Here is a 262,125-nt window from a genome sequence, read left to right as displayed (position 1 = left end):
CTTTTGCTGCAGATAGGCCGGATAAGCCTGCGCCGATGATTGCAACGTCCACTTCCGAGACGGAGAAGGCTGCTGCTAAGAGGGAGATGAGGAGTAGAATAAGGAGATGGAGAGCCATGGCTTTTGAGGTCATCTGCTGAGATGGAAGAAATCCGACTTTTCTCTCAACAGGCCGGCCAGCCCAGTCTCTTGACGGCTCGACAGCCCGACAATATAACCCGAGTGTGGCTTGTGACCTGCCCGGTTGGAAACCCGCCGGGACAACAAAGTATCTGTGGGAAGGCGCATCTGTGCAACCTTTGGATGGAAGTAGCTCTACAGGGCACTCACTTACATCAAATTCATCATTGGATTAGGGAAGCTCGATCACGCAATAACGATAAGAACAATGCATTCAAAAGTCATTCATTAACTATTTCATTACTCATGCTAACTAAATCAATTTGAACCGATGCAAGCACTATTCACAGCTTGGAGCGTGCAATACCCGAGGTTTTCAGGTCAAACCGGTCCAGATTCATGACCTTATCCCAAGCGGAAACAAAGTCCTTGACAAACTTTTCCTGTCCATCCGAGCTTCCATAGACCTCTGCCAATGCGCGCAGCTCAGCATGCGATCCGAAGACCAGATCCGCCCGTGTCGCCGTCCACTTTGGCTGACCCGTCTTACGATCCGTACCCTCGTACAGATCGCGACCACCATCCTTAGCCTTCCAGGCCGTGTTCATGTCAAGAACGTTGGTAAAGAATTCATTCGTCAAGCGACCGGGAGTGGAGGTGAAGACGCCATGCTTTGAACCATCGTAGTTGGTGTTCAGGACGCGCAGGCCACCCACCAGAACGGTCATCTCGGGCGCAGTGAGCGTCAACAGGTGTGCCTTGTCGACGAGATAGTGTTCAGCGCGCACCCGGGACGAGGACTTTCCGTAGTTGCGGAATCCATCAGCCACAGGCTCGAGATGAGAGAAAGATTCCACCTCGGTCTGCTCTTGACTGGCGTCCATGCGGCCGGGGGTGAAGGGAACGGTGATGGATTGGCCGGCCTCTTGGGCAGCCTTTTCAATAGCCGCGCAACCAGCCAGAACGATGAGATCGGCGAGGGAGACCTTCTTCCCAGTTGAGGAATTCCGGTCATTAAAGTCCTTCTGGATCTTCTTGAGTGCGGACAAGGTCTCCTCCAGCCATGGCTGGTTGTTGACCTCCCACTGGCGCTGGGGTGTCAGGCGGATGCGGGCACCGTTCGCACCACCGCGCTTGTCGGTACCGCGGAAGGTGGATGCGGAGGCCCAGGCTGTGGACACAAATTTGGACTTGTCCAACCCAGTGTCAAGGATAGTGCGCTTCAGAGCAGCGATGTCGTTTGCATCAACCAGAGTGTGGTTGACAGCCGGGATGGGGTCCTGCCAGATCAGATCCTCGGTTGGTGCCTCAGGCCCAATGTACCGGGTTCGGGGACCCATGTCACGGTGGAGAAGCTTGAACCAAGCGCGAGAGAAAGCATCGGCGAACTGGTCAGGGTTCTCCAAGAAGCGCCGCGAGATCTTCTCGTAGGTGGGATCGTAACGGAGCGACAGATCGGTTGTCAGCATCTTAGGGAGGTGCTTCTTGGAGGGGTCATAGGCATCGGGAATGATGGCCTCGGTGTTCTTGGCCTGCCACTGGTTGGCGCCCGCAGGACTCTTGGTGAGTTCCCAGTCAAAGCGGAACAAGTATTCAAGGAACGCATGGCTCCACTTGGTGGGAGTCTTGGTCCAGGTCACTTCGATACCGCTGGTGATAGCGTGTGGCCCTTTGCCGGACTGGTAGCGGTTGGACCAGCCCAACCCTTGGTTCTCGAGACCAGCAGCAGCGGGTTCGACATCGACATTATCAGATGAAGCGGCACCGTGTGTCTTGCCAAAACTGTGGCCACCAGCAATCAGAGCGACCGTCTCTTCGTCGTTCATTCCCATGCGACCGAAGGTGGTGCGGATGTCGCGCGCGGCGGCAACCGGGTCTGGGTTGCCATCGGGACCCTCGGGATTAACGTAGATCAAACCCATGTGCGATGCAGCCAGCGGCTTCTCCAGGTCGCGGGTGTGAATGTTGCGATGGGGTGGTTCGTCCCCAGAGAGCGCACCATGCTTGGTGACTCCCGGGAAGCCATCGGAGTAACGTACGTCGTTACCCATCCAGGTTGACTCTCCTCCCCAGTAAACCGACTCGTCTGCCTCCCATGTGTCTGCGCGACCACCGGAAAATCCATATGTCTTGAAGCCCATCGACTCTAGGGCCACATTGCCGGCCAGCAGCATCAGGTCCGCCCAGGAAATCTTTGCTCCGTACTTCTGCTTAATGGGCCACAGCAAGCGACGAGCCTTGTCCAAGCTCGCATTGTCAGGCCAGCTGTTGAGAGGAGCGAACCGTTGTTGACCCTGACCACCACCACCGCGGCCATCGAAGACCCGGTAGGTACCGGCACTGTGCCAGGCCATGCGGATGAACAAGCCGCCATAGTGACCGAAATCAGCAGGCCACCAGTCTTGCGAGTCGGTCATCAAAGCATGAAGGTCTTTCTTGACGGCATAGTAGTCGAGGCTGTTGAAAGCGGCGGTGTAGTCGAAGTCCCGCTCGTAAGGGTTGGATGCCGGAGCATGCTGGCGAAGAATGCCCAGGTTCAACTGATCAGGCCACCAGTCTGTGTTGCGTGTGCCTCCACCAGCAACGTTGGCGTTAGACCTGCTTTGGCTAAAAGGACACTTAGCCTTGGCCATGGTTGGATATTAGATGTGGATATGCGGAGATGTGATGTCTATGGCAGATGTCTGATGGATGGATGATGATGGTTCTCAGACAAGAATGATGATGCCACGATAAACTTTTCCAGTCACACCCTTGCCTGTCCCTGGGATGCACCTTATATAGGCTTTCCCCTCTGCACTTTCCCCTCATCAACCCCTCTCTGTCTGGCCCGAAATGGCCCGGTCACACGCCCTCGTAGCCCCCGGATTGCGGCAGCTCGAATTCGCCGGATTACTCACCCCGCAAGGATCTACAAATCCGGGGAGGTGCTTGGTCATCGGCTGCTGAGTCAAGGGATTGCAGCCAGAACGATTGGAGAATTGAGGAAGTTTGGGTGGTGCCAGAGATGCAGAACTGCAACTGACTAAGTGTGGCAAGTGCGGGGAGAGAGCCAGCCAGCATCGAGGATTAGAGAGAGTCAAGCCAGATTGGTGCTCTAGTGAAGGACCGTGCGACGTCGCGCGTCATGGTAAACCAACTAGATGCCTCCAGGCTGGCCGTATTACAAAGGAGGTTTAGCGAAGACACTCGTAGCGAACTACCCTCTGCATAAGCCTGGGTGTTCCTTCATTAGTGACATTCATTGATTAGTAGCAATTATTATTCATCGTTTAACCCCCCACTGCTCCAGACCCGATCACGTGGGCGGGTGATGACCTGACCAGCCCTTTCTCTAACAATTGTCATCTTTCCATCGGCGATCCTCCCACACTCGATGACGCACCAGGTTAAAGGCATGGGATGATGGCCGATTAATAACTGGGAGAGGTCCAGAGCTCAGAAACGTGCAGAAACCTCGTTCGCAACATGTAGATAGAGTGTCTGGGTAGCTGGTCTGGCTATGGAACCGGCGGAACGATCCAGATTCCGGGGATTACCAAGCAGCCGCACCAATCGGGCCACCAGCCCTAACCTCTTGAAACCAAGTCGGTGGAGATGATGATGTTCATCGGCTTGGCCTCTTACCAAGCAGCGCGTGTCCAGAACCGCTTGCTGAAGTAACCCACGCCTAACCCACGGCCTTGGCATGCCTGCAAGCCACCCGCTCTCAGCGCATTTCTATTCGGCTTGCAGCAGGCACAACACTAAATCTCCGAAATTGGTATGACGCGAAGTCATTAGTAGCCTATAGAAATCCCATGTGCTAACTCAACGTGGGTGTACTTTCCGATTAGCCTCATGCAGAAGGTACTTGTTCTTGTCACCGAGTACCAGTTTGTCACTTATTGTGGTGATCTATCTTGATTGAGCCCATTGTGTTCCTCGTCTCATCACATCGAGTGATCAACATTGCATGACCCTGGTGGAGCCCCTTCGTCTCCCCAACAGGAGGGTCCGGATTACCAAGTCCCGACGCCGTTTGGCTGTAAATCGACTCAAATTCTGGATTCGTAGCTTAACTAAGACGCGTGGGCTGTTTACCGGCCTCGCCATGGAAGCCGATATAAGGACCCGAGGGGACTCCCCTTGGGGAGGCTTCTCCGAAGATCCCAGCATTCTGAATTCTTTTCGTCTTCGTTCCCTCCGCCATGCGTCATTTCTGGCTTTTACCAGCTGTTGCTGGTATCGCTGGGGCTCAATGCCCCTATTTGTCGGGTGAAATGAGTTTCACCCAGGAGCAGGACAATGCTGGAGATACCATTGAGGTCACGGAACAGTCCATTGACAACACTCTTTATGTCAATGACACCGGTAGCTACATGACTACCGACTTTGGGACCCCGATCTCCGACCAGTACAGTCTCAAGGCCGGTCGCCGTGGACCTACCCTGTTGGAGGACTTTATCTTCCGTCAGAAGCTCCAACGGTTCGACCATGAACGTGTAAGTATAGTAGTTGTCTGAATGTGTAACAATGAATTGATCAAGTTTTATTTTCCAATTAGGTCCCCGAGCGTGTCGTCCACGCCCGTGGTGCCGGTGCATACGGTACTTTCAAGTCCTATGCCGACTGGTCCAACGTCACGGCTGCCGATTTCTTGGGTGCCAATGAAAAGGAGACCCCCATGTTCTGTCGCTTCTCCACTGTTGTCGGTTTCCGTGGAAGTGTTGATACCGCGCGTGATGTTCACGGTCATGCTTGTCGGTTCTACACTGACGAGGGTAACTATGGTATGGTTGATATGACAGCACAATAATAACTCTTATACATGCTAACAAGTATGTCTCTTCTAGACATCGTCGGAATCAACTTTGCCCCCTTCTTCATCCAGGACGCCATCCAGTTCCCCGATCTTGTCCACGCCATCAAGCCTATGCCCAACAATGAGATCCCTCAGGCCGCGACTGCTCACACATCCGCTTGGGACTTCTTCAGCCAGCAGAGCACTGCCCTCCACAGTGCCTTGTGGCTGATGTCTGGTAACGGTATTCCTCGTTCTTTCCGCCACATGAACGGATACGGTGTCCACAGTTTCCGCTTTGTCGCTGCCAATGGCACCTCCAAGGTGGTCCGCTACCGCTGGAAGTCCCAGCAGGGTGTTGCCAGTCTGGTGTGGGATGAAGCTCAGGCTGCTGCTGGTAAGAACAGCGACTACCACCGTCAGGATTTGTACAACGCGATCGCCAACGGTCACTACCCCAAATACGAGGTTAGTCCTCAATCAGGCTCTGTTCACTCATAGTTTCGGTCGCTGACAATCCTCCAGCTGCAAGCCCAGATCATGGATGAGGCCGACATGCTCCGCTTTGGCTTCGACCTCCTGGATCCCACCAAGCTGGTCCCTGAGGAGGTTGTCCCTTACACCCCTCTTGGAATGATGGAGCTCAACGCCAACCCTACCAACTACTTTGCTGAAGTTGAACAGGCTGGTGTATGTATCCCCCATCTATAACGACCAGGCACAATCTAACTTCCGCAGTTCCAACCCGGTCACGTCGTTCCTGGCATTGACTTCACCGATGACCCCCTGCTGCAAGGCCGTCTGTTCTCCTACCTGGACACCCAGTTGACCCGTCACGGCGGTCCCAACTTCGAGCAAATCCCCGTCAACCGTCCTCGCAAGCCCGTCCACAACAACAACCGTGACGGCTTCGGTCAGCAGCAGATCCCTACCAACAACTGGGCCTACACCCCCAACACCATGAGCAATGGCTACCCCATGCAAGCCAACCAGACCCACGGACACGGCTTCTTCACCTCGCCCTACCGCTATGCCTCTGGCCACCTCATCCGCGAGCCCAGCCCGACCTTCCACGACCACTGGTCCCAGCCTGCCATGTTCTGGAACTCTTTGATCCCCGCTGAGCAGCAGATGGTTGTCAACGCCATTGTCTTCGAGAACTCCAAGGTCAACAGCCCCCACGTTCGCAAGAACGTTGTCAACCAGCTGAACATGGTCAACAACAACCTTGCCGTCCGTGTCGCCCGTGGTCTTGGTCTCGATGAGCCCTCCCCCAACCCTACCTACTATACCTCCAACAAGACCTCCAACGTCGGTACCTTCGGCAAGCCCCTCCTGAGCATCGAAGGTCTGCAGGTTGGCTTCCTCGCTTCCAACTCTCACCCCGAGTCCATCAAGCAGGGCCAGGCCATGGCCGCTCAGTTCTCTGCTGCTGGCGTCGACCTGAACATCGTCACCGAGGCCTACGCCGATGGTGTCAACACCACCTACGCACTGTCCGACGCTATCGATTTCGATGCCCTCATCATCGCCGATGGTGTCCAGAGCCTCTTTGCCTCTCCCTCCCTCGCTAACCAGATGAACTCTACCGCCACCTCTACTCTCTACCCTCCTGCCAGACCTTACCAGATCTTGGTCGACTCTTTCAGGTACGGTAAGCCCGTGGCTGCTGTGGGTAGCGGTAGCGCTGCGCTCAAGAACGCTGGTATTGATTCCTCCCGCTCTGGTGTGTACACTGGCTCGAGCGAGACCACCGAGAAAATTGCCAAGGAGGTCTTGAAGGGACTTTACACTTTCCGCTTTGTGGATCGGTTTGCCCTTGATGAGTAAGGGTGTTGTACATGTACTCATGGTCATCATTAATGATGATAGATCGCTTGATCGATAGATTTATGTGAGATAGATAGATTGTACTAGACTGTACATATCTCTACTGATGTGTTGTGTTGCAATAACACACGTTTATGAATATATATATTCTTTTCTATATGAAAATTTTACAGGTAATCAACAACCATCTAAAGCTAACAATGACCAGCTAACTAACCCTCTCCCTACCACAAATTGAACCACCAACATTTAAGCAACCATAACATGCACACTGCTCCCCCTCTGCCTCTCTGTCCTCCTATCTGCCCTTGACCCCACTATCATCACCACCGCCATCCCCTCCATAGGAAGCACTTACCACTGCGCTACCGGCTACACCTGGATAGGCGGAGCATACACTCTCGCTTACGCCGCCGTAACTCCCGTTTGGGGCACTATCGCCGACTTATGGGGCCGGAAGCCAGTGATTCTGATCGCAGTGGCTATATTTCTTGAGGGTAGTCTGCTGTGTATTGTAGCACTGCATATAGACGCCCTCCTCGCCGGCCGAGTGTTCCAGGGCCTAGGTGGTTCTGGTATGGGTATCATGGTTAAAATTTTATAAGCGATCTAATTTTATTACGAGACAGGGGTCTCTTTCTTGCCATCACATAATTAGCCTCGGCCATCAGGAGTGCAGTGGGACCTGTCCTCAGTGGTGTATTCATTACATAACTCAGCTGGCGATGGTGCTTCTGGTTCCACCGTACGTCTACACCCACTTGTTTACCCACCAACCCACAGCTAACTGATAACAGTACCCATCGGCGCCCTCTCCAACGCCGTCCTCCATTACCTTCACGTCCCCAATCCCCGAACACCTTGAACGACCGGCCTAAAAGCCATCGACTGGACCGGCATCCTCCTAATTGTCGGCTCCGCACTGATGATCCTCCTCGCCCTCGACCTTGGCGATGTAATCTACCCCTGGTCATCAGCAACAATGGGCTCCGTCCGCTCGCTTGTCACCGCGATAGCAGTAGTAGTTAGGGGCGTGGTATTCCAGAACAAGATGACGGCTGCTAATGGAGCACTGCCCGATAGACTCTGTGGTGACAATGCGCTGGCGAGGAAGTCTGATGGGGACCTTGCGGCGTCGAATGCGGAGAAGAATAGTGGTCTCAAGGCAAGTGAGCAGGTTGCTGTCAGAGAGACGTATTTCAGGGCCTTGGGATGGTATGGGTTAGGTATGTTGCTTTTGCGGGGTTGACGTCGGCGTTTACGCTGTTTGTGAGGGCTCATGATTTGAAAATGGAAAATGAGATGGGCAGTGTTGGGGGTTGTGAGGGAACGTGAGAATGAAACGGGGGGTGAGGTTGAAATGGATGGTATGCGAGATAGAAGTTGTCGGACTTGTGAAGCCATTTAAAGATCGTACACGAGGTTTCAGGTTACAATTCAACGCAGTGTATGTTATTGTATCAAGAAAAGAATCTAGCTGAGCTGCGAAGAAAAGGTAAAATAATACCAAATCAGAAAAAGAGGAGATGTGAGGGATGTTGATTTGGCATACCAGTCAAGGTATAGTATGTTGGGCTCTGTTATATGGCCGCGCGATAGTTCCTGATAATGATTCTCACTGGGTTTTGTTTAATACCTCCTACATCTCTGTAACGGACCTGGCTACAAATGAAGGCCAGGCTATTCAGTCCTGCCCCTGCTTCTATTTCTCGATGTTCAATTGTATGCCGAGCCCACAAACATTGCCACTCAGACGAATCCCATCCAAAATTTCGCGTATGTCTGTGACGAATATCTTTCGGGAATAGTGGGACCTCGACCCAGCGGGAAATATTTCCTTGATCGGCAAAATATCCAGCTTCTTCACACTGACAAGATTGTGGTACTCTTTAGCGTACGAATACGAGGAGCGCCAGGCGGAAGCACCCGAGCCCGACCCACACTTGCGGCGTTTTAACAAGGACTTCATGCTAGTCTAGAACGACGAAGATCAATGAGAGGAGGAGAATGTATAGACAGGGGTGGCGAGGACTGGAAATAGAGATTTTTTCAATGTAAGTGACCTTGATTTGTCCAGCAGAAAATGCTTGAGGGGAACCCGTATCGGACATGGTCGTAAAAGGAAATCGAAAGAAAGGTAAATCAATACAAGAATAGCTAAATATTACAAATAAAAGATAGAAAATAGGGCACGAAGTAGGTCACGACTGAGAGGATCTATAATAGTATAATCGCCTCGAAGCTGATAATATTTGGACGCTATCTGATACTATGATAAGGTAACCGCCTGGTTCATCGACGCGACTTATAACAGGCAGGCAGTGTTCACTTGTACAAAAGAAGAAATGCACCGACCCTTCATTTTCTTCAGAACGGCCCTTAGTAGTCAACGAAGACGGCAGCTATGGCCAACCCATCATGGCATGCGAAATTGGCGAGATAGTCGATCTCCGCGCCACGAGGGTTCAAAATAACCAAGGCAAGGACAACAACCCCTTTCCTTAGCGTAGCCCCTGGAGATTAACGTAGCTTTCACCACATCCTAAATCAGTCTCGCTCGTCGAGAGCATGTTGTACGGCTTCCATCTGTGGAAGATAAGTTGCACGAGCAGCATCGGGATGGTATCGAACAGATACATATAAATCTCGTGCGAAACAAGGTAGCCGTCATGTCCCTGCACAAACTCAACAACTCGGTAAACACATCTGAAGATAATGAGAGCGGCCATGATATAGAGGATGTAGAGCAGATTCTTCCACGGCCCACCTGGCACCCTGGTCGGGTTGCTGCGAATCCGCAATGAAAACTTGACCGACACATATAAGAAGAACCCGAAGAAAAGCAGTTGTATTACTAGGCCAAAGACGAGAATCTTCTGACCGATGTCGCCCAGGCCGTTAATCGCCATCATCCCTCCACCGCTGCACTGTAGGAGGAAGGCGAGGACATCTCCAATAACAAAGAGTTTGGTCACTTTTGCCGGAGCGATAATGGAAAGTTCCGGTCGTTGTGTGCACCTCACGATTCGTCCATAGCACATGTAAATAGTGGCGGCGTAGAGTGAGGGCGGGAGCAGAATCAACAGGGATTGACTGATGTAGGGGCCGAGGCTGTTGGGGTCTGTGGCAGAGACGGCGCGGCTTATGTATCCGAATGTCATCACTAGTTTTTCGTTCCTGGGTTAGTCAAGGATCATTTCTCATCTTCAATCTCGGCAACTCTTCTTGTGTTTTCCCAGGGATAAAGTCAAACGTACTGAAGGAGCCAACAATAAAGGCCGTAAAGAACCAGGCCCTGGCTCTAATGAATGCTTGCCACACATGGAGACCTGCGCTGATTCCGAATACCAGTGCAAAAACAACACTAGCCGCTACACTTGGCTTGTAGTTGTAGAGCGAGTACCCATCATTACCATCAGCCATTGACGTTGCTGTCTCTGGAGTGATTGGTAGGATTGAAGTATGCCAATATATATCCTCAGATACTGAGTGTCTGGAATTGCCGAATAAAATTTCTCATGTAGTAGGGACTACCGCTGAGAATATAAGAACATAGGAAGCAAAAGTCCTGGTCTATCAGGAAAAGATAAAATAATGTGACGAAGAGCCAAAAAGTAACAAGGGGCATGGCTGGCAATAAAGGTCCATGAAAATGGTTGCGCATAGAATACTGTGGAGCTGTGCAATCGTGAACGGAGTACATAGTATCAAGAATATCATTAGTTAACGAATACGAGCTGACTGGGCGGCTATTTGGTGGAGTATTGAATCCTGATGTTTGGACCCTGGCTGGAAACTTTATCTGTACTCTATTATTCTACGCCTAATTCGTCCGGTCACACAATCTAGGCATGGCAAAGCTTGACTGTAGGACCGGGGCTCGCTCTGCTTGGCTCGTCTAGTAAGTGGGTCAATCTAAATTCGGACCATTCTTCGACCTGAAAAGTGAATATTTTTGACAGTATTCCTTCTCCTTAGAGTATCAGAATACTGCAAGAGAGCCCGCTAGGTTACAGGTCTGAGTGCATAGCTCACTAACTGCACTGTACAGTATGTGTGCTCTAGTTTGCCTGTACGAGGCAAGATATGAAACGGAAACGATTCTGTGCGTGGCTACGAGCAAGACCATAAAGGCTACTACACCTAAATAGTATGTTCTAATAAGTAAAATTGACGAATAGGGGAAAGGGTTTCTGGAAATCCGCTGACGCGGAGCTTGACCAACTTCGCATAAGCGGGTCTTGTTGGTTTACGCAGTCTATTGTGAAATCCATGGCTGAACGCCCCCTAGGTATAGTGCCTTCCTACTTGTGTTTAAATTCGGGTATAGTGCTTACGAAACCCAAGCTTAAGATTGCGCGCCAGTCTTTCTCGAGACTCACAAGTGGAGCCGAAAGTAAAATGCAGGGCCCAGTGTTAAAGACCATGTGCCGTAATTTCCTTGAAGTTCAGTATTGTTTTTGGCCTAGGATTGGGGGAAACCCAGTATGGCATGGAATTAGGACACATCGTTCGCTTTCTTATACCTGTCGCTCTATTGATGTCACTCTTCCACATTACTCTCTATTCAAGTTATTATCGTTAGTATTCTTCGAGTCTCGGTTCAGAAGCCTCACCATACTTGCGTGTCAGCTTAACAGTTATTTTATTAAAAGACTGGCTTAAAATTATGTTTCCTGATATGGAAACATTTGCTCCTTAGGACCCTCGAATGTCTTGGTCTAAGCATCTTATCGTTCTTTAAATGTCTAGCTAGGCTATCTACGCGTTTAATCCAGAGGATAGTCTTCCTCTTCACCATAGCATTCTCTGAGAAATTTCTGCATGCACATGTTACTTCGCCCATCAAATTTTCAAGGTCTATAATGTCCATGGATGTTCCCATGATCGGCTGCCGAATTTTCAGGAGCAGTGGTTCCCATGCTTCTCCCTACTTGGTTTCCCTGGAACCGCTCATTGCGACCACTTCTGTATTACCGATCTGGTACGCTCACTCAGTTACTCATCAATGTTTCTAGCATAACGTTCTTCGATTAGTCAAAACGACTCAAACAGCAACCTGAAAGCCAAGATCGCTGATCTGGGGCTTCCCCCCACCTTTTTCCTCACTGGTAAGACAAATCAGCAAAATTAGCCTTTCAGGTCAATAGTCCGTCATATCCGCCTAAAAGTTGCTACGGACGTGAGATATGGTGTCGAGCAGTATAGGCTAATGGGGCATCATGGATCGCGCTAGTCATGACTGAAATTTGGACGAGGACAATCGATATGGGGAGCAGGCTTATGGACGGAAATCCAGAAATGGCGGGCGCAAGTCCAACCAGAGACAATCATTCGCAGAGAATAGTATAATCCCGGATAAAGGGCAATCATGTAAAGGCGGCGAAGGAGAAGCGGGAAGGCTGTATCCAAAGGCACTACCCCGATGAAAGAATATTGGCATTGCCACATGTGCAGAGGTAAGGAGGGATTTTTTCTGGCCGAGTCCTCCCACATGCTCCCCGTCAAAGGAAGTTTGCAGGATAAACCAACACTGTCTCCTTTCCCTTAGCATGGAGAGAATCTGGCGACAGACTCAGGATTGTCCGTGACCCAAGACATGGCAGAACAATGGAGTTGAAATTCCGGTCAAAGTTAGGGCATGACCGAGACCCCGGGGGGAGAGCGGTTTATTATATGAGGTTGCCATTTTCCGTCATGGTCAACCATGCTGGATTTGCATACTTTTTGCGGTTAGTGACTCTCTCGGACCAAGGTGCCTTTTACGTTGAATTGCCCAAAACGTGAACAGCTCCTGGACCAGGGTTCCAGGGCAATAAAACACTGCCAGAAACGGCATCACATAGGCGAGTCACTCACCATGGCCCAGTTCATGAGAAACTCAGTGCTGACTCAGAAACACGAGCTGCAGTTGAGGCTTCACATTTGGGGTTTCCCAAAGCGATATTGAGAACAAGTTAAGAGGTGAAGCACCTGTGTGGGCCTAATCACGTTCACACCTCTAAGCCCACCTCGTTTACGACCCAAGACACATATGGTCTCCAGGGCTCATGCAGGTGATCCCAAATACTGCGCGCGACGCGTAAGCTCCAACCCTCCATCCACCAATGGTGCCTGAAATGATGCAGTACAAGGCAATAATGAGCTAGTATCACTAGTGCCATTGGGTCATTCTCTTTAAGAAGCTTCAGGTATTTGGATTCAAGGCCGAAAGGCCAACGCAGGGCCAATTCGACACGGCGCGGCTTATCTTGGTAGATCTCCATCATGTCTTTCAAATGACTGATAGCCGCACCGTAGCAGTCCACGTCATGGTCCCCAAATTGTCCGCCCCGAGTCTCATTCAGTGACTTCAGCTGGGACAGGGCAACCTCAACGGTTTCCGGTAGAGGCCAATGTTTGGTGTCATCCACTTGGGTGAACACATCCGCCAACTTCCCTTCTCTGACCCAGTTCCATGATGCGCCCAGAATCTCTCGAAGCCCTCTGCATAGTGTAAATGCCTGGATGAGGTCCTGTACAGAGTCGTGGTTCGCCATGAGCGGAGAACAAGGAGGAATGGCGAACGTCAATTGCAGAAGTAAACTGGCAAATAAGAAGATGGGGTGGCTATTTTCACGGTTGATGGAAGGAAGGACAGGTCGGAATAAAGCGAGTGCTCGGTTTTGATGCTCCAATGCGATTGAGAAGTAGCGGGTCCTAGAGACGGGAGCGCTGGTGCGAGCGATATGGAGAGCAGATAATGCTAGTAAGCCATGCAGGACAAATGGATACTCTAAGCCCTCCTTCGGCAACACCCATCGGTATAGATCTTCGAACTGCTGGTCGTGGGCCATGGTGGCGTATGTCGAAGAGCACCACTGCAGAAGCAGTTCCATATTGCTTAGATTTAGCTCGGGGGCTTGCGGAAGAGGGTCGCTGCTACCCATCCAGCCTAAGGATGGTGGAGTCGAAGACGTAGTGGGTGATTTGCGGCGACCAGACGAGTTCTCGGTCTGTGGAGGCTGCATCCACTCATCCCTGGGAGCGTAGACACATTCAGTGCTGCGATTCAAACAATTGCTGCATTCCGGCTGACGCTCATCACACTGCAAGCGCACGTGAGTAAAAAGACTTGTGAGTCACCGTGGAACTAAACATAATACAGCAGAGCTACAACACACGGTTGGACTGACATATACTGAACGCGCAGTGAGGCAAAGGGGAGCTAGCATGACAGTACCTTGACTCTTCGCCTTTTGCACGCAATGCATCCATGACGAGACTTGCGATGTGACCGACGCGATGGCATTGTGGAATACTGATCAATGGCAAATCCTGGCAAGGCCAAGAGCCAACGGCGAGGAGAAAGAAAAGCGGGAAAAGACAAAAAATATCATTTGCGAGATGGCATGTGCCGGTCGGTGATCTCATTCCCATCTTCATCTTTGGGGTCAGCCCCTTCCCGTACCAGACTATCACGTGCGGTAAGGCTGAATCCGCCCCAACGGCGTTCCGAGCGCATCTTTCGGCATATAGCAAGTACGCTGTTCTCATATATGCATGACACTGTACCCTATATCCTGTATACTGCTGGGCACCTCCTCCCTAACCGTAGATATATAAAGTGACCGTTTCCTTGTCTTATGGCTTCTAATTACCTCCAGCTATGTATCCAGAGATAATAGTCATTCAAGAATAGCTTTAACCTCAGCCCTCGGGTGTCCCCTTCTACGTAGATTTGCTACAATATAGAATTATCATATAATAAATTTTGATTGGCCTCAGCGTTTTTGTCCTGCTCCCAGTACATGTTAACCTTGACTTCTGTTTGAGCCATTGATGACTCCAAATTCTTCACGTAAGAAAATTAATGAAGGAAGGGACGAATAATCTCCAATCCATTGCACACAATGTCATTCCATTGGCTGAACAAAGAGCAGCCCAGGCGGGGGCGGAGAAATGAAGTAAATCGAGGGACTACTCACAGCAAACCAGTTATCATTCGCAAATACAGGTCACACCAGGTCGTCTGCCTCAGAAGCTTGGGCCTATCGTTGACCCGTGCCTGGGACTTCGCATCTTGAGGGCTCATGTTCAGAAAGGGTTCAGGCCAAGCTATTCTCAACCTAAGTCACAAACCAGGTTCATAGAAGACAGCGGATGCCGATGTTAGGGATTTGATGGTGATGTGAATGAAATCACGACTGCGGAGATCGTGCCTCAAATACCGTGAATAATGCTTCGCAGCAGAGTTATCCCAGTCTGGAGTTTCATGCCATTTGCAGTTGATGTTTGTATACTGCACTTCATTATCATCACGTTCAAGTAACCCACACAGAGTTGACGAAGGATACCCTGATTGGTTGGACAGACGTTGCTAACAACATCAAACTATGGAGTACTCATTTTCGTCTACGCCGGGTGCTCCAGGTAGGATTTCAGATTGTGGCAGAGTAGACCGTCCCCAGCCACTGTGACCCAACCAACAAGGCTGATTAAACGATCCGAGGGTCAATTGTGGGGTGGAGTAAAGTTTGTAAGAAAGGTGTCCAGCGATATGCCAGATACGAATACGATACCGTAATTTATCAGGGGAAAAAGGTACAGAATTGAGCGAGCCTTTTAAGCTTGTTTTCTGGAAGCAACCCAAATCTGACTCAATGGTCTCTTCAGCATATATTTCCATGGATCTTGCCAGTTATATCTGTCCGTAGAAATATCCCCTTCCATTCCTTCGCGAAAGTTCCCTAGAGCGATATGAATAATACGAGTACGGTCAAATGACTTCTCGGGTCCCTGTGTGAAGTATCTTTTTGCCCTTTGAATCCAATACTATAAAGGGGGGGGATCGTTAGACTAGCAGAAATAACAACACCATCTTCCATTACCTATCCCTTTCAGAAAGAAAAGGAAAGCATTCAACATGTCCAACGATGACTCTACTTGGACCTACTATCACTATGATCCTTCATTACCAGCGGCCTTGATCTTCACGATTTTGTTCGGCATAAGCTCGGTGGTTCACACGATTCAAATGCTGCGTACGCGCACTTGGTGCTTTATTCCCTATGTTATAGGGGGCTACTGTGAGCAATAAGCCGTCCATATCCCCACAAATTCTCTCGATATCCCCAAGGGTGGAGAGAGTGGAGCCTCGTCGAGGATTAGATAACTAACCATCATTGATTGAACTCTTTTAGTTGAGTGTGTCGGATACATTGGCCGTGCTCTAGGACATTATGAGACACCAAATTGGACTTTGGGGCCTTATGTACTGCAAAGCCTTCTAATTCTCGTTGCTCCTGCCTTGTTCGCTGCTTCCATATATATGGTGCTGGGGAGACTTATTCTCATCACTAAGCATCCAGAATATGCTATTGTGAAACCCCGATGGCTGACGAGATTCTTCGTCTCCGGAGATGTAATATCTTTCCTTGTCCAAGCAGCCGGTGAGTCTATAGTTCCTTACGTTTCTTCATAAGAAGAAGCCTTTTGTTGATCTGCTTTTCCCTTGAAATTTATCCTATTTTTCCTCGCCCACCTATCACTGCCTGTCTTGTTACACGTATGCTGACGTTATAATGAATTCAGGTGCGGGAATCATGGTCACCGGAGCGAACGGGATGAGGACGGGTGAAGATGTTGTGATTGCCGGTCTGTTCATTCAGATCGCCTTCTTTGGACTGTTCATAGTCACCGCTACCGTGTTTCTTTGGCGTATGCAGCGCAACCAGTCTGCCGCCCGGCTCACTATTCCAGGTCTTCCATGGCGAAAGAACCTGCTAGTGATGTACGCCGCCTGTCTTCTTATTATGGCGCGGTCAGTCTTTCGCGTTATCGAATACATTCAAGGGAACAACGGCTACCTGCTCCGCCACGAGGTCTTTCTCTACGTCTTCGACGGGGTCCTCATGTTCATGCAGATGCTGCTCTACAACATGTGCCATCCGAGTGAGCTGATCTCCATAGGAAAGACGGCAATCTTGCCAAATGGCCAGTCTAGCAGTGTCCGCTTGCGCCCGTTCTTTGTGTAAGCTATTGCGAAACGGCGGGAGAAAAAGAAGCATGAGATACGAAAAAAGTGGCAATTGAGAGGAGGACCGCCGGGGAAAAAGAGTCAATCCTAGAACACGTGCTTTGCTTCAGCGTGATTCACATTTTTCTTGAACGAACATAGAGATGCTAGTATTCAACCGATGTACTTAGTATATATACCCAGAATATGATGGCCCTCACTACATAAAATACAAATGGTTCAGAGCTCAGCAGAGTCAACTACTAATGTAGACTTGCACAAAGCTATCTCAATAAATAGGTAGTCTTTCATGGCCTAATATGATCTGTTCAATCACATGACATTCCCCATAGAAAATTTATGGACAAATCGCAGGTATGATTTCCCGTCACAAAGTGTCCAAAATCCTGAAAGGTAGCAAGGCCTGTGTGGCTGTGTCGCTTCCCCATATTAGCTCTGTTGTCAAGGCATGCGAGATATGAAAAGACTTATTACATTCTTGATGTAGTAACCACGGCTAGTGTACGATGTGAGAGATGAGTAGCCTGATAATCAAGCAGAAGACCCATACTGCCTTGCACGGTAGGCCTCGTATGACTAATTGATCAACTTATGTCTACTCTGCTTCTTCATTCTCAATATCTTAATCTCATCTTTCCCAATCAAGATCCTAGGTACCCATTTTGCTACTTTCTCGCTAATGGAGCAAGTGGGGGCGAGAGAAGGATATAAACGAAAGAAAACCTAAATTTATCCTTCTATTGAGAGGGTTGGCTATTCTGCCTGAAAGGGAAATTACGGCAGATGTTGTAGCCAGACCGCTTCCCCACAAGACCCATGCAATAGTTACCCACTTCGTACGAGTTAGTCCTTTGGCACAAGGCTCTATCCCTAACATTTTCATACATTATTATGTGCCTGGGAATAAAGGGAATAAAACCGTACGGGTCATTCAAGTGTAAGCCCAGAAAACCTCTCAAGTCTGGTATTCGTACACTAACCAAGTCAGGCCATCTTTGACTCCCAGAGGAGAAATTGAACATGTAAATCAGTTCTATCGATCGCCTTAGGAGGCCTGACCGGTGTGGAGGTGGCACCTCCTAGAATATATCTCTAGCCACATCCGATAGTTCTGTATCTCACGGTTTATCTCAAGGTTTGGGGCATTCTTAGTCGAGGAGTCTCTTTCAAGAAAGGCAAGGCTACCTTATAACTACGGCGAACAGCAAAGACACTCTAGGTCAGTCCACGCGCTTAAGGCACCTAGGTGAGGGTGTGGCATATTAGACGGATGGACGCACTTGCTACCCGCTCCTTCTGTAGCGTCCCCAGCAGAATATCAGGCCCAACCCTATGCCGAGGGCGATGCTCACCCAGAAATGTGCTGACCACGGTATGTGGGTATTTCTTCGCGTTTCCGGAACGGGAATTACTGACTGCCCGTATTCGTTCTCTAATGCGTTTATGGATTAGCCTAAAACTTAAAAAGAAGCGGGTAATAATAGTCATGCTCTATTATCTCTGATTGGCCATGAACGCCATTGGAACTGTGGAACGTAATTGATCATCGATGCCTTCGGTTTCTTATCTGACCCAGAACGTATTGAGGGGACATGTAAATCTCTGTGCTATCGTATCCTATGGAAATAGGACGTCCACTACTAACATTGGTGTACCACAACCACCCCGTCATTTAGCCGGATACCGTCCTCCACTGGGAATTAAGATATAATAAGAGAAATTGAGGTGATCCTTGCCAGTTGTGGGATTTGCCCCTGTTCTTGCGTTCAACACAAAACATCGAAAGGAAAGGTAGAAACAATCAATTACTTGGCCGCTTGAAGTATGAGGCCCCAAATGTTGAGCTGGCAGAGTGACAGTTCCTCGATTTGCTTGGGACGTGCTATGATGACCACAGTAGGATCCTGTGTGGTCACCGCCCCACCAACAATCCCCAAAGACTGATCACACCCGCAGAGCTTTATGCTAGTCAATATGGCTATCACGCAGGTTCCATTCTCTATCAGGCCACCGCGTGGCGAACGGTGCCAAGTCCTCATTCTCTCGCACTAGCCAGGGGAGTTTTCACATTCGCGCACTTGGTGAGCTTGAAGTCGATGTTTCTCCATTTGTGGCTTGGATGTGAATATACGCCCAGACGCTACATTTCGTTGATCCTCTGAAATCCGGCTATTCCTATATTTTCACAATGTTGATCAGTAACATGGGACTGAACGCAGATTTTCACGAGAAATTAGAGAGTATGAAGGAACCGCGTGGCCTTCTCAATTACGGTCCCAAGCTACTTTTGCCGAACGACAAGTTCTCTACCTCCTCGGCGCTCCCGCCCAGGTTTGGCAGTATAGTTTCCGTGTGAATCGCCTTATGGAACGCGGTGCAAGATGCTTTGTTACAGCGTTTAGATTATACCTCCCTTATGGGTCGTATATCTGGAAATACGATATGCGTCTTCCCTTACAATGCCTCGCCAAGCCGGCCGCCGGATATCTTTCGCTTTAAGTTTTCCTTTTCTGGTAAAGTGAACGATATAAGCATAGTGACATCATGTGCAAGTCCTGATGATATTCTCAATCTCCGCGGAGGGAAGTAAATCGCCCTTCAGTCCTGAGCACTAGACGACAGCGGCGCAAAGCTCGATGATATTCGACTTGATAACCTGCAAATATACACACTAGATCCCCTTTTTCCACACCCGCTTCTACTTTTGAATATACTGTCAAAGATTATAGACCTTGGATCGGTGTGGCATGGGAATTGCGAGGTAACCTGCATATTTGGCTCGCTTCGAATCGGAATGCCGGCTCCTTCACAGAATGTAATATGTCAGAAAGGCAGAGAATGTTAAACGCAGTTGATCTATTCAATTAAATTTTTGCTTATCGCAGCCAAGATGTATCGTTATTATATCCTTAAATTGATATGCAATTTCCGTGGGGGCACTGAAGGATATCTATCTTGCGGCCAATTATGTCACGACAGTAATCGCTTTATGCATCATAAACCAATTTGCCCCGCAGAATCTTTGCAGAGAAGCAAAGGATGAGCATGAGAAAAAAAGTCATGTTGATGAGCAGGAACAAGTTGACCTTTACTCTTTGGACACCACTCTACAAATTATTAGAAGCTACGGGAGATCTCTCCGTCAGCTGGCCGAATAGCCAGAATATGTTGTTTTGGTGCAGCTGTTAGCCCTGCGACAGAAAATATCGCTATGGCACTGGATAGAAGGGGTATACGCTTATATAGAAAACCGAAGCACATAAAATAGCTGCGACCGACAAGAGGGCAATATGTGGACTTTACCGTGGTACGTGATGAATGTTTAGATGATCAGCCCCGTGGCGCTAATATGGACTGCCTTTACTGCCTTCCTAGAAGATGTTTACAGGAAAGGGATCCAAAGCTAAGAGAGTTATCACCAGCAAGGTCAAAGGGTCAGAGTGACCGCAGTACGCAGCAATACAGATTAGGCCCCTGGGAGAGACTGGGTAGCAAACCCGTGGTAATGATCACCCTGGTTCAGGGTCGCAAACCGATATTCTCTGGGGTCGTCATCGGTACAACAAGGGCAGAATTCTCACCGCCATTACGAACACGAATACGAAAATGATGTGAATGAGTATTCCCGATCAGCGGTGGGCATGTGGCGTCCAAAGAATGCCTGTCTAGATGGACCTTTCCTATCGTCTATATAAATGAGGGGTTGGAACCCCCCTCAACTTACATGAGAATGGAGTCAAACCGTTCGAACAAATCCTCCTCGGCCTGATGTTAATTTTCCGATTCAGCCCATGGGCAGTTCTTGCTCTGACTTCTACAGTTTGCTGCTCAAGGGCTGGCAGCAATGACCAATTCTCCGGCGACATTGATCCCGGAACATTCCTAAGCCCATCAGCGGTCACACGGCCTCGATTTCGATACTGGCTTCCTGATCCCAGCGTTGATGAGCAGACCATGAGAGACGACATAAAGTCAGCCGCAAATGTGGGAGCTGGAGGCGTGGAATACTTGCCTTGGTATAACGCCGGCGGCTTCCTTGGTCCTGCTCCTCCAGGGGACGACTGGGGCAGATACGGAGTTGGCACACCCGCATTTAACAGACTGTTTCAGGCTGCTCTAGAAGCTCATCGGGATGCTGGTACAGTGATGGACTTTGCCATCGGACCCAATCAAGGGCAGGGTGTACCGGCGGATCCTAATGACGAAGGCCTGCAGTGGGACTTGGTACGTCTACGAGAAGTGGTAAATGATTGAAAAGCTTTATCACAATATCCTCAATCTTTCCGCTTTTCCTTGCGGCGAAAAGAGGTCATCTGCCTTGAATTGTGAAGCTGACGTTCCCGCCTTCTTTTCTCTTACTATCAGATACCATTCTCGACAGCGATTCCTGTCAATGGAACCTTTGCTGGGATTATTCCGGGATGGGGGACAGGTGAACTATTTGCAGTCATTTCAGCCGAAGTGTTGGAAAGAATTGACAACTCCACTGCGTCGTCCGCTGCTCATGTTCCCCACACTCGTCTCGTTGTCAAAGAATCTTCGCTCACGGATCGAACTGATGAGGTGTCTTCCACTGGACATCTGTCTATCACCTATCCCACAAGCTCCAGCCAACGCACATACTGGCTGTTCGCATTCTATCAACGCTTGACCCAGGATCAAAATTTAATATTCACGTCGAATGAAACGGATGCGATTGTTGAAAACGGAGCATATATGGTTGATCATTTTAGTTCCCGGGGCGCCGAGACGGTGATCAATTTCTGGGATAAATACGTCCTCAGTGAGAATGTGAGATCCCTGCTTGCTGAAGTGGGAAACTATGGTAAGAAGGGCCCATGGTAGAATGACTCCTCTGAATCCTGTCTGACATGCTTTATAGCCTGGGAGGACAGCATCGAAATCAAATCGAATATATCCTGGTCCAGGTCCCTTCCGAACCTGTTTGAGCAGAAGCATGGATACAGTCTCATCAAATACTTGCCCTTGATAATGTTTGACAATAATAATATTGCCATCCAGTCAAGCAATCCGGGGCCCGTCCAGTGCGTTACGGACGCGCTCGACGAAGGGATTCGCTACGTCAACGACTTTCGCGAAGCACTGGTGGAGGGATACAGTAAGTATTTACAGAGACTGACAGAATGGGCGACAACAGATCTCGGTCTACAGATGTCAGTACAGCCCGCCTACAACCTTCCCATGGATATGGAGGCGACTGTTCCCGTAGTGAACGCACCCGAGTGTGAGAGTCTTGGATTTCAGGACAATATTGATGGTTACAGGCAGTTCTCTGGACCGGCTATACTGGCGGGCAAGAGGATCGTATCCAACGAAATGGGCGCCGTGTCCATGGCAGCATTCCGGTACCAGATCTCTAGCCTATTGTGGTCTATCAACCGCGCGGTCGTGGGAGGCGTCAATCAGTTTGTCATTCATGGTCTGTCCTATACTGGGAACTACTGGGCAACAACATGGCCAGGCTATACCGCATTCTCATATTTTTACGGTGAATTGTGGTCGAATAAACAGCCGGCCTGGGATCATGGCTTCGCCGACTTCCTGGGATACGTGAGCCGGCTTCAATTCAGTCAACAAGCAGGTCCTCTGAAGACGGATATCGCTGTCTACAACAAGCAGTCTGCCACGGACCCTAGCTTCCGCTGGCACGCAGGAAATATGGCTCGGCTGATTGATGCAGGTAAGCGAGGCCTCTTTGTCCGTTATCAGCTGCCCATTCACCTTTGCTGACATTTTTGTCGTAGGCTATAGTTACAACTACCTATCCCCTGAAAACTTGAACCTTGAACAAGCATATGTCCGGAACATGACCCTTGGACCGGACAGCCCAGCTTACAAGGCCCTACTTATTTACGGCACGTCAAATGTAACATACGAGTCCATCAGTAAGATTCGACAATTCGCAGAGGCGGGATTACCGGTCATCTTAGTTGGCGGAGATCCGCCCCAATACGCCACTGCTAGCGCTCCTAGTCACGCAATCTTCATAGAGGCTATATCTGAGCTGAAACACACCAAGAACGTCTTTGCGGTCTCTGAAGGCGAACTGATTGGAAGGTTAGCTTCTCTCAACTTGGATCCTCGAATTCGAGTACAAACCAACAGCACCTGGTACACGACCTGGCGTGAGTCAGTCAGGGAAGATGTACAGTTCGCATTCGTCTATAATGACGGTGAGGCCAGCACTGGCCACCTTGTGGTGTCCAGCGAAAAAACCCCACATCTTCTTGACATGTGGACTGGGCTTTGTAAGCCGGTACTTGAGTACCATCAGGCTAACGGCAAAACCATCATTCCTCTCGCGCTTGAGGCAAATCAGACTGCTTTGATCGCTCTTAGCGGGCCTTCCGTTCAGTGGTTACGTGCACCGGCGATTCACGCCATTCAGGCCCCTTCCACGATCCAAGGGTACGAGTTTGGAAGAAACTCCGCCGACTCCCTTAAGCTTCATGTCGCCGCTGGTCCGATTGACCGGCCCCTTGTCCTTTCCGATGGCCGAAACTACACCTTCCCACCTGGAGAGAGAGTAGCAAAGAGTTTCGTCCTCGGCAACTGGTCCCTCACGGCGGAGCACTGGGCCTCCCCAGCCAACTTGTCTGATGCCTCCCAAATTGCTTACAAGTTTAACACCACCCACCACTTGGAAGCCCTCGTCCTATGGACTCAGATACCAAGCCTCACGAATGCGTCTGGACTGGGGTATTACAGTACCAGCTTCGATTGGCCACCCCATACAGGCTCGGCAGACGGCGCATATATCCTGCTCCCTAAGGTCCTGCATACTCTTCGCGTGAAGGTCAACGGCCACCAAATACCACCACCCGACTACAATGCACCCAAGCTAGATATCGGCTCTTATTTGCAGAAGGGACGAAACGAAGTCGTGATTGAGGTTCCCACCGTAATGTGGAATTATATTCGAAGCATCTTTGATCGCATCGTAATGGCAGGTTATCCACCGCTTATTAGCCTCACCAATCCCGGGCACTTGCCGGAGCTCATCGACACAGGCCTCAGTGGAATCGTGCAAGTGGTACCGTACGTGAAATGGCGTGTCAAGCTTTGAGTCGTTGAGGGGATTCTGTTGAACAATGAGGTGCAATAGTCGGCTTCTCGCCAGAAATGCACCGACCCTTCTTGCTAAGATAGATAGCAAGAGACAAAAATACTTATAACCCTTGTACCATGCTCTAAAATTTTGCGTTTGGCCGGATTGGGGTTGCTAAGCAGTTGCGGTTACTGGACCAACAAGAAATCCCGTAAGAAGTGCCTATTCTCGGAAGTCAATCAAACGAGAGGCTATAGAAGGACAGGGTACTGATAACGTCGTGGCGCGTGCGTTCCTTTCCATGCTATCGGTGAGTTTGCTGCTCAGCTTGCGAACGCGTATCTTGAACTTCCCCTCCCCGCTTTTAGGACTTTCCTCCGAGGCACCGTAGCCTGTTACCAACGTTCTCTGCTTTTTTCTAAATCTGAGACTAAAACTTCATTACCCCATGCAGCGTCTAGATGGCCTTCTATTCAGTACTAGAATTTAAAGCGAGATGGACATTGAGCCAGTCATGCCGTACCCAAAAATCACTTTGGTCCTAACAAATAAGGAGAGTCTTATCCGACATGGACCAGGGCATATCAAATGCTCTGTCCACATACGATTTCCTGAATGACATTAGTTAATGATGGGGAAGTATGAAAAGGGTCTTCAGCAGGCATCCGCAACCCGTCCAGACTCCCATAAACAAATTGGTGCCGATTTGTTGCACCCCAAACTCATAGCAAGCATGCCCCACGTAGAAAAGATTATCCCTCCCTCCCAGGAAACCGACAACACGACTCCCCACAAAGGCACTTCTTGCTCAATTGGCGCCAATAATTATCCGAATAGTCGACAGTGATTTCAGTCCCTGCCATGATGCCCCGTGAGACCACTATTATGCGCTCCATGCCCCTCCAGTAGAACCGTTGGAACTGGCTGTTCGGTCGACATGAGTGATTAATAAATCGGGTGAAATTGCCCATCTGCCCCTGATATATTTGGTATGTTCGACCACGTGAGCCACCCAGCATTACGTCTACTCCTTCTATGCCGTTTGTAATGAGACCTGTGAATTCCCCTATGACGGTTCCGCGATCGAAGTTCTATTTCTGCGTCAGTAAAGTATCAAGGAAACGGGTTCGCGATTCACGCAAAAGAGGTTAGGTAACTCACACAGCGCGCAATGACACCATTGTTCTTCCCAGTCGACGTCCGAAATATCTGAACCGGCACTGGATGATTAACACCACCAAATAGCGCTGGGAAGCACAAGCATTGATTCTTCTCAATCTCATCTGACTGTCTTGCTTTGCATACGAGACACACATCGGGATCTAGCTCTGGTACACGACGTGGATCCTGTGCCCCAAAGGCAGCAGTATCTAGCACACTCTGGTCAATGAACTGATACTGAAAACCTTGAGGAAGGTCAAGATGCGCGTATGTTGAAGCTAAAGGGACAGCTGGACCCTCAGACAAGGTTACCCACTCATGCGGGTGGCCGTGGTAGGCGATCGAGGTATCTTGCCTGATAACTTGCAGCAGGTCCCGCCATCCCGGGTGAAGAGTGTCGGCCGCTACCTCGAAGCTAGATCGCAGATGCCGTAAACGGGTGAATAATCCTTCCCCGAACTCCGTGCGATACTTGCAGAACCGATATATCCCGGTACTGGCGAATATAAGAGACGCCCAACCGCCTGTATCTTTAATTTCTTTGTAACCGCGCCAGATTGCCCTATATCTGTGTTAGTTATGCAATCGGTCAATGGGAGAGGCGAAAGCAGTACATTCGATTACGAAGATCCTTTTCCTTCCAATTGAGAACCACGCAAGCCTCCTTCAGAGCCATCATTCGCACATCTGTCATTGATAGCTGAGGCTTCTCTAGTCGGATAACGGCAACGCGTGCTTCGAAACATTCTACCCAGTATGCTTGGACGATCATTTCCAGAGCACGGGAGGATTGACTTTGGTTGTAGTATTTCAAGCATAGGGTGTTGATCTCGCGAAAGACCTTCTCATGTTAGTCAAGTCCATGTCAACGCTATCGGGACGGTTACCTCGAGACTGACGCCTGTTCGGATGTCCGTAGTGGATTGTATGATCTGATTCTGTTAGTGAATGAATCGTACTTCCTTTCATAGGGGAATCATACCGAAGGCAGACGACTCAGCTTTACAGGCGAATGTAACTGTCGCCATATCCCTGCTATAAGCTTATCGGCCGAGGTGGGTTCCAGCACAGGCAAGGAGTACTCCTGCCGTGGGTTCTTTCGTTGCGGAAAGCGGGTGTCACTGTGGACCTGTCGCACAGAAGGCTTGGATCCACTGGAATCGGCAGCAGCTTCCGACGATAAGCTTTCGTACTCAGCATCACTTAATTCATTTGGCTGAATGGCGGTTGCCTTTGCTAGTCGAAGTGCGCTTACGGTCTTGCGCCGCTTGTTGGGATGGCTCTGGGCGTTCTCATTTTCACGGCATCCGTTGGAGTCAATGGTTGTAGTACCATATTCTGTGCTGATCTGTAAAACCTGTTACTCGTAATATTCTACTATTGGCCGCCAGTAAACCTACCCTAGAGTCAGGCGTTGAGACCGGAGTGGGTGGCAACGGCACTGCCTGCCCACTTCGAAGATCAATATATCCCTAGGCAAAGTCAGGCAAGGTCGGAATCGTGCGTGAAAGAACCAATATTTACCAGAATGAACCCGCTTTCTGGCCCTGACGTCGTCTCCTCATTGACTAAGGAAGCTTCGATCTTGAGGTAGAGCTGCGATCCGCCATCTTCTTTTGAGCCACCGTCCTTACTTGCACTCTTCTGCTTTCTATTCACACTCTGTCGCACAGCCTGTACGGCCGAGTGAAGATGCGCCGGAAAGGTTGGGTTCTGAAGAATGCTCGACAACTGCGAGACAAGGGGTAGTGCTATAGAGTCCATTATACCGCAAGAATGGCCTATTACTGAAAATGTTGAGAGCATACTATTATGAAGAGGGTCTTTACTCGGCTATCGGCTACCTCTGGGATGCCAAGAAGGGCAGATTCTGCTCGGGCAGAATTGCTGACTAATTTTATCTCATCAATCAACCCAGTCAACTATCCAAGATCGTTCTTTGCTCTAGCAAGTCAGGCAGGCCAATATTATATATATAGAATGCTTTTCAAAGAGAGTAGGTAACAATAGAATCAGGTCTTGCTCTCTCCGAGGCTGCGAGCAGTATGTTGTGTTGACGCAACATTCAAGGGCAGTTGACCGTCCACCCCAACATAAGAACTTTCCATTTCGGCCCTACAAAATCGGCTAGGTGGGTTGGGATATGTGTAGAAGCGAAAGGGTCTTAGGTCTGGTACAGGCCCAATTATTGTTAGTATAAGTAAGAGATACTCTCTTCTTACCGTCCCCTTTCTATACATGACACACATTCAAACCATCATGCCCGACACCAAGTACCTAAGTAGGCAGAGTCCAAATTCTTACTCGTATGACGACCGGACAGGATGGAGACGCTTTCGTGTCTTGAATCCATGCAGAGGCATGTATTACGATGTCTGTCGGCGACTACCCTACTACTGGAGTGATATTCGAGATGCGCTCACTTATCGAACCATTGCAAGTACCATTCGCATATACTTCATCAAGTAGGTCCTAGGTCCCTGAATGCACCACTTTGGTATTGTTCTCTCTGACGTATTCAGTATTCTCCCTGCCATCGCCTACACATTGGATATGTATCGCCGGACCGGAGAGTTCTACGGTATTAATGAAGCGCTATTTTCCTCGGCCCTCGCAGCTATAGTGTTCAGCGTCCTAGGCGCACAACCACTTACTATTGTCGGTATCACTGGACTCATATCGCTGTTCAACTACACCATATATGATATTGTAGTCATATACGAGCCTGCCATATACGCTAACTTCATGTGCTGGACTGCTATCTGGGCGGCGATCTTTCATTGGATTGTTGCTGTGTGTAACCTCTGCGACTATATGCGCTATGTGACTGACTTTTCATCTGAGTCATTTGGTGCATATGTTGGGATTATCTATTGCAGTAAGTCTGACAAAGATTATTTTCTTGCAGGGATTCGTACTAAGTTGAGCAGTAAAGGGCGTTGAAGAGCTCGTCAACGAGTTCACCGTCTACGGGCCAACCGCAGGCTTCATGAGTTGCATGATTGCCATTCTGTACTTCTTTACAATATACGGACTTGAGTTGCTAGGCTCAAGCACAATCTGCCGACCATGGTTTCGTGGATTACTGGCTGATTATGCTTATGTGGTAAGATTTACCCCTTATCCACTTCTGATGACCTTACACTCACTCTCAACCAGATTGGAACCATCTTCTGGGTAGGATTCGCACATATCCCCGGCAACCTCAAGGAGACCGGTATTTCATTCGTGCCCATAACTCGAGCATTTTATCCGACACAACCACGTGGTTGGCTGGTTCACTTCTGGGAATTGGAGACAAAATGGGTCTTTGCAGCCCTACCTTTCGGATTCTTGGTCATGCTGCTCTTCTATTATGACCATGTAAGTGGTTCAATCCCCAGTCGACAAGACTGGCACTTTACCTTCGTTGACATACTAACACCGAACAGAACGTCAGCAGCCTCGGTGCTCAAGGCAGACAATACCCCCTGAAAAAGCCAGCCGGGTTCCACTGGGACTTCTTTCTCCTCGGATGCACCACCTTCATCGCCGGAATCACCGGCATTCCAATGCCCAACGGCCTCGTCCCACAGGTATAACCACCCAATTCACTTTTCCCCCACGCACATAAACTCCTTACTAAACAACCTACCAATGCAGGCCCCCGTCCACACCACCTCTCTAACCGTCACCGAAACAACCCTCCACATCATCCCCACCTCGAACCCAGACGACCCCGAATGCACCGAACTCCGCCACCCCATCACTACCCCCACAGCCGTGATCGAGCAACGCATCTCCCACTTCCTCATGGGCCTGGCCATAATCGGCACAATGACCGGTCCCCTCCTGATAGTCCTACACACCATGCCCGCTGCCGTCTTCGCAGGTGTCTTCTTCATAGTAGGATGGGGATCCATTGAATCGAACGGTATCCTGCATAAGATTATCTTTCTACTTCGGGAGGATCGGTTCATCCCGCGGAATGAGAAATTACTCCAAGTTCCGAAGCGGAAGATTGTTCTTTACGTGATGTGCCAGGTTGTGGGAGTCGCGGCATGCGTGGCTATCTCTCAAACTATTGCGGCCATAGGGTTCCCAATTCTGATTATAGGTTTGATTCCATTCCGGGTGTGGGTTATGCCGAGGTGGTTCGGGGCGGAGGAGTTGGGGTTTTTGGATGGGTTGACGGCGGATGGGGAGGCGGTTTTGTGTAGTTTGGGGGGTCCGCCTAGGTTTCCTGGGGAGGTGGGGAGGGGGTTTTAGGGCGAGAGGAAGAATAATGGAGGGCGAGGAGGAGTTGCTTCGCTAGAGGAGTGGGAAATAATTGAAAGCTAATATAGCGATGGCCAAGAGAGAAGGTGAATATTTCCAAATCGTATTCTAGAGGTTCTAGCAGAGTGGTAAACTGAGACGTATGGTTGTTATCGGGAGACTTCTGCTTGATACCAATACTTACTTCTATTTGAGGCCAACAGTCTGACTTTCTGTCTCACACCTACTCTCTGCCAAATAGGATCTGAGAGCATGTTGCCAATAAGTTAGGAACATACTGGATTACTGCCCCAGCCTTCTTCTCAAACCGCCCTCCGCCAATACGAAGATTAGTTTAAGGCTCCGGGGAAAGTGTTGTGATTACACATCTCGAGTCTCAGTATCACAACCTTGGCTTAAGGGGAGTGGAGTTTACCACTGCTATTAATCTGTGCTACTACGCCTCGTCAGCTGATAATATATCTAGATCTGGTACATTAGCTGAATACAACAATATAGCGCTCAATCAACAGAGTCTCTTCCCGTGTCCGGCGGCCAGATGCCGCAACGCATGGATACAGTGATTGATTTCTGGTGACTTCGGCGTGTGATCATTCATGCAGGTTGCTGAATTGCCTAGCCTGATAACACTTTGGCATACTAACAACAATAAACCCCAAGGATATGCTATCTCCATTGGTGTATGTACACAATATCTAGTCATATCATACAAGCCTGCTCACCTCAATATCAGTTTCAATGCGGACCGCGCCGAGTGGGATATCCATGTTCCGGCGATGCCCGTACTCACTCGGGCTGACTTGAACATCTGAAACGAGCTTGTCGACACTGCTGCAGCCTGCATGTCCCTTTTGCCACGAAACAGTGTCTTTCCGCTCACCGAGATGCGAGCCCATATGGCTAGGGGACTTTCTACTCCCTTGATTGCTACCCAAGCGAACCTTTGAATCTGTAGTATTCCGCAGTGCCTTCGCCAAGGCAATACAGTTAGGCACGCTAATGGAGATAATGGAGATTGATCCCTCCAGTACGGACCAATAGCAGTATTTGACAAAGAGCCAGGTGAAGTCCTGGCTCATGATGGGTATGACTTGGACGACAGCGACGAGACGGCCAAGGGATAGCACGACGACCGAGTAAGCCATCATGAAGGCAGTCAGGAGGTATACGCGTCGCTTTAGACTGACTTGCAGACCCCAGATCATGGGGATTGGTAGGCACAAGATGTACAGGTCGATCGTAGACGAAAGAGCAGCCGTTGAGATATACCATTGGAATTGGGCGATGCATGTTCCTGGTAATGTAGTGTTCCAGACCTTCGGGATGGGGTGGCATTCAAGAATGGTAGAGATCCATGCTGCTAAGAGCCATCCAGATGTGAGCCCACCCACGATCCAGAGGTGTATGCGAAAGGCGCGGTTGTTGGATCGAAATACGCGTGCGTAGAAAAACAAGGCCGAAATCTTTGGCACACAGACTGAGCCGTCGAAGAAAAACGTTGCCACGTATAGGTAGCGGGCGCCGGTCGTGATATATTCTGGGTCTATTGCGGCAACTACATCCATATGATAGCCGAGACCGATTTGCCTCCATGCCAGCACGAGGGAGAGAACGATTAACTCGAGCGGCTGGGTCAAATGACAATGCAGTCAGAAACGTATGTTACTTTGTCGGTGTATAGAAGCAGGCATACCAACGCGAGGATGGCGAAGAAGTCATCCCACCACCAGTCTTGATGGGCAACAAATTTACTGATAATCCGAAGCGTTGTGAATACCGTGATGAGGACAATAAGAAGAATGGTTGTAATGAAAATCCCTTCTCCGCAGTCGGGAGTACCATTGGGGATGTCTAGCGCCATGAGGGACACAGTCAAAGGAACTTAAGGCGAATACTGTGACCTTTGCAACCAGGAAAAGCAAGAACAAAGGAGGACGCCGTATGGGAATTGGTAAATAACATACGACTGTAGGACCTATCCGTGTCATCAATGACGGGAGCGGAGCGAACGAAGTTAGTGGCGGCTCAGCCTTGTGCCCGCTGTCAGTTTTCAATGTCAGCGTCAGGGCATCCTGGCCTCGTTGGGAATCCAACATGCTGACGGCAGGCCGCATTCAATCGCAAGGCAATCAAGCCAAGAAAAGAGGGGAAGAAAGAAAACTTGACGCTAAGGGGCTGAGTGAAGAGGCCCTAAGGCATCAAGTAAGCACTAAAAGAACAGGGATCAATAGGACTCAGAGTAGTGTTTGTCAAGCTTTACGACGATCCCAATGGTTAACCCTTGTTTGTACTGCATGTCACAACGCCCCCCGCCCCTTTGTCTCCAATAGCTCGCGTTCACTTCTGAGGGGGCGGTGCTCTTTAAAAGGGTGGCCGGAGGGGTTCATTCCCACTCTCTGTACTATCGCTGCAGTCACATCCCCCCAAAATTATTCTCTCCTCTTTCTCGTCGACAATATACCGCAAATATGGCCTGGTCACAAGTGTCAGCCCACCGCTGGGAGCGTCCCGGAGATGGCCTTGAGAACTATTTTGCCTTGATCGCATCTCTTTCTGCCGCTGCCTGCAATGGCAGGCGTCATTACACCATTTTCACCAAACTCCAACTTGAGTTGGACATTCCGGTGACTGAGGTGGAGGCATCCTTGAAGAAGGCCTGGACGCAGCTGCGGTACGAACAGCCCCAGATAGCCACAGTCCACAACGGCACAACCAAAGTCTATGAGGTGCCCGACGAGACAGCCTTGCAGGCTTGGGTTACATCGACCGTGATCACGTCTGCAGCGGCCAACGCAGAGGACTTGTACGCCACTATCACGCCTATTGCGCAGGCTACTCTGTACTACCTGCCTGCCTCCTCCCAATTGGTCCTACGTACCCCACATGAAACGATCGATGGCATTGGAGTCATTCGGTTGTTGGACCGTCTGCTAAGCATCCTAGTGTCTCCACCCACGGAGAATATCACGTTTGGCGATGAACCCTCCCGATTAGCGCCTACCCTTCGTGAAATCCTCGGGGTGGCTGAGCAACCGACCCCTGAGGAGTTGGAAAGAGTAATGGCGCTCTATAAGCCTTACATGGACTACGCTCCTGGAATCGGGCCTGTCTCTAACCTCGGCAATCGTCCGGCCGGCCAGTCACAACATGCGAGGCTGGATATACCCACGCGTACTACCGAGGCCATCATCCAGGCCTGCAAAGCGAAAGGCATCACTGTTACTTCCGCGGTCCACGCAGCCTACATTCAGACGATTAAGAAGCATGCCGATCCTGACCATCCATCGTGCCATTATGTCAATACTGCGCAGTTCAATCTCCGCCCCTACCTGCCCAAACATGGGGCGCAGTACACTGCCTCGCTTGGTTACACCTTGTTTCCGGTGCACCTGGAGTCTCCAAACTCATTCGACCAAACGGCGCAAGCTCTTAACCGCTTTTACCGGACGACGTTCGCCAATGATCCCAGTAAGCTGCCTTTGGTGCCGCATATGACGGACATTCTGTTTGCTGTCACCCAAAGTCCGGAGTATCAGAAGGGTCCAGTCCCTAGAGACGCAATTCCTAGCAGCCTGGGAATAATTGAGAAATACATGCAGCGGTCCTACGGAACCAACAGATTGATCATTCGGGATTTCATGCTCGGAGTCGACGTTGTAATGGGCATGAATATGTTGCTTATGTCCACCTTCCGGGACCAATTGCAGCTCGTGTACAGCTTCAATGACGCGTACCACGAACCCGAGCATATCATGCAGTATCTGCAGGGAATTGTGGAAGTCCTTACGGAGGAACTATTGGCAAACTGAGGCAGACAAAGCGAGTCCCCCTCTTACACTTGTCACATGCAGATCATATTAGTCTATCAATAGGAAATGGCAGAAATTATCGGTCCTTCTTGAAGCGTCCGCCCCAAACAACTGCGTGTACAGCATACAGTCTTGTTTGCCCAACCGAGTAAGCAAAGTGACGGTCAAAATATGTACCTCACAGAATAGCCTTGTTACCATCGTCTGACTCTGCATCTTTTGTTGGCACACTCCTTCCTATTAAAGTAAAGATGTGCAGATTACTGTCTACTGGCGTGACCACGGACTCACACAGTAGGCTTCCAAACGATACACTACCCTCCATTTGCCTTCCATTGAAGGATGCATGATATGCACCCCTCAGTAGATTCCTGTAGTAAACATATGCGTGCAAGAAACCCACTCGGATGCACCGTTACTCGTAGTTCAAAGGTTTGATTAAATTAAGGCTGTAGTTCTCACGCCCCATCCCGTCGCGCTTTGTCGGCGAGATTGCCTTGAGTGAGGGCACATTCATGACTACCAGTGTCTCCGATCTATATTTAGTAGTGTCCAAGTGTAAGAGGATGCTTACACAAGGTTGGGATCAAGAATAGTTGGAGAGTATGAGAACGCGCAGGAACTGACAACACATTGCAGTCATATTAGATTTTTCTTTTTAAAGAAAAAAGAGAGAGAGAGAGAGAGAGAGAGAGAGGGAAGGAGAAGGAAATAGGGAGAGGAGAAAGGAAAAGAAAATCTCCCCACGAACTTCCTAAAACATCCGAGTAATGTTTGATTTCGGTATTGTTTGATCGTAAATGACATGCAGAATTCATCACATGCCAAAGCTCATTAACATCACAGCACGCTAAGTAATTCCTTAACCCCGAAGTAAGACTGGCAGATCACGTAATCATGTAGATCTTCCTCCGACGGCTGCATCCGCGCGCCCTATCGCTAGCAATACATTTGTTTCTATCTCAACATATCGAGCTAAGAAAAGCTGTTCTAAAACATGGTAGTACCAGAGTACTTGAACTATAGCTACATCACCTTTCAGTCTTCTGAACTAGTTCAGTCTTCGTCACCTATACAGGGAAAGTACGTTGGTAGATGGGATGGATGACAGGTAGGGGACAGCCAGGAAGGAACCCAAGCTAGAGATCATGAAACAGGAGTTAGGATAAGACGGTAGCTGCTCAAAATGCATGACATACAGTGGGGGCTGAAGAAGGAGGAGGCGGGCGCGGGTGCTACCGCGTCTAGACCATACTAGAATCTCATGTTCTGTCGCACTACTGCCGGTGGTCTAAAGCAGTAATTGATTACCGCATTTCGCACTTCACACTCCGTATTGGTATGTATGCAGTACTGAGCTGATTGCGCCACCCCAGTGGATCTCCAGATTTTCAGAAAGCACCCACTCAGTCTCATTTTACAATCTACAGCTAGGTCCCTTGTACTTACAACTCGGCTAGATGGTCCACAGTGGGCAGGCCACTTCTAGCTCCGAGCCGCCTTCTCCGGATGTCCCAGACATCAATGCTGAGCCTCCTAGACGTAGTGCTGCACTGTTAAATTGTTATCCTTGCCTTGCGAATCGGAGTAAAGGTGATGTATGTGTACCTCAAGCCTAATGTGCCTAGGAACCACCCCGGAAGTGTGGTCCTTACAGTAGGATTTAATCTCCTTAAGCCTCCCTTCGAAAGCGGCATATAGTGTGCAGAGCGTCACAGAAACTTGACTATAACTATGCAATCACCAGACAACGAGACAGTTCCAGGACTGCCAGTTGCCCCTGCCACTGCGCGGCAAACAGGATTGCCTATAGCCGTCGTCGGTATTGGTAAGTGTCGACCTTATTACTTTGTCCATACAGTCCGGCATTTGAATGAGACTATTCATTAGAATTGTCTAGGCTGCCGGCTTCCCGGCAATATTTCCAGTCCCGCACAGCTCTGGGATTTCTTGAGAGAAGGCCGCTCTGCTGCAGGTGAGGTACCCAAGGATCGCTTCAACATCTTCGGCTATAGGGGCGGCAAGGATGAGCCGGGCACGACTCTCCCGTTAGGCGGATACTTTCTCCAGGATGACATCCGCAACTTCGACAACCGGTTCTTCGGCATCAATAATCGAGAAGCAGCTGTTATGGACCCTCAACAGAGGAGGGTGCTAGAGGTAGTATTCGAGACCTTTGAGAGCGCCGGCGTAACCCTCGATGAAGTATCCGGTGCTAATGTGGGGGTTTATAGTGCGTTGCCTGCGAAATTTAATGAACTGGGCTACGAGAGAATCCGCTAACAATACGAACAGTGGCATCATTCACACCAGATTACATCGCCATGCAGACGAAAGACCCAGAGAACTTGACGCGGTACAGTAACCTGGGCATGGGCGCCACTATTCTCGGAAACCGCATCAGTCATGCCTTCAACCTGAAAGGGCCGAGTTGTACGGTAGACACAGCTTGCTCGTCCTCTTTCTACGCACTTCACCTTGCTTGCAACGCATTACAGAATGGAGAGTGTGATTCAGCCATCGTGGCGGGTGTCAACCTAATTCAGTCCCCGGAGTTACATGCGGCAGTGTCCCAGGGTGGGTTCCTATCGCCAACATCTTTTTGCCATACCTTTGATACTTCCGCTGATGGGTGAGTCCGATTCCCCGACCCAAACATTACCGGTCACTCATGCCTATGACTAACACGGCACAAAAACGCCAAGATACGCACGAGCAGACGGTGTAAATTCTATATTCATCAAACGACTAGATGACGCCATCCGCAATCAGGATGTTATTCGGTCGATCATTCGTGGCACTGCGGTGAACAGTAATGGCCGCACACCAGGTGTAGCACAGCCAAGCATCGACGGCCAGGTGGCCGTCATTTGCAAGGCATATGCCCGAGCTGGGCTGGATCCCGCAGAGACAGCGTACGTGGAGTGCCATGGCACTGGCACCCAAGTCGGCGACCCCATGGAGGTAGAAGCCCTATCGCGCGTCTTCCGCAAAGAGCAACGGACTTACGCAACATTGATTGGCTCAGTCAAGCCAAACCTCGGCCACGGTGAGGCGTCTAGCGGGTTGTCCAGTCTCATCAAAGCTACCCTTGCCTTGGAGCATGGGCAGATTCCAGCGACCATTAGCGTCAAGAATATTAACCCCAAGATCAAGACTGAGGAATGGGGCGTCGACGTCGTTACCCGCATAACCCCTTTCCCAGTATCCACCCGCCGTGTGCCAAGCCGCATCAGTGTCAACTCGTTTGGTTATGGGGGCGCGAATGCCCACGGCATCATAGAGGAACCAGACCATAGACAAAATCAAGTCTCAATAAGAGATGGGGGAACATCTGCGGAAAGTTTTAAGCAGTTTCGATCATCACAGCTGCCGTATCTACTTCCCTTCTCTGCAAACTGCCCTCAATCCCTCGAGGGCCGAGTGGAACGGCTATCCAAATCGGATCTTTCGTGCGTCTCAGTCAGTGACCTTGCTTATACCCTAGGACAGAGAAGATCTCTGTTTGCCTGCCGTGGCTATGTGATTGCCCGACAAGATACCTTGACACAAGATATCACAGTCGCAAACCTGCAACTTCCTACTTCCAACCTTGAGTTAGGTAGTAGAAAGATAGCATTCGTATTCACCGGTCAGGGCGCCCAGTGGCAAGGCATGGCTCGTCAGCTGTTACATTACCCAACGTTTGCCAATACAATTCGACAGCTCGACGACGAACTGAGGTCTCTTTCACGCGCCCCTGATTGGAGGATTTATGATGTCCTAATGGACGAGTCAGACAGCTGCCCCATCGACCAGGCAGTGTTTGCACAGCCGATCACCACCGCTGTTCAGATTGGCTTGGTGGCGCTGCTGCGATCTTGGTCAATCCTTGCTGAGGGAGCAATCGGACACTCCTCTGGTGAGATTGGAGCCGCATATGTAGCTGGTCTACTATCTGCGCGCGAGGCAATCGTTCTTGCATATTACAGGGGTTACGCAGTTACAAGGCAAGCATCAGCCGCAGGCGCCATGGCAGCCGTTGGTCTGAGCTCGGATATGGCTCTGGAAATGATCACCAAGCTAGACCTCACCGACAGTGTTAAGATGGCGTGTATCAATTCGTCATCTAGTGTCACCATCAGTGGCGACCGCGGGGGAGTTGATACTCTGGTTACCGCTGTTCAGGCAAAAGGTAGTTTTGCTCGGATACTGAATACTGATGGGAAAGCGTACCATTCTCACCACATGGTCAGCGTGGGTGAACTCTACCAAAACCTCCTCGATGAAGCTGCTATTTTTGCCAAAGAAATGATCCCTGAAACTGAAAGTTCCCCAAAAATGTACTCGACGGCTATCTGTAAACCCTTGGAGCGCCAAACCGCTCGCACTACGTGGTACTGGAGATTTAACCTAGAGTCCCCTGTGAGGTTCTCCGAAGGTCTGAAGGGGCTGTCTGAGTTGATAGATCCCGATTTGTGGCTCGAAATTGGACCGCACACGGCCCTGAAACTCCCCATCACGCAAACGCTCGGACAGTTGACACCTTACCACGGCACATTAGAGCGAGGTCAAGATGGATCAGTAACACTACTCAGCTTCCTCGGATACCTTTTCGTTCATGGCTTCAGTCTGGACTTCACAAAGCTACTGCGCAGTTACCCCGACGGATCTCTAGCTAGATTCATCTACGATCTCCCAACTTACGCCTGGCACTATGAGGAACCCGTCTGGAATGAATCAAGAACAAGCCGGGAGAGCCGGTATCGCCAGAATCCTAGGCACGAATTGCTCGGGACAGAAGTGCCTGGAGGAAGCCCGGCATCCTTTGCGTGGCGCAACCTATTGCACCTCGGTCATGTACCTTGGCTCCGGGACCACCGACTGGGAGATACCGCCGTCTTCCCCGCCGCAGGATATATTGCCATGGCGGTAGAGGCACTGATACAAAAAGCTTTGCCCTCAGGCGCGGACCTAATTAGCAAATGCGTCATCCTTCGGCAAGTAGCCTTGCTAAAAGCCCTTTCTTTAAAAGATGAGGACTGTATTGAACTATTTACCGAGCTTCATCCGCTCTCGATTTCCAACGTTCGCGATTCGCAACACTGGTGGGAATTCCAAATTTTCACCGTGTTGGACCGAAATACCTACACCCTTCACGCCAAGGGAATGATCCGGTTGGATTGCAACCCCGATGACACTTCACACGCAGCCCCATCCCCTGATTGCCGACTGGCTGTCCGAACTAAACAGGTTTGGTATGACATTATTGCTCGAGGCGGCCTCAAGTATGGTACGGCGTTCCAACGCATAAAAGAGGTCTATACTCCAGAAAGCAAAAAAATCTTATATGCCGAAGCTCCAACCGAGTCATTTGCCCCCGAAATCCCCACCAGCGCTCAGTCGTATCCTAGATACTTCCTGCACCCGACACTACTGGACACTGTTCTTCAACTTGCCCTCATTGCATGCAATGGTGGCTCCCTTGATGGGCTTGTGGCCCGGGTCCCGACTCTGCTCGGGGAGGTCAGCATGAGCTTGGCCCCATATGCTCCAGACGAGGCTGGGATCATTCGTGCCAAGGCTTCGGTAGTCGGACTTAAAATGCACAGGGCAACCACATACTTGTTCAATCAGAAGAAACAGCCCGTGGTACAGTTTAAGGATATTGAAATGACCGCCTTCAGCGCAAATGAACGCATGGAGGATGTCCGCCATCTTATGGGACGCGTGCACTGGAAGCCCGACATAACACAGATATCCGAAGATTCCGTATTTTCTTCTGGTCTCGCTCATGTGCTCTCTATGACTGATCTCGGAGCTTTTGGGTCCCGCTCCTGGCTGCTAGCTGCCCTGGACATGATTGTCCACAAGAAGCCTGATTCCAGGATTCTGTGCCTCACAACCGACCTGTCTTTTGTAACCGTGGCTTGCTTGGAGGCCCTGGAGACCCCCGTAGTATACCGACGTTTTGAGACATTTTCATTGGGTAGAATAGGATCCAATGGAGCGCTGGAGGTTGCGGAAATCCGCAAGTATGCAGTGCCTTTAGGCCTTCGCTCTATGGCTTACCGGAAGGCCACCTCGGATGACCAGTACAACGTGTGCATTCTGGGACAGGGAAGTGACCACGCAGTGTTGGGCCACCTGAAGAAGCATACCAACGACTGCACCTTTTTTCTGGGTCCTTGCACACAATTTTCGGCCCCAGTGCCCTCATCGCACTTGCAACTGACGGATCGCGATCACGGTGTATACGTTCTACGTCCCAATCCCAACTTCACCCCACAATTCAACCATGTTGTTCTGATCGGGGCTTCATCTTCGGACGCGGAGCTAGCTAGTCATTTGAGCAAAGAGTTGGACAGGCCGGTGCAGGCATTGACGCTACGCGATATTCTCTCCTCACCCATTCCGCCCCAAACCTTGGTCGTCTCGATGATAGAAATGCACAAATCCCTGCTGTCAGACCCAACGGCAGAGGAGTATGATGCATTCAAGGAATTAATCGAGCATGCTGCCCATATCTTCTGGATTAGCGGAAGTGGTGTTTACAACGGATTTGATCCCACACGGTCTATCTTTACCGGTCTGGCTCGGGCTCTCATCGTCGAGCAGCCCTCTACCAGGATCTTCTCTCTGGAAATTGACCCAGCAACTGAAACGTCAGTGGTTTTCCGATATGTCCGCCAAATTTTGCAGCAGAAGAATGAAGTAGACTTTGAGTACATTCGCGACGGCTCGCAGCTCCTGATCAGCCGCGTTGTGCCCGACGAGCGATTGAACCGTGAATTCAGGAGACGACAAAACAGCATTCCCATTCCCAAGCCACTAGCTCAGGCTGACAACGCCTATTTGTTAGTTCCGGAGCCAGGCCAACTAAACTCAGCAAAGTTTGTGCAACGGCCATTATCATCCACGCTGCCAGCCGACCATGTTCTTGTTAAGGTTGTATGTGTGGGTCTCAATGCCAAAGATGTTTATGTGATGGCCGGTCGAGTGTCGACGAAAAATGCCACCTGCAGTTCTGAGTTCACTGGGCAAATTGTGGGGTTGGGTGCCGACGTGCAATCATTCGCGGTCGGCGATCGAGTGGCAGTCATGCATAACGGTCACTTTGGCACCTACGAGCCGGTTCCTTGGTGGAGCTGTATCAGGCTAGAGGATAACGAAGACTTGGTCATCATGGCGGGCGTTCTCGTTGTGTTTTTCACGGCCGTGTACGCGCTCGAATACCGCGCACGTCTCCAGCCCGCTGAGTCGATTCTCATTCACTCTGCTGCTGGTGCTGTCGGCATTGCAACCATCCAACTCGCTCGGCATCTTGGGGTGGGCGAGATTTACGCTACCGTGGGCAATGAGGAAAAGAAGCGGTATCTGGTAGAGCAATTCGGGCTCCGTTCCGAGAACATCTTTTCCTCGCGTGATACCACGTTCGTGGAGAAGGTTAAAGTCCAAACTAGAGGCCGCGGTATCGATGTCATTCTGAATTCCTTGGTAGGAGACCTCCTCCACGAAAGCTGGAACTGCCTAGCCGACTGGGGGCGCTTTGTCGAGATTGGTAAACGCGATATTCTTGACTGCGGTAAGCTCAACATGACCACGTTTGCGCGCGGAACTACTTTCACGTCATTCGACCTGAACATGCTGAACGAGCCCGACACGCCCATAGCGGCTCGCCACTTGAAGGGTACAATCCTTGCGCGTGTTTTGCAGCTGGTCCGCGCAGGACACGTTCGGCCCGTTCAGCCCTTGGCCGTCTTCCCCGTCTCAGAACTGAGTGCAGCCTGCAACCACTTCAACAACGCCAAGCGGATGGGTAAAATCGTAATTTCCTTTGAAGATAAGACGCAGATCGTTCCCACGGTTCCTGAGCTCTTCAGCACCGCTCTCAACCCAAAAAAATCTTACCTAATGGTCGGCTGTCTCGGCGGCCTCGGTCGAAGTCTATCACGGTGGATGATGAGCCGGGGAGCCCGTCGCTTCGTATTCCTCGGCCGCACGGGTTTAGCCAAACCAGCTGCCAGGCAAATTGTCCAGGAGCTGGAAGAGGCTGGGGCCCGTTGTACCGTCGTAACCGGCGACGTCATTGTGTACGAGGACGTCGAGCGCGCAGTAGCGGCAGCAGTTGCTGATGCGCCTCTAGGGGGGGTGATTCAGGCCGCTATGGGCCTCCACGAAGCCATCTTTAAGCACATGCCTCGCCAGCACTGGCTCACAGGCACGCAAGCCAAGGTGCGCGGAACATGGAATCTTCACCAAGCCCTGGGCAAACTCAAGTGCGAGTCCGCTCTGGATTTCTTCCTTCTGACCAGCTCGGTCGCTGGGCAGATTGGCACAGCCACTGAAGGCAACTATTGCGCTGCAAACCACTTCCTGGACGTGTTTGCTCGCTATCGCCGGAGTCTGGGGCTGCGCGCTATCTCCCTCGGATTGGGCGCTATATCCGAGGTCGGATACCTCCACGAGCACAGCGAAATCGGCGAGCTCCTCCTTCGCAAGGGCATCCGCCCACTCCCTGAGAATGAAGTCCTCCAAGTCATCGACTTTGCCCTCTCGTCCGAGATCGATCAAGAGAAAACCGTCCCTCGGGATCGCCTCGCACAATGCCACATTCTAACTGGTATCGAAGACACCGGACTTCAAGACCACCGCAAGCAAGGCTTTACAGGTTTCTGGCACAATCTAGACAACACTCGCTTCTCGGTACTCATCAACGCCCTGCAACGCCAGACATCCCAGTCGGAAGGCGGAATTAACACCCCTGCTTCGGTAATTCAAACTGTACTGGCGTCAGGCGATGAGAAGCAACTACGCGAAGCGGTGGTTCAGGCAGTGGCGAAGAAGATGTCAAACATTATTCTATTGCCGCTACCGAAGTTGGATTTGAAGTTGCCATTGAGTGAGTATGGCATGGATAGTATGTTGTCAGCGGAGCTAAGACAGTATATATTCAATTCGATGGGTGTGGATATCCCGTTTTTGACATTGATGGATTCGGCGACGTCGGTGTTGAGCATTGCTGAGATCGTGGTGGGTGAATTGGGGAAAATGATGGGGAAGGTGGCGGAATAGAGTGTTCTCGCATTTGAATATTTTATGATAGCAATTCTTCTCTCCAAAGTGATGCAGCAATCTTGAATTTAACGACTGAACTTCGAGGGTGAGAGAGCAGAATAGTGCATTCTCTCGATCGAACATATTATCCGAAGATCACACAACCGGTGTTATTTATTCCTGTTATAGCCGCGGTTTGGTAAGGAGCGGGGCAGAACAAGCAATTGAAGGGTGCACATATCTCAGCTATTGTTCCTTTTTGATATGATGATATCACAAAGCGGGGACAATGGACGACTGGCTGCTGTTGATGATATGATCCTGGTGGCAGGTCGTTACCGGTCACTACTGTGATAACTTCGCTGGCTTTTTTCTCTTTTTTTTTTTTTTTTTTTTTTGGCTTTGACAGTCCCAAATCATTATCGGGTTTCTTCTATTGGACATTCGTGTAGGCAACACCGCATTGCCAAAATACCTACAAAGTAAGGATTTCTATTCCTTAACAGCCCATTGGCCTTCTTCTTGTCTCAGAAGATCTGCTGACAAGTACTTGCCTGACTCATTGTGACAAGGGCTGAATGTTGGGATACTCACAATATCAATCATTTGAGGCATGTTGTACAGACGCCACTAGCCTACGACTAGATGCAGCAGACTCACCCTTGGGCACCAGCCTGCTCGAGCTATCAAATTACTCATGACTTCACTGCTTCACTGCTTCCCAGCATCCCTATTCCCATTCGCCCAGGATCCAGGGGAAAGGGTGTTGCACAATGGAGGTGTTCACTCTTCCGCAAGTAGTGCTACTTGTTGCTCTTCAACAAGCTATCAAACTGCAAAAGGCACCTTTATTACACCATCAGATCCTATCACATTACATGCCCAGGACTTATTTGAGGACTCATCCAGTTAGTTAATTCCTTCACTGCTCAATTTTCCTCATTACACGTGGAGAATTGTGATAAACTTCATCAGCATGTACATACATTCCCTACTATGGGTGTGTTATGTTAACCGGGTCGAAATGTATAAAAACTGTCAACTTTCACCATGCTCTACCAGAATAATCAATCTGGCTTAAAGTACGGTCGAACTGAAATACACTATCATGAAGACCTTTTCCGTTCTGTTCACCCTTGGCTGTCTATCTGGCTGCCGCCCAACAATGTGTATGAAGTTTATCCGCTTAGGCCATCTTGATTACACGGAGCTAACTTCGTTGTAGCCAGGAAATTCTGAGTGCACTAACTGTGGTTCGGCATGTCCCCTCTCATGCATGCCTAGATCGGATGATGATGTCTATACTCTTGGATGTGTGCAGACGTGTCCGTGTATCCAAGGTTATGTCTTGAATATGTGAGTCCCCCACCATTGTGATACATCATCTTAGCTAACATTGTCCAGGCTGGTCAAGGCGTTCTTATCTCACACTGTTAGAAGCTGAGCGCATACATGGCTATGGTAGTTGATTTAGGCTAGTTGTCAGCTTCTATTATCCGGAGTAGTTGCTGTATTGATTAGCTAACTGTGTGATCCGATTTTGCATTTCTTGAGCTGGCCCGAATATTCTAGAAGGAATTAAGACAATATCTGCATGTTCAGGTGCGTGGTGGGCTGAGCAGGCGAAGAGTGTTGCACAAAAGGCACTAGAGACCCAGTTGAGTGCCAGGAGAAGGTGCAATATATGCATGTATTGTTTGCAATTGTGCAGTCCACTAGGTTTTGGTCAGTTACCCATCACTCGTTTGTCGATATATCAAGAGCCCAATTATTTCTGAATCTGAACATTTAAAATGACTGTATGTAATTAATCAAATAAAGGGGGCTGAGATCGGTCATCAGTCTGGTAGGCAAATGGGAAGCAGGGCTGCTTGCTGATCAGCAATCTTACAGGGTGGCTAAGATATGTGGCATGGTTTAAGTAGTAAGAAGCGCTTCTGCCAAGGAGAAGCAGTAGACACCATTTTTTCGGCTTCGGCTTTGACCACTCACAATATATTTCTGGTATGAAGCTGGCAGTCATATATAATTCAGGAAGTCAGATGTCCTGTGCATGCACACTGTTGAAATCGCTCACTTCTCCACTATTTAGCTTTGGAATAGTGCGAAAGGTTTGTCAATGATATCGATATGCAAAGATACCATAGACGCTACCAGATTTTTCTGGAGGAATAATAAGAGATGCATCATGCCACACCCTCCGCCTACCTTACACAAGACCCATAAACCATCATGAAGGCATTTTCACTCCTCTTTGCCCTTAGCCTTCTGGGCACTCCGCTCCTGGCTGCAGCCGATGAATTTTGTGTATGACCCAGATACTCTCATACCATGTCAATTACAAGGCTAACAATTTTTATCCAGGGAACGAATCAAGAATATTTGGAATGTGGTAGAAGCTGTCCAACATGTTCTAACCCGAATCCACCCTGCCGTCTTGAATGCGTCATGGGCTGTCAATGCATGCGTGGATACGTCCTGAACGATGTGGGTGTTATAGTACTATTGTTGGGTTTACTCTCAGCTAACATAGCTCCAGGCCGAAGAGTGTGTTCTTCCGACGGACTGTTGAGATCTATGGGTATGACTAGCGATGCTAGCACAGTTATATCACTCCAATCAGGTCTAGTCGATAGAGAATGCAAATATGATTGGATTAGTTTCCTATTGCAATAAATAATATTTCGATGCTGCTCGTAGTACCTTCAAGGTTAATATCACGAAATAAGGTACGATTACACCCTGTGATCACACATTCAACTCTTGAATATCAGTCTGTGAGATGGTATAAGTGCCGGTGTCAGGTTGCCAATGAAATGATGAATGAGGCAGGGGCTGCCGCAATTTTAAAGATTAGCATGCGTTGCTCGGGTAGTAAAAGATTTCCGGGACATCGTACCAGCCGGATATATTTTCCGAGGAATGCTTGCAAAACGTTTAATACCTGTCTGTGTTACACTTGTCCGCCTCTCGTAGAAGCCAAACTATGACGAGCATAACTAAGTTACGAAGAGTCTCTAACCGCTTACCTGTTGTGACTTGTCCATAGTAGCCAAGGATTATACCAGGTGAGATAGTTTGTCGTTTGTTGTGAGGTTAATTGAATGAACTGCCTCTTAGCGAACTTTCCCTACTGAAACCATATCTCCCGTAACTATGAGAAATTGGGAATTTTATTCACATTTCTAGATGTTATGATAAGCACTGTACCTCCCTATGTTCATTTTATATCTCTTAGATGAAAACGCACGTTGATAAAATATGTTTTGAGCTCTGAAAGAAGATCGCTTGGGGCAATGCTCTCACCTCATTCTCATTTTCCCCCGGAATATTGACCCATGCCACCACTTAAGTATATGCACACTTCACCTCCCGAGCTGTTGCCAGTTGCCACAGAGCAAAGGTGGCGCTAATTCGGACTAGACTACGGCTGTCTCAAAAATCAGATTTGTTGGATGCCCGCTAATACCCGGCGTACTAGAGCGGAAAAGGAAGGCGACATAAGTCTCCAAAGTGAAATTACACTGTAACGAATTTTTAGATACTAATTCAAAGTGCAGATGGATAGATAGTAGATAGAATTCCCTCAATCCTATGTAGGATTGTAGTAATCCCCTCTTAATGGCTCCTCTTCCACAAGATGACATCCAATCTTACTAGCAATTTCCAGACGTCGATCCCCCGTTATCTCTTTCGCATCAGATGACTATCTATTTTCGGCGAAGCCTTCCTTCCGATAACTATGAATCGCGGTCAAACCCGTCAAACCTGCCAGCCAACGTAAATTGAACTGCAATTAGCTGGGTATGCCGGCATGTCAGGGCAGTGTGTGATAGCTCTTATCCCGTGCATGCATGGGTACCCCTCTCCGATTAATTAAACACCCGTCAGGTGTCCGCACTCACATGGCGCCATCAACATCTAAAAGCAAGACATTTAATCATCCTTCACTAAACTTTGGATATTATTGGTCGCAATGGTGGATAAGATACATTTAGTTACATAACTGAATATTTACCATGGTCTGATAAGGGTCTGTTCTCCTCACGGAAGTGAGGCGTTGCTAGTTCCCGCGCCCTAATATGAATTGAATGCCGAAAGGATGCAACCTCGTCGGAGTGTGTACGGAGTTGCGTCGGAGGCTATCCAGCATAAAGAGGAGGTTGCCGGTATATGTTGGTCACCAGTACTCTTGCACAGAAGAAGAGTACAGACGGGATAAGGAGTCAGTATGAGGTTCTTCTCGACACTTTGCAGTGTGACCCTCGCGGCCTCTGCACTGGCCTTGCCAACCTCCGATCATGTCATTCATGAGAAGCGATCTGGTACACCATCAAAATGGGAGAAGATTGGGCGGGTCAATGGCACTGAGCATGTTTTGGTGCGCATTGGTCTGACGCAGAGCAATCTTGATCGCGCATATGAGTATCTCATGAGCGTGTATGTTGCTTCCCTGCCCCCTGTACTATTCCGACTAACTAGTCAGGTCGGACTCCGTGTCGCCTAACTACGGCAAATTTTGGACTCAAGAAGAGGTGCACAGCGCCTTTGCACCGTCAAATGAGACTGTTGATGCGGTGCGAAACTGGCTTATTGAATCCGGTGTGGACGAGTCTCGTCTGATCCACACCCAAAACAAAGGCTGGATTGTGTTTGATGCAACTACCAAAGAGGCAGAAAGCCTCCTACACACCAAGTATTATCACTACACCGACAAGGTCTCCGGTTTCAGAACTCTAGCAGCGGAAGAGTATGCCTCCCACTCAGGTACCCAAGACAAATTGTATAATAACACACAACCAGGTACCGCGTGCCGCAGAAGATCCAACAACATATTGACTTCGTTAAGCCTGGTGTTCTTCTGCCATTAACCTCCAAGGGGCCATCTGCCAAGCACACTAAGAAGTACAAGCCCTTGAAGCAGACATCAGTCAACGCGACGTCTCTCAGCACTTGCGATGAGGTTATCACTCCCGCTTGTGTTGCCGCTCTGTACAAAATTCCTCATTCAAGCGGCAACGTCAGCGCCAGCAACTCGCTCGGAATCTTCGAAGAAGGAGACTACTACGCCCAGGAAGATCTTGATCTCTTTTTCCGTAATTTCACTCCGTACATTCCGAAAGGGACACACCCTAAGCCGGCATTTATCGATGGAGCGTCAGCGCCTGTTCCTGTCGCTGATGCTGGTGCGGAGTCTGATTTGGACTTTCAGCTCGCGTATCCAATTGTCTATCCTCAGACCATTACGCTCTATCAGACAGATGACTATAACTATGCCAGTGGGGAGATTGAGACGGATGGCTTCTTTAACACTTTCCTTGATGCCGTTGATGGGGTAAGTTTGCCTACTCAATGTTTCAGAATATGAGCTGATGATCAAGTCTTATTGTACCTACTGTGCCTATGGAGAATGTGGAGACAGCCCGACCCTTGATCCAACCTATCCGGACAATTCCACCGGTGGTTACAAGGGGCAGTTGATGTGTGGTGTTTACAAGCCGACGAACGTCATCTCCGTCTCTTACGGTGGCCAGGAGGCGGACCTCCCTGCTTATTATCAGCAAAGGCAATGCAACGAGTATAACTCACACACTTCTTATTATACATACTTTGGCTGACACCAATAATAGATTCTTAAAACTCGGGCTTCAAGGAACTTCCATCCTCTTCGCATCTGGCGATGACGGCGTCGCAGGACCCCCAGGTGATGACTCGACCAACGGCTGTCTCGGAAACGGGACCATCTTCAGTCCCGCATTCCCTAACTCGTATGAACGCATTTGTACTATTTGATAGCCATTTCTAATGTTTCTAGTTGCCCCTACGTGACCAACGTCGGCGCCACGAAGCTTTACCCGGGAAAGACCATCGCAGACGGGGAAAGCGCCGTCGTCGACCCGATCGGCCACCCTTACTCGATCGCGTACTCCTCCGGCGGTGGCTTCAGCAACATCTACACTATTCCAGACTACCAAGCCGAAGCAGTGGCAGAGTAAGTCCTTCCGACCTGAAGCTCACTCCAGTCTAACAAAACTTAGGTACTTCAAAAACCACAACCCGCCCTACCCCTATTACGAAGGCAACGCCAGCTTCGGCAAAAACGGCGGAATCTATAACCGCCTGGGACGTGGGTACCCTGACGTCGCAGCGAACGGCGACAACATCGCCGAATACAACGCGGGAGAATTTATCCTCGAGGGTGGAACAAGTGCTAGTGCGTTACTACCCTGCCCCATCCACATCCACCAATCTCCGTCTTATTCCAATCACTAATGACAATTACACAAAGGCACTCCGATCTTCTCCTCCGTGATTAACCGCATTATCGAGAAGCGTATCGCGGCAGGAAAGGGCCCACTGGGCTTCTTGAACCCGGTCCTGTACCGGAATGCGTGGGCGTTGAACGATATCACGAATGGATCGAACCCGGGCTGTGGGACGGAAGGGTTCTATACTGCTCCTGGGTATGAAGTTCTTTTCCTTTCTTTATCTTCATGCTTCAATCTATGAACAATATGCTAACAGTCGGTGAAAAAAGATGGGACCCCGTCAGCGGTCTTGGAACGCCTAACTTCCCGAAATTGCTGGACGTGTTCCTGAACCTACCGTAACGGGGGATTCGACCTTGTTCGGAGGAAAGAAAGTGAGGCAAGATTGATAACTGATTAGCAATGTGAGACATTTCGTCAAGGAACCCCGCAGTGGTGTTGGTCACATCCCGTGCATCCTGCAGACGGCTGCTTATCGTGTCACCGGGGTTCCGACGCAGGTCCGTCGGGGATGTTCCTGCCAAGATATGTGATCCTGTTCCTGATGCTTACTTTTTCTTATCGGGAATTATATTGGCACGGACCAATTATTTGGCGTTATTGATATTTTTTGGAAAGCAGAAATTACTTTGTAGATCGCTCATTTGATGCTATAGGGGGAAGTGATTGACTAGGGTTGGGTTTGTGTTGATAAGGGGTTCTAACCAGGTAAAACAACCTGCCAGTAGGACCCTTCTTCACAAGAAACAGATATGAATATACAAAATGTGAATAGTTAGTCAATCAAGACTTTTCAAGAGACCACTTCTACGCAGAAAGGTTACGGTCAATGCACGGTCGCAGAGTCCTCACGCAGGCCTGTTACTACTAGACCCAGCTAGAGTGTCGGATTGAACTGCATAGCAAGATTAAGATCTATGACAGGACAGAGAGATACGTAGCATGGGGAGTTGGGCACACGATTACAATGCCAAGTAAATCCCTCCGACTACACAATATATGCAATAGTGTCACAGGGGTGTTAGTAGTCTCCATAGACTGCGGGATATACACGGTACAGCGGATAGTGGGAGAGCAGAAATCTCCGAAAAGAAGAATGCAGTAGTAATTCGAAGACCAGACCCTCTAAAGACACTCTTCTTATGTCGGCGTCACTCACTCAATAGTAAGGCAAATCCTGGAAGGGAATATTGGTCGTCAACTTAATCCATGGTTATGGACCAAATAAGCAAGTGGGTCGCCCCTTCAGCGAGTGAGTTTCGCGCATCCGAGCAGGAAAAGTGGAGATGAAAAATTCCACGACATCGATCTGGCCGTGCTTAACACATCCATTTTCATACTCACTAGTAATCATCAACTCTCAGAATATACAAAATGTCTGCTTCGGTTAGTACTTGCTACTTTTAGGTGAATTACTCCTTGTCATAGACTCGACCTGATTATGTAGGAATCCAAGGGAACCCAGGGCTTTTACGATGAGCTGAAGGCTCTCTTCCAGCAGGCGGTAAGTCGTGCCTAAAATTATCTGGGTTATTAGACACTAACAAGGAATTTAGGATAAATCCGGCGAAGGTAAATACCACATCTAACATGCTAATTAGTGGCTTCTCAATACTAATGCTGCATGTATTTGCATAGGAAAGCTCGCTCTTCCCGAGTTCAAGAACGCCGTGAAAGGCAGCAGCAGCGGCAGCCAACTGAACGATATGCAGTTGGAGGCCATGTTCAACTTCTATGATGAAGACAAGACTGGATTTGTCTCATTTGAGAGTATGCGAAGTCCACATTCCCCTTTACTTGTGGTTGGTATCATGTCTGGGCTAATGCGTTGTCGCGTAGGTGTGTGGAAGAAGATGAACAGTATGATGAAATGAGGGCCACGCTTGATGTATGGCGATTGTATGTGAGTTAAGAGATTGTCTCTACGCACTGAGGAATTCTACAGTGGACTCTAGCGAGGATATGTGGAATGATCAAGTACTGTATTGTAAAGCCTGCGTAAATCATGTTGGGCCGTACCGCGGTTAATCAAAAGTCATGGTAGATATAATTATGATGGCATATGGTGTCTGAGCTGCCAAACAGTTGACGAATTATTCCTTCTCTTGTGTCATAGAAACCGTCATGATGTCTTCAAGACTCCTCGAATCTACGCGCTGATTTGACATTTCGATGTCACTATGAACAAGACTTTCCCGTTTCTACTTCTAGTCTCCGCTATAGCCTACATTGCCAAGTACAACTCTCTTAACATCTTTATCAATCAGAAATATCAGCCAACATCCACCATGAGCGCTTCACCCTTTGGTCATTTCATCTTTTTGCCAAGCGAAATACGCTTACTCATCTGGGAGAATCTTGTTAAGGAGGGCTCCCTTGCGATCCTTCGAACCAGTCAGGCAATCTATCACGATATAGCCGATCGTCTTTACGATACATTTGACATCCATCTTTTCCCAACTTTCGAAGATCCGTGGATCGAGATTCGCTGTAAACTACTACGTGTGAAGTGGGTGATCGGAAGACGAGATTATAACAAATTCAGTAATCTGGCAAGGGTACCGTACGATAAAGTTGAACTTGTTGTTCACATATATGCGCCTGAACCTGAAGACTGCGGCCAATTTATCTTGCTCTGGGAAAAAACATCGAAACTAACTCAAATGCTGTGCACTATCGACGACTCGAGAAAGTACCGTGATCGGGAAAACCCACACTCCAAATATTGGAGTGGGCTTGTGTACGAGGGATCACATCAATTTGGATCTACTCCAGAGGCTGTTCTATCTATGGTGATTCGCCTACGCAAGCAAAATGGCGTTGACTGGATCAGGAACGGCCAAGTTAACTCGATCTTTTGCAATAACGGACTTGGATACGACTTCAACGAAGTTTTATTGCCGTTTTGTCGTCTATCCCGCGTTAGAAGGTTTGGGATCGTTCCGGACACAGAAGAAATGACTTTAGCAGCTGACTGGGCGTTTGCCAATTATGCAACTGCAATTATCGTGTCAGAAGGTTTTGTCACCTCTAACAACGCAGTCTACAGTCAAGACCCCGGATACGGAGATATAGTCCATACCTTCGATGGTATAGCGGGCCTGCTGAACCACAGAGACGACTCTTTCACTCTCTGGGTGGATGATCGGTTCCTTCAGGTACCCGGGCGTACTGTATCACTCATGCGCCATGAGCAGCACATTTACCTTGTCGACGCAATGATGCATAGGGCATGAAGCCCAGAGAAGAATCACTACGCCATATGAGGCCTGTATTCCTTCTTCGCAGTCTTAGGGCGACCGACTTACTGAACAAACTCGGACAGGAGGATTTAGTCCCTTCTGGCTTCTCATGTGTATTTATCTATAACTGATGGAGTTGATTATCTGACTGTTAGACATGCGGTGTATTTGTCCCTACTGGAAGGCTGACTTTGAGCAAGATATTCGACCTTTTCAGGCGCACAAATGTGGGCAACTACTAATGAGCGAGAGTCACCGGATAGGTGCCCATGCTTTGCTTCGTTTTTTGGGGCTCCTGTTCGCACTATTAGAAACATTTAGATAGCAAGGACCTGATACGGGTTTGACTACAACTATGCTAGAGTCAATATTAATTTGCTTATTTTGCTCATAAGTTATGGTATGATTAGGTACAGATGTTGCGAATCCACATCTTCCCGGTACTATCTGTTAGTAGTGTCTACACTCATGTACATACAGGACGTGGTGAGCAGTATTCTGCAAATCCGGTTATTCTTTCCCAGTTTCGTCTCAGCACCAGTTCATGACTTCGGACTTTCCACGCCCTCATCGCACCTTCTGTCTCATCACAATGCTACGCAGATAAACATGTCCTTTTCGCCGCACTTTCTCGCCTTCATTTCTTTCACTAACCATCTATGTCTCAACTCACTTTATCTCCGGCTCAATTTATCCTCGTTGACCTCACCAGGCGGGCTGCATAAATTACCCGCTATTTCCTCAGCTGTTCGGCTATTATTTGTGCATTTCATCTCTTACATCTTGTTCTCTCAATCACTATTACTCGTCCATTGTTTATCCCATCATTGAATCATCACTGTCCCTCCACAAAGGTCCATATTGTCCTTCCTATTTGTTATTCCATTCTTCGACATCACACCTCGGCCCATGCTAATAGCTCCGTACCTGCCAAGCATCGGATGTGTGTGTGTGTTAGGATACCGTCTAAGCGTCCGCATACCCCGCGGTATGGTGCTTCAACTAGTCTGGGGCCTCCAAAAGGTGGTGAAGATCTCACGACAACGACTTTTTCAAACTTGGACACTACGATGGGAAGGGGGAGGGAATCTTCAACTTTCTCCGTGAGGCTACTTCCATCCTGAGTCATCGCCCGCTGATAAGGATGGGTCGGCATCGGGACGAAATCCTCGAACTATCGTGCGACTCGTGGAAGGCTGGCCCCATCACCAAGGTCATGGCACCGAATATGGCGAGAAACGAGTCTGTATTGGAGAGTTGGGGACCCGGATATCTCATCACGCCCGAGAATAAGGAGCTCGATTTGGATAGGCTTCGGTTCCGCGCGATCTTGCCAGTGTCAACACTCCATTTGCAAGATGATGGACAACTGCCGAGCAAGTCAAGCTCCTTGGCTGCCAACAGTCAGCGTACCTATGCCTTTCAAGGCCCGCTCACAGGCCTTAGCCCCTGCTCGCATGTGGTAGGCTTAGGTGCGTATGTTTCGCCATATAGTGTTATCTACTTCCCTACTTACCCCCAGCGATGAGCTTGCACCTTAACGTGGTGCTGGAGTCCAGTAGTCTCCAGTTTATGGGATGAAGCCAAGACAAGCTCGCATGTATGAAGGTTTCTAGGGGAGAAAATTAGGATTGCGTCTTATGGTTTGGTGATTTACTTTGTTGAGCAGACTTCATCAATAGAGCTTTACTAGTATTGCCGATACATATATAACATGCTGGTGGTCGCTGGCTTCATGACCATTTATTGCGTAGCTAGTCACGACGATCAACAACCGTCGTTATGCTAAACTAATGCGAATATCATATTTCTGATCTCCAGACCATGTGCGATCGAGTATTTGCTTAGCAATGTACCTAAATTTGATGCCTTAGATATCAGTAGGGCTAAAAGGCAACCTTGCCGCATGTCGGAATTCACGCCGAGAATGTGATCATCCTTGGTTGCCCCGTCCGAGCATTAAGCCTTGCTTAGCCGCCAGAGCGGCCAATTATCAGCAATTAGCCGATAATCCCTTGCCCGCCAGGCCAATAGAACGTCTATATCTTATCCTGCGCTGTTCGATTCCCCGCTCGCTGGCTCCCCGGGTCCTTCAAGCTTATGAATGACCACTTCCGCCTGCCTGCCTGCTTCTTATCAGTCATCTTCCCTCGTTTCCCCCATAGGCACCCATATATCTTCATTTCTGTTTCGGTTCTACTAGAAATTGTATGCGGTCACCATGGGTGCCAGTTATTCCAAGCCAGAGCCCATAAGCCATAGCGAGGAAAAGCGCTCGCACCGCGAGTGGGTTGAAGATGACGACACTTGTTCTCTGCCACTCTATACAAAGGAGTCAACCCAGCCTCGTACGATAGCGCCCGCTTCTGTCTTAGATAGGACATATGCTGATAATCACAGCACCACCATACCATGTGCGCGAACGCACTTCCACTCTCTCCCTCCAGCACGTCCAAGACTGGAACGAGACCTTACTGGGCAATGCCAAGGCAAGTGTAGCAACCGGACCAGCTCTCTCATTCGTAACCAAACTAACTCTGTTCATGGATAACAACAGAACCGTCTCGCCATATCTAGTCTCGCCAGCCAACCCTACACAGAAGTGCTAGCCAACCGCCCCGCTCTCCAATCTGACCTCCACATCTTCAACATCAAAGTTCCCATCGAAGGCTCCCCGATCACGAACCAGCGATCCTCCGGCCGATGCTGGCTCTTCGCATCGACTAACGTATACCGAGTGCCGTTGATGAAGGCGTATAACCTGAAGGACTTTGAGCTGAGCCAAGCATACCTATTTTACTGGGACAAGCTGGAGAAGGCGAACTGGTTCTTCGAGCAGATTATCACCACTGCTGACGAGGACCTTTCCGGTCGTCTGGTCCAGAAACTCCTCGAAGACCCCGTCAGTGATGGCGGCCAGTGGGACATGGTCGTCAACTTGATTGAGAAGTATGGTCTCGTCCCGCATGATCTGTATCCGGATGCATATCATGCGCAGAATAGCTCCAAGATGAATTGGTTGCTCACGGCTAAGATGCGTGAGCAGGCGCTTGTGTTGAGACGGCTGGTGCGGAGTGGTGATGCGGCCGGCTTGGCGGATGCTAAGGAGCGGTTCTTGAAGGAGATCCACTCAATGGTTACTCTTCTGCTGGGGCCCCCACCTAGTCCTGATGAGACGTTTGAGTGGCAGTAATATGATGCTGAGGGGAAGTCTAAAGAGATTAGACTCACCCCACGGGAGTTTGCTCGTCAAGCCACGAGCCTGGGAGTTGTGAAAAAGGGCAGCGTCGCTCCTGCGCGCCTGTTCAGCCTGGTCAATGATCCGCGCAATGAGTATAACCGACTTTTGACAGTGGAGAGGCTAGGAAATGTGCTGGAAGGACGACCACTCACGTATGCCAATGTGGAGATGAAAGTATGTGAACATATCATCTTCTCTGATTTCCTCTCACTAACACGCTGCTATTATAGGTCCTCAAGAAAGCGGTCATCTCAATGCTCAAAGCTGGTCACCCTGTGTTCTTCGGTTGTGACGTAGGCAAATTCAGCAACAGTGCACTAGGAATCATGGATCTCGACATTATGGACCTCACCCTGGGATTCAATATCTCCTTGGGAATGAGCAAAGCCCAGAGGCTTGTGAGCGGAGAATCAGCAATGACCCATGCCATGGTCATCACAGGTGTGCATATCGAAGATGGAAAGCCAGTGCGCTGGCGTGTCGAGAATTCGTGGGGCGAAGCTGCTGGCGATAAGGGCTGGTTTGTGATGACAGATCGCTGGATGGATGAATATACCCTTCAGGCCGTGGTGGACTCAGACTTCGTTTCGAGTGAAGTGCGCGCAATTTTAGACCAGAGTCCGAAGGTCTTGCCCAGGTGGGACCCGATGGGCGTGTTGGCTTGAACTTGCTATTCCTAGTATTCAGTGCGGCGCAATGACAAATCGTTACATCAAATTAATGTTCTGATCTATGATACTGATATCCCGCAGAAAGCGTGAATAGAGGCAGGTAACTGGTGAGAGTGACGGCTAAGCGATGATAGTGACGGCTAAGTGATGAAAACGACGGGAAATTATCGAATATCCTTTCAGGCTAAACATAGCGTCTAACTAATAATATTCAAATTTTATCGTAGTACAGGACAAACAGCCTGAGCCGATGAGCGTCGGATGTACAGTTCGAGTGAATGATTGTTTTCTGAGCAATACTCCTCCCCAACAAATTCGAGGTATCTAGGTGCAGTGCAGTCAATCTATAGCACTTTAGCGCCAGTCTACTCCGTGAAGATGATATCAAGTGGATCACTTACGTCTCCCGTCTTTACTTCACGTAGCATCAATCAATGCAAATTGGAATTCAAATTATGTTGATGGCGCAGTGCGTAGGTGAATCCAACATCAAGACAAATTTCTTGGCTATTTAAACTCGCAAGTTCCTAGAGAGCTTTCTCGGGACATTCCACTCTCTACAACATCTTTCAAGAGACTACCATGCCTCCATTATAGGATATACGAACGGAACTTTCCCATATTTGACTTCAAACTCACGGCAAACGCCATATCCTAGACCGGTCCAAGAACTATAAGAGGCGCCACCATCTTATCCTCTGTTGCTCCTCATTCCTTCTCTCCAATCAATACAGAGCAATACTATATACTCAAGTCATGAACTCATGAACAATCTCCCCATGCCATTGTCGGTTATTTCCAGGGCGACAATGGCGAGTAACCAAGCCTTGCAAGTCCACAGCTAGTGACGCATATCTCACTTCTTCGATTGCCAGAGACACTCCTTAAGCCCTTTGCTCTGTTGAGCTGGCATCGGAGATCGAACTGGATCTTTTGTCATAAATGACAATAATCTCGCTTCCTTCTCACAAGAAGAGCATGGTCCAGTCTCATGAGAAGAATGCAATATAGTCACCATGTCGTTCGAGCTTCCCGTTGGTAGATTTCTCTGAGAATGTGTTCTCGGCTATTCGACCAACATCTGGAAGTTAGATTAAGTGTTGTTCACTATATTGTCACTTATTGAAGATCTCGGCCATGCAGAAGAAGATGCGACGTGGTTCTGATTTTGCATGTCGTCTCAATTTCCAACTGAAGCGTTGCCTTTCTACTACCATCCTAATGGGAAGTCACAAAGTGACCTTCCGGGGTCTCTTTGGGGGCCACCACTACGGCAAATCGATTGTTGTCTACCATCCTGAGTATGAGACGATTTACACAGAGCGGTTTGACTTTGCAGGTTTTGTGAACTATATAACGCTAAACTATGTCGTCCGGCGTATGTTGCTACTCTGAGACCTCACAGAATACCTCCCAAGACCCACCGTCTGTTGAAACAATATATAACGGGTGCATTACAAAAACACTCAGGGATTAAGATGGGCTTGACGGCTATATTGACATTATATTCGGCTTTCCCATACCGTACACCCTAAAATTCAGACCACGTTTCGAGGTACATCTTGACCCTGTGTCATTGTGGTTTGTCCTTGACGACTACAGAGTTGCTTGTGTGGCCTCTGAGACCACACAGTTTATGATGTCTGGTCGCTAAAACACACAAGATTCTCGAAATGGTGGAAAAAATATTGCCTCGAGCTAGTCCTCACATCTATACTTGTTCTTCCACTCCCACTGAGAGACCACCCAGGTCATGATGCATGGTCGCCAAAACACACAAACTCTTGGAGCATTCTAAAAGATTTTGCCTCGGGAATGTCCTCGCACTTGGAGATGTTCTTCGGCACCCTCCAAGATACTGACTTTGCGAAGTACTGAAGAATCGGCTGACGACAGTGCACTTCGAGCACAAACATATTGCCTTGAGGTTGCATACCCACAAACCAGATTTGTCGAACGATAACACTCAATATATTTAAAATAGTATCTCACATCTCTTCCAAGTTAGTGTGAGCCTTACATATCACACATTCCTCGTCCCACTCTGAGTTCAGTGATGTGTCAAAGGAGATCCAATTCGGGTCAGTCGACATGTCGTTCAAGGAAGGAACGGCACAAAAGTTCTGCGAGTCGTTCAGAATGATGGAAATATATATTATGTCAACTCACATCGCTCCCGCTGATATTTTCCGATTCGCGATGGAAATGACTGAGCGGGCTTTACTGCAAAGCTTGCCTCTAGAAGCTGAAAAGGGCTTCATTTTGCGCCTGTTTCAATACACTAGCATATCAAACATGAGCAGGAGTATATATGGGCTATGGGATAAGTCATACATCTCATCTCCGGCCTTCCCCACTCAAAAGCCGTTTGGGCTGTTCCTACTGCTGGGAAGGTTGGTGCATGCATTTGAGAGGATGAACAAGTTCGTTCCTGCGCTCGTCTGACCTCTTTGTTGCGGGGTCCTGCACCCCAATGGTGACTGTGAAGTCACCTCTCAATCTGCGTCATTGCGCACTTCCTACGACTACAAGTTGTATCCTTCTCTAACCATCGCCTTGCATGAGGTGGTCTCATACAGTCGGGATTGTGGCGTAGCCACATCCACTCCTAGGATACGAAGACAAGATCATTGGTGGTGTCTTTGATATTGTTGCAATCGAGTCACCCCTATGATGCTGTTTGCCTTGTGGTGTCCTCCGAGCCACTTCCCGACATATAGATGTCTCATTGGCGTCGTCGCCCGAACGGCTATCCTGGGTGAACATACTCAAACAGTTCTGATGAGGCCGCTTTCTTTGGCTGTATGCAAGGTCTACAAGCGCACTGATGCTTGGGCTAGGGCTTTTGCGCATGATTAGTCTAGAAAACCTTTGCCTATCCCAATAACATGGATACTGATGAGCTCATTGACGCTGGCTGTTGCGCACTGACTCTCTTTGGATGTTCTTCCTTCCCAACAAGGAATCAAGGCTTGCCTCTCGACAATGACGGATATTTATTCTTCTTCTAAGCCGCCAAAAACAGAGTGGAATACCATGGCGTGGCCCAAAGTCCATTTACCGTTCACATTGGCTTCCACATTCTTCTTTACAACATGGAACACAAGCATCATTGGCTTCCTCCCTTGGCTTTCAGCTCGATATTGTTCATTTCACCCGCTCCTCGTTCTTTGGCGATATGCACTAGGCCAGCTACGCAGACATGCTATAGCTCCTCTTGCGCTTGCAATGTGAAATAATCGGCATCGGGGCAATATGGTATGGGCGCAGCCGTGCTACGAAGAGAGAATGTTCCCATCATTCGCCATACATCGTTATTCAAATTCGAAAGAGTGAAGGCCATCCACTGCCATGGTTCTAGGCCCTCTATTTGTACAGAGCTCCTCACCAGGACGATAGGCAAAGGGGAACAAACCTACTGGTGCCCATCCAACCATTTCACTACAAGCTCAACGAAGATAACATTGTCGGGACTGCATGACTGCTCCCTGCATAAACAGAAGCGCAACATGAAGGTTGCATCCAGAATTTTCAGAGTAGTAAAATGCAGAAGGACGATAAGGGAACTGCCGACCGCCGTAAAACAATGTGGTCGATATACGAGCACCATGGCTTTTTGACTTTATTGGTCGTCTACTCAATCATCCCTTTCAACCAGCTGGGGAAATATACCTTGGAGGTCTCGAACGGCAATCATGCTCATCCAGGGATGCAGAGGTCCGGTCAGATGTGAACGGGACGGATCATGGCATATGAATGTTCTCGAGTGACTCGGACGAGAACCATCGAAGCGTTCCGTCGCCTCATATGACCTGGATTTGGTTATTGGTGCTTCAGGATATCGAAACCAACTCTGAAGGAATTCGTTCCCTTCTGCTGCTTTGTTTACGCCGTATAGAAGCCTACCCAGGTCAATCTTCGGTTCGACGGACTTATGTCTACCTTTGTCTCTCTTTATGGTCTATTAGAGAAACGGTGGACATATCTCGAGTCCATGTATTTCATGTCTATAAATATTCACCTGCTTTGGTCCCAGGAGACGATTAAAAATCGCTCAGCGCAATTGCAACACCTTTCTATCACCAAGCAGGATCGGTGCCGCGTGCTGGCGTCAGCTAACGCAAGCATATGTTCTCATCTTCTTCCGGCCAAATCTGATACAAAGGCACCATTGCGACACTCAGGTCCTTACTCCATCACCAAGCAGGAATGGTTCTGGGTGTCGGAAAAACAGCCCAGGAAAAAACGAGTTTCTCTGGGGACCACGTTCCAGACCTACAGAACCAAGTAGATACGCCTGGTTTCAGTTGTGGTATCACAGGAGTGATCTTGTCCATGAAGATGGTTTCGATTTCTACTTTGTGGGTGTTCCTACCGTCTCTCAAGTGCGTGTCTACTATGAAGTTTTCGACCTACATTTTCAGACTCAATTTGCTCCTCCGGTTAGAGCAGATGCTTGTCAAACTAAATATTGAGGCTTCGCCTGCGAGAGCTTTTTACATTGGCCAAATTACATGATGAATCTTCCTGAAGCTCGGCTATCTCCATATATAACCACTCTCTGCTTGGGCCGAATGCAATGTTTGACATTTAATAGCGTGTTTTCAGGTCCAGAAACTTATCTCACCAGAAGGCCACTTGGTGTGAGCCTTTATCGACCTGTCCAGCATCGGTTGAGCCATTACAGAACAGCAACCTTATATACAATTCGATAAAATGCACGCATCTGCTCTTGTACAGCACGCTACTTCTAATGATTCCGGATCGATGCTATGGCTTAGTACCAGCCGAACATGCTTTTCATCTGGAGTCCGATGATGACTTCGATATCATTCGGGAAAGATGAATCTTCACGGTATATCGGCCTGTGTCAAGGTCCATACCACCGGCGAATTGCCCATCTCAATTTCAGCGACCACTAATGGGAACTGCTGCTGAGCGAGACTTAAACAGGATTAAATGAAACATGATGACGGTCTGAGGATACATTGCCTGCAGAGGTATGGGAAGTTGTTGGTTACTGGCTGACGATAGCCGGATCAGACGTCGGACTTCCCTTCAACGCAGACCGAATTTCTGCGACCGGTTACTTGAACAAGTATCTGGAAATCGTCACAAAAGGCAGACATACGGTGTTTGAACACTCGGTGGCCGTCGACTCGCAAGGGTGTGGCGTCCTGTGACTGCGACAAAGAAAGGAACAAAACCGAAGACTCCATTCATAAAACTGGTGGGTGGGATCCCTCATCCATCAAGTGTGTTCATCTGGACCTCCAAAGGAAACGCAATCGCTGTCTTCTCCTGGAGAAACCAAAGCACAACCGGTAAGGGTTGTCAAAGACGATTCGAACAGGGGGGTGTGCGTTCGTGATCATTAACCTACGATATTCAATGTCGTTAGACCACTGGATCGCGGGTGTGAAGTATATCAAGTCCCTGCAATAGATATTCCATAGCTCTTCATTCCCTAGGTTTCTGGGAATCCATGTACACAAATCATATTCAATGAACATTTGCCACCACTCTTCTCGGTCACTGTCCTGATTTCACCAATGCTAACTGCTTCACCTGATCTTTGCCACTTTCGAATATATAATTTCGTTCGTTTCCCTAGTACTCCATCTGCTTCAGGAAAGTCTTTTCGCGCCAGAACTCTGTCCACTTTGAAAGGGTCCTGGAATGGGCGAACCACCCAGAAGTTGGTATTTCGACACGCCTAAAGTATTGTGGTAACCATGAAGCTAGCAATGGTGTTATAGTTTTCTTAGAACACAAGATAGAGACCAGTTCCTAGAGGAAATCATCCTCCCTGATGGCCTCTCGACAGGATGCATACAGAAACTGGAATCAGCATGCAAAATAATAGTTTCAATCAAGCACCATGGACCAATTCAGTAGTGTGGCAATGATATTCCTTGCCTGACTGATCGTTGCCACCACTATCGTGTTCCAAGAGAGCTTTCTGGTCATCACGCAGTGCAAAAACGAGAGAAAGCTGTCTCCAATTTCCGGCCGGGACGTCACGGCTCGCTGCACAGCCGGCAGACGATGGAAAAAAAACTACGACGACGACGGTTGCGACAGATGGGACCCCTAGGGAAAGAACCAGGCAAGTGTACAGTCCCGACACGGATCGCTATAGCCGAGAGAGCTGGGACAACGCAATGGAGGGGGATGAGGATGATTACCCCAGGCGTGCCGTTGGCAGTATCTGGTACGAAGCAGATGCGTCACTCGATCTTGGGGGAGCCTGATGGTGATGCGTGAACAAAAGGACGCCGACTTCTCCCTCTACGGGTTCTAGGAGTTTGTCGACATGTGAAAACTCTCTATGCTGGTTTTTAGAGACCGCGCTCTCTTTCACGACGGATTTGTGGGTGTTGTTCGAAACGAGGAACTTTGCAGAGTGGTTTGTGGTGGGTGCTGCGCTGTCGTTCATCAAGCTGGTCTGTCGCTAGGTGTCCTCCATGAGGTCAATGTCTGGTGCAAAGGGATGTCTGGGCAGTCCGAGGTATACGACCTACGTCTCAGCGTCTGTGCCCGGCTTACCAATATGCTGGATTTGCGAACTTTCTCCGGAGCAACAAGTCTCAGGTAATGTTAGTCTTGTCAAGATGATCGGATGCAAATGGTTCCCCTCCGGACCCATCATGACCTATTCCGATATCGTTCTTGTTGCTCTGTTGAGTCATTCCAGTTCTCCTGCATCAGCCTTAGCGGGACTCGTCAGTTATGCTGCCCACTATGGCACAGAAGCCTAGATAACAGACATATTCCTACTACAGCCCAGAATACGTACCGATCAAAGGAAGAAAGTTCGCCGGTTTGCGGGTTCATCATCGAGCCTGATGTCCCTCGGTGCCTCTATAATAAGTATGATAACACGTGGCTAATATGGTCCCGACAGTCTCTGCAGCTCATACGAGGCTGAGATACAGTTGACCATCCTTCCCATGGACAGCTTTATCTCAACCATAGTTAATAGACCATTATGACGTCCTCTGCATCCACATATGTCAAGTGTTAGATGCACAGAGCCAAACTCAAACCGCAAAGAGGTTCCCAACGTGTATATTGTCTTTGTCTTGTCATCAATTGCAGGGAGAAGCAGCAATCAAAAGCAAGAAAGAAATGAACCCCCCTGATTACTTATCCTCTGGGTGTGCCGGTTGATCGGGAGCAGTCAGTCGACTCGAGGTGATGAAGCGGTAACGAATTGCATCCGACCTTTTGTTTTCACATCTCTCAATTCTCATATTTCGGCTTCTACGCAAGACATCATCTGTCCTTCGTGTCTTTCAGACTACATGAGATGTCAAGAACACTTTCTCGCGAACGACCAATTCCCTTCAAATTCAGGGTCTGCGCACTGCTGTCCTTACATTCGGGGTCTGTTTCCACGCAGATAAAACACGATTGCCTGCTCAGAAGCGAGCTGAAGATACTTGAAAACTCCAGACACTAAATAGGTTGGCGCAGTTCCTTGACAATGACTGAGGAACAATATACATCCCCGGGACACTTGTGCGTGTTCTTCGGGTTAATACTGAGCATGCTTGATGTCTTTGACAACTTCTTTCACCCCAGAGCGCGCCGGATAAACGCCATCGCTGTCAACTACATTCTGGGATGAGCTCCATGCAAAGATAAGGGCCATGTTTCATGAGGCCTAGTCTCATGGAGATACCGTTGCCTCACTGGACGAATGGGCCCAGAGCATTAATTCGACAACATATCGAGGATGGTCATTGTTGGAACGATTTACCATGAGGTAGAGAAAACACCAGGAATCTCTTGCCTTTCATGGCGCATGCGCTCTGACTAAAAATTGGAGCATAAACCAGAAGTTAGTAATGCCTTGGTCTGAGACCCTTATTGATGTCCACGAGGAGTACAAAGCGTTGGTCGCGGAGATTGAAGCGAAGAAAATATATTATCGAAACTTCAAGAAATATACATGAATTCCAGCAATATTGTTAACTAGCCGGCGAAAACAAATTTCTGATGCCAATTGACAATATATTGGAAACACGATCGAGATATGGTTTAAAACGTCTACAACTACCCATGCAGGCTTAGTCACGTGCTTCGCGCTCCGGCCGCCACACAAAGCACCTCTTCGCGTTGTTTCGCTGGCTTATCTTAATTTTATCGGAAATTCGCATGCTGATACAGTTACTATATCATGTCCATGTCATTGAAATAAACATAGTACTTCAATAAAACAGAAAATTGCGCAGGTTCTTCTATCATAAAGGGCATAGTGTCTATCATGTATTTACTCAGTTATAATGCTGGTTTGGTACCCCTGGAGAATAAAGATGAAAATGAGATGACAGCAAAGGTTGAAGGCAAGACCCAAGTTCAAGTAAAGATTAGGAGGATCTGAACTGCGTTCGACAGTGACGCCGATGCGCGGTCTGTTCGATCCCGTTTGGTTCGGTCATGCGACATATTCCAACCCTTTCGCAGATTTTTTGTGAGATGCGATGTAGTCCGGTGCTTTTGCAAGGTTATCATTGGTTCTATAGCTTAGATCACTTGCCCATATTTATGCTGCTTATGTAGTCATACAACAATCAGAATAGTGCAAGGATTGGAATTCAAAAGATTGGGAAGCCGGTGAGCTAAAACTGACTAAGGTATGGCCACATAAAGACCCTATGTGTAACGATGTCAATTCACGATAAGAATATCGCAGAGCCCCTACTCATGCTCCAAAGCGAACGTGTCACCGTCTTAAACACCCCCCTACATTGTCAGGACAGCAGAGTGACTGGCTCAATAGAGTACGTAGAGTCAGCCCATCAGTGGGCATTGGAGGTATCTCTCTTATCATCATCACCGAAAACGTCTCCATACTCTTGCTCCCGAATCATGTTCTGCCAATACCCTATTTCAACGGTTTAATTAGCCACTGAAATGTCTTCCTGAATGCCTGTCATGCATATCCTCCTCGTACTTACTTCGGTAGTTCTTGCCTGCCCATTTAACAGCGTTCCTGGCACTGTCTCTATTTGCGTTTGCTTGTTTCATATGCCCAACAATTGCTTTTTTATCTTTAAACGCATTACGGTACCTGTCAAGGAAGCCGAGCCGGGCCTCAGTTGCGCTGAATAAGATAAAGAACAAAATCGTTAGCTAAGAGCAAGCTTTTATACCAGAATACGGGTCACTTGGAAACATTCATAGGTTACATGGAAAAGGAGAGGGGAATACGAAAAACGCAGCAGAAAGTTCGGATGATAAAACATACACCAATGCTGCTTCACCCCACCGCAGACAAATCTCCAGCATCTTCATTCTTGTCTCGCAGGTGTCTTCCACCTCCCCATCCGCCAAGCGTTGGGCGTATGCTTTGTACGCATAGTGGGGCGGCTTTATCGAATCAACATACTCTTTATACTGTGCGTGAGCGTCAATGAGGTCCTGGGGCCATGGATCCATCTTCCGGTAATTATCCGGATCAATTGTCTGGGCCCATTCGTCCAAGGAGGCCGCGCTCTCTCCAAGACATCGCACTTCATGAAACATCGCCCTTATCTTGATATGGAGCTCATTCCATGGCCCCAGAACCTCAGCCTCCGAGTCAGAGCTCTCTTTGGATGATATCGAAGGGTTCGAGTGGGTCATTTTGGCGGGAGTGGTTCTGTGACTGGTGTTCACGTACTCGGCGCAATAGAAGGAAGTATCAAAAGAGGCCGAGATATGCAAAAAAGGGATTCCGTTACAAGCTTGATTGATGTATTCAACTGATAGAGAAATAGGTACAAGTACGTGTGGAAGAAGTCTAACGACGCCGCCAGTGGTATAACACCGGATATTCTCTAGCGACTTCGAAATCGTCTGGATGATCGGTGTGAAGCAGTATGTGAATACGACATCAAGTGAATCCAAATTCCATCAAGTGAATGGGGGGAGAACATATTACGACTTTCTGAATCTATATCGTTGAACTCATGTTGCAAACAGGCTTGCTCGGGTAGTTCAGTCAAGTTGAGCTTGACCCTGACCCCGACCAAAGCCAGGAACACGTAGGGCTCAGAGCTATGGGGGTAGACTCTGAAGGCGCTAGATAACAAGAACAGAATACGCTCTGTTTGAACCAGCAGGAATGCATATGCGTACAGAAGGAATGAACATATTGGAAACAAGGGAATACATCAATGTAGAGGATATGCCTGCGGGCAGCTGTTTACTGCGCTACTCGTTTATACTAGTATTCTATGACTATACCTAGTGTTGCTTTTGTCGTAAATTCAGTTGTATTTACCACTACGAGGGCGACCTTCTACGTCGTAGCTTGCGCTGCTTTGTGATTTATAAGTGGTTTTTGCGAGGGTTGCTGAATTGGGTCATTCCGGGCCGTATTCTTGCTTCAAACGGTGAAGCACTTCCATGTATAGCTAGCATCTAAATTAAATAGCAGGCTCGGTCAGGTTGAAGGCTATGGGTCGAATTGAATTGAACAACCTTCTATGTCTGGGAAACTTCGTGAGCCCAGGCCATGTTCTGGATGAATCGAAAACACCGGAGAACAAAATCAATACACCGGTTCCAATCCTTACATCCTCACTGCCACATCTCAATAGTCAGTAGCGCGTAGAAATCTTGACATATCGATGTTCTTCTGTGGCAGCGCACGGCAGTCATTCCAGACATATGAGCAGCGACGAGTGAACTATATCTCATTGCTCTCTGGGCCATAGAGTTTCCCCCCCAAAAAAAACTGATACCTCACACGCATACTGCCTCCAGCCGCAGTTTCTACTACTGGTAATTTACTGCATGGCATTTAGAGTGAATGAAATGGTATTAACCGGAAAGATACAATGACTCATAGGAGCCTTCCTTGCACTTTTCGGAATTTCAGCCTTTCATTGTGAAGTATTGGTCCGGCCTTTGCAGCTGCTCCTGGTATTTACCGAAACGGCAGGGGCTTCAGCGGTGGCGCTTAAGTCATCGAACGAAGAGCTTAAAAGACCAAGGACTCCAGAATCACTTCACGGTCAAATAAATTCCTGGCGATGACTCAAGAGACTGAGAGACCCCCGTCAACTTCGAGTCGACTTTACCCTTTGCAACCCCCTGTCACTATGGCTTCGATCATGGATACCATCATTACCGACAATGTCATCCATAAAACCCCGGCTATCGACAACACCATCGTCGAAGCTTCAACTACGGATGGCTCGAACCTTTCAGATGAGTCTGAAAGTCTACCAGCGGATCAGTCGAACCCCTCGACCTTGTGGGGAATTCTACTGGCAGATAGCTCAAAACCCTCAGACTTGTCTGAAAGCACACTGGCAGATGACTCGAAACTTTCTGACTTTTCTGAGAGCATACTGACTGATGATTCAGGACCGTCGGACTTGTCTGGAAGCGTACTGACAGATGACTCAAGTCTTTCGGAACTATCTGAGAGCCTAACTACAGATGACACTTGTTATTCGCACTCGCATACACACCTTGAGACCCTCCCCGCGGAGATTCGATTTCAGATTCTCTCCTTCCTGGACTATAAAGGACTCAAAGCTCTGGTTCAAGCATCACCCATCTACCATGAACAATATCTTGTCGATCGCGACCTTCTTCTCTTTGGCTGTCTGGAAGCTACACTGGGTAGCCTGCTCTTCGAAGCATCTGTTGTTCATGAGACTGGCTCACTAGCCTTCTCTGAAGCACGCACCTCCAACAATATCCTTCAGTTTTGTCAATCTCTCAAGGAGCGGCGCTCGTCGTCCAAGTTCTCTAATTTAACAGAAGATATCACTAGAGAAGATGCCAGTGACATGATGGCCTTCCATTTTGAGGTGATAAAGCCTTTTGCAAAACACTATGCTGAGTGGGCACTGAGCAATTTGGCAAAGGAGCCGGAAGCGTCACATACCAAGGTCGATGAGCCTCTAAGTGAGTCTGAGGAATTCAGGATCATCCGCGCTCTGTATCGCTTCCAGATTTGCTGCAATTTGTTTGGCCTTGGCCCTCACCAAGACCATGTTAGTGGCGGCTATCAGAGCTACCTGTTTGTTAAAATTCGCAAAATATGCCAGTTTCTTGAGAGTCTCTATCACCCCTGGGAATTGGAGGAGTTATGGAGCATCAATCTTTTTGCGGAAGAAAAATGCACAGAATGCATCAAGTCTATCGAGTGGGACTTTCATGAAGACAATCCCAGGTTTGACCGCCAAGGGAGACCATGGACCCCGGATGGTGCAATCGATATTCGCAGTCAGTACTCCCCTACTTCCATGACTTTGTTGCCTTGATTTGTGACACAAAGAATATTCGGGAGGAAACTAATCTGATCACAGCTTACGATGACTGCTACATGAGGGGAATCCTTACACGAGGCCTCAGATTCCTCCACAAGATCATGTACGAGATACAAGACCACATGGTGGTAGTCCGCATTATGGAGAATAACTTGGTTATGTTATGGCCCGAATTTCTGGGTGGGTGCCACGGGGCTCTCCAAGTTACGACAAGACACGATCGCCGCCTCGATTACCCGTCGGCCACGGACAAAAGAGAGAAGCTGAGAGATCCTTTGCCCTTTCGAGGTGATATTGTCAACAACTCGGACGGAGAGTACCCGCCACTGGCGTGGACAATACTATGGGGAGGAACTTACAGTAATATGCTGGGAGGTGAGGGTGTGTCGCATATTGCAGAATGGGGCTACGTTATGTGGGATGCAGCGCGGCTGGAACGCACCGGTGCGAAGGAAGTGTTGGCAAGGAGGTGGCGTGAAACCTCACGGTTATTATTGGGTGAGGACCCAAGGGAATACAACGATAGATACCTAGCTCTGCGGTAGGAGTATCTACATGCACCCATGTTCACTGCCACTATTATCTTTGAGCTCTACACAATGGAGACGGCAATATGCCTGAGGCCCCACTTAAACAAAGTAGACTACACTAGCTCCGTGTGTGATGCATAAGAATTGCAAGAACCTTCTATACTTCTGGGCCAACCAATACTTGACTACCTAGATCGTTGAAACCACAATCCAGCCTAATTTCCATGTAAATTGGTGGGTCAAGAGGATCTGGATGCCGACCGACGGTATGCAAGTAATTAGCGGCCATGGGGCAAGGCGATCTTTGATGAGGTGACGCAACAGGTGGACATAGGGTCTATGAAGCACTAGGCAACACTAAATGTATACTCCGATGCTTGCTAACTACGCTAATTACAGCCACACAGTGGACAGACTGGCTGTGCTACTGGCATCAGTGCAACGACCGCTTTAATGTGCCTGGTTGTCGATCAGCGGGCGGGAGTAACACCCAACGGAAGCACGAGACCCGTCAATACTTCAAGATACCCTTTCACTTCCAAGTGTAAAATAATAGACCCTTGATTCATCATCCAATTTAATAATGCTCATAGAGAATATTCTACTATAGTCTCCTAGATGATTGCTAGGAATTGACTCATCTGGGCAGTGCAGAACAGTGGAATGATTGACTTTGGTCGGCTGACGTTCCCCGGCACATACTGCGGTGACATAAGCAACACCGAAGATGCGGGGTAACCCCCCCTGTAGACGCCAGGGAGCAACAAGCTGAGAGCTCCCTTTATAACACTGAGCGAGGTACCTGCTCGGTCCACAATCTTCTCCTCATTCACACCACTATTACCAGCTGCGCGGGACCGCACCCATTTACCATAACTACACTCTCTACCCATCCACACCTTTCATAGCCCGTATCTATTCCAGAGATAACTACCCCTCTATCAAGCGAATCTCCCCTCACCGCCACATCACATGCATCACATCGCCAAACGGCCGATTGTGAGGTCAAAATTGTGTGCGGGGTCACTTTTGGGCCAACATACCAGGCGCTATTCATACGTTCCTTGGTCCTGTCCGTGGACTCTACGACATATGAAATATGAAATCCGCGATAATCATAACACGATCGCCTTGCTCCGTCAATGGTTCGACACTATAGATCCTAAAACCTATCGCAAACAAAATCCGTGGTCGGGGGAGCTCACCGACGCTTATGAGCACTACAAATACCTCGACAAGATCTTTATCCAAAGGAAGGCCATCTACATGAACGAGCCATTGTTGACATTGGAGGCCACTCCTGATCAGCATGTGAAGTCGATACAGTTGGCGATCGAATGGGGGGAGGCTGCTCTTAGGTATTCCTCATCATCTCATTCTCCACGTGTGGCTATGGCGATACAAGTCGCGATCATGGCCATCTTACTTGCAATAATGCTAATGCATCTGGTACAATGTAGCTCGGCCAAGGCGAGAATTTATGTTCTTGCAAACTATCGAAACGCCTATGACGTCACAGTTATCCACTCGCACATAGAAGAGGCAGAAAGACATCTGTTCAGTGCCATGAGTGCATTGCGCGAAGCAAGAACGAACTTCCAAGGTACGATCTTGACCATGAATACTGACTACATTACATGGCTAATAGGCCTGGTTGTACAGTAGCAAAAAGCGACTACAAGTTCCCTTTACCTTCGGTTCTATGCCAGCCTGATTTATACCCTCACTATTCAACATCATTCATTGACCTATGCTTGGGAGTGCATGTTGATCCCACAGTATAGCCAATGCTGTGTTAGCTCATCCACTCTTTTGCTTCTTCCTTATGTCTCTTCACGACCCTGATTTTTCTCTAGCCGGCTGTTGATTCCCTTTGTTTATGCATAGATTCCCTCACGCATCTGAGATGTGAAACGTGCAAGTCGCGTTGTGCTATTTGTTTCTGTTCAATCACGCTGTTATGATCTGCATTGCTCTGAGCTGGTTCTTGAATCCTTTAGCGCTGTTGACCCTGATCCGGGCCATTTCATCAAATTTACATACCCTTCTGATCACGTCGCTCACGACCTCGGTGCTTAGTAAAACCGAGATCTTTGTGTTAATCTTTTCATGGTTCTTTCTATTTTCGAAACATTTTCCCGGTAAAGAAAACGTAGGGAGTGCTTGAGTTGGAACTTCGGTCGGTTGGGTTCACTGGTGCACACTTACAACGGTCGCGTACGTTCCTCCTCCCTCAGAGAAGCCATTAAGGATGTCAATTACCTCGTCAATCTAACATCAATCACCAAAAAGGCCAAACGAAGTTATTACAGCGACTATAAGTTCGCTTTCCTACCTGTCAATTCGCATCTCGAAGTTTTTCGAAGGGCAATCTTGTGACCGGGTAGTCACATGCGGGGGGTGTGGCGCAGTCTTCATTCACTAACATAGGTAGCCCGTCAGTCAGCTTTGACAGCTTTCCCCTGCTTATTATCTCGGGGTCACCTCTCCACAACCTATAGATTCATTCGAGAATTGATCGACGCTGCTCCTACACCATCCATTCTACAAACATGTCGAACACTCTGATTGAATCATCCGACCCCAATCCACACACCTCCCCAAAAAGAAATCAAACAACAGCCAACACAGCAAAAACATTCCCACTCTTCAACTTCCTCCCCGCCGAACTCCGCCACCAAATTTGGCAATTTGCCCTCCCCGAACCCACACACCCTGTTTCAGCCTTACTCCCCCACAGAAAAGGCTGCTGGGTGACCAAACCCATACCCTACACCGGAGAGGCAGGCCAAGTCAACGACCCCAATGGCAACTACGAGATAGTATTCGACATCAGCCTCCTGGACCACGTACAGATCCATACTCCTTTACTACACGTGAACAGCGAATCGCGAGCCATTGCACAGAAATGGGCGCAGCGTATATCAGCTCCACGGACGAACTGCCTTGATGAACAACAACAAATCCAGGCTCAAATGTACAATGATAATAGTAGCGAGTATATACCCCCCTTCTCCCGCCCATTCAACATCGACAGCGACTTTCTCTATCTCGTCCCCGACAATATTGTGGATCTGATCCTCGGGGCAGGAGACCGTCTGGAGCAGCCCGATATGAACGGCAAGGCGGCGAAGGTGGTGTTTTCCTTGCCGTTGGTGGTTGTGAGTGAGGAGGTTATCTGGCTCGAGGATGAGGCGCTTGTGGAGGAAATTATGGAGCTGTTTTCGATCATGGGAACGGTTTTTATTCTGGTGGGGGAGCAGCCGAAGTGGAAGGAGGGTGGGGTGCAGAGGTGGTGGGATGTGGAGTTGGTGTCGAGGAGGGCGTTTGTTTGGCAGTGGATGGAGAGCCGGTTTGTGGAAACGGTTGAAGAGAGGTTTGGGAGTGATGAGGTGCATGAGAGGATTGCGCAATGGTGTGAGTGGATGGGGAGGGTGTTGACGAAGATTAATAGGACGAGATTTGAGATGGGGGTTGTGAGGGCTATTAGGAGGTGACTGATACCTTACCATGTCCTTACCATGTGCATGACTTTTATACCTATATCTCATTATGTTGTACCTGAGACCCTGCCTGATGGCTAATAAAATAATAAAAGCTCCATGATCCATGAACTCGGGTCGGGCCGTCTTCCGAGCCAGGGATGCGATTCGATAATATTTAGTAGTTTACCTTGTACCAAGTACAGAGGTATCTACTATCTGCATTCCCTAGACACAAAGCATCATCCATACGCAGTAGCCATCATTCATGCACAGCTGACATGTAGGCCGGAGAAAGGTAACAACCATCACAGTACATGCTCACCTACACCAACCAGAAAATAGTACTATCCCTCCTCACCCTCATAAACCAAAGACACCCTCACAAAGTAATACTCCATGCCTCAATTAATCACCAAGCCAATAAGCATGACCCCTTGATTTCATCCATCCTCCAAAGTACAAACTAACTAACTAACTAGCCAGCTAACATGTCCCAGGCCCTAGTAGTCTCACAGCAGTTAACCTCCCGAACCCGAACCCCTCAAACAGCCCGATCAACACCACAGATAAACTCCTAAATCCGATAGCCTTCCGCCAACAACACACCTATCAGCAGTACAGAGACCACGCGAAGGATTCCACTCCCGCCCGACTGATTAACAATTAGCCCGATCTCTACAGCCTTGTCTTAGTAATGAACCTGAACCAGACCGGACACGGATACGGACAGGTACAACGGGTAGGCAGTAGGTACACGGAGCTTAGCATAAACCCCGACCCACCCGCTGATCTCCTCCCGATCGGAGCGGAGGTATGCGGTGATAAGTGTCGGTGTTATCACTACATACATGCTTGCTTACTTTCAGATCACTGAATGATATAGTATAAATACTCACCTCGACCCATTTCATCTTCCATCTTACATCTAAAATATTGATTCTCGTTCTCCAACCACCAACCCAACCAATCAAATACTAAGTACCAAGAAGAGGAAAGAAAATGTCCCAAATCCTCATCACCGGCGGCACCGGCTTCCTCGCCAGCACCCTAATCGACCTCCTCCTCTCACGGGGCCACAACATAATCACGACCGTGCGGAGCGCTGAAAAAGCCTCGCAGGTACAATCCCTCCGTCCTGACATCCCACCTCACCGACTCGTGGTGAAAATCGTCCCCGACATCTCCCTCCTCTCGGCGTTCGACTCCGCCGTGGTCAATGACCCTCCACTCACGGGTGTAATCCACACAGCGAGTCCATTCCACTACAGCATCGACAACATCAAGAAGGACATGTTAGATCCCGCCGTCAACGGCACCATCGGGATATTAAGCTCCGTGCAAAAGTACGCACCTACAGTGAAGAAAGTGGTGATTACGTCGTCGTTCGCGGCGATGTGGAATCCCCAGAAACCTGCGGGGAGCAAGTACTCCGAGAAGGACTGGAATACCGTTACCTGGGAAGAGGCGGTTAGTCCAGCGAATGCGCAGGGACAGGCTGGGTATCGGACGAGTAAGGCTTTGGCGGAGCGGGAAGCGTGGGGGTTTATGGAGCGGGAGAAGCCGAGCTTTGGGTTGACGGTGATGAATCCGTCGTTGATATTTGGGCCGGTCGTGCCTGGGTCGTTGAGGAATCTGGGGGAGGTGAATACGTCGAATACGAGGATTAGGGATTTCGTGGCGGGGAGGTTTAGGGAGAAGTGTCCGGCGACGGGGAGTGCGTTTTGGGTGGATGTGAGGGATGCGGCGTTGGCGCATGCGGTGGCGTTGGAGAAGGGGGAGGTGACGGATGGGAAGAGGTATTTTTTGACGGCCGGGGGGTTTTGTAATAGGGAGATTGTCGAGGTTCTGGGGGAGGAGTTCCCGGAGGTTAAGGGGGGGTTGCCGGTGGGTGAGGAGGCCTTGAGGGATGGGGAGTATCCGGAGGGTGGGCCGAAGTATGGATTTGATAATTCGGCGTCGGTGGGTGATTTGGGGTTGGTTTATCGCGGGTTGAGGGAGAGTGTGAGGGATACGGTGGTGAGTTTGAGGGGGGTGCCTGAGTAGGGGGACCCGTTGGGTGATGGCATTGTAGATAGACGATTTATATAGACTTTTGATGAATAACACTTTGATGATGTCAGTCTGTGATCTGAACAGTGTGTTGATGTATGGAATAAGAAAAAGCTCGATTTGCTTCAGCAAGCAATATTTGGAATGTCTGCAGAATCTCGGGATTTCCGATGTTGAGCTGCTATCTAGATCTCTGGCCCACCGTCAAACTTGGTTCGCACGGATTAGATAAGAATTAATAAGTGGGCATATTTGTTAGAATCTCCACTTTTCGCCTCATCGCAGGGTCGAGAGCTGTAGTGGGGTGAAGCTATCGTTCTTGTTTCGTAAGGCTTCATCCACAAATCGTACATTTCTCCCACACCAGCCAATGTGGTTAACAGATTTACGAGCGAGGAACCAATGAGTGAGCGTCGGTAAAATAATCAACCGCATGACATCTTCAAGGCATGAATAAGACCTGAGCGTATATATCTCACTCTCAGTCCATGTCCCTCCGAAGGCTCTTCAGGCCAAGCCGGGAGTCCCAGCGCTAGTCGCCACTATCCCGTATACAGTTGGTCTGCATACGTATGCCTGTAGTCTATACGAGGTTAGAAATAACAGGGTAAGAGTTTTCAGTCTGTCATTGGTTTGTTTTTGGACCCCAAATCCCTAAGGAACTTAAGCTTAGGCAATCATGTTGCCTGTGGGGCTTATGCAGTTGGGTGAAGATAGTTCCCTTGCTGAGGAACTGACATATAAAGCAGGATTGCTTTCTCGTCAAGAATGTATCTAGTTTCCTCGTAAGTCTTCAGTAGTCAAGTTTCGAATTGCTCACCATGAAGTCCTCTGTCATCTCCGCCTTGGCTCTGGCCGCTGGTGCTCTTGCCGCTCCGTCTGCAGAGATCGAATCCAGCCTCGAGAAGCGCAACCCCAGCGGTTCCTTCAGTCTGTATGCCTGGGGTGTCGCCGCTTCCGGTCTCAAGTTCTTCTATTCCGATGGTACATAGTAGTCATCTCAACTCAATTCTCAACATCACGCTGACATTCGCATCAGGTCTCGCCTACGCCGGTGACTCATCTCTCTGGCCGTATGGATCCGTCACCACCGACGTCACCTGTCAGCATTCCTTCCAAACCACATGCACAGGAATTTATCACTAACCATGCTGCAGTCGTCATCACCGACACCGAACTAATCACCACTGCCACCACCGACGGCGTCACCCTCGACTCCGACACCCTGTTCTATATCCGTCCCACGGCTGACGAGATCCTGCCCGTTGGTTTCACCGGCAATGGAATCGATACGCCTTCTGATGCTGCCACTGATGATTTCCTCTTCTATGGTTCTTATCTCATGTGGGAGGAGTCGTCAGGCGAGTTGAGCGATGTGTTCCGTCTCAAGGAGACCAATGTCACCGATGTTTATCAGGTGTACTGGGATACGTCGAGCTTGGATGAGAGTGGGTATTATTATCCCACTGTTAAGGATACAGCGCCTTCTAGTTAGGTTGTTGTTGAGTAGCTGAAAAGGGGGTTGGTGGGGCAGTTTGTGGTGGGATTTCGAGGGAGGGTGGGTGATGGCGAAAGAGGGCTGGTATGAAGATACTGGTTAGTCAATGTAGAGGTGAATGAAATGATGAAAGTTATAACGATTAAAGCGTTATTGCGATTGAAAGAAACTAACTTAGCTTGATTGGTTGACGGTGGAGGACACGATGTTGCTGTCGTTGTCTGTAGTAGACCCTCGAGGGAATCTGTTGCACAAGGGTATGCCTTCAATCAGCTTCAGTAGGACCACATTCTGTTCGATATGTGCACAGTTACATGTCTTCTGGAGAAGGGGACGCGTCTCGATAAAGTCTCTGCGTATCTGTAGCTTGGTTGGTACTGAGTAGGCGATAAGTACTAGCAGAATTGGAAGACAGTTAAGGTGGCACGTGCTTCTCGACGGTACATCTTTCCTCGAATTAGATCTGAGTCAGAAAAAGAAGTGTACAGGGGGAGTCTTTGCTCTTTGACCAGCTCGAGGTTTTGGTTATTGACTCTTATAAGCCAGTCTCATTAATCTGGGATTATCGAGGAGATAAAAATCTCTTTAGTTCATGGAAGAGTACGTAGATGTGCAGGTCTATGTTGACAGAGGGAAAATAAATCATTATCAGTCTGGGCACTTCCGTCCTAGCTAATTATTATCGTCCATACATATGTGCACATGGCAAACAATTTTGGAATAGAATGCAAGGGTATTTCGAACAGCAAATGGGTGCAATATGAGCAAGAAGAAGGTTGCATGAGCAACGGATATCAGAACCAGCGCAGAAGCTTAACAGAAGCGACACACACATTTTCACGACAGCACCTCCATCAGATCTTAAGCCCACTTTCCGAGAAGAGCCATAATACCAGCACCCCAGAGCATGGTGATGACCATGAATGCCAGTCTCTTGTTGTCTTGGGAGCGATGAGGGTCAAAGATGAAGTCTCTAGCCAGAAGCTCAACTAGACCAGTGTAGATCAGGATACCGGCAGAAATGGCGTCCAAAACACCGGAGACCACGTTGGCAGTGTACGAGCCAGAGTTGTAGGTTGTTCTGACACCAAGGCCAATAGCGATCGAGATGGGCGTGGTCAATCCGTACAAGCTGCAAAGGATCCACGGCAGCCAGCTGCCCTTGCGAAAAGGAATGGCGGACATACGAGCTCCAATACCCAGACCCTCGAAGGACTGGTGGAAGACAAGAACGGGGTAGAGCGTCGCAAATTCGTCGCCAGTGACTCCCAGGTTCAGACCAATAATGACGGAGTGGAAGATGACACCGAACTCGAGAATGAGGAAGGCGGCAATCTGTTGCTTGAAGGACCTTTCGATCAATGTGTCAGTGGTGGACAACTCCTCCACATCAGCCTCGCTCTTCCTCGAGTTTCCGGGCGATGCCTTGTCCACAGTCGAGTTATCCACTGCACTGGTCATGATTGGCTCGGGGTCCTCTCTGCAGACGCCATACTTGACTTCGACATAGCGCTCGGCACCAAAGTCAAGGAGGAAGATGCACATGAGCGAGGTCAAGACGATCGCAGGGCACCAGGAATAATCCGCCCAGTTACCAGTCATTCCGACACATGACTGCGGGCCAATCTCGGAGTATGCGGGGTCCAGAAGATGGATAAAAGCTGTTGCAATGATAACACCAGCACCGAAGTAACGAGCGAAGAGGTAGACGTAGAGTGGGATATGCAGCCTGGGGACGCGCTTGGCGACGACGGGGAAGAAGGTCACTGCAGTTGAAACGGCAAAGATCACGAAAATAGCCGAAATGCGGGCGCCCAGCTGGCCGTTGTAGTCATTTTCTGACTTGTTGAGATAGCAAATAATCTCCGTTGCGTCGGCCGTGTCGAGGTCAACATCGTGAGGATTGAACGACATTTTGAATTTTTTGAGATTGTATGTCACTCAGGTAATTGAAAGATGAGAGAATGAAATTGACGGCTCTGATCATTTCCTCAGTTTGGCCATCGTTGCGTCACGGTCTTATATAACGGAAGTGCGTGGCAGAGATTTTCCAGGTGAGGACCTTGTGAGGACCTTGAGAGCGTGGACAGGCCCGGTCCCCGACACTAACAAGGTAGCCTGCCTCTGACTCGTTTATTCATTTCACTTATCTTGCTATTGCTTTTGCGAGTGTTAGCCAATGATTGAGTGAATTACATCTGTCGAATTCCACGTTCTACAGCATCTTCATGCAAGAATGTCGCCCCAAGAGCAGGGGTATCTTCTTGATGAGATGAGTCGTGTATGGCCATCATCAGATTGTCACCATCACACCACCATTCACTTCACTCTGCAAACAAAGTCAGGAGAGGGATTTGTAGCAGGTAGGACCTTGGTGGAAAGTCAGCGGAGGAAGAACGTTGGTAATAATGATGAGGGTGATGGTGATGGGCTGTCAGACAGGTGCCGTGGATACAGGTGGGGAGGAAGCGAGAAGGATGGTCGGCGGAAGAGATTAAGCCCAGCCCACCTCAACCGGGTTAGTCCTCCACTAAGGTACCGCTTCCCTCGTCGCGCATGCCACCGGTTGGCCCGATCCATTGTCCGCCCCCTCTCCACTGCGTGCATAGCTTGGTTGGTGTGCCCCTGCTGCCCAAACCCAGATTCAGCTGTGATATCGGATGTCCCCCGACTGGCGTGGTGAGTTATTTGCTCACTTCTCGGCGACCAAGCAGGTACTCACACCAGTCCACCATCTTAGTCCAATCGCATGGCTCCTATCCAGGGTTGTCTTAGATGGATAATAGACGCATTCATAAAGATTTGGTCATTTTTTTCTTCATAGTGGACCACCCTGCGGCGCTTAATACTGACTAGAAAACGCCACAGTTGATCGAACTGATCAGGAAACAAATCCGAAGTTGCCGCTGTCTAGCCCAAGCGAAACAGTGGTCGATGGATGCCTTGTCTCCTACAAGTTTCCTCCTAGTTCTATTCGCTCTCGTGAACTAGTCCTCGCTAATCTTTAGCCCCATGTCTTACACGAATGCTGCGGTTTGCCTGCTTGGTTAGCCTAATCGTTGTCGATACAACAGGTCGCGGTGATTGACAACTGGTACTACCTATTACCTCATGGTCACAGGAATGGAGACAGAAGACATGGACCGATACAGAAGCAACATATCTGAACAATATCAGAGACATATCATCATAGCAGATGTCATGTACAGCACGAAGTACGAGGCGCTGTCAAAAATCCCTTGCGTCTTGGCCCCATATCGCACTGCGATGATGCAGTCATAATCTAGCTTAACCGAGACCTCCGTCGGCAGACGCAAACTGCAAAGGCCCACACAGATGAGACCCCTAATTCAATACTCAGAGTCTAAAAGCCTGCAATCTCTTTGGCTGTTCGTGGATCCCGCCAATTGAGTCACGTTGGATGCTTCCTATCGGGGAAAGCTCCGGTGCGGAAGCCGCCGCCAACATGTGGATGATGCATCCCATGCTGCAAACAGCAAGCCATGTGGAAGCTCTTGTCCCTTACGGCTATTCCCGTGCTTGTATCGAACCCTTCTGTAGTGGAGGTCGAAATAGTGAACGCGACTGCGATCTTCCCTGTGGAGTACTGTCCAACGTTTCACTACATGCATTCAACACATGCAGATGCACGGAGTCTGCAGGTGCTTCATGCTGTTGCCTCTTGACAACTTTATATACAATTATCTGTTTATTGCGGGACAAGTTTATCCTCCGAAAAAGACTTTCCTATTGTACTTGGCACACCTGGAGCTTATATGTAGGTGACATGATAGAAAAGACAACTAAAATCATAAACCCATATCATGAATACATTCATTCACTCCCACTTGCGCACCCAAGTGACTCAAATCATCCATCACAATATACCCTAGAGTGTTGTCTTCAAGCCCGAGATACAGCCTGATATTGGTGGTATCGGTATAGATGGCCGAGGCGCGGTTGTGAAGTCATAGCCGGGGAGCGAGCATCGACAGCATTTAATGCTAGTTATCGTTAGGTCAGTTTCTTCTGGTTCCGCTGGTATACAAGACCAGGTGGCTTCAAAATACGGGTTACTCACGCTGCAAGAGGCGCAGGAGCAGCTGGAGCAGTTGCCAGAGCAGCAGTTGCAGGAGCAGGGAGACATTTTGGCAGAGTTGGTTTAAAACCGGTAAAGATGTACTAAAGTAGTTTGAAATTTAAGGCTTTGCTTGAGAATTTGAGACTTGAGTTGTGGTTAATTAGAAAAGATCGAGCAACCAGAGGCATGACGGCCTATTTATGTCCTTTCAGAGCAACCAATTTCATCCGTCGTGCCATTTCTCTGCGCTATCCGCGCGTCATGACCATTCCACGCTGCACCAAACATGACGGTGCAGCCCCTCATTTGGCTTGAGTCGACTGTGGGGTGAGGCAGCTGAATGGCGAGTTACATAACAGCCTGCAATAACTCTTGTAGCATGGCTAAACCTTGGTTAGTGAGGGAGCGTTGCCTGACCCTGCTTCCCCACCATAGGCCTGACCAGAAAAGACGCTAAATGTCAGCAGCCGTCGTCTGGAGTGGATTCCAATCACGGGTTGGTGAATGATGATCAACCTCCTTCATCCGTCTCATCTTGGATACACCTGCCAGGTGAGAGAAGACCAACATTCATGACCGAAAGGAAGGAAAGAAAAGAGAGGAATCGTTGTGCGGGTGTTGAAAGTCAGAATACTTATAAAATGGAGAGAATGAGCACCTTGAGAGCATGAGCACCTTGGTGGCACTCACGTGTCTTTCCGATCACTCAAGGTCCTCATTCTGCTCTGTCTCCTTTTCCTACTCTCTCTGGCGGCCTGAAACGCTCCGAAGCGCCCGTGTGTGTCTGGTCTCTTTAGTGACCACCATTTTCTCGCCGTCTTTGACTAGTGCAGGTAAGAGTTTTCGTCCTCCTCGAAATTGGCGAGATCTAACTCCCAATCCGGATAGCAGGGTACTCACGCAGTCGACGCTACAGGTTTCGATTCGTACTGCTTACCCACCATGAGATACCTTGCGCACGTATCATGATCCAGCTCGACGCCAACTTTGCAGTCATCAGAATGGAGGCTAGGCTGCCCTGGTGAACTTGCCCCCACCGACAGAACGAGCCCTATCCAGCTTACGAGGACGGAGAGCACGGTGCTCTCTCGTTACTTTTTCCTTCTCTAGTCACGAAGAGAACTTTCACTTGCAAATTCTCCCGGACTTCTCCTATCCACCAATCGGTGGCACCGAACCCCCTGGATACAAGCAGCAATACGTTCGTTGTAGTAAAGATATTCGAGTCATACGTTCCGCGACACTCCACACACCTCCCGCGGTGTGTCATCGATATTGTCTACGGGATCACTTTCACCTGATGTCTGTCTCAGATGTTGCGTCCAAGCTTTGCCAATTGAGAAAGTGTGCACTACTTTCGGGCCAAAGTGAGGCCAATTTCCCATTTCTTGCTTCGCGGACCTATTCGGAGGAACTCGTCTGGATGCAGTGTACCCACTGTGGCTTCGCCTTGCTTTCTCCTTGAGTGGCCATTTTAAACAAGGCAAATGGTTTGCATTCTCATTTGCATTAGTCGAGTCCTGAGAGCGTGCATTCCGCGCCACTGATGCTAGCGTGTACGAACTCGCATCCTGTGCAACGCAGTGATCATTATTTCATGCCCGGCTCCAGAGAAGCCAGTTTCAACGGTGGCATTGTGATGCAAGCTCCTGGACTCTCTCGCGGCACTCGACAGAGGCATGGGGGTTGCCTCCATCTTGGACACGGGACAGAGACACGCCGATGATCCTTGTCTCTCCGACCAAACTAACTCCTCCGGAAAGCAGAAAGTTAGAACAAGTGACTATAAGGTCGGCTAGGGCGCTTTCCTGAAAAATATATTCTCTGCACTGCCTCTACTGACATCCCTGTTCCTACCACAGCTCAAAAGCACCCAGTAATGTGATCAATTTCAGTCGCTCGGACAGTATACTTTCCGAATCGGGACGCCTGGTGGTGCCAGGAATATAGGCTAACATTATAGAGACTTTCTATGCTTCATACTCAGAGTACCTGGAATAGATCCTGCTTCCACTCTAGCATAGAATTGCGACTTGGTCCGGGAGTCCCGGAGAGGGAACATGGAAGTCAATGTGCCTGAGGCAACCATTAATGCAACGGAAGTATCTGCTTAGCTACTCTCCTAATACTATCCCCACCATTCCTCCGTCACTCCTCTCAACAGGTCATAGCGAAAGTCGATTAGTTATGGTGCTAGTCTGGGGGATCTTGAGATCTCATCACCCGGGCAGGTCAGACTAGTCAAGAAAGCGAGGCTGTGCGAGTCTTCCTAATCCCGTCTGCCAGCCTCCTATGTTCTCCACAAACAAACACTCAGTCAGCCAATGTTGCAATACCTACTAGTATTCCTATGCATTATTATATTATCCTTCTATGTTTGATGTCGAATATATACGTCTAAAATTTTGTTCTCAGCCTCCACCCACCAGCAACTCCCCTCGCGACCACGAATGCAGCACACGCCGCAAGATACAGGATTCCGCCAAAAAGAATCAGTCCCCAGAAAGCACCTCCGTCCCTCTCTTGTATCGCCCCCGCAATAGGGATTGCAGTCAGGGTTCCGAAGCTCACCAGAGTGAACGTCGTTCCGTTTCGCTTCCCTATATCCTCCGTTCGACACACCTGTGCGATACAAACGGGCGTCAAGCTGATAGCCGCTCCGCTCCAGAACCCGAACATAACCGAGTACGCGATAATGGCACCATCGTTCGTGCCAGCATTATACCACAATGCGAGCGTCATGATTGCACAAACTAATGCAGTGAATGCCATCACGTTGAACCGTCCGAATCTGTCCGCAAGAAGTCCTGGAAATGCGCGTCCCGGGATGGCCCCGACGTTGAGGAAGATACACAGTTTGTACGAGAGCGACTCTCCGATGTTGGCATATAAACCGTACGAGCAAAGATAGGTATAAGGTACGAATACTGCAAACTCGACCATCCATACTGCAAGCGTGGTGAGGGCATAGTTGGGTTCTCGGAGGGCGCGAAGGTCGATCGCCATGCCACGCTTTGTGTCAGGCTTGAGCCGTGTCTTTAGAAGAAGACATGCGCAACCGCATAGCACAAAACAGATTATCCCGATGATGCGCATGGCCCATGCAAACCCGAGCTTCGGGGCGACATATAGTATGATGAGGGGGAAGAAGACGCCACCGAGTCCGCCAGCTGTACAGGCGATACCGGTCGCAATGCCACGACGGACATTGAACCAGTGCCCGATGGCGGAGATGGCAGGAGTGAAGAGACAGCAGGATGAGAGGCCGCCTAGGACGCTGAAAGAGAGCATAATTTGGTAGTACTCTGTTATGCGTTAGTGGCACCCTCGAACAATCATGAAATAAGACTAACCAGTGCTCTCACTGAAGCAGAATACTGCCACCACCAAACCAATAGACCCCGGGACTACTACAGGCAGGGGTCCACGGCTGTCAAATATCGGACCTATCGGCATCGTCAAGTTAACCGCTGCGCTTGATGTGTGGATACTGGGATGAAAACATACCGACCTGGGCGCCTGCAAAATATAGGAAGAAGCTGAAGACGCCAAAAATCCATCCAACACTGGACTCAGAATACTCCGAGAGCTGATGGGTGGACGTCCACGCATGGAGGACTGAAATGGTATTCAACAAACCCATTGAGGGAACCATTGCACACCATGACCCTAGGACCACAAGCCAGGCTTGAAGGCCTCCCTCTGGATATTTCTCGTCGAAATTGTCATCTTGTTCCTCCGTTGCTATTACCTGTGAAGCCGACTTCTCTATGGTTGCGTGGGCCCCTTGGTCCAGGCTATGGCGGACATGGGTCTCAATATCAGCCATTCCCAGATTGGTAGCTTGCGAATTGCCCTCGGTGGATAAGAACGTTCGCACAAGCGCTCGATGTACACCAACACAATTGAGGAGAACTGGCAGAGATACGGTACGGGTTACAGGAAGCCGGTATAAATAGTAAGAAAGGGTCTATACAAAGGGTCTTCAGCCAGACAGCCTATTGAGCCCTGCATATTGGGCATCTGCTTTTGCGGGCCTGGACGCTGCAGAAAAAAATTGCGACAGCCCTTATCTCCGCAAGTGGGTATTCTGATTATAATTCCTAGTCTCTGGTTGGCCCATTCCGGGAACTTCCCCTTTTTCGGTAACCGGCAGTCGTCGCCATAGGGCGCTCCCGAAATCCCCAGAAATCACCCGTCGTACCACATCGGGCCCCGCGACTCCGCGTGGCTCCTGGCTGCTCTTAATTTTACCTTGTTGCGACTACAAGGGTCCTGTCTATCGGGTGTCTTGAACCATTCAAGAGTGGCTAATTTGTAGCCGCCTCACAGGCTTGAGGTCAACCTTTCTTCCAATTACGTAATTGCCGGCTGCTCTACTGGAGACCTTTTTTAAGACGTGCCATCCCATACTTGAGCTGCAGTTACCGCTGGAGCACATACTTTGTTGATGACTCACAGTCTGCCATCAATTCATGGATTGCACGTTGTGATCAGTCAATATCCTGGCTCGCAGACGGCGAGAGTTGGCTAAGAACCAGTCATACTTCGAACCGCTGCCAATGGTTGTCGACGAATTAGTCATGGTAACCACAGAATGCAAAAGCAAACCCCTTCAACTCTGCCATTGTTCATATGAGATCCATTCGCCAAGACGACATCCTAGCGTTGCATGCTGAGTTGGTTCTGGTCTCAAGCTGACTGCTCAAATGGCACTTAACATCACCTGCAGGGTTTGCATTGAATGTCTCATATCCACACCCGGTGATCCATACAAAGGCATGGCTCATCTCCCAGACAGCTACCGGGGCCCCAGCTTCCGGACACTAGCTGCATGTATGTAGCGACGGACAGTTCTCATAACACCCCAGTTCTTCCTCCCGATCAAAGGCCCCCACTCGCTTTCTCGGGTACCAGCGCAGTGAACAAGCGGTCAACAGCTTCCTAAAATAGGCCTTACAGGGGAGTGTTTGATCAGTTCTCCGAGGGTTCCGTGAACCTCCTTCTACTCTCTATCAGGCCAGGATATTATTTACGAACAGCGCATACGTATCTGCTAATCCCTGTAATGGCTTTCGTCGTAGTAATGCGGAGGTCGAGACTACCTTGATAGCTGGCCATCAAGCTTGGCTACCCCAACAAAATCTCTCACAAGCAAGTCTCAGCGACTTAGCCAAGGAAGTGCGCAACTGAATACCATGACCACAGTGACAATTGCATGTCGGAAACAAGAGAGATGCTGCTATGAGATACAGTTGAGCGCATCTTCTGCTCTTCGTTCAAGGGCCTCTCGAGTCATTAGACAAGGATCCCCAGGTAACCCTGCTGCATTGGGCTTGTGAACATGCTTCTGTAGATGAACACAGTCTACCTGGTTGAACGCGAACGCTATCGCTTCTCTCTATTACCTTGGCAGTGAAGCCGGGTATGAATCCCTCCCACTTGCTGTATGTGCGGTCTGCATAGAACTCTGGCTAGTTTTCAAAAAATTGTGAGATCCCATGACTTTTTAGCTCGTACTTCCCTGTCAATCTCCAGGTGATGTAAGCTTAGTCACCTGAGGTGTTCTCGATCCACGAGCGGCTGTTTCCTCATTTCTCCCCCCATGTTTGCGGGTGCCAGGTTTCTATAAAGTATATCCTTCTAAGGTGTTTCCGCTTTTTGGAACTCACTCAGGTTATCAGGGGCTTTAAGGTCTTACCGCTGGATGATACCAATTTCTATGCCCAGCCTTCATTTCTCTCATGTATTCTATAAAAGCATGCCCAAGATCCGGGGTGGCGGATGGTGAACTCGCTAGCAGAAAAGGCTGAGGAATGAATCGTTTATTTTGAATTGTCGCCACAGGTCGTCATTCTTTTTCATAGTAGCGCTTGTTGCTGCGTTAACTCTTTCCAACACATCGACAACTAAGGGAAATTATCGGAACAGCAATGGCCCCAGTTCAGACAATGCCAATGCCACAGCCTCAGCTGTTTGGGCGGCCATGCGTTACTACTGGTAAGGATCTCTAATTCCTTTCCACACTTGTCGCTCTGTGCGCCTGCTGATTTTTTAGGTCGGGAATGCAGAAACAAGCTCCCTCGGTCCCCAGGTCCGGACGAAGTACTGGTCAATTTGAAATTCTCCGGACTTTGTCACTCTGCCCTTCATCAATGGAGAGGTTAACCTTAGCCAGCCCGAGAATATGATATCAGGTACTGACTACTCTAGGAAATCATATCACTAGAAAGAGACATCGCGTCGGTGTGCAGGTCCAGGGCTATCGAATTTTTCCCACGTTATACTGACTTTAGGTGTAAGACGGTCACGAAGGTACAGGTGTTGTTGTAGCAGCCGGTAACGAGGTGGAGGACATTAAGATTGGTGATCACGTCGGTATACAGGTAATACCCACCATTGCTGCTGAAAAGATATTCTTCTAACATTGGATCAGTGGATCAATAGGACCTGTGGTGTCTGCGATGCAGATAAACAATCAGATTTTGTCTCATGCCCACACGCTCGGATGACCGGATATTCAGTTGATGGTACCTTTCGGGAATACTGCATCAGTCAAGCATGCCACGTCGTGCGACTCCCTAAACAGATCCCTCTTGATGTTGTGGCTCCGGTAAGTTCAGGCTCGTCATCTATCACTCCTGAGATCGTTAATATCCTAATATCCTACTTAGATTATCTGCGTCGGAACTACGTGCTTCAGAGCGGTACAAGAGAGTGGTGCACAGCCCGGTAGCCTCGTAGGTAAGTCTATCTATGGGTGCCTGTGACGATTAGGTCACAGTTGACACGATGAAGCTGTTGCCGGGCCGCCAGGTGGACCAACAACGTTGACATGTCAATACGCCAAGGCCCGTGGCTGTCGAGTTCTGGTCATATCTACAGGGGAAGATGGTGGCCATCTATATAAACAGAAGCTTGGTGTCGAATACTACATAGATTACAAATGCTCGGCCGATATCGTGGCTGAAGTTCAGGGTATGATTGGCAACGGGCCCGACGCTGCAATACTGATAGAGGGATCGGGAGCACTTCTCAAAGGAGCACTTCAGGTTAGTCTTTCCCTAAGCGGCGCCTGATATAACTACCTTCTTACCAATTCCAGTATGTGCAACCTAGAGGAACAGTTGTTGTTGTGGGTTTGCCTCCAGGGACCCCGATTGGCATAAACATATCTAAGTTGGTGTCAAGGATGGCGCAGGTTAAAGTTGTACCTTATGGAGGAACTCGAGAACAGATAGAAAAGGCTATCCTTGTTTTCACCAAAGAAAGGTTCTATCAACCATGTCATGTTTTCCCACTGGACCAACTTCCTCGGGTTCTCGATTCTATGCAGAATGAGATACCTGAAGGAACACACCCGGAAGCGCCGTTGCGTTATGGCAGTCAATTGCTCGGCGAGGCAGTCATCAAGATACCTGATGCAGATACGATCCCCAAACCCCAGATGATAGCGAATTCGCCGAGCTCTCGGCTTATGTCCAATCAGACAAATTATAATGTTGGCACATTTCTGGCCTATCGCTTTGAGGAGCTGGGCGTTCGCGATTACTTCGCCGTACCAGGTTTGTATATCATCTAGAATTTTCGTCTCGCTTGCTAATGTCTCAGGTGATACCAACTTTTTCCTCCTTGACAATTTGCTAAAGAACCCCAATCTCCGTATGGTGACGTGCTGCAACGAGCTAAACGCTGGATATGCCGCAGATGGATACGCCCGCGTATCATCAGCCCGCATTGCGGTGGTCGTTGTTCCCTACATCGTAGGCAGTCTGTCTGTTCTCAATGCCGTATCAGGCGCCTGCTCGCAAAATATCAGATTGATTGTACTCTCTGGTTGTCCCACCACGAGCCTGGTGAAAAGCGACAAATTTTTACATCACGCTCCCAGCGCTAAGAATAAAGACCAGGCCCTCCGCGCATTCGAAGGGGTCACTGCTGCAGCTGTGCGCCTCGAGTCTGCAGAGACTGCCTGTGATGTACTGGATGATACGATAGGTAAATGTCTCGACTCCAGTATGCCCGTCTACATTGAGGTTCCCAATAATCTTGCTTCCGCCGCATGCGCTCAATATTTGCCACTGAGCCGGAAGATGAACTTGAAGAGCCAGCCACGCATATTAAAAGAGGCTGTAGAAGCAATTACAAGTATATGGAACTCATCTCGAAGGCCTGTGCTCTTGCTTGGAAGTCTAGCAGGTCTATCTCTCTCCCGCGGTCATCTTGAACGTCTAGCAGACAAGCTTGGTTGTGCAGTTCTTTGTCAGCCCGATGGCCGTTGCTTCAAAGAATCCCATCCGCAGTACTGCGGTCAATTCTGGGCTGGAATGGTAAACCCAGAAGGTGAGCGAATCGTCATGAGCTCAGACCTTTGGTTAGTAATTGGTGGAAATTGGTCTGATTTTCATGTTTTGATGAGTAGCAATAAGCAAGAAGATTATCGCATAATTAGCGTGGACAAGGATTGGGTCGAGCTACCCGAGGGAAAGCACATCAAGCCTGTGAAGATCGGCGCACTGGTAGCGCAACTCGTCATGTCTGGAATGAGATCTAAGACCGGGTCCATTCCGCGACCTAAGCCACTTCTTGGTTGCTTGCCCCCCGACAAAACAGAAAATTCAGAGGCATTCTTAACCTTGAAAAGCGCTATCAGCAGTATTCAGGGTCTTATAAAGGATCATGACACATTGCTTTGCGACGCAGGAGAGTCATGGCTCATCGCTAATCATATTCTCCTACCCCCTGAAGCCAACTGCCAGCTACAATTCCCATATTGCTCTATTGGTTGGGCATTGCCTGCAGGATTTGGTTCCCAACTTGCTCAGACACGGGGTCGATCCATCATCCTTATTGGAGATGGGGGGTTTCAGATGACCGCACAAGAAGTCAGCAGCATGATTCGCCATAGAGCTAACGCGATCATGTTCATTTTCAACAATCTGGGGTATAAGATCGAGGCAAGTCATTGAGAACAAGTCGTGGACATCGCTGACAATAGAGTAGACTGCTATGCATGATGGACCGTATAACTACTTGGCAAACTGGGACTATGTCCAATTGGCCAATTCCTTTTCTTTAAAGCCCCACGCTCCGTCGCATAACCCTTATGCCAGCAAAGAAGATGAGGAGCTAGAGAAAAGTCCGCCAATGTTCGCCATGAAAATCAAGACAATGGGGGATATGAAGCAAGCACTAGACAGGGTGGATGCCGAGTCGGACAAACTCGCCTTTCTCGAGCTGTGCATCCAACCTGACGATATAACTGATGACCTTAGGCGGCTGGGCAAAGTGATTGCAGATCAAAGCGCGGAAGGGTCAGAGAATTCTCAGAGTTCTGATACAGAGGAAGCGAATGAGTAGGACATAGGTCAAAGGTATAAGAATAACTTTTGAACTAGGCTGCTATAATGTTTAATATTTGATGAGCTATTTACATTCCATCAGATAGCTATGGTGGGAAAGAATGAAAAAATCATTTGCCTTGGTTTCAAGTGACGTAATATAACTCTGGTCGGATCGTGGGTAATGGGGAGAAGTAGCCCTGTATGATGTGTTGTTCGATTATGATCCATCTTGAATGGTTGGATTTGTGACATTATTCATGGTTTATCCCGGAAAATAGTTCCCCGGGATACTTTCGGCCATCTGAATATTTATCCGTCGTCCATCCCATTAACTATCGGATGATACAGACCTCGGCATATCTGAAGGCGATATATTCACGGTAGCCTACAGTCAATACTGCAATGCAAGCCACCCATGTCACTAACTGCCAGTCAATAATGTGAAACAAAAGCTAGCACAAATTATGACTATTCCATTAAACATCAAACAATGATACTTCTCCCTATTCACTTCTAAAGTCTAAGCTACATTATCATCATGCGGCACTTACCATCTATATACAGCATACTTTCGTTTCTTTCTCTTCCCGAATCTCCCTGCAAGCCTAGTTTCAACAATAACCTTTAGGGCCCCCCAGTCTGCAGTCCAGCTGACAGTGAATGTACAGGGAAGAGCCGCAATATGATCAATTGTCCTGGAAACCTACCTTTACTGTTTTTCTCTCCACATCTCTCGAAAACAGGTATAAATTACTCCAACATGCAGTCTCTTTTTGAATCATCCTTGTCGCCAGTCATCAGTATAATGCCAGCAATTGAATCAACAACTTTCGCATTCACCCATCTCCGCCATATCTAGCTTCAATCTTCCACCCTCGTGAACAGTCCATACAATAAACAATGACTACTCCTAGTACTATGTACACCCCCGATCCCATGGACATCGACGAGTCCGAGGATAGCGCGTCGTCCACAACCTCAAGCGACCCCATGGATCTGGCACCACCGACGAATACCACCCAAAGCCTTGCCGCCTCAGAAATCGGCTTACAGCCGTCTCTACGACCTAGCGGGCCGGATACTGATTTACAGCCACACCTTAGGGCGCAACGGTACAAGGAACTGTATCCGGAGGGAACACCCCGGTGGACTAAAGAAGCTATTCAGGAAGCACAGGCTAGAGTGGAGAAGTGTAAGCCGGGGGATATCGTGTACATTCCTGCATTGGATGGCGCGGACGTAGGGTTTGAAGTGATGACGGAGAGGATTGAGCGCAATAAGCAGGGTGTAGCTATGGTTGGGTACGTATTATTCTCTATCCACTGATCGCAAATACTAATCGACCATAATTCCAGCGTGAAACACTTCCTCGAACTCTTTCCCGCCCCAACAGACTACATCACCCCCAGTCCCGAAACACGCCATCCCTCCCTGCTATACTCGAACCTCGCCCTAGGCCACAAATTCCGCCGTCTAGACGGGGAAGACGAAGACGACGAAGAAGACGACTATGACGACTACGACCCCACCAAGAAAGAAATCGCATCTGCACACGAAAGCTTCAACACCATCTTCCACACCTGGACAGACAGCGCTCTGTACAAGAACATGCTCGCGGCTCTGCGCAATTTACCGACCATCAAACGCCCCGTCAGCAAGATCATCGCCTTCGGTTGCAACAGCATAACCAACCTCCGGCTTGACAAATTCACCAGGGAGCGAAGTGCCTACCAGCACGCCTTCCTACTCATGTTGCGACGAATCCTGCAGGAAATGGCATGGACACCGACAGAAATCGAAATCCTGCTGCAGGATTCGGCATACACGAAGCTCGATAAGAAGATACTGGGCGATTGCGGGATGACTGTGCTGGAGAGTCCGCAGGCATTTCTGTTGGTTGATGACGAGAGCTTTGTCTTTTCGTATGCCCCGGATGTTCCTGTTCGGCAGGTTGTGATGGATTTGGCCATGCCTGTGGGGATGGTTTGGGATGCGGTGGTCGCGGAGGGTATGTCGCTGGATACGTGAGTATATCCTTTCCTCTTACTGAGAAGTATACTAATTAGGGTGGTGTTTAGGAGAGATCCATGGGACATTACCATCTACCGAAAAATCAATAAGAATTACAATACGTTCCATCTCCCCAAGGATAAGCATTTCGACATGTTGAAAGTATATCTGCGGAGTGCTGATGGCGAGCTCTCGGATACGGAATGTGAGCGCAGGGAGGAGAAGATGCTGGATACTATGGACTTTGTCCAGAGGAATAAGCTTCTCGTTAGTTGGGGGAAGGATAATGTGCAGGATGTGTATGCTGTTTATCGCCGGATGAGAGGGTCTCAGGGGAGTGATGCAAGTAGTAGGCTCTAGTGCTGGCGCTCTGTGAGACGGTCGGTGGGATGGAGCAATCTTTCTGTCGGGGGGTGAGAAGGACCGGTTGGAGAGTGATGGAGATTGTCAGATTTGTTGGATGATGACTGAACGATTGGGAAGATTTAACATGTACTGTAGTTAGATAAGTAATTCTGGGACCTGTGAATTTCCTGTTACAGTTAGTTTTGCTGCTTTCGGCTTAGTCGCCTGATATGATAGACTTTCATCATCACCTGTCATCTTCTTTAAGTATATAAGAATTTCCTACACTCTGGCCCTTCTACTTCATCTACTTCTCTTCTCTTCTTTTAATCTTCTCCTCCCATATTCTACACTTACCTGATCGCGGCCCCCTCGTCTCATCTGCTCCGATATTCTGTAATAATATAATATTCAGCGGAGTTCGAGCTGTGTATTAGAATATTTACTCTCTATAAATACTTCTTGCAATGTTAGGAAGGAATGTCTAATGGAATTCAGCGAGGTTTAAATGTTTTATATTCTTTGGGACCTGCCCGGTTAGAGCCGTGGGTCAAATTGTGCTGTCAAGATCTCCACACACGTAATGTAGTGGCGGAAACTGACCCAAACAAAGTGAAGGAGGCCCAAGCACCGGGTCATATCCCGAACCTACTTACCATTATGCCTGATGGTTAATGCGTTACGCATCTGTCAACGGGCTAGATCGTTGAACGTGTCATCGAAACTGTAAACGACGACAGCGGCAAATCGGCCAGCCGTGTTCACTTCTCCACGATTGACTCCGGGTAGGTCGGCAACCGGAAACCCGGCATATTCATTGTGGGGGTCACTTCACACTAGGTACTATTGCACTGTCTATGGTATATATTCTGCCTGACTGCGTTTCTCTCTATGATAGAAAATTATCAAGCAGCGAACAGAATTGCAACTCACAATGAGCCTCATCGATACCCATCACCACTTCGTCCCCGAATTTTATGCTCAAGGTATACCACAACAACCCCCTCCCAACAAGAATACGATTCTGAACAGATTTTCACAGCTGTCGAGGATGCTGGAGGTGACCCTTCTGGTTGGCCGACACCTTCTTGGTCAGCCGAGGGCGACATTGCGTTCATGGACAAGATTGGTGTGACCAAGGCTATCTTGTCGCTGACTGCTCCTGGAGCAGTCATCGCCTCAACGACCGAGAAGAGAAGAGCACTGGCCCGCAAGGCAAATGAGTACGCTGCAGCCAAGTGTGATGAAGATTCACAGCGATGGGGCTTTTTCGCATCGTTGCCTTGCCTTCTCGATACCGAAGGCGCTCTGGCGGAAATCAGATACGCCCTAGATGTGTTGAAGGCTGAAGGTGTGACTTTATTCACAAGATACGGCTCAGGGAACCAATACCTTGGTAGCCCTGAATTCAAGCCTATCTGGGAGGAATTGATTTCCAGAAAGGCTGTGGTCTTCATTCACCCTACTCATCCCGCTGATACGACTCGAGTCAACCCTCTCCTGCCGCAGCCAGCCATTGATTATCCCCATGAGACCACGAGAACTGCTGTCGACATGATTATCACCAACACAAAGAGAAGTTATCCAGACTGCAAAGTGATTCTCTCCCACGCCGGAGGGACGCTGCCCTTCTTGATTACGCGCATTTGCACCGTGTCGAAGGAAGCCGCTACGACCGCCCGCATTTACGGGAAATCCTCCGAGGAGATCATGGAAGACTTTCGGTCATTCTACTTTGACTTGGCCCTCTCCAGTTCCGAGGCCGTTCTCAAGCTAGTTCTCGAAGTTATTCCGCATGATCATATTACTTATGGTAAGGCTTTTCCCATGTTCCCCGTTATTTGTCACTAGTAGCTAATATATTCCACAGGTTCTGATTTTCCTTACGCGTCCCCCGACAAATCACTTGGATTCAAGCAAATTCTAGATGGCTTCCCGCTTGACCCAGAGCTACGCGATAAGATCTACTTTGGAAATGCGAACAACCTTTTCAACAAGCCATAGCAATATGGCTCTTGGGTGGGGGGGAAAAAGTGCCCTAGCTTTGTAAAACTTTTCGCTCCTCGTGTGATGGGAGATGATATCGAAAGTTAAATCAAGAATGACCAAATGTGCCAATTTTTTTTTGAGACACCTTTCCACCGCTCATAGCTCTTCTTAAGGCGTATCTGAACTTGGCGCGCCATGATTCCGCTATAATTGTACTCCATTCGTAACAGTCAAAATTTAAAGATTGCAATTGCGGTGAACAACACACAAGGGATGCGTGCCGTTGTGGGGTCCAAGCATTCGGGATAGATCCCATCTTATTTCCTCGGATCTTCTGGGATATGATTAATTTTTATTGGGCGAAGAGCTAACCTCGCGGAGACGGGGCCCAAACCTTAAATTACTAGGCCAATCTACCGATCCTTCTGCCCCAATCAGACACCTGCCATCCCAGATACACGGGATTAGTCCCGAAACGCGGGGAATCAAGCATCATTACAGTCCGGGATGAGAACCGAAACTATAAACTGGCTGATGGCTGTGGGGAATGACACTATTACCCCGCATTGAACTAGATTAGGACGTGTTAGGAAACCCTAGAATAGAAAGTAAAGTATGTGAGATATGGAAAGATAGAAAAGGGGGTGTGTTGGCTGGGTTCTTCCAACAGCGAATCTATCAGGAGCAAGCTCTCTAAGCTTCAATTCAATCTTATACTAGAAGATAATAGAAATCTCTATTTGAACAATTTCAATCCTTCCCCACAACCATGAGCGACACGGGCTCTGGTGACCTTCAGCTAAAGAACGGATTCCAGCATCTGGAGTCAAGTGAATCGGGTCCTCCTGTCCAATTGGAAGGAGCAGTCCCTTCGTCGTCAATGGAACCAAGTAGTACTTCTCGCCAGGCTGTCGACTGGCCACAATGGAAGAAGAATGCTACGATTTTAATGGTCTCATTTCACTCCATGATCTCTGTGTTCATGGCAGCAGGAGTCGTGCCAGCAGTTTCTTCAATGGCAGAATCTTATGGCGTGTCCCTTGCTGACGCAAGCTACCTGGTGTCCATTCAAGTAAGTATTCTTCTTTCGTAATAATTCCCCAGAGTGGGATCGGGTTTGTTGATGATAAGAATCCGATTTCAGATCGTACTACTTGGAATAGCACCAATTTTCTGGATTGTCATCACAGAAAGATATGGCCGCCACTATATCCTGATATTTTCGGTCCTTGCGAGTATGGTGTGCAATATCGGAGGCGCCCGGTGCGAAAGTTACGCTAGCCAAATGATCACTCGTGTTTTGACTGCAGCTTTCATATCTCCACCGATTGGAATTGGAAGTGGAGTGGTGGCTGAACTATCTACTCCGGATGAATATGCCCGGAAGGTAGGATGGTGGGTTTTGATGACCATCCTCGGTACCCCGGCTGGTCCCTTTATCATGGGATTCGTGGTGCAGCATATTCGAGTGGAATTCATATTTTGGATATTTGCCATCATCAATTTCTTGCAAGCAGTCGCTTATATCTGCCTTGGCGGGGAGACGCTGCTTCGTGTTATGGAACCTGAGAATGATGCTGCCGAAGAAAAAATCTCGATCTTCCGTGGGTTGCTGCCCAAACGACTTGATGCGCGTCCAATCAGAATGTCGGATTTTGTGTCTCCATTCCGCCTAGCCAAGAACCCTCGGATCTTGGTAGCAGCCCTAGCTACTGCTATCACCTTCTGCTATGCAAATATCGTCTTCGTGGTTGAGATGCCCCTCACGTTTGGGGAGAAATTTCATCTCGATGCTCAACAAACCGGTCTCCAGTTCATCCCCATCATCATTGGATGCGTCATTGGAGAGCAGGTCGGTGGTCCAATGTCCGACTACTTCATGAAGGTATGTCGAAAGCGCAAAGGTCGAGTCTGTCCGGCCGACCGCCTCTGGTTGACTTATATTGGCTTCCTCACTATCATTGCTGGTCAGCTCGTTTGGGGGTTTCAACTTGAGCGGGCGAAAACTTGGAATGTGACCCCCTGTGTGGGAATCGCCATTGCCAGCTTTGGCAATCAGATTCAATCTACCATTCTCACAGCATATGCCATCGATACTTCGCCCAGTGGCTCTGCCTCAATTGGAGTGTTGTTCAACGTTATCAGGTTACTTTATGGTTTTGTTCGTCCTCCTCTACCTCGGCGCCTATTCCCCTCGCTAACAGAGCATCTAGGTCGGCCCTTTCTATTTCCCATACATGTTTCGTACTCTAGGTTTCACTGGTACGGCCGGACTCATGAGTGGAATTGTCGTTTTAGGTGGAATTATCCCAATATTGATTGTCCAGGTTACCAGTCCACGGGAATAATTACACGCAACGACAAGAGGAGAGTTACTCAAATTATGTGCAAATTGGACGAGAGAACGTTTTTATATTGTTAATTATATTTGCCATTTTCTTTTTCTTTCCATCGTCAAAAATATTGAAGGAACATTGACTACCAAAATAAACATGCAAGAAGAGACTACCATCCCAGCCTTTAGTCTCTATTCAAGTCAATTCCTGTCGTCGGGTCAATCTCCTGGCGTCCTTTGAAATCCACGCTTAGAGATTCGACACCGCCTCGAATCATAATAGTCCTTCAAGAAGGGGGTGATAACTTACTTTGCAAGCCCGCGAAGAACCTAAAATATACCAGGGAGAAAGATATTATGACTCAGTCCACTATCAAATGTATCAACAATGGCATCGACGACGGTGTCTATATGCAGCAGTGCTCATCGCCTTGACCTGGGGGTACGGGCACAGACGCCATGAGGATAATTGGGAGACAAAGGCCAAGGCTTGGATTCTGTGATAGGAGACTTGCGAGTCAAGCATGTCGAGGTCGATCGAGGGAGAGGAGGTAGGATGAGAAAGTTGTTAAAAGACCCCCGAGGGAAAGGGCAGACGAAGCATCTAAATAGCCGCTCGACCAGGCTGGGCGAGAAGAAGGGGTGTCTGGGTTGGGATGCATAGGGGAGCCATTTTCGGCGTCGTTTTCACAGGTCCCTATATTCTAAAAGTAAAATCTTGAAGAATAGATAGATAGTCTAGTACCTCGCTAAGTTTATATGCGAATATGTATTTCGGTCGCATGTCAGTCAAAACCACAACCCAAACCCTTCGAATACAGCTAGCTACACAACACCAAACCAATAAACAATACACGCCACTCTACAAAGTAAAATAACGTCGTACCAAACTTAAAGCTTCCCCCCACAATCAACCCAAGGAACCATGAACAGAGAAATAATTCTCATCCCCGGATGTCGGATATGCCAAAAGTAGGGTATAAGCCATATTAAGAAATTCCCCACATAAAACAGTTGTCCCTGTGGCCAAGTGGTTAAGGCATAGTGCTTATGGTTTCATCATACAGGAATCACTGAGATCGGCGGTTCGACCCCGCCCAGGGACAATTCTTTTTTCGTGTCCTTTTTTCTTTCACTTTTACCCGCACCACACTGCAACAACACACATCTTTATTTTATTCTATTTTGATTTGTTTCTTTTTACTCTTTACGTATTTGAAATATGTTGTAATTGTAGCTATGTCGTAATGAGCTCAACTGAAAATGTTTCTCGGGTCATCCACTACCGAGAGATAATAATATGTCAGTGGAAAGAAAGAAGGAAGGTGGATGAAACTGGCGGCCGTTTCACGTCAAACTATCCTTGGCACCTCCTACTGCCCCCAACACTAGAGAGCACAAAGCAGACTGCCAAACATGACTATTTACCCGGTCACTGTCCGCACCAAGTCTTGGTGCAAGCAGATCCTCATAACTGACCCAAGTGTACTGCCACAAGTCCCCCTCCGGAGTCTGACGACTTGGTTAACTATTTTCCGATTGTTTCCGCTTAGTCAATCTTCACGGACAACCCTAGGCTATTTACGTGCTTGATCGACCCTCAGTGTTCCTGGATCCATCGGTCGTGGACTCACAAGCGATGTTTAGACTTACTAGAGTGGGTTAGTGTGTGGCTATCAGCTACAGACTATGCCTGGTTGACATTGGGTTGGCTACTCTGTATGCGGCATTTCCCCGCTGGCTGGGTGGTTTTTCCGCAAAGACAAGTGCCGAGTTGACGACCCGCCGTTTACCGGAGCTCTCGGGCCTTGAATGATCGACGGTGATCGACATTGGGGGCATTTGTCTTCTTCAGTGTTGCTGGTTGGTTTCTGTGTGAGAGGTGCAGAGTAAGTAGGCATTTGATGTTTTTATAAATGATACTTTCAGAGTATATGGGGATTTAAGGTAGGTATGGGTGGCTGCAGATAATCTGCACCCCACGGCGTGAAGAAAACAAGGCAGGACGACGACTCACTCTGTCCCCGCCAAGAATGGCGTCCCTTGGCCTGGATAGTTCCTGCAGTGGACCTGTTGATCACTATCCTACTCTCGGATTTCCCGACACACACACACGGCGTTTCGTCATTCCGGAGACTCATGACCGGATACGTACAGGCACCGAGGTTCGTCTGCCCTATTGTCTTGTTTGGTCGCTGAGGTATCTGCAATTCCAACAAATCGGGACCTGCGGCGAGGTCTGCAGCTCATTTCGCGTACCAGATGGCCCATGTTGCAGGATCTCGGGATTTCCGGTGTGAATATCGGACTTCATTGTCCACGCGAAGGGTATAAGTTTGTAGAATCGTATGCAGCAGAGAAGGTCTATCGAAAGAATTAGCAAGATCTGATCGGAATCCGAATCTGAAGGCTCCATCACCATGCGTTCTCTCGTCCTCTCCTCTCTTTTAGCCCTCACCTCAGCCCTATCCGTCGAGGACCTCTACGTCTCCGAGGCCCCCTCGTCCCCTCGCCCCTATATCCTCCCTCACTATGAGAACTCCCATGCCGTGACGATCGGCTCCCAACTGTACCGGTTCACCGTCACCGGCCCCTCCTCCGACTATGCCTTCACGCTTATGAGCACCAATGCGCCCTCGAGCGGCTCCCTCGGTGTCCTCCCTCACATCCACCGCACGCACTATGAGAACTTCTTCAATTTCAAGGGTCGCTTCCAGCTCTGGGCCCAAAAGGGCGATGGAGAACAGGAGGGCCGTCTCCTCACGCAGGGAGACTATGGCTCTGTGCCTCGGAACACGACACACACGTTCCAGATCCTCGACCCGGACACTGAGATGGTGGGAGTGATTGTTCCTGGTGGATTTGAGTAAGCAAATACCCCATCTATCTACTCACATATCAGCATATTAATCAACTCTTGAAACAATAGGGACCTCTTCTACGCCCTCGGCACCAACTACACCTCCGGCACCGAAACCCCCTACGTACCTGGCTCCAGCAACTCTTCTTCCTCCTCCGCCACCGGTCCCGACAGCAGCACCATCTCCAGTCTGCAACAATACGACGTCTACGCTCAACTCGACTTCACTCCCCGCCGCGACTTCGTCAACGGCTCCGCTCCCTCCGACTCCGGCTGGCACACCGAATCCGACACCCTCGGCGCCGCGGGCCAGCCATACTTCATCGCCAACAACTACGGCCCCAAGTACCTCAACTCGCAGTACGGGGCGTACCAGATCGTGCAGCCATTGGTGACGGCCACGCAGGCCCAGGATACAAACTATACCCTGAGCACAATCATCATGAGCCGACAGCCGAGCAACGCGACAGCCCCGACGTGGACCGCGGGCCCGGCGGCGTTGGAGGTGCTGGAGGGTAGTGTGCAGGTGCAGATTGGGGAGTATGAGACTGCCAGAGTGGAGATGGGAGATGTGGTGTTTGTGCCTAAGGGAGTGACGTATAAATATTGGAATGAGGGGGCACAGGCCAAGGTATTGTATGTTTCTTCGGGTGCGGATGGGGTGGATAGTCAGTTGATAAAGGGGGGAAGGACGTGGGAGGATCCGGTTTGGCCGAAGTATTTTTAGATACTAGAATAGTATACTAGTATGATGGGGGATGTGTAGACTAGGTATTGTACAAAAATAGAAATTTCGCGATATTCTTTCTTTCTTTGTGAGTGAGTCTGGGCGGCGACGCGTCGGTGTGATGGAAATTCAGCACGTTGCAGGACCAAGAATCCCCGGCTGCGGGGGTGGGCTTGGCTGGATGGTCTGATCATATTTAGTTGTAGTACTAGTAGTGGTAGTGTAACTGGCGGAGGGGAGGTGCTGTAAGGAACCGTCGGGTTAATTATTAATAGTTGGTTAGGGTCCTGCAGATGGAACATGAACATGAACATGTCCTGGCCAATGTACTTTGTGGAATTATCTTCCTCGTGCATAAAGCCTATCCCCTGGTTGTTAGTAAGTTTATGCCTGAGGTAGTACAACAAGTATTTGGGCTACAGCTGAATTGAAGTTCTCACCCTGCAAGGGGAAGACCAATTAGTTGTGTGTTGTTGTTGTTATCGTCATTGTTATTGTAACATGAGTGGGGAAGACTAATTGACAATCCCGTCACTTCCCATTTTCAGGTTTTGTGCAACATCACTGCCAATTGATTTTCTTATTATGATAATAATAATACTGTATTTTATGGCATGACACGAGTGGAATTCAACGTCATCGCCTGCCAAGCCAGTCCCCTTCCATCCAGACCTCCCGATTACCAAGCCCTCCCGCCAGTCAGCTTCGACTTCCTCCTCATCGCCAAGCCTGGGTCTCGGCCGGGGCATGGACCCCCCGGCCAATGAGCAACGCGCCATTGGCCGTGTGTCTGCATCTATTTACGCTTTCCAGGATTCCTTACCGAAAGATATCATCCCAAGTAAGGTACACACCCGACTGGTATCTAACAAAACATGCTGGGAACAGACGGCTCCTACATTCGTACTAAGTAGTATTATTAGTATCAACTCAGTTAGTAGCTACTTACTGCCAATGCCAATGCCAATGCCAATCCCATTCACTCTATATAACTCCCTCGGTCTCCCCCTCTCTTCCTCTCCCCTTCCCCTCCCCTACCTTCTCCTCTCACTTCTCCAATTGCCTCATCTTCCCTGGACCTAGTCCATTCCTCCCCTTCCCTTCCACGCGACCATGCGTCCCATCGGTCTCGTCGGCCTCATTGGCCTCGCCAATGCCGCCTGCCCTTACATGAGTCGTGACCTCTCTGCGCGCGACGCCTCAGATGCCTCAGAATCCACTGAGGAATTCCTCTCTCAGTACTACCTCAATGACAATAACACCTACCTCACTTCCGATGTGGGCGGCCCAATTGAGGACCAGAACAGTTTGAGCGCCGGTGAACGCGGTCCCACTTTGCTGGAGGACTTCATCTTCCGCCAGAAGATCCAGCGCTTCGATCATGAGCGAGTAAGTTCTATTGTTGGTCTACTACCCAATTGCACCACTAAGAATGTAGGTTCCCGAACGCGCTGTGCATGCCCGTGGCGCCGGTGCCCATGGTGTCTTTGTCTCCTACGGCGACTTCTCCAACCTCACCGCGGCCTCCTTCCTCTCCGAAAAGGGCAAGGAAACTCCCATGTTTGTGCGCTTTTCCACTGTCGCTGGTAGTCGTGGCAGTACCGATCTTGCTCGCGATGTGCACGGTTTTGCGACTCGCTTCTACACCGATGAGGGTAATTTCGGTAAGCTATCCATGTCTTCTATATTCTCAACCAAACACTGACCCGTCAGATCTCGTGGGAAACAACATCCCCGTGTTCTTCATTCAGGATGCCATTCAATTTCCCGATCTGATCCACGCCGTCAAGCCCAGAGGTGACAGCGAGATTCCCCAAGCTGCTACTGCCCACGACTCGGCCTGGGACTTCTTCAGCCAACAGCCCAGCGCCCTGCATACTCTTTTCTGGGCGATGGCTGGACACGGTATCCCGCGCTCCTTCCGGCATGTGGACGGCTTCGGCGTGCACACATACCGGCTCGTGACGGACAGCGGCGCGTCCAAGCTGGTCAAGTTCCATTGGAAGTCGCTACAGGGCAAGGCCAGCATGGTCTGGGAAGAAGCGCAGCAGGTCTCGGGCAAGAACTCGGACTTTATGCGTCAGGATCTCTGGACATCGATTGAGTATGGACGGTACCCGGAGTGGGAGGTATGCGCTACACATTCCCTTGAAAGGAGCTCAAAACTAACATGCGCAGCTCGGCGTACAAATCATGGACGAAGAAGACCAGCTGCGCTTCGGGTTCGATCTCTTCGATCCCACAAAGATCGTGCCGGAAGAGTACGTGCCCATCACGAAGCTCGGAAAAATGACCCTCAACCGCAACCCGCTCAACTACTTTGCGGAGACCGAGCAAGTCATGGTATGTTGCTCCTTACTTCCGTGTCTCTCCACCCGCATAACCTTCATGGACCTTACCTACTCTACAAACCAATCTAACCGCACCAGTTCCAACCGGGCCACATCGTCCGCGGAGTCGACTTCACCGAAGACCCTCTGCTGCAGGGCCGTCTCTTCTCCTACCTCGACACCCAGTTGAACCGCCACGGCGGCCCCAACTTCGAACAGCTGCCTATCAACCAGCCCCGCGTCCCAATCCACAACAACAACCGCGATGGCGCAGGTAAATCCCCTCTCCCCTCCCTTACCTCCCCCATCACCACCAACTAACCACCCACCCCACACATATAGGCCAAATGTACATCCCCCTCAACCCGAACGCCTACAGCCCCAACACCCTCAACTCCGCCTCCCCGAAACAAGCCAACCAAACAACCGGCAACGGCTTCTTCACCTCCCCAGGCCGCACCACCTCAGGCCACCTCCTACGCAGCACGTCCCCTACCTTCCAAGACGTGTGGTCCCAGCCCCGTCTCTTCTACAACTCCCTCGTCCCCACGGAACAACAATTCCTAATCGACGCAATCCGCTTCGAAACCAGCAACGTCAAATCCACCACCGTCCGGCAGAACGTCATCATCCAACTCAACCGCATCTCCAACGACCTCGCCCGACGCGTCGCCCGCGCCATCGACGTCCCCGCCCCCTCCCCAGACCCAACATACTACCACGACAACAAAACCACCGACGTAGGCACCTTCGGCACGCCGCTCAAGAAACTCTCCAACCTCAAAGTCGGCTTCCTCGCCTCTGTGCAAACACCCTCGTCAATCACTGCCGCACAGGACCTCGCGACAGAGCTGAAAGACGATGAAGTGGACGTGGTAGTCGTCGCGGAGAGATTAACTGACGGAGTCGATCAGACGTATTCGGCCTCGGACGCGATCCAGTTCGATGCGGTGATTGTGGCGCCTGGTGCGGAGGGGCTCTTTCCGGAGGGATCGGTCACTGCGCCGCAGCGCAATTCTACGGCCAGTGCGGTGAGCACGTTGTATCCGGCTGGAAGACCGTTGCAGGTGCTGGTGGATGCGTTTCGGTTCGGGAAGACGGTGGGGGCGGTTGGAAGTGGGGAGGGTGCGTTGCGGAATGCGGGGATTGATGATGAGAGGGAGGGTGTTGTGGTGGGGCAAACGGTTGGGGCCGAGTTTGTGGATAGTGTTAGAGAGGGGTTGAGGACGTTTAGGTTCCTGGATCGGTTCGCGCTGGATGAGGAGTAATCGGTCTTTCTTTACTGGTGGTGAGTGGTGATGGGTGGATGATGGATGGATGTCTCTTGAGGTTAGAGGCATCTGTTAACGGTCTGCTGTTCTGTTACGCGACAGCGGTATTATGGCGGGGTTGTCTTCTTGTATCTATTAGCGTGCTCGCATACATACATTATCTAGTCGTGGCTGGTACACTGGCCGGTCGGAAGACTGGCGTGGTGAGCCGGTTGTGGCTAGCAAGGATCGATCGATCGTAATTCATATTATGTAGCATTAATTGATTATGTACTTCTCATCCACATATGGAAGGATACCTATGTTACAGAAGCGACCGTCTCGTAGTTAAAGTGAGCAAGCTGTTCAGCTAAGCTGAGCCAGAGTGGCCTTGCTCCGTGCACTCATCTGCCGCTTGGCCTGCGCTGCTGAGCTGGAAGTGCTGTTCTGTCCCAGAATGACCCACTCGGCCACCGTGGCACCAGCAGTCTCGTTGGCCTGGTTGCCTGCGATCAGAAGCGTGGCGAACCGGGCCTTCTGGACGGGCGCATCCAGTGTAATTGTGGTGGTGTTGGCGGTGGGGATAGAGACTACGTTCAGCTCCTCAGCAGAGATGGCGTTGTACGGCTTCGACTGCACGATGTTGGACATCGATGCAACCACCCGGTATCCTGTGGAGTTCGAGCCAGCGGCAGCGAACACAGTGGAGGGGTTTCCGATGGGCGAATCGTGGAAGATGACGGTCAGGTTCTGGGGAGGTGCCTGAGACCAGTCGAAGTAGAAGCCAGAAACTGCCTCCGCAGCCGCGTCTGTCGTGGTGGACAAAGTGACCGTCAAAGAAGTCAAGTCAGACGTCGAGGGCTGCCATTTGGTGGAGGTAGCACCGTCCACGGCAGAGATGGGGAACTGGCCTGGCTCGTAGGCATCCGGGGAGTAAACTGGATGACACTGGACTTGGTTACCAGGAGTTGTGTTCACAGATCCGATCATGCGGTTCGGGACAGTCAGTTCTCCGGAGAGTGGAAGGTAGTAAATAGTTGCCTCATCGGCCGAGGCGGTGGACTGGCCGACTTGGACCTTGATGCTAACGTTGGAGAAGAGAAGGTCGGCGCTTGCCAGTGGTGCAAGAGATGAATCCCGCTGGATCGTGGTGTGCGTGTAGTTAGACCACGCAGAAATCGGCCATCCATGCCAGTAGAAGGTCCGGTAAGTGATATGAGGGATCTGGGGCGGAAGGTTCGGGTCGATGTAGAGGGTGTCATCAGGGTGCAGACGCAGACCAAGGTACCCATAGAGGGCTACCTGGTTAGCACCACCGTGGCCGGTAATGAATGGGAACGCGGGGTGAGTTCCGCCATTGATGCTAGCATCGTCGATCATCTGCTCAGACAGCTGGTACCACGGACCACGTGCATATGGGGCGTAAGAGTACTGGTGGTAGGTGTAGGCAGAGCAGCCGGACGGAGAGACATCGCTGGCGACGATCGCGAAGATGGCATATGTCATCGCTGGTCCATCTGCGGATTGCTTGTTTGCATACTGTATTTGTTAGCTTGGAACCTCACATGGGTCCTTGCAACTTACGTAGTCCAAGTCGGTCAGCGAGTTCGTCGCCGTGTAGTTGTCCGACTCATAAGTCAACGGGAACGTGTTGAGGACGATGTCGGCCTGCTTAACGACAGCAGTGCCGTTCATCGTTGTGTATTCCAGAGTGACACCGTTCTCGCGGAGAATGAGAACGTCCTCTGCAATTTCGTCCCATGTCTCATTCGGCTCCAGACCGAACTGCTTGCGGAACTTGTTGGCGTTCTGCAGTGTTTCGGCAATCAACGGCATAGTAAATCCGCCCGCATTGATGCTGTTGGCATACTCATCCTGCGGAGGTCAGCTAAATCATGTGAAAGGGGCATGTTACCTACCGGATCAGTCATGTTCGTCAATGTCCAGGATGAGCCATTCCGCTCCACCAGTTCAGAGTAGAGGGTGGCTGCTGCATCATAGATCGGGAACAGGTAGTTCTTGAACCACGCCGTGTCGCCACTTGCAACCCACTGATTGATCATTGCCAGGCCAATGTCGCCATTCAGATGATACTGGTAGTCCCAGCACGGTCCGGTTGCGGTGCAGTTGCCAAATCTCCCGCTGGTCCAGGGGTAGATCGCCGCGGAAGAGCTGAAAGAGGTCTGGTTCTTCGAGCCAGTAAATGCCGTTTCGATGTTGGCCTGAGCTTGGTAGTGCAATGCGATACGGTAGTTGGTGAACCGCTGAGCCGACTCAGGGTGAGAGGCCACAAGACCAGGCTGCATCCATAGATCTGCATCCCAGAAGATCTGGCCACCGTACGAATCCGAGGTAAGTCCACCAGGCGCACAACTGTCAACATTCACAGGGATTCCACCAGCAGCCGCGATCGCATTGGTTCCAGCGGTGTTCTGCAACAGATAGTAGGTGTTCGTGACAGCAATGATGGCCGAGTCGACAATGTGGCTGTCCTCAGGTAGCCTGCCGGTCGCTGGATCCGTGAAGCGATCGACAGAGTTGTCATGCATAATCGTGGCCCATTCTCCGACATGCGACTGCAGCGACTTGACGTAGCCATCAGCCAAGCCAGCCAGGCATGCAGCCTTGGCTGTCTCCTGTGTGAGAAGGAAGTAGTCCGTGGTGGCGGCGCCCACAAACTTGGTGATGCGGACAGTCTCATTCGCCCTAAACGTGACATCGACCGCTTGTGCAACCGACGAGCTGTTTGTGCTCACATAAGGCTTGTCGGTAACGATCCTACGCGAAGACAAGTTGACACCCTCGGAGCCATCCAAGGTCGCATAGACGTAAGCCGTGACGTTGTTGACTCCCCAGGGCCGTACAGCAGAGAAGATTGCACCCTCCTCTTGACCAGATGCGACGAAGTCTGTGCGGACAGCTGCATAGCCATCCAGCACGTTGACCACCGTGGCATTACCGTTTGTCAGAGGGGTGATCTCCATGTCCACCACGGCTCGGTTCACGTACAATTTGTGCGCGAAGAGTCGATAAGTGATTGCATAAGAGCCTTTGTTTCCTTGAGGGGTCCAGGTATACGACCAGGACAGTACGCCCGACTTGAAGTCATAGGTAGACTCAAAGTTCGAAATCGTGCGGTTATCCACGGTAGAGTCCAGGTACGTGTCATCACCCAAGTCAAGAACCAGGCCACTCCAGTGCGGAACACCACTGATCACACTGTCATCTCCATACTGCGAAAGCCAAGGGAAGTTGGAGCCGTTGGTGTGGGCTTGTCTATCCCAGAAACCGGAGATAGTAGCGAAACTCTGACGCCGGGAGTACAGGGGCCAGCCATTGATCACATCGCCATTGACGGGATCGTCAAGCTCGAAGAAGGGACCAATGTTGGCAACATTGATTCCCAGGTATCCGTTGGCAACAGACCCACGCGACTGGTAGTGGCCCTGATCAGGCGTGGTGGTGGTGAGCAGCCAATGATCCTCATCCCAGGTCACGCCCGAGAATTTAGTCGGATAGACATTGGTGGAGTTAAGAGCTGTTTGGGGCACGTCGCGACCGGCGTGTCTCTTCAAAGACGCCGAAATACGCGCATTTTTTCCTTGCAGACCGTCCACACCCGCAGGAAGATGCAGCAAAAGCGGCAACAAAGTTGCCAGGAACTACCACGATGAGTTAGCCACAATTCTATGGGTCAGGATTTTGAAACACACCTTGACTTGCATCTTGCAAAGGCCGGGAGCCCAGTGAAGCTATGCGGTTGCTTTATCCGCTCAGAAAGTGGAAGGGATGGAGAGAAGGATAGGAGATATAAATAAGATTTGAGTGCGACGCGAGATTCGATCGGAGTTTTATCCTGCAGTAGTCGGTCCACCTCGTGTCCGAGACAGGGAATGCCAAGGGCGATCGGTGAAATGAACGAGAGACAGGCGAACACCAGGAGATTAAATGCACTGCCCCTTGAGAAAATTCTTGAGGAACTTCAGTTCTGGGTCAGCGGTGATGGAATTACCCCGCGGGAGATGATGGAACCGAACCGAAGAACCTTCGTCACTTGCTGGCACGGTCCTCAGGGCAAGGCATTCCTACTCGACCAGGTCATTTTGTGGGGTACGGAAGGCCCTGGAATGGTGCGAGGCCGGAAGTCCGGGGATCCCGCGTTGGGCCCAGTGCCACGGACAAGCCCCTGCGGTGGGCCATGATTGGGTAGCGACGTGGTCGGCCGGGGGAACAAAGGAAGGCAAAAGGGGAGGTAACCAAGGAACGGACACGGGATGGCGGTGAGGCAATTGAATGACGGAAGATGATGTTGATGATGATGATGGAAATGATGAGGAAGTGAAGTGAGAAGAGGGGAAAGAAGGAGGAGGAAAGAGGAAATGAGGGAAGAAGAGGCTCAAGCAGTGCAAACCATACAACTACGGTGCCTTGATGCCTCCCTGCCTCAGGCACATTATGCCTCCCCCCTCCATCTTCCTTACTGACTGTAGGAGATAATCCCCGCAACAAGAGGAAATGACATTTCATCCCTTGATCCAAACATACTCATATTACCTCCAAAGTTACAGTACACATTCACTCCCGGTTATCAACCTCACCGGTCATGAAGCCCCCATACCTCGCCGTGGCCATCTACCACCCCCGCTACGGCAACTTTCAACACTGGGCCCTCCATCTCCACTCAGACACTGAAGACCTCATCTTCGAAGTCGATGGAGAACATCCCAGCTTCCAGAAGATGGTGTCCAATGGGCTTCCTACCGATAACCCAGGTTTCATCGAGTCCATCTTTGTATGTCAGATCGGCAGCCCCGATATCCCGACCGTGAAGGACGTCGTCAACGCCACGCCCGTGGACAATGAGACCGTCGAATGGGACTGCCAGGACTACGTGCTAGAGATACTGGAAGGATGTGAGAAGGAAGCTGTGCTAGAGGATGAAGATGCCGATTACGCAGAGGCCATGGAGATCCTACGAAGTAGACGGGGGCCGATCCTTTAGCTTAGCGTCTAGGCGATCCCTAGTTGACAAGGACAGCTGCATACCGCTAAGGTACGGAAGCCCAAGTCCGAGTGCTGCGATAACAAGGATCAATCATGGTTCCTTCAAGGAGAGAGTCACTCATGCTGAAGAGAATCCAGACTCCGGAACGGTCTCCGAGGCCGGGTTCCGAGCCGAAAGGTATACATACAACCGGTTATCTCTAGATCGATAATCATCGAATCATATTCACATTGAACTGAAAGCCGAAAGGCATGTCTTTACATCACAGCTCCCCCACCCATTCTCCTCAACGCCTCTCCCCTCAGCGCCCGCGCCGTATCTCTCGTCCGTTCCATCGCCGACTGATTCTCAACGGCCCTCCGCAACAAGAAATGCAGACACTCCTCCGTCGACCCCCACGCCAAACACTTGAACACCCCCGGCGCAGCCCCATCCGTCGATCCCCCTACCATCCCCAGACTCACTTCATCCGCCATTCCCTGCAACTGACCAACCTCCACCGGAATCAAAGGCAACCCACTCAGCGCCCGCTGCCGATACAGCGCACACGCCTTCCGCACACTCACCCCGTTATGCGACGCCACAAACAGACGCACCTTGGGGAACGGCTGTCCGGGCTCTCCTCCCAGCGGATACTGTCTCGTAATCAAACTCTCCACAATATGATCGTAGTTCCTGTCCGTATCGGCCTTGGTATCATGAATCCGGTCCCGATGGTCATGAGCAATATACGCTCCCCTAACAAGCTTAACACCCATAGCCCAGCCCTCTTTCTGCGCAAGCCGTAAATGCTCATTAAGCCTAGCCGTAGACGACTTCAAATACGCCTGATAGGTATTCAAAACCACCGGCGCATCCGCCCTCTCCACCCGATTATATTTCCTCATCAAATCGACCGCCCACGCATCAATCGCCGACTGAAAGATCTGCTGCTCAGCATCAATCCACACCCGCGATCCCTGCGCCGCAACCGCATCACAAATCTCCATCATGGCCTCCTGGATCCGCTTCGGTGGAACACGATCACCGCGCGAGAGTGCCTCCACGGCGGCAGGACCAGCACCAGTAAACCTAACACACCATTAGCCCAAGCCCGCTCCCCCAATCTAATCATAAGTACCGAAAGAGAGAGAAAGAGAGAGAGAAAACATACTTAACAGCCAAATAATCGCCCCTCCCACACATCCTGAGCGTCCTCAACGTCCCAACCCTCCACTCCTCCACGGCCCGATCCAACACCTCCATCTTCTCCTCAGCAGACTGAATAGAATCCACATCCTCGACCTTCGCAATCGACTCCCTCGCATACCCCAGAATCACTCCCTTGAACCCGAGCCCTTTCATCTCCTGCACCGTACTCCGGACCTCCCTCTCATTAACCCCCGCGCAGAAATGATCGTATATAGTCCTGCGCAGCAGATAATTCACAAGGGGGTTCCTCGCCGGACTGAAGAGGAGGGAGTTCGAGTCGACCATGTACTTTAGCACGGAGAGACAGGGCTTGAGGAGCGGGGAGGCCATCACGGAGGTGAAGAGGAGGGAGCGGAGGAAGGTTCGGGTTGGGAGGGCGGATAGGGGGGTTGGGGTGGGGGGTTTGGAAGGTGGGAGGGTGTGGTGGGTTGGTGATGTTGATGTTGATGTTGAGGTGTTGTAGTAGGCATGATGGTAGACTGGTGGGTGGTGGTGGTTGTGGAGGAGTTGGTAGTAGAGGAGAGGGGAAGTGGTAGGCCGTTTTGGCCAGAGTAATACTTTTGATCTCATTTCGAGAAAGAAAGAAAGAAAGGTACTGTGTAGATAGTCAGATGTGGCTTCTACTTTCAGGGTTTATGGTTATCCCCCTGTCTACTTATTTATCATCCCTCGTTATATGTCTATCAGATAGTAGTAGTGAGGGGTAGGGATGCCAGCGCAGAGTATGTAGTTGTAGATCCGCGGCAGGGCGGTTTTTTGACCGATTGGCTTGAGTCTACGCGAGGGGGTTGTGTCTGCATGGATTGGGTTATGTTGTAAGTTGGTGGTGAAGGATGATGGATTGCATTCGGTGGGTGTTTCCGGTAGTATTCGGTTAAGGTTACCGCTGCAGGATGATGGAACTGGTATATGGAAGGAGGGCATTTGGTATTGACCAATGGGTGCTGTGCGTTCTTATCGAGGATAATATATCAATGGAGTTGGAGGGGTTCTATCAGTGTTCTATCTATCTATCGTTTTCTATCTTTCGATCTAATCTATTCGGAATCATACCCCGACAATAGTACATCTATCGATCCCCCTTCAGATGTCTCGTGCCGTTGATCACCGCATCTGCAAATGTCGCTCTGGCCCCAGCTCTTTCCACTGTCATCACTCCCTGGATGGTACACCCCCTCGGGGAGGAGATACTCTCCCTCAAAACCGCAGGGTGTGACCCCTCTTTCAACAACGCCGCCATCCCGGACAACGTCTGAGCCGCCATCTCCAGCGCCTCCGCCCTCCTCAACCCCTCCACCACACACCCATCCAACAGTCCCTCCAAAGGCACCGTCAGAACCCCTATCCCGGCGCCTACTAACATTGTTCCAACATCAAACAAGTCCGCACTAAGAAATTTAACCTTCCCAATCACCTCAAACACCCACGTCACTATTTCCACCAACTCCTCCTCCAGCGGCTTCCTCTCCGGGAGCTCAACAATAGTCATAGACTGGCGCAACCTTGCCGCGACATTCGGCATTGCCCGCACAATCTTCACGATTTCGCGGTCACCGTCGCTCAGACAGTCAAGTATGTCAGTGGGCGTCATCCCCGCCATGATACTAATCACTAGCTTTCCAGACAACGCTTCCCCGACACCCGGAGCGGAGAGAATACCTTTCGCTAGAAAGGGCTTGCAGGCGAGTAATATGATGTCTGCTTCGCCCATCGCGCGGAGGTTGGAGTCGTGTGCGATGGTCACGCGGGACGCATCCTCTGCATATTGGGTGCGGAGACGTTCCGCGGATGCGGCGGTCTTGGTGCTTATGATGAAGTGGTTGATTTTTCCCGCTTGGGTGCGCGTTGCGTCCAGTAGACCGCTTAGGATGGCGGAACCCATGTTGCCTTTATCCTCCGTTAGTAGGTTGTAGATATTTGGGGACGTTGATGGTGTCTGGACTGTAGTGTTGGTGCTGGTGGTGAAAACATACCACATCCGATAAATGCGAGGGTTTTCTCCCTCCTCTCGGGGGAAAGCGATTGTACGGCCATCTTTGGTTTCAGTAGGTTCTTCTAAGAAAAGCAGTGCTGTGTGTAAATCCCAATTGTGGTGCGAATTGTATATGTTCGAAATTTCAAGTTGAGAAAATCAAGATTGGTGGATGAGTCAATCAATCAGCGGAGCGTATCTCCGCCGGTGGAAGAAAAGGCACGGCGCGATATGCCGGGCTCGGGGGATGAACCCGAATGATAGATAGCTATCATGGTTCACTGCGGGGATGGTGGGTCGGTGACTGACAACGCACTGGATTGAGTTCAAATCCTCACGTCTTGTGTCAGATTCATATGCTGATTAGGTCACGCTGTGTTACATTGTAAATGGGGTCTGTGGAGAAGGATGCAGGCAGGAGAGTGCGAAGCCAACGGGTTTGAGTTGAAGGATGTGTGAGCTGATGATAGATTCATGCTGAGGGGTAGGGATCATGAGCTGGAAAAAGACAAGTCCTGAGCTCATCTAGGAAACATACTACATCAGCTCAGTGTTTTGCTGCCTGCCTCCTCGATAATCATGACTGTTCCTCTCGCGCGCTTCTTGTCTCCTTGCTTGGGAGAGACAACTAATTGTGTGTGAGCGGGAGCGGAACAAAAACAAAAAAGGAAGGTACAAGGCCCGAGCCGCGGATCGAACGCGGGACCTCTCGCAGATATGCTTGGGTTTGTATCCCTAAGCGAGAATCATACCACTAGACCACCCGGGCTTGTTATGATTAATGCCTCTAACTTTGGCTTTATCAGCGGTCGGTAAAACAACTATATCACAGGTAGATCGCAAATGACTTACCACCATGTTCAGCGAAATATCTTAGAAATCCTTGGTTAATTTTCGGTTTAAGACGAGGTTACTGACCCATTATTCCTATTCTGGCTCTATTAAACTGGTAGGTGGGATTTAGGGCGATTTCTACTGGTCCAATATATTTCCGTGGATAGAGAGGTGTAACTAATATATATTTTACCCACAGGTTGGGCTTCTCGGTGGAAAAAGGGTTTTCACCGTCCCCTTGATCACTTATGTGTAGCTACTACGCGTTAAGTAAAACAAAGACGACGACAATAACTCGCATAAGTCAAATATGGGTATACAATGAAGCTAAATACCCTGCCCGACAGTACACATAGCCATCCCGCTGTATCGTGTTGGGTGAAGGGCACCCGGAGCTACGGCAGGGGTATACCATTATTCGGAGGCACGCATGTAGTTTATTCATCGAGGCAAGACCTAAACATACAACGGTGTAGAATATGAAATTATATATTCATTCGTTGACAACGTGGTTGGCCAACGCTATCTAGCCCTATATCTATCGAAGGCGACCGAAAAAGTCAAGGTGACCACACCAATAGCCTAGTTATGGCACCCAACAAGAAGTGTGCGTCCCAACCAACAAATGGCAGACTGAACGGCTATCGGAAGAACGCGTTGTTTGAAACGCTGCCATCAACGAGAGCACAACGCGTAAGGATTATTTTGGTCGGACTTGTCATAAGTAGTAATAACCCCATGGCGTATAAGCAAAGCCCATTGGCCGACGGAAACAACGGGTTAACGTCGCCTGGGCGGAGCGGCATCGATGCCGATGAGGGTGTGAGGTATGGGTATAGCCCACTTCAGAATATTATTGTCGAATGGCCAATTCAAGAGATCTTCGGGCGCTTCGCATCAGGGAACCCAGCAGAACCACGCATACGCTTGCGCTCCATAGCCTCCATTTCCTGCTTCATGATGCGCTCCTGCTCCGTCATCTTTTTGGGTTGTTCCATAACTGGCCCCTTCTTTCCTGCAAGAGGGTTCTTCTTTACAGCTGCAGCAAAGACATTCTTCGGCTTGTTTCCACCACCACCAAAGGACAAAGATACTTTCGGCGCAGCCTGGGGCGCAGGCGGGGCGGAGGCGGAAGTGGCAGCGGCAGCAGGAGCAGACGGAGCATCGGCAGTTTCTAAAGTGGCCGACGCACCGCTACCCTTCTCCTCAGACGATGCAGGTTTCGGTGACTCGCTCTTCGAATCGCCGTTTGCCTTCGAACCGAACCCAATATTCAGCTTGACCTTCTCACCCTCCTTGCGTTGCAGCTTGCGAGCTTCAGGGTCGATATCTTCCTCCTCCTTCGCAGACTGCTGAGCGCGCTTAATCTGCTCCCGAATCTGTCGCTGCTCCTGCTCCTCATCTCCTCGATCCTGGCGTTCCTTCTTGAGCAGAGCCTCCTGTCGTCTCATGGCCTCCGGACTCCGATCGATATAAGACACGAAAAGGCCCTTTTCAGTCTCCTCGACACGGCAGATTCCCTCACGACCCAGGTATGCAGCGAACTGTGAAAGACTCTTCCATTTCGTAGCGTTCATATGGATGTGCTATTGTCATGTTAGCAACAGACTCGCTCCGCAAGGCTCACTCGGACGACTAACCTCCTTATCGGCAATGACTTGCTGGTAGAACTGGTTGATGTGGACCTTCTTCTCGCCATGACCGGTCTTGAGTAAATTGAGAAAGTTATCCAGGAATTGCTTGCTGTAGTCTTCGATATATTTCTTGGGGTCTTCGCCGATCAGCAGCACCTGGCGCACATGGCTTTCACTCTGGACATGGCTTGAAGGAGTCAGTATCATAGGCGTTAACTATTTCACTACTCGGAGAACTCACCAGCGAAATCCGTTCTCATCGCGGCACTGGCGCGAACAAGCCTGACAATACCATCTAAGTCTGCCTAAGCCTTTCTGTTGGACGTTAGTATGTTGATTTGGAAGTGGACAAAAGGGCAACGTACAGCTTTGATCTTGTTGCTGATCGCCTTTGTGGATCCAGCTTCTGCGCGCGGCATGGTGGGCAGAGACAATTAAATCTGATGATCTCCCAAAGAACCGAAGAACAAGGATAGAAGAGACGCTGAGACAAGGAACTTTAGATGTCGAGCGGAGCGCTTTGCAATCAAGACGCGGAGCGGGTGGCGGAATCGCTGAGATGACTAAGATATCACGTGAAGGAACAATATCATCATTTGGGCTAGATAAGCCGATAAGATAAGTGCCGAGCTTCAAGGGGTTGAACCCAGCTCCTCGAGCTCTTGAACCCTTTCAACTGAGGGTCAAACGACCTCTGTGAGAGGTCAGGTGACCCTAAATACCAGCACGTGATTGTAATACACATTACTAAGCAAATTCATAGTCAATCGACCTATTCATAGTACTAAGTTTCTCTTGTACTTCCAGAAACTATACCACTTGATTCCTAAGTTATAGGAAGTAGATACTCCTAAAAAGGTTGTAGAAGGATTATAGAGCATATAGAAATTACTTAGTACTACCAGCGCTCCCTCGCTTAGAGACTGTGTTCCTCATAAATGACATTGTAACTGAACCGAAAAGCTGAGTTGACCCGAAAGATGATCTTCTGTAAAAAAAGTAACAATAACCACAACTCACCAGTCCCGCACTAATTTCTCTCCAGACCAGGCTAACGTCTTTGGGACTAGGATACAACTAAAGCTGACCTGACCAGGTCAGGGCAGCCATCACGTGACAACCCAAGTGGGTTAGCGCAGGTCTGGCAAGGAATTAGCGTGGACCTGGTGAGCTGCGTCCTAGAAAGGGGTCAACCGAGCTAAATTCACTGTTTATCCGACCTGCATCGTGGTGCGATATGGCTGATAAGCCACAATAGGGTCTACGGAGTTGAAATACTGTCTAGCCGACCTATAACCTCACTTTGAGCTCGGGCTTGAACTCAAACAAAAAGCGGTAACAATAACACATCGATATGATTAATGCATATATTGCCGGAATAAGCAAAGAAAGTCTCTTCGAAGTTTCGAACATGTATGAAGCTTTATTGATTTAGAAACAATGGTCTCAAACTTCTATCTCGTAGTCTATGCAGTGAGCCGTCGAAAGCTTCATGCCCACAATCCCACCTCTCAGATAGCGAAGGCAATGTTCGCTCAAGCTCTAGTATGATCTCTTTCATCCGAGAGTAAATCTCGCTCAGATTCGTCAATCTTTCGAGGCCCGGTACCTTCTCCGAATGGCGCGTATATCGAACAAATAATACAAGTCACCGTAGACCCTGGCTTCGGAGTCAGCCTCGCACGTGCAGAGAGAATGGGTGGGGTGTCAACTCACATCTGACGAACAGCAGTTCTTCACTTCTATGACTGACGGAGTAGATAATATCATAGTATACCGAGTACATGCGGATCCTGTCATCCCATGCCTGACATGGCTCACTGGGCGCAAAGTAATGTAAGTAAGTGCATGCATACACATGGTCGTGGGTCTTGTTATAGTTGCATCGCCAATTAGCTATCTCCATCCCATTGTACGCATAGAATGCGACAGGTCAAAGATATAGATGTTTTTGTATATCTGAGTGGAAATGTTGGGTGGGTCCTGCGGCTGTTTGGTGCATATGAAGATATAGTATGCAGTGGAGATTGCAGAAGTATGACCACATAGAACTGAATTGAATTCCATCGCATAATTTACATGAGTACACCAAAGTACATGTCAGTAAGCACCTGTTTACACAAAACCAATCCCAGATTACCTACGCCAACCCCACCCCCACCGCAAAACAAGCCCACGCCGCAAAATCCACCGTCCAAGTCCTCACCCGATGAATCGTCAACCAACCCTCCAGATCCTCCGTCGAAGAACCCTTCGACTCATCCTCCATGATGGCCAGCACCTTCGGAGCAATAACAGGGACGTAAAGCAGATGACTAGCGGCGAGTGCTGTGCCGGCTACATACCACGACAAGGATGATCGGAGGCCCGTGACGACCCCTGATCGACGGTCCTTTAGAATGTTGTATCCGCCTCCTGCCATGGAGAGGGCCAGGAGGCCTAGGACGCGGATGACACCGCGGCGGAAGAACACGCGGAAATAGGATGGTAAGATCTCATTACTGCGGGGACGGTGGTCCGGATGCAAGAAGACGTTTAGGACCAGGTCTTGGTCGAATGCGAACCAGAGGGTGCAGGTGGATGAGATGAGGGGAGCGGCGCGGAGGAGGTTGTGGGGGTTGAGGATGAGTCCGGAGGCCATTTTGATTTGATTTGGATTATTTTAGATATGGAGGGTAAAGAGTATGTAGAAAGTAGAAGAGTGAGACGGTGTATGTGTGATTGAAGAGAAGAAGAGAAGAGTAAGATGCAGCCGGATGTCGGGAGGCTGTTTCCCGGGTGAGACGAGCTACTGTTTAGTGTGTTACAGCGGGCATAGCGGCCATCGGGCAATGCCGTAGTTAGTGGGTGAGGCTGGTAGTAGTATGGTGGTTAATAGCGGCCATCGGGCAAATGCAATTTTTTGGTGTTTACTGCTGGCAGAATTAGTATATAGCTGATTGGATCATGTAGCTTATCTAACATACCTATCTATATCTATATAAAGCTGTATATATACCATTGAATAACTTGCTTGGCTTTGCTATACAGATGGCTACTAATCCTGAGTACTATAAAGAGATACAAGTCTTGCCTAGAATATTATATATAAGTATTCTGTATAACTGGGGTGCAGGTGCAGGTACAGGTATATATTAATAATTAAAAAAATAATTATATATATCTAATTATCATCAATGATAATGGATTTATTATTAATAAGATTAATAATTAGTATCTTTTTAATATCCAGATCCTTCTCCTTGATTGGAGGATCTGGATATATTAAAAATACTAGTATAATAATTACTTCTTTCTCCTCCCCCTCTTCTTCTATAATAATCAGATCTATATGAGAAGCTTCCGGTGCGGATAATTTTCTGCTAATAACAGATATAAGAGACTGAGTTTTCTGTAAAATATTCTATACTAAATCTTAAATAGTATAACTGCTACCAGTATTAGATTATTTGCAGTTAGTATAAGCACTGCTGAATATATTTAATAAATAATAATATTCTGGGAAAATGTCTCTTATATTATTACAGCATCTGGAATACGGGGCTGGTGGATAAATTTCCTGAGATTATATTAGTAAGATATTAATGTAGCTTGCTTGGTATATTATAATCTAATAAGTATAGATCCAGCTGTGTTAGAATTTAATAGACTATGCCCCTGGCTGGGCAAGTACTTGTAGTCTTATATTAATATATATAAATAAAGCTAGTTAATCTAGATTTCTTGTAGGAATTATAAGATTAGCACCAACCAGGAGCCCCTTGTATAATAATATCTAGTATTATTTAAGATCAGAGAAGGCGGGGACGGGCAGATAGTAACTAGCAGGCAGGTTAGGAAGAAAAGAAGAAGTACTAATATAATAGTTATTAATATTATTATTATTATTATTATTATATAAATATATTATAGAGTCAGTTTTATCCTGTATAATAAAGATAGAATAAATAAATAGGAAATTAAGCTCAGTAATTTGTTTTTGATTATTTAACATATACGCAGATATCTTGGTGGTGGTGGTAGTAATAGTAGTAGTAGTAATAGTAATAATAAATATATTAATAGAAGGCAGAGGTGGAAGATAGAGATTATTTAATAGATTTAAACTAATATTATATTCACTGTTTTAACTGTTTGTTTTTTATTTTATATATACAGAGATTTTATTATTATAGACCCTACTCTGTCTGCTCTAGCCTGCTATACAAACCCACGATCCTGCTATCTAGTAGAGTAGTATATAATTAAAGATCTGATAATTTATATTTAGTTATCTGATTTTTATTATTTTTTCTGATCACATATCTCTTCCTTGTATGATGAGGTGGAGAGGGAGACTGGAATAGCTAATACTTTAATAAAATATTCAAAGTCTTTATTTCAGTATTTAAAATATCAAGATTATCCTGATTTTTTTATATAATTAATCTTTTTTATATAATTAATTTCTTTTTTTTAATAATTTTTTTCTTAATCTTGGTCTCCTCTGCCTCATCTGTAGTAGAGAAAGGTATTATATAACACTAAATAATTATATAAATCTGGTATAATTTATTAGTAAGTATAAACTACTTCTTTAAGAAGTCCAGGGCCTTTACATTACTTTTAGTTATTAGAAATAGAAAAACTAGTTACTTCTTTATAATCCCTGTTAATAAACAGAAGTAATTCCCTGTATTATATATATATATATACAGCTAGTTATTGAGGAAAGCAGCTTATCTCAGAGGAAGTTATCAAGATTATTAAATATATAGTTATTAATATAAGTCTGTACCTGTTCTGTAGGATAACAAGATTAGCATCATATGAATATTAAAAATAGAAAGTTAAATCTAGTAGAATATATATAATAATTAAAATATTATCTTCAGATTCCCCTTCCTGTATGTTATACAAGTAGAAATAAATAATAATCTTTATACCAGCTGGATTTTTTAAAGATTTCTTATATAAGAGGGCTTTCTGGTAGATATTCTCTTCTTTAAAAATTATTATACAAGAACCACCACCAGATGAGGCAGTCTGTATATATAAGCCAGATTATACAGATTATAGCTTAGGTGATATAATAAGATTAATATAAATAATCCACTTAAATACAGGATTAATTACCTGGTAGGTCAGATACTGTAAAAAATAAGTAGAATAAGATTAGCCAGTAGTAAAATAATAAAAAGTCCAGAAAAAAGCTATTATATATAAAAAATATCTTAAATAAGTAATGTCTTGTATAAAAGATATTAATTTCTATTCTGTATAGCAAAGAGCAGGATCTTAAGACTTTAAATAAATAATAAAATAAAAAAAATAGTAAATAAAGAATATATAATTATTATAAATAATTACTTTAATTCCTGTTATTTAATTTAATTAAAGGCCCCGGTTAATATTTTAAATAATATCAGATCAGGCTTAGTACCTGATTTTATATATATTATCACCCGTTTCTGTAAGCCAAGATAGATTATACAAAAAGAGACTTCTGCTTTGTCCGGATATATTAGTAATAGCTTTTTAGGATTAAAGCCTAGTCCCAGTAAGATCTTCTGATATTATTTTAAAATCTCTATAAATAAATACTTTACTATATTCCAGTTTTATATGAAATCTCTTAGCTGCTGGAGAAACTCTTCATGTACAAGAAAACTATGATTAATTATATATTCTAGATAATAATAATTTATGAATAATTAATTAAAGATAATATATAGCCTCTCTTATTACTTCCGGATGCTGTATTAATTCTAGATATATATATATAATAAGACCTGCGTCCAAAGAATAAATATATAGACTATATACAAAGTAATCTAATCTAGAATTATATTTTTAAAGAAGTCTCCTACTTCAATTAAGATTTTAAAATAGTTCTATATTAGTTAATATAGAAATAAACAAGGATTAGTCTGTCTATATATATATAATATCAAAAAAGTAATGATTTACTTAGCTGTACCCACCAAGACTCAATTCTCTGATTTGTAATACTAAATTTAAAAATATAATATTATATTATCTTAATCTCTGGCTTGTATACTCTTCGAAGATAGCAGTAGACTTTAGTAAATAAAGATATTTCTAATTTATAATCTAAATAAATCTTATTACAGATAATCTTCTGTTTATATACAGTGTCAAGATATTGCTGTATAATACTGAGTAATATACAAGTATTAATACCAATATAAATCCAGATAATATAGCAAGAGTACACGTCAATGGCTGTATAGATTTAGATATTATACAAATCTAGCTTTATATAACTGTCCACGGACCAGATATGATCTGGTCCAGGGATTATATATAAATCATAACTTTATTATATATTATTCTTCTGTTGTTATATAGCCTCAGGTATAATTATATAATAGATATTATATAGCTAATATCTACAAGATCTTAATTAGTAAGAAATTAATATATAATGATCCTCTGTACAGATCTTGGAATAATAAGATATTTACTATATATATAAATAAATAAAAGCTCTTGTCCATAGTCTTGGATAATTTCTTTATTATATACCTCAAGCAGGTACTTCGTAGCTATATTATCCTGGAGTTAATATTTATTAAAATTATTTATTTGTCAGACAAGGCCTTGCTCTGTACAGATTTATTAAAATATTTATAAAGAGACAGTGTATTCTTCAGTTTATATAATATATAAAATCTCTGTATTAAAAAAGTACCTCTCAAAGAACAATTCCTTGATCCGGCTATATAAAGAAGAATCAGTGATAATTATATAATTATACTTACTAATACCCTAACCACTCAACCTGATCTTAATTATATACTTGCTGACTCGTACATGGTATCGTGCCTCAACAATAAAGATAATACAAGCTGTAGAACAGTCCTAATAAAATAGACCAATAATATCAGCCTTGTACGGCTCAAGATCAATAAAAGAAGGCATGTTTAATGATAATTAGAAAAAGAATCCGTATAGTATCATACAGAGTATCATGAGATCCTAATTCAGATGCGGTATGTAGAGCGGTAAAGAGACATCAACGCATTTGCCCGATGGCCGCTATTAACCGCCGTAGTAGTAGCTTGGTTACATGGCATAGCCACACACCCCGCGCCAAAATCTTACGGCCTTGAAAAAGGTTGCCTTGGATCAGTCATCCGACACCTTGGTCTTTTGTACGACGATTCGGGGAGGGGAGGCTCCCAGAGGACCAAGAGTTGCCTGTGGGGTAATTAGGTTTTGATGGTGCCTGATTAAAAGTCCCTAGCCCGTAGGGATGTGCCCATGCGTTGAAGGTGCCCCGAATCTGAGCCTACGCAGGATGATGTAGGTATCTAATCATGCACCTCACTTATACGAGGGTGCCTAACTCTGTCATTAGTTCAAGTAGTCAGTCATCAAAGAACAAACGCTGTATCCATTATTTCTATGCTTTATAGCTTGAGACTGTCCACTGGTATGAGCCCCACTTCCCTCTAACCAAACTGTATTAGGGCCCAAAAGCTGTATTGCGATTCACAAATTCAAGAACCCTATCTTTTTCAAAGGTAATTAAGATAGCCGTAAAATCCCAAAGCCATATTGAATCTCTGTAAATCCCGATGGATAGATATCGAAGGTAAAGCTGGAACAGCTATGTCGGTCATACAGTATGCGCAACCGAACCGATGTTTAAAACGAAAGTCTTCTGCGAGTCAACCCGGGATCGAAGCTTTGGGTGGTGTCGCTTCACAGACCTGATTAACAATCAGTGTTTGGTAGACTCCGGGATGTAGCCCAGATTCGAGCAGAATCTCTGGATCGACATTGTGTAGTTGATGTTGTTGACGTTGTTGTCTTCTGATAATCGAGGTTTCGGGGGTAGATCTGGCTACTCCTAGGTTCATTAGTATCGGTCGTTATAATCGGTGCGACCGCAAACCTCGGGGTAGAACCCTCCTGTAAGACCAATTTGCAACATGGTTCCAGATTTTAAGAAGGAACGAGATTCCTGTGAGGAGAAGGGTGATGAACGATAGCGACGTGTCTATCGACCAAGGCATCTTTGCTGCCCTTTGGAAGAATGTCCGTCTCCATAGTGTCCTTCGACTATTATATATTCCAGGCGACAAACCAAATTTTGGATTTGGATAGCGAGGTCGGTGAAAACCAAATTGTGGCCATAGCCTGAACAGCGCTAGTAAACGTCCAGCACAGTCGAGGAAACCAAATTCTGGAAGTCGAGGGCACTCTGCCGCACCGTATCACAGCGTCCGACAGCGTCCGAAGTTGGGCTTCAGCCAATGAAGGCGTAAGTATACGGAGGCTGTGCTCCTGGTAAACCCTGATTCGAGTGTTGCCCAACCAGAAGATGAATCTTTGGTCTCAGTTGAAATTGGTGCGCCCCCGAGAAGGATATAGTACCACCTACCTGCCGTTCATAAGGATTGTCGGTGACGGATTTCTCTCCCCCCCTTCATCAAAGTCTTCCCCTGCGTGAAAATCCGACCCTCTGGAGCATCTTTACTTGCTTCACGATGCCGAAGAAAGCTCCTCGAATCCCGGAAGAGATATGGAATCGACACAAAGAAGAAATCATTGCTTCTTATTCATCGAGAACGTTAGATCAAATGATGAAACATATGATGGAGGAATATGGCTTTGAAGCTAGGTATAAAGTTGACTTTCCTCGGGCCGAGCCTTCTTAAAGTTGACTCGACATGCTGACACTGTCGCGTGGCTGCCTCTAGTAAGAATCAATATGTTGGGAAATTGAAACTCTGGAAAAAAAAGAAAATATAACACCAGAAGAAACCAAGTCTTTGATCAGCCAAAGGAGCAAAAGCGAAGACAAGAGGACAAAGACAGTGGCCTTCATATTTATGAATATACACGTGAAGAAACCGAGATTGAGTTTGCACGACCCGTTCATCCAGGTCACGAGTGGTGTGACAACTACATCACGATCTGCATACCCCAGTTTGAGCAAACTCACCTATCGAGCATGTATAACACTTTCCTCCTTCGCAATCTTCCTTGGTACAGTTTTATCCAGAAGATACAGAACCTCAGTGGGTGTCTAATTGCTATTCTTGATGTCTTTTCTTACACCCTATACCTTCCTATCCTAATCATGAACGGCTCTGTTCTTGTATGGTTCACCACGAGCTTTCTCACCCTTCCTTTGATTGGCAAAGTTGGAAAAAGCTAATCAGTTGCTTTCGTCTCCGTAGATAGTCAGATGCCTATGGCCCCACCAACCTCTAGTACCTCCGTGGATAGTGCCCTGAGGGACCTGGCCAGTCGGTTCGATAGCGGCGTACCACGATTAAAAATTGAAAAGATTTTCCACCACAAGGTCAACATCGACCATAATATGTTTCTTCCACCTGAAGAACCGTATGCCAGACATTCCTCGACCTTGAAACCAAAAGCACTGCGGGGGAACTCTTCTTCTTCCATCCTCAAGCTCTTCCTACAGCAATTTGTTTTTCTGTCCGCCAATAATTTACTCAGCCAATCGCAAATCCACGAGATTGTTGAATACATTGTCGAGAAAGGCGGCACGATCATCCTCTTATTCATCTGTCGTCTTCGGTCCCCGTTGATAGCGGTGTTCGCAAGGAAGGTTTTCCACAATGCTCTCCTGTCTGGAAATATATATCTTAGTCGGAAGTTCATACAATGCGGTTTCTGGCTACAGACTGATACTCCCTCTTGGCACCAAAATTGGACCGAGTATCTATGCAAAGCGGTATACAGTGGAAATGAAGCTATGGTTGAGCTACTCTGCAGGGCCGGGGTTCGCCCTGAAATCAAATTCAGTTCTAGAAGGCCTAATTACTGGGATTTGAAAGTTCAGGTCCTACCAACATTGCTCGCCTTTGGTGCCGACCCAGAAAATTACATCAAAGATCGAGAGACTGGATTCCCTTTGATTGATGCAGCGCGTAGCGGCAGCCTCAAGGCCGTGAAACTGCTTCAGAGTAAGGGTGCTCGGGTTAACCTTTACCTTGCACGGTATTGCGGAACAGCTTTACAAGCTGCAGCTTCTCGAGGCCACTTAGAGGTGGCTGAGTATCTCGTTCAGCATGGAGCGGACATTAATGTTCCTTGTGTTCAGCAAATCCAATTTCCGGGTTACTACACCGATGAGGTTATGATATCTCTTCTGACCCCCGTTCAGATTGCTGCAATGGTGGACAATGTGAGTTTTCTTCGATATTTGCTCCAACACGGAGCTTCTGCGATGGCTTTCCCGGCATCCGCTGTTAACCCTCAAAGGGATCTACGGGTACATCACCCTCATTATACCAGCAAGACATTAGTATATACTGCCTTGCAATATGGAGTCATGAATCAGAATATGGAGATTATCTTGCTTTTGCTAAACGCAAGAGCTTCTCCAGACTCCCGTGCTGCACTCCATTTAGGTGACACACCTTTTCAAATGGCCGCAAGATTAGGAAATGTCGAGATATATCGACTGCTCTGCAGCTGGGGTGCTGATATAAACGCACCACCTGCGGTGTACAATGGCCGCACTGCACTGCAAGGGGCAGCAGAGAGCGGGAATCTGGAAATCATAAAGATGCTTTTGGAAGCCGGCGCGCAGATAAACGCACCAGCAGGAGCGGAAAAAGGATTGACTGCCTTGCAGGCCGCCTGCTTGAATGGTCACTATTTGATGGCTGGGTTTCTACTCGCTAAAGGGGCGGATTTGAACGTAGATCCATCGCCCGTTGGGGGTTTGACACCTATCCAGGCAGCAGCCTCTTACGGTGACATAAGTCTTGTGAGAGATCTGATCGCTCTGGGAGCAGAGGTTGACGCTCCACTAGCCAAGGATGGCATGACCGCTCTTTCAGCCGCTGCCAAGCATAAGTCACTGCCACTACTGGAGCTTTTAGCACAGCATGGCGCGGATGTTAACGCAACCGAAGAGTATGGTATTCCGTCACCTCTTGCAGTGGCAGCGAGACAAGGCTGGCTCGAAGGAATGCGGTTTCTTCTGGACCGTGGTGCGAAGATTTACTACAGCTCACGAGTCCCAATAGCGCAAGGTGGAATTATAAAGTATCAGTTAGTGCGAAATGTAAGCCTTCTTGACTGGGCTATCCTATGCAGGTTCGAGGAGATGATAAAGTTATTGTTGCAATATGGCGCCAATGATGGGCACAGTTGAATCCTTGACAACTTGAAACATAATTAAGACATCTGATAACTTCCGCCTACATAGACCTGAAGCTGATACAAAAAGAGCCCTGAAGCCATACAGTCCGAACCGTTGGCGAGGTTATCCACTCTACCCCATAGTCTTCATTGGTACGGAAGCCTATAGCGCGCATCTGACCACAACGCAAACATGACCCTAGCATTACCCTGATCCGTGACGTATTTATCCATGTTATCAAATATTGTCATTGACCTACTCTTTCTAATATCTATCTAAGCACCTTCATTCCTCCGTCGAAAATGCACTGGTTCGTACTGTTAAGGAGCATGGCCACCAATCCCAGCACCCTCCTTGCCATTCTATCGAAGTGATATCGCCCCAGAGCCTTGTATATCAGATACCAGCTAACGCAACAATAAACTAGTATCCGAAATGGAATATACTCCGACTTCGAGATAAATTGCCACCCATCGACCTTCAAAGTCCATCGATGTATCATCTGTCCGCAGTCTCCATTCTTCGAAAAGGCACTGTGTGGGAAGTTTCAGGTAAGTTTATGGAATATGCCAGTATGAATCTAACGAGTTACAGGAGGCGAAAACAAGAGTCGTTACTATCCACGATGATCCCACGATCATCAGTAAGATGATCGATTATTTCTATCGTGGAGACTATGATGAAACACCGGACAAGAAACACCCTGCCACCAATCCCGAATATGAGCCTCCGACTACCAAAGCGCATGTTAGCATCGCAATGTGCAACGTTGCTGATAAATACGCTGTCGAACCACTCATGGCTCTTGCGAAGAAGAAGTTAGAGCACAGACTTACAATAGTTCGGGACAATAAGGAATTCATCCGAACTATCGAGAAAGTCTACGGACCGGATAGTCCACAGTACTCCAAGCTGCGGGATACAGTAGCAAGTTTCGCCGTGGAGCATCTTGATACACTGAATGGGATTTCAGATTTTCACGAGACACGCAAGGAATACCCACAATTTTCATACGACTTCTCGACATTATTGATAGACAAAATAGCTCGTGTGGAGGGGAAATTACGGTACGTGATCAGATCAATTGAACCAACTAAAAAAAAAGGGGGAGTGCATTGCATTGTGGCTTACGCTTATGGAGACAGGATTATGAAAAGCCTGGATATAGAGATCTCCCCATCTGGAGTCGCCTCAAGTATTCGTGAAATCTGTAACACTTATCGCGAGAGGATATGTCTAGACTGCTGTCGCTTTTTTATAGATAAGGCGAGTTTGAGGCGGCATGATACGATGAAGCATTCTTGGTGTACGGATTGCAAGAGGTCGTTTGGGTCGCGAGGCGAGGCGCAGAGTCATCGGACGCAGGCTCATAATGGGTATTGAGCATGCTCTAGTTTTTTCTTTTCATTTCTTTTTTTATTTCTTTTGCAGTTTATGTTCGTGAAGTGTGTTTGCAGCTGTCATCATTATGGCGATCCTACTCTGACCCTGTGAACTGGATGATAGATAGAGCATGACTTCTCCCTCCAAACAACATTCCCACTGTCTTGGTACATACACAAAAACGTAGTACATAATACTAAGCCCAATGGTAGATTGCACAGTAAGCCCCAACCAACCAAGAACTTAAACCAACCTTTCAAGATACAGACTCATATGATCTGAATGCCACCAATTCCTCAAGGTCCCGAATTTAACGACAGGTATCAGTGTTCCCCTTCCCATTGTTCTGACAACCATCATAACAACGTTGAACAACAGTAAGGGACTGATCATCGTTGCAATGGAACAAAAACCAACGCCAACCGGTTCTGTTACGGACGTCTGGTACATCACCGAATCGTCTCAATGCGTCCATTATGGCCGCATCGTTGTCGCCTTTTTGCACATCAGTATAAGGACTTCACAAGCAGCCTTTATATAAGTGGGTGGTATTCAGCTCACCAACGTCATCGAGCACCCCATCGCAGTAATTAAAGCCAGGTGTGCAGTATCCAGTCACGGCGGCATTTGCGGTGGCGATGAGTGCGAAGGCACCGAGTGCAGTGGTGAATCTCATCTTGATGGTAGAGTTGGAAGCAGGCCGAAGGAGATGAAATAGAATTGTTTGATTGTAATAGAATGTAGTCAAGCTACTTAGCTCAGAGGCTGGAATTTGATGGATATTAATAAAGAAAGAGGAGTTCTGGTGAAGCAGGAAGGGTGTATTTATATCTTCGATCATTGAGAGTGTACTGCTGTTCCCTTGATCGATGCTCCTATTGAAATCAAGAATGTTGGCCGTAGGAGCTGCACGATGACTATCCATTTCGAGCACAACTCCGCCTCTAGTAGATCCTTGTGAAACAATCTAAATCCGGTTCTTAGGTGCGTTAAGACAAGGTTGTTAGACATAAGGCAGTCAATAGTTCAGTATTTCTTTTGGTGGCAATGTGTCACATGACGGTAAATGCACCCAATCAACGCTGCAACTTTAGAACACCGTACCATCAGGGCTGAGGAGTTGCGTTCATATGTGCCCCCGATGCCTCCGGCATGCTTAGGCAAACTCCGTGACTGTCTTTAGTTTACAGAAGTGATGTTACTGACGTATGGAACCAGCATGAAGCCTGCGGGGTCATCGACCCCTCTCAGCCTTGATCGACAGTATGTTGTGACACGATGCATATTCGCCAATTACCAGGTCCACATTGTGCCCTGCTATGTATCCCAGGGTATTCAGCCCCGAGTTACTCCGAAATTCCAAGTTTCGTTCAATCGATCCTTTCAATACTCTTCGTCGTATAGTCATGCAGGTCCACAATGTGCGATGATCTGCCTTGCTCGAGCGCATATCTGACTCACCATTGCAACCAGATTATTCTTTTCCAAGTGATTTGTGCTAGTTGATACAAGCTTGTTTATTCAGAAAGGCCATGTTTTCTAGGTTCTCAGATGTCCTACTGTGACCCCGGGTCCTTTGTCAAAAGGACCCAACAGATGGTGCTTCCAAGCTCATTCATCACAGTAGTCCTTTCGCTATGCCTGGATGTTATCCAGCATATAGAAGTGCCCAGCAGCAGCGGCCTGAGACTTCGTCATAGAAAATGCAGATTTAGATGCTCACTTGTATTGGAAATTAGAAAATTAAAAGTAGTTACTGCACGTTGATCTTTGCAACATACTAAACCATAGAGCCTTGAGTGATATCAGGCTTCCTGACCAGCGCCTACATACTCAGCATCTCCTGAGCGAATTTTGTCCCTAGGTAATCAAACCCATCACAGGAAGAATCAATTATGATGAAATAAAAACGATAAGAACTAACTTCCCAGACCGGAACAAAGAGCAGCCAACCTTACTTCCGATCTCGGCCCCCCTCCTCAGTAGCAGCAGGGATATCCAATAACGGAATCGTCCCATCCTCCTTCTGTCCCGGCAGCGTAGCCTTCCGCACACCCACCTGTTGAATCCAAGCCTTAGTAGACGCAAGCACACCGGCTTGATCTGGATGAAGCCCAGTTCCAAGAATTCTACCCGGCGAGGTACGAGCAAGATAAGACCGCATCTGTCCCAGACCCGTACGGCGTGAAATAAGAAGACAGACGGTGAATCCCGCGAGTGCAAGAGAGAGAGCGAGAACAATAAACGCTGGAATGGCGTAGGGAACGTGGTATTTTATGTTCCTCGACCACAGTGTCACCGGCACGCTGACCCGTCCCGCATCTCGCTTCGCCATCCTTTTATTCTTAGAGGCTTGGCTTGGAGCATTATGCCAGCCACGCGTCCCGACAATGGTATTGGCGCTCATATCGGTCCATATAAGCCCGAGCATTTTCTCGACGCCGCTGGCGGAGGAAGATAGTTCATACCAGCGGTTGTATAGAGCTAGGTCACCGGATCCTGTGTATCGAGAGGTTGCTTCGTCGAGAGTCGTGATGTCGAAGAGGGAGAGGAGCCGCTGTGTGTAGAATAGGTTTCCGGGCATGCTTGGCTCGCCGGCTAAGGTGTCAGATGTGAGGAGGTCCGTGTAGCCGGGCAGCCAGAGGTAGTCTCTTTGCACAGTGGAGATGTCATCGCGAGCGCCGATTTCGGGTGAGACGAGGCCCCATAGAGGACGCACGTTTAGCATGGTGTGGTTCGTCAGTCGCTCGACGCCCCAGAGGGGGAGCTCGGAGGAGTCTTTGTATTTCTTTTCCTTGATGCTTTGGATGACTAGTTTGTCTAGGCCCCCGGTACCGTTGAATCGGAAGGTGACCTCGCGAACAGCCGCCTTGGTCGCCGCTGCACAGGAATAGAGCGGGGTGCTCCAGGTGCTGTTTGTGTCTGGGATGAGCGGGTCACCGTCGAGTCTTCGAGGAGCGGCGAAAATAGTACCGCAGGCTATGCCGACGAATGACATGTTTGATAGAGCCGTATCGGAAGGGTAATGACAGGCTTCACTGCCGATGGCGTAGACATCATAGGTGCTGAGGTTTAGCGGATTCTTGGACTGAGGGGTCGAGTAGTTGGTTCCCAAGTCAAAGCCGTCTTGAAGGTCAAGAAAACTACCGTACCCGGAGTCTGTTTGGACAGTCATCGGCTCGACAAAATTAGTCGAAATGTTTGCAAGACTGAACCTCTTTCCCAGCTCTGAGTGCATATACTCGAATGGTACGCGTCCATCTGATCCGTTGGTGGTCACGTTGAAGTACTGCATTATGAGCATATTGTGTCTCCATGCGGCATTGTAGGCACGTTCGTACAGTGCAGCATTCTCTTGGAAATTGGAAGCATTGATGTCGTATCTTTCATGAGGCAGGTTGACGAAACCACCGCGGTCAACAAGAGCTAGATTTCGCAGATCGGTGTTATACATGTTGTCGGTACTGAAGCTGCTAAATTGTGCCTGGGGATCGTAGTTGTAATCCACTGTTAAATTAGTGTCGACACAGCGGCTTTCAGGTTCGATGAACAGGATATCCTCTGTCCACTCAGCACCCATGGGCAGGTTTGCAGGAATAGTATGATTGCGGAAACCGATACGTCCAGCCTTGCTATCCACGATCAAACCCTCAACAGCCAACAAGTCCTCATCCAGGATCAGCTGGGAAATCTGTCGATAATATCCCTGGGAGAATACACTCCCTGTAGGGCTAGCGCCTGGTACTATTTGCGTTGATGAACGAAACGACCGCCACTGGACATCGAACACGCTGGAGACTGTCGCTGACACGTTTCCGCTCGTAAACAGGCTGATACTGCTAGGCCAAACGGAATAGGCTTCAGTGATGTCGTCCATGTCCTCCCGGTTTGGTGGTGCGCCGGGACAGCCCTCTGGAGTGTCGGGATCCTCATCTGCATAACACATGCGAAGTGATTTATATCCATCCCTACTAGGAGTTGCCTTTCCAAAGGCTGATGTATCAGGCGCGTAGTGGAAGAGAACGTCTGTGGGGTTGTCTTGGGGACCGATTGTGTCGTAAAGGCCGAGAGGGGTGACTATTCCGGTAATTGATACAAGTACAGCTGCGATCAACTGAAGCCAGGAATAGGTGAGAATTCGTTTGCTGACGCCTGTGCTGGCGGCGGTATCTGAGTCGAGTATTGTGGGCCAATATGATGAGTGAAGCAGCCGGCTGACGACTGACCTGTAGCATTATCAGTAGTATTCGATTTACGAAACAGGCCGTCAGGGAAACAATACCAAGAGACGATCGAATTTTCAGCGGGCAGATGGCCGATAACCAAGAGACAAATGACCGTTGGAATAAAGAGACGGACTTAAAGCAGTTAGCTTATGTTTAATCTACAGGACTGAGTCACCTACCCAGAAACACGCCAGCGGCAATGATACCAGAAACATATCCCACTGTGAGTTCCGCCATATTATGGGGGCTTGTTGTAGTGCTCCCCGTCTGTGCCTACCAAAATTGCAGTAGTTATAGATGTGCTGACAGAAAACTCTATAAACTCCCACGATGGGAGGAGAATCCCCTATCCTCGATATAAGGCTAAATTTTCAGCTCAGGGTCTATATATCTGTCATGCCAAGACGAAGCCATACTCAATCTCCTCTGATCGGCACGAATACGAGACCGCTGAGCCGTGTGTGGGAATGCTTCCGCACCAATAAAAATCGAATACGATTGTCGATTTGAAGGCAGACAGGCTAAAGTGTTGATCGCGCGATCAAGCGAGAGCATAAAGTGTCGGAAATGCCATTTTGCAAGTCTCGGCATTCCCTTTGACCCCTCCATACGAGCCACATCACGAACATTGCTCGACTTTATCTTCGTAAATAGGCGGACATGTGTTGATCCTCATTCAAGCGAGGTCGGATCGAGAAATTCACTGTATATCACGAGGACATCCACAAATGCGGCTCTGCAATGAGATGCCACCCCCATCCTTGAAACGAAAGTACGGAAGGGAGTGCTCCAGCACTAGGGCCAGCACTCCTGTGACTTGGAAAGTGGTCAGGTAGCATAGACCCAATATATCGCTTGACGTTGTCGAAGAATAGCGACACACCATGTCTCAGATACTGACTCGCTTGCATCAACTTATGATATGGGAAGGCTAGCCTGCTAGTGAGGCTTGCGGTGATGCTCACGCTTCTGCTCCACATAGTCGTCAGGCGATTATCGTTGTGACGTTCTGTATATGCACTATCTGTACTGTAGTTAGCTCACTGCCGAAGGGGAAGCACACTCCTATTTATAACCTCACCTTTCTGAAGACTCCAGAGACCATCAATTGCCGCCTTTATCTGACCCAGTTCATCATGCAGGTCTTTGACTAGGACGCAAAACCGTTAGCAAGTCCCATGTAACCTTAATAAAAGCGTCCCACTTACTCAGATCTGTCACATGCACAGAATTCTCCTGCTGCGGCACCTCTTCCGGTGGAATCTGCAAAATCAAAGCCTTCGCATAGCTGCAAGCAGCAGCAATAGCCCGCGGCCTCCACGCATCATACTTATGCGAATCCGCATAGCCCGCAATGCCCTTGACAACCAAACAAGGCAAAATATTCATAACCCCAGCTGATCCACACTCAAAACACAATATCGACCTCCCATATTCCCCGTTCAACCTATCCCGAAGTTCGGCATTCATAACCAAGCCATCCCCCGAAGCAATCGTACCCAAATGCACACCTGGCAAATCACTAGTCCTCCGCCTCTTAAACACCTCGCCCACAGGATTACAGGCTTCACAGCCAGTATATCCCGGGATATTGCGATGCGAATAATCAGAGCAGAACAACCTATCCCGCAGCCCGGCAGGATACGCATACTTCTCCCCCAGCGACGCCAAGATATCAGCCGTCATATTCCCTTGATCACCCACATTCTTCCTCGAAAGACACCCCAAAAGCGTAACATTCGCCAACAACTTTCCCGGCGGTGCATTGATATGCTCCCGATGAATGTACCTCCCATCACCTCCAACCTTACCGTAATCATATTGCACAACACCCCCACACCCACCCCCCGGAACACTAACCACCACATCCCCCAGCCTGATATCCCTCCCGAACCCTGGAACACCACCCCCAATACCAACAAGAAACCCATACTTCACCGACCGGAAAGTCTGACACAAGTTCTCCGCTACGATTGCGGCGGCAGTTGTCCCCATACGGCCTTCAGGGAGACAGACCAGAACGACATTATGCGCACCTATTCTGCCTAGTAGATAGGCATTCTTGTCTTAGAGTCGCTGGTTCTGCGGTATTCCATGGATTTCATCGAGGATTGCGATTGCAACGTCATATTCTTCCGGGAGGGCGCAGATCCAGGAGAGGGTGTAGGAGGTGTTGGGGTGCGGGGAGATCAATTTTGTTTCATTCAGTAGTGCCTTATTTCAGATGGTGGTCTTGGAGTAGTGATTTTAGTTTTGAGTGATAGAAAATTGGAAGGAGATGGGCCGGTGCTGTGCTGGATTTGTTGGGTAGCTTGTCATCAGGCTACGTCTTTAATGCCTCTATAGGCGCCGCAAGGCTGAGAGGGGTTCGCATATTAAATGACTGCACCCTCGAGTCGCGTAGGGATAGCTTGTTAGTAGGATTCGGTAATAGCTGGGCGCGTATTTTTTGGCTATCATTTCTCATGTGTCATGTGTCGTGTTTCACAAGGTGGATGTCTGAAACTGGCTGGCGCTAAGGAGATACGTCGACAGCGGATGTTGTAGAAGCTTCGCAAAGGACGTTGTAGTCTGGATATTCACCTATGAATAGCACTAGCACTAATAGTTCGCGAAAACCGGATTCTGAAATGGGAATTCAAGTTGCGATCTCGTTCTTGGTGGTGATCAGAATAAATGAGTATCACTCTCGCACTGCATGGTTAGCGACAAAGCTGATCATTGCTGAAGGGGAAGTCACTTCCGTTTCTCAGCCTAGTCTCTTTTGATTGAGTCTGGCACAACGAGAAGAGTGACTCGAACTTAAACATCTCTATTATTATTTATTTTTTTTTTTACCTCCAATTGAGCTAGCGTGCTGTAGGACTCCGATGTCATGGCTTAGTGTAATATAATTATCAATTCCGTAGATTTTATAAATTCTATCTGTTTGGGGGTACCCCAGCTTTGAGGTCCATAGGGGTTCGGTGGCAGGCGCTGGCCTGAAGAGCCAAGTTTTGTATCATCCACTGCAATGAGCGTTGAAAAAAATGGAATTCCCAAAAATCTATGCATCGAGCATCCTACAAAGCTGGCGCCCCATCCAGCTTGAAATAACCCGGTTGCAGATTCTGGAACACCTGCAAAGGATCGTACTTCTTCGAGATCGCTTGCAAGCGAGCCTGGTTTGCCGTGCCGTAAGAGGGCACGACGGACTGGTACTGACTCGCGTAGTTCATGTAAAGATAGCGACTTCCCAGACCGCGAGCCTTCGCTGCTGAAAGCGCCTTTTGGGTCACTCTGCCCAGAACAGCCATGACTGCAGCGTCATCAGCCTCATCATCCCACATGAAAGCAAGGTTGATCAGCAGCAAGGGCCCGTCTTCCGGATCGAGTCCTAGCGCGTTACCCCCATTCTTGGCCATGTGCTCCATGGTGTTAGTGCTGATTACTTGCCAAACGAGAGCGGGGACAAGGCCGGTCACGTTCTGAATAGGAACGAGTTCCTGCTTGAACATGTTGGTGATGTTGGTCGCCAGCTCATAGTCGAGCTGGACAGTGCCTGTCCAATAGCTCTCGCGCAGTCCGTTGGGATTGGATTCTTTGAACAAGAGGGTAATATTGGACAGACTACGGATGGCCATGGTGTCCTCGAGAACTCCTGAGCTGCTGAAGTTCTCGAAGATAGGAGGATTGGCCACCGGTTTTGCGTACTCCAAGTCTGCGACCAGCAGGTAGAGACCCTCAGCGTAGGCCACCGACACGATCAGTGCCCCGTTGGGGTCCGACGGCGAGTTGAACCCAAAGTCCACAAGCGCATGGAGAATGTCGGATTGATACTCTTCCAGCCAAATGCGTGAGCCTCCCCACATGAGGCCCTGAGTGTGCGTTGTCAGGTCGAAGCGGGTAACGATGCCAAAGTTATTGCCACCACCCCGCAGGGCCCAGTAAAGGTCGGGATGAGTGTCAGGGTTGACATCAACAATGCTACCGTCGGCCAGAACAACCTAGAATAATATTGTCAGATACAGAAGCACTATTCACAAGCAATGTAGGTTTTTATACCTCGTAATTGGCAACATTGTCACAGGCCCAGCCGTGAAACCCGGAGAAGAAGGAGATACCTCCTGGATACCTTGTTAGCTTACATTCTCCTTGCCTCTGGTTGATCTGTCACATACCTCCCAGCGTCAGGCCGCCCACGCCAATGTCGGACACACGACCACCAATGACCGATAAGCCCATGGGATCTAGCCAATCATAGACATCCAACCAGCGGTTACCCGCACCGACGGACGCAATAGTGGAATTCCTGGACAAGGCCGTAGAGTTCAGCCCGACCAGATCTATCGTCAAGCCATCCTGGATGTTGGAGGCGCCGGCAAAAGCGGCATGGCCGCCACTCTTGACAGCAAATGGACACAGCGTCAGCTCTGACAGCAGCAGGCCGACAGCGACTTCCACTGCACTGGCTGGTTGGAAAACGCAGGCTGGATCGACATCCTCCTGCTGCTGCGACCAGAAGCTTGCATCCCAAGTCGAGTAAGCCGTAGTCGAGCGTTGCAACACGTGGCCTGGATAGAGCCGGGGAAGTGCGGAACACTGGTCGGATTAGTGAAATTGTCAATTTGGTGCTTATGCGTTAGCCCGACGACTAGACAGGGTTCGGGTGCCATCGTCCGGTTTTAGCACGCAGGAAGACGGGAAGTAACTCACCAGCTCGGAGCAAAATCCCAACGACCGCGTGCTCAATGACGAGTCCAGCAGCACGCTGGAGTTGAAATACTCATAGGCATCAACTCCGTAGGATGCCAATTTAGCGACAATGCGACTGGTTGTGTTGTCCAGCGCTGTCGCTCTGGCCAGAAGCGTAGCGATGAACAGCGCGCCGGGCCGCATGGTGCTTGGCAGGAACAGGATGGAGATAAGGGTTGGAGCAGGAGTCGTAGAGGTTTCAGGAGGCGTTGACTTACTGCAGGGGGCTCATTCCTTTATAGGCCATCCTGGTGGCTTCCCTAAAACAAGGCGCTATACCGCCGGCTTTTCCTTAGCGGCCGTCCGGCTCGCTTGATGACGGATGACATCCAGATTAGCCGTATCCGTGAAATTAACACTTGCTAATGCATCCTGTTGCCCGCCGCAGGATGCTTACCACCCGGGCTGTCGGCAGAATATGAAAAGGGATGTCTGCCGTTAAGCGACTTAGACATCGCTGGCGATCACTCCACCAGTCCGGATGGAAAGAAATTATGTCTCAGCTAGCCAGGTGCAGGCCACTGGCTATACCATGATCGCCTTGTCGTCGGCGGTGGTCATTGCTCGGTTTAGCTTGATCTTCTGGAAATTACGGTCGCTGCAGGTCGAGGATGGCTGCATACTGCTGTCGTGGGCCTGCTTCCTGGCCATGAGCATTGCGTACATAATCGTCACCCCGGTTGTGTACAAAATCGATGCATATACGGATGGTAAGATCGGTCCCTGGGCGACTATGTTATCCGACGCACTTTTCATGATCAAGGTCTTCTTTGCGAATACCATGCTATTATGGGGGGCGCTGTGGTCCGTCAAGCTATACTTTCTCTTCCTCTATCGCCGACTTCTCCAGGACCTGCCGGGTGAGATGAAGTGGTGGTATGCGGTACTGTGTTTCTGCATCGTGGTGCGTCCATGATTCGACCTATTGCGGGAAATGTTCAGCTGACAGTTGTGTGGACCTTTATCGGGGCAATTGTATCTAATTTTACCTCATGTCAAAGTATGCATGCATGGTTCACCGTTGGTCAGTGCTCCGTGTCCCCTGCGTGTGTGGGTACTGACAGCTGCGAAGGGGAGTGCAGTACACATCGAGACGCTGTGGCAGAGATTGCCAGTTTGTATTATAGTTTTGCGGTCGACGCTATCAGCGATATAATGAGTAAGTTCCTGTTTCGAAGTATACTGAAGGTGTATGACTGAAGTGAATAAGTCATGGTGCTGCCGTTGCGACTGGTAGTGTCGCTGCGCCTTCCACTGGGCCAGAAGATCAGTGTTGCTGCTGTGTTTGCCTTGGGCACCATCTGCGTGAGCATGGCGGTTGTACGAGTCATCCAAATCGGCACTCGAGCCAACAACGACAGCACCCCAAGTAGTTCTTGGCTGGCATTCTGGGGCATGATCGAGGCGGGGATAGGTGTGATTCTCCCTCTTCTTCTCTTTGCTATTCTAACCTTCATTGCTAGCTGTCATTGTCGGCTGTCTTCCAGCTTTCGCGATCATCTACCGCCGCACTAAGAACACCCATCGCTACCGAAGCAGCTATGTCGGCATGTCCTCGTCAGTTTACGTGCCACAGGACGATGTCGCCTTATCGGAACTTGCTACACGTGGAGAGAATACTGGCACGGGCGAGACAGGCTTGAAAGCATTCAACACTACGCCGGAACTGCCAATGGAACTATCTGGCGAGGAGTGAGGTGTCCAATAATATAGATGTTTATGTGTTTACGAGAAAAAATTATTTATGCCTTAACATTCAATGATCAACGCTTCAATATTACATTGCATGTCTGAGCGGCTACTGATTATCAATTCTACGAAGGACCACTGACAGCTAGTAAGCACTACTGCAACTAGCGTTGATAGCGACAAGATCGATAAATGACACTTCCAGGCACGACACAACATAAATAGCATGACCCCTCTTCAAACAAAGCACTTTACCTTTTTCCATTTCCTCTTACCCCCTCCATACATCTCCATACCAACCTCACCACCATCATGTCCCCAATCCCCAGCTACTCCCGCCCCGGCCGCGGCCAACACTTCCAAGAAGCCTACGGCTTCGCCGAAGCCTGTATAGCCGGAGACCGAATGGAAATAGCCGGCCAGAGTGAGCCCTCCCCCCCTCCCCCAGCCCCATTCCATTCCTCTCACATCACCAACTAACTATCCACCCTTCCCTCGGGAATCAGCCGGCATGTCCCCCACATCCACCGAAGTGCCCCCCACACTCGAAGAAGAAGTCGCCCAAGCATTCACCAACATCAACGAAGTCATCCTCTACACACTAGAAAAAGCCAAGCCCGATCTACGCGCTAGCGTGAAATCCGGCTGGGACCGCGTCGTGAAGATCCGCACGTACCATGTCCAGTTGCCCCAGACCCGAGAGAAGATTATTAACCTGATGGTGGAGAATGTTAAGAAGTGGTGTCCCGATCATCAGCCTACTTGGACTATGTTGGGGATTGAGGCGTTGCCGTTTGAAGGGCAGAATTTGGAGATTGAGGTGGATGTTTTTTTGGGGTAAAAGAAATGATTGGGGATGGGGTTGATTTATAGGCTGTGGAGGTATACCTCGTGAGAAGTCATGGATCCGATATGTATAGATGCAGTAGACTGGCTTCTTCCAAGAATACTTACACGTTCCTCGATTAGTTGACCATATGCATTCTCGATCAACATCTTGGTCAGTTCGGAACCTCTTTCGGAAGTACCCGTAAATTCCCGATTGGGAACATATCATTCTTCTCGAACGCCGTCGGCACTTTGGTGCACTTGGACCCCCTAACTTTGAAAACCCATGCATTTCTCAGACTTTGGTAGAACATGTATGCGCCAAATCAGCGCAGGAAGGGATTTCAGGGAATCAGGGAGATGTGGGGCTGGGGTTTGGGCGAATTTTCTGTCTGGATGGACTACGTTTCTTAAAGTATAGTCTGTCTGTAGGATAAGTGCGGTGGATAGCGGGTAGGAGGGAGTTTAAACTTGCTGTTGTTGGTGCATCGCTTATATGAGCATAGTAGAGGTATTTCTACACACATAATTAACAGAGCATACGTCGTCGGCCACAAACAAGCACCAGAAGCACTCTCTAAGCTTATGACTCCGGCTGCCTATTAAGGAACTACATCAGTTCATTGCACGAACACTATTCAAGTACTATCCGACCAGACTCCACCTATCCTAGCATCCGAGTCAGACTTGCTTTTCTAGTGAAAGACGCCATCACGTAGAATACAATCTCCACGAAAGAGACCTGAACAAAATAATTAACCGTAAATTTGAAGCATAAAAAGGAACCAGAACCAGGTCCGTAAATAGAAATCCGCTTTCATATGTGAACAAACACGCGTATCAATCCCCAGGCACAGAAGCCTATCATTAAAGGTGATCACATGGTGTATTCATGGATCGCAGAAGGGCCATTCTCGTTGTACTCCACCCGGCTCATGAAACCCTTGCTGACGCCTTGGTCGATCACGAAAACAACCTTCGATGCAACCTGTGCTCCGAGGAACACAGCCTCTTCCATACCGTGGCCACCGCTTGGGGCACCAGGCCCTCCCGTGGTAGCAGCGCCAGGGGCATTGGTGTTGCTCTGCTCCTTCCACTCGGGGAAGTATTCCGGGGGTCTCAAAGTCTTGACCGATGTGGGGGTTTGAGAATGTCCCGTCGAGCGGTGATGCGACATGGCAGGGTCCATGGAGGGAGTGCCGGGCATGGGGTTGTTGGCATGGGTGGCTGCGACGAGCAGAGGATTCACACCGTGACCCGCAGGGTGATTCATCGGACCAGCCTGGCCGGAAGGTGCCGGAGTGTTGGTTCCTCCGGTGGGAAGGGGAGTAGAGAAGTTGGAGGGGATTTCAGAGGTGAACATGGTGGCGGATGGGGAGAGAATGTACTTCTGGGTGATTGTGCCCAGCAGGGATTGTGTGAAGCCTATAAGTAGAATGTCAATAAATATCCTCATGCTGATGGGGTCCGGCTACATACCCTTGATTTTGCTGCCATTGCCGACTACAATGAGCGAGTCCCAAAGTTCACTCCGCTTCGTCGCATCAGGCACTGCAAGGATAGTGTGGTGGATCTGAGTCGCAATATCCTCGAGCAGGCCGCCGGTGAGACGGTCTCCAGAATTCTGCTTGGGAGTTGCGGCGAGGAAGCGCTCAACACCGACCTCGATCTCGCGAGACTGACGCATATACCGCCCGGGCCCATTGGGCGTATCCTTCTCAGGTTCTATCCTCACGTACTCCTCAAACTGGAATGAAGCCTTTTCTTTCTTGGAGTTGGGAAGACGGAGGGGCTTGCCGGATTGATCTGTCGCGCCCTTCTTGGTGGAGGCCTTCTCGGCCTTCTCTTTCTCCCGATTGGCGAGGAACTCACTCGTGTTACCACTGACAATGGCTGCGACATCCAAAACTCCCTCATCTTCGTCGCCCTCGCCGTTGCCTTCACCACCGGTCTGGGTGCCTTCACCCGGACCGCGTGGGATGTTTTCATTCGGTGCATTGCCATCCTTGGTCCCAGTTGAGGCCGAAGCGGCTGGGTTAGCGCCCTGTCGCGCGGTTGCAGCGGCACCAGGAAGAGGTGTGCCCGGGGGCAAGAGCTCAGTGATATTGCTGCGCTTCAACTGTTCGCACATCTCCCTTGTAAATCCCTTCGGGCCCAAAAGCTCCACAATCCTGTCCGTCATGTGGTCACCACCGCAGCCTTCCAGCGCGATACCTCTTCCATGCTCGTTAACAAGGAAGTCAGTGACGGCAGTGACATTGACCTTATCCTTGCCAACATCAACCACCGTAGCCGTCGAGGTACCGTATCCGTAGCATACAGCGAGAGCGGAGTCCATGAGGCAGAAGGCGGGCGTCTTGAACTTTTCAAAGACAAACTGTGTGATCGTCTCGCGGTCGCGGGCAGACCATGCCGGTTCGGAGATCAGCATGATCGGGGTGTGGAAGGGCGGACTCAGAGTGTTGTAAACGTGAGTCAAAAGGGCAAAGAAGCATGGCCAGTCGACAATGCGACCACTCTGAATTGGATAGACAGCCCCCTCATCGGAGGTTACATCCTCCTCGTAGAAGATCTCGGTTGTCGTTCCTTGCTTCTCCTCTCCGTTGGCATCCTGGCTCTCGGTCTTTTGCGCATTTTCGGGCTGTTCGGAGGATTCATTCTCGGTCTTCACGGCTCCGTCTTGCTGCGCCGACTCCGCATCCTTCATCTCCACGTCCTCCTTGGGCGCGTCGGTGCCATTGCCATTGCTGACGGGGACTTCCTGTCGTCGCTCGCGGATCTTGTATGGTTCGTATTCGCCCTTCTTTTCGGCGGGAAACATGCGCGTAGGGAAGCGAAAGCGGGCAGGGGTGAATGACTCTGGGAGACCCAGTTGCGCCAGGGTCACTTGCGAGCCTGGCGCAATTATCTGGGGAGGAGGGGGTCAGTTTGAGTCGGCCAGCAGGGGGTAAGTCAATGATTGGTGCACTAGGAGAAATCTGCACGTACCAAGATATGCTCATCTTTGAAGGGCGGCATCCTGGACAGTCGGAGGGTGAGGAGAGCTGGAACTGTCGCAGTAGCAACCTATTGCTCCGCGGTGTTTGCACCAGCGATCTTTGCGCGCTCGAGGTTGGGCGGATGGCCTAATCGGGTTTAGTGCGCCGCGGTCGCGGCCCGTGCTTTTGACCGCGGTCTGAAATCTACTGCTACACACTCATTCCTCTATGATCAACCTACGTTTCGGTTTAATAGATTCCAACGAACACTACTATATGATGTATCGCAAACTTGAAGCCTGAAACGGTATTAATCCTAAGTCTTGGAGCTGTAGGGCCCGAAGACCCTCCACCTTGTGTTGAGGTAACCTTAACCCCGTGCAGAACTCACAGCTGCAACAAAATGTCCGTCTTTGTCGACGTTTGTTATCTTACAGATAGATTGAATTATGTTACTTATTATCGACGTGTACCATCAAGCAGTGCTGCGGGGCTCAAAGATGAGCATACTGCCATTCCACCCTCGTGGAATGGGTTGGCCGGCGGGCGACGAGTAGCAGTAGGTCGAACTTGAACTCCAGACTGAGTTTGATATCCCTATGTCCGTGGAAATAGACAGAGATGATTGTAGAAGCTCCAACCACTCCCCGTTTGAAGGACAGGGGAAGGCCATGCAGATCAGAGCGTCAATACAACTGGCAGAGAAAAGGCAGCAAGTGGATGGAGGGGGATTCTCCGTGCAGGGGTATTAGGTGTGTACAGTTCACCTCCTTTATCCACTAACCACACCATCTATGCGTTTTGTATTTTTACTGCTGGTCAGTCGCCTTCTATTGAGGCTGGCATTGGTTTCTTCAAAGCAGTCGAGCCTGAGCTCATCAACTTCATTTCGTGTTATGCTGGTATTCTTGACAACTTGATAGGGGTTGTGGAAAGCACCACCTCGATCATGGATGCTATTTGAATAGCATGCCCCGGAGTGACACGTCATCTGACAGCCACTCCTGGTATGGGGACAAAAATTCCCTCAGAAAAAGCAATGTTTGCCGCTGATGCCAATTGTCAGTGGGCGAAAGAAACGAGACAGTCCTATCGACCTACTTAGCGCGTGAACCCCGCGTGCGGCTGAGCCAACACACAATCGATCGCGCCCGACAGCTGGGTTTAAACACCGGGACATGCCCTCCCGGGGCAACTGGAGTCTAACACCTGCTATGCAATGGCCAAGTTATGGTCAACGTGCGGAGCAAATATGCATCGGTTGAAAGAAAAAATTTCACGCCGGTTGCATCATTTTCGACATGAAGAGCCCGCTGGCGACAATCAGTTCACATCACCGGACTGCAAGCGAAGTGACCCCATTAGACCTGCAAAGAAGCCCCTACGGAAGAGGAGTGGGCCTGTGTCGAGTGAGGTATCAATTACGAACAGGAATCAGCACGCAGAAGCTGTACCTCGAAGCCCGACAGAGAAAAAAAGGTGGCTTTTAACCAGCGACACCCTGGGTGAGGTCAGCAGTGTCAAAGGTGAAAATAAAATCCCCCATTCCAGCTTGCCCGAATTTCCGAAAGAGCTGGACAGCGACGAGGGAGTATCTCGAAATTTCTGGAAGGAAGCATTTGAGAAGCTCTCTCCGGACACACAAGATGGTCTTCGAAAACGGGGTTATGAACCGAGTTTGAACACAAATCCAGGAGATCTGGACAATCTGCTCAACGATCTCCGAAAGAAGGTGGAGCTCTGTGATAAGAAAAGGTGGGTATACAAAGGTAAATTCGTGCGAGACTACGCGGCCAAATGCGCGACGTTAGTTCAAGGCATCGGGGATCTTGTCGTTCCGTTCGCACCATCACAAGCTGCAGGGCCGTGGGGGTTAATAAAAGTGGCTTTGAAGGTAGGTTGTGTCGACATAACATAACTCTTTAAGTTGGACGCGCCTGTAGTGCTTAGGCTTGCGAGATGCCTCCAAGCAATGAGGAGTCTTCGATGGCGTGGTCCATATGATACTATATCAAGGCAGTTTCCTGATTGAAAGTGTATAGGTCCCTATAGAGTATGATAGTACAATGTTTGCCTTGCTTGGGACCGTAGACCGGGTTCTACATGCCATTATTCGTGGCAGACAATATGAGTCCGCCTATGGAACCGAAAACAGTGATATTGTCGACACCCTACGCGGAGACCTGGTAAATGTTTACTGGGCTGTCTTGAAATTGTTGAGCTACAGCATTGAGAGGCTGTCAGAACCGACTGGGGCAAGAATCCTGGCCACGATGCTCGACAACGGCTCGGGACATTTCTCGGATCTGACAGCGAAAGAAAAAGAGCTCGCTGATACTGCTCGGGCATGCAGTGCAGCGCAAGGTGAAAAGGCAACACAGCACCTACAGGACATCCAAGGGCACCTACCCCGCATAGAGACCCAAGTTGTCGAGTGCCTGGCGAAGCTTGGACAACGAGAGGCTATCGACATCTTGGACTGGGCTTCCACTGTTAAACATAAGGCTCATCATGATAATGTGCGCAACAATCGGACACCAGGCACGGGTGACTGGCTGTTACGAAAAGTTGAATTCCGAGATTGGGAAGAGAGCAGTTCTTCGGCAGTATTATGGTTGCGAGGATCTCGTGAGTTTCCCTCATTCCCAGTGTTTACCACTCTTTTCTCCCCGTCTGTATGGACTCGGCGCTGACGCCGTCAAGCGGGCGTAGGGAAAACCTTCCTTACTTCGAGAGTTATCGATCACATCCAAGATAACTTAGCAAGAACGCCCAACGACGAAGGTTTTGCCTATTTCTACTGCAACCGCAACGAGGACACTCGAACACGACCCCTTGCCGTAGCGCGGAGCTACGTGCGTCAGCTATCATCTCCCGCCAGTAAGACCAAATCAAGCAAGACCAATTCGTGGCACATACAATCTGCACTTCAATCCACTTACGAGGAATTACGTATGAAAGGTGCAGATCTTGACATGAAGTGCTGCACGGAATTAATTACAGAATCCCTGAACCTCTATCCTCGTACCACATTGGTGTTGGATGCTTTCGACGAATGTGACCCTAGTTCGCGTGGTAAACTCCTTGAGCTTTTCGAGAAATTGCTCTCTAGCAGTATAAGGCCGGCCAAACTATTCATTGCAAGCCGTCCTGATGCGGATGTTCAACAGGAAGTTCGCTCGCATCCAAACATCGAGGTTCGGGCGACCGATAACCAGCATGATATTCAGGCCTACATCAACCAAGAGATGCTAACGCTGATCAAAAAGGACAGCGTATTCTGCGATCTCCAGGAGAAAATCAAGTCAACTTTGTCAGCGAAAAGTCAAGGAATGTAAGGACATGCTTCTCTTGTTCGGTGAAGGTCTATGAAGTTTGCTAATGATGTTGTTAGGTTTCAATGGACCTACCTGCAACTCAAACAGCTCGAGAGATGCATCTCTCCCGAAGCTATACTGGAGTGTCTGGAGACACTCCCCGAAACTATCGACGATACGTACGAAGTACTCCTGGAGGAAATAGAGAAGAAGCCTTCCCACGACCGAGATCTCGCGCTACGCGCTTTGAAGTGGGTTCTAGCCGCACGAGAACCGCTTTCACGTGGAGATCTTCTCGAGGCAGTCCGCATTAACCCTGACAGTGAAACGTTAGAGTTGTGTAACCCGGTTAGCGACGATGCATTGTTGGCATTGTGTCGCAATTTCCTGGTCATCGATTCTGAGCGGGACGTATGGAGAATATCACATTTATCGGTCGCTGAGTATTTCGAGCTACGTCGCAGCTGGACTACTGCAATCACCGACTTGATGGTTGGCAAAGCGTGTTTGCTATTTATGAGCGATACCTGTTCGGATGACACCATGTTCAATCCTGATGCCAGAGGTTCCGACAGCAAGCCTGCAAAATCCTACTTCACACGACCATTTCTCTACTACGTCTTCTGTTTTTGGCCGGAACATATCGCTACCTTACACCCTGCCAGCGTTCCGGAAGAGGACCTGTCTTTTGTCGTGGGACTCCTGGAGAAGTTTCTCGGTGCTCCGCAGGATAGCAGCGCGCGATACCGGGCTTGGGCCCGGTGCTTTAATAAACCATTACGGCCTGTCCAATACTCTATTCTGGCTGTGTGTCGATACGGACTCCCAGTATCGGACCGATGGTGGAATAGGGGCGAGCTAGATATGACCTGTACTAATGATGAGGGTGATACCTGCATGCTTCTAGCTGCAATGATTGGCCACATCCCAATTATGCGTATTCTTCTGGCGAAAGGTGGCACTCTTGGCCCACAAGGTAAATTCTATCCTTGGACACCACTGATTGAGGCTGTCTCTGGTGGACATATCATCATGGCCAGATTTTTATTGGAAGATAAGGAAGTAGATGTTAATTTTGAAATAGGAAGCTATTGGGCATTAGAATCGGCACTCTACAGAGAAGACTCCGATACGTTGCGTTTCTTGGCCTGCGAAGCCCACGTAGACGTCAACATAAATTTTCGATACGAATTCTGGCGTTGTGTACTGATCGCTGCAGCGAATATGAATTGGTTGGAGGGCGTGAAAATTTTAGTGGAACAGTGCGGAGCGGATATTAGTCTGGTTCGGTACCCCGGGGCTTATGGCATGACCCTGAGACGTTTTGTTCCATTTATCGGTTACCCTGAAGCAGAGGCAGCGGAGTATTTGGTAAAAGCTCAGCAAGCCAATGTGAGTGTGTCCATTCGGGCCGGTCATTACGGAAATTTGTCGTTGGCCGCGGGCTTTGCAGATGTTCAATGTGTCCAGTACTTTCTCGAGGTCGAAAGGTTTAATGTCAATAAACCTGTCCGGTCTTTCAAGAATCATAATTATTATACAGCATTGGATGTTGTGGCACTTTATGTGAGGAAAACAGTCACTGTGGGCCGGTATGGCTACGTTGAGTTGAGGGAGATTGTCCGAATTCTACTCGCAGCAGGAGCCTTGGTTGTCCTAGATGTGAGAGACGGTGAGATTGTGGATGCACTTGAAGTATTGCATCGGGGTCGTCAGAGCAGACCGAGGCGTGAGAGTGCAGATGATGACAGTGATTCCAGCAGGGATATCAATGGCGATGATGAGGCTGAAGATGGTTTATTCGACGACGACGATGCAGATGACGAACATGCCAAGCAAGTCAAAGCATACGCGAGGGACACGTTTGCTGATCTGCAGAGGGCGATGCGGCAGCAATATGAAAGTGGCGCACTTGGTGTAGAAGAAACCAAATATGTGGAAGCTGTGTACTACGGTCAAGCGAAGGCACAAACATCCTAAACAGAATTTCTTATGGATATGCTTGGTTGCAGGCTAGACGAGATAGAATTGCACTTTGGGGTCATATCAGTGCTCAGTAGCTTCCTCTTTATGAATGACTGTAGGAAAGACAAATGATCAAACCAAATTATTCTATCTCTCTTTTCGTATTGCTGCGTTTGAAAGCACGGCCGCAGAGTCCTAAGCATTCACTCATTCCGATAGATGAAGATCCCGCCACATATACCTTCCAGTAACACATCGTTTGACGTACTCTACATCTAGTCGAGGTTATAGAAACGCAAAGCATCACTTACATTCTTTAAAGCACGCTGTATCAGTTCCGGTGATGTTCCTTTTCTCTATAAGAGTTCAACCCACACATTAGAATACAAACAAAGACATGGTGATCAGTGAGAGTAAAGCAACCACTTCAACTCGCCCAAAACCAGCAACCCCCCAACAACTCCCAACACAATCTCAATAGCAATTGCTTGAAAAACAATCTTAAAGTACCGAACCCTCGCGGACAACTCAAACGTCCCCCATGCATCCACAATATCCAGTCTCTCACCCCCACCCCCCATCTTCACCTTACCGCCAAACTGCCGATCAAAGGGCACAATGGGATCAAGTCCCTCAGGCAACATCGAAGCCGCCACACGAGTGAATATCGCATTAACAGGTACAGTGAGTAAGAAAAAGAACATAAACAAGAGAACAACACCAAATCCTCCCTCTCCCTTTCCACCACTCGATCCCTCCCCACCAAGAATACCCACAATAACCCACCCAACAGCCCTAGAGACAGCCAAATTCAGCGAAGAAGTCACAGACATGACAGCACTATGCAGCACTGCAACAGGAGCAATCCGTCTCCAATGCTGATACCCTAGCATGCGTCGATAGCCGACGAAAGGCGATTTATCTGCGATGACTACATGAACCCATGCCATTTGCCATCTAGCGAGGAACATCCTGCCCATAAAATTGGCTAGAATTGAGGCGAGGGTCATGTGGATGGGAATGGGGATGAAGGCGGGTATTAAGAGGGCTAAGACCATATCTAGCGAGATGAAGGCGAGATACATGCGGAATCCGCGGAAGGTGGAGAAAATACCGCCGCCACCGAGGGTGAAGAGGTAGTTGATGGATGTGCGGAGGTCGCTGGTTATTGGTTTCGAGACTGGGGTGGTGGTAAATTCGGGATCATTGGAGTTGGTGGCTTGGTTGTCGAGACGGATGTAGGGGGGTGGGTCGGAGTTAGGGTCTTCGATCGCAGCTAGGGCTCCGATGACTTGGGAGGTGTAGGCGACCTGTTCTCTTTCATGAGTATAGTACTTGTTGTTATTTATTGACTATTCCCTCACCCAGAAAGTTGCAAGGAAGAAAGCAAAAACAGTGAAGAAGATGAGAAAGATGCCTATCCATTCTTTCACCAGAGGGTCTTGACCGGGTTGAAGCCGAGCTGATAACACTTCCGTGCCTCGGCGTATGAGAGTAGCGCTAACAGATGACATGTTTGCTCGTTAAGATAAAAAAAAAAAAAAAAAAAAAAAAAAAAAAAAAAAAAATTAAAAAAAAAAAAAAAAAAAAAAAAAAAAAAAATAAAAACATATTGCAAAAGTAAGCGCGGACGAGAGACATAGGAATCTGATATAAATCGCCACTTTTATTCGAAGCTAAAATGTCTCAGATGCAAACCATGAAAAGTGCAGGGATCTCACCTGATTCTTCCTCGCCAAGGCCGTAGTGCGGGGCGTTTATGATAAGCGAACATTTTGTCTCACTTATGGTGCTCTCTAATTCTGTTTGAAAGAAGTTCTTAGTAAGGTCAGTGAGTGTAGGGCACAAATTCCCCAAAGGGAAGAAAACAAGACACTGTAGGTGCTTCGCAGTTGTATATGAAGTTAGTATGAAGATCGATGTCAGTGCGCTGGGCTCCACTTTTCCACCCGATGAAGCATCTTGCTTGGCCAATGCCGTAACAGAGCAAAAGAGGTAAATATATCCTACTTCAATACAGTTTGATTTTGAAGAGAATACTTCCTCATTATTATGGCAACTCACTAATACAGCTTTATCTTAAATACCCATTCATCGCCAGCGCAAACCACACAGCTACACTATACACGTTCCTCCAGATGAATCAAAATCAAGGATAAACCGTCTCGTAACCATCATCGCTGCCATCATCAGTCTCATACCAAGTGATGTTATCAAAGTACAGCGTTCTAGTCGCATCAGTGTAGGCGTCGGTATCTAGGAAATCCAGTTAGCAAGAGTAACAACCTCAACCCTAATTCATCTGATCAAACAACTCACCAATACAATACTCCCCATTCTTAAAGTACCACCCGGTAGTCAACGCATCATCATCGTCCCAAGTCCCAAAACCCACATCAATATCCGACACACTGTAAACCTGCTCCCCATCCCACCAAACCTCATAAGCGCCATCACTCTCCTCCGACACGCGCATATGCACCACGACACTATGCCACGCATCTCTCTCAATATCATCCACAATCGTCGCCGTAGTACCAGTAGAGCAAGCAGCACGGTGCGTAGTCTGCAGAGTATTGTTCACGATCTCGACGGTGCCACACCACGAGGAGCAGCCTCCGGGGCAGAATTGCTGGGCGATGATGGCGCTCTTGTCCGTGGGGTAGGTGACCGAGGGCACATAGATAGAGAAGCCCTGCCAGCCTTCCTTGGTCATTTGGGCCACATTGGTGGTGGTGTCGTTCTCAAAGACGCAGATCTCGGCGCCTTTGCGGTCGCGCGTGCCGTCGTAGTAGGACTCGTCGAAATAGACGGTGAGGTTGCCGTCTGTGGCGGTGGAGTAGGATGGGGATTCTACATTGCAGGCGGAGAAGGGGGATAGCCCGGAGGTGAAGTTGCTGTGATAGATGGTACCTGCGGAGGCGAGGTGGTGGAAGAGAGGGAGGGAGAGAAGGGAAAGAAGGGACATCATGTTGAAGTGTTGTGCAGCTTGGGATGATGTTGAGAAGGGAGGATGTGGTGGTGATACAGGCTACTTTATATATTTTGTATTTACTACCCTGAATCAATTGAGTTTGATATCTATATTAAATTAGGGTTGTCTTGTGCTTGTTCTTCAGGGGCATCGGCAAATGAAGCAACCGTTCTTCCTGCTCCCCACCTGATCCACCTTCTTCCCGTCTTCTCGGGAAGAACGCGTATGCCACTTAATTTATGCACACCGGCGCATTTTCCGGCTGTTCCCCGCATAGATATTGACTACATTCCTTAGCTTAGTTAATGGATCGGTCCCTGTCCGGCACTTAGCCCGAGGTCTAATCTAATCATTGATCATGAGATGAAAGCTAGTAATATGAACAACATGCCACCACCAAGACTTCAACTTTACTACTATCAAACAATCCGATCATGCATATTCTCAAGCTATGCCTTGCGGTGGCCACCGCTACTCACGTCCACGGGCTGATCCAAGATGTCCCCAGTCTAAACGGTACGAGCTAGAAGTCAACCCTCAACATCCCCACTAACATGCTTATCCACACCAGGGCCCGTAATGATGGTCCCCGACACACCCGGCTCCAAAAACAGAACAAATCAATTCCAACATCCAGGCCTTTGGCATAGCCATGACCAGCTCGAGCTCATGCGAACAAATGTCCTCAACGGTGTCGAGCCCTGGGCATCTGCATACACGCGATTCGCCCAAGATCCCTACTCCAACGCCTCTTATGAAATGCAAGGCCCGTATCCCGTAATCAGTCGTGGGCAGATAAGCAACTATACCAGTTTCCACGATGATTCTCGCGCTGCATATCAGAATGCTATTATGTGTAAGTACACAAGCTCTAAGGGCCTTTTCCAGGGCTAATACTTCGTAATAATAAAGGGTACATCACCCGCAGCCAAAGCCACTGGAACCGCTCCACCACGATCCTTGACGCCTGGGGCTCCGACCTCGAGAACATAATCGGCACAGACAGATCGCTCCTAATCGGCATCGAAGGTTCCATCTTCGCCAACGCAGCTGAGATCATGCGCTGGGAAGGCGGCTGGGTCGAGCAAGGCGCGACATACAAAGGTGGCTCGGGCTTTAGCGTCCAGCTCTACTGGCTTTTCGCCCGGCAGAGTATCATCATCGGGCAAGCGAACTACGGCATGGCAAGTATCATGGGCTTGCTCAATTTCGCAGTCTATCTGGACGACGTGGCTCTATACAATTTTGCCTTATATGCATACAAAAACGATCGCTGTGCCGGGGTGCCGTATAATTATCTAGCTTCCACTGGCCAGAACTCCGAAGCAGGTCGCGATCAGACCCATGTACAGGATGCGCTGCAATGGACGGCACTTGCTGCGAGGGTCGTCGCTAACCAGGACTATGATTTGTTTGCTTTGGAGGATAATCTTATCTTCACCGCAGCGGAGTATGCAGGGAAGTATCTCATGAATCAGACGGTGCCGTATGATGCGAGCTTTTATCGGTGTGAAGTGGTGTTGGTGGATGGTCCTTGGGCGAACATTTCCGCGGTGAATCGGTATATCGGGTATCAGGATGGAAAGACGAATCCGGCTGCTTGGGGTCTACTCTATTATGAAGCTTTAGAGAGGGGGGTTGATGTGCCTTGGACTTCGCGAGTGAAGGATGTTTATGATGCTTCTGTGAAGGGTCAGGCCTCGCCGGTTGATCCGTTCAGTTGGGCGGATTTGCTGTTTGCGGTTGCAGAGAAGTAGATAAGTCGATGAATGCACTTGCTTGGCATGTATGAATACACAATGGGATTTCAAATAAGTGGTAACAAAGTGGCATAGCTCTGTTCCAATAAAACTCTATATGGACTTTGAATACTGAAGACCGAGATTATTCTGTTCACTATATGGTGGTAGTACTCAAGAACGTCGGTTAGATCAGCACTCATGTCCGGGATGATTTCTCAGAAACTTTTTATACAGTCACTGTCACATATTACAGAACCATTCATCACTAACTAGCTACTAGCAGGCAGACTATACATTCCCAAATACACAACAATTGAACCGCGACCTAATAAACATACCGAAAATTTGGATTCTCCCTGTCCGTCAAATCCTGAAACGCCAGCTCATGCGAGACATCACTGCTTTCACCCTCCTTCGCCTTATTCCTTCTCATCAAAATCACCCTTGTCAGGACAACCAGCGCAATGAACACAGCATAAATCACAATATGTGCCAGAAAGCCGTGCAAGTATCGCGGAGCGTCAGAATTCTGGAAGATCTGCGGAGCGATGAGATTTCCCACCGCCCAACCAACAAAAAGGAATGTCATGGTGAGACTCTTCTTAGTCTGACCGGCTGTGTTGCGGGTAATGAGGGAAATAATCATGTTGCCCTCGGCGAGGAAGAACTGCGTGCAGTAAAAGGCGATGAGCATGCCGCCCGCGTTGGATTCTGTGGGCGTTACGACGAGGATGACGATGGTTCCGACGATAGCTGGGATGGTCCAGAGCTGGTATTTGGTAAGACTTTGGTGGTGAGTGGATGGGTAAGGATGAAGCTTACTATCATAGTTAAGCACGTCTGTTGGAAGCGCTGTGAGCACCATGCAGATCCGACCATTACGATGATTGTCCATGAGCCTTGGGCAATATTCAACAGCTCGGTCTGGAGCAGCGAGAAGCCGAACTGCTCGATGATCAAGTTAGAGAAAACGCCTAGACCGCCGATGACTAGATTGGCCACGAGAATGAGCATCACGCAGCACCAGACGATAGGGTCCTGGATTGTTTCGATGACTTGATATCTTTTGAATTGTCGGTTCTCGATTCCGGTCTCGTTATGTCGTACCCGCTCTACCATCAGTTTCTTGTCTTCTTCGCTGTAGCACTTTGCCGACAGAGGGCTGTCCGGTAGGAAGAAGCCAATGAAGAAGGACCACACGCATGTAGCACATCCAAGAGCGAGGAAGAGCAATTGCCAGTTCTTGATCACCCCGCCTACGTACTGGGAGGTGCCGAAGGCGAGCAGACCACCGATCTTTTGTGGGTAATTAACTGAGCTGCATCTTCAATGGCAAAGCGAGAGGAAGAAAGACATACCATTAGTTGCACTCCAGTCATGCAGTACCAGATTGAGTTCAACACCGACTGCTCTTCTCGCTTATACCACATTGCCGTTCTAATACTGAGGTCAGCAAATCATCTTTAGATATAGCAACAAGGAAAACACACATAAGCATCATCGCAGGCTGAATACAGCTCTCGAAGAACCCCAACAGAAACCGGACCGCCATCAACGATCCAAAACGTGTAGATGCAGCCGAGCATGCCACGATCGCACCCCAAATAAATACATTGACAGAGAGCATCTTGGCAACTGGAAACTTCTGCAACAGTAAATTCTGGGGATATTCGCCCACAAGAATGCCGATATACAGAATCGTACCCAGTAGCGAGTACTAAATAATAATCAAATCAACATTAAAGGTACATTGTGAGCTAATGATGGGTTGGTGTGTACCTCTTGTCCGACCAGGTGTGCATCGTCCTTAATACCCATGATAGAGGCATAATTCAAAATGCCCTTGTCAAGTGACTGAAAGAAATAGGTCACGATCTGAATAACTAAGATACGACGAGTGATCATCCAGAACAGTCGCTTATCTGTCGCCTCGTCGATCTCAATGCCTGGGTCTGCTGCATAGGGGTCTTTCTTCTCGGTCGATTCGAGGTGATCGGCTGTTGTGGTGTCTATATCGGAGATTTTGGATGCCATTGTGGAATCTGGGGATTGTGGGGTTGTGGAGTTAGGCAAATTGAACTTCAGAGAAGGTTATCAATGTATGGATTTGTATCCCCCGGACTCAGTGTGAGAAAGAGCTTGCATGGTGGGGAAGGCTTAGCTGGAACGTGTGTCTCGTAGGCTCGTCGGAGGGCCTCCGGGAGATGGCCCGAAATGCCTATCCACGGAATTTTGGCATGGACTTCCTACGCGGAGGAATTCCCGGACCCTTTTCCGACTGCGAATGCATACTGCCACAAATGGGGAACGAATTCTTGTAGAGAGGAACAAGCAGGTCTTAACAAGTCTCTTATTGCGTATTCAGTATTCGATTAACTTCTCCTAAACCCAGCCTCGGTCCTTTGTCAAACTTGGAACAAAATGTCTATCGAAGCAGGACCCCCAGCGAGCGTCAACGGCACCGGCTCCGAAGTACTCCCATCCAAGCAATGGACGCGAGTACTCGAAGCCCTCTATTCAGAATCCGTCCTAGCAAAGGTCTGGTTCGTCGCATCCAAGGCGATGGGTAGTGTGAGTGATACAATTTTTAAGCTATTATTAGATCTGTCTGCAAGCCAGGGAATTATTATTGACAGAGACAGACAAACCCTCCAACCCTATACCCCGAATACACTGGCGAAGACAAAACCACATACATCTACCGAACCCTCGACTTCTGGACATCCGGGTTCTTCCCAGGCTCTCTATACCTTCTCCTAGAACGCAGCACTTTCTTCCGCGACCGGCATCCTGCTCCCCATTCCACGCAAGCAAACAGCGACTCCGTTCTCCGCCCCCATCCCCTCCAACACGAGCACCTCTGCCGCTGGTGGACAGCCAACCTGCACCAAAATGCCCTTCGTAAGGATACCCACGATCTAGGCTTCATGATCACCCCCTGGGCAATGAAGGCATGGACACTTCATCGAGACCCAGCAGCATACAACGCCCTCGTACTAGCAGCCCACTCCCTTGCTAGCCGCTTCAGCGAATCAACCCAGTGTATCCGCAGCTGGGATCAGTGCATCACGAAGCGCTATGCATACAAAGACCCGTCGCAGGACTTCCTAGTCATTATCGATAACATGCTGAATCTGGATATGCTATTCTGGGTGGCGAGAGAAACAGATTGTTCAAAGCTATATGACATAGCTAGGGCGCATGCGATCACCACGCAGAAGCATCACATCCGGGATGACTGTACGACCTTCCACGTGGTAAATTTGGATCCCAAAACCGGAGCAGTCAAGTCGAAGCTCACGAACCAGGGATACAGTGACAGTAGCTGTTGGGCGCGGGGCCAGGCATGGGGGATTCTGGGGTTTGTGCAGACCTTCGGGTGGACCAGGGAGACGGAATTTCTTCGCACTGCTAGAGCGCTGGCGGATGTATTTCTTGCGAGATTGCCGAATGATGGCGTCCCGTATTGGGATTTCGATGCGCCTGTTACTGACACCTCACCGCGGGATACTTCTGCTGCCATGATCGCCGCTTGTGGAATGCTGTTGCTTTATAAGGCTTATAAGAAGCTGCAAGATACTGACGCAGCTAATCACTACCTTCGGGCCGCGATGAAGCTGGTGGATTGTACTGTCGGAGGGTATCTTAATCCCCCACTGCGTTTCGAGGCTGGCCCTTCGTTGGAGGTGCCCGTCTACGCTGACCAGTGTTCGGCCCATCAGACTGAGGCTTGCAAAGGCTTTGAAGCACTGAAGGTGGTCGGGGACGCAAACGCCTCTGAAACTATCTTGACGGGCGCGACGATCAATAATTATGAGTTTGCTCCTCGGCGGTGGTCGAATCACGGACTTGTATATGCTGATTATTATTTTTTGCTGTTTGGAAACATGCTTCTTGAGATGGACTTGATTGATGATTTTAAGAAAAGGTAGCATGGTACAAGCATCAACTCCCCATTTGGGTGGGAATGTAGACTTAGAATATAAGGGTTCGACGTGAAAGCGCAAAACAATCAATCACGCAGTTTTGTTACTGGCCTAGTTCTCAATTCCGTCGGTCGCCGAGTCCTTGGTTAGGCCCCGCGTATTGCCGTAATAACTAATCCGCTGTCCTGGGCTAGATGTCACGTCGAAGAGGTGCGATATATCTGTCGGCATGAGACTAGTCATGGAACTCTCCGAATCATGCCTGGAACCTGACTCATGACTGCGGGTTTCAAGGGGAGAAGAGATACTAGGATCCGATGGCAGTTGCATAGTATAAAAAGAGAATGGATCTAGGCCTGTCGGCGAGAAATCCTGCTGGAAGGCTGGTGGCAGCGGTGGGAAGGCTAGGCTGAATGGGTCGAATGAGCAGCCAGTAGACTGCTGCGTAGGGAACGGAGCCAGATGTAATGGTCCACCAAGCGACTCATAGTCAGGTGGATCATCCGAGTTTGTTCCCACGAGATCCTTGTACATCTCCTCCTTAGACTCATCTGAATAGGCGGTCGTGCGAATATCCAGGCTCGGACGAGATACACAGGCTCGGTTCTGCTGGGCTTCGATCAGTCTAGTTGCGAATTTGAATGCTAGGCTGTCCTCCTGGTGGGCTTGACTGCCGTCATGCTGTCTTGTCCATCGCTGTGAGATCTCCATCAGGTTTGCTATCAAGGTGTTGAGAGCTGGGGATGGCGGCACCCTATTGTGCCTAGCGTGTGCGAGGAGTGTGCGGCCGGCGATGAATAGACAAAAAGAAAACTGGGGGTTCGTGAAAATGGGAGAAAAGGATAAGAATTGATCAGCAATAGTTGCTATCTCTGAAGCTGCTTCTAAGCACGTATCGGCGGAGGATGCCGATGGGAGCCTAATAGGGCATTTCTGCCAGTGCGCTGGTGGATAAGCAATGCCTTGATGTAGCAGAATTACCGCCGTGTTGTGGGTTATGTGTGCCAATGTCAGATTTGGATCCATGACCCTCTGTTCGTTTAGGACGCAGGCTTCGCGCCATTTAGGAGGTAAGTGGATTTTCCATCTGCGCGCATCAGCATCATAGCAGAAAAGAGAAAGGTGAATATACTCACTGAATCAGTCGCAGATCTAGTTCCTTAAATTTCACTAGCCATAATCGTGCTTTGCTGGCATCGTTGATTAAGAAGGCGTGGTGAAGGTAGAAGTTTGTCACTAAGGCCAGAGACTCAGTAGCCTCAATGATGTACGCAAATGCGCCGATGGCTTGCTCTTCACAACCATCCATGGTAGTCGAGTGACTGTTAGGCATGGGAGTGTTCTTGATATCAGAGATTCCAAAATATGGGGTGCAGACTTCCTGCTCCTTCTCCCATAGAGCGCCTTCACATGGAAGACAGCGCTTTACATCCGCATTTCTGAGACTAATCTTCCAGCCTGTAGAGACGCTGCAGAAGCGGTCCATGAGAAAGACGGCCCAGAATACACGTCGCCGCTCCTCCGCTTCGCTCCACGATCGAGATGGTGTAAGAAAAACCATGCGCCTGATTAGCCGTTCCCCAATGCCCTTGACGCGATATAGGTCATCTTCTTCTACTCCAAGTTGAAGTTGCTCTACGGTTCCTGCCATGCTGCCAATGATAGACCATGACGAGGGCCCGCGACCGCGATTTATCTGTTCGAAAGTAAATCAGTCTACTTCTCTCCAAGACATAGCGTGGCCTCTAGCTCACTGTTTCAAATGCGACAATCACCAGCGCCTGTAGATTCTCAACCGAGAAGGTTTCAGTGCTCTGCAAGATTACCTCTTGTCGACTTTTCTTGGCGATCTCTTTCATATCCAACGTATCGCCGTATTGTTTGTTTTTTGAGAAGCGGGCACAGACAGAGACAATGGCATGTAAGATGCAATTGATATGCACTCGTTCTTCCAGCGATCGCATCCGCTCGCGAAATTTCTTGACGTGTAGTATCGGTATCCATGGATGTATATTGATGAAGTAAAAATCGACGAGTTCGGTCAAGACGGCATCAGGCAAGGGGCTGGCCACGCGAGACTCGGATTCTAGAGCAACCGCATGGTAAACCAGCTCATTTCCCAGGCGGGCGCGTTTGGCTTCGGGAGGAGCACATTCTGGTGGCGCAGAATCGGCTGTATTTGCTTCTGTGCTCGTTCTTTTTGTCGCCACGTTTGCAGAGTCTAGTATTGAGGCCTTCAGCTGCTCCCGACGCTCCGCCAGGGTCGTGGCTGCCGTGGTTCCCTTGACCAGGGATCGCGGGGGCTCAGTGTTCGGAAATAAAGACTGCCACATCTGCTGCCAGAGCATCTCCTGGCCCAGAAACATATTCTCGAGCGTCTCGACGCGGCGATATAGCTGGTCGACCGCCCCAGCTCGGAGACCAGGCTTAGTTCGTCGATCATCGTAGACGCAAAGGACATCCGATCGCATACATTGTGAACAGGGCTGCGCTCGATTGCATTTGGCCTTTTTCTTGCGACAAAACTGACAGGCTGGGATTTCCTCCTCTCCTTTGGTAGTTGTCTCCGGCAAGTCTCCTGCGCTGGCGGTGGTTCTCGCGGCTTGAGATTTTGCGGTCATCGGGTAGACAGGGCTGAAATTATTGAGGTTCACGAGAGGGATGTTTTCTCCAGGAGAAAAGGAACGTCTGACATACAGAACTACACATGCTCAAAGACGAACACCCCTATGGGGAATTCCTTCTTTTCCCCGCAATTTGCACTCGTCATGCCACTCCTGGAACATCCTCTTTGCCGTTGAGCTTAGTTGACATGGAGCCCTGCGCTGCACCAATCAACCTCCTGTCGGCGGGCGGGGTAGTTGCCGGCGAGTGTCCGACGCCGGAGATTTTCCTAAAATGCTTTAGCAAAATGTTCGATTTGCTATATTAGAAATGTGAATTAGGAAATGGATCGACATATTCGGATAGATCACTGATCAGGAACTCCCGCTTTTAACTGTAGGTAGTGGTTCGTTGCTACTGTCAAGTCTTGATCAGGAGTTGGGGCGCGCTGGCCCTAATCGTACAGGAAAGCCGGTTTAGTCTCCGACCTTCACTAACTCACTTACAGTATCTCGAATAACACCGGATATTTACTGAACTAGCATGTCAGTTCTCCCCGAGTTCCAGCGTTTGCTTCTACTGATGCGTATAGGACATAGAAAATGTATTTCGTGCGGAGTGGAAGACAGACCCACCTGCAGTTAATATCCAGGGTCCATGTCTTCAGGGAAGGATCGGCGGGTAACTTACGTATGTGCAGGGGGCACCAAAGACCCTTCCCGCGTGGGTGAGTGCATCATGAAAATCCTGCAATGCACTCTAGACTATCCTGAGTAGAATGCTCCGTAAAGGCAGAGAACAGCTAGGTGGGGCGAACGAAAAGAGAGGGAGTTTGCGAGCCCTGGTGCACGGGATCCACCTGGCCGCGCAACCTGTCAACCCACAATCAGTCCACCTCTCAGAGAAAAAAGCAGATTTCCAGAATTAGCATCAACTGGGTGTTTTAAGGGTCTAGCCAAACAAGCTTGGACCACTCACTTACCAACATGCAACGCACTCGACACGAGGTTTGTGTGGAATGAACTCTTACTACTACGAGCCGAGATTGCAGGAGCATGAAATGGTTCGTCTTCACATCTGTCACCCATAATTGACGTGTTTGCTGGCGTATCGCACGCTACCTAATACGGAAGAAGCTTTGTATATGCCGGTAGGGGTACCTTAACGGCCTATCTTTCCTTTTTCTTTCAATCACATCTAGCTCGGTGGTCGACATACACCATGTCTACGTTTTCTATCGGCTTTGTCCCTTGCATGAGCCGTCTTTCAAGGTTGCTGATTCCTGCAGACAATTCAATCGCCCCTTTTGCAGAGTGACTGGATCTGGACTTACTGAACCTCCCAACTCCGGCACCATAGGTGGAGCATGCCCCCACACAGTCATGATCAGTAGCACAAGTATATCCTCCACATCACCCTGCCGAGACACATTCGGCAGAAGGTACACCCGTAGTGAATGCATATTAAGTCCCCCTTAATCTTCAATCATGCCATCGAACTAAGCCTTCCCACTTAAGTGCTCCATCCGGTGACGTCCCGTTCACCCCCTGATGAAATGCTATTTTAGTAAACGTTAGGCACAAACAAGTCTAATTGATACAAGTCAGAAATAACTGCATGATGGAGTACTACGGCGAGGATAGTAGGAATAGTGATGATAAGGTTGAAACACCGAGTATAAGAGCCACTTCTTCCTTCAAATTGTCATGTCTGTACTCTAAAAACAAGAGTTTGATAGGACCCCAAGGTTCCATTGAATGTATTGGCATCCTTCAGAGTCTTTCCCGACCAAAGTTCAACGACCTTCTGAGGCGAGCCAAGCCCAAGACTCGCAAGGCTCAGAGACGCAGTCTGCGGATAACTCTTCTCGTTCAGTAGAAGCACAACATATCCCCCCTCGACATTTCCAGCCCATACCTGAAAGAGGCCTTCCTTACTGTGAGCCTCTCTATACGTAACAGGCTCTCCAAGAGCGTCTTGATTGACAGAAATGATCGCCGTATTGGTGAGCACACCTAAGCTATCATTGGATAGCTTGCTCAGATCAGCCCCAATGATCAAGGGTGATTTCAGCGCCGCCCAGAACGCAAAGTGTGTCTGTTGCTGGTTAAGTGTGAAATTGGCATTTCCGACTTCGAGCATATCCATATCTAACCAGTGACCCTGGGTCTGATATTGGCTGATTTCTTTCATCTTATTGATGATCGTCAGGACAGAGCAACCGGCATATCCAGTGTCAAGACAGTAGGCTGTCTTGCACTGGCACTCGGTTTCATTGGTAAAGCTTGTCGTGATATCGCCAGACATTCTGTAAGAGTGACCGATATCTATGGACAGGCGCAATGAGTACCTCAAAATGGAAGATCGGTTTGTTTGTGGGTTTTATCTCACCTCCTCCCCAGTGCCAAGGGAACTGATAGCCCCAACCACACACAGAATAGAAGATATCCCGGCCCGAAAGTGCGAGCGCATTCTTCATTGCCCCAAAGCGGATCTGAGGGGCCTCCGTCATCGACTGGAATCCGCCACAGTTGTCGTACTTGAGATAGTCCACGCCCCAACTCGCGATCGTTTGGGCGTCTCTTTCTTCATATCCCCAGCTTCCTGGCCTCCACGCACATGTGTAGTGCCCACTGTCTCCGTAAAGGCCTAATTTCAAGCCCTTAGCGTGCACATCTTCGGCCAGTGTCTTGATTCCCTGAGGAAATGACGTTGCATTGGCTTGAAGATACCCGTCGGACGTGCGATTATAGCTTGCCCATCCGTCATCAAGCAGCACGTATTCGTAGCCTGCTTCCTTTAGCCCGAGAGTACCGAAGCGCTCCATAACATCCTGGACTATCGTGTAGTTTACCGTCGCTTTGAATGCGTTCCATGAGTTCCAGCCCATCTGAGGTTTTTGCGCCAGGCTATTGCCTCCCAGTACGGAGCGGACGAAGGTTAAAATCGCCACGATGGCCAAGCGGAATGAAAAGTGTTGATGATTGCGTCCCATTGTGCTGCTGGTTATACTGGTTGATTTGTGTGCTGAGCTAACCGAGTCGTTTATGGGGCAATTTCGATTCATTTGTAGCAGGTTCGCTTCTCCATCAGTGACTAACTATGCAACCTCCGGTCGTTGTCCGGGTTCTCCGCCGTAGTAGCGGGGACAGGTAGAATAGAGTTAGCAGCTAATAGGGCTGCAGCCTGTCAGACGAGTGATATATTCTCATTGGCTTGGTCGGTGGATGGGGTTACGGTGATGCTCCGGGAGATCTAGCGGCCAAACTACTACTAGTGACCCTAAACAGGTTCCCCGAGTTCCTAGCTAAAAACCCTTCAATTAGATCCTTCTAACTCACTATATCTCGCATCTTGAAGCTGCTTTTGCAACACTTGTGAAACCTCAATATGTTATACCTAGGTCTCCTTTCTTTGATTGGTTTTGCAATAGCCACAACGGACCCTCTAAGCTACCGAAACATTCCCGGCTATGTAGCATCCAGCTCCTCAAATGCGACGACTGCTCTAGATTTTATCATGTCTCGGTCCGACTTGAGCATCCTGTCTGAGAAGATCGAGGAACTTGGCGGATTTGCCCAAGCTTTTGACACAGATCCAGATTGGAAATTTACATTCTTTGCGCCGAATAACGATGCCTTTGAAACTTATACCGGGGCATACTTTGACAGTTTTGAGCCGACACCGTATGTCTCATCAAACTTCCTGATCTTGTATCACTGTTACTGATCCCTCGTAGGAAAGGGAAATGGTGGCTGGGGAACACCATCATCCATCACTATGTGCCTAATTCCGAGCTCACATCAGCTAGTTTCAATGAAACGTTGCAGCGATTCCAGGTGAAAATACCCATCCAGATGTAATGCGCATAGCTGATATCAAGATTAGACTGCCACCTACCTCTTCGTGAGCTCGCAAGTACAAGACGGAACGGTTGTTCTCAACCAAGTGGCAAGAGTAGTGGAATCAGATATCCCGGTTACCAGTGTACGCACTCATTGCTTTCTTGCAAGACCATCGAACAATAATCGCCTAATAATGATTGACATAGGGCGTGGTGCACATCATCGACCGTATCCTAGACCCATCAGCGCAGATTTTCGAAGCCGATCTTCTGCGGATGTCGCAAACGTTCATCGCAGGGAGTTGCTCGAATCCTCAGCTTTCATATTGTTGATCTAACTCAGCCACTTGCAAACGGCTAGATTTATCCCAAATTTATCGTTGTCAGAATATCATCTTGTGGTATCAACCCTGCCAATATTCAATAAGTAGACATCCGTAGGCTAATGAAATCCCACCAAGTGTTGGTTTCATTCCTTCACAGGAATCATACCCCTGTATATGAGGAGCTCCGAGCTAAAACCTACCGAATCAGCCATGGTAATTTCAACGAGTCACTGGTATTCTCCGTTCATTCGGACCACCAAGGCCAGGCACCTACCATAACCCCATAGAACAAAGAAACAGATAGTACAGACAACAAGCAGCAGACAAGGCCAATCCTGCCACGTCTTCTGTTTACTTGGTAACTCTGATTTATTTATAAATCAACAGCATCACCTCACCCTCGGGCCCCCACACCATCATTGAAACTTCTACTGAAAAATACTAAAGCCGCGAACCAACTCCTATCCTACCTCCACCCTCAGCAAGCGAAATACATCCTTCTTCATTCCGCCACCCTCGAAAGAAGCCCACCCAAATGAACCTCCTCAACTACCTCTTCCTCACCATCTACGCCACCACCGCCCTATCCACCTCCATCAGTGCCGAAGAAGAGTGCGGCTCTCTCGGAGTACTGAAAATCGAACCTGCCGATCTCCCCGAAGGAGTCACTCCCGCGGATGTCCGCAAATGCGCAGACCATCCGCTAGGCCATTTGCCTCATCCCGGTGCTGCTGCAGGTGGTGTGTTGCAGCGTATTCTGCCGGGTTGGATGTTTTAAGAGCGATATCATCTTTTTTTTTTTTTTTTTTTTGGGTGTTGGTTTGGTTAGGTTTATCTTGGGGTGTGAAGGTTGAATTGAACATATCTCGGGGCAGAGGGTTTGTCTGATCCATGAGTGATTAGGAGGGCATGGTGTCGTGTTATGGACGAATGAACAGTTTGTATTGCAGCGCTGCGTATGCAATAAACCGGGTGACTGGGGGCTTTCTACGACCAGAGTTCTGGACATGTACGTCCCGAATGTTTCTTCCGAGCCGATTAGTTGCAAGTGTTTAAAGACATTTGCTAGACAGATTTAAAGCTTCCGAATTACCTCCGACCCAGATGCCATCAGCTTGCAAGTCATATGTACTCTTCTCACCGCGCACATGGTATATAGCCTACGGTCGTAGTCGATCCCCCCTAAACTCCTCCGCCGGCCAGCCCTGCAACGTCGTGCCATCCTCAACATGATCCCCCGACAACACCAGCGTATGCTCCAGCAGACACGCATCCTTCCCCATCGACGCCCCCGACAACAACCGAGACCCCGTGCGCATCACACTCCGATCGCCCACTTTCAGCGTATGCAACTCAAAGTCCCCCCGCGTGTTGAGATGGCACACCAGGCTAGCATCATCAACCGTGACTCTATCCCCCAGCGTCACCAGGTCCGGCTCGGTGAGGAATATATGCGGTTCACCGTTGGCGCTCAACGCGCAATCCGCCCCGATTTTCGCCCCCATCGCACGGTAGAACCAGCAGAGGTACGCCGTCCCGCTGAGTAACGACCTGATGCCTATCCCACCGAAGGTCTCCTCGATGAGAATGTCGATGGTGCGCTGGATCTGCCAGCGCTGGCAATAGCTGCTACGGTCATAGGGATAGGAGCCCTCCCGTCGTCGTCCGAGGAGTATCCACTTGGTGGTGATAGCAATTCCCAGAGTCACGACTCCTTGAACTACAGTTACTGCCGCCATAACCGCAGCCAACACACCATACACGGCAAATGGACGCCACCATCGCATTTCAAATGCCATTCCCTCCATGGGGAGAAGATGGCTCAGCACCAGCAAGGCCGCCAGCGGCACCACCATTGGATACACGGCCGTAAAGGCAACCATAAAGCTGGAGTACCCGATGATAGGCCCCTGGCCCAGCACACGGTAGTTTGCCTTCCCCAGGTAGAGGGCGCGGCCGAATGGCCTTGTCGTGTCACGCTCCCCATCGCCGGAGTCCTTCGCATCATCCCCCTTCCCCTTGAGCTGAGGGAAGCGGACAGCATCACCATGCTTGCTGCCAGTCCAGACACTGTCATCTGGATAGGAGCCATTCCGCCGTAGCAACGCGCCCGAGCCCACCATCGTGCGCGTCCCAATGGTCACCCCGGGAAGCACCACAGATCGGTCCCCCAGCATGGCCCCATCCTTGAGGACAATAGGCTCCCTCCCCACCCCGTCCACCGTTACCAGGCACGACCGGGAGCCAAACACCACGTCGTGTCCGATATCCACCAGGTCAAAATCCGGGATCAATTTCAACTCAGTACGGGGCCAGTATACGCGTTTTCCCACGCGTCCACCCAGCAGTCGTACCGCCATAGAGACCAGCTCGTAGTGCGGCCCCACGAGCTGCGACAAGCGGGAGATGTCTCCCTGTGGAATGATGGTGCTGAGAGCCGCGTGTCGCACCTTCTGAGCCGGACGCTGTGTGTTCATAGGGCCTCGCGAGGGCCGGCCACAAATTACATCCAAGCCACGTTTCACGACAAGCACCGCCAGGAACCACGCAACTGGTCCCGCTACAGCAGAATATAGTCGCATGAGAAGGAAATAGCCAATCCGAGTGCGGCTAGTGAGCCAGGACACGGTGTGTCGCAAACGGTCATCCGCGACGGTCGGGTAGCGACTTACGATGGGGAGCAAACCTGCGATGCGCGGCAATTCCGACACGAAGTGTACAAGGATCTGCAGCCACCCCACGACCAAGATCTGCCAGATCCAGTGGGGCTGCATAGCCCTGGCAGAATATTGATCACGATTGGACTCGTCCGCATCGTCGAATTCCCAGGTGGACGAGTTGGCGCCGATACACGTGCTGGGGGGCAGCGTGGTCCCAGGTACCACGGTCGATCGAAGGCCCACATAGGAGTTGGCTCCGATGGTGATGGGCTGTAGCAGCATCGAGGTATTGCGCTCACTCGCAAATGGACGGCATATGCAGTTCTCAAGCACCACACCGTCGCCGATGTGAAGGAGATCGTACTCCCCCAGAGCCGTAAACTCGTCGATAGAGACATTGCGTCCAATACGTGCACCCAAAGCTCGATAGTACCAGATCCGGCTCCTGCCATAACGGTCGAACACACCCTGGAATCTCTTGGTCAGCTTACCCTGTGGACGGGGAAAAATCACGATTCAGTACATACCTTCCCACACACTTGGAGCGCTTTCTGTGACAGCCACCACCGCATATGGTACGGTCCCCACATCGGATACATTCCTGCGCAGTATCGACCAACAAGGAGCCATTTCAGTGCAATGCCTATTAGGGGGGAAATAAAGGCCATCAACAGCTGGACAGTTAGTTGGACGAGGATGATGCCAAGAAGCCGTCCAAAGAGATTCGGACGCAGCGGAAACCGGGTCGATATTTCAGAGAGCAGATAAATCAAGAATGTCCAGCGCAGCGCCTGAAGCATTGGGTAAAGAATGGCAGATGGAACAAGGTTCAAGAATAGCACCCACGGCTGAGTGGAGCTATATGTCTCCCGACAACCTGGAAGCTCGTGGCTTTCAACTTTACGTGTCTCAGAAGCAGCGATCGCTGCCTCGATGATGGCCGTGATGGCGCCTACAGTACTATGCTGGAAAAGAACATCCCCTGCCACAGGCACCCGGAACTCCTGCCGGATCTTGGAAATGAGCTGGCCCGCACTCATACTGTCCCCATCCGACTCGAAAAAGTCGGTCGCAGGCGTCATATCTTCCGGGGCAGCTCTGAGTGCCGTTGCGAAGAGATTAGATACCCGCTGCTGCGTGCTTGACGTGGCTGTTGCATGCAGTGCAGTTAGCTTGGCTTGCACAGCAGCCTCGTCAATCAAGCCATGTGTGTTGCGTGGTACAGGACCATCTAGCACGTCCAATCTGCTGGGAATGAGATATCCGTGCAGAAGCTCTGAGAGGCTGGCGAGGATCTCCTTCGTCGAGACCTCACCAGTTCCGTCCCTGAAGATGATGGCTCGGGGGTATCCGTCCGCGTGGACTTGCAAAAATACCTCTGACAGTCCCGAAACTTGTGCAATGCATCCCTCCACCAAGCGAAAATTAATTTCGCATCGTGTTCGAACGATCGGTACGCTGACAGGTGTATCCACGGGCGGACACAGTGCCTCGTAGTGCCGCTCGGCCGTAGAAACTTGATCTGTCAATGTCTCCAGCCCTAGTCTCTGACTTAGGCCGATGCGTCGCAACTTGTTCCGTGATTTAGGAAGGTCATCCATGTAAACCAGAAGAACAGGCCATTTAGGCTGATGAAGTCGTTCCTTCAGAGCCTTGTGTATTTGACGAAGATCAGGCCTCATGCGACCTGCTGGGGTTACAACCGCCACACCAACAACTTCTTGAAGGGCATCATGGGGAGTAGGGAATGCCAGAGCCTCTCTGATACGTCCAAAAATTATTCGATGACGGGTCTCGGGAAGCTGATACTAAGGCATCCTCGACCTCCACCGGCGATATCGTCTCCCCTCCGCGATTGATGACTTCTTTCGTCCGCCCGGTGATATAAAGCCACCCATCCTCGTCAACATATCCGAGATCGCCCGTGTCAAACCACCCTGCTGGAGTGAACGAGCTCCGGTCCAGTCCACTTTTGATGAGATAACCCGGGAATATGGGCAGGCCTCGGACACAGATCCTACCTATCGTGCCAGTAGGGGCACGCTGCTGCGTGTGCTGAGTATGGAAAATTGCCAGCTCTGGCCCTGCGGCCAGTCCGGTGCTCCCTGGCCGACTAAAGCGGCCGGCCTTAGGTGGTGCCGTAATGGGTACACACTCAGTCATTCCATAGCTGAGTGACAAGGAGCATTGAAATATGTCCTGGAGCTGCTGTGCGAGACTTGGGGGCAGTGCTGCTGCCCCGTTGCATATAAATGTAATAGTGCTTTTCCTAACAGATTCAGCCCGTTGCGCAGCTTCGGCTACTATCATCTCATGCATTGTTGGTGCTGCATAGTACCACGTTGGGCGATGCTCTTTCACCATATCCCAGAAGAGGTTCGGATCAAATTGGGAGCAACAGATTGTCATACCCCCGGCCACAAGGGGAGCCCACAAGCTTCGCATTATGCCGCCACTTTTTGTGTTAGTACAAACCTTTTCGCGTTTGCTTTGCAGTAATAAAGGGATTCATACATATGATGAAGTGGCATCATATTCAAACAACGGGACCTAGAAGTCAAGTCCAGACTGTCCATCAGGAATGTTGCACTGACAAGAAGATTGAACATGGTGATTGGAACTAGCTTTTTTTTACCACTGCTCCCACTCGTGGCCAGAATGATGGCGAGATCATCCGGGCCATTGGGAGCGTGTTGGGCTCGACACGGTTCAATGGAGGAGTTTGCGCAAGTAACACTGAAAGTCAAGTCATCCTCTGGTTGAACTGTGAAGACGAGTAACTCCGTCCTTTTCTGCAGCCGTTTCGTATCCGATTCAAGCATGAGAACTGCATCTGCCCCGACCGCGTCAAGGTCAGTCATTAGTTCCTCAGGGGCTGCTGTAGTTGCCATTGGCACAACGGTATAGCGGTTCGCTACTGCAAGCAAAGCCAGGGCCAGGAGAGGCCCGTTGGGAAGAACGACTGCCACCCGCGGCTTCCCACAACTTGGGTCTGGGAGCTTAAGATCAAAATTTTCTATGAACTCCCGAACCTTTGTGTGTGATATGACGCGGCCTGACCTGGGTTCCAGGAGGGCTGGCTGCCGGGAATCACATGAGATGAAGTTGGTCATATGGGGCATAACCGACTTTATTCTCTGCTGAACATGATCAACTGTCACCACCCAGTCTGGCGAGCTGCCATCCTTGGCTGCCTCTGGTAGTTCTTTCCAGTGCTTTTGGTAGCGTCGCAACAGATCTTGAAATGGCAAAGGTTCACTCTCCCCGTATAACGGCTCGGTAAGCTGGATGAATGCGAGTTTGGGCGATGGTTGACACTGCCCTTGCGATTCCTTCTGTACTCTGTAAATGTTAGGCTATCAGCACATGTCTAGCCCATCTAGAAGCTCCAGTCAACGCACAGACTCGCCATGAGGACAAGGACGTGGGCAAAGCTAGCAACAGGGATTTGTATCGGTAATATGGGGGGTTACAAGAGAGATAGGGATACTTGGGGCGTGCGCAGCAAGCCTGGCAGTCCTTTGCTTATGTCTGAACAATGGCTACCCCTCCCGTAAGCCAGAGAGGCCGGTCCCATCCCCTTGGAGAACCCCAGAGTGTAGTGTCATATGCATATGCAAGCCACACCGCCGTCGTTCACACCCGCCATTGCGGACAGATTGCAATGAACTTAGGGGCGATGCTTCAGATGTAGGGAATTTCACACCGACTAGATTTTAGGTTGCCAGAAAGATAACTTCACTTGTGATTTGTGATGCGTGGACCTTAGTGATTGGTACATGCAGTCTTGCGTCTGTCCTCTGCAGGTCGATTTCCTATGATTGTGTCGCCTTGCATTGGAGGCAGTGGACTGCTTGGTATCCCCGGAACTTAGTACCGAAGGGATCTTTTGACTCGGCGATACGACAGTCTCTGTACACATAGCGTGATCGACAGCCCGGGATTTATTGTATCCTCTCGATGACCACTGCGTTGTACTACTATGAGCTCTGCGCTGGCATGACCTTGCTCTTGCTCGGTCTCCCATTTCTGGGAAACAATGACCATTATTTAAGGATTGGCTCTGCTGACTTTCCTTCAAGGTTTCTCGCCCATACTTTACTAGCAGGTAGGCTACCGCAGCAGAAGGCCTAGATAATAATTTTCATCGGCCACAGGTTCGCTGTTTAGTTTTTTGACTCTGTGCCATCGCTCGTTATATCATTTCTCCAATCAGATGTGTTAACTTCGATCGGATTCGTCAATCAAGCGAGTCATAAACGTAAACATAAACGTAGAAATCTGGTCAGCAAGGACATTTTGAGCATCGGTCAGCTGTCCAAAGATTGCATCTTCCAATTCTGTAGATGCGATTGGCGACAAGCACCCAGGCAGTTGGTATTCTGGCCCGTTGAGGAAGAAGTGATAAAGTATTTTTATCTTTGGTTCATGATGTGGATGAGTGGCCATTTATACAGGCGATCGTCCCCACTTCTCGACAATGGAAGGAACACGAGTGAAGGCATTGTTTGCTTGTCGTCACAATCTTGCCAGCTCATTCCCAACATTGTTAAGTACTCTCGCTTTTTCTCAAGTTACTTCTTTTTATTGATGTAGATATTCGCGAGGCTGAAAGACGTTGGTCGAGTCTGAAGAGCGTACTCACACCCTCTTGGTCAAGTTACCCTTCTTGGCCTCGAGTTCTCAGGAAGATTCTGGCGGGGCAGCTGAACAATACGATTATACATGCTATAATTGACGATCAGAACGCTCACTCTGTCAAACAATAAACCTGGCAGTGCATTTATACGTGTTTATCGCTATTGGATCAGGCATGTAAGGGGAGATTCTGATAAAGACTGTCGTCCAAGAGGAAGAGAGTAAGTTCTGTAGAACTTTATAAAGATCAATATGATACTAGACGCGAAACTTCTGGACAGCTACCTCTAAAAGGCAAATAGGAAAGAAATCATCCAATATCATATGGCGCAATACGAAAGTATTAGACACACTCTCTGACGAGCGTTGTTGCAATAGTTGCACCGCATCATGGTTGTTGCCTGAAGATGACTAGAAGCACCTTTACTTATAAGACAGGAAGAGACGAAGTAAACTGCAGATACTTTTATTCGATCTAAATACATCTGAGTTCATCTTAGCTTCGCCCGAAGGCTACTAATCACCGGCCCTACGTAGAAGGTTAGACTCATCGCCGGTGGGCGTCCCCAAACTCCGCCAACGACTCAAACCAGAGGTTAGTTCCCAAGCCAACGAGATGTGTACGCAACTACCACTGTGCGTCATTTCCATACCATATCCAATCTCCCCGTTCTCCTGAGTCCTCAAGACGAGTACCTTCCCCCAAGGCACCTTGATTCTCCCAGAAGTTGAGTTCAATCGTTGAATGTGAATGGATCGGCAGCAAAAGCTGGAGGCGGCGAACGAATCACTGCCAACTGCTGGAAGACAGAGGCGCCCGGTTGAGCAGCTCTGGCTTCCTGTAGCTTGCGATACCATTCTCGAAGCTTCGGGGCCTCATTCTTGAGAACGATAGCAAAGCCAATAAAATTTGCGACAATCATAACCTTATTCAACTCCGTCCAATCCATTGTTACAACCAATGTCTTAGAAGAGCAGTGAGAACTGGGAGAGAAAAAAGGAAGAAAGCCAAACGACAGGAAAGGGGAAAGGGTTTATACCTTTGAGGCAAACCCATTCGTGAAGGATCATATGGACCAATTCCCTCAGAAGTGGGCTATATACAGGAGGCTATGAAGTAGGATCCTTCTGCGGCAGCGAGATGGGCAGAATTCCTTGTTGTGAACAAAGAGAGCTTGTGGCAACGAGCAAGTTATAACATGTGGCAGCGAGCAGATAGACTGTGCAGCAGTGAACAAGGCACAGTGCATGGTTGTCAATAAAGACGGTTTGTGGCAGCGAGCATGATATGGTGCTGTGTGCTCCTACAGTGCTCTATAGTTAGCAAGCATGTGACGATTGGGTGAAATTTTGCTCGTTCTCGCTCTTTTCTACAAGGCGAATATATCGACGTACCTTTTAGAACTCATAGACACGGCCCAATGCGTGCCAATACCCAATCATGAGATTCAAGTAATTATAATAATAATAACAAGTCTGTAAGGACAATAGTGCATCCACCAATGGCCTTCCTAAGAGACATTCTCTGGTAATCAATGTCTTAGGCTGAGCTTGAAGCGGTACTCCTGCTGTATATTTGCATGCTCGATGATTCCTTAATCTCCCAGCCACAGCAAGCAAGTGTGCACGATGTCTCGACGTCACAACAAGTGAAAAAGAAACATCATATCTTTGTTTATTCATTCTGGAAGTTGTCGGGCCCAGCAAAGCACCATCAAGCAGCTATTCCAGGTCAGCATTAATTGAAGCAGCTATACTGTGGTATTATCGACTCACTGGAGCATGTCAACAGACACGGGATAATCAATCCATCGCAGAAGAGGTGGAAGTCACTGTGCTTCCTCATCAACTCTCCCATAACCCTCCCTTCTAGTCAGCATGGACTATCCCCATTTCATTCTCCGAATGTCAACAATTTTGGCGGCTCTTCAGTCGCGCTTTTATTGTGTACACTTGGATGGAAACTCAACACTAACGCGACTCAACAACGAGATATCACCGTGTCAAGAAGTTACTTAGTATATATAACTTGTCAGCTCATTTATCTTCGCACCGAGGATGAGTGAGCATGGCAGAAAGGTCTATCCCGTGTGGTGCAGGATGGCTGGAGTAGGAAATTCGATATTCGAGATCTCACTCAGTCGCGTCAGAAGTATATTTGCTGCGTCAATTGAGAGCTCCTCTTTGAAGCCGGTTTATTGTCAGAAAAGGTTGGATTTGGGGGAGAAGTTGTTGGCATTGTGCCATTCCTGTAAGGATGCAAAAGGTAAACAATTGAGTGCGATTGTAGGAAGATTCCGAACGACAAGATAAAGACGTTTATATATGTCAGAGTATCTGACGTTGACTGGAAGTCCCAGATTATATAAAGGCAGGACCCAGGCACATCTCATGAGATAGGGATTTTCCAGAATTTTGTTTTGGGGAAAGGGGAAGAAAAGTAGTTCGGGGGGTTAGAAGGTGGATTAAATAGCCCATTTCTGTTTACGTATATTGGGTTGAAGGTGAATGCAATATCTCTCTACATAGTGACGTTCGATGCGTCGCGTTAATAAGAGTACAAGAAATGTGCGTTAATATGTTGGGACAACCTGTCATGGATGAATTTTTATCTTCACTGGCTTTGGTCAACTAGTCCGGCTAATTCATCCTCCTGCTCATCAATTTGCACAGTGCTGCTTATCTGTAAACGCAAAATATGCCTTTCTTCACTTTAGCTGTTATCTTCTCATTTTCTTATCTCAATGCCGCCTTGCACGTCCATTCATGGAGGCCGGCTGGTTAATCTGAGCCTCAAGAAAGTTTATATCGTAGAATGCCACATTTTAATTCTCTGATATCATGTTACTATTTACTAGGCTGCAAAAACTCACCTACTAGTTCAGAAGATATTTGTATGGGCAGTAAATATTGAAAAGTACGATATAAAAATATTTTATTCATTAAGTGTCCATACATCCGGTGAAGCTCCGTCTGTCATTCCAAGGGTTGGGAATTCACCTGGAGGCCCAGGTATGTTAGTCTTATTTTCGCTATGCCGACGCAAATGGGAGGATTGAATATTCGTAATGGGACTAAACAAGGATTTCACAGAAGGATGAGCAGCGAATATTGTCATCTGGGCAAGAAATACATTAGTCAAATTCTAATTCTTGTTATGGTTATGGTGCCCTCGTGCCCTCGGAAGGGTACACGATGCAACAAGAGAGCGTGATACAGTCACAGTTAGATGGTATGTATAGGTTACAGATGAACCACTGATGGCATGACTGTAAGCACCATGCTCTACAACACCCCCATTTAGTTCACCTCTAATCGGCAATTGATGATTATAGTATTAATCGGGTCCGTGGGCACCGCGCACTCTAATTTCTCCGCACTTTGGTTCTTGGCTGCATCCTGGACCCTTTTCGGGACCGTTTCGGGACCACATCTGCAAAGAAGATATAGAGGATTGTGCTCGGCAGCATCTTGGCAATGCTGCCAAGGGACCATTGACTAGATATTACTGTTGGAATAAAGAATTAGGCTTTACCAAATAGCTGATGTGCTAAGTGCATCAGTAGCCGATGTTGTGTATATGCATAGCAGTCAATTGCCGCCTCTATATTAAAAGATGCGTTACTATCGCACATAGTGACTGGTATACTCCTGGCAAGATCAAATCTTCTAATAAACTTACCTTGACTTTGTGAAGATGAGGTTCCTCTTAGTATTGTCAATATTATCCCTAATCCAACATGCAACCTCTACACCCTCACTTTTCCACCCACGTCAAACGGTCCTGCAGAGACCAGCAATGCTAAAGCCCCAACAAACAACTTTCAGAGATATAGTCTCCCTTGATGGACTTTGGAAGTTTGCTCTCGGATCCAGCAATAATGAGACGACCGCACCCTGGACAGCTCCATTAGCCACCAATCTCGAGTGTCCCGTCCCAGCCTCTTACAATGACATCTTTGTCGATCGTCAGATTCATGACCATGTTGGATGGGTCTACTACCAGCGCGAGGCTATTGTTCCCAGTGGCTGGTCACACCAGCAATATCTCGTGCGCGTTGAGGCCGCCACGCACCATGGTCGCATCTATATCAACGATCATCTAGTCGCCGAGCATGTGGGTGGCTACACACCTTTCGAAGCAGATATCACGGGTCTCGTCTCTGCAGGCGATAGCTTCCGTCTGACTATCGCCGTAAGTAACGTGCTGACTCACGAGACTATCCCTCCCGGCAGGATCGAGGTGGAGGAGTACACAGGTAAAATAACACAGGTCTACCAGCATGATTTCTTCAATTATGCTGGACTTACACGCTCCGTCTCGCTGTACTCTGTTCCCAAACAGCACATTCAGGACATCAGAGTTGTCACTAACGTGGACGGCACAGCCGGGCTGATCGATTACCTTGTCACAGTATCAAACTCAACGACAGAGCGCATCAAGATCAACGTGATCGATGAGGATGGAAAGACTGTTGCCGAGGCATCAGGTACTCGTGGTACTGTCACCATAGATCCTGCCAGACTGTGGCGTCCGGGAGATGCATATCTTTACCAGTTTCGAGTGAGCATAGTGGGCTCGGACGACAGTACAATTGATACCTATAGTGTTGCGACGGGTGTACGCACAGTCAAAGTCAGCGGGAACCAATTTCTCATCAACGACAAGCCATTCTACTTCACCGGCTTCGGGAAACACGAAGACAGTAACGTGCGCGGCAAAGGTTACGACCCAGCGTACATGGTCCACGATTTTCAGCTGATGAATTGGATGGGAGCAAACTCATTTCGCACTTCACACTACCCCTACGCCGAAGAGGTGATGGAATTCGCGGACCGGCACGGAATTGTTGTCATTGACGAGACGCCTGCTGTTGGCCTATCATACTCCATTGGGGCTGGTCAGTCCAGCGAGAACAGTCAGCAGACATTCACCCCGGAAGGAATCAACAATAAGACGCGCGAAGCTCACAAGCAAGCAATCCGGGAGCTCGTTGCTCGGGATAAAAACCACGCTAGCGTTGTCATGTGGTCAATTGCTAATGAGCCTGCATCGCATGAGGCAGGAGCTCGTGAGTATCTCTCGCCACTGGTTGACCTGGCCCACGAGCTTGACTCCACCCGTCCAGTCTGTTTTACAAATTACGGAGATGCTACCTATGAGCTTGATCGAATCTCGGATATGTTTGATGTTCTCTGCCTCAACCGCTATTTCGGGTGGTATACCCAAACTGGCGAGATTGAGGAGGCAGAGGCGGCTCTCGAAAAGGAGCTACTGGGCTGGGAGGGCAAATACGACAAGCCCATCGTCATGACAGAATACGGGGCGGATACCATTGCTGGCCTCCATTCTGTGCTTGGGCTTCCGTGGAGCGAGGAGTTCCAGGTCGAACTGCTCGACATGTATCATCGGGTATTTGACCGTGTGGAGTCAGTGGTGGGAGAGCAAGTCTGGAACTTTGCTGACTTTCAGGCGGCTGTAGGGGTCAGCAGGGTGGATGGTAACAAGAAGGGTATCTTTACGAGGGATAGGAAACCAAAGGCTGCAGCCCAGACTTTGAGAAACCGATGGAGGCATATGTAGGTAGCCTATATCGGGGCCATAGGGGCAGAAACACCAGTCTTTGCTTTTTATTAGGGTACTTGAATGCGCGGCTAGAAGGCCAAGCGTCTTCGCCAAACCTCCTTCCATCTCACGGCACGGGCCGATGCCAATAGCTTACTGGCAATTCCGGCGTTATTACCACATGGCACGATGCCTCACAAAAAAAGGAGCTAGACCCACATTTGCAGGCCATTTGCGTTGAATTTTTTGTTGTTTTGCCGACCGGCTCATCGGCCAGTAAGTAGTCTAGTCTAAAACAATGAGCCGGACATCCACCCAATTGGGTCCCCATTATGTCTCTCCTGCCCCTTTCTTGATGTTCCTCCTTATGTCTCCACCTTTAACACAGGCAGATCCAACCAGTGGTCAGCATCGCGATCAGAGCCCATAATAGCCATGACGTTGTGTAAATCTATGATCGATCTATTTCTCCACTTGCTGCCGTTGAAGGTGTCAAGGAGTGCTGCCTACATATTGAGTCCTCTGGACTCTTGTGGCCATCTGTCTGCAGAAGACTATCCCACCACACCTTTTCTTCGGTTATTTGATTTTCTTCACTCTTTTTGTCGTAGCCGCTCATTTATTGAATTTGTTTTTCTACCACTGCATTTTCCTCTTCCCTAGAGGCTGTCACGTTCCTTTCCTTTTTATTCTTCACGATAGTCTCCGTTTCATGGCTGTCAATGCAGGGCAAGATCACTCTCCTCGACAGTACCAACACCTAGAAGAGGACCACATCCTCTCCAATCATGTCAAGCATGATGTGGGAAAAGACACTTCTACTGAAACAGCGGAGGATGTCTTTCCCACTGATCATCAGAGCAAACAAAGGGTCGCAGTTGTGATGACATCCCTGAGTGTACGCATACCCATATAATCACCGTCACTGTCTTGTACACTGTCTAATATTCGTGCGTAGTTATGTGTTTTCCTAGCAGCGCTAGACATCGTAGGTCATTAAACCCGATCATACTTGGCAAAATCCTTACACTTCCACAGACGATTGTCTCCACAGCTCTTCCAGAGATGGTCGCCCATTTCAAAGCTTCCGACAGCGCTTACACCTGGATTGCCTCGTCGTATCTGCTAGCCAATGCCTCCTGTGTGCCGCTGTGGGGTCGTATCAGCGATATCTGGGGCCGCAAACCGATCCTTATGACAGTTGTCGCGTTGTTCCTGGGCGGTAGCTTGATCTGCGGCGTAGCGATCAATGTTAATATGGTCATCGCAGGCCGCGCGATTCAAGGCGTAGGCAGCGGCGGCATCACTGTGTTAGCCAATATCTGCGTGTCGGATATGTTTAACGTGCGTCGTCGATCAGCCTACCTAGGGATTTTCGGCGCAACCTGGGCGATTGCTGGTGCCATCGGACCCATCATCGGTGGCGCATTCACGACTTACTCGACCTGGCGATGGTGCTTCTATATAAATCGTTCGTCCTATTCCCCACGTCTTCTCCTGATGGCAGTCTTCTAAACCCCCATCTTCAGTACCTATCGGCGGCCTCGCCTTCTTTGGCCTTCTCTTCTTCCTACAACTACACACTGCGTCTCTCACCCCTCTCAAAGCTGGCCTCCTCTCCCTCGACTGGATCGGACTGTGCCTCATCGTCGGCGCGACACTCATGCTCCTCTTCGGCCTCGAGCTAGGCGGCTCACTCTATCCATGGTCTTCCCCCACGATCATCTGTCTCCTTATCTTCGGCGTCCTCACAGCCGGTCTCTTCCTCGTCTACGAAGCCCGAGTCGCTCAGATCCCCATTATCCCCACAACGCTCTTCTCCAACCGCTACAACCTCACCATCCTACTGATCAACTTCTGCCACTCCACCGTCTTCCTGGGCTCCTGCTTCTACCTCCCCGTCTACTTCCAAAACATCCTCCTCGCCAGCTCTCTACTAAGCGGCGTATACCTCCTCCCACTAGTAGGAGCCCTCGCCATCTCATCCGGCCTGGCCGGCTTCGTCATGCGCACCACCGGCCGCTCCCGAGAGGCCATCATCCTAGGCATGTTCCTCGCCACCCTGGGCTATGGCCTATTCATCGACCTCCCCGCCACCAAGTCCTGGCCGCGGATTATTCTCTTTCAGATCGTCGCTGGTCTCGGCATCGGTCCTAACTTCCAGGCTACCTTGATCGCCCTGCAGGCCAACACCACCCCCGCTGAGCTGAGTCGCGGTACTGGAACATTTTCGTTCGTGCGCCAGCTGGCTGCCGCGATATCTGTCGTTGTGGGGTCAGTACTGTATGCGCGCGCTGTAAGCGGGCAACGCGGACAGATGGCCGCGGTGCTGGGGGAGACGGTCGCGCAGGAGATTGTGGAGGCTTCGACGGCTGCTGCTGCGATTGTGGAGACGTTGCCTGTTGGCGAGGATCGGACGGTGGTGTTCCATGCGTTGACGGCTGCGTTGCGATGGGTGTGGGTTTTTTATACTGCTGTCGCCGGGGTGGGGTTTCTTCTTAGTCTGACTTTGCGTGATATTCGGTTGGGCGATGCGCATCGAAAGGCTACGGACGAGGAGATTGAGGGACAAGAGATGGAGAGAGGAAATACTTCTAATCTTGAATAGTCACATGACTATAGTTAGTGCGCATTACATTTTCATTATTTCACTGAGTGTGCTAGAAAAGAATTGCAATATATAGCACATAACATAATCATATAGACCAGGTGAGTTACACAATAGTATGCACTTTGCATGTGAGTCAGTCTTGCCATCCCTCCCAAATGTACCCAACATAATCAAACACCATCAACCTCAAAGGTAATTTCCACGTCCCAAGCATACAATAAATAAAATAGATACATCACTTAGTAGAAGGATTCGGCATCCCCTCGGTATGCGGCCACTTCCGGAACAAATCCGCCAGATGATCAATGGGAGCCGTCAACAATCCAATCGCCGTCTCGAAAGGCGGCTTATCAGGCGCACTAGGATGAGACCGCGACGGCACAAACATCTTCGTCCTTCCAAAGGACTTTGCAAGCTTCTCGCTTTCCTCTACCGACACGGCGTCCTCCAGCTTCGGTAGATCTTGACTCTCTTCTTCCTTGATGTGCTCGGACAGATCCTTCATCAGAGCCCGGACAGTAGACTCGAATGCCGGGTCTGTGGGCTTCATGTTTTGGAATTTCTTCAGTTGTTCTTTGACCTACAGACACTATTATTGATACTTGTTGGGTGGAAGGGTAGTGAAAAGGATGATAAATGACTCACAGATTGATGCTCTTTACGGTCCTTATCCGCCATAGCCAGCCCGTCAGGAAGTGACTTCTCGAACTGGGGATAGACGACCAGCTCCTCAGCAATTGAATGACGGGCCAGTTCCCAAGTAAATTGGTTCTGCCATTTAGTTTTCTCAGTCTCGGTAGCAGAGTTTAGGATCTTGTTGTAGTAGTCTTCAATCTCGCGGTGGTCGGTCTTGATTGCCTCGGATATACGAGATGCCATGATGATAGGTGATTGGGATATTAATCGGTGTTGTATTTGAATAGATAGTAAGGGCTTGAGAATAGGGCGAGAAGGGTTGACAAGATGGCGGATAGTCATTATTAAGGGCTAAAGAAGAGTACTGGTTACACTATGTAATTTATCGGTGGTCCTTCTAGCCTTTTTTAAACTGTGTGTAGCTAGACGTCATTATGAATTACTGTGTAACATGTCCCTTGCTGTCCGTACTAAATACGATCGTGGTTTATACTTAAGGTTTGGGCGGCATCATCATCACGACAGCTGCGGTTGCCGAGTGATGACCAGGCGGCGCCTTTTACTAATAACCCACGCGGGAAGCCAAGGTTGTTAAATCTTGTTCCTGACCAATGAACTCTTTGACATTTGTAAGTGTGGGATAGTCTGGACAATGACGAGAGTATTGAATAATAAGTATCGGATGGAATAAGGAAAAACAATAAGAAGAAAGATGACATCATAGCAAGAATGTTTTTAGAAGAAATTAGAGTGTGTTGTTACCCGGTTGCTCCGGATGGTTATCCTATGTCCATCCATACAGTACAATCTGGTATATCCTACCTAAATGAAGCCTCCAGTTTACGAGTCTGCTGCGGAGATGGGGAGGGGGTGGATGCATAGTTCTCCGGGGGTGTGTGCGGTATCCCGCAGCTGGTGAACGTTTCCATGCACTGCGACTATGTATTAAGTTAGCTAGCCATAATCGGTCCCCATAAAAGAACAACAAGACTGCCGCAAGCAACTTGAAACGTCAATCACGGTGCTCAGGAGAGTCTCGGCATATGAACTCTTGGCCATCTCGGCATTGTCAGACCCACCAGTAAGGACACAACTTCAACTAAGCACCAAGAATAGCACTTAACGACATGGCGTTGTAACTTATCCTCGTGTCGAGTTCTATCTGTGTGCAGTCACCAAATTATACTTTGCAGAGGTGTGGTTCAAGCTCCTTTCATAAGACGCGAGTCAGGAGAGTTTCGGCGTGTCTCTAATTCAGCCCCACATACCTCCTATCATGGAATAAGCTCTGCTGCATTCGGGTCCACTTTGGGACTGGATCGAGACGATCAGTAGATGGGGAACTGTTGATCTGATGTTGTGGAATGCGGGCGATTTGATTAGAGGGGGTGTGTATTGACCTAGTCTACAATGGTTTGTGGAACTGTGGGGGGTGGGAAGGTTATAAGGATATGAAACAAGTGAAGAGCACTACTGAAACAGAGCTTGGGCCATTGAATCATTCCTAGGAGAGTAGTAAGTGATGTCGACCGGGAAAACCTCCTGAATTCTACCAGCACAGCTAAGGGAGATGATTTTGCGAGAATGGCAGTACTGGCAGAATGGGAAGTAGGCCATTAATGCGACTTGTCCAGCAAACCCCTTCGTTGAAATCACAGGAACTTTCCAATTGATATGGGTTTTGGAGTGGCAATTGGACCCTTTACACTTCATATTCAGAACTAGACTTACTGTTTCAACGCCGACGCCCTGTCATTAGCACGCGAGTCGTGCTGCTGCTGATGATGAGATGAACCGTTTCCCGCTTGTAAATCCCCCAGTAGGTGGAGTTTCGATGTGCTGCCGATCCGATCCTTTACCATCCCTTCTTGAGATGCGCTTTAGCTCTTACAAATGCGTATAAGGCCCTTCTGCTCCCTGCTTCTTGAGTTTCGAGCCAATTGACTAAACGAGCTCCCCATTGTCTGCTGGTCAGAATGGAATACACCCTACCGTTGGTTGGCCACAGCCTAGCAATTTTCATCGTCTCGGCTGTCACGGTTGGATTAGCGATAATTGCTGTGGTGTTGCGATGTTTTGTGCGGTTATACATCCTGCGTGCGTTTGGGTGGGATGACGCGCTTATGGTAGCAGCGCTGGTAAATTGTCTTCATCCTCTCCTGAGTAGATCTTGGATATCGAAGACTGACTAATTGTAGGCGCTGTTCATATCATTGAGCGTGCTGTGTATGTTAGGGACGGAAGCTGGGGTCGGTCACGCACTCGCGGACTTCGAGTCGATCAGTCTAAAGAGCATGAATCCCTCGGAAAGTCTGCACGCAGTGCAGTATGCGATGATAGTACGTTCCACCAAGCCGCTCTGCTCATCATGACCTGCCTCTAACACCTATCAGTACTGGTGGCTTGGACAAATGCTCTACCTGTGGGCGTCGGCCGTCGCCAAAGTAGCCATTGCCCTTGCCCTCCTTCGACTGGCTGTTCGCCCGCTGCACCGCTTTCTCCTCTGGACTGTCATAGGCACCGTGATATGCATCGGACTAGTATTCTGGCTTATTCTGCTGCTCGATTGCCTGCCAATCGGGTACTTTTGGGGGCAGATCAACCCTCTCAAGTCGGGAAACTGCTTATCAACCGATATCCTCCTCATCATCGCATACACCTACAGTTCGCTCACCATTTTCTGTGACTTTACGCTTGGGATCTTCCCAGCAGCGTTGATCTGGGGGCTGCACATGTCGCCACGCACAAAGGTGGCGTTAGGTGCGATTCTCGGGCTTGGAGCAGTGTATGTGAAGTCCCACGCCCCTGAAAGAGGACAAGCTAATCAATTTTATAGTGCAAGCGTGGCTGTGGTCATCCGCCTCCCTTACCTAAAGCACTATGCCGACGCAGATTTCCTTTGTAAGCTTCTCCACAACCCCATCACAAGAAGGGTTGTCTAACAATGCAGACTCGACTTACCAAATCGCCATCTGGTCCGTCATGGAAACCGGCCTCGCCATTATCGCCGGCAGCCTCATTACCCTTCGCCCGCTCTTCCGCTGGTTTCTCGACGGCAGCTCGTCATATCGCTTGGACAGGCCACATTGCGTGCGGCGGGGGCCCTGCATTGCGGGGGGTTATGGATTGTCAAGCTCCACGCTGAAGAAATCGGTCACCAAGGATGAGGTGAACTACTGGCTGCCGGATCTTATGTCTGTAGATAACTCGCACGCACACGGGGTTATCACGTCTGTCTCGACGCCACTAGGGAGGAGATGCTTGAATGGTAGTCAAGAGAACTTGACGGGCGGTTGGCACGGCGGAGTGCAGCATAAGCATCGGGTTAGCGTTCATCGCACATTTACCGTGGAGGATGAGGTGTAGAATACAAGAAATAAGACAAATGATATTGAAATGGATCGGCAACGCAAGTGCTTAGATGAGAAGTGCATTGGGGCACTTTCTCGACGTGGAAATCTCATATTCATTGTTCATGGAGATGTGTGCCATCAGAACAGGCCATCGCTGTCTCTCGCGAGCATGTCCACAACCTATACCTGTTGATATAGTGATCTATCCTCGAGAAGGGAATTCGATTGTGGGAATGAAACATCCCATTGATATGGAAGCAGATGGGGAAGTTTTGTTATCAGAACGTACAGTGCCGCAGCGTCTAACAGTATCATGGATGCAGTGGGTGCTGTCTACATGAACCAAGGATGAGTGCTACTTTATTGTTGGGCGACCAGGGTGACTTTAGGATAAGTGCATAAAGGTTGGGATAACCATGCTTACCCCGCTCATGCCCACTTAATTAATGAGATAGATCAGATGCTGCTGGCTGTGGCACTGTCTTCCTTGGCAGCATGCACGGCCACGTACTGACATGAGATTGGTAGATATACCGATACAACAATCCGGAAGTCCATAGGAAGTACTCCGTACAGAGTAACGACATGTTAGCATCCTACGATCTACCTAGGTCTAATTACCTGTATCTACCCTACCTTCCCCTGTAGCGCTCGATAGTGACCAGTAGTGAATTTTCTACGTGCTTCCATTTTACCGTATACTTAGCAGTATTTTGAGGTAACATAGTATACATAGAACATAATACTGTATTTAGCTATCACTGCTCTTCAATTACAATTCATTATTATTAGTTTGCATGCTACGCGCAACATTCCATTCCTCACAAAATGGGAAATTGATAACCGTATGATCTTTAAAGGGCTGAGGGATCGACAGCTGATAAGAAGTCAGCCGGTACTCTTTTACTGTACGTACTAGTTTCTTGGTTGCCTGTCAGTTCAGAAACATCTTTTAGAATGGAAAGGAACGGGCAGGGGCCAGTGAGGAGAGGTAGAATAAGAAAAGAAAAGGCCTTATGATAGCTTTTACTAGAAGGGATGTTAAGATGAAGCTTGTATTTCAGCTTGAGGAGAAGAGGAGTTAACATCAGGTATCTTAGTAGTAGGTGACGCATAGCGCTGGCCATCATGCTACAGCCACTGCAGTAAAGAAGGCCACAAATTTTAATGTCCAACTAGATCAATCACCGAGTAAGGCCGTATATATCTATACTAATGTGATGTTGAAAGGCTTCAATATTTGTTGGTTAATTATCAATACACGCGATTTGTTATGGCAGCGGTCCGACCGCAGCCTTCGTTGTCTGATCACATTAGATCAAAAGAGGGGGAAGTCCTCCTAGACAAAATTGCTCACTACCCCTCCATGTTTACCACACCCATACCTTGCTCAAACAAACCCCTGGCCTATAAAGGGACCATCAACCTAGGTATATTTTTTCTTTCCCTTTTAGTTGTTTTGATGATGGGTTGTTTACTTTGACGTTTCTGAAGCATCTCTTTGCATAAAACTCTGGCCAAACAAATATGGGGTCTCACGATTACAAACGTAAACCTAGGTTCTCTTCAAGGCATCAAACATGCTCGTTGTGTCAGGCTAATGAGGGAAACTTGGTACTAAGATACCACTCACCAAAAGGCTATTATCAGAACTATAGAGACAAGTTTCACGGCATGACAGCGAATGATTTATTTCATACTGAGTGCTCAGAATGCTCCAACATCCAAACAGATCCCCTTTGTCAGTTCTGTGCACATATGAGGCTAGGACACCTTGCACGATGTATCCTCGTCTCTGAATACGACGCAATATTACGAAAACATAGATGGTACACAAGGAATACGGATTACCTTAGAGGTTTCAATTTCAATTTGGGAACTCTGAAAGATGTTCAAAAACGATCTACGTCTTGTCAGACCTGCGGAACATTTGCCAGTCATGCAACGTCAATAGCAAACCAGAATCTACTTCCATCGCAGACAATGATCAAACTGGATGTGAGATTGAATCCTGCGCTAATGAGAGGTATCAAATATGAACTGGTGATCACGTTGTCACTTGGATCACTTAAGGCTTCCATAGTTGCTACCAATTATCGTAGGTAGCCCCCTCCCCTCTCTTCATCGTATGGGTCTCTCTGAGCTCCTAATAATATACCTGTGGTTGAAATAACGAGATTAACGAGATTTGTTCTACAGAAAACGCAATCTTCTTCGGGGCTGCGGGTGCACTATCGGGAAACAATCTGATATCTCTGCAAAGGCCAGAGCCGCAAGTAAACTGGAACAGGGTTATCACTTGGCTTCAAGACTGTGCAGATGGCGCCGGTCATGAGGTACCCCATCATCATGAAACATATGACTTACCAGTGGAAGAATTTCGCGTCATTGACACCTATAAAAGATGTGTCATATTGGCTCCTCAAGACTGCAAATACGCCACTCTAAGCTATGTTTGGGGTAGAGGAGGTGACCTCCTACAAGCAAAGCTGGATAATATTGACAATCTAGGCAAGGAAGGGTCTCTTGCAGATGATGACTGCTTGCCAGCAACAATCAATAATGCAATAGAGGCATTTTTTAGCCTAGGAATACCATTTCTCTGGGTTGATCGACTTTGCATATTACAAGACGATGAGCCATGCAAAAAGGCAAAACAGCTGAATGCCATGGGCAAGATATACAATCAGTCATATCTAACCCTAGTTGCTATGGCGGGAAGTGATGCACATTACGGTCTTCCCGGAACAAATTCAAAGAGGCGATCCCCAATGTGGACAGGTCAAACACAGGGAATATACCTGCTTCAAGACATTGACGCGTACAATAAGATTTGTCAATCCTCAAAATGGCAAACTCGAGGATGGACATTCCAAGAAGCAATCCTTTCACCAAGATTACTAGTATTCACTGATCAAGGGGTATTTTATCATTGCCATGGGAAGACCGCACCCGAGGATGAGGACTGTCCAGGTCATTACTCTACATCTTCAGATGTCCAAATCCCGTGGTCTAAATATTCGGATTTGTTAGGCGAATACACAAGCAGGGATCTTACTTGCAAGTCTGATATCCTCTTCGCATTCTCAGGGATCTTGCACTTCCTTTATGGACAAAACCATCATTATGGCCTGCCGTTTAGTGACTTTAGCCGGGCTCTTCTTTGGAAGACCAAAGATGGAAAATATCCTATGCGATATCAAAACGTACAAGAAATGTTTCCATCATGGTCTTGGTTGTCCGTTGATAATGAAATACGCCTCAGCCCTAGAAACGGGAGATGGGAGAGAATTTCTGCATCGCTAGCACAAATTGCTATCCCGTCATCCCAGGATGGGCAAACTCGATGGACAGTTCTTCAAAGTGCATTGACAGATCCCCATAAGCTAGATTCTCGGGATTTCAAAGTGCATATTTTGGCTCGTCTTGCTGTATTAGTAGCCTGGAAGGGGGGTTGCTTCCCAGGTAAGCTCCCGAAAGCTCTTGATGCCAAGGTTACTTGGGAAGAATATGATGATATCATTCGGAGGAGATGGACATCGCTTGCCCAGATGGTTGATGAAGCATACTGCATGCAAGGAGGCCTCCTCGCTGTGAGCGACCAAGAGGCAAGGTTTCCGCCCAAAGCCCAGCATGCTTGTCGAGATGGATGCATCCTTGTTTATACCCAGTCACTTCGGCTTCGCATGGAACGCCCTGAAGGCTCCATGGGCTATGTCAAGCTTCTCGATCAAGGTGGCAACATAGTTGGGTGGTTAGAACCTACTTCTATTAACTGGGGACGCCTTCGTCATATTCCTGATTGGAATAATGGAGCCGAATTCGATGTCCTGGCTTTGTCCTTGCCGTACGATACAAAAAGTACTGGTCTGTACTCCGTACATCATCCTGCACAAAGCTATGACCGCGACGTCGCGGACTGGCGTGACTCGGAACAAAAAACCATCTTTATAAACGACTACTTCAGTCACTACTATGTCCATGTGGTCACTGTGAATTTGATGGTCGTTGAGTCAGAAAACGGCATCAGGAAGCGGGTTGCACTTGCAGAGGCTGCTCTTAAAATTTGGATACAAGCAAAACCCCAGTTTCACACCTTTATTCTTGGATAGAGATTCCGCAAACAATAAACAGGTATAGCATCTCGACTTCTATCATATATTTCATAACTCGCCACTTCATCAGTATACCAGAGCCTGGACCAATGTCTCAAGAAATTAGAAACTACTTTGTGTTTCGATTAAGCAAAGTTAAAAAAGCAAGAAAATCACAAGGTAAAGCACCTATTCACTATTAGCCAGTTCAAAAATTATAAACAGTAGGGAATTTCTACCTTCAACATCATGGGGTTTTTACCATCACATGTCGTTTCTACAGTTCTCTGGGTATGGATAAGTCAAGACAGGAAAGATATGCACGACAGAAATGAAAAAACACCAACTTCATGAGACATATTTTTCTGCTTGTTACTATGAGTAGGTAGCCATCTTCTGCTCGCCCTTCTTCGCGAACTACATCGTAAGCAAAACAAAAACATACAACAGAAGGGATTCGCTGGTGGTCACCCACCCAACTACTAACCTCCCGGCGTGTGGCTTAAGTACGGCTGAGCGGACGGGAAGCCCTGTTTTCCACACCCTATGGTCGTATGTACTCTATCTTTCATTGGCAAGGTTTATATCATGCAATGTGATGCTACACAAGAAGAGCAACAACGAGAAGTTACAACCACCATCCACTGTCTTTTATTTGCGTGGGGGTGAAGCCCCATCGGTCGAGTAAAGAATGCGGAAATTTAAGGCACGGATGCTAGCAATGCAGCATCCTAAAACCCTGATCTTGCACGAATGATAAACTGGACTTAACTAACACTCATAACAATCCAGAACAATAATGGTTTACTTATTGCACTCGGATTTTTCCCTTGAGGACTGGGTTTTTCATTGAATTGGTTAGTATGTCCCGGTTTCAGTGTACGTAGTAAGTACTAGTGGCATTCTACTATGTAAAGTGCCCGCAGAACACAAAGCAATGAGATAGGAGCAGAAACCATGATTATTATTCAGGATCCCCATGTACTCGGATAAAATATAGCTAGACAGTATTATGTTGGACATTATCAAGGTATAATATAAGCGAGCATCAAACTGCCCATGTTAAATTCCGAGAACTCTACCCGGACGAACAACTGACTCAGGGCGTAGGGTAATCTAGAAGGTCTATCTTAGTATCTGGGAAAATGCACGAAGGCGAAAGAGGAACGACCGTTGATGATTTACGACTGCTGGTAGAAATGAGTGAAAATTCTACTGAACATTCAAATAGATAGGCGTATAGGGACGTTCAGGCACCAGAGACTGGATGGATTCTGATGATGGCCTCCATTCTCTGTGATCATATGTTCCAATCCCTTGTTTCCAGATCGTTATCTTCCAGGGTATTCTAAAAATGTGAAAGCTAATCGCATTAAGGTTTTGATGATGTCCTCGAGTTAGCAAGGATCTATCACCCCGTCCCCTTCCCAATACATACATCAATCGAAGAAAGTGCCATCCCTTCACAGATAAGAGACGGCATGCAAAACCACAGAGTAACTTTATCTAATACGAGGGAGAAACCCCCCCTCCAACTAAGCGCATGGTATTACAAAAGTCCCTATCAGCGGAAACGATCTACAATCGCGGCACCTTACCATACACAGTAGCTTGTTTCCGAGACTTATGCATCCATGCCGACGGCATCAACCCTATTCGCCGAAAAGGTATATCGTACAGTCACAATCGGCCCGTCCGGGGGACCCATCAACATCCTAAATACATCATACGCGGCACGCATCTGCAGCTAAAATATTATCAGTCCGCCGATCGCGAAATACCCCTCAGTCGTTTGAGATAAGCTGCCTATGCTTATGCCCGTTCCCAATCCCAATTCAACTCTCTGAGATACAATTTCCGACTTCTTCTTCTTCTACATAGACAACGAGCGTCGAATTGGTTACAATAATGATATCATCCAACGAATTCCGCCTCGGAGTCGACGTAGGCGGCACGTTTACTGACGTGTGCGTCTTCACTCCGAATGGGGAGACAGTCCGCGCCAAAGTCCCCACCACGCCTAACCAAACGATCGGGATCAGACACGGGATCGCGAAGGTGCGGCGCATTCTCAAGGAACGGTATGACTGGAATGGGACATTCAGGTTCATTCATCATGGTACCACAACGGCGACGAATGCCGTGTTGGAAGGCAAAGGGGCGCGGACTGCCTTGGTGGTCACGGCTGGGCATAAAGATATTCTGGCTGTGAGGCGGTCGCAAATCCCAGGAGGTCTTGGGGCGTGGCTTTACTATACTCCTCCTGAGCCGCCGGTGCCGCTGGAGAGGGTGGTTCAGTGTGTGGAGAGGATGTCGGTCGGTGGGGAGACGGTGGTGGAGGTTGATGGGGCGAGGCTGAGAGGGGATTTGCTGGAGTTGGTGGAGAGAGAGAGGCCGGAGGCGGTGGCGGTTTCGTTGCTGAGTTCGTATAGGAATCCTGCTCATGAGGAGGCTGTTGCGAAGATAGTTCGAGAGGTATGTGGTCCGGGGGTGACGGTCAATTGCTCGAGTGAAGTGTTGCGGGAGGTGGGCGAGTATGAGCGGACGGTCACGACCTGTACCAATGCTTTGGTGAAGCCGGTGATGCAGAATTACTTGCGCGAGCTGTCCGAGCAGTTGGCGTCGGAGACAGAGGCGATCCGGGTGTTGAAGAGTGATGGTGGCTTGACGAGTGTCGGCCTGGCCGGCGAGTTCCCCGTGAATATCCTGATGTCTGGGCCGGCTGGAGGAGCCAAAGGCGTGGCTGATGCGGTCGCTCGAAGCACCCCGTACAAAAACCTCATCACTCTCGACATGGGAGGGACTTCGACAGACTGTGCGCTCATTTTGGAGGGGAAGCCGCGTATCCGTCGGGATACTGTGGTCGATACCCTAACGGTTCGTGCACCGGCCGTGGATATTCATACCGTTGGGGCTGGAGGTGGCTCAATCGCAACATATATGGAGGTCACTGAGACCTTGCGTGTCGGACCAGAGAGTTCTGGGGCAGCGCCAGGCCCAGCCTGTTATGGAAAGGGAGGGACCGAAGCGACGGTGACTGATGCAAATCTCGTCCTTGGATACTTGCCCCATACCCTACTGGATGGTGAATTTTGCTTGGATACAGAGGCAGCAAAGACCGCGGTTCAGAAACTCGCCACCGCAATGGGATTACCTCTGAGACAGACGGCAGAGGACATAATCAACATTGTCAATGAAACAATGTATGGTGCTGTTCGATTGGTCTCTGTCGAACAGGGATATGATCCAAGAGACTTTGCACTCGTTGCGTTTGGCGGTGCTGGGCCACTGCATGCCAATGCAGTAGGAAAGCTTCTAGGTGCATGGCCAGTCATCGTACCTCCGTCTCCAGGCATTCTGTGTGCACAGGGCGATCTGACCACCAAGTTGAGTCATGAGCAGTCCGTCACCTTGACTGGGATGGTGAAAGATACCTCGTCGGAGGAACTGCGACAACAGGTGGAAGAACTGGAAAAGCACTGCGAACAGATAATGCGGGACTCTTGTGGTTCGGACTGGCCTATGCCATTGGTTGCCACGTACGAGGTTGATGTCCGATACAAAGGGCAGGCCCTGACCATCACCATCAATCTCTCGCACGACGAAATCCAACTGAACGACCAGGCTTGGCGCCGTGTGCTACAAGACGCTTTCAACAAAAAGCATCAGCAGCAGTTTGGCTACTGTCTTCCTGACTTTGAACTCGAGTTGATGCGTATCGGCGTAATACTCGAGGACGGCTCATCAGATGTGGAGCTGACAGTAGTCCCTAAAGCAGAATCTAGCGAGCCTCCATCCTCGGCCGTCATTGGCACGCAGGTTATCATTATCGAGGGCCGAGAACAGCTAGCGACAGTGTGGGAGCGAGAGAAAATCACTCTCGAAGGTATCCGGGTTACAGGACCCTGCATCATCACGGAGATGGACAGCAACACACTGATTCTTCCCGGCTATTCAGGTGAGATCGATCGCCTGGGTAATATTCTCATCCTGCCAATTGCAGAGCAACCACCCCCAACGAAGCAACATACCTCGGAATCAGCAGCAGAATTGATGTGCAGTAATCCGCTCATCGCAACTCTGATATCCTCTTCACTGGCATGCATCCGTGGCGAAATGGACAAATTGATGCTCCGCTGCAGCATGTCTCCTGCTATCCGCGAGCAGCAAGATGAATTCAACGTCATCACAACTGCAGAGGGCAAGATGCTCGTGGGCCAATTCGGCAGCTTCATCAAAGAGTTCCTTGGGGTGTGGACGGGAAGCATCGAAGAAGGCGATGTTTTCGTTACCAATGACACATACATGGTCAAGGGGGCTGTCAGTCACTTAAATGATGTGATCATCATCCTTCCTATATTCCATGAACATCGGTTGATCGGCTGGGCTTCTCAATTTGGACACTTGACCGATGTTGGCGGCATGGTTCCGGGGAGCATGTCCATCAACGCCACCTCCATCTATGATGATGGAGTCCAGATTCCATGCATCAAGCTCTACTCCCAGGGGGTGATGAACAGCGACCTGGTTGATCTGCTATGTCGAAATTCCCGCCAACCGGCGTGGTACCGATCGGATCTGACAGCTCTGGTGACGGCATGTCGCATGGCAGCAACGCGCATCTCCGAGCTGGCCACCCGCTTCGGAACCGAGGTGTATCTAGCTGCCTGTCAGGAGCTTCTACACCGGAATCGAACTGGTCTGGCCAAGATTGTTGAGCGCCAATTCGACGATAAACTCAGCAAGTTCACCGACTTCGTCGACGACGACGGCCACGGCGTCGGGCCCTGGGCCGTAACATGTTCGATGCAGAAAACCAACGCAGGGGGGTTAAAGTTCGACTGGAGTGGTACGTCTCCCCAGAGCGAGCACAGCATCAACTTTTATCTCTCAGAGACTATGTTCAAGATGCTGGTGGGATACTACCTCATTGCCGCTGCCGCCCCGGGAACAGTCATAAACGACGGGTTCCACGACCTCATTGAAGTGCATATCCCCGAAGGCACCGTTCTAAAGCCAGTCCGGCCCGCCCCAATTTCTTGTCGCACACACTTCCTAGGCCGGACCATGGACGTGATTCAAGCTCTGATCGGGCAGAAGAACGATGCCTATGTAGCGGCAGCTGGGTTCAGCGATTCGCCCCATTTCTTCTATTCCGGATACTACCCCACTGGGGAATGGTATCAACTATATCAGATTGGCTTTGGCGGGGTTCCGGCTCGAGCAGCAGGCGATGGACTGGACTGCCATTGCTTGTTCCCCGCTATCAAGTCAATTCCAACGGAGAGCATTGAGCTGAATTACCCCCTTCGGATTGAAGCAAACGAGAGCGTCGCGGATAGCGGTGGGCCGGGATACTTCCGAGGAGGCAATGCACAACGAACCCTCTATCGATTCCTAGCCAGGGGGGAGATCAGTCTGCATGATGATCGGTGGTTCACAAAGCCATGGGGTCTCAAAGGGGGAAAACCGGGACAACGTTCGCAGAAGATCTTGTATAGGTACTCTCGCAGTGCCGATAGTCCAGTTACGGAGACCCTGCCGTCTAAATGCGACCATATACGTGTGGATCCGGGGGATTTGTTAGAATGGGTGACGTGGGGAGGTGGTGGGTTGGGCGATCCTCTTACTAGACCCGCTGAGCGAGTTGCAATGGATGTCCGTCGGAAATTGGTGACGGTGGAGGGTGCACGCAACGGGTATGGTGTTTTGCTCGATGATGATGGGATGGTCTGTACTCGGGAAACAGAAGAATTGAGGGCAGATATGCGGAGCCTTTTGACGGATGGCATCATCTATGACCGCGGAGGCAGTCTGGACGAGCTACAAAAGTCATGTTTACAAGAGACGGGGCTTGCTGCCCCGATCCCACTGTGGGAGGCTGAGCCATATGGGCCACACACTGGCCTGGAGTATGTGAAGCAGTGGTATGCCACGAAGCAGGAGGAGAGGGGGTGGGAATTGGAGTAATGCTTCATGGGCGGCAGGTGTCACTGCCTGACAGATGACCTGAGCACCCTTATCATCCAGACCTTTGCATACTTGGCCCTCAAATGCCTCATAGAAGTCGTCGTATCACGGACTATTATGATTCAATAAGATTTGTAGTTCCCGACAAGGCCGCATAGTCAACATGATCGTAAAGGCACCGTGCAGTGGCTCCATTGGCTTTGATTAACACGAGTGCCATTGGTCACCATTCAGCTTAGGGATCGCTCCGGTCCGCTGAGACTCCGGGCTCTGGAGATCTCTGCACGATAGCGATGGACTGATTCATGATTCCCGGCCCAAGGCCGAGCTTTCTCCGTCGCGCACGTTTTGTTTGTACAATGGGCTCAAGTATAAGTACAGGGTCGGATGGGGGTGGGTGAATTAATCTCACTCTCATACTTTATTACTTTGAACGCCTGCTCGATAAGCTCAATTCGAGGCATTTAAGCAGTCATGTTGCATGTAGCACTTGGTGTGATTCGACTGCTGTACTGGGCGGGCGACTACTACTGCTGCAGGCGGTGTCCCTGTCTATGCCTAGGACAGCCTGAAACCGCCGCAGCTCAACTACCCTCTTTCATTTATATCTCTAATGTGAGCAGACAATTGGGTCATTACTGGTATCTTCACTTGCTTGTGCTTTTCCTTTACTTATAGGTGGGGGATTCTTACCCAGTTTCAATGTACTAGCATAATAGTCACCAACGAATAAGAGCCCTACCCGTTAATATATAAGGAGTACATGATACCGACGATGAATCACAGTAATTTTACTACTAGCATATAGACAAGCAATGGATGAATAATAGCTCTCTAATCACATAAATAATTTTTATATACACCCCATGTCATTCACTAACACCAACTCGCCCCATAGGACCCCCAACGTCTCTTATGGAATTTGTCGTGGTTTCCAACCCACGAACGAGAAGGCACCTTTGTAGAAGCCAACATATGCTAGAGTCCCATATAATCCATTGCATTAGGATGTCTGGTACATACGACCATAGGGTGTGGAAAACAGGGCTTCCCGTCCGCTCAGCCGTACTTAAGCCACACGCCGGGAGGTTAGTAGTTGGGTGGGTGACCACCAGCGAATCCCTTCTGTTGTATGTTTTTGTTTTTCTATTTTGCTGGTGTTAGCTAGTTGGTATGCTTCTTGTTTTTTTAGAATATAATTATAAGAACCGTAGGTAGGTCAATGTCATAATTATACGGTGCAGTGTTAGTGGTGAAGTCCATAGTTTGGCCGAATGTGGTACGTACTAAGTTGAGAGGAGTCTCAATTCGCTGTGAATCGGGGTTACTAGTATATACTACTAAGAAGTACCCGAGAATACAAAAGTGACCAGATGGACATATTATGCCGATAATAATACCACATGTAGGGTTCCAAACAAACGATAGCAGTCAGTATGGTAGGAAGCCATTAAATTAGAATGTAAGTGGTACTAGGTCAGGATAGCCTCGACCAACGCCTAGCGAGCCACAATGCTACCAAGCAAGGTATTCAGACACTATGGTAGTCCTTGCTATTTGGTATTTCCCGGAAATCGACCATAGTCACTACCATGGGTATAAGCACTACTAATGAAACATATCCTCCTGCCCAAGGCATCCGTGTACCGCCATGCACATCAATAAATAGTATAAGGTATTCGATAGACTGCCCCAGCCGAGAGAAGATAGAAAATAGTATGAAAACAGATAAACAAGCCCCCTTCCCACAAATCATATAAAGCGTGAAATACCATAACCACCCAAACTCCAAGCCCCCGTCGTAGGAAAACGTCTCAAGAACTCCGAAACCAGACCCTCTATGACCAGCATGAGACTAACCGCATTACTTTTTGCCTTTCCGGATATCCAGAACTCGTAATCTTTACTCCGGAGCAGCATGATACTTCTCGGTAGCTGAGCGGAACAGTTCCTGTTGTTGCCGTAGAAGCTCCTCCTCGGACAACCCGCTTTGCTCCATCTTGCTCTGCTTCTTCTCTCGCGACTAGTGTAATCGATCTATGTCAGCGGGACAATACCACAAAATGGGAAAGGGGCCAGCCACATACCTTCAGTTGCTCTTTATGTTCCTCCGCGACAGCAAGGACGTCGGGAATGTAGTCGCTGAAACCGAGATCACGGAGGGCGCGCTCGACATGTTCGCAGGCGATAGTCTTCTTGGCTTCCTTTTCGCTGATGTCGTTGGCCTCGGAGGAGATCAAGGTGATGAATTCGACGCAGCATTCCATGAGGAGATCGCGGGCATCTTTGGAGAAAGTCTGGCCGGATGAGGGAGGTAGGATCTCGGTGATAATCTTCTGAACCGTCGCTGTATAGTTTGCGATTTAGTATATGATGTATATTTGATTATGCTTTGTACAATATTCGAGAAAAGCAAAGCGAAGGGCGACGGGCCCCGACGACCTCAAACGTGGGGGAGTTGATGCGACGCGACAACACGGAGGAAGGCGACATACCTTTAGGTAGCGACAAGTCGTCGTTGGCTAGTAGGAAAAGCGCGAGTTAGCTCGATACCTTGAATTTGCGCGAGGAAGTAATCTGGAATAAAACTTACCACTAAATTCGCGATCTGACATGATGGGCGACAAGGAAGGAACTAGGCGAAACGCGCGTTCTGCACAGTGGTGAAAGTTGGCTCCAGATTGGAAAGTATGTATTGTGACGGTGCGCGGGGAGCAACTGGTTGGTATAAATAGCTGCGATTAAATCCCGGCGCGGAGGGACTCGTCACGGAACGGAAGAACCGCCCGGCAGAAACATACCGCCTCTGGGGTTTTTAATCTCGGTTCACAGCTTTTTTTCGGTTCATGATTTCTTCACTCATGCAGTGCTCTTCGCACAACAGAAAATGAAAAATGGCTTCACTTTTCTTGTTTTGCTTGCTCAATTCTTGAAATTTCTCAAGGAACTAACTCCAATGGTATGTATTTCACCTTTTCTATCTTATTTGCCTTCATTTATCATGATGAACATCGTTGTCGCCCCTATCATACCATCTATGGTGACGTACACTGTCCAAGCCAAACGGACCACTGAAATATTTCCTCACATTCGGAATTTGCCAATCAGTCATTGCATTGTACATTGCTGACTTATTCAAAGAATCTAGGTGCAGACTCTGCAAATCGCTTATCACGACCACACAATACCCCATTTCGATATCCGTAAGGTATGCGATAATTTTTTCTATGCGTCCACAACTTTTTTACATGATGATCACATTACATTCCATGCTAAGTATGAAGGTTCACGCCTAATGCTTCCGAAATGTAACCTGCTTTTCATCTTTCGGCTGATTTGTATTCTATTTCACAATATGTTCTATATTGAGTCTTGGTGACGGTATATACTGACTGTCTTCATAAGAATCATCTAGTTGTAATCTACTCCTGGAACGCCTCGAGAGCCTTGTCGTTCCACCTAGTTTAGCCATTAGCTTTATCCTGAAATGAAGAGATTTCAAATAACTTACGTGAAGAATTTCCCAGTAAGCTCGTTAGGAGCGTCCAACACCAGCTTGGCCATAACATGACCGGGCTGCTCTGGCTTAAGGAGCTTGCCATCCTTGTGGACCGTCGTAAATTTGGCATGCATCTGCGGCTCCAGAGTCGTAGCGTGGTCCTCACGCAGCTCCCGCTGCATCTCGGTGTCAACCATACCAGGCCGGATAGAAATCGTAGTGACCTCGGGTTCTTCCTCTCCCAAGCTCAAAGCGAGGTGGTTCATGGCGGCCTTGGTCGCACCGTAAAGAGCCCATCCTCTATAAGCCGTGACGGCAGCACCCGACGAAGTGAAGATGATTTTTCCCTTGGATTCACGGAGGGCGGGAAGACCGGCTTTGATCTAAGCAGGTAACAGATATCAATGCGTTAGCTATCGAGGTCCATTGATGGATCACTATCCGCCATTATTGTGAAAACTCGCACTTACGAAAGCAGTGAGACTGATAAAGTTTACGTCGAACGCGTGCTTCCATTGCGCAAAATCGGCATCCTTGACCTTGCCTACTTGTCCAAGCATGCCGTGGTTGAGGACCATGCCGTCCAGACGGCCGAAGGACTTGAGAGCCAGGTCCACGGCCTTCTGACCGAGGGAGAAATCGGCCAGGTCTCCATTGAGCACTTCGACCTGCTTGCTGTATTGCTCCTTGAGCTTCTCGAGGGGTTCGCGACTACGAGCGATCACGACAACATTGTGGGATTGGGGTGCGGTGAGGAGGTATTTCGCGATGGCGAGGCCGATTCCTGGGTGTGCGAGCGTGGTCAGTGACTGCGGGGTTGAGGTTGCGCATGAATTGGAGTTTGAAACATTGGATGGATTGGACAATAATACCTCGAGAGGCACCGGTAACGATGATAGTCTTGCTCGACATTGTGCTTGGCTTGTGTGACGATGGTACTGATCTGGTTGCACAGCAAGTGGCTGAATAAATGGATGCTATGACGAGAGTGGGGGTGGATGCTCTCGTATCGGACGGGCCACTTGCCTTCCAAGAACGGACGGGCCGACGGAGGGTTTACTACGGGAGCCATACGCCATATCACCCGTGCAATTGACCCTCTGACTGCGCTTCCACGTCCATTACCACTGAAGGACAGACTTGCTCTATCCATCGATTTGATCACTTCAACAAACCCAGCTGTTGGAAGTGTGAGGTAGTGCACGCGGTCTGGCTCGAATTTGTTCCTATTCTTCAGGCATCTGATAGAACTACAGAGCACCTGGATGATAGAGCCCATGACGCTAAGCCCTACCACCTACTCGCTGCATAGAGCAGGTGAACTGTGTTATACTGAGCAGCCGTTTGCCTGAGAGACATACTTCGGATAACTTTAATTCGACAATCTTGAAGGAGTTGGGGGGCATCCCTTCGACAAATTAGGGTACTGTGAGAGTTGCACAGGGGGCCATGAAAATGACTTAGTTGATGACTACGATAGACATAAATCACAATGTGAATGCTAGTATACTAAGAATAGCTGGATGAGAAGGTACTGTAATCGAAGGGTTACCCTGGTTCCCGCGGGACACAACCTTATGCAAGCCTGTTTTCGTTCTGTAGTATGGAGCAGCGGCTGGGCAGTAGTGGTACCATCCAAGAGAATGACATCTTGATGGAAAAAGTATCCCCTCCAGTGTCAATGTGACTGAGATATAGAATGTTACTTACTATGACAAGGAGAGTTGTGAGTTGTGACATCTCGCGAGCTTTAGCGCTGATGAAACGAGGGGGAACGTGGGGTCTTTGTCGGCAATTTATCCGCTTTTTTATGTATGGCGCTAGTCAATTCCACTGCCAAAGACTTTCTAGATTCAGATACGAAGATCACTATATTTCCCCAGTCACACTATTCCCACACTTCTGACAAGTTTCTCAAAGTAATTGTCTTTTGAAAGGTTGACTTTTCCGCGGGAAACATTGACTATGGTCGAGTGGAGCCCGTGGAAAGGTATAGTAGGACATTGTATAGTGTCAACATTTACGCCAGTCTCTATTATTGGTTAGAAGTGGAATTTATATTCCACCGACCGACTTTGATACTGAATATGTGGCTAGTCAGTCCTCTGATGACCTCCATCCAGCCGCAGACATACAATGGAATGACTTGTATATACCACATCTATATTCTTCAGGGTCCAGAAATCAATCTCCAATTGTAAATGCCATTTCATAAACAGAGAATGTCCCAGAATACTCCAGAACTTATGCCAAGGGCCTAAACAATCTGGAGAGAATCCACTGTATCATGAAGCCCGTGGGGAAGCTATACTATTTCCCGGTACCTTGAGTAGGGCGTATGGGTCTGCCACTCAACACGAGGGTAGTCTCAACTCCTACTTCTCATGACAAGTAACTGATTATCGCGTATTAGAGTAATCACATATGCATCTGCTCATTCTAGAGAATGTATTTTCCATCAATTTTCAGGGGAGGGACGAAGACCCGGAAACGTCTTGCCCTCCGGAATCGGCAGGCCGTCCGAGTTCGGAACGCTATCTCTAAGCAACAACATCACGCAAGGGAGCAAACTTGCTTGCTCTATCTGAAGTTCAAGATAGATACATTATCAAGATGATGCATCCTGATGCTTGTTAATACAAGGTGAACCGGCCCGGTCGACTCGGGAAGGGTGCCGGTTCGATAAGGGCAAATGGCAGCGGGCAGCGTGCACAGTTCCTCATCCGGGAATCATCATTCGAAGGGCGTGATCCACTCTGTTCATCGAATCGACTGTTCCGGATCTACCCCGCCATGGAGTTCTGGAGATACCCACTCCCACTACTACTTTATATAAATTTGACATTGACCTTACCTGACAGTGTTGAGACACAAAGTTTATATCAAAAAATCGTGTTGTGGTTGCATAACTTGGGCGCAATTGTTACCCGAAAACCCTCATAAAAGTCATAGCTCCATTCCAACATGCCTACCGTCATTCTTGGAGGAGGTATCATTGGATCCTCAATTGCCTACTATCTTTCTCAAAGCCAACCGCAAGAAGAAATTCATGTCGTTGAATCGGCATCTGAGCTGTTCTGCTCTGCCTCTGGCTACGCTGCTGGCTTCCTAGCAAAGGATTGGTTTGCACCTTCTCTCGCGCCATTGGGAGAGCTGTCATTCAACCTACACGAGTCCCTTGCTGCTGAGCACGGAGGAAGGCAGAAATGGGGTTACATGAAAGGTGTGGCGTTGAGCTTAGGCTCCGTGAACAACCAAGGAGGTGCTCGTGGCGACGATTGGCTTCGTGCAGGTACAAGTCGCGCAGAGACAGCCGCAGGCACAAGTCAGTACGGGGAACCCGAGGTACCAGAATGGGTGACACGGCAGCAGGGGGCGAAGGTAGAGCAAATCAGTGATAAGAATACCACCGGTCAAGTGTAAGGCTGAATGAACCTCGCGCAATGAAGCAAAGAAGCTAATGAATATTAGTGATCCCTTGAGGTTATGCAGATTCCTCATGGACAGCTGCACGTCACGAGGTGTCAAGCTCCACTACCCAACAAAAGCGTCGTCTCTGGTCAAAAACGAGGCTGGGACCATCACCGGCGTCAGGCTCGTGGACTTAAACACCAAATCTGAATCTACTATCCCCTGTACAAATCTGGTTGTCTGCGCTGGACCGTGGACACCGCAGGTCTTCCGTGACCTGTTCCCATTCTCCAAAGTTGCACTTCCCATCTATCCACTCGCTGGATATTCTCTGGTTCTCCATTCTCCTAGACATACTCTGGAACACGAGCAGGACAAGTATCATGGGGAGACCCATGCGTTGTTCACGACATGGCCGCCATCCTGCGGCTTCAGCCCGGAATTGTTCTCAAGGGAAGGAAGGGAAATCTACATTGCGGGTTTGAATACCAAGACAATCCCGCTTCCGGAACGAGCGGACGACTCCCATAAGTCGATGGACCAGAAAGAGATGGATAGACTGAAGGCAGCGTCCGTTCGCCTGCTTGGAAAACTTGCAGAGGGGAGAACGGAATCGAGCGATGAAATTCCGAATGTCAACGACCTGGAGATAGTCCGAGAAGGCCTTTGTTTCCGTCCTGCTTCAGATCGTGGCACACCTTTTGTGGGGAGAATTGACGACAGCTTGTTAGGAGAGGGCATCAAGACCACAACAGGAAGCAGGAAGGGTGGAGTGTTTGTTGCTTCGGGTCATGGCCCTTGGGGAATCTCGCTTGCCCTTGGAACTGGCAAGGTCATTGCCGATTTGGTGGAAGGAGTTCAGCCTGCTGTAGATATCAGCGGGCTGGGGGTGAGCCGTAGAGGCTTGGAGCGTATGTAGTCAGCTTTGCATCCACAAACGCACAGAGTGGTTAGCTTTCCTCAATAGAATATTAATTAAGACTTCCGTGACTAGTGAACTATAAACAAATAGTAATTTAACCCAAAGTCAATCACAAATAAAAAGCTGAGTAATGTACATGCTGAATGTGGAAGCCTCAGGCACCAGAAGCTTCTCCGAGATTAGTCAGCGCGGCCGCCACGAGATCGAAGCTCTCCAGAATCTGCAATCAAGAGCTGGGGAAACCACGTCGCGCTAACATATTTGCTCTGCGTTGTTGCAGCCTTCGCATACGCTTAATATTCTCTAGCTCCTCGACATCTTTCCTTACAACCATTCCTCATCACCGTTCAGTAGTCCATCTCCGCGAACCGAGCTCGGCGCAACACGATCCATCATGGCCAACTATCTCGCCTCCATCTTCGGTACAGAGCAGGACAAGGTCAACTGCTCCTTCTACTACAAAATCGGAGCTTGCAGACATGGCGACCGCTGCTCCCGGAAGCACGTCAAGCCGTCATACTCTCAGACGATCCTGATGCCGAACATGTACCAGAATCCCGCGTACGACCCGAAGAGCAAGATGAACCCCAGTCAGCTACAGAACCACTTTGATGCTTTCTACGAGGATGTGTGGTGCGAGATGTGCAAGTATGGCGAGTTGGAGGAATTGGTTGTCTGCGATAACAACAATGATCGTGAGTCGCATCCAATCATCATATTATCCCTTCCCCGGATAGTAGTAAGATATTTGCTAACATTACATCTCCTCTTTGACAGACCTGATCGGAAATGTCTACGCGCGTTTCAAGTACGAAGAAGATGCCCAGGCGGCTTGCGACGCTTTGAATTCACGATGGTACGCGGCACGACCTATATATTGTGAATTATCACCGGTTACGGATTTCCGAGAAGCGTGTTGTCGGTTAAATAGCGGCGAAGGGTGTGTACGTGGTGGATTCTGTAATTTCATTCATCGGAAGGACCCCAGCAATGAGTTGGACCGGGATCTTCGTCTCAGTACGAAGAAGTGGCTGAAGGAGCGTGGCAGGGATGCGAGAAGTGTCAGCCGCAGTCCTAGTCCGGAGCCGACCCGGAGGAGGTACTAGGGGGGAAGATCTGTGGTTTGGAATGTCCTTTGTGTTGTTCTATATGCGGCGTTGGGGGAGAATGACCATCATCTGTCAGCTGTATTTCTATTCTAGTTTCTTTACGCTATGATATCAACTGCATTTGCGATATCCGCAATATGGTTCTGGATTGTGTTTAGGAATGAAACCGACTTCTTCTATATGGTAATACACTCCATATTAATTGTATCTATAATAAGTAATTAACGCTGCTAGAACCTACCTTCAAAGTCATAAACATTAAATGCCACAAAGAACCTCCAGTCTTGGCATCCAGAACCAATAAACGCGGGGCCGCCGGCGCGTCCATCGCGTCGTCCGTCATATCCAATTTCTTTGTCCAGTCCATCCATTCATATACTCTCCGCATAAAAGAGCTACGAAATCCCCTCCAATCGACAAGGAAATCCGCAATGCACAACCTCACCATATAACCACCAAACCCACGATCTCCTCCCCCAAATACCCCAACCAACTACACCCAAAAATGCCCCGATACGCAGAAGACCACGAGCGCTACGATGACAGCAACCGCGCATTCCTCCAAGCCTTCATGGCGCGGTCCACCATGACCTTTGCCGAAGCAAAGCCGGTCCTGGCTGCGATATTCTCCGTTAGAGGTATTCCCTACACCATATACCTTACACCAAGATATTCATCAAACTATGCTCATATCAATCACTAACCTCCAAACCCTCTACATCTAGACGACGAACAAGTCTCACCCGAAGACATAACAGAAGACGACCTCCAAACCTACATCGCAGCCGCCAACAGCGCCATATCCCCCTTCGACCTCGAAATCCGGAGCATACTACCCCAAATCGAAATCAACAACAATGACCCCGACGCACCCCCTCCCCCAGCCCCCGAACGGGTCTACGCCCTCGTCAACACAACCAGCGACGCCCTCACCCAGCTCGCGACCACCTACTCCGCGGATGAAATCGCCTTCGTGAAGCGCATCCTCGACGCCATGTTCGACACATACAACACCCGCCGCCAGGAAGCAATGGTCATAAGTAGTATGCAGGCGTTGCAGCTAGCCAAGGCAGGTGCAGGGGACGCAAATAGACGGGAGTCTGGGACTCAACAGCAGCAAGCGACGCAGGGAGGCGCAGCGCAGTCGTTGACGATGACGCAGGCGGAGACGATGCTGAAGCAGCTTGTTGAGCAGGGGTGGTTTGAGAAGAGCAGGAAGGGGTATTATCGGTTGAGTCCGCGGGGGTTGATGGAGTTGAGGGGGTGGTTGGTGGCGGCGTATAATGATGAGGGGATTAGGAAGATTAAGTTCTGCGCTGCGTGTCGGGATATTATTACTGCGGTGAGTTCGAACTTCTATAAGTGAGTTGTGGTTGGAGGGTCATTGGCTGATGATTTTGTGCTTGTGTATAGGGCCAACGATGCGGCGACCGCGATTGTACTGGACGCTTGCACGACCACTGCATGCGGAATTTCTTTCGTATGCAAAAGTCCGAGAGTTGTCCTGTGTGCAAGAGTGCCTGGCCGGGTGATAGGTTTGTTGGTGAGCGCGCCATCACCATGTCTGATCCGGCTGCGCAGAGGGCTAGACGCTCGGCTGCGAATACTCAGCAGGCGGAGGCGGGGCCTAGTACGCAGTTCACGTTGCCGGAGTTGGATGTTGAAGATGAAGCGGACGGTGGTGGTGAGGAAGAGGCTGGGAGTGATTGAAGGGGATGAGTGATGGTTTATTGGGATTATGATTATACCTCAGGCTGCCTTAGGAGCATGTCGCGAAACATTCAGGGCGGCCACGACGCTCTTCGGATGCGATCAGGACTTCGAGGGTCGAAGGATTCGAGTACTCGGAGCCATAGGACGCAGGGTCATGCTGAGATAGGTCCATGAGGTCCTCGTCCTCCCAACGGAGATGACATTTGCATAATGCATATTGAGGGGATCGGCCGATTCTGGATCGATGGTTGACCGTTCACTAGCCTCGCTGAAACGGCCACTCAGTGTGTCTACTACAGACCACCATATCTGGCATCCGTCGATGACGGTCACAATGGATGGCCATTGCTCCGAAAGGAGAGGAAAGAAGGGCAATATGTCACTTAAGATACCACAATTCATATACTTGAAGCTATTCAAAGCTCTCTTCTATACAGACTTTGTCATGCAAGACGACAATAGCTTGTGTTGGTTGCCAACTACTCCTAACTGTTCTACTACCTCTGATTTGCTGATCTCGTAATTACTTGGATACTTTCAATTTAATTTCAGTGGCATTTATTTCATACAATCATCACTATCGTAAAGCATTAGAAACATTAGAAACATTAGAGTATTATCGTGATATTACACGTCCCATCATCCCCTCTTTTTGTTGTTTCCTTTTTCCTTCTTTTTTCTTCTTTTAGTATTTTTTCAACCTTTTTTTTGGCTTTTCTCTTTTCTTCCTTCCGTTTTGTCCTCTTTTTTTGTTCTTTTTCCATTCGAGGACAAAAAGAAAAAATTCCATCCCACCATTACCTCACCCAACACACTTCCTATCCCAACTCAACAACAAATCCCTGCAGCAAAGCACAGAAGTAACACAAAACCCGAGTCTCATACCAGGGATAACAAGAAACAAGAAAGCAAGCTTGAGAACATGGCAGCATATCCACAAACTTTCTTCTGATGTAAAATTCACTTCACCAACATGTCAATATGTCATCATCTTCGTAAACACCAAGCGACAAATCTTAGAGTAAAATGAAGAAGACAGGCAAATTCAAGCCATAGGCAAGATGTACAACCAACTTTTCTCACATAGCCAGATCTGCAAAAGATCAAGCAACAAATCATGTAAATCGAAGTAACCAGGCAAAGTAAAGCTAAAGGCAAGATGTTAAACAAATTCGGTAAGGTGAGATTGAAAGATCAGGGAATAAATCATGGCAAATGAGAGAAAAAACGGCAAAGTCAAGTCAAAGACAATATGTAAAACGAACCCCTCATGTATGACAAGATCAAAGATCAAGCAGTAAATCATGATTCAAAATTAGTAAACCAGAGAAACCTTATTTCAAGGACTAAGGTACCCAGCCTTCAAGACATCTGAGCAGCAGAGGCATGCAACTCCGCATCACGCTGATCGACTCTCTGACGTGCCGAGATGCCGCTCATATCTCTGATATCAACGTCTGCACCACAGGCCAGCAAGAGATTTGCGACTTCCATACGAGCATTCCAAGCTCCATTAATACACCATCCGTCGCCGAGGAGAAGGTTCAAAGGCGTGACACCATTCCCGTCCTGAGCGTTCATATCCGCACCATAATGAAGCAAAAGTCTCACGGTGTCCACGGAAACATTAGCCAGGCGATCGACGGCCCAGTGCAATGGGGTTCGGAGGCGCGCGTTAGTCTCGGGGCTCCAGAAGGACGGGTTGCGTCTGAGATATAGATCGCTGCCGGTGGCGGTTTTCGCGTTGGGGTTACTGCCCTTTTCGAGAAGGAGCTGGACGGCGGGTGTAACACCTAATCTGACGGCGAGATGGAGAGCAGTCAGTCCTTCGACTGAGCTGGCCTTGATATCGACCCCGTGCTGCATGAGGAGCTGAATGATGGCCAGGCGTGTGTTCTCGTCGCTTGGGTCGGCGATATCGAAAGCGTACATCAATGGTGAGTGGCCATATTCGTCTTTCTCGTTGGCGCTCGAGCCTCGAGTCGAAAGAAGGTGCTGGACCACATCGAGGCGGAGGCCCCACACGGCGTAGTGGATGATGGGGGTCTTGCGACTCTCGGTCGTTGGCATCGATGCGCTCTGGGATGAGGTTGTACTGAGTTCCGTGGAAAGGTATTCAAAGGTGTCCAAACTGCCGTGACCAGCAGCATACTGGATGAAGTCTGGCTCGCTATCACGCCTCATAGCGGCTTCTCCGCCACTGGTGATGACATATTTGGTCACTATTTTCACCATGTGGTAACTCTGGCTCTCGATAGCGCGGGTAATGTGATCGCCGGTCACCTTGGGACCCATGTTCAGAAGTAGACGGGTGACACCGATAAAGTGGGCATTGCTGCAGGTTATACTGAGCAATCTGTCCATTTCATCATCCCTGAAGCGGATCCCGGCCTGGATGAGAAGATGAGCGCACTTGGAAGGAGTGTTGTCTCCGGGACATCCAGATCGTTCAGTAATGCCTTGGGCGCTGGACGTGCAAGCTTCAGGCCGGATTGCTTCGCAGAAGGCATGCTTGAGTACATCGAACCCGTTGGGATTGGGATACATGTGGTGCTTTCTGTAGTCCAGGAGCAATGTCAACGCCTTTGAGTACCAGAGCTTGGCGGCTAAGATGATTGATTCATCAATCCCACGGGTCGGTTTGTGCAGAAGCTGACTGCTGGAGAAGAACTCAATGAACCTCGCCACAACCGATAGACGACCGTAACTGATGGCATTCTCAAGCGGAGTAGTCCAATATTTGAGTGTTCGAGGTGTCACGTCATTCTTTCCATGATGGAGGAAGAGAGATACGAGTCCAACATCACCCCTCATGGCAGCGTAGTGTAAGGGCGTGATCTCTAGCGAGCTGTTCCCAGGCCTGAAGAAGGCATGTGGACTTGCCCCGTACGTCAGCAGCATTGCCACAGTAGTAAGGTCTTCAGGTGCTTCTATTATGGCCCGATGCAAAGCCATGTAGCCATTCTCGTCGCGTTTATTGGGATGATGACCCTCAGCGAGCAGCGAAGTCAGATAGTCATAGTTCCTCTGACGTGCTGCCTGCAGAAAGGGCAATGAGACTCTGATATCCGTGTCGTAAGAGACTTGAGTATCCAGTTCGCTCGACATGATGCTTGAGAACCGATGGTTCAAGATGCCGTTTGGATGGAAATGAGGATGGAGATAGGAAAGAAGAGTGAGAGATCAGTAGAGAGAAGATTCTTCTCCTAGCCATCTCTATTCACTCTCTTCGAACAACACATAAACAATATTCAGGCAGAATCACCAGTCTGAAGGCGGTGACGTCTGTTTGCTATATCGCTTCTGCAGTTTTGCATCTAGGGTTGGGGCTACCTTTGTGCGCGTAGTGAATTGCGCAGTGCAAATCTGTGGTGTGGTCATCGTGATACGTGCTGAGCTATGCCGTTGCTGTGAGGCAATTCTCTCCATGTACCCATGTCTCCGGTGTACCCGTGCCATAGAATTTACTGAAGTAGATGGATAGAGTGTAAAGTGTGAGAGTGAGTGGGAGTAAAGCGATGTAGGATGAAGGCAGACACACCAGGCAGCCAAAAGCCGTAGCCGCCAACGACACATGACTTGTAATCGAGTTCCCTCCTTACCGACTTCCCTACCTCACACCCCCGCCTTACAATATTCCCCTCTGCTACTACCATATCAGAAACCATAAATCTGACATGGCTCACTACCGCGTCTACATAATCAGAACCCATTTGGCAATCCCAGACCCCGACCTTCCTTCTCCACGTTACCACACCGCAATCTTCGTTGAAACAGACCCAGTGACTGGCTCCGGAATCATCCATGAAGTGACAGGAGACATCACCTCACCAGAAGGGATGCACTACGAAACTAATCTCGTTCCTCGACCAGAGTCCGACGAAAACTTCTTTTCTCGAACACTGCTTGGTATGACGAATGCAGCAAACTATCCCGACTCGTGGGACACAGTTCTACGAGAGCTGCCAGCTCCCCCACAACAAAAGGCGTTTAATATCAAACGAATGAAGACTGAGCCGTTCAAGAGGCTATTTCCGTTAGAGTTTTATGAGGACGGTGAGGAAAGACGGCCGTTGGTGAAGTGCACTGAATGGGTGGCTGACAAGGCTATTCCGGCGCTGAGGAAGGCTGGTCTTTTGCAATCATCGATCTCGGTATAAATCTGCCAGGGATTTGCGTAAGGTTGTGACTATAATGAAATTCTAACAAATGATGCAAAAATTAATTGCTTTATTATATGCGCGCCTACATGAGATCTGGGCCTCATGGGAGGGATGGGCATGGAGACCGACTGGTTCTCCCTTGAGCGAAGCTAGTATAAGAATATAGAGAATATTCCCTGAACCATCTACATCAATTACCGGAGGAAACGATTAGACCCCTTGATGGTTTACAATTTCTGTAGTCTTCAATTTTTTCTTTTTTCTTTTTTCTTTTTTTCTTTTTTCTTTTTTTTTTTTTTTGGGATAACTAAACGATTTCAGATTATTGTGACACCGCGATGAACGCTTCAAAACAATGAAACTTGGCGCAGAATGTTGCAGCATTAGGTATAGTCACACACTGACATACCATTCTTTTAAAAACCATAGTCAACAAATAAAATCATGACGCCTCGATGCGATTGAAGTCATCTGGGATCTTCCATCCATGTGCTTGACAAGCTCGCCTGTAGGCACTCACAGCATCACTAAACGGATATTCGCCATCTCGTTCAATGCGTGCAGGCCATGGCTCTGTTGAACAAAGGGCCATACGCACCTGCAGAAATACACTGTCTATGGAGCTCGTAGGAAGCCAGCCTGAGCTTGTGAGCAGCTCCATGCACATGGCGCCACCAGCGGTTACATGGCCACCACCGCGTTGTTGGAAAGAGATAAATCGGGGTCGAACGACACGGACAAAAGGCGGAGACATTGGAAACTGCGGCGGAAAGCGTATTTCCATAACGACGCTCTTGAGACCTTTTTGCTTGAGATCCTGTGCCAAAGGAAGAGAGGGATCGAAGCTGTGGAACTCGACGATCCATTGATAGACGTTGTTGATAAGTGTGGGGTCGACATACCAGCCGATCTCATGTAGGGGCTCTCGGTCCTGAATGCGCAATGTTGTCTTAAGATGACGCTGTAGTGACTTGGTTGCGGCTGTGGTCGCGTAGCTCGGCGGTCCAAGGAGCTTGAAGGAATGAGCTTGCAAAGTTCCGGGCTGGAAGTCGGTTTTGGACCCGTGTCTCAGATTATGATTGGACTTTGATGCATCAATGCGTCTTGATTTTCCGATGACATCGTCATCCGAATCCGAATCAAGTAAGCGAAGATCCTCAATCTCCGTATCCTCGTTGGAACCAGTTGTCGATGAGCTCTCAGACAGACCAGACAGCCCTTTTGCAGATGATTTCCTTTTCTTTTGTCTATTATCTGTGGCTTGTCCATCGGCTTCATTTTTGTTCTTGTGGCTCTGGCCCTGTCGAGTGCCAAGGGCCGATATAGGAATGGAAACAGGCTGAAAATCTGGGCCGCGCGCCGTCCAAGCCGGGTCCTGTTCGTAAACCCTGGAGGGTTTGCTCTTGTTTTCTCCCCGAGCTTTGAAACCATCGCCTGAGATAAACAGGTACCGCGACTGAATCCAGTCTAGTTGAGGGACCACATATGGGTTTTTATTCCGAAACTTTCCCGGTGAATTGACAACTTCATTTAGCGAGATAGCAGAAGTGATGTCTAACTGGCTTCTTGACCACTTGCCTCCAGAAATACCACCACGACAGCAGTATGCGAGAGAAGTGTGAAGATCGCTCGCCATATAAACACCATCTCCATAAGCACGGCCATTCAACAGTCGATCAAAGTTTAGACCTTCTCTCAATATGCTGTGCCAATTATAAAGTGGACTTCCGTGCCAAGCGAAAAGCGTGGGGAACTCCTTGCTTGAGCTGTTGTTGAGTTCCTGGACAAACCGAGCTTCTTTGTCTGGAGAGCCTTGCGCTAGCCTGAACTGCATGTAGTTGTGCATCCCTGTCACCTGGTGTTCAGGGTCATCATCGTATACGATGCATGATCTATTTGAAGCAAGAATCCACCGTAGTGCATATAGAGCTGATGGGCAAACTTGATCATGCCATGAGGCGAGGGGTCTGTGTTCAGGCGTACTGCTCTCGATGAACTTTTTCATGGAGAAGACATCAGGTAGTGTGTCGAGGAGTAGCATGACTGCTTTCTGTTTCAGCTCATTACTCAAGCTATCAAATTCAAAATGAAATGGCACAATTTGCACGTCTTGCCCTACTGGAGGCGAGTCTTGTTGGCCGGCCAGATAACCTACAGAGATAGGCTGCGAAATCTCGACAAGCGACTGGTCATGCACTTGGAGCACAGTACTGCAGAGCGATGGAAAGTACGATGAAGAATCAGACACATTGCCTGGCTTCAGTAGAATCCATTCACCAACTTTGAGATTATGAGGCCCTCGGGCCATCAGTGTCATATTGGCAGGATCCAGTCTCGCAGTGCATGATGGCGGACTCGATCCAGGAGAGGCGCCAAAAGAAACCTTCATGCCAAGTCCAGAGGGAAGATCAGTCAGTTGCCCCTGCGCAGCCCGAGCATAAGCAAAGCTAACGAGCATGTCGACGACATACGGCTGTGTGACTATCTCCCATTCCAGCTTGGGACCCATCCCGAGCTGCATATATCGATATAGACATAACGGACTGGAACAAACATATGGCTTCAGGGCCTCAAAACCGGTGTCTATTTTGCAATGGCAGTTCAGACAGAATTCCGTGCACTTGACAAAACGGCGCAGGCTATATTGCATGGCAATGAGAGGAAGAGATAGCTGATGTGCCGTGTGCTGTGGCAGATCATCTGCTTTGACGAAGCCGGGTGTGAACTTGGCCCATTTCTCCGGAACAAAGTATTTGGGAAGCTTGGCATCCTCGGGATCTAGCTTCTTACCCTGAGAGTCATTGTAGAATAATTCTGCGCCTGTCCATGAGAACCCGTGTCTGAGTCGATCTTGTACAATACTAACGAACCGATCATTGAGAAGGGTCTCTAACGGGTCAGTAATGAACGAAGATATCAAAGCCGACTTGGGCATCGAGCTTGATACACCGGGGCTCGAGATCTCCTGGTGGGTCTCTGGGATAGACATTGTCGTGGGCTTGTACCTGTCGCAAAGACCGACATACATCTTGACTGGCGAAGGAGCTGTCTGTGACTGGGATACAATGTGGTCTAGACTCCGGTAACCCCATGGATAATGAAGAAGCAGCACTATAAAATGCTTGGGGCAGACATTCCACATTTGCATAGCGTCTTGTGAAATGCCTAGGCTAGCAATGCGGCAGGAAACAGACACAATGAAGGAGCCCTCCAGGTCACCAAGATAGCCGACTTTGAAGCCTGCGCTTTTAGCTGCTCGAAGATCAGTCCGCAGTTGCTTCATATCCACGGAATGGTCCATCCGTGGGGCATCAGAGTACTCATCCCAGGCCATATCTTCATCTTCTGAGATGGCGTCGAAGTCGTCATCTACTGGGGAACTCGCACACGGTTCTTTCCCAAGGGCAGCCTGGTCAAGAGAATCACAAAAGCCTTCTAGAAATATTTCCAAAGAGCAACCATTGAACTTGGTTTGTACTGTCTCCAGAAGGGAGGACACGGCGGGGGGGATATTGTCCGTGACAGCGAACGCAAAATAACTGTGATCATCGGGGTATTCAGTGGCATCTATCACGTCGTTAGTAGAAAGACTAAGACCACATCATTAAGGTGCTCACATACCGAGAATGGAGACAATAAATTCAATGTTCATGCAGGACTGAAAGCTGTAGGTAAAGGCAATGGTACTGTCTTCGTCACCGAGCCTGAGGTGGCTCAGATGGGGAGACCTCGCTCGGAGGCACGCATCGGAAAGGTCCTTGCGGAAGGCTTTCCAAGGCATGCTGATTGCTGAGGATAGAACAAGTCTATTCGTCAAGTTTAACTGGGAAGCCGAGAAAGAAATGTGACAGAAGGGGGGACGTAATGGCGCAAAGTGAGGAAATGCAACGGGTCAGTTTTCCGTGCAAGGCTCGGTGGTGGAAATAAGGCGGGGCAGTCAGGGACACATCAAGAATAGAAAAGCAACAGCGATCACGGTGGTGGAATGAAGGTTTTTATTGTTGATGAGGTTGGAGGCAGTTGATGGTTCCAGTAATTTCAGCGCTTGCTTGAAAATTTGTCAAAAGTTATCTGTAGATATAATTGTGGTCAGTACTTATGTAGTTGATAAGGCTGTTTGATGTTCCTGTGGCTGTAAGCCACTCGAAGGGGATAGGCTAACAGACTAGTAGATCACGTTACTCCCTCTCGATGATTTGACTGAGAATCTAGGCATCCAGCGGTAAGGGAGATGGGAAAGATGCCTGAACCATTTATGTAGGCGGAGGTACAACACAGACTATATATTTATGTGATGAATAAAGAGGTCTTAGTCTCGCAAGATACCGGGGATTCACATAAACAATGATTCCACAACACTTTGTTATATGATTCATATCTCTTGAAAAGGAAACCTCAGGATTCTGTAGAATTTTCGATGTGACGAATACTGGTTGTGGTGTGTTGGTACTAGGAGGTATATCTTGCATGCGTACTACCGGATCTTCCTGTGGAGCACTTCATACACAAGGAGCAAGAACCCTGGCCTGTGCGCAGATCTTACTTTGTGCCTTTTCTTTTGCCAGGAACCTGGAAGGATCATTGTGGGTTAGATAGCAAATTACGCGCCAAGGAATGAGCCTCGCATCCAAGCAACCAACGATCGCTTTCCTTTGGTCCACAGATATGCTATACATACTATACAGATTTACGGGTCCCTGGGTAGAAATGGAACTAACCAATTGAGTATCATGTTAGGTTGACCTGTAGTAGAATTAGTACAAGACATCCATTCATCTTTGAAAACCAAGTGGATAAAGCGCTTACAAACCCCTCCCCCGGGCCCCCACGGCAACATCCTCGATTCCAGTACCTCTCTACTAAGATAGCGGTAATCTACTACTCCACCTGTTTTGTACGATCAAGCATAGCTGACATGTTTCTAATCTAGACCTCTAGCTGCCACACTTGTCTGCTTACCTGCTCCTTTGTAAAGATTGAGGCCTTTGAAAGGCGTAAAAGCAGTATTATCTGCATGATCCTGATATCTGAACACCAGGATCGCCAGCTAGTAACTATCTGTTCGATCGAGACACAAATCACCAAGGGGCTGCAGGAGGCGGTAGAGGACATTTGTTTAATAAAGAAGTAGATATCGTGGATCAATGTTTGTAGAGGTACTTCCCGTGCGTTTACGCAGGTAGAGGCAAGGTCGGGATTGTGTTGTTTGGAGAATTCATTGAAAGCGTGTTATCTTGCTTGCTAGCAGTGGGTAGGCTATCTGAATAGATGACTATGGGATGCCATAGTTTAAATCGCATGAGGAAGGTCAGTATCTTTTAGGTTCATCTAGTACATAAAAAGTAACTAGAGCTCCAAATATCTCATTTTAAGCAGACATGGGTAGTGGAACCGAGGATGTTGTACTGATTTAGAATGGTTGAGTGGAGAGCAAGTGGGACGCCACCCCTTCCGGATCAGGAAGTCTCCGCGTATTCGTTTTCATGGTGCGCCTCATTCGCCAATGACTACGGGCGTCCCCCACTGTCACAGACATCATCGACTATCAATGGGTCTGAATAAAGCTTTGACACTCAAATCCTATTAATATCCTGGGCAATGCTTTCAGATGGAAAAAAATGTGGGACAAGCCACTACACAATGGTACAAAGGTGTACCATCCCGCTCCTCCTGCACTTCTCTTTTCTGCGATCACTTCCCAGCAACTCCTTTGTCACTAAAGCCACCCAAGTCTGGGTTGTGTGCTATTCCTCACAATGCCTATCACCGTGTCGTTGATCAACCAGCAGCAATGCTACGCTGGAAATGACCGAATCAGAGGTCGCATTGTCTTTCAATGTTCCACCCCAACGGAGATTCAGGACATTCGAGTGACATTCTCCGGGCGCGCAAAGGCGAAGGTGCAGAAGACCAAGGGATCCGCAGCCCCTGCCGCCAGCTATCGAAGCAAGTGTATGCTTTTCGAAAAGGAGAGGATTTTATGGCACCCCAATGGCGATACAGTTGCCCCTGATACCTATGAATGGCCGTTTGAGTTTGTCTTTCCATCACATGTCCAATCCGCGTCCTCAAGATGGCCAGAAACTTTGCCTTTCCGCAGCGACGCAAATCATCCCTTGCCACCAACCTTTGCAACGCAAACTCATGATTCTTTACGGAAGCTGGAGTGCACCATCGAATACCGAATTCACGCCCAAGTGTTTAGACCACAGCGAGGGATTTTAGGGAGAAAGTCACCATTGTTCTCTGAGGTCATACGATTGAACTTTTTACCGCTTGAAGCTAGATTGGAATTGAAGAGCACAGATGACTACCCCACGACATATCAGCAACAGAAGGAGCAGCTGTTTAATATTCGAAGCATGCTTCTACTCCCAGAAAACAGGGGAAGAAGCTTAAAGGTGCAGGAGAAGGTCCAGTCATGGCTTTCACCTGGTCAACTGCCTCGGTTCAGCTTCAAAGCGTCTTTTTCCTATCCCACACGCCTGGTACAATCCGCACCAATTCCATGCTTTTTAGATATTACGCCATTTATGGAGGACTCTTCCGTTACATCACCTCCCGACATTGTGATGCAATCTTTGTCCATCTCCATGGTCAGTCAAACTGCCGCTCGGGCCGCTCCGTCTCTAATGGGAACATTATCGGGCCAAGTTGACGAGCGGATTGAGATACTATCACGGACGTCGCTCGGTATGCCAGTCATGGGTAAAGTGGACTTAGCACAGGCTTTTGGGCCTCTTAGAATCAGGCATACGGATGTATCTTTCCGCACATTCAACATCAGCAGGACGTATCGGTTGTGCGCGTCATTTTCATTTGAATGTGCGGGGAAAACAAGTACCTTTGATATTCCTGATCTTCCTGTGGAGCTATTGGCAAACTCTCGAGAACCAGCAAACGCTATCCAAAGCTTCGAAGGGCACGTTGCGGAGGCAGATAGCCCGCCGCCGTATGCATCTGCTTCAACTCTGTCAACGTCATCAATAACAACGCCTGAGAAAGCCTGAGTAATGCTACGTATCTCTCATCGGTTCTATGCCTAGCGTGCTATCTTCGGTAACTGCTCTAGACCCGTCAGTTAGGAGACTCGGGGAAGAAACAATGGCTTGCGGAAGATGGACCAAGACAGTGAGGACAAGCCCGATTGTTGCAACTGCTCAAAACTTAATCAAGCTACAACCTCTTGTGCCTCCTAATTGAGAGGCCGATCGGCACATGAACTGCGACCGAATGTATCCATGATAGATTGTCGGGATTTTTAAACTTGAAGCCATATTATTCAGACACCACACATGGAATGGACATAATATCGTACCTGTGTATGATTACAGCTTAGGAAAAGTGCTGATTGGTGTTCCGACCATGCTCTAATGCGGGTAAAGTGGCCGGTCTCTAAGCTGATTGCTAGTTCAGGTTAAGTCCCGCAACTACGGCGTCTAAACAAAGCATTTAACTGGACGCTGACCTGCCTGTCACGCTGTTTGGTCACAATGCATCGCATCAGTCAAAGAAAGAGTGGAGATCTGAAAGGTAATCATTGGGGTCTTAAAAAAGGCGGGGTCTGCGCTCGCATTTCTGATCATCCCGTTAATGAACATGGCTGCTATGATCACTCCCGGGTCTCCGGTCAGGTTGGTTCCTGGAACACGCCGTCGATCTTCAAACTTGGCCATCTTATTTCTCGTCATCCTAGCTTTACTCTGGTCTTTGTTCTTTCATGGGAACATTGGACACGGCCGAAATGTTAAGCCCGACGAGATCCGGGACCCCTTCGACGCGATCGCAAACAACACACTCGGTGTATGCTACTCCATCACCTCGCTGACCTTTCACCCAAAATATTGACATATTATAGTTTGAGAAAATATTTGCGATTAGCCCGGTACAACGCTTAGACAGACGCGATGCGATTGTACTTGCATCCTCTGCTACAGGATTTCACGTCGACTTCTTCGACGGGTTTGTCCTCGAGGAAGACAGCGCCAAGGTTCGTCGAGCTGACTGGGACTCACAATGGTTGTCTGCTTACTCTTTGTGGTAGGATTTGAACGGATCAAAGAGCATTGAAGCCTTTACTGCTTCCCGCCCACATGCGAATGCTGTACAGAGGTAGCGACCCGTCTCACATTTTGTTCGTTCACATCATCTAATGAAATCTATATAGAATCGTCGCAGATGGGATCGCAAGTGCACTGATACTTGAGGACGACGTTGACTGGGATATTAATATCAAAATGCAATTAAAAGGACTTGCCCTAGGCTCTCAATCAATACCAAAGATCAACGCCCCGGAAAGGAATGCGACTACAGATTCTCCGTACGGAGACAGCTGGGACGTCCTTTGGATCGGTCACTGTGGTATGAAATGCAACGGCTCTTCCCCTATACAGGTGATGCCTCACGACATAACGGCGATGCCATCTCGCTACCTCCCGCCTTATTCGTATGATCCCCCAGCTGGAACTGGGAACAATGTCCGGATGGCATGCATGATAGAAAAGGCGGCATGTAGTGCAGCGTACGCGATTTCCTACAGGGCGTCCCAGAAGATCCTCGCTGCTTTGACACGGCTCACAGACGATGACAATATGGATTTCCCAGACCTTCTTAGCGAACTCTGTCACAATGGCTCAATGGAGTGCTACTCGTCATACCCGTCGCTAGTTGGGAGATGGAAAGGCGGCAGAAAGGAATATTCTTCGGAAAACGACCAACAAGTCGTTAATAGCCCGATGTCTCATTCTTCTGGGGTCATGTACAGTACACTGGGGAATATTGAGCACATCTTGGACGGAGAGTGTACCGTGCGAGCCACCATCGATGATGCTATAGTTCCAGAGCTTATCCCAGATCTCTTTGAGGTACCCCATTCATTTCTTCAGTGGACGGATAAGAGAGGGGGACATGAGAGAGCGTTATAATAATGTATGCATAGAAAGTCTTTAACAAATGAATATCACACCCTGTTCAAACAGCTACACTAAGTGGAAGGATTCACTTCCTAGCGGCTCACTAAGCAGTCAGCACGTGTCCCGCCAAAACAGGCGACAGCAGAACAGTCATGCTGCTTCTCATTCTTTCCAGCAAACTGCACCAACACAATGTCGCAGGCTATCTCAAAACGCGAAAAGAAGAGAGTCCAAGACCGAAATACACAACGCGCTGCTCGCCAACGCGTTGTGCATTTCGGTCTTGGACTCTCTTCGCACGTTGATGCCCCCGCCGCCTACGCCCTGGATCGTACGTCCGACGATCAGGACATTTGTAGATCTGGCCGAGCCAGAGACAGCAAAACCGATGGCGAAGAGAACAACAGAGAGAATAATTAGACTGCGTCGGCCAAATATATTAGCCGACTGGCCATAGAGCGGCTGAAACGCAGTGCTAGTGAGGAAGTATGCGTTCGCGATCCATACGTAAGCGGAGCTGGAGTCGAGGTCGTGCACGATGGTAGGCATGGCGGTAGAAATGACCGAGGTGTCGAGGGCGGAGAGAATGGCTGTTATGGATAATGCAATGAAGATGGTTTATAGTAGTTCCCCTATGTGTTAGTATATATTCTATGTCAAAGATGATGTTAGGAAGTAGATACCCAGAAGCGCCAGCCTTTCCCTCCCTTCTCGCCTCGGTGTGAATCAGATGATACTCGAGGCCCCATGATAAGAGATAAATGTAAGATTTGCAAAGGATCTGATCTGTAGTAGACACTTTTTGCCAAATCAGTATCTCTGTATCCATGCCCAATCACACCTGGACTTCTATATAGACTGGGGTTAATGCCTCAGGCACCATTATGACTCGGAGATTGTGGACCGGACTGACTCTCTCGGTGGTGGGGCGCCTGCCTCAGGCAGATCGGGGCCGATTATCACTTGCTTCTGCCTATCTATTCATAAAGATAAACAAGACACAACAGCTGTGTATTGGATGTCAGAAAGCGGTGTAAAGATTATATTATCTGGTCTATATGAGTTATATCTAGAAGAGGATTCACCCGCTGGCCTTATCAAACCCAAATTCAGTCAAGCAACATGTCCAGCTTCCTCTCCTACCTCTGCGCCCAAACCATCGGCCGCGTCCTCCCCATCAACGTGGACCGCCTCCCGCTCATGGGCCGACGACCCCCAGCGCTCGACGGCGTGGAGCAGGACGACTCCGCCTGCTCGTGCCCCGTGGACCCCCCTCTCTCGACAACGGAACGGACGGTCTTCAGCCCCGGAGGATGCCGTGTCTATGGGTACCCCTCCACCGGTGGCGTCCTCATTAAAAACGCTGACCTGGTTGACCTGCTTTTCCTCTCGCTCCCGCGCTTTCAGGCCATGCAGCGCGCATCCAGTGTCGATGAGGAGGACAGGTTCTGTAAGCTCTTGCGCCGGACTGGGGCGACGTGGTGGCCGAGTAGGGAGGATGAGCTTGAGGTGGTTCTAGGGGTGAGAGAGATGACGGAGGAAGAGAAGAAAGTGGTGGTGTTTGGGTGGCCGGCGGATGGTGTAGGCGTGTGGGTGTTGAGGTTTGCGAATGCCAAGGAAATGCCAAGGGATTTTATGAGAATCAGTTTCGCGATGAATATGGAGGAGAGGATCCTGATTATGAGAGAGTATGACGCTAATTTTGTGGAGGATGTCTCGCAGGTCGAGGAGCTTCGTGAAACGCTTTGAGGTCGAGTATTGGGGTATTGTAGTCTAGTATTTGAATGTTCAGCGTTTACTATTATTCGACATGTATCTATTAGTAAATTTGATTTTGGAAGCGGGCATAGATGTGTAATATATACTATACTATACTATATCATGTCTTCTTAAGGAGGGATGTGAGTAGCTTACAAGCACAGGCTTTTAGATCGAAGGTAATCCATAATAACAATACACTTATATCATTAATCAATTATAAGATATACACATAATCACTTAGGCCCCTCCACTATCGATATATTAACCTCCCGATAAATCCCCCCCTCAGTAAAACGCGACAGGGGCAGATGTGATCCGGCCCCCTCCGCCCGAGAATGCAGCGCTTCGGTATCCTCATCCTGACTTTGGACCGGCTGCGACGATCCCAGGGTACTGAGTTTGTAACTCTGTCGACGCTTATATCCAGAGGAGGAGTCATAGTAGCCTGTAAACTGGCTCTTGTTTTGTCCGAACAGAGTCGTGAATATAGGTCGCATCGGGGGCACGCAGCCGCAGATGATGATCACGAAAAGTTCGGACCCGGACCAGACGTATAGGTTGTATGTTTGCCCTGTGAGGAGACGGAGTCAGTAACCACTGCAATGAAAGAGGGGGTTGGGAAGAAGGGATGCTGTACATGTTAGGTCAGAACGCTCTTTCAGTCCAGCGAGGTATTGGATTTTGACGAGGCCGAAGGCTGCAGCTCTATCATAGAGAAGAACGTTAGTAGGTTTGTAAGGAGATAAAGGATCGAATACTAACAATGGACCAAGCCCAAGAAGGGTACAGGTAGCAATCCGCTGCTTGAGGGTGAGGCTCGTACGCCAGATAATCGGGATGGGGATAGCAGCGAGGACAAGGTCTACCAGCACGTTCCATGCTGTAGGCAACGATATCAGTTAGATAGTCCAAAGGCAAAGATGGTCTCACGAGGTATTATTGGCAACATACCTGATATGAATATCGCAAAGTTCGCCTGTACATTGGTGTTCCAACAGGTATGGGGAATCCAAGGCTCCCATAGAGCGCGAGGAGGATCACACTGCACGAAGCCGAAGAGGCAGTCCAACCCGCAGAAGATGGTGGTAGAGATCATAAGGAACCATAAGAGCCATTTCATCCAGTTATCATTCGGGCCCAGGATTCGTTTGATTTGTAGAGCCACTGAGCTCTTGCCGGTCGCGAAGCCGAAAATACCCCATACTTGAGTGATCCAGTTGAACTTCACGACCAAGAGTTGTTGGTCGGTTGTTAAGTAGTATAGATGTCGACAGCCTCCTTTGTCGGCGAGGTAGGTCACAAAAGAAGCTAGAGTGATGAATAGGAGCTGACGAAGGGGAAGAGCAGATACATATTAGTATGGTTGGATCAGGGCTATAGGAAAATAATGGAGTGCGTACCAGGGTGAAGACCATCATATAGTCATCAGCGCCAAAGCCATTAATTAGTTTCCGACCATAAAGCCGCAATGCGACCGCCAGAATGGCGAAAGATGTCTCGGCCCAGTAAATGGCCACCAGAGCAGGGCCGCGATTCTGATCACCGCCAGCCGGTGGTGCACTCATATTGAATGCTTTTCTTTCTGCTTCGCGACCGGGGCTGGTAGGGGCGACTGATATGGGTTCGGCTTGTCATCATAGCGAAAGGAGGGGTTTTCACGCATATAAGCATGCATCCATGAATAAGACGCCCCCACAGGCGTAGACGTGCAGCTGGAACATGCAGTCAACCTCGCCAGTTTGTGTGGTAGTGAGCCCGATCGACCTGTGGCTGTATCGGACTCATGTACAATGCTGTACCTGTCTGGGGGCCAAAGTGAGGAGAAGTACCTGCTGGGAACATGTTTAGTCTACGGGATAGCCGAAATAATATTACCACATCTGGAGTTAAGCCACCATCCACTGAGATTATCGGCAGCCAAAGCGTATTGCTGACACTTCTGTACGATTTCTCATTAGTTTATTAGCAAGCTGTTTATCCTCTGCCGACAGGTACTGACCAGTTGGTTAGTGTGATTCGTTCGTCAATCCCTGTGGCTGCGCTGGCCGGAGACATGCAACTGGAACGCGAGCCGCGAATGGACTTGGTCGAAGGCTCCGCCGGTCAGAAATTAGTATGAATTTGGGAAATTCTGTAACCGAGCGGCCAACTCAAAGGCTGGGAAGGCCCGGCATGATTGCTGTCTGTGGGTTAGGGTCTCCACCAGCTGTCGATCTGATTATCCCGTCTGTATTATCGTTTGTGATGGAAATCGGCCCTCCGTGGCGGGGAGCGACATACCCTATGTGGACCAGGGCTTCAGTGCTACAGCCTACAGCAGCCCCCAAATTAGCTCCACCATACAAGCTAAAGCTTAGTTTACTGGAGTTTAGTCTACCAAAGAAGTCGCAAGGGTACCCTGGTGATCCAGTCGTAGCTTGTTGGAGGCGGCATTGACATTAACCGCCCAGAGGTTCTTTCTTTGTCCTCCAGCACAAACCCAGCATCAAGGATGCCCAATGTGATGTTTGCACATTGTGTCCAGTGTGATCTTCCCTGTAGTTAAATAGTAGTAACAATCCTGCCCTACTCAGGCCTCATCTCGCCCCATTGGTTTTCAAAATTCAACATCTGTCAGTGACTCGAAACCCCAGCAAACATACGAACGAGCAAAGAAAACCATGGAGGCCCTAGTGGAAGAAGTCCGGAGACAGGCCAAGGCCGGTGATGAGAAAACGCGAAAGGATATCTTGGATTCACTGAGCAAGCTGTATGCTTCTATCGAGTCTCCAGATGATACTGTTCAGCGCTTTACCTTCTACGTACGCATCCGCTCCTGCAGTTGGCTAAGCCGAGTTAAATTAATTCAATATTCCCTCACCAGAATATGCAACTGGCTTGTATCCGTACCGCCATCGATCTAAAGCTATTCGAGCTATTAACACAGGCCGATGGCCCCCTCACTGTGGACCAGCTGAGTGAGAGCACAGGAGCCAATCCAGTGTTCATGGGTATGTAATTCCCTCACAACTGGAAGAGCTCGGTTCTAACCGCAACAAGGCCGGTTACTGCGTTATTTGGCTTCCTATCACGCAGTCCAGGAGGTTACCAAGGATACGTTCACTGCGTCCAACATCTCCAAAAGCTTTTCCCAGCGTGGATTCCAAGCTGCTGTTGGCCATCTGTATGTAATATCCTTACCCCGACTCTCACAAGGGACTCGATTTAATGACTGCCTTACAATGCAGCTTCAACAATGCCGGCCCGTCCATCCAAGATCTTCCGGCCTTCCTGAAAGAGAACGGATACCCTGATATTCAGGACAATGTAAAGACACCTTTCCAGAGAGTCATGAACACGGAATTACCGGCGTTTCTATGGCTGCAAGAACACCCTGAGAATTTGGCGTTCTTCAATGAGCACATGCAAGCCAATCGATTCGGTATGCCTACCTTCTTGGATGTCTTCCCAGCCCCCGACAAGGCCAAGGAAACAAGCGCCGACCGAGCCCTTTTCGTGGATATTGGAGGAGGGTTCGGTCAGCAGGCCATTTCCTTCCGGGAGAAGTACAGCCAACTCGAAGGCCGAGTAATTGTTCAGGATCTGGCCCCGACCACGGCCAACGCGACACAGCATCCTGGCGTAGAGTTCATGGCTTATAACTTTTTCACTCCGCAGCCAGTCAAAGGTATGACTCTTCCAACTCTCTTGATTACCCTGTATCATACAATATTGACAGGCGGACAGGAGCAAAATTCTACTATCTACGGAATATCCTCCACGATTGGCCAGATCACAAGTGCGTGGAGATTTTGCAGAATATTAAGGATGTTATGGCCCCAGACTCTTATATCCTGATTGATGACATGGTCCTGCCTAATGTTGGTGTTCACTGGCAGCAGGCACAATTAGACATGCTCATGATGGCGGCCTTGGGCGCTCGGGAGCGAACCCAGGAACAGTGGGATCAGCTGTTACAGAGCGCAGGGCTGAAGATTAACAAGGTGCACACGTATACGGAGAGCTTGCAGGATAGTATTATCGAAGCCGTTGCTGCATAATGCAGAACTTGTTGCCGGTGCACGTACTTCTAGTTAGCTCAATTGAAGTTTTAATTTTCTCCACGTTGTTAGTGTATTGGCCCATGTCAAATCGGAGATAGGGCTCCTTTCTATTAGTTCGGTGGGGGCTATAGCCGCTCTGTGATATGCGGAGACCTGGGGATAGCTTCGCCCCTATTTCGCTGGAAGCAGAATTCATTTCCGAGATTGAGCAGTTAATCTAATTGATTACCTCTTGTTACGCTGCTGTATTGTGTGGCAGTACCGCTAGATCGATTCTCGAGTTCATTTGTGCTGCAGGTACTCCGTAGTGCATCATTTTCTGCTCTCCCGTTTTCACTGTTCCTCTTTTTTGTATTTCATATATTTCTTCTCACGTCAGATTGTGACTGCTCCGGCATAACGCTTGGCTGCAGCTGCAAACACTTGGCGCAGTGAAATACCAGTAGTAGTGCGTCTAGACAAGTGATAAGTGGAGACCTGCCAAAACATGCTTAAATACTTATCCGCTGATGCATTTGATCCCTGATCTTGAAATCAAATGCTATGAAATCTACTAACAATTGAATTTACAGCCTCATCTGTATCAACTATCAAGACACTTTTTGTATGCAGCAAACAAATTCCGCGAATAGTCAAAGATCGACGGTCCGAATAACTGGCAGAACGCCTTATCAAGCACATCACTTACTGCATTCGGACTGCAGCACGGCTCCCTCACAGTGAACCGCTAAACCACTGCTGGCTCGCTTGCTTTACTGCCCCATTTCTTGGACCCCAACCTAATCGAAGAGGGAGGGGCAACGTGAGCACAGCCCGCAATCTTCACTCGTCCAGTTTTCTGCATTTGCCATGGCTCGAGTCTGCCTGTCTCCAGAGGGTGAGTATAGCTTAGGAACGACTTGGCAAAATAAAAATCTCTCAGCCCATGTGTATCTCCCAGTTCTCGGATCAATATCTGTATCTAGAACAATGTGTGTGTTCAATGAATGTTGGAATGGAAGATATATAAGACATAGTCCTCCCTTACAATGAAACAGAACAATCCATCATCAATCATCCTTCATCCTTTCCAATCAACTCTCGGTTCCTCCGAGATCAGACATACACTTCTCAACACTGCATTCACAGTGTCTACCCTATCATAGCCTCCCCGATTCATCCTTCAATCATCCTTCACTCCTGACTCCAACACAATGGAAGAGACCCTTACCCAGCGCCAAACCGTGCACAAAGTGGCCATAACCGCCCGTCACGAGGAGGTCAAAGCCCCGATCACCAACGAAATGCCAATCCAAGGCGTAGCCAAACTGGTCCCATCATCATGGGTTCCCTACGTCCAACTAATGCGGCTTGACCGTCCGGGCTTCCTCGGCTTCTTCATGCCCACCCTAATGGGCCTCTCTGCGGGCGCCACACTAGCCTCTCCACCCATCACAGCCCCTGAATTCCTCAAATCCTTCATTTTCTTCTGGATCGTCACCAACTTCATCCGCGGGGCCGCCTGCACCTGGAACGACAATGTCGACCAAGACTTCGACCGCAAAGTACCCCGAACCCGCTGTCGACCCATCGCCCGCGGAGCCGTCTCCACCACGCAAGGCCACATTTTCACCCTAGCTCAAGTCGCCATCACCGCCTGGATCCTGAGCCACCTCCCCGCCCAATGTCACGCATACAGTCTCGCCATGGGCGTACTTCACGCTATCTACCCCCTCTGTAAACGCTTCATGGACTTCACCCCCGTTTTTCTGGGCCTGCCCTTCTCAGTGACTATGATCCTCCCCGCTATCGGGATGGGCGTGGACCCGTTCTCCGCTCCGGCGGCTTGCTTGTTCGTGGTTGAATTCCTCTGGACGATTATTTATGAGACGATCTATGCGCATCAGGATGTGCAGCATGATGTCCAGGCGGGTGTTAAGTCCATGGCGGTGAGGTATAGACATTCTACTAAGATTATTGCCTCTGTGCTTGGTGTCGTTATGGTTGGGTTCATGATTGCAGTGGGTGTTACTGCGGGCTTGTCCGGGGTTTACTTCCTCGTGGGTTGTGGTGGCACGGCGCTTTCGTTGGCGGTTATGATTTATTCGGTCGATTTGACCAAGCCGGCTAGTTGTTTGTATTGGTTCCGTATGGGTTTCTTTATTGTTGGAGGGAGTAAGTCGGCTGGGTTTTTGGCTCAGTATTTGGTGGATCTCTTGGCGTAGGTTGGAGAAATCGTTCAATGGGGGGTGGATGAGACTGGTGTATGGGGGAGAATCGTGATACAGAGTAGATAAACTGGAAGAGAGATAGTTATGTTCGAAGATTTACTTCTCACATATAGCTTATGAATTACTCAGGTTGAATGATTACTTATGAATGCAAATCATCAAAAAGTGCGTGGCAGATAATGGGGTGTCCAGTTATTAATCGTTGCAACATGCCGCATCAACATTCTCAGCAAGCAATTAGGTAGGGCAAGTCTCTAGATCCTAAACAGCAGTAAGCAGTAGTATTGTGGGGGCCAAACACAGAATCAATATCTACAGTCACATAACTCCAGATCTTCTAAATCTTTATCCGTAAGTGGGTCAGTTATTGGGGGCCGTCGCTAAGTGTGCATCAAACACGATCCTGTTCAACTCGAATCTGGGGGTCGAGCTGGCCCTCATAGTCATGGATTATCGTTTCTCTCCAGAGCTGCACCACGTTGCTGATGCAGATCCGTAGAGTTCTGGAAACATCCCTATTCGGTGTCACGATCTGGGTTCGTGAACTTAGTGTTTGAAGTAGTACTATAGATGATCCCAACAAGCATGCTACAAATATAGGAAAACGTGGCTAGCCATCTACAAGCCCCTGTTCCCACTCAGATCAATCGTTAACCTCAAACCGGGCGTAAAGTTTGATCCTTCACAAGTCTAAATTTATATCTAACTCGCAGGATCTGTGTCTATGCAGGAGTAAAACATACTTATATGTAAGCTGCGACCCATCTAGAAATCATGCTGCGTCCCCAGTAAAAAACGGAACAGCGTAATATGATGGTCTATTGGCAGTCTTGGTTCCTACTTTTGGGGACGGTTGCCTCCTTCAACCCCTTTGAGTCACAGCTCCCTGATGGTATTCTTCATAATGCCCCTTTTCTTTCCTTCAACCCTGTAGTGCTCTCTCGGTTAACTAACATCTTTATAGGTCTCTCTCCTTACGGCCTCTTGCCAACATCCCCTCTTGGCCCTTTCTTGCACTCTAATGGCAACAACCAAAATCAGCATTCCAACCTCGAACACCCCCCATGGAAGGACATCTCGCCCTCAGGAAGCCCCCCTGACACAGGTGTTACACGTCGCTACAATTTTACAATCACACGGGACATCACCGCCCCAGATGGCTACCAGAAGAGCGGCATCCTCATCAACGGGCAATTCCCAGGCCCATTAATCGAAGCCAACTGGGGCGACATGATCTCCGTCACCGTCAACAACATGATCACAACCGACACAGCAGAAGGCCTGACCCTGCACTGGCATGGACTCACACAAGCCAAGACTCCCTGGGAAGACGGAGTTCCTGGCATCACCCAGTGCCCCATCGCCCCCGGAGGGAGCTTCACTTACACCTTCCAAGCCGACCAGTATGGCACCAGCTGGTACCATTCCCACTACAGCGCCCAGTACACCGATGGCGCATACGGGCCCATGATTATCCACGGCCCTGTCCAGCCCGAAGCCAGCTACGACTATGACCTAGGACCCGTCATCATCTCCGACTACAGCCACCTGAGCTACTTCGAGGTCCTGGAAAGCATCTTCTCCATCCCCCCGGTCTTCCCCAACGTCGACAACAACCTGATCAACGGCCGCGGCGCCTACAACTGCAACAGCAGCTCCACTACCACCTGCAGCCCCAGTTCCAGCCTATCCCGCTTCAACTTCTCATCCGGCAAAACCCATCGTCTCCGACTAATGAACACTGGCTCCAATGCGAACCAAAAGTTCACCATCGACAACCATACTATGACCGTGATCGCCAACGACTTCGTCCCCGTACAGCCCTACACCACCGACGTCGTCACCCTCGGCGTCGGCCAGCGCACCGACGTAATCGTAACAGCCACCGGCAACCCAACAGACTCATACTGGATGCGCGCCTCCATCGACATGACCTGTCTCAACGCCACAGCCAGCATCCCCACCGTCAAAGCCGCCATCTACTATGAACACGCCGACACGGCAGCCTGGCCAACCACCAATACTACCACTACCTGGGAGAGTAACAACTGCGCCAACGATCCCCTCAACGTCACCATCCCCTACTACCCCCAAACACCCCCATCCACACCCGCCACCACTCAAATCATCGAAATCACACTCGGCCAAAACACCACTGGCCACACCCTCTTCTATGTAAACAACTCCACCTTCCGCTCAGACTACAACACCCCGCTCCTCCTCCTAGGCAAATCCGGCAATTTCTCAGACCCAGACCCAGACTTGAACGTCTACAACTTCGGCTCTAACTCCTCCGTTCGTCTCATCATCTACAATCTCTTCTCCATGCAGCACCCGCTGCACCTCCACGGCCATAATTACTGGGTGCTAGCCCAGGGAAGAGGGACCTGGGATGGAGTTGTCACTAATCCTATGAATCCTCAACGTCGCGATACGCAGATCGTCCAGCCGGGTACGGAGGATAGTCCCGCGTATGTGGTGCTTGAATGGCAGGCGAATAATCCCGGTGTTTGGCCGCTTCATTGTCATATGTCGTGGCATGTTAGTGTCGGGTTGCTTTTGAATGTGGTTGTAAGTTTCCCCTTTCCCTTTCTTTTCTACTTGATTTCTTTAATTTGGAGTGGATGCTAATGGGCATGTGGTAAAGGAACGACCGGATGATATTGAAAGGCTTGCTATTCCGGAGTCTATGGCGCAGACGTGTCGCGGTTGGACGGCTTTTAGTAATCGGGGTTTCGTGGATGAGATTGATTCGGGGGTGTGATTTGATACCTGTATAGTTTGTATCCTACATTTCGTATACTTGACTCAGAATTGGGCATTGTAAGACTTCAGTGTTAGTTTATACTTCACTAGATGATAACCCCAGCCCAGGAGAGTATTTGCATATAAGCAATTATCATTACCAAACTAGCTACACTGCAATGCAGTGTTATCAGTCACTAAATCACCCAACACATTGAACACATTACCACAAAACAACTTCAAACCCACCACCTCTGCACACCTCAACCTATCACCACACTCTCCCCCAAGCCAACCATCTACGACATCTCCACAACCTCACCCGTAATCTCACCCTTCTCCTTCTCCACCGCCAAATCGCCAACCTCCTTAACACCCGACAACCCCAAACTATCATAGATTCTCTCCATGCGCTGACGATCCGCCTCGGCAATACTATCCATACCACCACCGAAGAAGATATCCAGTTCCTCAAGGGTCTTATCCTTCGTCTCAGGGGCGAACTTCCAAATGAAAAGACCACCCAGAGCACTGAAAATAGCGAAGAAGATATAAGTACCGTACTTCATGGACTTCAGCATGTCCTTGGTGGTCAGACCGATGACGAAGTTGAACATCCAGTTGGTCGAGGCGACGATGGAGACACCGCGGGAGCGGGTACTGTTGGGGAAGATTTCCTGGGCAAGAACCCATGTGACGGGACCTGTATTTTTCATGAGTGGTTAGTATTGGTTATGATGGAGGGGGGGGGTGGAGGGGGAGTGGTTGGTATGTACGTACCCCAAGAGTAGGCAAAGTTGACGGCAAACAGCCAGATAAACGCAATGGCTACCCATCCCTGGGCCTTATCCAGACCCTCGTTCTTGTTCCAGTTATCTTCGTACAGGCCCTCCACGATGGCGACCACAATGTGACAGCAGAACATGCCGATGGCTCCGGCGATCAGGAAGGTCTTACGGCCGAACTTGTCGAGCAGGAGCACTGCAGGCAGAGTGAAGAGAATCTGGAGAATACCGGTGACACCGGTGGCCAGGAGGGTCTGTTTGGTGGAGGAGAAACCGAACGATGAGAAGATCTGAGGGGCGTAGTAGAGGACAGCGTTGATACCGGTGAATTGTTGGAAGATCATGGCTCCTGTTTACGAATACTATTGTTAGATATGTCATTGAGGATGAAGACGGGTGGAATAACATACCGCATCCCAGAACAAGACGCTTGAACATGTTCGGAGCGAAAAGCATCTTCCAGGGGGCAAACTTGCCACCCTGACGGATCGCTTCAGCTTCAGATTCCTCATCAAAGAGAACAGCAGCTTTGATTTCGAGGATTTCAGCGCGCAGAAGGGGATCGTTTGGCGGCAGTCTTCTGAGCTTGGAGAGCGCGGCCGTCGCTTCTTCCTCGCGGTGCTTGGACATCAGCCAGCGAGGGGAGAAGGGGAAGAAGAACATTCCGAAGAACAGAATCCAGGCAAACAAAATCTGCAGGGCGAGGGGCAGGCGCCACGCGATGGTCTTCTGTCCCAAGCATGTGTGTCCGTGGTTCTGCGCAGCGTTGTAGGTGCCATCGGCGAGGTAGGGGTTGGAGATGCCTTCGGGATTGCAGGTAGTGCCGCCGACGTATTGCATTCCTGATGTAGGGTTAGAAAGGGCGTATTATGCATAGGCAACGAAGGGAAAGTGTACCATAATCCAGCCAGAAAGCGATCGATGTACCGATGGTGATGGACAATTGTTGCAGGGAGACCAAGGAACCTCTCAGCTCTGGAGGCGCAATTTCGGCTTGATAAAGTGGAATAACCTACACCGATTAGCACAAGAAATGAAGAATAAGAGAATTGCTTACCTGACTGAACATGCCAATACCGATACCACCGACGATACGACCAGCAAAGAAGTACGACGGCTTCTGGGCGCCGGCTTGAAGACTAGAGCCCAGAGTGAAGATCACCACAGCAACCATCATAGAGTACTTGCGAGAAATGCGATCCGCAAGATAACCGTTGAACAGTGCACCAGCCCAAGCACCCAACTCCAAAGAAGCAACCAGCCATCCCTGGACGGTTGAGCCCATGAAGTACGGGAAATGGTTCTCAAAGTTTTCCATGACCAGGACGGGACTCATGACACCCTGATCATATCCGTACATGATACAACCAAGGGAGGCGAACGCACATGTCGCAAAGACATAGGGATTTTTGAGCATGCCCATCAAGCCATGAGGCTTCTCGGCGTTGGTACGACCAACGACAGATTGACTGACCACCATCGTGACAAGCTTTCACCTCAAGTGCCAAGAATATGCTTCAAAGGCAAAATCGTGCAAAGAAACGGGAGAAAAGTCAAGTCAAGCCTCGCCAAGCGACGCAGCAACACGAGGGACGCCGTGTATTATAAGCACGCCGTCTCGCCACGAACCTCAGCATCGGCGCAAAGCATTTTTGTGGCGTCTGATTAGGGCTCGGTTACGAATTGAGGCCCAACAGCCAAGGAGCCATACCGGGCAATTGTCGGGATAGGATTCTGGCTCGCTCGTAGCGTTCATCCACTGGCGAGGGTCGGCGTGATGGTCCTGGCTCTCAATTTCCCAGCGAAAGAGCCAGTCGAGGCCGCTGGAAAACGCCACCAAAAAATTCCCGGCTAGTCTTTAGCCGCCTGTGACACACCCTCACCCCATGGGCGACCTCGACCCGGGGTATTACCCCAGAAATAGTAGACAGGGGCCGTTAGCTTCGCTGCTAGGGGCCCATTTGACCAAGGAGACGCATCCGAAAGTTGTAAGCAGCACGTGGCTTACTGGAGGAGAACAAGGACCTCGCTTCCAAAAAACGAGAGTACAACATGAGGTATACGCATGTCAGCAAAGGGTCCTACTGCAACCCCAAATGTCACGTTGCGTTGCCCTATGGGGGATTGGTTGGGGATCTGGGGAAATCTGGGAACAAACAACGGCATGGCGAAAAGAAGAGGAACCGGCCAGATCCACGTGGCGGCGTCACCCCTCACGTGCATGAGCTTAGCGTGGTTGTCAACGTGTCTCTCTGTGACTTCGGGGTTATGAACACGATTCCTGCTCCAGATCTCGCAATCGAGGTGAAAAGAAGCGAGCAATGTATCCAATCACCGTATCGCATGGCCGGGCACGGGCCGTGTGGGCGAGTCTGGGCCCTCATCGGCTGTCGGCCGTCGGCAGCGGCCGAACTCTAACAAATTGCCCGGCTCTTGATGCGGCACCACTTCGGGATGGTCTCTCAGAAGGACTTGACAGTGCAAATGACCCTTGACCGGGGTGATGTCCTAGTTTGACGCCGATTAGGCCCCCCAGACGCCACTGCAGGCACATTATCGTAAGATGAGGTGATCAAAAGCCCTTCAAGATGGCAAAGTGGGGGAAAAATTGGGTCTGCTGATGAAAAGTTAAGATGAAAAAATGGAACGTAAACAATACTCAATGTGTTGCTCACAGGGAAAGGACTTAGCCGTAAATCGGTACATTTATCCTAAGGGAATGGTATAGCCTTTCGATCGTCAGCTGCCAAGTAAACCCCCTCTGCTGCGACCTCCAATGGTTTTTGTGTCACGGCTCCTGCATCTTGACGAACCGTCATCGACGAAATCGATATTTTCCACGAGGTGAATGATCTTCCGATCATTCTAGAAAATATCGAACCTTAACCATTCGTTTCTAGCAACCCGTGGGGCTGCAATAATTGCGTGGCGTCTTGTCAGATCATGGATCATCTTGCTCGAGCAGGTCTTTTGACATATGCGCTAATCGGGCTACCCTTCTAGCTCTTGATGATTTGAGGTTAGCTCGTCTAGAGTGTACATCATTATAGCATGAAATCAGTTCGATCAAAACTGATAACTCTCAATTGTTGTCAAACCATCTTTGACTCTGCTGTATCTTTCGAGTGCACTGGATGGCCTACTGAGACACGATTGTCAGAAAAACTTAGCTCGGTAGTGATTTCATAAAAGGTAAGAGTTTATTGAACCCAGCTGTTATATCACAAAGAGACTTGAAGACAGGCGGACTTGAACCTACAGCTCCAATAAGTGCTAAGAGAAATTGGAACGTCTTCATTGTTCATTCAAGTTTGCCCCGACGACATGGAGCAAAACTTGATTTTGACCGGGGATAGACATAGTCTTATGAGATGATCTTAGGTGAGAGTGAGACAATGTTGTGCTTGGGTAGGAGGGGAAGTGGACGGAAAAGACTGAGTTGGATAGTCAGTCGCCAGAGAGATGGAATCGACCACGTCAGAATCCCACTGAGCCTCCTGTCTCGTCTCTACATTTATTTTATTTTCGGACGGTCAATGGCTACAGTAGGTGAAGTAAGTCTGGAGTCCTAGACGATCCTTGGCCCTCCTCAGTATATTTGAAGATCTCTCCACCTTGTGTAACAAGTCCATGGTTTGTAGTATCTCAAGAATATTGTAACGAATTAATAAGACCCATTATATCCTAGCAATCATGAAAGTCGCTCGAGATTTATAACACTAACAACGTCTTGTATGTTCCCACCGTCAATAGGCTATATGCCTGTAACACGTTCCATCACTGTTTATGACAAGTTCTCCACCAACCATTATACGCTATAGTCCGATAATTATATACTAACTAGTTTTACGACCGCCGCTTAAAGTTCAAGCCATAAGTATCATGCACCGCAACGACCTCTAGTTGCTTGCCAGCCCCAGGTGCCACAGCAATCTCTGAAGGTCTATCAGGGTCGATTTCACCTTTCTCGCTTGCCTCCAAACCATCAGCGGACTTTTCAACCACATCCCACTCTGTTCCTGCGGCGACCTCCAGGTTCTGACCACGGGTCTCTCGTACGAAGACGAAGCAGAAGAGTGCAGCAGTAATGTCGAAAGCCATGAATAACAGGAAGGTGTTGGCACCGATGTTATCAATCATGTAGGGACTGGCGAAGGAGAAACAGAAGGATGTTGCCCAGTGAGCCAACATACTGCATGCTAGTCCCAGGGCTCGAATGCGCGTAGGGAAGATCTCCGGCACATATGCCCAAGGGACTGGGCCCCATGAACAGTTGTACACCTAGTAGGAAACGTTAGTCGGGTACTAAATCGTGTAATGTAAGAAGATTGCCTACCATGATATCCAAGTAGAGCATGGCCACCGTGGCTCGACCGGCAGAGGTGACCGACGTACTCGACTCGGTCGGGATACACTTGACGATCAAAGCGGTAATCAACATACACACGGCCATTAAGGCTGATCCGCCCGTAAGCAACATCCGACGACCGAATCGCTCAGCGAGGAAGAGGATGAAGAACGTGCAAGCGATAAATTTCACGGCACCGAAGAGACCAGTGAGCAGAAGATCACGATTACCTCCGCTTCCGACAAGGAGCTTAAAGTATTCCGGTGCGAAGACAGCGAGGGCACTGCTTCCCGTCGCGTTTTGGAACACAAAAAGCATAGGCCCGACGCAGAAACGCAGGCGATTAGCCGGTTCCCACAGCTCACGAAGAGAAAAGTTCTCTTTCGCTGCCTTTTCTGCCTTCAAACCCAACTGTGTTTCCTTGAACTCTTCTATGGTTTTCTCTCCTTCGTCGCCGCGAATCCAGGTCAGGGATTTCCAAGCTTCGTCCGTTCTGTTTTGGCTTAGGAGCCAACGTACGGACTCGGGCAGTGTACATGCTCCGATCACCATGATTCCTCCCGATACCAACTGAAGACCCACGGGGATTTGCCATTCGCGCGATGTTTTCGAAATGCTTGCACTCGCTGCGACACCCTATGCGTTTGTCAGCCAATGACCAGGCACAATGTCTGTTAGTACACGTACGTAGTCAATCCAGTAAGCCGCTAGGATACCCCATGTGTATAGCCATTGGTAGAAGGAACCACATCGCCCTCTGATTTCCTTCGGCGTCATCTCGGCGGAGTACATAGGAACGACAACACTTTGGCCTCCCATACCGATACCAGCGATGATGCGGGCTGCATACCATGCGCCAAGCGAGTGGGTGTTAATGACCTGGATAATGACCCCGATGCAGAAGACGGCAGTTGAGCCGATGATAACCCATTTGCGACCGAACTTATCGGTGAGATAATATGCAAAGAGAGATGCGACGAAGGACCCGAGCTGCTCCAGTCCGACCGTTAAGGAGGAGACCTTAGACTCCTGTCCGCTAGTATAACGAAAATCATCCTCGAAGGTCTTGTAGCTCAAAATTCCGCCCGCAATGCCGGAGTCATAACCCGCCAAGAACGAGGAGACGCTGAAAGGGGTTCGAGGTTAGCGATCACATAGAAAAGGACACTGGCATCTCTCACAATATGATCGCGGCCAAGTGATAGGCCCTCAGCGTCCCCAGTGTGGAGTTGAGCTTGGGAAATTCCAAAAGCGCCATGAGAACGGTGCTGTTAGCTTATTTGTGGATGGATGAAAAAGTAAATCTCCAGAACATTCAAGGGCGACCAAAGACAGGCTCAGCACAAGATATAAATGATCTTTTCGATCGGGGCTCCATGACCTCCCATGGCGCTTCGCTGAGCGGCCAGGATGTGCTGGTGGTGACATGCTATTAGCGTCAATTGCGTGCTGAGTGCCCTGTGAGTGCGCAATTTCGCTCGATATATACTGGCAGGAATAATTTTTATATCAGCCCATGCTATTCATATGATTGCCAACAACCAACTAGACAGGGAGAAGCTCGCTGGTTCGACAGTCCAAATTGTTATCGTAGGCGAGAGCCGACGCACGGACATTGCTCTAGCGATATATCACCACAGCTCAGTGGACTTTGATGAAGCTTGGTGGTGACGCCTTCGTGCTGATGGATGAGGTGATGGCTATGGAGTACTAGTGGCTATCTGTTGCCCGTTGGGCCGTCTGATTCGATGAAGTTGACGCGCGTCGCGACAAGAAATCATTGCAAGTGTTGTGTGGTGCGTCCAATTACCCCACCGATTAAAAGAAGAGTCGTAAGGCAGAGAGTTCAGTAGTTGATCAGGTAGATGAGATAGACCATCATATCCACCTCAATAATATCAGTTTAAACTTTAAATGCTTATCCAGCTTGCAATATTTAGAGTTAGTGGGGCTTTCTAAGAAACCCCAATATGAGCCATCCTTGAGCTTAACCCCAGATAGCGACCACTAGAGCAGGGGTTTCACTGAATTACCATCAAGCTAGTTCAAACGAGAATGTTACCTATTCTCCATCATCTATATTATAAGAGTACTACTTTTTGTCGCCTAAGCTCACTGCTACCTCGCTGCCACCTTGTCAGTGCGTGCTTTCACGTACATGCCCCTCGGGCCCTACCTCGGAGGACCAGTATCGCCGAGCGTTAGTGCACCTTATCTAAACTGAACTGTGAGTCCTTACACTTAGGGCTTTAACAGATAGTATATGACTTGGGACTTGAGGTTGCCTGAACCCCTAGTTGCTGTGGATTACTCTTCTTAATGCTCGTTACACACTTTCAATTGCACAGTCAGACTCAAGGTATTGCAGTCACTCTTCCCTCGTTTTCGTGTCGTAACCTAACCAACCCCTTATAGACCAACACGGGCCTTGGGCCCGGATCTATGATGGCTGCCACATATCTTCACCGAGGGACTTCCCTTTGTGAATCTCAAGATACGCAGACATCTGCATTCATAAGCTTGCAATTATGGGAATGGCTATCTTATTCTCGGCAAGCCGTGTTACCGGCCCAAGGAATAAGTGTATTGAATTCGAATTTTGGAAGGAGTGACTGCTCAGAGGTGGAAGCATAAATCAGTTTCCTCTTTTGACCTTACCTCTTCCAATTTCTCGCTTCTTCTGGCTTCTTTACTCCCTCAGACGCGCGTTGCCTCTTACTATCTACTTAATATCGTGTTTCAAAAGCTAAAGATGGCCGATGATCTTTATGATGTGTCTCAGTGGCAGTTTAGTACAACGTGGCTATATCTCCCGTGTACAGAAGAATACTGGAACAGACCCGACCAGTTTCAGAGAGCTATTGATGATATTGATACCTTAACCTACGCGATCTACAACTACAATCCCGCCATTCCCCCTACTATGCGTGGTGTTTTGCTTGCGGTTTATCACCCGCTGAATTATGATACAACTTCTATCCTGGCCATTGCACGCGGCGATCTAGTCAACTATCAGTATGCCGCCGCAGGACAGCCCGGGTTAATGGGACCCAGCCAGTCGACCATATGTCTCCCGCTTAACGAATCGACCATATATCTCTCGCTCACCGAGGACGATATTATGGACATCAGGTTTGTACAGCGCTTGAGTAAACTTGACCCTTGGCTGATTATGTTTATAGCGAAGACGCGATTATGAGCACGGATATTCAATGAACTTGTTATATCTGGATGTCCTCAGCCTTAAGCCTTATCCCTCTCTAAAAGATACTAGATCGCGTGGATAGGGCTGGGTCTCTAAGTTATTACATTGGCCTGATGACGCTGAGTTGTGAGCTGAAAATGATCTCGACGAACAAGGTGTGTAAGCCTCACACCCTCTTAGTCTGCATTCTCTTCACGCTCTAACCAAGTCCTCGTGTAGTTGCATCTAATTGTTAACGGAACTTAGTCTCGTCGTCTCCTGCCGTTTTTAGTTACCTATAAATGGCAAGGATTTATGATTTTATTCCTCTCTATGAAGCTACTTAAATGGCTTCCGGAATAACCTTTAGTCTGATAACGGGTCTTGAGCTGAGCATCATTTATACGATAAATCGTGAATCTCACTCTATCTCATCTACGATCATTTGATACTCAGATATTGTAAAGACTTATACGGTTATGGCTATCGAACTAGGAACCCTGATTTGGCCTTTCCCTGCCGTCTGTAACCAACACGGCAGGTTTCATAGCATGGACTCTTGAGGGATCTATCTCACCCCTCTTAAGATCATAAAGTTGGACATGCTTACGATAAAAGCATGTTTATTAGCAGTATTGATCGCAGCAATGGTATTGCGAGAGAATATAGGGTATCTAAGACGCTATCTCGTCGATATTAGGTCGAATGGTCTTTGTCACTCACCACACCTACGCTGTACGCTGCGCCTTACGCCGCCAATATCACCCAGTTAACTGAGTAAACGGAGACAATTCATACCCCGTGTGGCACTGACACTTGTGTCGCTCAGGACATCTAGGTGCATCCAGTTTATAAATCCGGGGCTGAAGTACTTAATAAGGGATCGATCCAGCGTAAGGGTGCTAGGCTCCTGCTGGCCGATGACCTGCATCACCGCGACGTACTAATGAAGCTGCGTGCTGGCGTCATCTATGTTGCCTTATTCCGATCAGTCTATGGCGGCCAGTATTCGACGTTTTCTGGGCTGGGCCCTAATAGAATAGAATTGGTAATCCACACGTCGACAGCCTCGCAGGGCGATACAATGATGCGCTCTCAACCTCGTCCTGTCGACTACGCGGTCATCAGAGGCTGTGCTGTCTAGCCACGCTCATACTTACTGTTTATGTAGCTCATCATGGGTTGGTTACCCTGATGTTTGCTCATGGTTGAGATCCGAACCGTGGCTGACCCCGGTCTGTGACTCAACCTGCAGACGTAGCGATGAGTCTACCAACAAGATGGCGCTTCTAACTTCCTGAGCCCCTTTTCTCTTTGTTCCCTTCCTGAGCCACCACAACACAGACTGTCTACCCTACAAACTACCCACGCCCTCTTTATTTACTACAAGTAACTTCCACCTTTCGTCTATACGTATAATCATGTCTTCCGATCAAACGACCAGCTTCCTCCCAGCTCCAAACAATGTGCAGCCGACTAAGGGTCCAAAATACAAACGCAAATGCCTGCTGTCGATCCTTCTCGGAACCTTTTTCCTCGTCGCCATAGTGGTTACCGTTGTCTGTCTCTCAGTCTTTCTCCCTAAAAAGTTTAAGCACGACAATAACGACGATGGAGGCAGTCATAACACCGGAGTAAGTACTACTCAGGGAAATGACACCCTTCCTATGGATCCCGATGGAGGCACTTACAACGAAGGCGGTCCTCACAATGGAACTGGCACTCATACCGCGAGTGCCACTCCGACCGGTGATGTTCCGCACCAGCCAAGTGCTACGTCTGATGGGGAGGACTCTCAGCGGCCAACTGCAGTTGTCAATGTAACTGACACACAGCCCATACAGGGAGGAAGCCAGTCCCAGGATGGAGAATGCCATGTTGTCAGCAAAGTGTCTTACACCTTCTATGGATATCCCGACAACGACCCTCCGGGTGCAGACATCTCGGAAGACTGTGGCCGCGGCATGGCGGCTGGCGGCATCGGCACCCACGAGAATCCACTGACTTTCGCCACGGCGCCTGGCGAATTCGACAGATGCGAGGTGGTTTACTCGCCCTACCTACAGAAGTATCTGATCAACGAAGACTATTGCGAACAGTGCACTAAAGATTGGAAGAGCCATATTTGGCATGTTGACGTGTGGTTGGGAGGAAACTCAACTACCTACGGCACGGAGCAGCTGAAGTGCGAGAATAGTTTGACTTCGGCGGAAGAGAGCCAGGTCGTGATCAAGAATCCAAGCAGTACTCTGCCTGTTGATCGTGAGTTCCTTTACATGCTGATGTTGTCATATTGTCGTGCTCATATACTGATGATTGAATCATAGTTACCTCGTTCTATCTGGGCGGCAACTCGGTTTGCAGCCTCGATCACATTTTTCCGGATTACGATACCAAAGACTATTGCTAAATGATGATCTTGATTCCGGGAGAGAAATGAATTTGATTACTTTATTACTTTCTTCAAGTTGATGTTTTATTAGCCAGTTGTTATCCATTTTGCTATGAGAGGTTTTTTTGGCTTTGACCCTTATTACTATTTCACTGCATGACAATGATGCACTTCATGTTCGCTTTGCTCAGATACCTACAGAATTAGCGGTGCTCAATGACAAATATTCTAAGTCATACTGAAACGCGTAGACCCTGAGATAATGCCACAGGAGGGAAGAGTATGGTTATCTTACGGCAGAGCATCTCACCAATTCTCAGAATGGAAAGAGCACTGTCATGGCACTATTGGCGCCCCACTCAGTGGAGACTTATACTACAAGGTATCGGGCGGCTATCTGAGCAATCGGATCTTCTTGAGCCACAGGCTAATATCTAAACATCTTATGGCGTCTAGCCTTTTTTTTTTCCTTTGACCGTCGGGAAGCCGGTTCTGCACGGTCTTTTCCCTCGCGTTCTACTTTCCAATTAGGTTTCAAGCGAAGAATCTCATTGGCACCTTCCTTAATAAGTAGTGATAGTATTCTCCTCAAATTTAACGCGGCGGTGGCACTCTCTTGAGTCACTAACGGCAGGAGACACTCCCCTAAGTTAGCACTCGCTAGCATTTTCCTTCCTTAGTAGATACAGGCGGTATCACTTTGTAGATTACAGTATAAGGATTATCATTATGATAAGTAGTACACAATGTCATCATTGGTTTTATATGCCATCCATGATTGGATGAGAGCCAAACTATGGGTCTTACGTAATGAACAAGGAAGTATTCGAGCCAAGATGCTTTTAACACAGCAATAGAGTCAGGCTATTCAGACGGATATCGAGATTCACAACCGGAAATCTAGACCCTTGAAACTCCACTGCCTATTTGAACAGGATTATGATTTCAGGATGTCTGCAGGACCCTAGAAGGCGATTTAGGCTGTTTCGGGATATCAATTCAGCTTTCCAAATCGCCCACGGACGCTCCACCGACTAGGCTAAACCCCATCACAGCGGACGTTTCAGGTACGGCAGGGTCTCACATTTAGGGTCTCGGCAGGGTCTCGGCAGGGTCTCGGCAGGTACCTTTCTTAATAAAGGCTAAATAGCTTCTGCAGAATCATGGATATATCAGGAACGTCTCCTCCGTCGCTGCAGACCTTCTCTTCTGACTCCCAGCCCCATTGAATTAACTCCTCAACCAAGTCTCCTTCAACATGCTTACCAAGAACCTTCTCCTCTGCTTCGCCGCAGCTAAGGCTGCTCTGGCCGTTCCTCACGACTCTGTCGTCGAGCGTTCGGATGCCTTGCACAAGCTCTCTGAGCGTTCGACCCCGAGCTCGACCGGCGAGAACAACGGCTTCTACTACTCCTTCTGGACCGACGGCGGTGGTGATGTGACCTACACCAACGGTGACGCTGGCTCGTACACCGTTGAGTGGTCCAACGTTGGCAACTTTGTCGGTGGAAAGGGCTGGAACCCTGGAAGTGCGCAGTAAGTTAACCTCTCTCAAGCTGTTCCTCTAGGGTATTCTCTGAAACAAATGCTCACATAACTTCAGGGACATCACCTACAGCGGCACCTTCACCCCTAGCGGCAACGGCTACCTCTCCGTCTATGGCTGGACCACTGACCCCCTGATCGAGTACTACATCGTCGAGTCCTACGGCGACTACAACCCCGGCAGTGGAGGTACCTACAAGGGCACCGTCACCTCCGATGGATCCGTCTACGATATCTACACGGCTACCCGTACCAACGCCGCTTCTATCCAAGGAACCGCTACCTTCACCCAGTACTGGTCCGTTCGCCAGAACAAGAGAGTCGGAGGAACTGTTACCACTTCCAACCACTTCAACGCTTGGGCTAAGCTGGGCATGAACCTGGGTACTCACAACTACCAGATTGTGGCTACCGAGGGCTACCAGAGCAGCGGATCTTCCTCCATCACTGTTCAGTGAGCTGTAGATGTCCAACTGTGCTTGCAGGGATTTGAGTGGATGTGGGAAATGAGTGCGATGGTGCTTGCAAATACTGAGCAGTCGTATGATGTGTGAAACAATTAGTTGTTCGCTATCAATGCACTTTTCATATGGAGCCATCAAGCCATCTAGCGTCGTGTTCTTCTTATTCCGAAATAGTACGTTATGAAGTATGTCGGCAGATCGAGGCGCGCCACTATCCGAGGGATACCTCTTTTGGTCTAGTTGTAGCAGTCTGCGACATTAAGATCAAGTATTATGCGTGTAAGCTCCCGTCATATTGTAGCCGTCATTTTAAAGTAGACGACACCGGTTGATCGAGCCATAACCCAGTGAGCTATATTTTTAAAAGCAGGGGTCGAGACGGTTCCGATCTTAGTGATTCCAGTAGGCATCTTCTTTCACACGTTAGAGAGTGCCTCAATTTCAGACAACCAGCAATTTTTTCATGTCGGGATGTCCCACTTATCTCTTATGATCCTTCAACACGTCTACCAATGAAAGCCACTTTTTACTATGTAAGTAAAAATCGACAAGCCCGTCAGCGCCATGGACAAGCTTCGTAAAGGAAAGCTCCTATTCGCTTTCCGATGAAGATGGGCGGCCCGCTCTCCATTTCAGGGCGGTGGGTCCAAAGCAGCCAATCATCAACAGCTTACTAAGTTTTGTCTTGGCAGGCAAATCTCGACGAGATTCAGAGACCCACGAGGCAATTGGCTTCACACCTCCATCAGAACCACCTCCATCATATATCATATATATAAAGTGAAAAGGAAATGAGAAGGGAGCAGACTCACTCACTGTTCCACTACCTTGCTATTTGCAGGTAAAAACGGCCATTTGCCGAATCGTCATACTATAATTTCACTGTCGAAATTTTCCTCTAGCGATTAATTGCAGGTTTTTCTATAAAAATAGAAACTCAACCATCCATCATGCAGAGTCCTGGAACCACCGTCGGCACCGTGCTGTATGAGACCATGGCTGGAAAGCTGAACCCTAAGCTTCTCCAAGCTCTCAAGGTCTTGGGATTCACCCATATGACGCCCGTTCAGCAACGGGTGCTAACTGAACTGCCAGATTGGCGCAGTGACTGCCTCGTCCAGGCCAAGACTGGTACTGGCAAAACGCTGGCTTTCCTGCTACCTACATTGCACTGTCTTCTTGATCCCTCTATGGCACCGCCTAGAGGGCAGGTCGCCACCTTGATCGTTACCCCTACGCGTGAACTGGCCCAGCAGATTGCCAAGTCATGTGATCAACTGACATCGCAAATGGCAGTACCTCTGAAGTGCGACATTGCTGTTGGTGGAACCGCTCGGGCTTCTGCGTTCTCGCGCTTCATGAAAGAGGCCCCCTCTGTTCTTGTAGCAACTCCCGGACGGTTGAAAGATTACCTGTCCGAGCCCGAGGCGGCCATCAAGCTGTCTAACATCCGGACCTTGATTCTGGACGAGGCTGATACGATGCTCGAGAGTGGCTTCCTAGCCGATGTGAAGCACATTATCCGACACATTCCCCCCAAAAGCGCCGGATGGCAGGGAATGTGCTTCTCTGCCACTCTTCCTCCCAAAGTCAGGGATGTGGTCAGTGTTGTGCTCAAGCCAGGCTACAGTAGCATTTCTACTATTGATGAAAACGAAACCCCAACGCATGAGAGAGTCCCCCAGTATCATGTGCTGATGCCGTCTGTGGCAGATTCTTTTACCACTCTTGCCTCCCTTCTTCAGTTGGAAACGAAGACCAGTTCGAAAATCATCGTTTTTGGCGTCACGGCAAACATGGTCAGTCTGTTCGCAGCTGCCTTTTCTCGGGGCTTGACGAAGTTGAGTGTGTTTGAGATTCACTCCCGACTCAGTCAGAGCGCTCGCACCAAGACTACCGCTCAATTCAAGGAAGCGGCTGCTGGCATCCTCTTCGCGTCCGACGTCATTGGCCGTGGCATGGATTTCCCCAACGTCGACTTGGTCATCCAGGTTGGCTTGCCGACCAACGGCGAACAATACGTCCACCGTGTTGGCCGTACAGCCCGTGCTGGCAATGACGGTCGCGCCATCATCCTCCTCACCGAAGCGGAGACCTTCTTCTTGAGAAACAATCGCCACTTGCCCATCCAACCCCATCCCCAGACCGACGCCATCATCGAGGGAGCTGCCTCGTATGCAGAGACCGTCGCGGAAGCTATGTACACGATTGACGAAGAGAAGAAGCAACGCGCCTACTCGTCTTTCATCGGCTTCTTTGCTGGTTCGGGTCTCCTGAAGCAGCTTCGTCTCGACAAACCGGGTCTTGTTCAGATGGCCAATGAGATGGCTATCCAAGGCATGGCATGCCCTGAACCCCCTGTCATCGACAAGAAGATCGTTGGCAAGATGGGGTTGAAGGGTATTCCCGGATTCAACTATGGACACGGAGGTGACTCGGTTCGAGGCTCGTCTTTTACGCCGCGTGGTCGTCCTGGTGGCAAACGCGATGCCAGTATTGGTGGGCCAGGCGATGGCAGTGGTTTTGAGAAGAGGCAGAAGAGTGCACGCGGCAGGGGCCGTGGAAGGCGTGGAGGGGGCCAGAGATCAGCATAATGGACAATCACTGGTTAGTGTTAGCATTCTAGACAATAGACAATAGACATACCATCATCCTTACAGATCAACTAGACTTCACTGAGCAGTCTCTCACAAGCTGGATATAATCGAACCTCCCTGAATTAAGGCTCATTCCAGTATGTAAACTCCGATAGACAACTCATTTCGTAATTTTTCTTTGGCAACTCACAAGCCCATTGTCACGTCACGTTTACCCGCATCGCTTCTTTCTCCGCTTTCTTCTCATTGTTCCCTCCATTCTTTTACTAACAAAGCCTCGTTCCCCTTCTTTTCTTTATGCTTTCATTCCAGAAGCCGCACGATGCAAACTCTGTTCTCTGCAGCAAAGCGCACAATTCTTGTCTCTCTTGCGAGTATCCCAAACTATGGGTTTTACGGCTTGCTCCCACGGTCATGGCAGCTTGGCCGCGAGAATTTGCGACACCAACCTATAGAACAAAGGTTAAGCTTTCGATCAGTGAGTTCCAAGGATGCTCTTCGATCTTAATAGGATGATTGTGCCTGATACTGCGGTACAAACCAGAGGCAGTGCCTTCAGGTCATACAAGCTTAATTGCATATTCTATGTTAAGCTTTACTCAGCCATCTTCGAGATTCTCTCCGGCATCGATATGAGAATTATACATCTTTATTGCGGCAATGACCAGAAATGCAGTGTTCCAAAGTAATATAAGCCTAAATGCATATTTTGTCTTTCGTTTTTTTGTGTCATATCTTATGACGGACTCTCCATCTTCCTACGCTACACCAAACAGTTTCGGAATTTCTCAGTGATTACAGTTCCTAACATATATCACTCACAGTAACTCTCCAGATTGACGGTATACTCCTCTACAATAGACGCTGCAAGATGAAATCCAGCGATGCATTTCTCACAACACCGGAGAAAGCAGCTTCAGTATCTTCCAGTTATCAATCCCCAAAGTCAAGAATCAAGTCATCTCATCTATATAAACCATGAAGAAACCACACCAATCTGGAAATCATCATCGCTCACAACGGTCTTCACACCCTGACATCTCCAGCTCCAGCTCCAGCTCTCCTCCAGACAGTATCTAAACAGTTGTCCTCGAGAATCCCACTCAGTCCAACCCAAGATACCACTAACATATAGTATACCCCACCGCAGTCTGCTACCGGTATAATATATCTCCAAAATGTCTGACAGAACCGGCTCCACCAACAACAACAATAACAACAACAAGTCCGGAGGTAGTACCAGCGGCGGTGCTCAGATCAGTGAAGCGAAAGCCAGCATCATCACCAGCCCAAGGAACATCAACCAACTGAGTACCTGGGGCCAATCCGCCCGAGACAGACGTCAGGGAGGTAACAAAGGATCTGACAGTAAGGGACCATCTGACTCTCCTTCCAGGTAAATGGGGTAAAAGCTTGTCTGCTGCTATCCTGTCATACCGGATGGCCAAGACTTTACCGACCGACCGACCGAAACCGAATCCGGTCGGGTTGATCGGAGCTTTCTTCTGTCTGGACCCACATACAAGAGTCTCACCCTGTCTTTCTTTCTTTCTTTCTGTCTGATCGCTCCTTTATCCGTGGGTCCGTCCTTACAAAGTAGGTTGCAGTGATATTCAGGAGGGTCCCATCAGAGTCTCCACAGGTCGTGGCATCATGGACTTTGATGTTCTTGCTTGCCTTGCCTTGCCTTGCTATATATAGTAAGTAAATCCTGTGGGTGGGTTCATGGGTACTTAACTTTGCTTTGAGTATGTCATTGTGACTATACTATAAGGAAGGGGTGGCATCATCCGACCTTATACATAGATGCGAAGTAGTTACGATGAATGAATGAAATTATGAATGGAAATGAATTCTCCTCGTAGTAGTAGTAATATGAACTACCCGAAAGCAGACATGATACGACATGACATGACATTAGTTAATCGCCGTAGTGTAACATGAAACCACCAGTCCAGTCAGTCAGTCACCATGACAGAATTACTAAGTACCTTAGGGGATGAAACACCACTTGATCAATGCTGTGCAATAAATCGCTCACTTACATACTACTCATGTTACTAGTCAGCTCCGTACTACAGTAAGCACCGCCTTGCGAATGCGAACAATGGTAAAGACCGCCCCTGATTATAAGGCTCTAGCTCCAACCCAGCGATAATGAACACATCACTATAGTACCCCTGATACTAAGTAGCAGGCCATCCATCCCAAAAATGATCTCCATACCACAAACTAGTATACATCAAAGTCCCCACCATAATCAATCACCTGCAGAAAACGATCAAACCCCCATACCCATACCCAACATCCCTAACTACAGACTATCATCCCAACTATCGAATAAATTAGTTCCGTGATTGGCCGACATTATTCTCCACTGATTTGATTGACTGATTGACCCGATCGCCGTGGCGTAGCCTTACTTTAGTGGCGTGGCGTGGCGTGGCAGGGCAAGGCAAGACAGGGCAAGGGCAAGGGCCGTTCTATCCGAGCGGGAGAACTAAAATCGTTAGCGTCGGGAGGGAGGGAGGAGAATTTCAGGGATTGTGAGTGGTTGCTAGATAACTTGCTAGTTTGTCGCTAGCGTTATCTTGTGAAGTGGGAGTTGTGTCTGGGCTGTTCTAGAAAATTGAAACCGGTTTGAGTCACTCATTTATCTAACTATCTAGTTACTTCGTAGTGGAAGTAGGTTGGTGTGGATGATGTGCGTGTGATGAACAGGGATTATTGATTAATTAATTCAATTGATGAATGGTATCTTCAGAACAGGTTTTTCTGCAGAGTGCATACATAGTACATAGTATGTAGGAAGGATTAATGTTCCGATCGATGTTATGTATAGTACCCAAAATTTATATTCGAAAGAAGGTGAGATAATGTAAAGCGTGCATATCCCGCGGGTATTAATTAAGTATTATATCTAATTTATCCATAACAATCATGACATGATGCAAAAAAAACCAATGCTCCCAACTATGCAATCCAATCCATCTAAACACCCATGCTTTGCTTGCTTTGCTTTGCTTTGCTTTGCTATATTCCGTCCAGCGATTCATTATTGTTGATTATGTTGTTTTCGTTCGTAGTGTTGTAATGTTGTTTATAGTGTGGTGTAGTTCAAGCGAAGTGGAAGAACCTATTGTTTCATCGTTAGCATCAAATCCCAGAGTCATTCATTTATAGGCAGTGGTATGAACATACTTCCTCGAGAATCTAGCCTTCCACTTCTTCTCAGACTTGTTGCTGCTGGCACAAGAATCCAAATGCTCCTGGGAGGCGTTGGTAGACTGGACTTCCTTGGCGAAAGCAGCATCAATGACGTTGCTGTCAACGCTGCGAGGGGTGCTGCAGGCACTGCGACGAGCCTGCTTGGAGCCAAGGCCGTAGGATTCAGGGCCGATCAAGGGATAAGGGATAGTCATTTTGATGGTGGTTGTTTTTGAGGAATGTGGGATAGACTTGTGTGGAGGAGGTTGTGGAATGCGATGATGTAGAGAGTAGTAGTAGAAGTAAGAGAAGCTTGCTTGCTTTGCTTTGCTTTGCTTTGTTGGATGGATAGTAATTCCAAGTCGCAATTGACGGTACCAGAAGGGAGTTTATATAACTTTTTTTTTCCTTTGCGAGTAGTACGTACTCTATGACTCCTTGTTCCTGACTTGCGCTATTTTGTTGTCCCATCCGATTTTTTTCTTTTCCTTTTTTTTTTCTGCTGATCATGCGAACAGTAAACCGGCCCCCATTCCAAAAATAATTCGACCGTCCGAACGGCACTTTGGATCCGAACGGGCGATTGCAAGGACTAGAACGTGGCTAGCTGCTCTGCTTTGGGTTTAGTCATGGCAAAAAACGGGAAGCTACTACTATAGCTAACTAACAAGCAACGCCACCCTTATCAAATCACGCATAGAAGAACAAGTCTGCTTCAAGTCTAGAAGGAAAAACTTTTCTTTTCCTTTACCCAACACTTTGACCTACACCCAACCACCACCACCACCACCACCAATATCTTCATGATAGTAGTAGTATCTACTCGGTTAAATCGGCGCGTTGGGTTGATAGATTTTCGCCATTGCAATTATCAATATTATTTTATTTTCTTCATAGAATAGTCTCGATCACCAGACAATCTACTACCAAAGTTGTACGTAACTCAACCCCCAAACCAATCAATCAATCCCCCCTTGAGGAATGCGAATGCGAGTACTAGTTGTGCTGTTGCAACTTACAACACGGGATCCCGACCGGGAGGGAAAAAAAAAGAAGGTGTGGCGGCAATCGGGTTCACCCAACTACTTACCCCCATTATTCTCGCTTCCCGTCTAGCTGTGTACCATGGCAGCTGAAGGGGACAGAACTTTCCGATGCTGAAACTCTAATACTTAATTCTCCGATTCTTTTTCTGGTTTGAGGTCTAGATGTGACACACACACACACACCGTAACTACCAAACTAGATACTTTCTACCATATGACTATACCATCATACACATACACATTACACCGCCTTAACAATATTGCAAATGCGATCGTCATTCCACACCACCAAAGTACACGTATTATATAGCAAAATCGGTCAGAGGCTCCTCATTCCATATTTCTTTTCTTCATGATGACGAAGCCTATGATGATGATAATGATGTACACGATATCTGCCAAGATGCATACATACATCCCTTATAGACCACAATAGAAGAAAAAATGTATACTAGTAACTAGTACATACGTACTTGATTTACTGGTAGCGAGCAATGCTTGGTCCCTTTGCTTTTTGCCGATCAATTAAGAAGTATGGTCCAGGACGGACCACAAGAACCAAGCATGAAGAAGAGTGGTTAGGGTAGGCTGGTCGACGATAATCCGGATAACGGAACGGAACGTAAAATCATCAATAATAATAATAAGAATACCTAATCCATGAATCACCCGCTGATTAGATGGAACCATACAATCGATGCCTCTATACTTCCTACATGAAACTCAAAAAGTCAAAAGGTCAAAGTCCGCGGCAAATCGGCACCACCACCACGCCAAGCTAAAAAAAATGTTTCCCTGTCACAGGGATATTTCCGCCGCCCGGACCTCCTCTTAGTTTGAAGTTGCAAGTTTGCAACAGGTTGCTACATCCCCCTCAATTCCTCATGTTCTGGGCATTCCTGTGTAACTAGTCGCTCGTCATCGATCAATAGCATAGCATGGCATGGCATGCAACCGTTTTCTTTCACTTGGAATTGTTTTAAGGGGTGATCATCTCATGTGGGATGGGATTAATAGATCAATTGATGATGACGACTACTACTGATCTTCTAACATAATTAAATTGTCGTATGAATGATGTTGCTCACTTGTTCTACTATCTACGCGCCGCCCCGATCAGGCGACGTGGATTGGTGGTGGTGGTGGTGTTGGTGTGATGAATGCTTAGCAGATGAGCTGAGCTGCCTCACCCCTGTTGATCACGCTCTCGCCCTGATTTTTCTTCTTCTTTCTTCCTTCGATCGCTCTCGCCTCGTCCCACCGGACGCTAGTTAGATACTCAACTCACTCACTCACTACTACCAAGTTTCCGACCCTGGCTATCTATCTAGTTAGTCTAGCTGGCTGGCCCGCCCGACCGACCGACCGGCGACACCTGACTGACTGACTACTAGTCTACTAGTTATCTACTGACTGCCCAACCGAACTAACTAAACAGCTCTAGATGGTTCGATTTCATCTACTCACTCCCTCACGGTCGCATCACTTCCACAAACTAGACTAGAGGACTGTGTGTTACTACCGGGAGGCAATATCTTCGAAAACATCGCATCCAATTATTACTGAGGGATTTTTGATTATCAGTTTCAAAGACACCGACGAATACGGTCGCTTGGATAAACCCGTGCCGGTCGGTAGTGTATCAAAGCCATTCGGAATATCCGTGTTGATTCATTCTGTTGGCTAAGAAGCACGCCATAATCAATACCCAAAGTCCATTCTGTGGGCTGGAACAAAGCAAATCATAATAGCAGGTTCGGACTTTCAGATTCTCAACACCGTGTACTGGACATGGCATTTGTCAAGATCCGATTTCTCAATGATCTCGACCAGACTCCGACCGCTTTTGTTAATTTTCCCCGTCCAGACTGCAGTGAAGCTCTCCTTCGCTCGCAAGATCAGCTTGTGCAAACTGTTCTCCGTATCCTTCTTGTTTCCTCCGACCACTAGATCATATTCATGGTACTCCGTCTCGTCGCCTAGAACGCTACTGGACAAGGTGCCCTCGGCTTTACTGTTCGGAGTCACATAGAGATGTCCATCCGAGTCCTTATCGCTGTCTGTGTCCTCCACCAGTTCGAATTCATTCGTAGAGAACAGACAGACGTCGTCGCTGCCACTGGTCACAATTATTCGTGCGTTGGGGATGCTGATCTCATCGCCTGTGGTGTTTTCGCCCTTAATGGTGATGCCTGTCACTTTGCCGGATTCATAGGTAACACTGGGGATGGTATAGTCAAGTTTCGGCGGAGGTGCCTTTTCAAATCCCCCAACTAGGCCTTTGGCTACATGGTCGATGAATTCCTGCACCGGGTCGGGAGGTGGGGAGCCACCGAACAAGTTCACAAACAGGTTGATTAGCATCATCACAATGCCAAGAACCGCGAGCACAGCCCCGAGGATTGGCAAAGCTGTGGCAAATACCCCTGTGACTGTATAGAGTCCAATGGATGAGCCCACTTCCACAATATCCAAAACCACGGTGAGTGTTTGCGAAAGCAGTGCGATCGTGTTGATGATCTTTCCTCCCGTTGTCAATTTGTCCCAGTCCTGGACCAAACTGTTTCTTGTTAGTGGATACCAGATAAGTAAGCTGCGGAGTGGAATGAGTGAACCGACCTGAAGGTCATTGCGATAACTAATCCAATGCCCAAGAAAGCATTAAGGATCTTGACGGCATTCCCAGATACGTTCCACTTTCCCACCACTTCCTCCCCACCCGCTGGGACATTGTCTGGCAGCTTATCTGACCCTTCGTTCCAACGTCCTGCATTGTCACCTTCGGTAGCTGGGCCGTCTGGGAGCAAGTGGTCGCTAACAATCTCGTTGAATGTGCCTTCGCCATTAACCTGGTCCGACATCTCAGCGAGCCCGCCTCCACTTTCAGAAACAGACTTCTCAACTCCCTGGTTAAGAGTGGCGGTATCTAAGGCGTCCTCTGGAGTTGCGGCAGTATCTCTGTTTTTGTAATTATTCCAGGCATCACGAGCCTGACTGATGCCATTCACAACGGTTGTTATCATTTCTAATATTACCACTGCTTTCTTAGCGTCTTCCATGGTGTCCCAATCTGTGATCAGCCCATAGAGACTCGACGCAAGTTGGAATACGTAATACGCGACCTAGTGAACTTTGATTAGCTCTACCTTGCCCGGTACTATCGCGAAGAGTCACAACGGCATACCATGCCTATCGTAGCGAGCGGTTTCAGCTTCTTAAGCCCTGGCAAGCTGTCACCGATAGCTTTTGTCACCTGGTCGAAGCTAGCTTCCGCCAATTGAAACAGCCTCGTGCCTTGCAAAGCAACCGCCAGGCCCTTGCCCACCGCAGTCAGCCACTTCTTCGCTTCTGCAAAGAACACCGCCCCCTTCTCCACGATATTGCTAGCCCTGGCCTCGGCGGTTGCAGTTTGATCAAGTCCATTCGCCTTTTCAAATTCTTCTATGTCCTTTTCCAACCCCTCGCGCACATCCTCTTCGACAGAAGGATCTCCCTCAAGGACACGTTGAATGAGATCCTTCATCGAATCATGTAACCATTGGCCAGCCAGGTCCTCATCTGGATCAATGTATGGATAGTGAATTTGACGCTCACTGGCGAAGCCAACGAAGTATTCGAACCACTGATCAGCTATTCCCTCCGATGGTGCCAATGCGTCAAGGATACAGCACTCGCGGTTGATCACATTTACGCTCTGCATGAAACATCGCATCAATAGATGGCCATAGTATAAGCGCAACGCTTTTACTTACGCCCTGGATAGGATGTGCTAGATACGTCAACATTCGGCCCTTATCCTTCAGAGCGGCGTAAAGAGTGCAGGCCCATTCCGTCGGGTTATCGTCGAGATATTTATCCAGTATGTCTTTATTATATTGTCGAACTGCCTCAACAGAAGCCCGGCGGTTGATTTCTGCATATTCCTTGGACTTTGCAAGACACTTGTCACCCTACAAGAAAGAATGAAAGCGCATTAGCATTCACTCATTCATCAGAGATTTGCTATGTCGCCCAATACTCACATTTCCGTCCCACCAGTACCGCATGTTCTTCTTCTCCTGCTCTGTGAAATTATCTTCATACTTTTCATATCGCATTACCGACTGACATAGAAACGCGGGGGCGTACTTCTCTCGAAAGAATTTCTGCAGGTCTGACGGGAGGTTTTCTGCCAGACTCGAATTTAAATTTGTGGGCTTGGCCTGGCCCGTCAAATCTTCGCGCTGATCGTCATCCATGTGGTAGAACATCATCGATTTGATGAGCACTTGAGTCATGTTATGAATCTGTGCCGCGATACTTGGTCAGCTACGGAAACCAGTTCGTCCTGTTGGTCATTGAACTTACTGCAACCTCATCATAGCCATACGGATTGAGAAGCTCATCAACTGTAGGCTCTTGCAGTAGATGCAACTGTTCGGTCACATCTGCTGGCTGTAAGGCCGACTTGACCGAGGTCGGCGCAGTCAAGTTCGCACAATCTGCAAACGCTCTAGATGTCTTCAATCGCATATCATAGATCTCAGAATCATCAATGTCGGAAGTCCCACAGATGTAATGTCTGCATATGTTAGCACATGAAGCAAATCATATGGCACATTAGCTACCTACCTATCTCCTTTCGTGTCACGCATCAGAGGATTGTAGTCAAATATGGCCCCCTTGACTGTGCGTAGGTCCACATCATAGTCGATATATAATGACTGGAATAGAATCGGAAGAGTAATATCAATCCCCAACTGAGACTTGAAATTCACATTCAGGGTGTTGACGTCCATCCCAGCGTCGGAGATAAAAGGTACGACGCTGGCAAGGTTGAATTCCACGGTTGCTCTGGTCCTACCGTCGTCCAGTATTACCTCCCAGCTATCATAAAGCCTCTCGAACTCTCGATTGTATTTTTCGTTGAGTCTGTCTCTGAGCTCGTCAAGAATGGGTACTCTCGTTTCTGTGGTCTGGGATCCATCAGGTGGATACAGAAAACCCCATTGCACGTCCATACCGGAAATAGGATCCTTCGGTTCATCTATTGGTTCATCCGGTGTCCAGGTGCTCTTGTCGTATTGCATTGAAACTGTGATAACGGGTATGTATTCCCCTTCATCGTCGCTTTTATTTTCGCTTGCTTGTCGCTTAGCGTGAAGCAGCTGGATCTTCTTTGCTACGCTTTGGGGCAATGCCTCGAATGCTTGGACGTCCTTCTTTGAGCAATCTTCTGGTGCATCTGTGGTAGAAATGAGTACCACACCCTTGCCTGACAGCCCATGGCTGTAGAGAGACAGAACTCCATGTTCAAACATATCTTCCTGAACTTTGCGCGTCCATCGAAATGTTCTCTTATGCCGGTTCACCTTGCATCTGATCTGAGGCAAGTCATTTATAAGAATACAGTCATCTATGACGCTCAAGTCGGGCAGCGTGTATGCCGAAGGCAAGTTAGCGTCGCCTATTGCGACCAGCGAAAATCTTCTTTGTATCCTGTCCAGAGGGATGCCATTGGGTAGCTGTCGAGGGTTGTATTTCATCGCCTTCAGCTGGTCGCTAGGAGAGACCAGGGCCGGGAAGATCTCGGACCTTGAGATTGGGCCTTCTTCTCTGTTTCCATAACTTCCAAAGAGTTCGTAATTCAGTCGCTCATGGATAGCTTGAATGTCGTTCTTCGTGAATGTCGAACTGAGTTCGTGAAATGACGCAAGAAGTGAGAGTCGCTTCTTCGGTGGAAGGGCACGAAGAGCACGGGCCGTGGCTTCCACAGCTCTCTGAATGAATCAATTATAAGGGCGAAGCAAATTTGGTAACAAGAACCGTTTGAACTTACGTTGGGATCATTGATGGCAAGAAGGTAACCGTTCGCGTGATGCGATTGCTCGCCTGCCCACAGCGACACGCTGTATACGGTCTGCTCTGTTTCGGGGCCCACTTCTATGGATCTTATTTCCACAATTTCGTACGCATTGTTATCGAGACTTCCAGCCAGGCGATAGAGAATATGTCCTCTTCTCAGTGGCCCAATATGGGCATGTGGACAACTCGCTTTGGCGGAATCGGGGTCTACCGCTCGAAGTCCAGTAGTAGTGTAGAATACCTGCGAAGGTGTTGTGAAAGGCTTTTCACCGTCTGTCATTTCATCAGTTAACTTAATATTGCCGAAGAATATCAATGAGTGTGGAGCTTACTGAAACCGACCGAGCACACTTTCAGAGACTTTGACGCTACGGTGCCATACTCTTCGTGGCTATATCGTGGCGGCTTTGCGGACACAAGGAATCGGTTGTTGTTAGCAACAGCCTCGATCTGCTTTGATTCACTTTGAGAAAGATTCAGGTTCGTTCCAGATAAAAGGCTAGATTGTAATTCCACTGGTATAAGCGGAGATAGATTCTTGTAATTCGAGGACGTAACTGTATCATTAAAGTTAGCTCTGACCTCATTCCATAATGTCCACATGAGAATAAGCCGGGATGGCGAGCCTAACCCTTGTTGATCCAGTCTGTTAAAGCGCCAGTATTACGTTCTCTCCATGCGGTGCGTACACCATCACGCCAATTCTCGGACATGTTGTAGTAGAAGGTCGTGTAGAGCTTCTCGGAGTAGCTTACAAATTCGTTGATGATAGCTTTTTCGTCAATCAACCTCTTCAAACTTGCTTCGATGCTGTCGAGGTATGAACGAAGTTCTGGAAATAAATCTGTATCAATCGCAGCCATCACTGCCTTGTAGAAGAAGTTCAGTGCGTCAAAAGTCGACAGCGAGCCTAGCACAGAGCAATATGCCATTGTCGCGGCTATACCACAGTTCTTCACAATGTTATCTGTCTCCACTTCATCGCGCCGTTCCTGCTCATTCCATGTCACAAGAGACCAGGCATGGAGTGCTTTAAAGCTTGGTCTGTCTTTCGAGAACAATTTAAATATGTCAAGCCATGCAGTTTTGTAATACAGATAGTCCGCGACCAGAAGGGTTGAAATGCTAAACAAATGATCAGACCTTGTGGGATCAGTCAAGGCAAGGTTGATGATGAAAGATTTGGTTTGTATTCTGTTGATGAAGTAGTCTGCGAAGCCGGTAGTGTTTGCCAGCTCCATGAGGCTGGGATGGCCATTGCTTTTGAATTTAGTATTGAGATGCTCGGCAAGACACATCGACATAAGGCCTCGGAGTACCCCTGGGGTAAAGACAGGATAGAAGAGAAACTGAGATCAATGGCCTCCTTGTTAGCTACTGCTGAAGCAATTAGCAGCCATAATGAAGTAATCAACTGACCGGTGCCAGTTGCGCTGCCATAGCCACCTGCCAATAGCCATCATCATCAATTCTCATAAATTCGGTAGCAAGGAACCAATTCCCCAGCCTGCTGAAGTCATTTCCTGTGTCCATGCCATCAAGCTCCTGGTTGTGACTTTCATCGCCAGCAGGGTATGGTTGGTCAGTGCCAATGTACTTTCTCAGACTGTTGAAGTCACTATTCCAGCGAGCTCGGAAATGAATTCGACGGGAGAATCCATCAAACGAGATAGCAGGGAGTGTCTTCAAATCCGCCAGGAGGTCCTCCCAGATAGCATCGAATTTGTCGGACATGATCACTGAATATCCTATGATTTGGTTCGAAGCAGAACTAAAGTATGTGTAAGTAGGACTGAAGTAGAAGTAGAATAGGACTGAATAATAGACTACCAAATCATCAAGTTGGCTCAGCACGCCATGAGAGGTAATGTGAAGAGACCATCTCTCTCTGATCTTATTGCTACCTGAGGTAGCGTTATTTTCACATTCCCTTGAAATGCAATACTTAACGTTGACATCACCCAGATGAGACACAAGCTCTCTGGATTTCCGGGAAGAAGACCAAATGTGCGCGTATGTGGTGGTTGTTTTGCACAGATCACAGCAACCAGTTGACGAAGTTTCCATGGAAGGTGGCTGACTAACGAAGTCGCGAACCTGTAATTCAACGAGTTAAGCCAGTTCTAGTCGCATCAATCGTACGATACATCTCTGGTTCTCTCCAATTACTCTGTGATAGCACGATTACTCTGTGATAGCAGCTTATGAAAATGTGGTAGGTTCTTCAAACATCATATTTTAATTAGCGAATGAGGAAACAGGATATCATCAATAAGCATTAAGCAATCACAGCTCCCTGCTACAATTCCATAAAAGCCATCTATGACCCCGCACTGGTATGTTGTCATAGCCGATCAAGCTTCATCAGTATCCTCTTCCGCATGTGCAAAACTTTGCTCTTTCGTCAGAACCAAGTTGCGGGTGCAGAGAGAAAATGCAACCAGCGGCACGGTCAAGCAAATGCCGGTAATGCACAGCAGCCGCTGCGTATGCTTGTAAGCAGCTACCACGGCATCACGATCCGGGGTCCCAATCGGGTAAGTAGTACTGAATGTGAACGGATCCTTATATGCTTGAGCTGCCATTGTGGCGTTACCGAGTCTACTGTTTAGCTCTCCGGGGAGAACCTGGGTCCAGACCGCCCCAGAAATGCTTCCTCCTATTGCAGTGCCGATATTGTAGCAGGCTAGGAATAATCCGGTGACAACGGCCAAGTCTTTCTGATGTCAGTATTAGTCTAAGAGAAGATATAGGAAACTCACGCTCATGCTTGGTGGCAGCTTGGATGCTGGCTTGCGCAGGGTAGGGAAACAATCCACCAGCTAAACATAGTAGTCAGGTTAATTCAACTTCAATTGGTTTATCTGGACTTACCAATCCCTAATAGGATCTGGGCGCCAACTATGCCCGAATAACTGGACGATGTGGGCCCTCCGCGGTAGTAGATTAGGATTCCATAGGCCACCATGAACAACAATGTACCTCCAACTATGAATGGCTTGAGTCGCCTGACCTTGTAGACTACAAGGCCTAGAATGGATCCAGTGAGGACACTGGCAAAGCTGTGAAGGACAAGCTCAACGTCTGTATAAGCGTTCAAATTCCGGCAACTTACCTATAAAGGGACCTGATCCTGGTTGCGCTTGTAATACTCTCACCAAAGCTAACAATGAGAACGGTGTAAAGATATTCACTTTGAAGAGCCCATGCTGCACCTCGTTAGACAGAGTACTGGCAGTATATGCCCCCACTTACCGGTGTTTAACATAACAGCAATTCCCAAGGCACCCCAGACCGCTCTATCCTTGAGAAGCTATAGACCCGTTAGTATCAGGGAACCCCAGACCATATACTGGCTACTTGCCTTAAATGGGACCATAGGATGCTTGCAGGTTCTCTCCCAAATAACCCATACTGGTATACAACACAGCCCCAAAACGAGAGGAACGATAATCCTTGCTTTCTTCCACTGGGAATTCAGGCCGCCGGCTATCGTGAGAGGTACCAGAATCATGGCAAGAAAAGCGATCATCAGGATAATGCCAACCACGTCTAGTTGCCAAAACAACTCAATCGCCAGTCGCCGAACACCCAACGTGCGAAAGGCGCCTGCGATATGATCCACTGTACCATCCTTCTTGGCTCTGTGGTACACAATGTAGAGAACCATGAGAAGAGGGAGCGTGCAGACTGAAACCTGTCAGAAATTGACTGACTGGTGCGAGGATATACTCACTAGGATAGATTATTGCAAACATGCCGATTCCCCAGCGCCATGTAGTCACTTTCAGCACAGCCCCAGTTATGTTTCCACTAATCCAAGTGTTGATCTACCGGCATCAGCTGGGCTCAAGTACTTCATTATCTCCAATTCGTCTAACTTACCAAAAATGGAAGTGTTGGAATATATGAGAACAACAGACGGGAGCGAAGCGACGTGACATCCGCAACCAAAACCTCGACCAGCAGGATAACAGCCGTGTATCCAATCTATTGCACACCACAATGTTAGTCGAAGTGTAGCAGTATCTGTTTAGCCAAGTGGGACTCTCAACTCACCTGGTAAAGCACGGCGCCCGCAGCAAACTGCTCCACCGTACTCGAAGACGCCTCAACAATAGTGCCTATTTGAGTGTTAGAACACACCGACTCAGGATGAATTGCACTCAGTACCAAGAGTGTAGAAAAATATCGAGACCAAAATCAACTCCACTCTCCCAAAAACATCGGCGATCTTAGCTGCAGTCGGCTGCATAATAAGGCAGATTAGTTTGTGAATTACAAGACCAAGGGGCACAAACCTGGGCTGCTGCTGCAATGACTGCTCTGAGAATATCAACACTCGATAACACACTATGTGATTCATATGATGCCGTAGCGTATGGCTAGAAAACCATGAGCATTGATATAGCTCGGTGAGCATGCTGGCGGAGGCCAACCTGATAAGTGCCTCGCAATAGGCTATCGAGGCCGTAGACATAGGCAATGAGGAAAACGCCACAGAATAGAAACACACGGTCGAGGATATGTAGGTGAGATGAAAGAGCCTCGATCCGCTGGACACCTGGACTTCCAAGTCCTGGTGTTACGCCAGGACCTTGTGCATCATGAGCCGAAACGGGAGTCTCGACGGCATGAGAGCACTCCTTGTTATTGGACATTGTAGCTCTGGCCAGGTTCGTCTGTTAGCTATCCAAATTGAGACTTGCAGATGATAGCAGAGAAGTGGTGTGACAGAGAGTGGGGGATTCGGGGGGATAAAAGATTGTCGGACGGTGGTAGGAACGTCAGCGGCCATCATCCCAGCATCAGCTAACCCCTAAGTGACGGGAATAAAATCCCTCTTTCATCCATTTAGTAGACAACTTACTTTCTATCTTATCTGATGATTGAGGTTGAAGTCTGTAAGGACCCCACTTCAATCTGATAATTATGTTGCATTATTGTAGCTAACCTGCACTGAAAGTAATCACATGAACAGGAATTTCCTTATTGTTCTTTTCGAATTAGTGATCGGTGTGTCCATCATCTCGTTAGTATTGCAGGTGTAGGATCAATATTATCATGATGAGCAGCTCTCGCCGACTTGACGCAAATCCGAATGCTACTTTCGTCATGTGTATATGCTCAGGCTATATCACCACATGGCGCGCCAATTCTTGATGAGTCCATTTTACAGTTATATGCGCCTGGCTAGCATCATGCTGAGCAGCTGAATAGTATGGAGCAATCAGCATGACATACTTCGAGTATTCAGCGACCTTTGGCAAGTATTAATTGTCGTCACCCAGTCCACCCGACCGAGCGCGTACCATACATTTACACCGCTTCAATCGCAATCCTCGGAAACGACTACCAGTTCCCCTCAAGATTTCCAGTCTTGTGGTACGCATGATGGCTTGCCGATCGCGTTTTCGGATCACCATTGTTGTGCATGGCATGATAATTGTCAATGAGACCCTTGTGTACCCTGGCCCTTGTGTTGAGGGTGTGGAATGTTACACAGGCTAGCTTCTCAGTATGATAGACATCAACAACTTCCAAAGGAGTCAGTTGAAACGTTGAAATGGATCAAGGAAGACAGTGATGGTGTATCTCGCATTCGTGGACGAAACAGTACAGCCATCAATTGGAAAGTGGCTCGAGAATGAGGGACTGTGCCTTCAACAGACGGAAGTACTAAACTGCCCTGTAGATAAGAAACAATCACGGATAAGATAGGAGGGCGAGAAAAAAAGATAAACCGGGTAGAGTAAGATTGAAAAAGAAAACCTTGAAAAAGAAATCGCATTGCATCATCCGTGAATCGAACACGGGCCTCATCGATGGCAACGATGAATTCTACCACTAGACCAATGATGCTACTTGATTGAAAAGAGCTGTCATGTTTTGAAACATAACCTAGCAGATTTTGAGGTAAGCAACTTCCAACGATCGTCATCCACTGCCCACAATGTCATGGCATAACCTTGACCATATGACCGACGTGTACTAATCAGATCGTCTTAATTTATACGGTACCTAGACCATCATTTCACCCTTCCAAGCTCACTACTTGGGAGAGGGATGTAGATACCTACCACTAACAATAGACTTTTTGTGATCATCATTTCCAGCAGAAAGGTTGGTGACATATTTTATTGCAAGGGGTGGTTGCACACGTGTTACACAATCATCATCTTCATCCATCCAAGCTATGCAACTCAAAGCCCAGTTGGGAAAACATCATGCGTGCTGCTAAATCCAGTGCTCTTTAGGGCACGGGGTAGAAATCGGCGACGCTCTGGACACAATATGTTGAGAGGGACAAGAAGTGGTTATGGTACTCTCCAACCCGCAGAGCATGTTGAAGCACCGTTCGACAAGCGCGTTTACCACCAGTGCCCGGCTCGCCATCAAAATAGCCTAATAATTCCTGATAACTTGCATAATGTCCGGAAAGCCTCCCGGTAGCCTGATGAAGCCTGACCCCAATGATCAAGTTATGCCAAGAGAAATCTTGATCGTCAGACATGTCGCCGAACCTTAACCAACGATCCCTGTTTTTCAGAGGCGACAGCAAGAGGTTAACATTATTCTTTGCCAGCGCAGAAAATGCACAATGTCCTGCAAGTGATAGACAATTCCTAGCTAAAGGGTGGAATGTGCCGGTGGCTACCCATGATTTTTCCGGTGCGGCTGCTCGCATTAACTTCTCCTGCATATCCAGTGGGTGATGGGCCCCTGGTATCATGGCGCACTATAAAAGCAAGAAAAATGTCAAACCCCGCGAGTATTGATGTCGAAAACCATCCAAAATTGCATAGCGCAGTTATTCTATTGAGACCGGGCTACATTGATCCCTAGATCTTGCCACATACAGCGTTAGTGGCCCTTCACCATCTTCGCTATGGACGGAATCGTGAGAGAAGTACTCCAAGGGCTTTCGAGTATTGTCGGAGACAAACTTCAATCTGATCAAGCAACCTTGGTCAAACGTCCAACGAAGGAGCAGCTAGTCAAATTGTTGAAGTCTTCTCCGCCTGACCAAGGGAGGTCACTGGAAGACGTTGTGAAAGAGTTCGAAGATATTCTCTCCTATCGATACAACGTCAATCACCCAAGATTCTACGCCTTTGTACCCTCGGCAGCCTCTCCTCTATCGTGGCTGGGAGATGTCATTTCGACTGCCTTTAACAATTACGCGGGGAGTTCAGAGTCGGGTTCCGGTATCTGCGCGGTAGAGGAATCCATCATTCGCTGGGTAGGCGAAAAGTTTGGACTGCCTCCATCAGCAGGGGGACAGTTTGTGTCTGGTGCCTCCCTTGCTTGCCTAACTGCATTGACTGTTGCACGGGACCAGCTTGTGGAAGATGACATGCGCACAAAAGCAACAGCATATGTGACAGAGGAGGCGCACTTCTGTATAGCAAAAGCGCTTCGTATAACGGGCCTATTGAAGCAACAGATAAGAACGGTGCCCTACAATGCCGAATTTCAAATGGATCCGGAGAGTCTTCGCCGGGCTATCTCACAGGACATCGAAAACGGGTTGAAGCCGTATGTGGTGATCACAACCTGCGGCTCAACCAGTACCGGAAGTGTTGATCCTCTTGACGCGATTGCAGACATAGCCGCAGAGCACGGAATGTGGATGCATGTCGACGCTGCTTATGGAGGATCAGTTGCTTTCTGCAAATCGCGCAAGGACCTTCTGCAAGGTATCGGCCGCGCTGACAGCATCGCCTGGGATCCTCACAAGTGGCTCTTTCAGACCTACGGCTGCAGTGTTGTCCTTTTTAAGGACAAGTCCCATCCAAGGGAGAGTTTCGCCACAACCGCGCACTTCTTACGTGATGTCGAAGACGGCTATGTTGAAAATCCCTTCAACCTCGGGATCGAATTGACACGACCAGCTCGTCACATGAGGCTTTGGTTCTCCCTACAAATTCTCGGGACGGACATGATTGACCGGATGATTCTGCGCGGATTTGAACTCTCAGATCTCGTTCAGACTGAGCTGAGTAAGCTCAACGAGTGGGAAATCGTCACACCTAGTAACATGGCTGTTATCACCTTCCGTTTCAATCCGCCTGGAAAGAGTGCAGAGGCCATCGATGATGTTAACAGCCTTGTATCCAAGAGAATGGCAGATGAGAACATCGCAGTCGTGCTCACCACCCGCATACGTGGGGTTGTCTGTCTTCGGATGTGTACCATCAACCCACAGACCACAGATGACGACATTCGCGATACAATCGACGCTCTGGATCGGAAGGCACGACTGATTAGCAAAGGAATCATAGGTTGAGATAAATAATGCTGAGATATATAAGCATAATACTTACTGCTGTAACCAGGGTTGTTTCGTTGTCTGAATTGCTTGAAGTGAAGGGGGCAAGTGGTTGCGTAACAGTTGTCGCTTTGCTTTAAAGGTTGATCTGATCAGCTGACTCTTAGTTGAACGCAATACATCTCTTGCTGAACCATCCTGTCACTACACGAAGACTGCTTAGAATGTTACCATAATCACACTTGACAGCAAATTTTATGAATTGCGAAAAACAAGAAGAGTATTGTATGGTAAATATAGTATCAGCTGATGGGTATCGCGTTCCCATTCAGCCTTTCGAAGCGAAACCCTTTGCTAACCAGCCCGCCCGACTTCAACCAAGCATTAAGCTCGCTCGGGTGGACGACATGGAATATCAGCATGACCGCAAACATTAGCAAAGCGTCAAATACATAAAGGTACGCCTCGTGAGAAAGCAAATATCCTCCGAACCCTTCGATATACTCGATGAGACGGTAAATCGACCGCACAAGGATGAGCACGCTGGCTGAGTACAACACCCAGATAAGCTTCTTCCAGTTTATCTCAAGGGAGTACGGCGTCGGACTTTGCAGCATGCGGTGGTGGAAAACTGCGGTGGTGATGATGAAGAACCCGAAGAAAACAATCTGGACGACGAGACCGACAACAATGATATGCGAACCGTTTTGAGCACCGCTTTGAGTGTGAGAACCCATGAGACCAGCTCCTGCAGGTAGAAGATTGAGAGTTTAGTAGGTGTTCGTGGCATTGTCTCGGCAACTGCGGAGATGTCCCTACCTCCAGCTTGGAGAAGAAATGAGAGAACGTCACCGGCGACGAAGATCTTGGTCAACCATTTCACTCGAATGAGGCTGTGATTCTGAGCATGGAGAACAATGATCAACCTCCCCAATTCCATATATATACTAGCCGCGAAGAGAGCAGGCGCAACCAGAGGTAGCAGTGAGTTGATCAGGAAAGGACCCATGGTCCAATTGGGGGATTGATTGCAAGAGACGGCACGGGCGCAGTAGCCTGCGAACTCAACTGCAGTGAACCACGTTAGAAATGCTCAGTATCCTTGTATACAGTTCATCTTGCTTACAGTATCCCCCAATGAGAAACGGTATGAAGAACCATGTTTTCGTCCGGATGAGCTGGAACGTGTGCAAGAGTGTGGTCAGCAGGAAGCAGATGATGAATATCACTGCCGCTGCTAGAGACGGGTAATAATAGTAGTATTCAAAGCCTGAACGAATTGCAAGCCCCATTTGGATCAACTTGAGTCTCCTCTCCGTGGACTACTTCAAACGTTTCCTTCTGACAGAAATATGCATTTCAGCGCGGAGAAGTCTGGGGCACGGGCAGGCCAGCTTTAAAAGGCATCATTTCGGTATGATGTGGGCTTAATCATCCATTCGAAAACTATGCCCTTTTCAGAAAGAGAAACGTTATCCAAGAGATAGCAAAGGGCCTTCGGTCCCACTGGACGCGTCCCCGATCTGAGCATAATTCAGTAGGCGATACGCTTAGTCATTGAAATTCATTTGAGATCGAATCCTCATTAGCCAGCGATTTGGGCATATCGATGATTGAAGCTGGGCTTCCGTGGTTATGCAGATTGTTCACCTCACAGCCAGGGGAACAAGAATAGATGGGTGGAACCAAGGCAATTGCTGATTCGCCGCGAAGAACTGGTTCCGATGCTTCTTCGAAAACCATTCCGGAAGAAGGATAGTTTACGGCTAAAGTTGATGCCTTAGGCCTAAACGCCGAGACGCTGGGATTTCCCCAGACTTCGCTTCCAGCAGCGCACCATATCGGCACAGAGCGACGGTTGCTATCTGCATGGTCTAGGGAGATTAGGTAAATGGCATGCCATCTCGACGGTCTCACACCAAATCCCATCACGGCTGTGCCCAGTGCAAACATCGTCGGATAAAATGCGACGAGTTTCGACCTATTTGCAGCTCGTGCCATAAGAAGCACATCAGGTGCTCATTCGAGGGTGAATTCACCCCCCAAACATTGCATCACGGCTTTGCTGCCTCTAGTACCCGTGTCGATCTCATCCCGAGAAACGACAGCTTCCAGCTCCCACTGCTGGATTTGGAGCTCTTGAATCACTGGCACGTGGCGACCGTGCGGACATTGGTACACGACAAATCCACAGAGAAGGTGCTGCGGGAATTCGTCCCACAGGAGGCTCTATCGCATCCGTTCTTAATGCACAGTCTATTGGCTCTATCTGCACTTCACCTAAGTCACCATGGCCCCGTCGAGAGAAAACACAAGTACACCGAGGCCGCCATGACACACAACAACATTTCGCTATCTTTGTGTAAACCTCTTTTAAACAACGTGACTTCGGGAAACTGCCATGCTTTGTTCGCATTTGCATGTTTCGTCGTCATGTTCTCGTTTGCTGCGCACGGACCAAAGGTCGACCCGGGAGCTCAGCATCTGTCAGCTGTTCTTGAGGTCTTCATGTTAATCCGGGGAGTGGCTTCAATAGTGGCACAGGCTCGCCCATGGATTGAAGCAGGCGGTATGCGAGATGTACTGAAACTCGGCGAGCAGCCGCGTGAAGAATCGAAGACCGCGCATGCGCGGGAACTATATGCTCGCATATCGGACATATATGACAATCTGAGACGACCTTCTCGGCCGGGATGCTACGATAGCGAGAGCTTAGTGATTGAAGAATCCGTTCAACAGTTCCTTGACCTGCTGCAACGGGCAATCAGTGTAGCAAACCCGGCTCCTTCCATCATGATGAGATGGCCTGCCGTGATAAATGCGAAGTATCTGGATTTGTTGCAAGCAAATCACCCCACGGCACTGCTCGTACTTGCACATTATGGTGTTGCACTTGAGCTGATGGCTGAGAATTGGTGGTTGGATGGATGGGGTGCGTTTTTGGTGAATACCGCGTTGTATCGTTCGGGACCAGACATTGGGCCAGAGCTTGTTTGGGCCCGGGAAGCTATAAGGCGGCAGTCATAACGGTCAGTCGTCCAGTCCATCTTCATAGGAAGATTGGATCGAGGTATCTTTCACGGTCGCATGATATGGAACCAGACCGCCCATCTTCTCGAAAGCACCCGTTCGTCAGATATTAAACGAGGTCCACTATTGTGAGAGGCTGCATAATACCTTTCCTCATAGCTCAGGTTCCTCAGATGGGCACCAGTCACATATTCCCAAGCGCCAGGAAAACGACTTGAGGCATGCTTTCTAAGAGACTCCGCCGCATTTGTGAATGCGAAATAAATCAAGCGTCAACTTAGAGAAGAGGATGTTACAGATGGCCTGAGTCTTCTGCCAATAGAATTTATGGATCCGGTAGCTCCGTCCTTCTCATAGTAATGGCTCAGTGCTACTTGAGAATACCTCAGCATGGTCTAGACTCAATAACTCAATCCCGCTTATTCGATACTGCACTGTATTTTCCCACCATTTCGAGATTCACTGGGAAGTT

The 262,125-nt window shown here is 48.8% G+C and overlaps 91 protein-coding genes and 3 non-coding genes across 94 annotated transcripts in view; 55 read left to right on the top strand and 39 right to left on the bottom strand.

Moving 5' to 3' along the window:
• BO88DRAFT_445467 (flavin monoamine oxidase family protein) overlaps nt 1-118 on the bottom strand; it is a gene marked incomplete at both ends in the record, with an annotated part of 1,442 nt that extends 1,324 nt beyond the window's left edge. The window contains one exon of the mRNA XM_025710213.1: nt 1-118. This exon is cut by the window's left edge and continues 1,132 nt beyond it. Coding sequence (XP_025560464.1) covers nt 1-118 — 118 coding nt within the window.
• Nucleotides 119-349: 231 nt separating this feature from the next.
• Nucleotides 350-3,076, bottom strand: BO88DRAFT_406696 (catalase/peroxidase). Its single transcript, XM_025707217.1, has one exon. It carries the CDS (start codon nt 2,751-2,753, stop codon nt 465-467), a length of 2,289 nt encoding a protein of 762 aa, XP_025560463.1. The 5' UTR covers nt 2,754-3,076; the 3' UTR covers nt 350-464.
• A 1,234-nt stretch (nt 3,077-4,310) lies between these two features.
• Nucleotides 4,311-6,733, top strand: BO88DRAFT_392971 (catalase R; the record flags this gene model as incomplete). Its single annotated transcript, XM_025705085.1, has 5 exons — nt 4,311-4,604; nt 4,667-4,892; nt 4,956-5,371; nt 5,429-5,593; nt 5,642-6,733. 5 exons carry the CDS (start codon nt 4,311-4,313, stop codon nt 6,731-6,733), a joined length of 2,193 nt encoding a protein of 730 aa, XP_025560462.1.
• A 982-nt stretch (nt 6,734-7,715) lies between these two features.
• Nucleotides 7,716-8,712, top strand: BO88DRAFT_456071 (uncharacterized protein; the record flags this gene model as incomplete). Its single annotated transcript, XM_025710906.1, has 2 exons — nt 7,716-7,959; nt 8,627-8,712. The coding sequence occupies 2 exons, from the start codon at nt 7,716-7,718 to the stop codon at nt 8,710-8,712; spliced, it is 330 nt and encodes a 109-aa protein (XP_025560461.1).
• A 522-nt stretch (nt 8,713-9,234) lies between these two features.
• BO88DRAFT_345714 (RTA1 domain-containing protein) lies at nt 9,235-10,156 on the bottom strand (the record flags this gene model as incomplete). Its single annotated transcript, XM_025703307.1, has 2 exons — nt 9,235-9,896; nt 9,991-10,156. 2 exons carry the CDS (start codon nt 10,154-10,156, stop codon nt 9,235-9,237), a joined length of 828 nt encoding a protein of 275 aa, XP_025560460.1.
• A 2,570-nt stretch (nt 10,157-12,726) lies between these two features.
• Nucleotides 12,727-14,024, bottom strand: BO88DRAFT_345946 (Zn(II)2Cys6 transcription factor domain-containing protein; the record flags this gene model as incomplete). The annotated part of the gene is made up of 2 exons (XM_025703323.1): nt 12,727-13,821; nt 13,956-14,024. The coding sequence occupies 2 exons, from the start codon at nt 14,022-14,024 to the stop codon at nt 12,727-12,729; spliced, it is 1,164 nt and encodes a 387-aa protein (XP_025560459.1).
• A 1,370-nt stretch (nt 14,025-15,394) lies between these two features.
• BO88DRAFT_469141 (RTA1 domain-containing protein) lies at nt 15,395-16,931 on the top strand. Its single transcript, XM_025711604.1, has 3 exons — nt 15,395-15,801; nt 15,916-16,164; nt 16,307-16,931. Exons 1-3 carry the CDS (start codon nt 15,639-15,641, stop codon nt 16,747-16,749), a joined length of 855 nt encoding a protein of 284 aa, XP_025560458.1. The 5' UTR covers nt 15,395-15,638; the 3' UTR covers nt 16,750-16,931.
• Nucleotides 16,932-18,939: 2,008 nt separating this feature from the next.
• On the top strand, nt 18,940-23,845 carry BO88DRAFT_489788 (uncharacterized protein; the record flags this gene model as incomplete). The annotated part of the gene is made up of 5 exons (XM_025712732.1): nt 18,940-19,090; nt 20,572-20,975; nt 21,117-21,576; nt 21,634-22,452; nt 22,517-23,845. The coding sequence occupies 5 exons, from the start codon at nt 18,940-18,942 to the stop codon at nt 23,836-23,838; spliced, it is 3,156 nt and encodes a 1,051-aa protein (XP_025560457.1). The 3' UTR covers nt 23,839-23,845.
• A 486-nt stretch (nt 23,846-24,331) lies between these two features.
• BO88DRAFT_445463 (SET domain-containing protein) lies at nt 24,332-26,745 on the bottom strand (the record flags this gene model as incomplete). The annotated part of the gene is made up of 7 exons (XM_025710212.1): nt 24,332-24,911; nt 24,982-25,543; nt 25,596-25,822; nt 25,881-25,913; nt 25,964-26,329; nt 26,382-26,453; nt 26,506-26,745. The coding sequence occupies 7 exons, from the start codon at nt 26,743-26,745 to the stop codon at nt 24,573-24,575; spliced, it is 1,839 nt and encodes a 612-aa protein (XP_025560456.1). The 3' UTR covers nt 24,332-24,572.
• A 495-nt stretch (nt 26,746-27,240) lies between these two features.
• BO88DRAFT_469125 (uncharacterized protein) lies at nt 27,241-29,229 on the top strand (the record flags this gene model as incomplete). The annotated part of the gene is made up of 6 exons (XM_025711603.1): nt 27,241-27,446; nt 27,504-27,859; nt 27,912-28,087; nt 28,141-28,344; nt 28,413-28,556; nt 28,624-29,229. The coding sequence occupies 6 exons, from the start codon at nt 27,241-27,243 to the stop codon at nt 29,227-29,229; spliced, it is 1,692 nt and encodes a 563-aa protein (XP_025560455.1).
• A 628-nt stretch (nt 29,230-29,857) lies between these two features.
• Nucleotides 29,858-31,135, bottom strand: BO88DRAFT_469123 (uncharacterized protein). The gene is made up of 2 exons (XM_025711602.1): nt 30,932-31,135; nt 29,858-30,866 (listed from the first exon to the last, which is right to left on the bottom strand). Exons 1-2 carry the CDS (start codon nt 31,097-31,099, stop codon nt 29,943-29,945), a joined length of 1,092 nt encoding a protein of 363 aa, XP_025560454.1. The 5' UTR covers nt 31,100-31,135; the 3' UTR covers nt 29,858-29,942.
• A 519-nt stretch (nt 31,136-31,654) lies between these two features.
• Nucleotides 31,655-33,047, top strand: BO88DRAFT_489786 (uncharacterized protein; the record flags this gene model as incomplete). Its single annotated transcript, XM_025712731.1, has 1 exon — nt 31,655-33,047. The coding sequence occupies exon 1, from the start codon at nt 31,707-31,709 to the stop codon at nt 33,045-33,047; it is 1,341 nt and encodes a 446-aa protein (XP_025560453.1). The 5' UTR covers nt 31,655-31,706.
• Nucleotides 33,048-34,491: 1,444 nt separating this feature from the next.
• BO88DRAFT_469113 (type I polyketide synthase) lies at nt 34,492-42,218 on the top strand. Its single transcript, XM_025711601.1, has 4 exons — nt 34,492-34,875; nt 34,948-35,280; nt 35,343-35,679; nt 35,753-42,218. Exons 1-4 carry the CDS (start codon nt 34,782-34,784, stop codon nt 42,099-42,101), a joined length of 7,113 nt encoding a protein of 2,370 aa, XP_025560452.1. The 5' UTR covers nt 34,492-34,781; the 3' UTR covers nt 42,102-42,218.
• A 2,097-nt stretch (nt 42,219-44,315) lies between these two features.
• Nucleotides 44,316-44,759, top strand: BO88DRAFT_417495 (trypsin inhibitor-like cysteine-rich domain-containing protein; the record flags this gene model as incomplete). Its single annotated transcript, XM_025708306.1, has 2 exons — nt 44,316-44,390; nt 44,448-44,759. The coding sequence occupies 2 exons, from the start codon at nt 44,316-44,318 to the stop codon at nt 44,757-44,759; spliced, it is 387 nt and encodes a 128-aa protein (XP_025560451.1).
• Nucleotides 44,760-46,314: 1,555 nt separating this feature from the next.
• On the top strand, nt 46,315-48,733 carry BO88DRAFT_489785 (S53 family peptidase; the record flags this gene model as incomplete). Its single annotated transcript, XM_025712730.1, has 9 exons — nt 46,315-46,523; nt 46,570-46,833; nt 46,887-47,418; nt 47,465-47,661; nt 47,714-47,851; nt 47,899-48,075; nt 48,122-48,297; nt 48,373-48,547; nt 48,622-48,733. The coding sequence occupies 9 exons, from the start codon at nt 46,315-46,317 to the stop codon at nt 48,692-48,694; spliced, it is 1,941 nt and encodes a 646-aa protein (XP_025560450.1). The 3' UTR covers nt 48,695-48,733.
• A 948-nt stretch (nt 48,734-49,681) lies between these two features.
• On the top strand, nt 49,682-50,360 carry BO88DRAFT_437137 (uncharacterized protein). Its single transcript, XM_025709612.1, has 5 exons — nt 49,682-49,738; nt 49,800-49,856; nt 49,909-49,924; nt 49,991-50,122; nt 50,192-50,360. Exons 1-5 carry the CDS (start codon nt 49,727-49,729, stop codon nt 50,224-50,226), a joined length of 252 nt encoding a protein of 83 aa, XP_025560449.1. The 5' UTR covers nt 49,682-49,726; the 3' UTR covers nt 50,227-50,360.
• Nucleotides 50,361-50,640: 280 nt separating this feature from the next.
• Nucleotides 50,641-51,588, top strand: BO88DRAFT_345802 (uncharacterized protein; the record flags this gene model as incomplete). Its single annotated transcript, XM_025703313.1, has 1 exon — nt 50,641-51,588. One exon carries the CDS (start codon nt 50,641-50,643, stop codon nt 51,586-51,588), a length of 948 nt encoding a protein of 315 aa, XP_025560448.1.
• A 1,150-nt stretch (nt 51,589-52,738) lies between these two features.
• On the top strand, nt 52,739-53,135 carry BO88DRAFT_456058 (uncharacterized protein; the record flags this gene model as incomplete). The annotated part of the gene is made up of 2 exons (XM_025710904.1): nt 52,739-53,070; nt 53,117-53,135. The coding sequence occupies 2 exons, from the start codon at nt 52,739-52,741 to the stop codon at nt 53,133-53,135; spliced, it is 351 nt and encodes a 116-aa protein (XP_025560447.1).
• Nucleotides 53,136-53,706: 571 nt separating this feature from the next.
• Nucleotides 53,707-55,528, top strand: BO88DRAFT_445460 (C1 family peptidase). The gene is made up of 5 exons (XM_025710211.1): nt 53,707-53,942; nt 53,995-54,089; nt 54,152-54,783; nt 54,820-55,009; nt 55,066-55,528. The coding sequence occupies exons 1-5, from the start codon at nt 53,816-53,818 to the stop codon at nt 55,498-55,500; spliced, it is 1,479 nt and encodes a 492-aa protein (XP_025560446.1). The 5' UTR covers nt 53,707-53,815; the 3' UTR covers nt 55,501-55,528.
• Nucleotides 55,529-64,313: 8,785 nt separating this feature from the next.
• On the bottom strand, nt 64,314-65,139 carry BO88DRAFT_417489 (uncharacterized protein; the record flags this gene model as incomplete). The annotated part of the gene is made up of 3 exons (XM_025708305.1): nt 64,314-64,399; nt 64,473-64,618; nt 64,763-65,139. 3 exons carry the CDS (start codon nt 65,137-65,139, stop codon nt 64,314-64,316), a joined length of 609 nt encoding a protein of 202 aa, XP_025560445.1.
• A 1,475-nt stretch (nt 65,140-66,614) lies between these two features.
• On the top strand, nt 66,615-68,329 carry BO88DRAFT_345833 (uncharacterized protein; the record flags this gene model as incomplete). Its single annotated transcript, XM_025703315.1, has 2 exons — nt 66,615-67,740; nt 67,824-68,329. The coding sequence occupies 2 exons, from the start codon at nt 66,615-66,617 to the stop codon at nt 68,327-68,329; spliced, it is 1,632 nt and encodes a 543-aa protein (XP_025560444.1).
• A 1,077-nt stretch (nt 68,330-69,406) lies between these two features.
• BO88DRAFT_456054 (uncharacterized protein) lies at nt 69,407-70,098 on the top strand (the record flags this gene model as incomplete). The annotated part of the gene is made up of 3 exons (XM_025710903.1): nt 69,407-69,672; nt 69,775-69,917; nt 69,977-70,098. The coding sequence occupies 3 exons, from the start codon at nt 69,407-69,409 to the stop codon at nt 70,096-70,098; spliced, it is 531 nt and encodes a 176-aa protein (XP_025560443.1).
• A 768-nt stretch (nt 70,099-70,866) lies between these two features.
• BO88DRAFT_345969 (NAD(P)-binding protein) lies at nt 70,867-73,842 on the top strand (the record flags this gene model as incomplete). Its single annotated transcript, XM_025703324.1, has 2 exons — nt 70,867-71,807; nt 72,789-73,842. 2 exons carry the CDS (start codon nt 70,867-70,869, stop codon nt 73,840-73,842), a joined length of 1,995 nt encoding a protein of 664 aa, XP_025560442.1.
• A 780-nt stretch (nt 73,843-74,622) lies between these two features.
• BO88DRAFT_392951 (uncharacterized protein) lies at nt 74,623-75,447 on the top strand. Its single transcript, XM_025705084.1, has 3 exons — nt 74,623-74,832; nt 74,888-74,950; nt 75,006-75,447. The coding sequence occupies exons 1-3, from the start codon at nt 74,670-74,672 to the stop codon at nt 75,341-75,343; spliced, it is 564 nt and encodes a 187-aa protein (XP_025560441.1). The 5' UTR covers nt 74,623-74,669; the 3' UTR covers nt 75,344-75,447.
• A 499-nt stretch (nt 75,448-75,946) lies between these two features.
• BO88DRAFT_437132 (high affinity zinc ion transporter) lies at nt 75,947-77,398 on the bottom strand. The gene has a single exon (XM_025709611.1). It carries the CDS (start codon nt 77,258-77,260, stop codon nt 76,208-76,210), a length of 1,053 nt encoding a protein of 350 aa, XP_025560440.1. The 5' UTR covers nt 77,261-77,398; the 3' UTR covers nt 75,947-76,207.
• Nucleotides 77,399-81,806: 4,408 nt separating this feature from the next.
• On the bottom strand, nt 81,807-83,442 carry BO88DRAFT_489778 (monocarboxylate permease-like protein, Mch4). Its single transcript, XM_025712729.1, has 3 exons — nt 82,935-83,442; nt 82,781-82,873; nt 81,807-82,732 (listed from the first exon to the last, which is right to left on the bottom strand). Exons 1-3 carry the CDS (start codon nt 83,254-83,256, stop codon nt 81,825-81,827), a joined length of 1,323 nt encoding a protein of 440 aa, XP_025560439.1. The 5' UTR covers nt 83,257-83,442; the 3' UTR covers nt 81,807-81,824.
• Nucleotides 83,443-85,360: 1,918 nt separating this feature from the next.
• On the top strand, nt 85,361-88,884 carry BO88DRAFT_469076 (pyruvate decarboxylase; the record flags this gene model as incomplete). Its single annotated transcript, XM_025711600.1, has 10 exons — nt 85,361-85,427; nt 85,486-85,590; nt 85,641-85,673; nt 85,731-85,813; nt 85,864-86,040; nt 86,102-86,171; nt 86,226-86,479; nt 86,533-86,992; nt 87,039-88,312; nt 88,431-88,884. The coding sequence occupies 10 exons, from the start codon at nt 85,361-85,363 to the stop codon at nt 88,785-88,787; spliced, it is 2,880 nt and encodes a 959-aa protein (XP_025560438.1). The 3' UTR covers nt 88,788-88,884.
• Nucleotides 88,885-89,671: 787 nt separating this feature from the next.
• Nucleotides 89,672-91,141, top strand: BO88DRAFT_345892 (SRR1 family protein; the record flags this gene model as incomplete). The annotated part of the gene is made up of 3 exons (XM_025703320.1): nt 89,672-90,072; nt 90,127-90,795; nt 90,850-91,141. The coding sequence occupies 3 exons, from the start codon at nt 89,672-89,674 to the stop codon at nt 91,139-91,141; spliced, it is 1,362 nt and encodes a 453-aa protein (XP_025560437.1).
• An 898-nt stretch (nt 91,142-92,039) lies between these two features.
• BO88DRAFT_489777 (amidohydrolase family protein) lies at nt 92,040-93,163 on the top strand. Its single transcript, XM_025712728.1, has 3 exons — nt 92,040-92,112; nt 92,169-92,939; nt 92,997-93,163. Exons 1-3 carry the CDS (start codon nt 92,061-92,063, stop codon nt 93,128-93,130), a joined length of 957 nt encoding a protein of 318 aa, XP_025560436.1. The 5' UTR covers nt 92,040-92,060; the 3' UTR covers nt 93,131-93,163.
• Nucleotides 93,164-93,884: 721 nt separating this feature from the next.
• On the top strand, nt 93,885-95,463 carry BO88DRAFT_469072 (MFS transporter; the record flags this gene model as incomplete). Its single annotated transcript, XM_025711599.1, has 3 exons — nt 93,885-94,187; nt 94,260-95,271; nt 95,369-95,463. The coding sequence occupies 3 exons, from the start codon at nt 93,885-93,887 to the stop codon at nt 95,461-95,463; spliced, it is 1,410 nt and encodes a 469-aa protein (XP_025560435.1).
• Nucleotides 95,464-96,466: 1,003 nt separating this feature from the next.
• On the top strand, nt 96,467-96,556 carry BO88DRAFT_t213. Its single transcript has one exon. It is a non-coding gene; the product is annotated as a tRNA-Ile (tRNA).
• Nucleotides 96,557-97,870: 1,314 nt separating this feature from the next.
• On the top strand, nt 97,871-99,037 carry BO88DRAFT_437128 (quercetin 2,3-dioxygenase; the record flags this gene model as incomplete). The annotated part of the gene is made up of 2 exons (XM_025709610.1): nt 97,871-98,316; nt 98,380-99,037. 2 exons carry the CDS (start codon nt 97,871-97,873, stop codon nt 99,035-99,037), a joined length of 1,104 nt encoding a protein of 367 aa, XP_025560434.1.
• Nucleotides 99,038-100,076: 1,039 nt separating this feature from the next.
• Nucleotides 100,077-102,925, top strand: cat1 (catalase catB). Its single transcript, XM_025707216.1, has 6 exons — nt 100,077-100,426; nt 100,476-100,701; nt 100,751-101,166; nt 101,216-101,380; nt 101,467-101,641; nt 101,710-102,925. Exons 1-6 carry the CDS (start codon nt 100,151-100,153, stop codon nt 102,633-102,635), a joined length of 2,184 nt encoding a protein of 727 aa, XP_025560433.1. The 5' UTR covers nt 100,077-100,150; the 3' UTR covers nt 102,636-102,925.
• treA (alpha,alpha-trehalase treA) lies at nt 102,810-106,500 on the bottom strand. The gene is made up of 4 exons (XM_025701287.1): nt 106,331-106,500; nt 104,537-106,279; nt 104,202-104,492; nt 102,810-104,156 (listed from the first exon to the last, which is right to left on the bottom strand). The coding sequence occupies exons 1-4, from the start codon at nt 106,340-106,342 to the stop codon at nt 102,984-102,986; spliced, it is 3,219 nt and encodes a 1,072-aa protein (XP_025560432.1). The 5' UTR covers nt 106,343-106,500; the 3' UTR covers nt 102,810-102,983.
• A 447-nt stretch (nt 106,501-106,947) lies between these two features.
• BO88DRAFT_437125 (uncharacterized protein) lies at nt 106,948-107,619 on the top strand (the record flags this gene model as incomplete). The annotated part of the gene is made up of 1 exon (XM_025709609.1): nt 106,948-107,619. The coding sequence occupies exon 1, from the start codon at nt 107,221-107,223 to the stop codon at nt 107,617-107,619; it is 399 nt and encodes a 132-aa protein (XP_025560431.1). The 5' UTR covers nt 106,948-107,220.
• Nucleotides 107,620-107,865: 246 nt separating this feature from the next.
• BO88DRAFT_489772 (putative proline oxidase Put1) lies at nt 107,866-109,143 on the bottom strand (the record flags this gene model as incomplete). The annotated part of the gene is made up of 2 exons (XM_025712727.1): nt 107,866-108,693; nt 108,776-109,143. 2 exons carry the CDS (start codon nt 109,141-109,143, stop codon nt 107,880-107,882), a joined length of 1,182 nt encoding a protein of 393 aa, XP_025560430.1. The 3' UTR covers nt 107,866-107,879.
• A 676-nt stretch (nt 109,144-109,819) lies between these two features.
• Nucleotides 109,820-110,935, bottom strand: BO88DRAFT_437123 (pyrroline-5-carboxylate reductase). The gene is made up of 2 exons (XM_025709608.1): nt 110,787-110,935; nt 109,820-110,700 (listed from the first exon to the last, which is right to left on the bottom strand). The coding sequence occupies exons 1-2, from the start codon at nt 110,845-110,847 to the stop codon at nt 109,883-109,885; spliced, it is 879 nt and encodes a 292-aa protein (XP_025560429.1). The 5' UTR covers nt 110,848-110,935; the 3' UTR covers nt 109,820-109,882.
• A 528-nt stretch (nt 110,936-111,463) lies between these two features.
• On the bottom strand, nt 111,464-111,554 carry BO88DRAFT_t210. Its single transcript has one exon. It is a non-coding gene; the product is annotated as a tRNA-Pro (tRNA).
• Nucleotides 111,555-112,296: 742 nt separating this feature from the next.
• On the bottom strand, nt 112,297-113,891 carry BO88DRAFT_113327 (putative C2H2 finger domain protein (Kin17)). Its single transcript, XM_025701286.1, has 4 exons — nt 113,619-113,891; nt 113,495-113,568; nt 113,260-113,440; nt 112,297-113,205 (listed from the first exon to the last, which is right to left on the bottom strand). Exons 1-4 carry the CDS (start codon nt 113,670-113,672, stop codon nt 112,492-112,494), a joined length of 1,023 nt encoding a protein of 340 aa, XP_025560428.1. The 5' UTR covers nt 113,673-113,891; the 3' UTR covers nt 112,297-112,491.
• Nucleotides 113,892-115,370: 1,479 nt separating this feature from the next.
• On the bottom strand, nt 115,371-115,955 carry BO88DRAFT_406677 (putative integral membrane protein). The gene has a single exon (XM_025707215.1). The coding sequence runs from the start codon at nt 115,892-115,894 to the stop codon at nt 115,394-115,396; it is 501 nt and encodes a 166-aa protein (XP_025560427.1). The 5' UTR covers nt 115,895-115,955; the 3' UTR covers nt 115,371-115,393.
• An 8,734-nt stretch (nt 115,956-124,689) lies between these two features.
• Nucleotides 124,690-125,592, top strand: BO88DRAFT_469053 (BTB/POZ domain-containing protein; the record flags this gene model as incomplete). Its single annotated transcript, XM_025711598.1, has 4 exons — nt 124,690-124,757; nt 124,815-124,938; nt 124,982-125,454; nt 125,529-125,592. The coding sequence occupies 4 exons, from the start codon at nt 124,690-124,692 to the stop codon at nt 125,590-125,592; spliced, it is 729 nt and encodes a 242-aa protein (XP_025560426.1).
• Nucleotides 125,593-126,080: 488 nt separating this feature from the next.
• BO88DRAFT_489768 (uncharacterized protein) lies at nt 126,081-126,519 on the bottom strand (the record flags this gene model as incomplete). Its single annotated transcript, XM_025712726.1, has 2 exons — nt 126,332-126,519; nt 126,081-126,265 (listed from the first exon to the last, which is right to left on the bottom strand). Exons 1-2 carry the CDS (start codon nt 126,444-126,446, stop codon nt 126,081-126,083), a joined length of 300 nt encoding a protein of 99 aa, XP_025560425.1. The 5' UTR covers nt 126,447-126,519.
• Nucleotides 126,520-127,544: 1,025 nt separating this feature from the next.
• On the bottom strand, nt 127,545-130,233 carry BO88DRAFT_469050 (uncharacterized protein; the record flags this gene model as incomplete). The annotated part of the gene is made up of 2 exons (XM_025711597.1): nt 127,545-129,940; nt 130,176-130,233. The coding sequence occupies 2 exons, from the start codon at nt 130,231-130,233 to the stop codon at nt 127,725-127,727; spliced, it is 2,274 nt and encodes a 757-aa protein (XP_025560424.1). The 3' UTR covers nt 127,545-127,724.
• A 473-nt stretch (nt 130,234-130,706) lies between these two features.
• Nucleotides 130,707-132,463, bottom strand: BO88DRAFT_427707 (purine and uridine phosphorylase; the record flags this gene model as incomplete). Its single annotated transcript, XM_025709033.1, has 7 exons — nt 130,707-131,016; nt 131,041-131,146; nt 131,205-131,530; nt 131,618-131,769; nt 131,803-132,057; nt 132,121-132,210; nt 132,386-132,463. 7 exons carry the CDS (start codon nt 132,461-132,463, stop codon nt 130,707-130,709), a joined length of 1,317 nt encoding a protein of 438 aa, XP_025560423.1.
• A 487-nt stretch (nt 132,464-132,950) lies between these two features.
• On the bottom strand, nt 132,951-134,874 carry BO88DRAFT_370017 (FAD binding domain protein; the record flags this gene model as incomplete). Its single annotated transcript, XM_025704164.1, has 4 exons — nt 132,951-133,982; nt 134,041-134,102; nt 134,157-134,577; nt 134,692-134,874. The coding sequence occupies 4 exons, from the start codon at nt 134,872-134,874 to the stop codon at nt 133,059-133,061; spliced, it is 1,590 nt and encodes a 529-aa protein (XP_025560422.1). The 3' UTR covers nt 132,951-133,058.
• Nucleotides 134,875-135,211: 337 nt separating this feature from the next.
• Nucleotides 135,212-136,426, top strand: BO88DRAFT_469035 (uncharacterized protein; the record flags this gene model as incomplete). Its single annotated transcript, XM_025711596.1, has 5 exons — nt 135,212-135,613; nt 135,673-135,730; nt 135,803-135,889; nt 135,941-136,144; nt 136,194-136,426. 5 exons carry the CDS (start codon nt 135,212-135,214, stop codon nt 136,424-136,426), a joined length of 984 nt encoding a protein of 327 aa, XP_025560421.1.
• A 305-nt stretch (nt 136,427-136,731) lies between these two features.
• Nucleotides 136,732-137,260, top strand: BO88DRAFT_345730 (RidA family protein; the record flags this gene model as incomplete). The annotated part of the gene is made up of 2 exons (XM_025703310.1): nt 136,732-136,843; nt 136,926-137,260. 2 exons carry the CDS (start codon nt 136,732-136,734, stop codon nt 137,258-137,260), a joined length of 447 nt encoding a protein of 148 aa, XP_025560420.1.
• Nucleotides 137,261-137,798: 538 nt separating this feature from the next.
• BO88DRAFT_437118 (putative chromatin remodeling complex subunit (Arp9)) lies at nt 137,799-140,306 on the bottom strand. Its single transcript, XM_025709607.1, has 3 exons — nt 140,236-140,306; nt 138,727-140,155; nt 137,799-138,672 (listed from the first exon to the last, which is right to left on the bottom strand). Exons 1-3 carry the CDS (start codon nt 140,263-140,265, stop codon nt 138,125-138,127), a joined length of 2,007 nt encoding a protein of 668 aa, XP_025560419.1. The 5' UTR covers nt 140,266-140,306; the 3' UTR covers nt 137,799-138,124.
• Nucleotides 140,307-141,104: 798 nt separating this feature from the next.
• On the top strand, nt 141,105-145,581 carry BO88DRAFT_370010 (uncharacterized protein). Its single transcript, XM_025704163.1, has 5 exons — nt 141,105-142,119; nt 142,268-142,853; nt 142,929-143,559; nt 143,620-144,518; nt 144,627-145,581. Exons 1-5 carry the CDS (start codon nt 141,445-141,447, stop codon nt 145,520-145,522), a joined length of 3,687 nt encoding a protein of 1,228 aa, XP_025560418.1. The 5' UTR covers nt 141,105-141,444; the 3' UTR covers nt 145,523-145,581.
• Nucleotides 145,582-145,845: 264 nt separating this feature from the next.
• On the bottom strand, nt 145,846-148,478 carry BO88DRAFT_370008 (uncharacterized protein; the record flags this gene model as incomplete). Its single annotated transcript, XM_025704162.1, has 4 exons — nt 145,846-146,817; nt 146,872-146,987; nt 147,680-147,763; nt 147,827-148,478. The coding sequence occupies 4 exons, from the start codon at nt 148,476-148,478 to the stop codon at nt 145,912-145,914; spliced, it is 1,758 nt and encodes a 585-aa protein (XP_025560417.1). The 3' UTR covers nt 145,846-145,911.
• A 437-nt stretch (nt 148,479-148,915) lies between these two features.
• Nucleotides 148,916-150,238, top strand: BO88DRAFT_469031 (uncharacterized protein; the record flags this gene model as incomplete). Its single annotated transcript, XM_025711595.1, has 3 exons — nt 148,916-148,997; nt 149,053-149,337; nt 149,394-150,238. 3 exons carry the CDS (start codon nt 148,916-148,918, stop codon nt 150,236-150,238), a joined length of 1,212 nt encoding a protein of 403 aa, XP_025560416.1.
• Nucleotides 150,239-150,548: 310 nt separating this feature from the next.
• Nucleotides 150,549-152,257, bottom strand: BO88DRAFT_345929 (putative MFS transporter; the record flags this gene model as incomplete). The annotated part of the gene is made up of 5 exons (XM_025703322.1): nt 150,549-150,992; nt 151,046-151,519; nt 151,582-151,660; nt 151,714-151,940; nt 152,003-152,257. 5 exons carry the CDS (start codon nt 152,255-152,257, stop codon nt 150,549-150,551), a joined length of 1,479 nt encoding a protein of 492 aa, XP_025560415.1.
• Nucleotides 152,258-152,644: 387 nt separating this feature from the next.
• BO88DRAFT_469027 (glycoside hydrolase family 88 protein) lies at nt 152,645-154,204 on the top strand (the record flags this gene model as incomplete). The annotated part of the gene is made up of 2 exons (XM_025711594.1): nt 152,645-152,794; nt 152,860-154,204. The coding sequence occupies 2 exons, from the start codon at nt 152,645-152,647 to the stop codon at nt 154,153-154,155; spliced, it is 1,446 nt and encodes a 481-aa protein (XP_025560414.1). The 3' UTR covers nt 154,156-154,204.
• Nucleotides 154,205-154,260: 56 nt separating this feature from the next.
• On the bottom strand, nt 154,261-156,620 carry BO88DRAFT_346056 (putative C6 transcription factor; the record flags this gene model as incomplete). Its single annotated transcript, XM_025703327.1, has 3 exons — nt 154,261-155,236; nt 155,286-155,845; nt 155,904-156,620. 3 exons carry the CDS (start codon nt 156,618-156,620, stop codon nt 154,261-154,263), a joined length of 2,253 nt encoding a protein of 750 aa, XP_025560413.1.
• Nucleotides 156,621-158,457: 1,837 nt separating this feature from the next.
• Nucleotides 158,458-159,748, bottom strand: BO88DRAFT_427696 (glycoside hydrolase family 27 protein; the record flags this gene model as incomplete). The annotated part of the gene is made up of 2 exons (XM_025709032.1): nt 158,458-159,080; nt 159,145-159,748. 2 exons carry the CDS (start codon nt 159,746-159,748, stop codon nt 158,458-158,460), a joined length of 1,227 nt encoding a protein of 408 aa, XP_025560412.1.
• Nucleotides 159,749-160,143: 395 nt separating this feature from the next.
• On the top strand, nt 160,144-160,930 carry BO88DRAFT_345647 (uncharacterized protein; the record flags this gene model as incomplete). The annotated part of the gene is made up of 4 exons (XM_025703303.1): nt 160,144-160,439; nt 160,493-160,592; nt 160,642-160,740; nt 160,805-160,930. The coding sequence occupies 4 exons, from the start codon at nt 160,144-160,146 to the stop codon at nt 160,928-160,930; spliced, it is 621 nt and encodes a 206-aa protein (XP_025560411.1).
• Nucleotides 160,931-162,083: 1,153 nt separating this feature from the next.
• BO88DRAFT_427694 (acetyl-CoA synthetase-like protein) lies at nt 162,084-167,232 on the bottom strand (the record flags this gene model as incomplete). Its single annotated transcript, XM_025709031.1, has 6 exons — nt 162,084-164,051; nt 164,111-164,257; nt 164,483-165,340; nt 165,393-166,038; nt 166,098-166,923; nt 167,211-167,232. The coding sequence occupies 6 exons, from the start codon at nt 167,230-167,232 to the stop codon at nt 162,084-162,086; spliced, it is 4,467 nt and encodes a 1,488-aa protein (XP_025560410.1).
• A 4,788-nt stretch (nt 167,233-172,020) lies between these two features.
• On the top strand, nt 172,021-173,805 carry BO88DRAFT_345882 (beta-glucuronidase; the record flags this gene model as incomplete). The annotated part of the gene is made up of 1 exon (XM_025703319.1): nt 172,021-173,805. The coding sequence occupies one exon, from the start codon at nt 172,021-172,023 to the stop codon at nt 173,803-173,805; it is 1,785 nt and encodes a 594-aa protein (XP_025560409.1).
• Nucleotides 173,806-174,499: 694 nt separating this feature from the next.
• BO88DRAFT_345839 (MDR family MFS transporter) lies at nt 174,500-176,395 on the top strand (the record flags this gene model as incomplete). Its single annotated transcript, XM_025703316.1, has 4 exons — nt 174,500-174,685; nt 174,746-174,775; nt 174,826-175,258; nt 175,317-176,395. The coding sequence occupies 4 exons, from the start codon at nt 174,500-174,502 to the stop codon at nt 176,393-176,395; spliced, it is 1,728 nt and encodes a 575-aa protein (XP_025560408.1).
• Nucleotides 176,396-176,412: 17 nt separating this feature from the next.
• BO88DRAFT_406673 (uncharacterized protein) lies at nt 176,413-177,451 on the bottom strand. Its single transcript, XM_025707214.1, has 2 exons — nt 177,044-177,451; nt 176,413-176,978 (listed from the first exon to the last, which is right to left on the bottom strand). Exons 1-2 carry the CDS (start codon nt 177,374-177,376, stop codon nt 176,634-176,636), a joined length of 678 nt encoding a protein of 225 aa, XP_025560407.1. The 5' UTR covers nt 177,377-177,451; the 3' UTR covers nt 176,413-176,633.
• Nucleotides 177,452-179,010: 1,559 nt separating this feature from the next.
• On the top strand, nt 179,011-180,725 carry BO88DRAFT_468999 (pectinesterase precursor; the record flags this gene model as incomplete). Its single annotated transcript, XM_025711593.1, has 5 exons — nt 179,011-179,172; nt 179,233-179,373; nt 179,428-179,819; nt 179,871-179,935; nt 179,985-180,725. 5 exons carry the CDS (start codon nt 179,011-179,013, stop codon nt 180,398-180,400), a joined length of 1,176 nt encoding a protein of 391 aa, XP_025560406.1. The 3' UTR covers nt 180,401-180,725.
• A 1,035-nt stretch (nt 180,726-181,760) lies between these two features.
• Nucleotides 181,761-184,499, top strand: BO88DRAFT_437114 (HET domain-containing protein; the record flags this gene model as incomplete). The annotated part of the gene is made up of 2 exons (XM_025709606.1): nt 181,761-182,485; nt 182,587-184,499. The coding sequence occupies exons 1-2, from the start codon at nt 181,915-181,917 to the stop codon at nt 184,497-184,499; spliced, it is 2,484 nt and encodes an 827-aa protein (XP_025560405.1). The 5' UTR covers nt 181,761-181,914.
• Nucleotides 184,500-186,389: 1,890 nt separating this feature from the next.
• On the top strand, nt 186,390-190,451 carry BO88DRAFT_392903 (hydantoinase/oxoprolinase; the record flags this gene model as incomplete). Its single annotated transcript, XM_025705083.1, has 1 exon — nt 186,390-190,451. The coding sequence occupies one exon, from the start codon at nt 186,390-186,392 to the stop codon at nt 190,449-190,451; it is 4,062 nt and encodes a 1,353-aa protein (XP_025560404.1).
• A 1,422-nt stretch (nt 190,452-191,873) lies between these two features.
• nctB (negative cofactor 2 transcription regulator complex subunit NCB2) lies at nt 191,874-193,151 on the bottom strand. The gene is made up of 4 exons (XM_025707213.1): nt 193,045-193,151; nt 192,947-192,973; nt 192,539-192,798; nt 191,874-192,474 (listed from the first exon to the last, which is right to left on the bottom strand). Exons 1-4 carry the CDS (start codon nt 193,064-193,066, stop codon nt 192,355-192,357), a joined length of 429 nt encoding a protein of 142 aa, XP_025560403.1. The 5' UTR covers nt 193,067-193,151; the 3' UTR covers nt 191,874-192,354.
• Nucleotides 193,152-193,243: 92 nt separating this feature from the next.
• Nucleotides 193,244-193,727, top strand: BO88DRAFT_113141 (uncharacterized protein). The gene has a single exon (XM_025701285.1). The coding sequence runs from the start codon at nt 193,339-193,341 to the stop codon at nt 193,579-193,581; it is 243 nt and encodes an 80-aa protein (XP_025560402.1). The 5' UTR covers nt 193,244-193,338; the 3' UTR covers nt 193,582-193,727.
• Nucleotides 193,728-195,090, bottom strand: BO88DRAFT_113140 (SDR family oxidoreductase). Its single transcript, XM_025701284.1, has 4 exons — nt 194,823-195,090; nt 194,421-194,734; nt 193,963-194,333; nt 193,728-193,910 (listed from the first exon to the last, which is right to left on the bottom strand). The coding sequence occupies exons 1-4, from the start codon at nt 194,860-194,862 to the stop codon at nt 193,874-193,876; spliced, it is 762 nt and encodes a 253-aa protein (XP_025560401.1). The 5' UTR covers nt 194,863-195,090; the 3' UTR covers nt 193,728-193,873.
• A 1,698-nt stretch (nt 195,091-196,788) lies between these two features.
• BO88DRAFT_437110 (NAD(P)/FAD-dependent oxidoreductase) lies at nt 196,789-198,342 on the top strand. Its single transcript, XM_025709605.1, has 2 exons — nt 196,789-197,369; nt 197,443-198,342. The coding sequence occupies exons 1-2, from the start codon at nt 196,915-196,917 to the stop codon at nt 198,278-198,280; spliced, it is 1,293 nt and encodes a 430-aa protein (XP_025560400.1). The 5' UTR covers nt 196,789-196,914; the 3' UTR covers nt 198,281-198,342.
• Nucleotides 198,343-198,519: 177 nt separating this feature from the next.
• Nucleotides 198,520-199,579, top strand: BO88DRAFT_406669 (zinc finger CCCH domain-containing RNA-binding protein). Its single transcript, XM_025707212.1, has 2 exons — nt 198,520-198,978; nt 199,061-199,579. The coding sequence occupies exons 1-2, from the start codon at nt 198,678-198,680 to the stop codon at nt 199,387-199,389; spliced, it is 630 nt and encodes a 209-aa protein (XP_025560399.1). The 5' UTR covers nt 198,520-198,677; the 3' UTR covers nt 199,390-199,579.
• Nucleotides 199,580-199,770: 191 nt separating this feature from the next.
• On the top strand, nt 199,771-201,517 carry BO88DRAFT_489755 (non-structural maintenance of chromosomes element 1 family protein). The gene is made up of 3 exons (XM_025712725.1): nt 199,771-200,030; nt 200,118-200,734; nt 200,806-201,517. Exons 1-3 carry the CDS (start codon nt 199,898-199,900, stop codon nt 201,100-201,102), a joined length of 1,047 nt encoding a protein of 348 aa, XP_025560398.1. The 5' UTR covers nt 199,771-199,897; the 3' UTR covers nt 201,103-201,517.
• Nucleotides 201,518-202,168: 651 nt separating this feature from the next.
• Nucleotides 202,169-204,608, bottom strand: BO88DRAFT_113107 (ankyrin repeat domain-containing protein). The gene has a single exon (XM_025701283.1). It carries the CDS (start codon nt 204,211-204,213, stop codon nt 202,468-202,470), a length of 1,746 nt encoding a protein of 581 aa, XP_025560397.1. The 5' UTR covers nt 204,214-204,608; the 3' UTR covers nt 202,169-202,467.
• A 128-nt stretch (nt 204,609-204,736) lies between these two features.
• Nucleotides 204,737-205,377, top strand: BO88DRAFT_406667 (uncharacterized protein). Its single transcript, XM_025707211.1, has one exon. The coding sequence runs from the start codon at nt 204,783-204,785 to the stop codon at nt 205,263-205,265; it is 483 nt and encodes a 160-aa protein (XP_025560396.1). The 5' UTR covers nt 204,737-204,782; the 3' UTR covers nt 205,266-205,377.
• A 333-nt stretch (nt 205,378-205,710) lies between these two features.
• Nucleotides 205,711-209,049, bottom strand: BO88DRAFT_489752 (putative ubiquitin conjugating enzyme; the record flags this gene model as incomplete). Its single annotated transcript, XM_025712724.1, has 2 exons — nt 205,711-208,835; nt 208,890-209,049. The coding sequence occupies 2 exons, from the start codon at nt 209,047-209,049 to the stop codon at nt 205,711-205,713; spliced, it is 3,285 nt and encodes a 1,094-aa protein (XP_025560395.1).
• A 1,818-nt stretch (nt 209,050-210,867) lies between these two features.
• BO88DRAFT_489751 (uncharacterized protein) lies at nt 210,868-212,561 on the top strand. The gene has a single exon (XM_025712723.1). It carries the CDS (start codon nt 211,025-211,027, stop codon nt 212,276-212,278), a length of 1,254 nt encoding a protein of 417 aa, XP_025560394.1. The 5' UTR covers nt 210,868-211,024; the 3' UTR covers nt 212,279-212,561.
• Nucleotides 212,562-212,622: 61 nt separating this feature from the next.
• Nucleotides 212,623-214,192, top strand: BO88DRAFT_489750 (uncharacterized protein; the record flags this gene model as incomplete). Its single annotated transcript, XM_025712722.1, has 4 exons — nt 212,623-213,071; nt 213,127-213,258; nt 213,313-213,380; nt 213,436-214,192. The coding sequence occupies exons 1-4, from the start codon at nt 212,862-212,864 to the stop codon at nt 214,190-214,192; spliced, it is 1,167 nt and encodes a 388-aa protein (XP_025560393.1). The 5' UTR covers nt 212,623-212,861.
• A 195-nt stretch (nt 214,193-214,387) lies between these two features.
• BO88DRAFT_468982 (uncharacterized protein) lies at nt 214,388-214,906 on the bottom strand (the record flags this gene model as incomplete). Its single annotated transcript, XM_025711592.1, has 1 exon — nt 214,388-214,906. The coding sequence occupies exon 1, from the start codon at nt 214,727-214,729 to the stop codon at nt 214,388-214,390; it is 342 nt and encodes a 113-aa protein (XP_025560392.1). The 5' UTR covers nt 214,730-214,906.
• A 278-nt stretch (nt 214,907-215,184) lies between these two features.
• BO88DRAFT_392872 (uncharacterized protein) lies at nt 215,185-215,929 on the top strand (the record flags this gene model as incomplete). The annotated part of the gene is made up of 1 exon (XM_025705082.1): nt 215,185-215,929. Exon 1 carries the CDS (start codon nt 215,303-215,305, stop codon nt 215,927-215,929), a length of 627 nt encoding a protein of 208 aa, XP_025560391.1. The 5' UTR covers nt 215,185-215,302.
• A 245-nt stretch (nt 215,930-216,174) lies between these two features.
• On the bottom strand, nt 216,175-217,506 carry BO88DRAFT_427677 (uncharacterized protein; the record flags this gene model as incomplete). The annotated part of the gene is made up of 5 exons (XM_025709030.1): nt 216,175-216,512; nt 216,579-216,646; nt 216,704-216,821; nt 216,893-217,268; nt 217,342-217,506. The coding sequence occupies 5 exons, from the start codon at nt 217,504-217,506 to the stop codon at nt 216,175-216,177; spliced, it is 1,065 nt and encodes a 354-aa protein (XP_025560390.1).
• A 1,095-nt stretch (nt 217,507-218,601) lies between these two features.
• Nucleotides 218,602-219,981, top strand: BO88DRAFT_427676 (O-methyltransferase; the record flags this gene model as incomplete). Its single annotated transcript, XM_025709029.1, has 5 exons — nt 218,602-218,742; nt 218,805-218,931; nt 218,981-219,104; nt 219,169-219,608; nt 219,668-219,981. 5 exons carry the CDS (start codon nt 218,602-218,604, stop codon nt 219,979-219,981), a joined length of 1,146 nt encoding a protein of 381 aa, XP_025560389.1.
• Nucleotides 219,982-221,177: 1,196 nt separating this feature from the next.
• Nucleotides 221,178-222,188, top strand: BO88DRAFT_417430 (4-hydroxybenzoate octaprenyltransferase; the record flags this gene model as incomplete). The annotated part of the gene is made up of 1 exon (XM_025708304.1): nt 221,178-222,188. One exon carries the CDS (start codon nt 221,178-221,180, stop codon nt 222,186-222,188), a length of 1,011 nt encoding a protein of 336 aa, XP_025560388.1.
• Nucleotides 222,189-223,007: 819 nt separating this feature from the next.
• On the top strand, nt 223,008-224,958 carry BO88DRAFT_346118 (multicopper oxidase; the record flags this gene model as incomplete). The annotated part of the gene is made up of 3 exons (XM_025703328.1): nt 223,008-223,086; nt 223,159-224,765; nt 224,842-224,958. 3 exons carry the CDS (start codon nt 223,008-223,010, stop codon nt 224,956-224,958), a joined length of 1,803 nt encoding a protein of 600 aa, XP_025560387.1.
• A 170-nt stretch (nt 224,959-225,128) lies between these two features.
• BO88DRAFT_392869 (sugar porter family MFS transporter) lies at nt 225,129-227,492 on the bottom strand. The gene is made up of 5 exons (XM_025705081.1): nt 226,782-227,492; nt 226,622-226,736; nt 226,135-226,566; nt 225,720-226,073; nt 225,129-225,642 (listed from the first exon to the last, which is right to left on the bottom strand). The coding sequence occupies exons 1-5, from the start codon at nt 227,202-227,204 to the stop codon at nt 225,239-225,241; spliced, it is 1,728 nt and encodes a 575-aa protein (XP_025560386.1). The 5' UTR covers nt 227,205-227,492; the 3' UTR covers nt 225,129-225,238.
• A 2,078-nt stretch (nt 227,493-229,570) lies between these two features.
• BO88DRAFT_345828 (sugar porter family MFS transporter) lies at nt 229,571-231,330 on the bottom strand (the record flags this gene model as incomplete). The annotated part of the gene is made up of 4 exons (XM_025703314.1): nt 229,571-230,005; nt 230,061-230,708; nt 230,760-231,198; nt 231,254-231,330. The coding sequence occupies 4 exons, from the start codon at nt 231,328-231,330 to the stop codon at nt 229,571-229,573; spliced, it is 1,599 nt and encodes a 532-aa protein (XP_025560385.1).
• Nucleotides 231,331-232,824: 1,494 nt separating this feature from the next.
• BO88DRAFT_455994 (uncharacterized protein) lies at nt 232,825-233,288 on the top strand (the record flags this gene model as incomplete). The annotated part of the gene is made up of 2 exons (XM_025710902.1): nt 232,825-233,204; nt 233,255-233,288. The coding sequence occupies 2 exons, from the start codon at nt 232,825-232,827 to the stop codon at nt 233,286-233,288; spliced, it is 414 nt and encodes a 137-aa protein (XP_025560384.1).
• A 1,389-nt stretch (nt 233,289-234,677) lies between these two features.
• BO88DRAFT_455993 (uncharacterized protein) lies at nt 234,678-235,666 on the top strand (the record flags this gene model as incomplete). The annotated part of the gene is made up of 2 exons (XM_025710901.1): nt 234,678-235,518; nt 235,584-235,666. 2 exons carry the CDS (start codon nt 234,678-234,680, stop codon nt 235,664-235,666), a joined length of 924 nt encoding a protein of 307 aa, XP_025560383.1.
• Nucleotides 235,667-236,906: 1,240 nt separating this feature from the next.
• On the top strand, nt 236,907-237,825 carry BO88DRAFT_468980 (glycoside hydrolase family 11 protein; the record flags this gene model as incomplete). The annotated part of the gene is made up of 2 exons (XM_025711591.1): nt 236,907-237,184; nt 237,252-237,825. 2 exons carry the CDS (start codon nt 236,907-236,909, stop codon nt 237,649-237,651), a joined length of 678 nt encoding a protein of 225 aa, XP_025560382.1. The 3' UTR covers nt 237,652-237,825.
• A 607-nt stretch (nt 237,826-238,432) lies between these two features.
• BO88DRAFT_406665 (DEAD/DEAH box helicase) lies at nt 238,433-240,307 on the top strand. Its single transcript, XM_025707210.1, has one exon. It carries the CDS (start codon nt 238,608-238,610, stop codon nt 240,249-240,251), a length of 1,644 nt encoding a protein of 547 aa, XP_025560381.1. The 5' UTR covers nt 238,433-238,607; the 3' UTR covers nt 240,252-240,307.
• Nucleotides 240,308-241,127: 820 nt separating this feature from the next.
• On the top strand, nt 241,128-242,047 carry BO88DRAFT_406664 (uncharacterized protein). The gene has a single exon (XM_025707209.1). The coding sequence runs from the start codon at nt 241,433-241,435 to the stop codon at nt 241,652-241,654; it is 222 nt and encodes a 73-aa protein (XP_025560380.1). The 5' UTR covers nt 241,128-241,432; the 3' UTR covers nt 241,655-242,047.
• A 1,324-nt stretch (nt 242,048-243,371) lies between these two features.
• Nucleotides 243,372-243,726, bottom strand: BO88DRAFT_489746 (uncharacterized protein; the record flags this gene model as incomplete). The annotated part of the gene is made up of 2 exons (XM_025712721.1): nt 243,456-243,726; nt 243,372-243,390 (listed from the first exon to the last, which is right to left on the bottom strand). Exons 1-2 carry the CDS (start codon nt 243,674-243,676, stop codon nt 243,372-243,374), a joined length of 240 nt encoding a protein of 79 aa, XP_025560379.1. The 5' UTR covers nt 243,677-243,726.
• Nucleotides 243,727-246,271: 2,545 nt separating this feature from the next.
• Nucleotides 246,272-252,085, bottom strand: BO88DRAFT_468977 (uncharacterized protein; the record flags this gene model as incomplete). The annotated part of the gene is made up of 12 exons (XM_025711590.1): nt 246,272-247,067; nt 247,127-247,629; nt 247,692-248,201; nt 248,260-248,457; nt 248,530-248,730; nt 248,855-249,068; nt 249,119-249,668; nt 249,756-250,266; nt 250,326-250,624; nt 250,684-250,908; nt 250,983-251,700; nt 251,771-252,085. 12 exons carry the CDS (start codon nt 252,083-252,085, stop codon nt 246,272-246,274), a joined length of 5,040 nt encoding a protein of 1,679 aa, XP_025560378.1.
• A 620-nt stretch (nt 252,086-252,705) lies between these two features.
• On the bottom strand, nt 252,706-255,012 carry sit1 (putative siderochrome-iron transporter Sit1; the record flags this gene model as incomplete). Its single annotated transcript, XM_025711589.1, has 12 exons — nt 252,706-253,067; nt 253,114-253,173; nt 253,226-253,413; nt 253,467-253,560; nt 253,607-253,664; nt 253,698-254,041; nt 254,088-254,181; nt 254,237-254,341; nt 254,411-254,475; nt 254,525-254,600; nt 254,653-254,736; nt 254,791-255,012. The coding sequence occupies 12 exons, from the start codon at nt 255,010-255,012 to the stop codon at nt 252,706-252,708; spliced, it is 1,752 nt and encodes a 583-aa protein (XP_025560377.1).
• Nucleotides 255,013-256,142: 1,130 nt separating this feature from the next.
• BO88DRAFT_t209 lies at nt 256,143-256,213 on the bottom strand. The gene has a single exon. It is a non-coding gene; the product is annotated as a tRNA-Gly (tRNA).
• A 1,027-nt stretch (nt 256,214-257,240) lies between these two features.
• Nucleotides 257,241-258,641, top strand: BO88DRAFT_437098 (pyridoxal phosphate-dependent decarboxylase family protein; the record flags this gene model as incomplete). Its single annotated transcript, XM_025709604.1, has 1 exon — nt 257,241-258,641. The coding sequence occupies one exon, from the start codon at nt 257,241-257,243 to the stop codon at nt 258,639-258,641; it is 1,401 nt and encodes a 466-aa protein (XP_025560376.1).
• Nucleotides 258,642-258,925: 284 nt separating this feature from the next.
• On the bottom strand, nt 258,926-259,930 carry BO88DRAFT_369957 (RTA1 domain-containing protein; the record flags this gene model as incomplete). The annotated part of the gene is made up of 3 exons (XM_025704161.1): nt 259,750-259,930; nt 259,443-259,691; nt 258,926-259,371 (listed from the first exon to the last, which is right to left on the bottom strand). Exons 1-3 carry the CDS (start codon nt 259,913-259,915, stop codon nt 258,926-258,928), a joined length of 861 nt encoding a protein of 286 aa, XP_025560375.1. The 5' UTR covers nt 259,916-259,930.
• Nucleotides 259,931-260,519: 589 nt separating this feature from the next.
• On the top strand, nt 260,520-261,650 carry BO88DRAFT_345667 (Zn(II)2Cys6 transcription factor domain-containing protein; the record flags this gene model as incomplete). Its single annotated transcript, XM_025703304.1, has 1 exon — nt 260,520-261,650. The coding sequence occupies one exon, from the start codon at nt 260,520-260,522 to the stop codon at nt 261,648-261,650; it is 1,131 nt and encodes a 376-aa protein (XP_025560374.1).
• Nucleotides 261,651-262,125: the final 475 nt, after the last annotated feature.

This window comes from Aspergillus vadensis, assembly GCF_003184925.1.
Source record: "Aspergillus vadensis CBS 113365 unplaced genomic scaffold BO88scaffold_20, whole genome shotgun sequence".
Classification (NCBI taxonomy): Eukaryota; Fungi; Ascomycota; class Eurotiomycetes; order Eurotiales; family Aspergillaceae; genus Aspergillus; species Aspergillus vadensis.
This window is presented reverse-complemented; position numbering and strand designations above follow the sequence as displayed.

Excerpts from the sequence above, each read along its gene's own strand:
- BO88DRAFT_406696 (XM_025707217.1), bottom strand. The coding sequence starts at position 2,753 with ATGGCCAAGGCTAAGTGTCCTTTTAGCCAAAGCAGGTCTAACGCCAAC.
- BO88DRAFT_469141 (XM_025711604.1), top strand. The coding sequence starts at position 15,639 with ATGTCCAACGATGACTCTACTTGGACCTACTATCACTATGATCCTTCA. Across the intron at positions 15,802-15,915 it reads CTATGTTATAGGGGGCTACT|TTGAGTGTGTCGGATACATT; the intron begins GTGAGCAATAAG and ends GAACTCTTTTAG. Across the intron at positions 16,165-16,306 it reads TTTCCTTGTCCAAGCAGCCG|GTGCGGGAATCATGGTCACC; the intron begins GTGAGTCTATAG and ends TAATGAATTCAG.
- BO88DRAFT_469123 (XM_025711602.1), bottom strand. The coding sequence starts at position 31,099 with ATGGCGCTAGACATCCCCAATGGTACTCCCGACTGCGGAGAAGGGATT. Across the intron at positions 30,867-30,931 it reads TCTTCGCCATCCTCGCGTTG|CCGCTCGAGTTAATCGTTCT; the intron begins GTATGCCTGCTT and ends CATTTGACCCAG.
- BO88DRAFT_469113 (XM_025711601.1), top strand. The coding sequence starts at position 34,782 with ATGCAATCACCAGACAACGAGACAGTTCCAGGACTGCCAGTTGCCCCT. Across the intron at positions 35,281-35,342 it reads TGCTAATGTGGGGGTTTATA|TGGCATCATTCACACCAGAT; the intron begins GTGCGTTGCCTG and ends CAATACGAACAG. Across the intron at positions 35,680-35,752 it reads TTTGATACTTCCGCTGATGG|ATACGCACGAGCAGACGGTG; the intron begins GTGAGTCCGATT and ends AAAAACGCCAAG.
- BO88DRAFT_437137 (XM_025709612.1), top strand. Across the intron at positions 50,123-50,191 it reads TGGATTTGTCTCATTTGAGA|GTGTGTGGAAGAAGATGAAC; the intron begins GTATGCGAAGTC and ends GTTGTCGCGTAG.
- BO88DRAFT_445460 (XM_025710211.1), top strand. The coding sequence starts at position 53,816 with ATGGGTGCCAGTTATTCCAAGCCAGAGCCCATAAGCCATAGCGAGGAA. Across the intron at positions 53,943-53,994 it reads AAAGGAGTCAACCCAGCCTC|CACCACCATACCATGTGCGC; the intron begins GTACGATAGCGC and ends TGATAATCACAG. Across the intron at positions 55,010-55,065 it reads ATGCCAATGTGGAGATGAAA|GTCCTCAAGAAAGCGGTCAT; the intron begins GTATGTGAACAT and ends CTGCTATTATAG.
- BO88DRAFT_392951 (XM_025705084.1), top strand. The coding sequence starts at position 74,670 with ATGAAGTCCTCTGTCATCTCCGCCTTGGCTCTGGCCGCTGGTGCTCTT. Across the intron at positions 74,833-74,887 it reads CAAGTTCTTCTATTCCGATG|GTCTCGCCTACGCCGGTGAC; the intron begins GTACATAGTAGT and ends CATTCGCATCAG. Across the intron at positions 74,951-75,005 it reads CGTCACCACCGACGTCACCT|TCGTCATCACCGACACCGAA; the intron begins GTCAGCATTCCT and ends ACCATGCTGCAG.
- BO88DRAFT_437132 (XM_025709611.1), bottom strand. The coding sequence starts at position 77,260 with ATGTCGTTCAATCCTCACGATGTTGACCTCGACACGGCCGACGCAACG.
- BO88DRAFT_489778 (XM_025712729.1), bottom strand. The coding sequence starts at position 83,256 with ATGGCTGATATTGAGACCCATGTCCGCCATAGCCTGGACCAAGGGGCC. Across the intron at positions 82,874-82,934 it reads TTTTGCAGGCGCCCAGGTCG|GTCCGATATTTGACAGCCGT; the intron begins GTATGTTTTCAT and ends CGATGCCGATAG. Across the intron at positions 82,733-82,780 it reads CTGCTTCAGTGAGAGCACTG|AGTACTACCAAATTATGCTC; the intron begins GTTAGTCTTATT and ends AACGCATAACAG.
- BO88DRAFT_489777 (XM_025712728.1), top strand. The coding sequence starts at position 92,061 with ATGAGCCTCATCGATACCCATCACCACTTCGTCCCCGAATTTTATGCT. Across the intron at positions 92,113-92,168 it reads CCCCGAATTTTATGCTCAAG|CTGTCGAGGATGCTGGAGGT; the intron begins GTATACCACAAC and ends AGATTTTCACAG. Across the intron at positions 92,940-92,996 it reads GCATGATCATATTACTTATG|GTTCTGATTTTCCTTACGCG; the intron begins GTAAGGCTTTTC and ends TATATTCCACAG.
- cat1 (XM_025707216.1), top strand. The coding sequence starts at position 100,151 with ATGCGTCCCATCGGTCTCGTCGGCCTCATTGGCCTCGCCAATGCCGCC. Across the intron at positions 100,427-100,475 it reads AGCGCTTCGATCATGAGCGA|GTTCCCGAACGCGCTGTGCA; the intron begins GTAAGTTCTATT and ends CTAAGAATGTAG. Across the intron at positions 100,702-100,750 it reads CACCGATGAGGGTAATTTCG|ATCTCGTGGGAAACAACATC; the intron begins GTAAGCTATCCA and ends CTGACCCGTCAG.
- treA (XM_025701287.1), bottom strand. Across the intron at positions 104,493-104,536 it reads TGACGAACATGACTGATCCG|GATGAGTATGCCAACAGCAT; the intron begins GTAGGTAACATG and ends TGACCTCCGCAG. Across the intron at positions 104,157-104,201 it reads CGCTGACCGACTTGGACTAC|TATGCAAACAAGCAATCCGC; the intron begins GTAAGTTGCAAG and ends TAACAAATACAG.
- BO88DRAFT_437123 (XM_025709608.1), bottom strand. The coding sequence starts at position 110,847 with ATGGCCGTACAATCGCTTTCCCCCGAGAGGAGGGAGAAAACCCTCGCA. Across the intron at positions 110,701-110,786 it reads CCTCGCATTTATCGGATGTG|GCAACATGGGTTCCGCCATC; the intron begins GTATGTTTTCAC and ends CGGAGGATAAAG.
- BO88DRAFT_113327 (XM_025701286.1), bottom strand. The coding sequence starts at position 113,672 with ATGCCGCGCGCAGAAGCTGGATCCACAAAGGCGATCAGCAACAAGATC. Across the intron at positions 113,441-113,494 it reads GATGAGAACGGATTTCGCTG|CCATGTCCAGAGTGAAAGCC; the intron begins GTGAGTTCTCCG and ends GACTCCTTCAAG. Across the intron at positions 113,206-113,259 it reads AAGTCATTGCCGATAAGGAG|CACATCCATATGAACGCTAC; the intron begins GTTAGTCGTCCG and ends ACATGACAATAG.
- BO88DRAFT_406677 (XM_025707215.1), bottom strand. The coding sequence starts at position 115,894 with ATGGCCTCCGGACTCATCCTCAACCCCCACAACCTCCTCCGCGCCGCT.
- BO88DRAFT_437118 (XM_025709607.1), bottom strand. The coding sequence starts at position 140,265 with ATGCCGCCCTTCAAAGATGAGCATATCTTG. Across the intron at positions 140,156-140,235 it reads TCAAAGATGAGCATATCTTG|ATAATTGCGCCAGGCTCGCA; the intron begins GTACGTGCAGAT and ends CCTCCTCCCCAG. Across the intron at positions 138,673-138,726 it reads CAATGGCAGCAAAATCAAGG|GCTTCACACAATCCCTGCTG; the intron begins GTATGTAGCCGG and ends TTCTACTTATAG.
- BO88DRAFT_370010 (XM_025704163.1), top strand. The coding sequence starts at position 141,445 with ATGGCCAAGTTATGGTCAACGTGCGGAGCAAATATGCATCGGTTGAAA. Across the intron at positions 142,854-142,928 it reads ATTATGGTTGCGAGGATCTC|CGGGCGTAGGGAAAACCTTC; the intron begins GTGAGTTTCCCT and ends GACGCCGTCAAG. Across the intron at positions 144,519-144,626 it reads TGGCACTCTTGGCCCACAAG|GAAGCTATTGGGCATTAGAA; the intron begins GTAAATTCTATC and ends ATTTTGAAATAG.
- BO88DRAFT_406673 (XM_025707214.1), bottom strand. The coding sequence starts at position 177,376 with ATGACTATCCGCCATCTTGTCAACCCTTCTCGCCCTATTCTCAAGCCC. Across the intron at positions 176,979-177,043 it reads ACCGTAAAGAGCATCAATCT|GTCAAAGAACAACTGAAGAA; the intron begins GTGAGTCATTTA and ends TAGTGTCTGTAG.
- nctB (XM_025707213.1), bottom strand. The coding sequence starts at position 193,066 with ATGTCAGATCGCGAATTTAGTG. Across the intron at positions 192,799-192,946 it reads CGACTTGTCGCTACCTAAAG|CGACGGTTCAGAAGATTATC; the intron begins GTATGTCGCCTT and ends CAAACTATACAG. Across the intron at positions 192,475-192,538 it reads AACATAAAGAGCAACTGAAG|TCGCGAGAGAAGAAGCAGAG; the intron begins GTATGTGGCTGG and ends CGATTACACTAG.
- BO88DRAFT_113141 (XM_025701285.1), top strand. The coding sequence starts at position 193,339 with ATGAAAAATGGCTTCACTTTTCTTGTTTTGCTTGCTCAATTCTTGAAA.
- BO88DRAFT_113140 (XM_025701284.1), bottom strand. The coding sequence starts at position 194,862 with ATGTCGAGCAAGACTATCATCGTTACCGGTGCCTCTCGAG. Across the intron at positions 194,735-194,822 it reads CGTTACCGGTGCCTCTCGAG|GAATCGGCCTCGCCATCGCG; the intron begins GTATTATTGTCC and ends TCGCACACCCAG. Across the intron at positions 194,334-194,420 it reads TTATCAGTCTCACTGCTTTC|ATCAAAGCCGGTCTTCCCGC; the intron begins GTAAGTGCGAGT and ends TTACCTGCTTAG.
- BO88DRAFT_437110 (XM_025709605.1), top strand. The coding sequence starts at position 196,915 with ATGCCTACCGTCATTCTTGGAGGAGGTATCATTGGATCCTCAATTGCC. Across the intron at positions 197,370-197,442 it reads AAGAATACCACCGGTCAAGT|ATTCCTCATGGACAGCTGCA; the intron begins GTAAGGCTGAAT and ends GAGGTTATGCAG.
- BO88DRAFT_406669 (XM_025707212.1), top strand. The coding sequence starts at position 198,678 with ATGGCCAACTATCTCGCCTCCATCTTCGGTACAGAGCAGGACAAGGTC. Across the intron at positions 198,979-199,060 it reads CTGCGATAACAACAATGATC|ACCTGATCGGAAATGTCTAC; the intron begins GTGAGTCGCATC and ends CCTCTTTGACAG.
- BO88DRAFT_489755 (XM_025712725.1), top strand. The coding sequence starts at position 199,898 with ATGCCCCGATACGCAGAAGACCACGAGCGCTACGATGACAGCAACCGC. Across the intron at positions 200,031-200,117 it reads TGCGATATTCTCCGTTAGAG|ACGACGAACAAGTCTCACCC; the intron begins GTATTCCCTACA and ends CTCTACATCTAG. Across the intron at positions 200,735-200,805 it reads GTCGGGATATTATTACTGCG|GGCCAACGATGCGGCGACCG; the intron begins GTGAGTTCGAAC and ends GCTTGTGTATAG.
- BO88DRAFT_113107 (XM_025701283.1), bottom strand. The coding sequence starts at position 204,213 with ATGTCGAGCGAACTGGATACTCAAGTCTCTTACGACACGGATATCAGA.
- BO88DRAFT_406667 (XM_025707211.1), top strand. The coding sequence starts at position 204,783 with ATGGCTCACTACCGCGTCTACATAATCAGAACCCATTTGGCAATCCCA.
- BO88DRAFT_489751 (XM_025712723.1), top strand. The coding sequence starts at position 211,025 with ATGCCTATCACCGTGTCGTTGATCAACCAGCAGCAATGCTACGCTGGA.
- BO88DRAFT_392869 (XM_025705081.1), bottom strand. The coding sequence starts at position 227,204 with ATGGTGGTCAGTCAATCTGTCGTTGGTCGTACCAACGCCGAGAAGCCT. Across the intron at positions 226,074-226,134 it reads GCGTCTTGTTCTGGGATGCG|GAGCCATGATCTTCCAACAA; the intron begins GTATGTTATTCC and ends ATTCGTAAACAG. Across the intron at positions 225,643-225,719 it reads CAACTTTGCCTACTCTTGGG|GTCCCGTCACATGGGTTCTT; the intron begins GTACGTACATAC and ends TGAAAAATACAG.
- BO88DRAFT_406665 (XM_025707210.1), top strand. The coding sequence starts at position 238,608 with ATGCAGAGTCCTGGAACCACCGTCGGCACCGTGCTGTATGAGACCATG.
- BO88DRAFT_406664 (XM_025707209.1), top strand. The coding sequence starts at position 241,433 with ATGTCTGACAGAACCGGCTCCACCAACAACAACAATAACAACAACAAG.